The following is a 288,358-nucleotide window of genomic DNA, read 5'->3' as shown; positions in this document are numbered from 1 at the left end:
GCTTTCCTCTTCTTGCCGTTGCTGAGGTAGTCTGCTGGGCGACCCTTATCCCCGTTGGACAGAGAGCTCTGCAGAGACAGGCGGAAACCAAAAGGGAAGAGGATCGAATTGAGAAACAAGAGCAGGGCGGTGAGGCGAGGAGCACAGGGGAGGAGTGGGGGGGGGGGGGGGGGGGGGGGGGGGGAGTGGGAGGAAGAGGGTGATAATGAGGTGAGAAGGACTGCATAAATCATGTCAGGCTTATGAGCTGCAGAGATAAATGTGAAAGAATATCAGGCTGCATTGATTGGCCAACTCAGGGGCCAACACTGCTTTAAGGCAGCAGTGGAGGCTGTAGAGTGGCTGGAGCATGCTTTGTTACCCATACAAGCACATAGTAATGATGTCTAAAAGCTGTACAAAGCTAACATAACCCGTGTAGAATTGTATACCTGCAAAACTTTTCTGTAGTTCAAACAATGAAAAACCAACTATTTTTAAAAAATTTTTTACGACCAAAGCATTTGTGGAGTTGACACCTACTTTCACAATTGATTTTGCCAACACTTTTAAATACTACAGAGGAAGGGGGAGTGTAATCTGTACTCACTGGTCCTGCTTCACGGTCTGTTCATTGCAGGGAGAAACGTTGAGGTGGCAAGCAGGACAGCAAACGAAGGAAAGGACACACACACACACAAATGCAAAATTATTTGCTATCACTTTATATCACTCTGCAGCTGATGACTCAGTGTAAAAATATCCCTGAAGAGAGTTATTACCAGCAACACTCCTCCGCCTCGCCAAAATTCCAAAGGCAAAACCAATCATCACAATTCACCAAGCCAAGTTTTAGTGTTTATTCTTATTTCACCACGATGTTTCCATCTTCAAAAATGCAGTCAGAACTCCAGCACAAATCTGAACAAAACTTCTACACTTTGTGCACTGCATCTTCTAAAGGGTCTCTGTACCTCTGTGGTGTTCTGCAGCAGCGGCAGCCGCTGCCTCCAGGTGCGCTCTCTCATCCTTCGCAGCCAGCTGGGCCCCTAAAGCCCCGGAAAGGGCCAGGAGGCTGGACCCTCCGCCAAGTGCTAGTCCAGGGTGGGACAGTCCTGATGGATGTGGGCCCACTGGCAAACCCTGGGCATGCTGGGAGAGGTGATGGGCCTGAAGCTGCTGCTGCAGAGAGGAAAACAGAAAAAGAAACCAAACAGAGACAGGAGACACAAGAAAGAGATTTGGGTGACTTACAAGTACTGAACAAAGCGGCCTCACTGGAAATGATCAAGAGGAAGAAAGGAGGAAGTAGAGGAAGGGAACTAAGTGCTCGATGTGCGTGAGAGGACATATACTAAAAGGTCAGGGCAGTGGCGCTTTGGGACCGAAAGCTCTACAGTGAAATATTGCTTAAAGACTGTTTATATTTCCCAGGAATATAATTTAGAATTCAACCATTTGGCGGGTTGTCATTTAATTTGAGTCTCTTTTTTTTGGCTTTCCAGGTGCCCATTGGAGACACTTGAATAAGGCCTTAAACCAATCCTTCATCTAAAAAAAAAAAATTGTGGTCTGCAAAAAATATAAGCCAATTCGTCAACATATCCAAAAGTTGGCAAATGGAAATTTGCCTCACAAAAAGGAAAAGAAAAAGGAGGAAAAATAAAAAAATATGGGAGTATAAGGTACACACGCTATGAGGCAGAGGGGGGAGCCCACGTACCCCTATCGAAGCATTTAGCTCCCCCATGGTCACCTGTTTGGCGCGTTCCATGGCCTGGACCACCTGCTGCTGATGCTGTGGAACAAACCAAGATGACAGTGAGGGTACTTGAAAAAGGAGGCAACTCTTACTCCCCCCCAATCCCAGTTCAAACTCAGTTAATGTTAACATGTACACTGTCTGATAATCAGGAAAAGAAAAGTAGTCATATTTTGACAAAAAGCATCTTTGAGGTGGATTTTTCTTCCCCCCTTTTCGGTCACGTGAATGCATGCGACCATTTGGTGTCTGAGGAAAATTAAATGTGCTTTGAAGTTCTGTCCATCCGCACTTCTGTGTGTGAGAGTGTGAGTGTGGTCGCCTCTTCAGTGTGGGTTGCTCTTACAAAGGAGAGACAGGCTGAATGCAGTACAGAGTGAGAGTGTATGTGTGTCCCACCTCCTGTGACAGGAAGGGGATGAGCTGAGCGCAGATCACGTTCAACCGCTTTGCAATCTCCGTCTGAAAAAAAAAAAAAAAAAAGACACTGTCACTTTGATGAATAAACACACAAACGATCACACATCCAAGATTGAGGATGAACACAAAAGAAAACTGACACGCCTGTGAAGGTTACACACACACACACACACACACACACACACACACACACACACACACACACACACACAAACACACAGAGTGTGTGTCTGTGGCCTGCTTCTTGCAGGGCCAGTGTGGTAAATATTTCAGCTGCTTACATCTGGTCCATGCAAATGGAAACTCTGCCAGAGACTTTGGCTAAAATATTCATGGACAGCATCTGCTGTGGCCACAGCCAGCCCACACAGAGCGTGCGTGCATGTGCGTGTGTGTGTGTGTGTGTGTGTTAAGGAGACAAAATAATCGCCATCTTATGCGGGTTTGTGTATATATTTTTGATGTGTCCTTGCATGTCTGTTTTGTCTATGTGTGTGTTTGCATTTTTGCATGCTTGTGTGTGTGTGTGTGTGTGTGTGTGTGTGTGTGTGTGTGGCTGCTTCCTGCCGGGGGTCAGTGCATCTTGCTGTGGGTGTGTGTCTGCCTCAATCTGCTCCAAAACACAACCAACGGCCAATTCTCCCTTCATCGCTCCCTACTGACCATCTCTGTCCATCTTTTTTCCATCCCACTCCATTTATTGCCGTTTCCATTCATTCATCCATTCCTCGTTTCATTCTTCCCTGGTATTAGTACAGTACAAACACAGCCATGTCGTGATTAATATGCGCACACATGCACACAAACATGCTCCACAGCAGGTCCAACGAGGCTGCTACGGCCAGTAATAATATGCATGCAGAGATCATGACAACATCATTATGGCTGCAGGTTGTTTATCTTGTTGACAGCTAGACTCTGGCATGTGTGTGCGTGTGTGTGCGTGCAAGAAAGTGTGAGAATACATGTGCATGCAAGGGTGCTTTTGTATGTATACCCACACTCACCCCATTCTCTTTCCCTCTTAAGTGATTTATTGATGGCGGACTGAACTTCCACCCCTCCTTTTTCCCCTCTCATTCTCATCCCATCTCTCCCTCCCTGCATTCTACATTTTTCAGCCAGCCAACATGCCCCCACCCTCTCCCCCCACCCTCCAACCCCTGCTCTTCTTCCTCTGAATCCATCACACCCCCCCACCCCGAGGGAGACACAATGATTTCTTGTTAGAGAACTCCAACTACTAAATGACATCTTCAGGAGAGAGAAAGGGAGAGAAGGAGAGAACATGAGCAATCTACAGACAGAAAATAAAGAGGGGAGGACAAAATGAGAGAGTGGAAATGAAAAGGGGAGGCGGAGGAAGGAGAAGAGGAGGAAAAGGGCAGACTGCGTTGAGGAAATGACAGCCAATGAAGGAAGGATGTGGGAGGGAGGAAAGATATAGAGAAAGAAGAAACAGAAGGGAGGCGGGGGAGGAAAAATGAGACGGGGGGGGGGAGTGGCAGCAGCAGCATGTCAAAAGCAAAGCGATTGAGATGGTGAAATGAACGAAGAGAGTGAGAGAAAGAGTAGACGGCAGGAAAGCGGTGACCTGATTTAAAGTGAAATTCAGCGTGGACTGTGTCTGCAGGAGACAGAGGTGGAGGGAGGGTGCATGGAAAAACAGGAGATGCAGAGAAGGAAAGAAATCAATGTGAGAAGGGATGGGGAAAAAAAGCAGAGATTAAGACAGGAGCATTAGGAAAAGAGACAAATAGGAGGAAATAAGGAAGAGGGGAAGGGAAATGGGATCACAAGGAGAGGGGTGGGAGGATGAATAAAAGGGCAGAAGGAGGGAGTAACAGAGGGATTAATGATGGGCAAGATGGGAGGGCAGAGCATGCTCATCTGTCCATGGATGAGAAATGAATTCTGTTTGTGGATCCTATTTATGCCTCCACAGCATAACATTTCTCTGGAAGTCTGTCAGATAATTGACTGAACAATCAAAGAAAGATAGACTTTCCTGAAAACATTAGTTATTCAGAGCAGAGATAATTGGGGGTAAAAAAGAAGGTAGGAAGTGATGATGCAAGAAAATAATGTCAAGCTTGAAGAAAATAAAGAAAATAAAAAAAAAAATAATAAAACAGGCAACAGAAAGGAAGAGAGCTGGCGCTGACTCACCTGTTTGTGCATTTCAATGTTAAGGCCGTAGGACATTTCATAATACTGAAACAAAGGAGAGGATTGGTTAATATAAATGATTGGATACAAAGAGTATGAGGCTTTGGAACACTTTCCTGCGCCAGAGGGTTTTTCTATAAAAAGCAAACATTTCCAATGATGCACTCCAAGAATGAATGAAACCATCTAATTTTTCCAGTGAAAAATAAAAGACGTTGTGAAATAAAATAAACTTTGCAAGTCTGCCTACGTTCTCCAATTTCCCATTGCCAGAAGGTTATAAGAAACGCTCCAAACCTCTACAAAACAAAGCTATAATAATCTGCTGATAAAACAAATATACAATATCTGTTGTACATCGGAGCCGAATGCCACCAATTTGAAAAAAAAAAACAAAAAAAAACTATTCATTCCATTGTGTTTGAAAACATCTGGATGAAACCAACCGAGGTAGAAAATGTGATGAAAATTGACACTTCTTTTCCCACTGTTTGCTCCATCTTTCTCTTCCGCAGATTTATGACTTATGTTTGCATAAAATCACACTTGGTTGGTTTGGGATGGTTACATTCATTGCTGAATGAAAAGAAGCACTCAGTTTCCTATTTGCCGCCTTCAAAAGAAGGCAGTCCGAGCATGTGCACTCTAATGTGCCGCGTGTCTCTAAAAGCACATCATCGCTAATTTCACCTTGAGTCTGCTGAAAGTCAGTGGCACTAAAATGACCCTGGGGCATGTTTCGGAAGCCAAAGTAACCCACAGCGGTGCAGGGAAATTGTCGCCAGGCAGAGGAAGGTGACAGACCACTGCAATAATCATGTCTAATGTGAGCTATTTGACCCTGGCTTTTATCTAAAAGTACAAGGAGGTGTGAGACATTCAGGAGACGCTGAATGCCACAGAGACAGACAGCTGAGGATCTCTCTCCCCTCAGAGATGGACGAAAAAGAAGAACATTCTAAAGTCGGATGCCTTAAAAAGTGACAGGCTGACATTTGCTTTTCAGCGTGGCTGGTAGTGGAGAGAGGAGATTGGCAGTTGGGCAGCCGGAACAGGCTGGCAGGATGGGAGAGGAGATGGTAGGGGTCCTCTCTCTCCAGACATCTTTCTTGGAAGTTAGCGCGCATATGTGTGCGAGTGCAGGTGTGTGTGTGTTTATAGCGCAAGTCTGCAACTGTGTAGGCGTGTGCATCTATGTGCAGTGAGTCCTTTGCTGCGAGTGCGTTTTTTTTCCAAGCCATGTGCGTACACACTCCTCTGTCAGTGTACGTTTGCCTGTAAGCCTCCATAAAAGATGCCTTTCCTGGCAGCTGGCAGCTCTGCTTAGCAGTATCTTTGCCAAGTTTCGCCTGTTGCTAAGCAACATCCAAACTCCCCCAAATTATCAGTCGGCTTGAGGAGACCTGGCTTGTACTTTATGCCAGCTACCCCCCCTCCTTCTCCTCACAAGTACAGGGTCTGAGCCAAGACTACCACAGAGCTCTTTTTTGGCACAGCAGGTTGTGGGCAGCCCACACTCCATCAGCTGTGGTGGTTTATGGCTCCGATCACAGGTAAATCAAGACTGGAGGTTTGAAGACTTTTGAGGAGTTCTGGTCCCTCATGCATCCAGGCAGTACAGGGAACACATTCTGATGCTTTTGTTTCCTTGCCCAGATTTAATGAAATCATCCAGTCTCATTCTCTTCTACGACCTGCTCTGTACTCGAATATTGCGGGATGCTCAGATTTTTGTATAGATTATTTTAATCACCAAGGATTAAAATCACTTGACTCAGGAAAGTATTACAACAAGAAACAGTATTGGACCTCATTTTGCTGGGCCCAAATGACATATCATTTAGCTTTCAGTTCAGTTATGATTAAGTAAACAAACAGAGAATAAAACAACAGGTATCTGAGCATATACACACACAGCTGGCTCATTATTTCCAATAAAGTTCCTCATTCAACAAAAGAAATCAGATATATTCAATTAAATTTGCTCTCTGAAAACAGTCAGCCTCATATAAACATTTTTCTTGCTAAAACTGATGAAATTTTGATCAATCTCATGGTTCTTTTTAAGCACTACATACAGTATGAATGTTTGTGTGTGCCTGTGTGGTCCGGTGCGTGTGATCTTTTTCTTTTTTGTTTGTGGGTGTTTAGCAGCTGTTAGCAGATGAAAGGGACTTGGGGGACTTGGCACTGCACTGTCTGTGAGTGAATGTGCAGAGACATGGCCTGTGTGTTTGTGTGCGTCTCACCATAACGTAGTGTCTTTGGATCTCTGTCTTCTCTGTAGCCAGTTTCTCACACTCCAGTTTCAAACTGCAGCAGAAAAGAATGGAACACAAATCATTTAGATTTATATCACACTGCAAATAAAAAAAAAAATACACAATGCAATTAGCAACATTCCAAATTACTCCTAGCTGCCTCTCTGTTCAACCCCCCTTTCTATTTTCTCCCTCCATCACTTACTGGGGAGGAGGGAGCAGGGTGACTGTGGTGCTGACAGCCCATTATCACCTTAGAGCAGAGCAGAAATAGACAAAGTCACGCATGGGACCTGAAATCCAGCCAAGACTGCAGGGAAGCACATCCAGGGTGTCCCTCCTGTTCTCTCTCTCTGGACAAAGTTCAATACATCCATGGAGCTTTCATTTCTTGTTATTTTTCAGCTTTCCCAATAACCAGCCAGCCCTTCTGTCTTTGTCTCTGCCCAATCCCTAATGTTGCAGCCTCTGCTTTTAGTGCTGCTTTTTTTCAGTCTTAACAAAAATCTGCATCCTGTTATGTTCAGGATCTGACCTGTGGCTGTTGATGGTATCTGAGATGGCTGCAGCCAAACCCCTCTCCTGTGTGTCTCATATTTTATGTCTGTCCTCTGAGTCTTATGTCTCCTCACACCCAAACCTGTCCCCAAATGTCCTATAAAAAAATTGGACAATATAAGCAGCTGGATTTGCACACACACACAAATCATTTCTAAATGGGTTCAGGTCCAAAAACACAAATCTCTCCCTGCTGCCTCTGCAGCTCTCACTCCTCCACAGAAACATTTCCCCGCCCCGCCTCCGTCTCGTAAGAGAGAATTTTTGGGGCCTTTGGCAGTTTATTCCAACTTGTTTGCAGGCAACAGATAGATTGACTGGGGGGATGTGGTGGGGTGGGACATTGGAGGTGGGTGGAGGGAGGGTCGTTTGGCGGAGGAAAATTAGAATATGATTAATAACGCAACATTACCCCCAGCCACAACAGGTAATAACGACCCCATCCGCTCCCTTTCTCCACTACTGCGTGCACACACACTCATAATTGACTCATTTATCATTGCCAGCCAGTTGAGCAGACCCAAGAAGGGAGAGGGAGAAACGGGACGAAGAGTGAGAGGGGAAGGTTGCGCTGAAAGGAGTGTAGTGAGGATTAAACCCCATCCCCACCCTACAGATTTTATTACAGTGGAATTGCCTCTCGGCAGAAGTCACTCACAGCTGGGCTAAGAACTAATGTAACTATGTACGTGTTTGTGTGTGGGGCCAACGGTTTATTTATCACAGCATAAATTTCAGGCTTCAAGAGGAGCCATCAACCCAGCATACAGATAATGAGCGACTGCTCACCGTTTAAAATGTGCAGCTGCTAATATCCTTGTGACGAAAGACAATTTTCAGCAGTGGTTGATCAGTCGATGGTGTTAAAAAGAAAAAGTGTAAATAAATAGCTGTAAATTATGAAAAAAATAAAAAGCTTAGTTCTTGAGCTCATTACGAAGCAAACTAAGTGGAAAATATTGGTAAGAGAAAAATAAATAAACACACATTCAGCCTCATCAGCAGAACAGGGACTTTCAGATCAAATCAGACGATGCAGCACCTTCCTACAGCGCTGTGTGGAGGTGTGGATGTTTAATTTGTGCTTTAAAATCGATCTGTGGTGAAGCAATCAGACTGAACTGATCTAAAAAAAAAAAAAAATAAATAAAAATAATCATCATTCTTTAAAAAAAAAGGGGGGGGGGGGGTATCTGAGAATATTCAGAAAAAAAATAAATCAATCATCTCACACATTCTTTTGGAAAGCTACATCAGTAATTCCGTTAATTGGCTAATAATTTCAGCTTTAGACATGTTCACTCAGAACTTGAAGCAGCAGCATATGTGTCATCTTTTACTGTCGGCCGTTTCAAGAGGATCAATAGCAGAAAAGGACATCTTTAGGGTCCTTGAAAATGATCGATTAAAGTCAAACTATCACATTCACAAAAACCTTCCATCATCTGATTTTGTTTTAGGCAAATGAGCAGCAGCGATTAAACCCAATTAAAGACAGTCGTAGAAAAGAAAATCAATGTCTGTATTCTTGTTAAATGAGTCTGTTTTTGGCACGCCTGCCACAAATTTCACAATAGCTGTACCAGGCTGCACAGCTAATGTACAGACATACACACCATGTGCACGTTGACATCTCTTGTGCTCACAAGAAAGACCTCAAGGTTGCACTCAGAAAGCAATAACCATTCCCCACAAAATGGACTTCAGGGAATGGAATTACTGTGAGTGCGTGTTGCCATTATGTGACTGTGGGAGCATAAAAGAGTTGGAGGGGAGAGGACAATGAGGGAGAGAGAGGAGGAGAGTTGTGAGCTAGAAGTAGGCATTTCATGTTGAAATGATTGCCTGTAATAATTAGTCTTTGGCTCAGCCCCATTTACTAAGAGGGAGGGAGAGAAGTTCCAGGTGACAGAGAGAAAGACAACAACACAGGGATGAAACAAAATTGAGTGAACAAGAAGGAGAAAGAAGCTACAAGAAAAGAGGAGTGTGCGACTGTGTGTGTGTGTGTGTACTATGGTGGGCTCGATTCAATCTTTCACCGGCGGTGACAGGAGATAAGATGATCAGCTGAATGCGCTACAAATCTGCAGCCTGCCAACCTTCAGACAGCTCTGTCAGCTACTAAACACACACAAATGCTCTTCACACGCACACCACTTGCAGCATGGGATCATTGGGAGTACACGTGCATGAACACAATAAACCAGCATACACTGCACGTATGTCTGCACAAAGAAACCAAATGTAAACACCAACATGTATATAGTGCAAACACCCACACATACACGCGAACGTGCTAAATAAACAGTGAAGAACACCCACGCTCTAATGAGAACCGTCAGACACTGAAGCATCCAATTCTGCATCTAGGAGAAATATGTCGACCGTCTTTTAAGTCACCGTGTTTGAAACGGACCATAACCTCCTTTCCAGGCATCTTTTTTTAAACAATAGGCCTACTTTTTACCTTCTCTATTATGATCATTTTGCTAAAAGAGCAAAGTTGAGAAATCATTTATCTTCATTCATTAAGGTTCATGAAAATATTCATTCATTCTCAGCAAGCAGGACAAAGGTGTTTCGGATGACACAATAAAAGTGCGGCTAAAAAACATGTTCAGATAATTAGCTGCACCACATTCCAATATAGCATTAGAAAAGACCCCCCCCCCCCAATCTCCCCTCTGGACTAAGCAAAAAACACACTACGTACACAAGATAATGTAAAACTGGTTCTACCACAGTAAGAAAATTACATGACATTTTCCCCCTATAGCCTGGAACTGCCTTAATGAAACAATTTCCTTGCCTTGAGTTGGTTGTCAATCCTACATAGAACTGAAATTATTACTTATGTATGTGTTAGTTATCATTATGTTATCTTGTTTTCTTTAATCAAAATTTAAAAACATAAGCAGGCACCACCAATATGGCCTTTAACGTCTGACACACCTGAAAAGCTGTAAATTTTTGGGCTCTGCACTGATGGTTCATCTTAAAACACTGAATCAGCTGATGTTAAGTTCCAAAAGTTGGCAGCAAATTTACAATTTCAAGAAAATTAAAAACGCACAACTGTGAAAGATTCACATTAAATCGTTTTCCCATGTCGTTCTTACAATCTGTAAGAAAAACAGAATTAGTGGAACTCATTCATTATAACAAACAGAAGATCATCTTGTTCTTGTTTCTTCAACAGTTCAAAACCTACAGATCTTTATTTCAAAGTCATATCAAACTTAGAAAAGAACTGGCTCCACAGATCACAGCTGACTTACACAAACAGTTATCAGACAGTAAAAACCCACCCGGACGGGGGCCATGTAGCGACTACACCAGCGTTGTGCCTTTACAGTGTCAGGACCGTTTTACCAAAAAGCCTCCAGGTATATGACTGTTCACTTTACATCTCATGAACTATTGATCAGCCTCTCCTCAGCTCTCCCAGAGCCTCAGTCTTCAAACAGACACACACATAATAGGGACCCACCCAACTTGCCTGTGTACTCTTTCATCATCTCTCAAGGGTGAGCACACAAGCAAACATGCACACCTACACACACTAAAGATGGCCAACTGCAACCCTTTCTGATGATAAACGTACAGTAAATGCTAGTCTTTCATAAATGTTTTACACACACATAGAATTAAGACGGGGAGCGGTTTTTACCAACCCACAAACAAAATGCCTCTATGAAAAAACATAAAATCCTCAGCTTGCCCTAAAGCAAAGATAAAATGATAATTTTGTGAGAAACAGAAACACAGAAGATGTTGGACCATTTCCTCCACTTATATCTGAGTACACCGAAGATCTATTAACAGGGTTCTTACACATTTTGACCAAAAGATTTCCATGACTTTTCCAAGACTTTAAACCAAATTTCCATGACCAAACATTTGGTGAAAACTCGGTGTATGAAAAAGTGATCAAATGTAGTATTAAAACTAACAATGAGAATTCCAAACTCCAAACTACTTCCGCCGGAAGTAGTTTGCGCAGCATTTGCCAATGTAAACAGATGATGCTAGCTTTGACAGCCCACTCGTAGATCGCTAATAACGTCCTTATGTAACGGGTTGGCTGTTGATTCCACTTCCACAGTGACTGCCAATCATATTTATCTTTATTCGTGTATCATGGACGCTCACTGGTTGGCAGGGCTCTCCTCAGCACGTAAATATGGGCTGTGATGTAGGCGCAGCCAGTGCACGAGGATTGAGCCCATGGTAGGTTTGTAACACAAAGCACAGCGTTATACTGAAACTGTATTTAATGTAATAATGCGGTTAGCATTATTATTATTATATATTATGCTCAGTAAGATGACGACAGCATTGCATTTGACTAAATGTGTTTTTATTTTGTAATGTTAATGTAATGTTTGTGAGCGATCTTGGCTCGAAGGCTAAGCTAAACTTGCTAACTTTCTCTCATGAAGCTGTGCCGAACGAGTGCTGCGCTGTGACCGTGAGCTGACCAGTCGTATTTCTTATCGTTATTCAGGCAATAAAAGTCCAGTCCTGTTTACATAATGTAATATAATGTTGAATATATTGTTGTACAAAATTGAAAATAAAGGTTGATGTAATTTCATTTCATTATTGCACTTAACTACGATCATGAGTGCCCTATCTTCCTTAGAGTGAAATTCTTTTAACACAGTTCATTCATAGTAAACTCATAGTTTACATTAATAACACTGGATTAATTAAGTGTTTTGAGGAAATGAAACAAATGGCTTCAACTAGAAAGATCATGTATTTAATCCTAACAGGTATTAAAAAGTGAAATACAAAACGACCCCACACAATTACATCACTATAATAATAATTTACAATATTAACTGTTAAACATATACTATGCACACAGCAGTGGCGGCTGCTGACTAAAACAGGGGAAGCCCATATTACGCTTGGTTAAAAGCATGTCAACTACATTTGGTGCTGCTAACTGCTTAGCTGCGAGCATACCCGCCCCCTCCTGAAGCCGGGCGTCCTCGGCTCGGAAGCCTGGCTGACAGTGGCGGCTTAACATGATTTCCTCAGTGAACGGCGGCGATTTCAGAACAAATCACTTCATTAAGCTACAGGACAACATGTTGTAATTATTTCAAACTCAGCATAAATGAACGACCTGAAAATATGAATGTTACAAATTTCCATGACTTTTCCAAAACTTTTGCGATTTTATTTTTTTCAAGCACTTTTTCAGGCCTGGAAATGACCATTTTAAAATTCCATGACTTTTCCAGGTTTTTCATGACCGTACGAACCCTGTATTAACATGCACTATGAAGACGCAACAGTAAGCCGCCACAATAAAAACACTGATCAGTGGATTGTCTGCTGAGGAGCAACAACAACAAAAAAAAACAAAACAAACAAACCAAGATATCGACCAAACCTTTAAATAACTCATATTCCAATCTGATCAATCATCTGTCACAAGATGAAGAGCCAGACTGATCCAAGAGGGCCAAACCCCAAAACTCATATTACCCAAACAATCAACTGCAAACCACCACAGGACACCAGCAGAAATCCTGAGTCCATGACTTTGAGGGGGCTGATGTGGCAGCGTTAAGGGAACCTGACCGTTTTAAGACAGGTGGTTTTAATGTTGTGGCTGTTCAAATCAGATACACAAGCACGGATATCAAAATACATGTGCAAGTCCATGTAGTTCAGCTCATCTTCACTTTCTATCTTTTTTCCTTATAAATATGAAATATTGTGAAAAAAAAAAAAAAGGAGTAACAAAATTAGTCCAAGGTGATGCTCATCCTCTTGATAAATAGATGTAGTTTACAGCTACTGAAGGTAATATTGACCTTTACCATGTTTTGGTTAGATTTGGTGATCTATAAAAATTCAAAATAATTTCATAATTGATTCATGTTTTTCCAAAGATCTGCTGACAGCTAAATATTTAGAATATCACACACACATTGTATGTGTGTCAGTAGTTACTACTGCTATGTAGTATTTGGGCAGAAATGAGTGGAGGGGCTCTTTACTGATGAGTGGCAGCATATTAGTGGTAAGTGGAGAGTCTATCCGACTCTACAGACCACACACACACGAATGCGCGCGCACACACACCCAAAACCACAACCACACCCACAGTAATACAAGCATGTCTGCCGTCACCAAGAATGACCTGTGTGTGCATTAGTAAAGAAAGAAAATTACAGTAATGAGAGCTCTGTCAGCAGCTCTTCCCGTCTCCCTGCAGCCTGCTGATTACAGCTTGTTTAGATAGTTAAAACACACATGCACGCCGTGCGCACACACAAACCAAAGCCGATGCCCAAGCAATGACCCCTTAATTAATTAAGTCTTCTCTTTCTTTAGCCTGGTTAGACTTTTTCTTTTTTTCACATCCCATCGTACCACTTGGTGATGCCACCAAAACCAAAAAGCAACACAGAAATTCAGAAACGTGCCCCTCGCCAATAAACACACACACACAAACCCTGTTGCAGTTCATCAGCCCTAACCCCTCCACTGTCTCTCTCCTGCTGTCTAATCCAACATCTATCAGAATCCGGCCACCTTCCCTGCAGCCAAAATACACAACTAAGCCTTGCTATTTCGGGACAAAATCTATTTGTGTGTGAGGATAATTGGAGAGGGCCCACGATTGTGTGTCAGTCCTTTAAGCGCATGAATCAGATTGGGAGCGCGTCTGACTGGGTCGGTGTGTTTGTGTCCGTCTGTGTGGGCATTCAGGTCATGTTTTCGCTTCAGGGTGAATAGTGTGCCGGTAGCTCTGATTGCATGAAGGTGCAAGCTGTAATCAGAGACGCAGCTCTGAGCTCCAACCTGTTGAACTAAACAAGGCCACTGCTAATCCTACCGGCCTCGGCTGTCTGGGCCAACTCAAAACTGCTGCCAAACTGAACTCTTTATTGGTATGGTCAGTTGGCAAATTGGCATCAAACAGCTTCTAGGAATTACATCATTATGAAAAGAGCCAAGTGGTTTTATTGTGCCATTTGCCATGTTAAAGGATAACTTCTATTTTTTACTACATAATGGTTGTTTTATGACTTCTAAATAGCATGTAGCTCAAGAAGAGTTGACATGCATGACTGGGCTACTTGGTGATTGCCAAACTCACAAACATAAAAAGCTTTCAATCTGTGCTAAGTGTTGTAATATACAGTGTATAACATTTCCTTCGTCTCTCAGCTGTAACTTATCGTGAAAAAAAAAAAAAAAAAAAAAAAACTTTCAATAACATCAGCAAGAGACTTGGCAATATATCAGTAAGATGAAAGCTACAATATATGAACTTGGATGTCACATTAGCCAATAAAACGATTCAATTCAACAGCATGATAAACTAGATATTGTACATTATATTACTTTAGGACAGATGTAGTTTCATCTTAGTAACCTGCCGACTAGAAGTAAGATATTTTCATGCAAAGCGGTGTTTGTAATGATAAAAATGAAATTGAAAAAAAACCCGAATAAATAAAAGTTCAGCGACAGCTTTAAACATCAAATTTCTTCAAAAAAGAAAAAATAAATAAATTAAAAAAAAAAAAAAATTAAAAAAAAAAAAAAATCAAAGGCAGCAGTAAAACTATTACTGTGTGTCAAACACAACCTGAACAGCAACCCAAGTTTACTGCTTTTTTTTAAGCCAATTATCAATGAGCGAAACCAATGAGTCCAATTAACGGGCTCATACCCACCACAGGATAACAAAAGCTGTTCCAATAACTGTTGCCAGTGTTACTTTTTATGACTACGGTATTATTTTTCAGCGCTATTCATATGCGCTGAATCATTCTGGTGTGTTTCTGTAATCACGACAGCTTATGGGCTGTAGGAGAAGCTTGTAGGATGGTTAAACAATCCTTCCTGGAAACCTGAACCATCTGAAACCGTTCGCAGTGGTAATGAAATTGGAAAATACAGATATAATCACATGATTGCTCTTGCTCCTTATGTCTTAAATCTCATGATTCACTTATTATGGACCCTGCTCACTGTTTCTCAGTGCTATTGCCCGGCGAGAGGGAGACGCTCCAAGTGTTTTGTAATACGAGGAGTCATTTAAAAGTGCTGCCAGTGATGCCGATTACACCGTCTCAACCAAGAGGGAGGACTCATTTCACTTGATAGCTGAATTTTTCTGCTCAAAAGGCTGGTTTAAAAACATAAAAAAGGTGATCACAAGGTGAAAAACATAGGCTACCTTGTAGTTTACCGTGCTTACATTGAAATTTACAACTCAAGTGTTCATTTTAAGTGAAAAATATTTTTTTTTCAAAGAAACAGTGGAAAAGAAGTGTCCAGTAGCACACTACCAGGACTCTGGCTAAATAAGAGTGAGCCCTTACAGCATATTACCACATGCATCGATACTCCCCTCCCTGCAGGTACTGGATTAGAATAATTTATACAAAAAGAGCAGCAAAACACAACAACGTTCCTAAATCATTTATCATTCTGAAATAGAGTTTTGACCATGCTCTCAAGAGGTGCCAACAGGCTGAAAGAGTTACACAATCTTCAACGTTGGATTGAAGCCACACAGTAAAATGACAATAACAATATTGTGTATATCATTATATTAGATGTATTTACACTTTACAGAGATATTACCCACTTAATCTTAAACATAAAGGTATCTTTGAGAGTATCCAACAGTCCTGTTTTCCGAGTTTTTTAGGATTCTGACTTTCAAGCTACTGGAGACCAGAGAAGATGGGCGAAAAAAGAGAAGACATAAAGACACACACACACACACACACACACACACACACACACACACACTTTTCTGTGAACAGGGCAACGGTAGCTGCAGGGGTTAGAGGGAATGTGGACAGTGTGTGTATGTGTGAGTTGTTGCACAAAAGAAGTTTGAAGTGGGACAGAAAGGGGGAGAGGGGAGATTCTGGCTTGCTAAATCAAAGCAGGATGAGGGAAGAGTCAGGGAGTGGGGACCCTGTGAAGGTGTGCCAAGAAAACAGAGCGATGGGGAAAGCTAGGACTACACAAGCAGCCCAAATCCCAAATTGAAAGGCATTCTGGGCACATTCCTGCACATCTAGTACACTGTACAGTTGTACAAAAAAGTGTAGGAAGCAAAACACAGCGCGTCATCTCAGTTAGAGATTGGGTGTGACAAAACAGCAAGTTGCAGAACAAGAAAAATTCAACCTGCCAAAACCTTTGACTCTACAAACGAATGCAAAGTCATTTGGCAACACACTGTATCGATAAATCAAATACATGCAAGTGCACATTCCTGGTTAACTACTTTCCAACCCTTGTACTTGAAGTAATGGCAAGATTGCCATTGTGTATGATACAGCTATGGCTCTTGCTGTGAGACACACTTTTCATAGTTTTTCTGCAACACCATCGCACAAAGACAGCCTTCTGCTTTCTGAAAACATTGTGTTTGATCTGACCGCCTGGTGACAAAACAGGACACTGCAAAAATACCTGTAGCGCCTCTACACACCCACCTGTGGTACTGTGTCTGGAGGAACTGAAACTCCTCCTTGATGCGGTCCAGAGTTTCTGGGTAGGTTAGTTTCAGCGACTGGGGTGTCCCCGAAGCCGCCGCTGCTGCTGCTGCCGCCGCCGCTACTGCTGAGGCAGAGGAGCACGGGGGTGGCTGCAGAGGCGCCTAGGTGGAGACAAAATAAACTATTAGGGAACCGTAATGAAAACAGATTGAGCAAGTCAGTTGCCAACAGGAGTCACGCTTGGCATCAGGATTTAGAATTGTGTTAAAGGTTGAAGAATTTTCTTCAGAAAATGACTCATTTCATGTGGTGAGGAAACAGACTGCACCTTTTAAACAACTTTAACGAGAACCAGCATCAGCGATGGACATAACAAAACAAACACGAAAAGCGAGAAAAGCACATGACAAATATTTTTCAGCCAGCATGTGAGGGGGTGTGTAATACAAAGATTCTGTCATGGCCATCAGAGCCAGATGCTAATAGGTCGGGAGCTCCCACTTATGATGGTGAAAGGGTGCAAGAGCTTCTTAGCCAAATGAAGAGACTTTCTTTAATTACAAGACTGATTAGAAGAGAAGAATACAGAGTGAAATAGAGCAGCAGGAGGGAGAAAGGCAGAGAAAGAAAAACGGAAAAAAACAGACCTCATCATACTGAGGACCCAGCCCCCAATCCCTCCATATGGTCCCTCTTCCCTGCAGGGTCCAGAGCAATTAGGAGACTACAACCATAGTGGTAATACTGCAGGACAGGCAGACAAAAAGGGGGCTGCAAGATGGCCTTGGAGGGTGGTCAGAGCTGTCGGTCTGTCTGGCTCTGTGTCAAAATAACTGAGAGCAGAAGCAGACAGTGCTTGGAACGGCCATTTCACAAGGTCACGTCACCAAGACGGTGACCTTAAGTTAAAGTGATGATTATTTTTTCCTCCTCCAAAACAGGAATGCACTGGCTAGTTTTGAATAGAGCTTTGTCCAAAATAATTACCCCACCGTTGAAACAAGGAATGATAAGTTGGAAGAGATTCTCCTCTAAGCGAGGCCGTTTCTTGTCAAAAGTGACTAAAGGTTAATTGACAGATACATTCAAAACCGCAACTGATATTTCCAAAAGTTAAAAAAATAAAATAAAATCAGGAACTGCACAGATAAGCTTCTAACATTGTACCAACTGGTTAAAAAGAAAGCATCAGAGCTATATACAGTATGGAGTGGACACCAACCACCAGCTCTTTCCTTAAATTCCAGCCGACAGATACGACTTTCTAACTAAAACCACACACACCGAGTTTGCCCTGCGGAAATATAGAGTAGCGGAAGACTCGTTTTATTCTTTGCATACATTCTTAACTGGTAGTCATGTAGCTTTGCTACCCTGACGGGGGAATTGTTAAATGCAGTGAAAATCTTTGTGCAAAATGGTATAAATATGATTAAAAAGCTCTATTTTACTCCAGTTAGCAGCTATATTTACTGTGCATAACAGATCACGTTCATACTTCAAGCGCTAACAAGCCTAACCATCTTGCTTGGTTCCTCTCTGTAGTATAATCTCCATTTTACACGAGTCGTGTCATTATGTATTCTGCCCTGTCCTTTGAGTAAACTGGCTCAATAGACCCTTCAGAAAATGTAACTTTTTGAATTTATACAGAGAAAGTGGTAATTAGCCTTTGCTGTGGAGGATTATGTCCTGGAGTCATCTCAACTTAAAAGTCTTGGTTTAATCACAGCATCTTGATTATAAAAAATATAAAGCTGCCCACCTATTAAATTGGAGCAAATAACCTACAAACTGGGTGAAAAAAGATAATACCTCTGTCTCAAATCATAAACCATGTCATCACGCATAAATGATGTATAATCAGCAGCTTGATTATTTCAATTGAATGTCTAAAGGAATCCAAGGTGTGTGTGTAACACATTCAGATACATCCAAGTCCAACTTTATGTGGATCAAGAGAGAGATATTCTTAAAGAGCTAAAGGTGTGCCAGCAGGTGAAAGATTATCTGAGGACAGGAAATCAAATACCGAGGAAAGAGGGGGGGGGGGGGGGGGGCTGTGCAGATAAAGATGAGAAGGGAGAAGAAATCGAAAGAAAAAAAAAATAAAAAGATAAACTGGATGAGACTACTTCTGGAAATATATATTTAAAAAGGAGGTGGAAACAGTAGATAAAATAAAGAAAGGAAAATTCAAAAAAGAAAAGGATCGAAGATGGGCTGTGGCCTTGTTGTTCCTCTTTCTTTCCAACAAGCTGCTCTCAATCTGTCTGCCAGATCCCCCTCTTCAAGCATGCAGCCACACACACACAAACAAACACACACACACTTAACTTTACGCAATGAAACCTACTATTAAACACACTCACCCCCCATAGATACACATGAATGTTTTTGTCAGTCTTGCTCACACATACAAACCTCCCTTCTTTTTACACAAAAAACATGACTAAACACACACACACTTTTACACAACACACACATCAATTACTCTTCATGGGGGCAAAAAAGAGCACCATGGCCATTTTATAGGAGGGCGATAGGAGAAAGAAAGGGGAGGCTATCCTTATTATTGCTCCTTTCTTTCTCTTTCAACATTTTCAGGGTTCTTTCTCCTTTTTCAAAGATATACCTCCAGAGAACAAAATCAGTAACTCCTTCAAAAATAAAAGCATGGATGAAGCTGGAGACTTGTCCATATTCTCAAATGTTTGATAAAAGAATAGGATATTTTATAAAGAAATGGAGGAAACTGCAATTTCTGTGCTAGTTTAGCCACTCTGTGTACAACTCCAAGCTACTGGTTAGGGCTGTTAATATGATTCACACCCACCCAGATGAGATGCATGTGACAGATGCTGTCTGAGAACATGAAAACATTGATCCCACGCCAGCACACATAACCTCTTTCCTAACTCCTCACAATTCCCATTAACCAATGTTATTACTCTGTCCTTACTCCTGAACTGGCAAACAGCTGAGCAGGCTTTAAAGTGCGAGGTCAGACCATTAAGCTGACCTGGTGACCTCAAGGGAATGGATCTGAGCAAGGAGCCTCACCTGATAATCCTAGTTATTCCCTCCCTCCCAGCTTGAGAGCAAACAAGAGACATGTCGTCTGCCCTTGAACAAAGCTTACATAGACGGAAAATCACCGTTACAAAGTTACAGGTTAGGTCTTCGCAGCTCATATAATTGTAATGTACAGTTCTGTGACACTGGGGACACCGCACAAGGTTGAATGACATGAAAGAAAGCTTTTCTATTATATGACGACAGATCATTTTTTTCTCCTTCCCAATTCAGATAACTTAAAAGTAAAGGTGCTTACAGAGCCAAAACATGTCGTCCCCTTTTTTTTTTTTTTTAAACACTAGTCAAAAACCACACTAACATCTGGCTTTTGAGTCCAAAGGGAAAAGATTTAATCCGCTTTCAGTCCTGCATCAAATGACTCTTATCAGCTCTGATGGGAACAGACCCAGGTGAACACGATCATTTTCAATGAGTGCTGAGCTTAGGGCTGCAAGAATGGAAACATAACTTTCTGCATATCTTGTGGTTGCTGAATTGGGGCGAAGCAAATGCTCATAGAACTGTTTTTATGTCCTGCAACTGTTATTTCTAAATTTAATGTTGTTGCCACACAGTGTGATGCAACACTCAGCTTTTTGGACATATCAGCGGGATCTATGTACTGTATATTCATCATGAAAATGAACGCAATGGTAGATTCACAGAACTTTGAAACCAGCATCTCAAAGGATCAGCCATGCTTATCTTCTCTCATACAGTTGTACAGGGTTACTATGCTTTTACTGCACCTTAACTTCAAATTCACGTAGGTCAGCACACACAGATGTTGAGTAAGCTTTTAGAGGTTTAAAGCCATCTGTTGCACAAGCTAAATAAGGGAAATTTAGATGCAATCATGTCACAATTAAATGCATAACACTGAGCTCAATCAAACTAGAAAGCTCCAAGTCAACTGCAACAAATAAATTACAAAATGAGGGAAAGAGTCATACATGGAGATGGAAATGATTTAAATCAAACCCCACATCATTTCTGGTGAAATAGGGGAGTGGGAACGGACCATTAAAACTGAAAAATAGCTGAAAAACAGAGTGGGGTAGAAGCTGTACACGTCATAGCCAAGGTCAGATGTAACCCCTGAATGCAACAGCAAAAACACAAAGAAAAAAAAACAAATCTATGCCGGGAGGGGACAACACACTCAAAAAACTTCTGACTTGAAGGGGCCATTAACAGAGTGGGATTCTCTGAATTAAATAATTCCCATTTTCATTTGAGCAACCTCTAATTGCACCACAAACAGAAAACCACTATGACCTCACATCCTTGCTCTAAACCCCCACCCTAAAAAAAAAAAAAAAAAAAAAAAAAACAACATGTGCACACATACATGTTTGGAGACGAGACATAAACACCCACGTCTTACAACAAACGATAAGTGGGACTGTGCATGATGCAGCTTTCCACAATTCCTTACAACCCCACATGCACCATACTGCGTTCACACATGACTGTAGCGCTGACGTCAATTCTGAAATGACAATCCACTAAGATGCATCTCAACCCTGCCATAGTGTGCATAGCTTTTCTGTCTCGTAATTCCTTACAGCTGCAACATTCAAAAGCAACGCTCGAATATTTTCCACACATTCAAACTAACAGGGATTCATGTCTATATACTAGATATAGGAGGAAAGATGGCTCAGTGTGAGGTACATAGGCCTGTGGCAGGATAACTCACATTTGTGCCTTTTTCCTTTCCTGATTCACAAATATTGATGGAGTAATAGTTCATATTCTATTCTATTAAACAAGGTGATGAGAACACATTAGGTATATGTGCCTTTTTTTGTGAGATACTTTTTGAACAGCTCTAGTTTCCCTCCCCATATACTGTACACATTACAGCTTTGATTAGGAGTGGTTCTTCTTGTTGAACATAGCTAACACCTTTCCTCAACAAGTTCAAGCAAATGTGCCTTTTTACCATTTTGACAATACCGCAGATTTTGTCTTATGTACAGTCTGTGAGTCCATACTTTTGCCAATCACATCAAAATCGGGGCAAAGCATTTATGTGTGAAACAGGAAACACAACTGTGGCCAAATCTCTTGGCAAGAGGCCCCTGCAGAGCCGGATGGCTGAGTGACGAGCTGGCTGGGTTTGTTCTTAATCATAAGAGATAAAATCTAAAACAAACAAAAAAAAAAAAAAAAAGAGCCTCACATCGCACACACATTTCCTTCCAAACAACTTACACTATCCTGGGATACGTGGAGTTCATTTCATTTTATTTAAAAGACACCGTTTTATTTAGAAGTTACATGAAGGCTCTGCATGCACACAGAAAACTAGCAAAGAACAAAGGAAAAATAACACAGGAAAGAAAGATTTTATCTCAAAACTTAAGATTTTTTTTGGCAAAAAAAAAAAAAAAAAAACAACTTTGTGAGCAGTGATAACTTGTCTGATTTTCAATCATTAAATGATCAAATCTTTAATCAGTCCAGTTTGTGTCTTTCTCCATTATATATTGCCATACATACTGACTATACATTGAAATGCATGAAAAATCTCAAGACTAAAATATGGGTTTGACTCCTCCTACTACACCCATTTCAAATAGCACCCAACAGACATCACGATGCTTTTTGGATTTCTTCTTTTTCTTTTCCATTGCGTAAGGAGTGATTCTTCCAACTGAGGTAGGCTTTCTAATAGGCTTTTCTGCCATCGATTGTCTACGTCAATAGATGACACATAATGCATGTCTCATAGTTTGGTATACCTAGAACAACAATGAACAGCTGCCTTGCACTCCACGGCTGAGTAGAGTGAGTAGAATGGGACTTTAAGTAAGAACTTTAGAGAAAAAGAGATTCTGAAGTGACGTACATTTTGAAAAAGAAAAAACATTTTCTTCAAATTAAAACTATTCAAGTAGACCCTTAGAATATAATAAGCATGAGCTCTGCCTATTTTCAGCTAATAGCCCTGCCCCAAAGCTCCAGGGTAATCTAAAAAAAAATACAAATTTTCTACCAGGGCTGTTTTTTGGCGGGGGGCTGAAATATCTCCCTTACAACTCTGTTTAGCTCTCGGTTCCTGCGGTCAAAATGGAGGGTGCCCATAGAAATGACCCTCTAAAAAAAACCTTGGTTCTTGGAAAAGGTCGCACACACTGATGCAGTTCTGAGTATCCACTGTTTGGTATGTGTGAACTGCGGCAGCTTACTGAGGATGTCTTTTCTTTAACACGAAAGACTCGATTAAGTCAAATTTAGTCAAATTTTTAAGTCAGTAGACTGACTTCATCCTCCTGGCAACATGAATAGCTAACACATTTTGTGGCAATTCATGCAACAATCCATGACATTTTACTCAAAACCAGAAACATAAACCTCATAAACCTGGAGATCACAGAGGTCACGTGGAGTCATTGTAGAGGAACCACAAATGTCAACAAAATCTCATCTTAATTCAAAAGTGACTAAAATATTAGCCTAGGCCAAAGTGGTGGATCAAGCGACAGATCCCAAGAGCCCTGTCACTAACATTGTTAAATATATGTTTTTTAAAACTGGACCAGTATCTCTCTCCTTTAGCTGGGAGGATGATTTGTTGCTGCCTCCCTGCATATAGCTCAACCCATTAGTCAGGCCACTAATTACACTGCTTACCCACAGAGTCAATCATCAAAGTAAACACCCACAAAGCTCTTGCGCTTTTCCCACTAGACTACCAACAAGGATGCAGTGACAATGAGCCAAACCCAGAATAGCGTGTCTGAATATGAAGAAATGAAATTGTTCAAACATGACTGTTATTCAGTGCCAGTCATTTCAACTGTAAAAGCAGTCTGCAAATATTGAGAAACACCCGCCTGGCCCAATTCTCCCCCCCCACTTTACATCAAGTAGCCATCAGCTTGGTTCTGCACTGGAGAAATTTGTAGGTAATCTCTCAATGATTACTTCACATAGAGGGGAGGGACTGCTAGGCACCTGTTTCATTAATGCCACACATCTTTCTCCCTTAGCTCCCTCCCCCAACCTCCCCATTTCCATCTTCTTCCTCCTGCAAGCCTCATTATTCAAATTTCTCTGCTGTCAGCTCACATTAGCGCAACGCCACAATTTGTCTGTCAGCTGGCCTAATTGCTGTAGGTGCCTTTTTGTATCAGGTAACCCCCTCAGCTCGTTTGTTCCTTCCACCGAGACGCACCTCCACAACAGCTTGTGTAAACCTTCGGCTTCTTTTCCTTCATTTCCCCTGGCCTTTTCTTTCTCCCTCCCTAATCACTGACTGAGCAAAGCAGGCGAGCTGCTGATCGATAGCTGCACTCTCACCACTAGACAACAGCGGTGATAAAGAGCTAAAAGCATGCAAGGAAAGAGAAAGTAGAGGCTGACTTTATGCTCGTTGTAATGTTTGAGAAGAGAAAACCACACTCAAAGCTACTGCTCCCTCCATGTCTGTGACCCCAGTCCATACTCATCTGAATAGATTTCACTTCAAAGATGTCTCCTTGAACCTTAATTTTAGATCATGGCATATTTTGAGGTGAATACATGTTTTTTGGTATTAAAAAGATTATAAAAATACACTTTTAACTTTGTTAGATTGACTAACAAATTCCCAACTTACCAATGACAGTTGGGACCCATTACAATATCAGGAACTGCATCTTTTGTCAATGTTTTTCTTTATAGCCTGTCAAGGATGGTGGACGAGGCTACTCACTAGTCCATAATGATAACTCTTTTTCCAAAGATACATATCCGTAAAAAATGAGGAGAATGCCATAACAGGCCAGCAGAGATGAGCATATAACTGCAAAAGTCCTCCACATGCAGTTTTGGATCTGACCTGAATTTGCCCGTCAATCGCTTGTTTTATTAAAATATAATTCCAGCTTTGTATCAAAGACTTGCAAAATGTGCACAGCGTCTGACGGATTTGGCTGTTTGAGTTCTCATACACGACTCCTCTGGTTGGTGTCAAGAAATGTGAGGTCTGGAATGCATGCTTTAAAAACGGCTTACTCAACCACTAGCTGGGACTGGCAAAGCAAATGCAGATGCAGAGTCATTTCCTGTACACAGCTAGCTTAATTTAATGACACTATTTTTTTTATTCTATTTTGGTGTTTTGCCCTCTCTTCTGCCTGAATTTGAATGGTTTGATAAAACTGTAAAGATCTAGCCATGCCTGCCTAATTTTGTACCTTTATATCTGCTCATCCACTGCTTTTAGCATCAGGCTGCATCCCAACGTCATCAGACAATATACAAGGAACTTAAAGCGTATTCTGGTCTTTCTTTCCTCCACGTCGTTTGTGTCACACTACATTTGGTTGCGGGTTTCTTTATATTACGTGCAATAGAAATAATAAAAAAAAAAACTATATCTTTTTATTTTTGTGGAACAAGTACGAGTGTATTATTAGAGCAGAAATAGTCTTGCTCGAAAAAATAAAAATAAAGTTTCTACTTTTAAAGAAACAGGAAATGACGCCTGTTGTAGGAAGATTAAGGTTGGGTTACAAGCAGCTTCCTGGCACATGCAACCCAACCACATACCTTTGTTAGTGTAAAGAAAAAGAAAAATGCACCCGAATGTACAAGAAGTACATTACAATTTTGATTAAAGATTGCTGAATATACAGGCTACACATTTAGTAATTTATGGGTTACTTCCTTCACAGCACTCCAACCTCCAGTGATGACAGATTAGGCCGGTTCGAGTGGCCCTACAAGGTGCAAACAAGAGTTGCTGATGGCCTAAGATTTTTCTAATGACAACCGCCTCCCATGGCAGTGCTGAGATCTGTTGAGAGCTGAAATGAAACAGGACCGCTGGTCTAAACGTACCGCCCAAGCCCGCCGCAGCGTGCTACTCTCACCCCGGGACGCCTGCCCATACATTAAGATGTGGTTTGGAGCTCTCACAGGAACACAGTGAGGAGAGGCTGGATGAGAGGGATTGGGTTTACAGTGCAAACCACAGACCAACAGTCTGCCTCCCGCCCTGCCTTCCTGCACTCAGCTGTACTGCAGACATGTGTGAATGGGTGTCGTTTCTGTATGTGCTGTATGTTTAGGGAGGGAAGGGAGAGGGGGTTCGCAGGACCCTTTTACCACACAGAAGCACATGCAGGCTGAAATAGAAGTCACAGTGCGTGACGGGGGTGTAATTTAAGTAGTATGCAAATCCAGGAAAGCATCAAAACAATCTCTCTTTCTGTGTCCTCACCTGACTGACTGGATTACAGGGGCGTTCGCACACGTTCACACAAACTTGTACTTCACCATGTGCTTAATCTGATTTCCATACAAGGGACACGAATGTCAAAACACTGTCGGGAGGGGTGCAGGGTAGCATGACTGAGGGCTGCGGAAGAGGGTTAGGCAAATGAGCAGGTCTTAATTGATACTTCTCACAGTTGGAGGACCAGTGTTTATGTATTTGAGTCTGCTCAAAAGCTCTCCACCTAAACCCGACTAAAACAAATTAAGGCCAGTGCAGCATGGAATTAGCTTCTAATGTTGCAGAACTCCTTCTTAAACAGCATGCACATGCCTTTTAAAAAAAAAAAAATTATTATTATTTTTACAGCCACGGTACCAACCATTAAACAGCACTTTGGGGTGACAATGAGGGTAAATATATTTGTCAGGTCGGTGGAATCCAATTTGATGGGTGTTTTTTGTTGTGAAAAAGGAAGAGCAGGGGGGAAAAAAACTGAAATTGTGAAATGGATGAATGGCACTTGAGATGGGCATATCTTTGAGAGAGGGTGACAACAGGCAAAGATGACTCACTTTCCCCTCACACAGTTAGTGATGAAGGGACAAACAAATACACACTTCGTCTGGGTCAACTGCACAATAGTGCGGGGATAGTAAGGGGCTCCAAGTTTCTAACCCGGTGGTTTGAGGTGGCCACTAAGGACACAAGATATCACACAAAGAAAGTCATTAAAGTTGGACGCTGTTTGAGTGGGTGACCCCACAAAACCCCCACTGACAATTTATCTGATCCTAATCGGCCACAACATTACACTGACAGAAATAAAACCATATTAGCGGGACTCTCAGAATCACACTTCACCCTGTAAAGAGTCCCCGGAAATACATATGGGTGACAAAGACCCAACAATTTCGACTTGCACTTTCTTAATGACTCTTAATAAGGTCTTAAAGCAACCTAGCGTGTAATATAAACCCACTGTAGGCTAAGAGACAAAAGCTTCAACAAATACGTGCAGACTGTTTGTAGCTAGCCTACTTACCGGTGCTCGGTTTTGAGGAAACATTGTAACCGCCGACTTGCGTGTCTCGCTGTACGTTTTTGTTGCTTTTTTTTTTTTTTTTTTTGTCCTTCTTCTTTCTCCAGTTCGGGGCGGAAAGCCTCGTCGAGAAATACGAGCAGCAGCCGATGTACTATTGTGGCGTTCACAGAGGCATTTGGCCGGTTTTCAAAGATAATGGCAAAGCTAGTCTCGACTCGCTCATTCCCTGCTCCAAGACTCCTTTGTTCTGGATTATATCTCCAACCCCACACCGCACCGCACCGCTCTCTACGTGTACGAGGGACGGGAAGAGGAGAAACACCCGGTCGGAAGGAGCTCTCTTCCCAAGTCCTCAACTTCGCCTCCAGCGAAACAATATCGCAAATTATCTCCCGCTTCGATATATTTTCACCCTCTGTAGCGTTAAGGCCAAATGAGGAGGAGGAGGAGGAAGAAGGAGAAGAAGAAGAAGAAGAAGAAGGGGTGATGCGGTTTGCTTGTGGCTTCGTAGACGGACACACCACCAGCACACTCAATACAGCCGCAGCCTCTTTTGTCTCCACTCGTTGGCCTGCACTCTTTTCACACAACACTCCCAATCCCTCACTTCTCCCACTCCCCCTGCTCTGATCCTCAATGGGACCCTTTGCATACGAGTAGCTTTCTTTCATCAAGGGGACCCGAAGACACTTTTTTTTTTGTTGTTGCAATTTTATGCAACAGCAGAAACTATCTTAATAAGTGTCAAACACCGGGCACATCAGAGCATTCACACAATGACTTTTCTTTAAATAGCCTGGCGATATTGGAAAAGAAACCTTCGCAGGGGCATCTTGTCTTGTTGGCGTTGCGCAGTTATTAAGTTCACCTGCGCTCACGCAAGTAATTGAAAACACATCCCCACAATTGGGACATTTTAATTCTATAAAAATGTCCCACATTTATTTTCTAAAAGAGAGCTTCGGAGGAGCTGTTTAGTGATTGAATGAAATCTCCACGTGGGGCTCGGCCTTGGCACGGTAAACACTGGCACAGGGAACCAATGAGCATTCAGAGGGCCCACGTGGGGCAGAATGACCGCTCGTTGATTGGTGGGTGACGGTAGCACAATGCTCCACACGTCAATCAGACCGGGCTGCGAACGCTGTGCGAGGTTAACCCTTTCCGGGGTGCTTGGAGTGACTGAGAATGCGAGGAGTTGTGTGGCTGCTGTGTCAAGACTCAGTGGTTTCAGTGCATCCAGAAAGCTTACATTGCCCTCATTCCATTGAGATAAATAGGCTTTGCGCTAACATCTGCGTCATCCCATCAATAGGCGAAAAATTAATCACGACCACGCAGGGCTGACCAGACGTTAAAAAAAAAAAAAAAAAAAGGCCGAACAGAGCTAAATAAGGGCCCAATTAGGCAACTGAAGGCACAACAGAGATAATGGCGCAACACTTGCACGGCTATATATTGAATAAGCACTTTGTTTCTACCTGGAAAAAGAGCATTATTCAGGGGATGACGGGAGAAATGGTGGAAAAAATTGGTATTCTGGTGGCATGACCCCTTTAGCTGGGCTCATAATTAGAGAAAGAGATATTGAAAAAGCAATTTCTGACAGTGGAAATCACAACCTGCCAGAGGTGGAGTTGGAAAATATAGATGGGTGTGTGTGTGTGTTTGTGTGAGAATCTATGTGTGTGAGAAGGAGAGACAGAAAAGGCAGAGGGGGAGGAAGGAGGGAGGAGGAAGAGAATAAAGGATGAAGGACGGTGGGGGAGTGGAGGGGGCTGAGAAAGACGAGCCAGTGGGAGGGTTAGGAGATTGAACGAGAGCAGGAGTGCACATGGGTGATGAAAAAAAAAAATGTGTATGTGTTAGTTGCTTGTGTGTGTGTGTACTGAGCAGACAAGTGAAGGAATGAAAACGAGAGAAGGGAGCAAGAGGGGAGAGTGGAGAGGAAGCGAGAGAAAGAGGGGAACAAGGAGAGAAAGAAAGATTTTATTGCCATTTTTTCCCATGAATTTTAATGCACAGCACTGGTCTCCCTCCAGGATTGTGGGATCACATTTATTAGAAAAAGAAAAAAAAAGTCATGAGGAATGCAGTGCTTTGCAGTCTGCTGCTGCACAGGGGGATGTCTCACGCTCCATGCGTGCATGTGTGTGTGTGTGTCCAGTATGTGTGTGGGAGGGGGGTGGGGAGTAGGTGGGAGGGTTCACAGGATGCATGAGTCTCCACACTGTGGTGCAGGGGGGGGGGGGGGGGGGGTATGATAATATAGATGCTCGAAAATGATAAGTGAAGGACACATATTATTGCTATTGGCAGGTCAGATGAAGGAGTGGACTGGATGTGTGTGTGTGTGTGTGTGTGTGTGTGTGTGTGTTGGCTGAGCTCCAGTGATTAAATACACTACGTGCCCTTCTTACCTCCTCAGAGGCTCAGAGCAACAGGACATCAAAGTGGTCAGACAACGAGAAAAAGGTACAGTTGTTGCGAGGCTGCAGGACCTTTTAGTTTGAGCTCGGTCACGTAAGATGGTTAAGAGACAATTCGGCCTCGTATTCTGAGTCAAGGTAAACACGCGCTCACCTGCCTCAAAGGGCGAGAGAGTGGAAAGTGCCGAAGGGAGCAGCACAAGTAAAGAAAACAGCGGGGAAAGCCATGACATTCTGGTTCTCCATACCTTGAGCACATAATCATCAAGCAGGGAAACGGCGGAAGGGAGTGGTTTGAAATGAGGTGTTGAAAACAAGTTCACTTCCCTTAAAAAGTTCAGCTACAGCAACATCTGTGTCAAACTGTGACCGGTATCAGTACCAAGTGTTACCCAAATTACAACAAACGCGGTCTGCTGGACGGACATTATGTCCAGAAGACGGACCATCTAATCTTTTTCCACTGGCTGGCAGCGTGACGAGAGCAGTTATTACAATGATTCGCTTGGATCGATGGCCCGCGTCTGCCTGGTGATGGCATTGTGTGATCGTATATTCGGGCAGGCTGCGGGAATTATTCGGGAGAAACAAGAGGAAAGTTCACACAAAAGAAGATTGTGCTCAGATATTCTCACACTCCATAGATCGAAACAGGTGAAGGACAATGTATGTGTGATGGAAGTGTGAAACAGAGCTGCCGTTTCCCTGCTCTCATATAGCTGAGTTGATCCCGGCTGCTATGACACCGACACCAGCTAAACGCCCGGACTTACAGGACCTGATACAGTAAACGGTGGAGAAACCATCTTATGAGACCAATCTTTAGCCCTATTCGGACAGGACTAGTTCAATGGGGGGACGTATGGTAATGTTGGTTAACCAGACGACGCCAGGGAGAAGAAATGACCAATTCGGACGGGACAAGAAATCCCTGTAATATTCATCTAACATGGGAGGAGTTGTTGGTTACGCACAACCGTCACATCCTGGATGCTATGCACGTCTTCATTTCACTTCCTTATATATTCCGTACTTATTACCGAAGGTCGCATTCACACGGGATTAGTATTACCTATGGTAGATACTCCGGACCGTTTCACAGGAGGTAGAATTCTCGGCAAAGTTTACCGACAAACTCCGCTATCTTTACTGACATGGCGCGTTCGGACGGGACTAGATTTCCCGGTTATTATTACTTTACCCCAGGTCCCCCCATTAAACTAGTCCCGTCCGAATAGGGCTTTTGTCAACTAAAAGCCGCAAAGGAAACAAGATATAGTTTTGTTTTGATTTGATGCCATAAATGGCTGTTTGACTCTGGATGGTTTGTTAATTAGGTGTGGCAATAGTTATCCTTTTCCTAAATCTTTCTCTGTGGTTTGAAATTATCTGAAAGGGAAGGCAAACTACGCAGGTGCAGCAATTTACCTTGAACTCCATTATGTACCTGGTATTTCCAGGTCCACGGCCAACTCACTTCAGAGCACTAGAGCTACCTGTGCAATTCTGTTTTACAGTGGAAAAAAAAGGTCCGGCTTTATAAAGAATCAATGGTAGGTTTTTGGAGACAGTCTTTCAAAAAGGTAAATAAATGCAGCTGGAAAACCAATTTGCGCGATAGTAAAGCTTTCACAAACCAGAATGCAATGAAGCCTCAAGACATGTTGCACTCCAAGTGCAGCTGCTACATTCTTCACAGCGTGAAAAGGACAATATTTCACTGTTATTCGATCCTCCATCACTCTGACGATGGCTCATGCAATAAAATAAGCTCGATCTGCTTCTTCCAACTGTTCAAACTCCCGAGAAATTAAGAAAATTGCCCACTAACCTTGACGCGGTCATGAGTTTAATAATTAGATTTAAAAAAAAAAAAAAAGACAGATACCGTGGACCTACTTCTAAGTTTAGACCAGTCAAGTTTTACTGGAAAGCAGACAGACCGCTCCCCCCTTCCAAAATAACGTCCCCTGGGAGACGAGCAGAGAATCACGGGGGAAAGGTGCGCTGGTTTGGGTCATAAACTTTTGCCGTGTTCCACTTTTTCCCCCAGTCTCTCCTCTTTCCCGCAACCTCCCCTGTAGTTTCAGGTTGGAGTTGAGAGTGGCTCCTGCCCTGCGTGGGCTTGAGTGACGGGAAGACAAGGCCACAGTGTTGTCATGATGGCGCCCCTCCTCGTCCCGACCCCCATCCCCCATGCGCCCCGCCCCTCCCCTGTCCCTCATCAGACAAGCTGGGTGTCAGCGCAGAGACGGCCCAGTGATTTATTGGTCTCTACTACCCCCCCCTACCCCTTCGACACTCACACAATCTCAACCCCTCCCTCCTCCTCACAGCACCTCCACCCCCCTCGATTTTTTCCCCCCATCCCCCTCACCCCCTCCATCCATCCTCTCTCCTTCTGTCCTCTCCTGCTGCACGGCCCCTGAGGGAAAAGAAGGGGTAATGACCCACATCAGCAGCAGCTATGCTCACATGCACACAAACACATGCACACACCTCCTCTGCTCCTTGCAGGCGGATTCAAATAAATACCCTCCGTGACACACATATGCACACATAAAACAGGCGCTGACACATTTACGCCCACAGGCATGTGTATCTGGGAAGTCAGGAATTCCAGCGCCGTGCCACAACATTGTTATCCCTGCTCAAAAGTCTCATCCAGTCTTCGGACGACATAACACCACACCGAGGAGCTCGATAATGAGTCTCCTTACGTGGTTGTGTTTGTAAATGTAACAGTGATTTCATCACAACCCGATGTAGACCCGAGCAGATCAAATGTACGCCTCTTCTTCTCACTGGCATTTTATTAAACAGAACAATGGACTTATTTGTGTCTTTGTGCTGTGAAGTGGAGGGAGATCTTTTGACTTTCTGAATGTCTGTAACTGTAGCTGCTCACACAATTTGACCATGGAACTCAATCTTGAGCTCAGGGAGATAACAATGAAGACAAAGAGAAACTGTCTCCCCGTGGTAACTTGTTGAAAAGTGACAACATGATATGACGGCAAAATCCTTCAACAAGGTCAGAGCGATAGGTCGCATTCTCACTTTTGCTTGGCATTTTTCTAAAGGTTGGGCCGAGAAAATGTATGTCTTTTCAAAGGCTGATTTTGAATGCAGGCAGCGGATCCACACTGAAGGCAGAGTGAAGAGGTTAAATCTGAGCATTGACTTGCAAATGCTACTGACAGCACTCTGCGTGCGCTGTCACTCATCTCCAAACTGCAGAGTGATGCTCTCCTGCGAGAAGGAGGCAGCCACTGCTTTCAGTCTCCACTTTACCAGTGCTGGCATGTTGGAGAGTGCAGATTAGGTGTTAGCTTATATATAAGCAATAAAGGGAGCTATAAAAGTAGGTTTTGACGCAAAGAAGGACAAGAGATGTAACGTGATCTGTTTTATGTGCAGTTTGGCTCAAAAATTAGTTAAAAAAACAAAGATATCTTGTTATCATGACAACCCTAAGTGGTTAAATGATAACTCCGGTGGACTGATACAAACAATAAACAATTTACATTAAATAAATCAATATAATTACTTTTGTCCCGCAAATAATCGCCACTATAAAAACCCAAATAGCTTACTGCATTGTTTGGGTTTTGGATTTGGAAGCAACAAGCTGGAACACTGCGTTATGCTGCCACCTGCTGTTCAGTAGAAGTAACGCGACAACCACTCATGGCTGACAATGTTGTTAATCGTTTTCCAGCCGTTCCAGAGTGAAAAATCATTTAAATTAATCATTTCAGCACAGTTGTATATTTGCTCTCATGTTCAGCGGTGGCGGAGGCGAAGAGGTGGTTCGGTAAGAACAGAAAGCCGCACTTGAGTGAGCTGGGCCCATGTCTCGGTTCAACCTGTTTTACACGAGGAGGCAGGGGCGGATTGGGAAGTATTTTTCCACCGGGACAATTTTTCCCTTGCCGGCCTCATACCAAAAAAAAATCTATTGTAACAGGGGGTTTCAGTTACGTCATCACGGGAGCGCACGAATTTCAGCTGGTGGGCAGGAAGCTGGACTACAGCATAGCAACAACATGGAGAATATGGAGATGAGTGAATATTGTAGTGGTTTGGAGCCGGCACATAGGGAAAGATGTTTGGCGTTAGTTGAGAAATACATTGGGCGTGACACATACTTAATGAAAATGTCCGAATTTTCGCAAAACCGGAACAATTTGCCGAAAATAGAGGCTGTGGACATGACGAGCTACCTGGTTCTCCAGACGTCTTACTACACCAAGCAACAGATGAAGGCCCACAAAAGTTTGGAAGCATACAACTATTACCACAGCGGATGGATCAGCAAACTCGGAGTAAAACGTCTACAGAATGATTGTGTTTTGGTGTTCGCCAGGGTAAGTTTGTTTTGTTTGTTTATGGTGCATTATCCCAATGGAAAATGCAGTGTGTAGTGCAGGGCTGGGCAGTAAAGCAGAACTTAACATGTTGAATGCCGAGCTGTGAATGTTGGCATTCATGTTTTGATAAAATGCCGAGATCCAAATATCCAAATGCTGACATTGTGTCTTTGTTAGCCTAATGCACGAGAGAGAGAGTGAGCGATTCTGTTGTCGAGAACTTGGGAGCTAATGTGCGCTGTTAGCACTTTGTGGATACTACTGAAACGTGAAGATTCTGACAAATTTGTTTTGTTTAGATCAACCACTCTCAGAGATCGCATGAAACACCGATGACGGTGTCTTAGCTCTGTGTTTTGGTAACCCAGCTTGACCGTCGGAGCCCAGTCCACTGACTCAGTAGCTAACAACGCGCTGGGGCAGCCTTCAAAACAAAGCCCAAACGTAGCCCGTATTACATTACTGTTGATTGGCATTTAACAACATAATACTTTACTGCACTACTACTAGACAGTTAGATTTCCCACATACCTTTGAAAAGTGGTCACCGCAGACACGAGCATTTGCAGATTCAGCCCCTCCAGTCTGTAAACGTAGGTTAACTATCCACTTTTTACGGCGTTGTTCTGTGAGTTTTTTTTCCATTTCTCACCTCTATGGGCGATTACCTTAGGTACTCGATAGTAACCCTTTCCCTTCTCTCGGTTAGACCGATTGCAAGCAACATCCAAAAACGGCACAAAACTGAGGCATTTTGGGCAAAAAGCGGCAGACAAAACACAGTTTTTTCAATGGGCTCCAGCTCAGGTTGCCCACCACCTGGGTTCACGCGCTTAGAAAAATACGGAAGTGACGTCAAGTGAAACCCACCTCCTAATGCTAGTGCAGATTTAAAAGCGTATAAAAGCCTTTTGTTGTATTCTGTGCATTGCCACTAGTTGGCATACTGGGGGCATATGGGCGGTACGGGAACCAGGGAGGAGAAGAAGAAGTGAATGCTGCTGCTGCCAGCCACGTACTGCCAGTCGGCTTACAAGGGCCGTTGACATTATGTTTAGGCCGGCCGGCCCGGCGGGATAAGTCCCAGAAGTCCAGACGGCCAATCCGCCCCTGCGAGGAGGGCCCAAATTACCTGCTGCTTGGCATTTTCTTGCAAAACCGGAAACATCACCAGGAGGATGCACTTCAAACCAGACGATGCACCTTAAAGATACCTTATAGTGACTTGACGTCCGTTAACTTCCACATCTATACATGGGAAGTGCTGCTAAATACTCACGTGTTAAGTCGCCGTCTGGCTGCAGTTGACATTTCCTACCACACGGTGTCACCGTTACACTTTAAACGCCGAGCTGCTCCTAAACGCTTTATTCAAGAGTCAAGATTCATCCCCAAAATGAGTGTTTATCTGAAACCAGGTCGAATATAACCGAATTCACTGACTTCGTCATGTAATGCAGTTTGATATATAAATGGGATTCTATTCTACTTCTCATTAACTTATTTTGGAGACAAATGTTGTATTTTATTTGGCACCGCTCACACAGTTTATCGTCTATTTATCTGTTACGGCTTATTTCTTATTTTCATTTCTCTTTTTTTGCTTTCATTTTCTGTACTTTAGGTATGTTTTGATGCCAAAGATTTAGTATTTTGATCAAGGCAGGAATTTGAAAGCAGTATTTTTTACACTGTAGCGTTGCAACATCTATACTCAAGTAAAAGATCTAAATACCTCACCGTTGTCCTCAAAACTTGTTTCTATGGATATTTAAGTGAGTAGAGGATGGACTTCTCTCCAAATAACACTTAAAACTTAAAAAAAGAATATTCTCTTCAACATTTTTCACAAGTAGTGCAGTGATTAGAGCATTGAATTTGTTTAATAGAACTGTGGAGAGAAAAAAGAGGAGAGGAGCAACATTCAAATATCTGAGGCGCCCAAGAGATTTCAGTTCTGGAATAACTCTCCCACCTCAGTAAGCTTTTAGGTGCCCCCCAACGCTGGAGAGAAGTTGCTGTTGTGTAGCGGCCATTTCTTACTTTTTATGATAAGACTAATAAATGTGTTTTAACAGTGGAGGCCAAGTTTAAAGATTTGGGTGACCAACACATATTCTTTTTAAGAGAACTGCTCATAAGACTGATACAGACTTTACCCCCCCCCCCCCACCGTGAAAATCAGTAGATTGCACAAATATGATACTCATGGATGAATCATGAGACGCAAACGTTTCCTGCATCCTCGAAGTTCACACATTTTAAAGTGAACATCCAAACAAGCCTGATGCATTTGGGTAACTTGTCTTAAGGACTGTGTTGCAGCCGGTGGCATGGAAAAAATTCACTGGCAGAGGGAAGTATGGACTCAATTAAGTACCAACAAGAATTCTGTGAGCAAACATCACACTGGCTGTAAGAGATTAAGAGGTTGGCTTCTATGACAAAGTCAAGAGGAACAAACTGAAAGTTTTGTCCTTTCCTTATAGTTCAGAAATGTAATCGCTGAAAAGTTGCGGAAAGACCTCAAAAGAGCAGTGCATGCGAGATAAGTCAAGAATCTCTGAGAACTAGAAAGCTTTTGGCTGGAAGAAAGGGGAGGAAAATGCTCCAAACAAGAAGTGAAAGACTCTTAGCTGACTTCAAAGGGTGGGATGGTTGTCAAGAGGGAGTTTTGAGTACTGACCATGCAGTGTGTCCACAGTGTGCTTTGGCTTTAGCACTTCATAGATCAAAACTTCAGAAGATCAATATGAACTGCTAATTCACAGCCTGCCAAGATATGAACGTGTTCATTATAAGTTCTTTACCTATTGCTAGTCATGTACAGTCCTATCTGTTCTTATAAACCCACAACATTCAACCACCATACTGACAAAAGAGTAAAGCAGCATATTGCCCCGACAGCAGTTTGGATTGGATGTTATACCACAGTGGTCCAATCTAACGCTAATCAGGAAAACTAGAAGCATATAAGTTAAGATCTGACATGGCTTTATGATCATTGCTATTGTTTCAAGACTTTTATTCAACTGTTATTAAAGGATGACTTTTAATATTGATCTACTGGCTATAATTTCCACAGAGAATTAGAACTTATACAATATCATATTACTATGTTCCTAATACAAGCTTTACTTTGCTTCTTCACAATATTCTGAAGAAAAAAAAAAGTTCTTTTGGGGGGTCGACGGTGAAGCCATTCTATAAGAAACTCATAATGCAAATATGCTATCGGAGTTCTGTGACTGTTCTGTCACTTTCCAATAATATGAAAATATCCATTTTTTTTTTCACTCAAGTTGAAATAAAGCTGTACACTTCAGAGCTGTAGGAGAAAGCACTGTCCTGATTATCAGAGCCACAAGATTTAGATTTTTTAATTACTTTCTCATTGTTATTTTGGAGGAAAATGGGGATTTCTTTCTGTCTTTTCCACTCTCCACTTGTGTCTTGCCAGCATTTTCCTCTCCGCAGAAGCCTGCAGAATTTTAAGAATATGATCCATCCTTTCCTTCTCTTCTTGGCTGGCCACATCTACACTAACATTTTCCTCTCTTTCATTTACTATACCTTCTCACTCTGCAGATTTCTGGCACAGGAAGGCAACCTGTATTTTCCAAGGGAGACCAGCTGGCTTTAGAACCGACCCAGGCTTCCCACTTCCCCTTGTGGTCCCTCTCTGTCGATGCTGCAGCTCTATGGACGATAACTACACAAATAGTGAGAACAAGACCGTTTGAACCCCATGTGTCACAGTTTAGAGATCAGTTCCTGGCTTTCTAACTGGATACCCGATTGTACTGTGATCAAATAGGATTCAAGGCAAGAATACGATCTGTTTCAAGACTCAGGAGTTTGTGTAGATGGAATGATCGTGCCGCTTCTGGTTTCACAGATTTAATAGATATTATAAAGTTAAAGATAGACCGACTAACCAATAAAAAGGAAACGCTTGAAGCCTCGAAAAAACATTTATTGCAAAGCAATGGAGAACATTGTATCACTGTAAACAGAAGTTTTAAATGACAAGTTCTGAGTGATATACAACATTTTAACTACGCTGGAGGCGAGCGACTGTGTACTCAGAGTAGCTGATTTAGTGACGAGTCAGATACTTTGGTTTGGGTTCCACAAAAATGCTGTTAAAGTGCCATTTGAGGAATACGTTGGTGCTTAAAAATGACCATCCTGACAGCGTGCAGAGGCTGATTTAGAGGGTTTTGACTGTATATGTTAAGCTTGCCTCGGGGTTAAATCCACACACAGGCTGTACTGGGCCTGTATCTGCTCTCAGGCTTCGTAAGACAATACATAACTCTGTGCAATCAAAATATGGATTCTCAAACAGAAACATGCATCTGTGGCTGGTGAGATGGGTGGTCTCTGCATGAGTTCAAGGTTTACAGTACACCACTGTATGCTAGTGTGTGCCAGTTTTCCTGTGGTAACGCATGACACAGAAACCCAACTACACCTTTCCTGATTATTGTTCATGGGAATTAATAAGTAGAACCTGAATCCATGTGAGCCTCCCCTCGTGATGACATCATTCCAGTCTGTAACAGGACCTTGGACTGTTTTCCAAACAGAGGCCCTGTCACACGTAGCCTCTAACGACGTACCTGATGTGTGTTTACCTCTCCGTGTCGCTACTCTTCCACAGCGGGACACGTTTTCCCCTCTCCTATAAATCCATGAGGTCTCGCATGACTTGCAGGGCCGGAGGGAATGACATGAAGCCCCTGGTAAAAGCAATAAGTCTGTGTGTGTGTGTGTGTGTGTGTGTAAATATATAATATATAAATCCCACGTCAGGTCACTGGTGGTAGTGGTGAGGATGGCTAGCAGCCAGACAAGCTGCCTCTGCGCTCTCTCCTCAGTCTGCCTGAAAGAAATGTGCCATTATCCAGTGAGGTCCCTGCAGCCGGGCCCCTGAGCACAGAAGTACTGTCCAAGACAACATTTAAATGCCAAGAGACTGGAGACGGGAAGCTGGATGCGAGAGAGCTATAGATACCTCCTCAGAGTATTTACGACCACTGTTAGTAAAGCCAAAAGCTTCTCCGGCCTCACTTGCTTCTTGTCACTACTTCTTTCTTTCCAGGAGGCCATTGCCAGGTAGAGCAAGAACTCCTGCGACACACCGGCTCTGCAGGCACTCTCGTGTTATTATGACAGATCCCTGGAATCAAAACTCAGCCTTGCTCATCAAGGCCAGCAGTTGGTGACGCTGTAATTGTTGTTGTCGTCATCAGCATCAACTCCATCGTTCCCACCCCAACCCACATGTCTCTCTGCTAATCTCAACTAATGCTATAATAGTTGCCACCAACCAATCACCACAAATTAATCACAGCTGCGGAGTCAGCCTGGAACTGCATTCTTTATTAAGAAAGAGAGAAGCAAAGTTCACATGAAGCGCAGCGAAAACATACAGGCACAATTTAACATTGATGGTACAGTAATAGACTTGCAAGCACATCAAGAAATGGAATAATAATACATTCAATTTCAGCAATTGTGTTTCAAAGGCAAACAGCTTCGGGTTGGTGGACTGGAAACAAATTAAATGAAAATAGATGCCTTTTCTGATTTAATCATAAATGAAAACAAAAACAGGATGTTATCCAGCAAGAGCAAATCTGGTCCAGCTGAATCAAATATATGGCAGCAGAGACGGTGTGAAAAATGAGCTAGGGGGGTACTTTGAAGGATAATGATACTTCACCTTAGACAGTAAGTTGGATGTGCCACAAATGCTGCACTGTGACAATGTACCCAGTCAAAGTCAAGGAGAGCGCCATGCGTCCTTCGGCAGAGCCCTGATATCATGAAATCAGTCAGGGATTACACGAAGAAAAAGCCTAAATCTTGTTTTCCATGATGTTACAACAGTCTTACAACCAATTAGATGGAGACTGGTGCAAACACCAAACAGAAATTGAACTTTTTTGTTATGATTTTTTGTTTTCACTTTTTTTTTTGATAAACAGTAAGTACTCATTGATTTATTTGTGTAAGAATTCTCACCTTTTACGCCGTGTCATATATCTTCGTTGATAACTGCCTGTTTTGTGCCCTTGAGGTATAAACGTACATGAAAAATCGGACTTTTGGATAAAAAATCAATAGCAACAACCCCAATAAAAGGCATTCTGGGTAACTAACACAGTGGACCGCAGTGGGTTTCAGAGCACAAATGCTAAAACTTTGATCATGAAATAAGTCCCTCGGCACAAAAGGCTTAGAGCAGGCTGCTCCTTGGATTAAGTTTTGTGGGCTTAATTATGAAATAACATTCATATTATTATCTGAAATCACACAAGGCCCTGGCACTGGCTGATGAAGCTGCATTAATAACATGCACACGTGTGAGCGGGAATGAATGTGGAACAGTGAGGGGTTAATTAATGGGCCTCTTTGCAGAAGCATCACTTTTGGCTTTGGTGCAGGAAGACTAGCTGCTGTCTATAATAGGAAGAGAAAAACAACAGAGAGTAGCTGCTCATTTCTGGAGGCATTTTAATTGCTAGAATACAGCGCCAAGCTAAAAATGTCTCTTCTGGCTTCCAGCATGAGAAAGTAACAGCAGCCTCTCTCTGTCATACTTTCAAATCAGTGTTGGAAAAAAAACATGAATCGTGAAAATACACTGAAATCTACAAATAATGATACAAATTGCTCTTGATAAAGCTTATGCAGCTGTTTGAAATTTTTGCTTATGATTTATTTATGTGAGTTAGTTCTACTTCAGTGATACAAAGAGATGGGGGCAACATGGCAACACTGGTCTCTTGGGCCACTTCAATGGCAACTACTAAATAGTTAAATTCAACACAGTTAAAAGAACAAGTATTTTCCATGCTATGTTATTTATTCATATATTAGTCTCCTTTCCCAGTTTCCCTTTGCCTCCTGTTCACCTATATCAATCTTCCTCCCAAGTGCTTTTGACAAATACCAGGAAACACAATTCAGCTGACCTTTTGACTCTGTACTTCACTCAGCACAAGCCATTGACCTTTTTTTTTCTCCATTCACGATTGAAAAGTTTTCAATCAGACACACACCCTTTTAGAGAGACAAAGCTTCAGTAAGGCCAAGAAAAGAATCTTAAAGAAAAAAAACAAACAAAGAAAACAGTTACCGGTCCTGAAATTCCAGTTTGAAACCATAGGGCCATCATCCACATGGACGCCGACCAAAGTGGGCTGACCAGCCAAGTATATAACGTCTGCCGCAGCATCAACATACTGGCAGCCGAGGAGATTCTGTCATGCTCTACTGCTTCCAGTACTGAGGTTTTCCCAAAAGCACTCATCTGAGGAGCCACTTCTCACATGATTCGCAGCCATTCACAGAAATCAGATCCGTTGTGGTGGAGCGGACCATTCATGATCCTGACGTTTTCTAAGGAATGACACTTTTGCTATTTAAAGTTTATTGTCTGTAGGTTAGATGTGCCACATGCGTTTTAAAGACACATATTTACACAGGCACATTCTGCAGTTGTGGAAATTTAGCTGTCAAGTCTGGCATTTAAGTACAACTTTGAGGTACTGATTATTTACTAGAATTTCATTCTGCGCCACAGCAGCTCAGGAAGGGATGTTTTACTTTTCCCTACGAGAAACAGGAAAAATGATGCATTTGTGAGATTACTCTACTGAAAAAAATCGTGTCTCAATACTATATGTCTGATGATAAATACCATAAAAAGACACTGAGTATAAGAGCTAAGCACATGACCCTGCATGTCTATGGCCCAGCCCCAATTCTTTCCTTGGGTCTACCACTTCAGCCCACCCTGACAAATTTTCATTGGTTCATGTTGGGTAGGTGACCCCTTTCCTTTGGGAATTGAGAAGTAGTGGTCATTATGCCACCAACACCCCATCCGAGGAGATAAATCAGCACTACTTCTTGACGGACGAAGAAAAGGGATACCTTAACTTTTCCAAACTGGATGGATAGGGTCAATGGGGGTAACTAGGATTTGGAATATATTTGACCATCCATGAAATAACTAGAACAACATGTCATGGTGGCAGTTTTCCAAAGTTTTAACTTGAAAGCGTACAAACAGATCAAAGGTCAACAAGGTCAAGCCACAGAAATGTATCTGTCAACTCCAGGTAGAAAACCTGCTCCACCTGCCTTATAAATCCCCGAGGCCAATCTAATGTTAGACGGTGCTTTTTTTAGAATGGGTCTCAGAGAGGGCCCAGTTACCATGGCGACTACATGTCATGATGCAACAAGACGCAGTTTCCATCAGGCCTTAAGGGTAATATATCCAAGTAAGGGTCGGTCATAAGAGACACATGAGTCATGAGAAATTAATGAGCAGCTGTGAACTCATATTGTAAATCACCTCGCAGAAGAAGAAGCTACAAGGCTAAATGTTCGTGTAAATAAAAAAACCTTAATGTTTTCCATTCCCTCTTGTTTTGACATCATGTTAAAAAATGGCCTCTCGTAAGCCCAACTTTCACAACATGCTAGTGAGTCATATTATTTTAAATGAGGGATGACAGTGGTTTTCGATACTGCTGCCAATGAAACTCCCACAAATGTTCTCAAGGGTCCAGTGTTTATTTCGTTATAAATACACGTGTTTATTTTTGTGGTGCGCTCCACTCTCCAGCCATGCAGCAGGGAGAAGCCTGATTAACCCTTCTTCATTCCTCCGCACTTGGCTCTAATTATTCTTGTTGCAAAAGAAAAACTAAAGAGCATTTAATGTGCCAGAAAATCATGTCGTAAATCAGGAACTCGCCAGTATGTTTCCAAAGGTAAAACGATAAATCTCAAAGCAGTGCAGGAGAAGTCAAACCACATGTTCTTGTGATGTATTGTCAGCGGGGATTTGCTTCGGAGCTCTTGTGCGACTACCTTTTTATGTTGCTCTGCTCTTAACTGTACGCAAATATTACAGGACAAACATTAGCAATTTAGCAAATTATTGAACAGCATTGGCTGACACAGAGCACCACCAACTGCTAATACCTCTTTGTACAAAAATGATTTTATCCCTATTTTAATGACGGAACCCTTCAGCTGCACAAAATAGCACAAACCACACCTCGAATGAGTCAAATCACGTGAACCTTTCTTTGAATGCAGCAAAAAATAGTTTGAAAGTGTAGCGGCTTGCTCTCCCTCTCTAGATCACCACGTTTGGTTTTTGTTTTCACACAAAACATTTTGACAATGTTTGCTTTCTTTTCTTGGAAACAAAGTAGAGTCTAAAATGTCTGATATCAAAGGCTCAATGTTCTGAGGATTATTCAGAGGACCACCAACGCTGCTTTTGGAAGGGCATTTTACTGTGGAATTTCTTGAAAATGACTTTTCAAAGTTTTGAGCACTACAAAGTAGTGACACTTTCCCCTATTTCTATTGTGCTGAGGAGGCCTTAACTTATAGAAATAAGTACTTATAAAACTAGGTGAATAAAAACTGAAATATTAGCATATTAACCCCTTTTTTTCCCATATTTGTACAACTGAAACTGAAATGTCTGAAAGCAGCGAGCTATACTTAATCCTGGATGACTGATTTAACCTTTTAAAGATAAGTGAACGAAACCACAGATGAATTCTACATCTGGTTATAAAACAGAAATTGAAGTCTGTTCTTAAAGATCTTCTGACCTGAGGCCTGAAGATGTTTTGCGTTGCATCATTCTAAAGAAAAAAAATGTTTGCAACAAGAATACATCCTGGTGTCATTCCAACCATAAAATAAGGGAGACTAGACGAAAACATTCAAACAAAATCATACAATTAACGGGTGGAATATATCTTTATTTTAAAATTCTCTGGCTTGAAGACTACAGATGCAATCTATAGGCTCAACAAAAGCAAACAATACGAACCACAGCCACTATCTGACAGACAAACAGAAGTTTTCAGGTACTAAACTGTTGAAGCATGGTAACATGAAAAAACACGAGGAGTTGAAAACCTTGCTTTCCATAAAGATGAAGGCGAATGAAATGGGCAGAGCATATCACTTCATTGCAACCAGTTCCAGCTGTTTCTTGTTGGGTTCTAAAGAGTTTTAAATGTGTGGAAGTCCCCAAAAGCCAATGCTTCACCCCGCCCCTCTTCAGTGCCCCTCCACTGCGGAGTACAAGCTCAGCTTCAGGGCCCTTCCAATCACAAGCAGGTGAGAACCTCTCTGTCTTCCAGTCTACACTGATATATCCCCTACCCTATCAGGTTGGAGATCTGTCAGATCTGTCAGTCCTCCAGGAGTCTGCATGCTGTACAAGAACTGTACAGGAGAGTTTATGCACAAATTAGTCCCGTCTCTTAACATGAGAGAGGGGGAGAGGAAATGACCAATCTTTGAAGTGGGAACAGAGCGGCCTCACCAGCTTCAAAAACACAGCTGGGTACGTAACTCGTTATCATTATTACAACAGCCCTTTAACAGCCTTGCCAAGGCATCTGGCTTATGTCCGGAAAGGGAATGTTTGGTTGGCAAATCCAACATGCAAGTTTGATAAAACATGGGCCAAAGCACACCGTACAGGTGAAATTGAAACGTATCAAAAGCACACATCCTTCAAGAAATACAGCTCATGTCTCATCGTGTTAGCAGATACAGTATTTGTGGCTCATAGTGGCAAGTGGGGGGTGATTGCACAAAAACCTTGACAGAGCTGGCACTTCCAGTTCTGTAAAAGGGAATAAAAAAAGTGTTTTCTATTTAAAATAAATTAAACACCATTTTCAAAATGGCTGTCTAGTCCTTCTTTAATGATTTGGAAAAAAACAAAAAAAACAATACGACAGAAAAGATTAAATAGTTAAGAAAAAGGACAAATTTCTTAGTATTTCATTGGCACTATAGTAGTAGTGGCATGATGCATTAAGTTCAGCAGAAACGAAAGTTTTAATGCATTTAAAGTTTCTAAATCTGCAGTCCATTTTCACACAGGGGGAAACAGAAATCCTTCCTAACCATTGCAATCAAACATCTACCGTTTAAAAAGAACAGCCCCTGTTCACGGTGAATCTGGCCCAGTCTTGACACAAAAAAAAAGTTTCAGGCTAGTTGGCACAAGCCACGAGTCAAGAGAAAGTTGTCAATATGCGTAAGTATTTAAATAAAAACTGAAAGGTTACTTGTTACTTATCGACTCATTTTTGTGTGGCAGTAAAGAAACGTCTTCTTGTTTCACATGGTGCTGAAGCCGATATACAGTCTGCAGGTGACATTTCAGCGTGTGCAACACTCCTCCGAACTTGTATGTAGCCAGTTTAAGGTGCACTACAATTAAGCCAATCCACAAACTGCATCTCCACCAACATTTATAAACATTCACGAATGAGCAGTTTCACCTCTCTTCAATCACTGCCGACAAATTTGGTTCTCTACTTACGGAAATCAAAAAACGTACGGAAAAAAAGTTACAGTTTCAATACGCGATATATATATGCCAACAATATAATAAAGAGCTCTTTGAATGTGAAACAGTTACTGTAATTGCCGACCCATCTGTAAATTATCTGTACTTTTCATGCACTTTCAGGTTGTTACATTAGTTAAAACACCATGCAGCTAAAATTCAGCCAGTCTCTTTTACCCTTTGTACAAAACCTTTTGAAAAACATGACTTGACAGATTAAATATCTCCAGCAAAAAGTGAGCTTACTGAAATAATGAACTATAAAAGGTGGATCATGCATTTGACTCAGGCGGTGGTAGCACAGAGGAGAGTAAATATCAGTCTTCCATTTGCCTTGTGGCAAGAAAAGACTCATTGTGATGTTCCTCTTTATCTGCGGAGTATAACTTGTCTGAACACACATAAGCCACAAGTATTCAATAAGGCAACGGTGTATTATAGCTTTGCTTCGGTGAGTTTGGAGTCTTTTCGCTTAATACAGCTTTAAGCGTATAACATCAGTAATGTCTTAAAAACAATATGCTCCGCTCTCTCGTACAGGAGAAAAGGAGGTCATCGTGGTGTCTTTGAGAGGGGGCTCAGGCATCTGGTGATGGGATGTCACCCCCTCAGTCAGTCCGGTGGAGTGTGAGTGGTTGACACTGAAGGAAGAAACTGGAGTCTTTGGTGGGGGGTGAAAGCTACAAACCAGATCTCCAAACAGAAAAAAACATGAGCTGATCACAGAACTCACAAAGGCACAATAGTTCAACAGTTCCAGGGCAGAAGGCAGCCTGTGGAGTCAAGACCGTGGTTGACCCATTAGCTGAACTAAACAGGGCTGACTGCAGGTATAGGCTGTAGCCTCGCTATTAGAACCTATCACACAGGTTTAGGGTCTGCAGGCTACAGCCAAGAGTCAGTGCCCCATCACAAAGGGCCAGGATTGTTGCGGTAGTTGTAATGGTTGCTGTGCTCAGAGTCCGCAATCTGCAGGCTTGGTTTTCTCTCCGGCTCCTCGCTATCAGCTGCATCTGGCCTTGTGCAACGGGGAGGACGCTTCTTAAAGAAATCTGACACAAAACGAACCTGCAGAAGGAGAGTTGGAAAAAAGAGAGATTGATGGTCACTAAGGAGCTATTTTTCCCCATTGAGATTGGAGTAAAAACCCATAAGAATATAGAAGACGAAAGGGCAGGGCTGGAAATTGTGATTACACATGCCTGCAGAGGTCTGCGCAAAGCTCTTAAATGACACACCGACATTTATACAAACTCAAATCTGAGAGGAACACACAGAAAGCAGGCACAACCCTTGTAAGCCATAAAACACTGTGTTCCAAGGGTCTCTAATTGCGCACAGCGTAGTGAAGGCCAAATGCATTGGCTCAGGTCCCAATTCATCATATATGGATGGACACACACACACACACACACAGACACACTGCCACTCCAGAATTTCCACAAGGCAGTGCTGACAGTGGTTCAATCAAAATAAGGAAGTGGCCAAACAATAAAGAAGCCCAGCTGGATGAAATGAGATTGGAGTAGTTGGCTGAGAAGCTGCCAGCTATGAGTGGGTTTGGATCAAGACACACTATGCTGCTGTCTGACACTTCACTTGCTTCCAATTTGCTGTTAAAAATCAAATAAAGCTGAAAAACTGTTTATCAGTGACTTTTCTGCTTTGACGGGAGTATGGCTAACAGTAAGATTTCCATGATGTGTAATTTCTGTGACACAGACAGCCTCACCCATGTTTGCTTTTCCGAAAAGTTCAAAACCACGGCGGTGAGAGTCAAAGTTCAGATGTCATGAGGTATGAGGCCGCAGCTACTTTACAAAAGATGAAGTTTCAAAATGTCAAAGTTGTTTCAAACCAACTCAGAGCTTCACACAAGATCAAAGCTGGGGCATTTGGTAGATGTATAGACTGTTGGATGGTAGAATGATGGTGGACTTGTTAACTGCTGCAGTGTTTTCTGAGTAGGATGTTGTCTTGGAGACTCACATTGAGAACAGCAACAAGCGCTCCCTGCAGCAGCCCCACCAGCACGTCGCTCCAGTGGTGCTTGTAATCAGAGACTCGGGTGTAACCCACGTACACCGCGAAGGCCACCAGGAAGAACTGGATGGTGGGTCGGAGAAGTCTGGCCCACTTGGCAGCGAGTCTCGCCTGCACGTAAAGCTGTGGTGGGAGATAAAATGAGAAGAGTGTATAAAGAACGTTAGAAAATTCGAACAATTAAAGGGTTATCACACACAAAAACCAGAGTCAGGATACTGTAATTGATTTCTGGGTTGTCCTCCATTAACTATAAGTATGCAGACAAAGCTGTGTGGTAATACTGTAGTTAAATGTTTGCTATCACTACATATGCTTAAAGGAATAACCAGATGTGCTATGAGGTTTAAGTTTAATGCTATCTAAGCCCAAAAAATGAACAAGACAAAGCATATTTTGTTTTTTGAACGAGAAAAAAAAACATTGGCTGGAGTGCCTAAAATTGGACTTAACTTTAAAAAGTAGGCGAGTGCAAATCTAATTTATGTCCATTATGGGTGAATGAACCCCATTTTTACAGAGAATCAGCAGGGGCCAAAAAAATATATAAATTTAGCAACCGTACAAATGCTTCTGAGTTTCTGCTCAGCTGATGCCTAAGGTGCAATAACTGGCATTAACTGGCTGCATTTCACACTGTAGCACACTTTTTCACCACAGCTCACAGGACACAGACTTGATATTGCAGCTCAACTCTGTTTTGCTTGCTGTATTTGCCTAATAAAACAGTACAGCCTGAAATATTGATCGGAACGGAAACGAGCTGGAGATAGGCTGTCCTTTCGCTGCTTGGCTTGGAACTTGCTGTGCAGCACTGGCGCCTAGCTTTTAACACAAAAACACGAGGCCAAGTGTAATGAACAGAACGGGCTTGAAAAACAGAACACAACCCAATTGGCTTGAGAAAAAGGCCGCAGGGGCCTCAGAATCATTTCTCCCACTGTCCACATTCCTTCTCTGAACCCCTTGCCTTGTCCTTTTATGTCCACAGGCACAAACTGGCTCTATGGGCCTTTTCTCCTTCTCAACAATTAGCCCTTGATAAAAGATCCAAATGCACAGGCATGTTCTCAGAGTCACCCATCTGGGGACAGTAATGTCTGATACACACTGAGCTGTTTGCATTCTTACTGCACATGGGGATGCATGTTTATGTTGTGTTTAAAAGGTTTAAGGCCGTACTTACTGCGAGGAAGAGCATGCAGTACATTCCAAATGAGGAGTGACCAGAGTAGAAGGACAACCTGGAGAAGAAGAAGACAAATGTAACAGCAACTCACAGGACGTTTATCTAGCAGCATCTTGCAGCATCATTAAAAGAGGACAAATCCCCTTTCCCCGTTTTCCTGTGTGTTTTATGTTAAGTGTTGGCACAGGGGTGGTTTTTAAAGTGCTGTTTTTAGCCTTGAGTTTATCTGTAGAAGGCATGGATCTTACAGATAAGCCCAAGGACACTATGATTGTGCAATAGGACACAGTCATGGCACTCGCCCATGAATCACAGTGCATAGGTTTACAGGTCTATAAGCTGTAAAATAATAAAATAATTGACCTCTTGTATTGCTGATATGAATGCTGAATTGCTGAGTATTTAAATTTGGAGAAAATATTCCTCTGTTGTTCAGACAGGCATTTTAACACGAGGGGATGTGGGCCACTCGTGAAAATCAAGACATCCGTGTATTCTTTGTTTATTTCAATTTGATTTTTTTTTTTGTCATTTTGCTGCATAAATACAAAATCTATGATTATTGTAAGCTTTGTTGTTTGTTTCCCCATTTTTAACACTGATGCAACAAGCATCCAGAAATGGTCTCATCCTACCTCGACTCTGTGACCTCCAGCAGCTTGCCAGTGCAGTTGATAACCTGCATGTAACCCGTGCAGACCTTCGGGGCGCATACAGCCATGAAGTTAGGCCTCGGGCGGCCAATTGTGTACTTGGCCAGGTCGGTCAGTGACTGGCTGACAACTCCTCCAAACAAAAAGGTGCCCACCACCTTGTAGAGTGCAGCGACATACTGGTTGAAGTCAGAATTTGAGTGAACCCTCTTGCTGTAGACCAGATAAGCCTCCCCAGAAGAGATCTGTGGGAATAAAATTTGACTTATTAAACTGATTTTTTTGGGCTGCCAAACAAGAAAATGACCTTTTCTATTTACATTTGAAGCATTTGCCTAATTCCTAAAGAGCATTTTAAAACTGTGCAAACAGTATCAGATGCTGTTAAATAGCTGAAGTCATCAGGAAAGGATAATCGAATTTCATTTCAACTACATCAAGAGACACGTAAGGTTAAAAGAAATGAAACTTCCTGAGACAGGGCGGCTCAGCTGAGGGTGTCAGGAATACTTACGATGACGACAATGCAGGAGATGGTGACGGCAGCCAGCATGCCGTGAGTGATGGTGTCTGGTTTTAGGGGGTACTTGATGCTCTCGTCGTCACAGTAAATCCCCCTTTGATATGGTTTGTACACAATGCTCATGATAATGGAGGGCAGCGCCGCTGGAATAAACAAAAACCGGGAGAACAGTCGGATTAGATGGGACTGCTCAGCATGTTTGGGGAAATGAGCCCTTGGTAAAATGAGATGAAAACATTGGTGATTGAACACAAAGTGACTCAGCAGTCCTGGTTCTAGGCGGATTCAGGTTAATAGACGTTAATATTCAAGAGAAAATATTCAAAGGAATAACATATTTGTCTATTTTTCTACAGGTTTTCAGACATTACGTCACTCCCTATCCAGAGCTGGGAAGTAAAAATGTTTCTCTAAGGACAGCCAAGTTGTTTTTTCTCTCGCTGGACTTAGGGTTCTAAAATCACAATGATGAGAAAAACCAGGTGAAAAGAGTACTGAAAAATTGTAATTAAGTAAAAATATCTTTACTTTGCCTAAATTCTACTCAGAGTAAAAGTAAAATTACCCATCTCAAAATTTACTTGAGTAAAAGTACAAAATTACTTCATTTAAAATGTAATTTGAGTAAAAGTTACTTAATTACTTTCAGTTTCTTAATGCAAAAAAGGATGAGTCATGAATCAAATTCAGTACAAGTTGTTTTAATCTATTTCGAGGTGTATTAAAGTGCACATCCACACTTGGAAAATATCAACTGGGCTCAGGAACATACTTCCTCACAAGGACAGTCACAACTTGTACCATAATTATGGACAACCCTGAACATCCTCTCCATGAGACTGTTATCGGAAAACAGAGTCTCTTCAGTCAAAGGCTTCTTCAGTTTGGATGCAAAACGGACCGCTACAGGAAATCTTTCCTGCCCACAGCCATCAGCATCTATAATAACTCCTTGATTTAATTGAGTTACATCAACATTTAATTTCCCTCTGGGATAAATAAAGTATTTTTGAATTGAATTGAATAAAGTGCAAACAATTTTCAGTCCTATTGTCCAATGGACAACACTATGATAAGAATAAAGAAATTTAAACTACAATCAAAGTATTAAAAAAACAAAATGCACACAAAATTAAGTGCCCACAGGATCCCACATCTCAAAATAAAACAAAATACTCACAGGATCCCACTATACAAAATACAGTGCCCACAGGATCCCACAAATCTGCCAATAATCTACAACTTTAGACCGGAAAAGCTCTTGTTCAATTTCAGCAGCAGCTCATTTTCGAAGTTTTTTGCTGTAAGTCTTGCTCTCTTTGCTGTGAAGAGCAACCCGGCTGAACTAAAAAAGCCTCTCACAGGCAGCTGAGGCTGGAAGGCCTGTGTTGAGTTTCAGATTCAGCCCCTGTAAACGTAGGTTAGCTATCCACTTTTTGCGGCGTTGTTCTGGGAGTTTTTTCCATTTCTCACCTCTATGGGCGATTACCTTAGGTACTCGATAGTAACCCTTTCCCTTCTCTCGGTTAGACCGATTGCAACATCTAAAAACGGCACAAAACTGAGGCATTTTGGGCAAAAAAGTGGCAGACAAAACACTGTGTTTTCACATTTCAAAAACTACTCAGAAAATGACAAATTACTCATAAAAAGTACTCAATTACAGTAACGTGAGTAAATGTAATTCGTGACTTTCCACCCCTGTGAAAAACAACTCACAAGGAGGAAAAAAAACATTTGGTTGTTGAATGTCAGGGTGGGATTGCATGGCAAGAAATAACAAAAATAAACAGTGGGGAATAGTTCTCGCATAGGTACTGTAGGCAAATGTGAAAAAAAGATAGAAAAAAAAAATAATCGTACACAAACCAATGACTGTACACACACACATAAGACTGTACACAAATTCCTGCTGGCAAAAACACACAAAACTGCAACACTTTTGAATGATGTGGCTGTGTCTAAAAATAAGACAAAGTAGCAGCTTGAGGCTGGGAGAAAGCATGATGTCCTTGAGTTGTCCAGAAACATCCCTCCCAAAAACACACACTAACCGTCCTTCTTTCTAACACACATACGCTCAGGAGCAAATCCTTAAAGTTTAAGACACAGACAGACAAATGACAAGCTTGTGTTCGGGAATCAGTTTCAATTAAGGTCTGAGTTGTTTTAAACACGATGAGACCATGACAACGTGAACAATGTAGCAGGAGTGATTTGAGAGATAACGATATTTCAGTCGTCTTGATACTTCTTTTCACCTTTTTAACCACCACACTCACGTCACAGCTACTAGGAATTAAGCCTGACTTGTTATAGTGTGCCCTCTCAAGGCTACAATGGGGAGTTGTGGAGTATGACCCGAGGCAGATCGAAACAGTATATGGGGAAAAAGGCCTCATGTGCAAAACTGCAAATACAGAAGGGATTCTTCTCAAATGCAAGCGTTTTGTAGCTATTCCCCATCAAATGCCTGAATAAAATTCTTACTTTTAGAAGATTAGGGGTGTTTATTCAAAGAAAAGATACACATTCTAGCTGAGATAAGAACGTTTTTTTTTTCTTCTGATGTTCAAAGGAGTAGTCAAAGTGAATAATTAACTGACAAACTGTTTGAAATATCTGAGTTGCAGCCTGGTAAGGAATGTATTCTCCACCCTGATATCCACTACCAGGAGAGTCTTGGGGCCACTATGGAAATGGCAAGCAGCTGCAAATTAAATACAAGAAAAACAGGCATGCAAAAGCCCAGGGCAAACGGGAGAAGCGCACTCGCCGAATTGTATAATATTTCTGTGTAAATTAGCAGCGCAACTCTCCCATTCTTTGCAAAATACAAAAAATAGAAATTCGCAGCCGACATAATTCCAGTGAGACTGACTGAAGACCACAAGAGCTGAAGCCAAAAAGAAAATACACAACTGGAAGGTGTATCAGGACACAGCTGAGGTGAGCACCGAGTTTAATTCAATCTCGCATGATGGATGGCAGCAGTCCGCTGCGAATGAAACTATTTATCCTCTTTTATGACTTTTGTAACTTTAGAGCCACTGTAGGCAGAGAATCCTTGAGGTCAGACACTATTGTCACAAAAGTTGTCTGCATTTTACAAAAGGAGAGATGACGTTCTATAAAAATCCCCCAACTCCAGAAGTCCTCAAATATCAAGAACAATAACGTCCAGTGTGTGCTGTTTCGACATCGCATAAATCCAAGGTGACATGAGCTGAGCGCGAGCATTGTTCAGCAACATGCCAACAGCACACATGATGTTCACAGACACCATAAAGACAAAGAGTCTTATTGGCTTTGGAAAAAAAAGAAGACAGCAGCAAAACACTGTAGAAGCTTTGTGCTAAGAACAGAATAAACAATAGCGTTCAATTGGATAAAGACCGTTGCACATCGACTCCTGGTGTGACCCGACATCGGAGAAGATGGGTTTACACAATACAAACGAGGAAGAAAAAAAAAAAAAAAAGAAGAAATCAAACACAGATACCAATCAGCTTCATCATGACACCAGTATTTTGCTTCTGCTAAAAACTGATTAGCCCTTACTTGTTATGTTGAGTTTAACTTCATCGTAGAATAGATATATAAAAGCAGAATTGATATTCTCATCTACCATGTCAGCAGAAAGCAAATTAGAGTAGTTTCCACACAGTGTAATTACTTTTGACACCTATACATGTAGTATTCATGATTTTTTTTTGTTTTGGAGACATTTCCAAACAGCCAACAGCTGCTCAATATGTCTTCCAAACTGGAAGCTGGAAGACACCTGTCCTCCACATGGCAGATTCCCACCAACCCCCACATGAGGACTGAATCTAGGCTGCACATCTACCAGGTCAGGATGTGGTACACTGGTATTACAAATTCCACATATTTCCCCCTTGGCACCACCAAATCCTGTTTGCTACAACCACAACACAATATACAGTCAATTCTCCTGTATTAAACTGACATCCTGTCCCAGGCACAACAGGGGAACACCTTGAAACGGATTTACTGATGTGGCTTTTGGGTGGCAGCTCCTGCATCTGTATCCTGCATCCTGCCTCCAGCTGGCAAAGGAACAAGCTGTAGAAAACCCCCCCCACTACTTCTCTTCTTCTCCTAGTTGGTAGAATTAAGTCAAACAGAGACATATCAAAGATAAAAGAATGCTGTTACAGGGGATTTTTTACTGTGGAAACTAATATCATAACGTATCATGTACAGGACTGTATAACTAACTCTTGTTTCCTTAATCCTTAAAATGTGCATTTTAAACGCATCCAGAGCCTTTTAGGTCCATTGTAGGTGTGAGTTCAGATTATTCAACATGTCAAAATGATTTGGATAGATATCATCTGACTATTTGCATTGCCAGACATGACAACATATGGTGTTCTTATATGGAATTGAAGTTGAGATGTGTGTTTGTTGTCATTACAGGTGAGGGGGACATATGGGGGGGGGCAAGGTGACACAAAATCTGTTTCCAGTCCACATTGCAGTACTACATCAGCTAAGACCAGTCTTCACGCAGTGCGAAATGTTTGCATTCACATCAAAAGCAAACTGAACCTGCAAACCAACTTCAAAGGAAAGACTGGTCTGACCAGATACTAATTCAGCAAGTTTTAAAGGCCTGAATGGACAAAGTCTGTGCCAGTGTTTATTCACTTAAAACCGCATGGTAAACTTTACCTTTAGGCAGCAGAACAAGAGTTATTTCCACATTGGAGTCACATGGTATTGTTATTTCACACTTCCTACACTTGCCAGAGAACCCACCCATTTATCACTGTGGAGCATGAGAAAAATGAAGTGACAAGCTTCAAAGACAAGAACCAGCAGCTACTTAACTAACCTTTTCTTTCTATCAAACAAGCTCACAAATGGCTAAATAACTTCTGCATATACCTATTTATCTTGCAAGCCGTATGCCAATGGCTCTTATGCCTTTTTCAGTCTCATTAAATCCTCTCAGCCAAACATAGATTTTGCCAGCTTGCCACACAGTTTATGGACTGAGTGAAGGCAGGACATCTGGCCTTAAAAGACCCTCCCCGGGCTTGTAAAAGTGCATTCATTTTTCTTTCCCACATTCGTACATGAATCACTAATTAAGCTGAAAACTCACTTCAGCTTGTAAGTCATAAATTCAAATTTTGGATGAAATATAAAAGGCTGAACAAAAAAGAAAGATGTACAGATGTTATGGGCAGGATGAGTGGTACAGCCCTGGGGTGTGTACGTATGCATGATTTAGGAGCGCTGGACCCATGGATAATATCTGCAAGAAACAAACCAGCTAGTCTCTTGAAAAGCAGACATACACAGCTCGCAGACAAAAATAGACACACCGGCACACAAAATAGGCCGCCAGCACACCACGAGACAACCCCACAACCCAAACTGACATTGCTCAGGAGCTGCCTCCCCTTAAAGAGTGTCTCAGGCTAAACTCAAACAACCATAGCAGATTTTTGTCTGAAATCTTAAAAAAAAAGTATGTTCATGTGTAGAGGGTGGAGGCACTTATTCAGAATATGGGAGAAAACTTCTTTCAGGACACCTACTTTGATGGACTGAAGGACAAAAACGTTGCCTGTATGGGATATAGCCAGAAAGTTAATCCACAAACTGCCTGTCAGAAAACTCTAATAGTCGCCTGTTTGAAGTGGGGGGGTGCAGCCCTCCCGCCTCCGATTTAGAAGAGCCGACTTTAAAGGCTCTGGTTCCACTTCGCTCAGATTAAGGCTTCAGATTTACCTGGCTGCATATTACCGTTTTATCCTCAGTGGCACCTTGGTGTCTCCACAAGCTGAAATGGACATTAGTGCAACATAAAACTACAGAAAGAGTAACTGATAGTGATTGCGTGTGAAGACTGGCTAAAAAACACATTCATACAAGTTTCACAGAAGATTTGAGAATCAACTGATACCACACTGACAAAGACTCCAGTGTGAGAGGAACCTTGTGCTGTCTCCTTCCCTGGTTCCACCCATGCCGATTCAAATCTTTCCTTCTGTTTTTCCCTTTTATTCAAAGTCATTCATTCTTCTCTCTGCAGTCTTTATCTTTCTGTCTGTCAGTATCCTCCTATACACTTCCCCCGCTGTTGTAAATACACAGGCCTCAATGGGTGATGCTTTATTTAGCTGGCAGATGTGCAATTATGCGGGAGCATTTGGACCACAATCGCACTTTAAGCTGTGCCGAGATCGGCTGCTCGTCACATTCTCCCTTTTGCCTCTTTTGGGTTAGCCGTTTCTTCTTCTCCCATTTCTTTATCTCCCTCACATGTATACTTGCCATCTCACTCAATTTCCAACAACAGGTTGATACCTTGAGTCAAGGTGACACATTTGTCGGGAACAGTTACCAGCCCTGGTTTTTCTGACATAACTTGCTGCACCTGCAGAACCACGTAGACGGACAATTACTTTCCTCAATTTGAAAAGCATACAGTCTGCGTTCTCATTGTGCACATTTTGAAGGCCTGTGTGAGTGTGTGTGTGGTGTGAGAGGGCTGTTCTCATGCCCCTGGGCTGCCCTGCTTGGTCTAAGACTTTCCTTCAGGGTCACAGCTGGAACATTTGCCCCTCCATCTAATTTCTTCCACTCTCGTTTCCCGTCTTTTCCGCATCAAGGTCACTCAGCGAGTTTCCTCTTTCTGTATTTTTCCCGTTTTCTGTTGATCTTTTCCTTCTGCTGGCAGCTCTTGTTTCACCATTTCTTTTTTTTTTTTTCCCTTCACTTTTCACATGTGTCGCTCCTCAGTCATTTGCTCCAACCCTAACTGTCCTGCCATCTTCCCACACTGGACTAAGACTGGACTTTTTTTTTTCTTCTGGTATTTGCAGTCTTTGCATTTTGTCCTTCCTCTTTCTCATTTTTCTGTTTCTTTCCTGCAATTGAGAAAGGTTTAGCATATCGTATCGGGTGATGTTATAGATCATTAAAAGTTGGCCTGCAGTAACAAAACAACACAGCCCTCCCTCTTTCTGACTGTCTCACCCCAAGCTGACTGACTAATGTGGAAGGTATGTGCTGAGCCTACAACCTCTGCCGACATTGGCCTCTGGAATTCTAATTCACACGAGGAACGCCCAACTTCACCAGTCACACCAAATCCTCCTGCTGCTGTGGCCCATTCTTCACTTTTAATCCCCCTGTTTCACTCCGTCCATCATTTACGCATGCTTAGCTTCAAGCAGAGCAGGAGGAGACGGGGTGGTAGACGAGGTTGTGCGAGCGAGGCTAAATCTGGGTTGGCCATCAAAGGGACTGGGTTTGGTGGGGATCAAAGAAGTAGGCCACACAGGTTTAAACCTAAACCAGCAAGGTCTGCGGGAGAAGTTAAAAGCCAGTCTGATCATGTGAACAACTATAATGGTACTGACGTAGTTTACTAAATATACTGCAGACTATTGCTGGGTGTCCAAATTCCTAATCATCTAATTACGTATATATTTTAGAGTGACCTTATCCGTTACCCCATGTGGACTGGAAAATTGTGTTAATTATTTTAATTTTTTTGAATTGTAATAATAGTTTAGATTCATTTTAGTGTTCTATATCTAAACAGTGATTTTTTTAGTAACCAGTGACTGAAGAGTGCTTCTCACTCCCGTTGCTTCATTTGCTATACATTTATTTTCTCTCGCAAATAAAGAGGAGGAATGAGAATGTGAGAAAATGGAACAGTCGCTCAATTTTATATTCTTCTCATATCACAGAATAGCTTCAGTGACTACGACCACATGCAGAGTTGAGTCGAGCTATGTTTAAAGTTAGACATGGCCATTTAATTTGACCACTGTCCGTGTGCCAGTATGCCTGCATGGAAAAGTAATCAAGTTATTGACTGATGTATGTCCAACACTGCGATGCTGTGGAAAAACGTTCCAAACATTCTGTTGCTTCTAATCTGCTCTGTGAAAGATCATCGTTCATGTCAGTATAGCTGAATTCACTGCAGAGGCGTAGTCTACAAGTTGCTCCTGATTTTGTCTGGTGACCCCAAAAATCAGGATTTCATTAGAGCAGAGTGACAGTCTGGAACGACAGTCTGTCTTAATGTCTTAATGGGCTGAAGTTCACTCACAATTTCTGATGCATTTGGACATCTGGCAAAAGGAGCAGAAAGAATATGTGAATGAGAGCAGCTTTATTGGGAATTTGGCTGTAGCAATATACACTTATGGAGCACAACATGGAGTACCTTGGCCTGCTTGGCATGCTTACATGTATTTCAAAAGCCAGCTTTTGGAGTCAACGTGCTCATTGTAATGTCAAACATCATCAAATTCCAAAAACTTTCTCCCAGTCACGATTCAAGAGATTAACTGTCCCTACAGAAAATCATCTATTCGACTTTAAATCATGTTCTATTAAAAAACACATGTTAGTTGAGACCCTAAACTAATCAAGGCCAAAAAACAAGTAAAAAAGTCAAGTCATATTCCAACAGTGTACTAAAGCAGCTGGCACCTGTTGGGCAAATGCAGGCTCAAAGGAGTGCGTTATGTGAAACCTGTGAATTCCACCTTTAATATCTATGATGCCACTTTAATGTGGTTAACTACAATTTTACAAGTTCCCCGTACTTCTTGAACTATGAATTATCATAAAGTTAAAATGACACTTAAAATGAAAATACTTGCAATTGTACTTGAAACTATGTAATGAAAACTATTCCAAAAACAGCAACAAGCACAACAACAAGAAAAGGAGGATACGTTTTTCCTCAGAGGACCGTACGTGTTTGTTAAAAGGGAGCTCAGTTTCCATGACACAAGTCTCTAGAGGAAAACCATTCCCATCACGCATCTTCAATGCTTTTCTCTGAGAACTCAGGACAATCAGTCTTCCCAACAAAACCACAGGAGAGGCCCAGCTCCCAGGAGACACCACAGCACGGCTTTACCAACAAACTCCTACCAATAGCAACGTTACTTAGAAAAATCCCAGTCTTGTGAGAAGAAAACAATGCAAGGAAATACGATGACTTGTCTGTGAGAAAAGCTCTTTTGTTTAAAGTAATGTGTTAGTCACAAAATGAAATACTGGGAATTTAAGTGCTGAGGGGGATATCAGAAACATGCGAGTCAGGGGAAGAAACAAACATACCCGCTGCAAGCACCTCCTGTTATCTATCCAACGTCATCTTTTGACAATAGTTGTCTCTTCACATATTGAATTGAAAAATGAGTGGCACAATGTACTGCAAAACAAAAAAGTAAACAGGAAAACCAAAGGCTGCGTGAGCATGTGTCAGCAGCATCATTGCTTTGCTTCAAGGCCATTCAGTGTCACACTTCTTAATGGATACAACACAGTCATGACGCATAGATAATTACCATTCATTTCACCTCAGCAACACCTGAGTCATGCAGCAGCTTGAGCTGGGACTCCTCCTACGACTCATTCACCTGCAACACTGCACCTATGAGTACGAGTCGTGGGCAGGGAGAGGTTAATGCCTGGTCTCTCCTGTCTGTGTGCTGGGGCCAACACCCACCATCTATTTGTGCTGAGTGCAGAGAAAATAGAAACGGAGACGAAGAGCAGCTGGAAAGGGCTCACACTGAATGAGAACTTTGAGACAAAGAGATATTTGGAAAGCACAGACAAGACTGCTGTCCAAATAAATCAGTCAGGAAACCGCTAAACTACTTAGACTTCTACATTAACCCATCTAGTGTGTTGGGTATCGTAGAAGAGAAAATAAAAAAGAGGGGGTGGTACATCAACAGTGACATCAACAGTTGTTAGTTTGACCTGGGCAAGGCAGGATGTGAATAACTAAGGGCATGCCAAATAAATCACTGGAGCTGCTTTTATAATTTAGCCTCTGTATATCTTAATAAAAGATGTTTGAATAGACGTGCACACACTCAGCAACACTGGAGTTGTGGAGAATAATATTCAGGGTCAGATCAATGAAAGAAAATCATAACCAAATAGTCCTGAAATCCAGGCTAAACCCATCTCCAAACCCTGTTTCTGTTTACACTGATGGTCAGCATAATTACAAGCTCCGCCGTGCAGTTACACAGCTGGGGCAACCTCACATAAGCTTGGGGTTGACTTGACGAATATTTGGGTGATTGACGTGGGTGGCATAAGGGAAGCGGGAGGAAAAAGGGTGGGATGCTGTCACCCAGACTCAGCCGACTAACCCAACCCTGAGATTAATCCCGCACTCGTGCAAAAAAAAGAAAAAAGGAACAGATGGAAACCCCCCCCAAGCTCTCTTAAGAGGTGGGGGTGTAAAGTATCATCCCTATTTTCATCCACCTTCCAATTTCAGCACCATTACCACTGTAGACACAACAAGGGATCTACACACTGGCAAACACCAGAGCATTGTGAAACACATGTCTGTCATGGGCTTGTGGCATTAACACAGAAAACCAATGTTCCACCACAGTGGTACATTTCACATACACACATCATCACTGCGGCTGCGCCTGAAAACGACTTCTTCTGAGGGCGCTGGTGAAAAATGCTTCTCATTTTTGCTGTCTTTTTCTAATATGAATGAGTTTTGTTCACCCCAAGAGGTTATTATTATTATTATTATTATCTCTGTTATCGGGCCGTTAGAACTGTTAGAAAACGCCATCATTTATCGATATCCATTTAAATGATTTCATGAATCTTTTAAATAAAATAATTTAAATAATTGAATTTACCGACTTAAAAAGTGGGCAATAATGAAAAATACCATCTATGGTGTATCAGCAACTGCTTGTCATAGGTGTTCGTAGTTTGTTTAAAGTCATTTGTAACTGCTCTACTTCTCTCTGAAGTTGTTTTGAGTCTCACCAAAGCCGTGTTGAGTCATTTTTAATTTCTTTGACACAATTTGGAGTCTCGTTGGGGTTGTTGTAGGTCGGCTTGAATATCTCTGTAGTTAATTTGAGTCATTTTAACTTTCTACACTGTCTGAATGACAAAGAAGGGATTTAAACTATAATTACATACACAGGATCTGACATTCTGAGTTTAAAAAAAGGGAAACTTTCTATTGAATCCCAGATGTTCTTCAAAATGAGAATCTGTGCAAACTACAGAATTCAACTAAATCGATCCAATAATTTATACATCCTGAAGAGATGTCACACAATGAAATCCTTCATGTACCGATTGAAACAAAAAAAGATAAATTAATAATAAAAAAAAACGTATCCCATCTATCTAGAGGGGTGATGGGATTAAAAACTAATAGTGATGGTGTCCTCCAGCTCCTTCAGCAATGTAAAAAACGGGACATTTTGTGCCTTCGAAAAATCATATCTGCCTGAGGTGACACGCAAAACAACAGTCTGTGAGGTGCAAGTGGAAGTCATGTGTGGAGAAATCCATTGAGTGGCGAGTGGAAACATTCTTCAGAGGATTCCTGGCAGACAAAATATTGAAGAAAATTAGGAATATGCGGGGTGCACACGTGCATATCAAATTTCCATAAACAAACATTCAGCTTCCTGAGACTCTGGAAGTCCTGCAGAGTTTTTGGTTCGTATATGGAGCTTGCAGCGAGTGGGGACAAAAAGATCGACTGGTGAGGAGGATGAGACAGGTCTCCTCTTGTTTGTTTGTTTCTTAGTTTTGGTTTTTACCATGGTGTGATTTATTATAATTTCACAGCCTGGACAATATTCCAGCACAGTTCTGCATAAGCAAATGGAATGCCAGAGACAATTACAGATATGCACTCATTGGCAGTTAGAAAAGAAACTGAGAGTAAACAACTCATCTCTAGATAATCTTTAGTCTGTTTAAAGAAATTCAACCAGCAAATAAACAAACAAGGGCAGTTATCACGATTAAACCATTGGCGTAAAGCACAAACACATTGAATAATGGAAACAAACTGCTGTCACCGCACAGATCTGATCCGCAGTACCTGCCTTAGATAAAAGAGGCAGAAAATGCTGACGTGCAGTTTGGTACACAAGTGTCCATAACTTACCAACTACAACGCACAGCACATCCATCACCACGTACAATATCTTCTTCTTCGTCTCCATCATTTTATTCACGTTCATTTGACTTATTCAATGTGGGAAAATATCTTCTTTACTAACAGGGTGATCAAGTCCATCAGTGTTCGGTCACGCTGGAATCAAGCACAAGCTATGCAAACAACCTGGCAACCGGCGCAACAAGTTCTTCCGGGATCTTCTTCTCTACCTGTGCTGGCATTGCAACTTTCCTAAAACTCCAGCGCCTCCGAGCAGAATCGCAGAACTTCTGAAGTCCAGCGCAGGTGAGCGCGCATTACTGCTTCAAGTGCCAACACAACACGGATCCTCCAACTTCACAACTCCAGAGGCGTCCGGAGAATCCAGCATAAATTCTTCTCTGCGCTCCGCTCACAACACGCCACTGCCTCTGGTCCCTCCTCCTAATTTCCTAGTCTGGCTCCTCTCTGGCTGTGTGATGATCCCTAAACCTGACGCTTTTACGCACAGGCGACCAACGAGCGGGGAACAAAAGCTCTCAGCAGTGTGCATGATTATTCTCTCTATGTAGGCAACTGAAAATGCTATTGTTAATCTGTTGAATCAAGATGACTCGAGTACATTATGCATGAGAGCAAGAGGAGAAGGTGCCCGAAAGCTGCTTTAAAACGAAGCAGTCAGGTCGAGATTATAGGGAGATTATTGATATCAGATCAAATGATTGGCAATAAATTTTACATTCTCACCCGAGGTAAATTGGATTTAAACAAATGCCTTCTTGGATTACAATGAGGGTGTGGCTTTGATTAATCAGAGTTGCTTCCATCTCTGAAATCATCACACAAATGGAGCTCTAAATCAGGGGTGTCAAACTGCTTCCATGAAAGGGCCACGTGGGTGCAGGTTTTTGTTACAACCCTGCAACAGCACAGCTGACTTGTTTCCCTCAATCAACTGAACTGGTAAGACCTTCAGTGCAGACAGTTCAGTTGATTGAATGAAGTCAGCTGTGCTGTTGCAGGGTTAGAACAAAAACCTGCACCCACACGGCCCTTTCATGGACCAGTTTGACACCCCTGCTCTAAATGAACCTGAGCTCACTGCTCAGTTGTCTTTGAAGCTGAGATATGCATATGGAGGAAAGTTGAGTTAAATGTGGTTTAAACCTCAACACATTTGTGTTATTAGGAGATGGACTCTATACACTTGCTGGATGTTGGAAAAATTCCCATGTCAACAGAAGTGTGGAGCTTAAGCACGAGTTTCCATCAGCATGACTCCAGGCCTTGGTGCCTTTTGCTCCAGTCAGTCAAGGTGCTTCCCCACCAGCAGTCAATATAAGCCCACCCCTTGCTTATTGCATCCAGCCATGTGTGATATATTTTGACTCATGGGTGTATATTAACACTTAACTCTGTTTGCATGACCATGCATGACCCCCCCCCCCCCCTTTCAAGTATATTAGTTCAGCACCCTGGAGTTAAGTAGATAATCTTCCCTGCTTCTGCTTTGAATTGCAGCTTTATTTGACTTTTGCACATTTGCAAACAGAATCAAATGCATTGAAATGAAGTCGCGTCTTGCACTATGCAGCTGCGAGTTTAGCGCTTTACAGCATGGAAATGAAACATAAGTGAAATTCACAAGTGTATTGAGAGTAGGGTTCAGTGTTCAGACTGTTGTAACGTGCAGGGATTTAATCCGAAGCCAAGTCTTCTCTGCCCCCTTCTGGTTGTTCTTAAGAGGTGTCTTTGTTAGAAACAACGAACCCCTCATCTCATTTCACAGTTTGCACCCAATTAGCTGTAACCCACCCGTGATAGACTTGTGCACTCACATACTTCAGAAGACTGTTTGATTTGCATCCCTGTGCCAGAGAGCGAGCAGAGAAGGTGAGGGCAGCCATGAGGAGACATTCAACAAAATAAGATGTTTTTACTTCAAAAGCCATCGTTTTAAAACATCCATCCATCCATCCATTTTCTATACCTGCTTTATCCAATTCAGGGTCGCAAGGGGGCTGGAGCCTTTCCCAGCTGCCAACAGGCGAGATGTGGGTATACCCTGGACAGGTCCTCAGTCCATTACAGGACCAACACAAAGACCAAAAAAATTAAATAAAAAAAGAGATAATAAAGATACACCAATGTGTCCTTGCTTATAGCTCCTCCAGCAAATCTCTCTTCTTGATTCTCTCTCCTCTGAGTGCATTTTAGGACTTGAAACGTCGAAGATGTGAAGGGGGAGAAAGAAACCAGGAACTCAGATACAGAAGAGGCAGAAGCAGACAAGGGCTGTGATCAACATCTCAGGAAAGCTTTTATCAGAAAACGGCATTCAACTTCTCCCCAAAGGATTATCAGTTTAAACCTAGATCCACTATTTACCCTTCATTTCAGAACGCAACATTAAAGCCACTTGAAAAGAAAGTAAATTTAGTCATAGAGAGTTTATTTAAGAATGAAAGGGCACCGAGACATAAGGATCTTTCTCACAAAGAAAAAAAAAAAGGTGAATTTTTTAAATTCACATTAGCAAAGGAGCACGAAATTGTTCACTGGAAAACTGATTAGGGGTCTTCTGCCATCAATAGGCTGGAATGTCCAAATGACAATTTTTTTTTTTTTTTTTACATGGGAAGGACAATGCAACCTTAAGGTGCTTAAGTTTGTTTTTGTTTAGTTTGTAGGATATTTGTTTTAACACCTAAAGTTGGAGATCCAGTCGGTCAGGATGCAGGGGGAGGGTAGGGTACACGAGCGAGGTGAGATATGTTGCTCTAACCTGACAACAAGAAACTGCCACTGAAAGGGGCAGTGGCATGTTTTTGTTCAGGCCATTTATCATGACCAAATAAATAAATCTGCTACATTTATTTGTTAGCCTTCAGTATGCAGTTGCACTGATTTGAGCATTAGATTTAATGCTTTGGTTAGCAGGTGCCTTAAAAACCTTCATGCCTTTCTTTTCCTCCTATAGCCTCTTTTCTTCATCCTTTGTAGCTCAACATGTGGAGTATTGCGCTCTACACTCAGTATACTGAGCGTACATACAGCATCAGACATGATAAATCCTCATTGAATCCTTATTGAATGTGAGTTATTGCAGGAAATAAAAAAAAAAAAAAAAAAAAAAAAAAAAACGCTTTTCTGGATATTGATTGTCAAGAAGACTAAATTTACCTGAAAACTTACTTTCTCAGATCTGAATTGCAGATTGTTTTGGAATGTATTTAGAAAATCTCTAAAAGTCTTTTGACACAGGACACATGACCAAAAACCAGCAAATGGCACTGAGCTGTAGGCCCTCAGGTGACACTAAAAACAGACAATGGACTTTCATTGTCATTTCATGGACTAAGATTATTTTTGGAACCATTTTGGAGCGAGCACGGTTTTGTTGCTCAGCAATGTTAATCGGAATTTCACCGTGCAGGAACATTCTAGTTTCTTTGGACCTCAGCTCATGCATGTGCTCCTTGATGAGGTTGTCCAAGAAACTGTGAACTGTAGCCACTGAGGGGATTACTGTGGTCAATGTGTTTCTCCCCTCAGTGCTCTCAGCCATGCTTAAAACGTGTATAATCAAGTTGTCATGGTAATCAAGTCCATGTTGACTTCTTGGTCTTCTTGTCGCTGGTTGCAGTTTTGTTTAGAAAGAAAAATGACCCATTAAGTCAATGTGTATCATTTCTTTAAGACTGTAGTATGTGGAAAACATCGAATCCCATCGGGCGTCTCAGACAGGGACCATTGTGTGGAAATGTTGCAATGTTTGAGTCTTTGTTGCAAAACTCTGGAGCATTTGGGAGCATTCGGGAGCATTCCTCACAAAAGCAAATACATTTAATCTAACGCTGGGACAAACTGGACCTTTACACCAACAGCTTTAAGTTTGTTATCTAGATTTTAGACAAGCCAGAACATGTTTAAAAGAACAAATAACTCTTCACTGAATAGCTCCCCCTCTTGTAAAAATGTTCTTGGACAGACAATTGGAAAATTACAACACGACTCTAGTTTCTTTATCATTTTTTTTTTCAATGACAACAAATAGGGGGCAGCTTATATATATATTTTTTTTTACTTTACTATTGTTGAAAGCCTTTATATTTTTACAGTAGAGTCTTAACATTTGAATGGCTAAAATAAACGCTGTTTACCTCTGTGAATAAGATTTAAAGAAGTTATCTTGGACATTCTTTATGCCTTTAAAAAAGCTTCTGAAATGAGTGTTCCTGTTAAGAGAATTTCCAGTTTACAAATCAGAATCAATGGCTGTTTGTTTTTCCAGAGGAAATCTCTTTTAATGTCATATTGTCAACCAATGACTCTTTTCTTCTTTTCAGAAATCAACAGCCAAGTAAATGGATTTTGCTGACTGGTTTTAAGAATCAACAGACACAAACTCAAGCTATGTGCTGAAAATGATCTTGTAATTTATTACCTGCTCTTTAATTCCCTCTACTGGCCACAGGCTGCAGATGAAGGAGCTGAGGGGTTCTGCTTGTCCAAGAGCAGCACGGCTTCTTCACCCAATACAGCCTCTACCATCAGACACACAACATAAAAATAATGAAAGCACTTTGGAAGATAATAAACGCCCCTTTTAACTTCAAAGGAAAGCAACTAATTGCTCTCAGGTGAGAAGCTGCACCACCATTTTGCTCATCTAAATGGAGTCTATTTCATACTTAAACATAGAAAGAAGCGGGCTAAGCTACTGCCCTATGTTTCCATTTATACTCTACCACCTTTACTTATTTCCTTATCTCAACTTTAGAGATGGGCTCAGAGGCACTAATATGTCTGAATATACTGTAAACCTTTGCAGTGACAGAAGTGGTGATTCCATCATGTTCTGGCCTTTTGTTGAAGCCAGTAGCACAGAGAAAATGTCACAAGTAGAGGGGAGAATGCATTGAATCGCATTCAAGAGGCAAACACACAGTATCTGTAAATAAATGAAAATGGGGAGAGGATGGCTTCTGCAACGGCATGATAATTGTAATCACGCCTGAAAATCTATAGCGGACCTCTACAAGAGAAGCAGGCAGCAGATTTTGTCATGGACCGCACTGTCTCCTGACTTAAACATCACCACAGAAATCTGTGGACAGAAATCTAAATAGCAATAAACGTAAAGCCCTTTTCACCAAAAGCACTGAGTCCTAAAAACTGTTCCACAGATGTTCCAGAATGGTGGCATGTCTGAACCCAAATGTGCGCAGCGTTCCATCTGACTTCTTGCTGAAATTGACCATCCAGCTCCCTGGATCAGCTGGTAATACAATAATTTCTCTTCTTCTTTAGTATAAGAAATGGTTTTTGATGCAAGATAAAACAATGATTGAAAGGCTTTCATCTGTCAAAAAAAAATAAAAAAAATGTTACAAGCTGTGATACTTGATGGGACAATACAGGATGTTGAAACATTTACTCGGGAGCCTTTTTCATCTATTCATCCTCTATATCTGCTTTGTCTTCTTCAAAAGGGCTGTGACCTGTCCTAGCAGCAAGGCGCAGGTGTAACCAATGAGCATATGCTGGAACTGAATGTGGGTAATTTATGGTATGCCCGAAGACTTATTTTCAATTATCAATGAATTGGGTCAATTCTGAGCTTTTTTGTTCCCTGAAGATCCCAAAGCTGTGTTTTCTTGGTGTCTTGTCTTTTTCATCCCTTTTGTAGACGTGCAGGCTAAAGTCCGTGCTTGATGAGAATTAGAATAAGATAGAAGCCAAACTTATGTGGTTTAATACGATAAGTGATCCTTCAGGCAAACAACACTGGCAAGGAGCAGGCAATGAGGCTAAATCCAGAAAATAATCCAAAGAGTCAGAAAAATCAGGTGCAAAGCAGGATTGTCAGAAGGTGGTGATGAGTAAGGTCCAGGAACAGGCAGAGACCACATACCGCAAGAGGTAAATACGAAGAGCAAAAAGGGGTGGAAAGCTTGACACAGCGGCACAAAGTCAACCTGGCGAGAAATGCAAGAAACAAAGGAGGACAAATATTGAGGTTAGTGATGACTGACGGAACACTGGTGTGAGGTAATGAGGTGCAAAGCAAACATAAGAAACAAAATGGACTTAAATGTATAAGAGAAAGAAGGTGAATGTAAAGCTTACTGCAACGTGAGAGGACAAAGCATCTGAAAAGAAAAGAAAATTCAAACCGTGACATCGTCTTTGCAGGCATGACAATAAAGACAGAGCTGGACCTTCTCATCCTCAGGAGTCCATCTCCAGCGAGTTTTTAACAAGGGCTGTAAATACGAGGTTATGTCATGTTGCTGTTAAATCTTGAAAGCACTTTTCTTGCCGAGATCATTAAAATACACCAACAAACACAGAAAACTAAACTGCAACCACCTGCTGAGTTAAAAATGTGTCCTGTTATTTTTTATGGTGTTCAGAAGGAAATTTCAGTGTGTTCCTGAAGAAATAAATGCATTTTGAGGACTAATGGTGCCCGTTTTGTGCAAATTACACATGCCTTTTTTTTTCTGCAGCCTCAATTCCTGTTTGGAATTTGGAAAAGTTTGGACACTGTCAAATGGAAATGATTATGCAAAAAACAAAAAAAAAAACATTTATAAACCCACACTCAAATGCGATAACTGAGGCTTTTAATATTTCATGACAAATATTAGCTCAACTTGAATTGGATGGCAGCAACATGTCTCCTGCTGAACCTTCGGGAGAGGAATGTTGTCCCATTCTTGTCTGATGTAGGATTCTAGCTGCTCGATTTTCCTAAATCTTCGGTGTTGTGGTTTGTGTTTCACGATGCTTCAAATGTTTTCAGTTGGTGAAAGGTCTGGACTGCAGGCGGGCCAGCCCAGCACCCAAACTCTTCCACTACAAAGCCATGTTGTTGTTATAGATGCAATATGTGGGTTAGGGTTGTCTTGTTGAAATTTATCAAGGCCTTCACTGAAAAAGTTGTTGTGTAGATGGGAGAACATGTTCTCTAAAACCTGTATCTTGCTTTGAGGTTTGATGGTGCCGGTCCAGATGAGCATGTTGCTGACAATGAGCCGGGTGGTCCCGTGGACTCCTCTGGAGTCTGGAGGAAGCAGCTTCCATGACTTTCAAAAAAGAAATTCGTATTTCGTTTCGTCCGACTTCAGAGAAGATGGCGCAATGATAGAGCTTTAACCTGCATTTGTGGGTGACACAATGAACTGTTTTCACAGACAATGATCTATGAAAAAGTTCCCGAGCACTTCTTTAATGCCCGAAGATCCCGGGCATCCAATATTAATTTTTGGTACCATCTGTCTTAATCTTTTACTGGTATTATGTACTGTAGATGATGGAATATTTTACATTGGGGAACATGATTTATATAGTTTCCCTTTAGGATAAATAAATGATCTTTTCATTTAGTTTTCCATTTCAAAATGATAAAACTGATCCACAATTTGTAGACATGTGTTTCTGCGCGTTGCTGAGCCTCTGCCTCTCTAAGGTGCTCTTTTTTCTAATCCAGTCACATTACTGACCTTTTGCCAATCCACCTAATAAAATTAAAATCCAGCAGTTTCTTTTTATACCACTTACCTCCCCCAGCACTGTAAATCATTGCAGTTTGTTTTCCATTTGCAATTCTTGTGTCCCGACCTTTTGGAATTGGGCTCGTAAAAAGAATTCGTCTGACCACAGAACAGTTTGCCACTGCAGCTCGGTCCATCTTCAGGGAGCTCAGGCCCATGTGAGGCAGCAGTATTTCTCTTCTTTTGTATGTTTTGTACGGCCTAGAAATTTGTAGTGGAATAGAACATAGTTTTACTCTCTCATCTTTGTTTGATCTTGACTACGTGATTTGGATGTGCTTTGGAAAGTATTTAAATTCCAAATCCTCATCTAACCACATCTACTGGAACAAATCAGCATACATAAGAGCAACTGAGGTGTGTGTCTTATGTCATTTCGCTCTCTCCTTTTACATCAACATCAGCACTTTTCATTTGAACTTAAAGCATCAAAGGATGGGTTTATCCTCTATAGTTCCCCGTCTCAAAGGAAACTGTTCGAGGAAACACCGAACAAGTATCTCATGCAGTAACGATACATCTAGATATCTTCACTGTTGAATTTAATTATTTCTCTTTCTTTACAAAATAAAATAATTAGAAAGAAATATAATGGAAGCAGTACAACATGGAAATTGCGGGGAAAAAAAATATATAAGCCACAATTAAAAACAAACAGAAGGCAGTGAGTTTTGGTCCATTTTCCTGCCTCGACAGGCCTGCCTGGAGCCTCCTGCATGTAAACGGCGACAATGCAAAGTCTGGTGTGAAACTGACTTATTTCTGGGAGAAAAAAAAAGGAGCACACAGGAAGAGTTTGAACGGTTTAAGAGAGAAATGAGAAGTAACCAGGGGGCATCTGGGTGACTGAAAGTGAATCTAAAACCATTTCCCTCTGTGGTACGTTTTATTTACCTCTTTAGAGATTTGCTAAAATGTATTGACATGTAAATATGAGCAGATGCATGAATCAATACACGACTCTGCAAAAAACAACTACAAAAATGTATGAAAAAGCTCCGCCGAGAGGCATGATAACAGTTAATTAACACATTATTGTTGTTTAAATAAGCAAATAATATTTACAGACGACCACCACCTGACCAGCTCTATTGCAAAAAAATATCACTACGATCGCTTCAATCTTTACTCATTAAACGCTACCTGAGTGCTGCTCCTTTGCTATTTGTTCGGAACGAGGTTCTTTTTGATGCAGTTCACAGGGCTCGTAACGAGAAGTCAACCGGAGTTATCTTAATAAAACGCAGAATACTCTTACATCTGAAACGCAATGTGATACGAGCAAACTGTGCTCCAGAAAATGCAAACCTCAGACTTGGAATTATTTTTGGGGACGGGTCATTCCATCACTTAAAGATGGGACCACGCTGGAAGTTTCAAGGCCAAGGAGCACAAGCCTTAACCTCCATTTTAAGAATAGCTTTCGGACCCCAACGTCCATCATTATCACGCTGGGACCAACGAGCTGTGAAAGTGATATATGCACTCCTGCCAAGATATGCCGAATGACTAACTGATAATAATGATGAAGATCACCAAATTTACAGAACCTGAGAAACAGTTTGGACAAAGTTTGCCAAGATAGTCGCTGAATGCACTTAATATTTCAACACATCACTTTTATCTTGCTTCTCTGGTTAATAACAAAGGTAATAATTCAGAATATCAGGAATTATTAACAAAGCACTGCACCTTCATAAATTCAAAGTAAAATTTTCAGTGAAGTACAAGGACGAATTCATTCCCGCCAAAATACTGTGCTATTAGTTGCTCCTATGTGGCTCCGTGTTCGAATAAACCTTAGAAAATGTGACTCGTTTCAGGTTGAAATCGAATCATCGGGAGAGCAAATTTGTCGACGGCGAGAGTGGAGGAAAAAGCCACACGGGACCAAAAAAGGAGAAGCAGTTACAGACTTAGGAGAGAAGAGCATCTCGTGCGTACTGCCCAATGACACATCTGAAATAAGAGCAGGAGTTAACAAACTAAGTGACGCGAAGAAAAGAAAAATGAAAAAATCACGTGTTTGGCTATTCTGGAAAGAAATTTGGAAAAAGAACTGAGTACCCGTCAAACCTTTCCCTCATGATAACTCACGGTTAAGAGTCATCGATCTGTTTTAGAAACACTGGACAGCAGCTGTCATCACCTACACGGTGCTGTTCACCAGTTTGTATTCACTGTAGACATTCATCAGGACCGCTCAGGCCGGCGCAGGCTGTGATAATAAACTGATAGTTACACAGATTATAAATGCCAAGTAGTGATCCAAACAGTCACCCACAATGGAAAGAGGGTTCAAGTGTCAAGAGTTTGATGGCTAGACAACCCTCACCACAATAGGTCCATCCTTTCTTTAAAAAAGTTAGGCAAATGCATGTTTCCTCCTTGATTTTTTGACTTGTGTGAAGACCAAACAAAGATCTCTACGCACCGCAAGTTACAAAAAAACCCCAAAAACTCTCCGGTTAAAAAAAAAATGTCCATGTACTCTCACTGTGTCAGAGAACGACGATGCTAGATGAGCTACGGGTGCAGCAGGTTGCCAAACGCCTGGAAGTGGGATGAAAGAACAGCAGGTGAGGAAGGTGAGGAGGACGGGAGGCTTAATTCCACCTGAAGCCTACGGGGGGCGTCGGCCCCACCACCTGCAGCACCGCAGTCAGAGCCATCAGAAACAAAAGGTCCGCCACGCATGTGTAGGTGATAGTAGCAGGAGTTTCGGAGGCTGTGGTCGTCGTGATGGGATGGCGAGTTCCCGCATACCCACTGAGAGCTCTGAGCAGAGGGCTGGGACTGGAGCTGGACCGGAGCGGAAGGACAACAACTGTCTGAGCCTGGATCCCGCAAGTCGTCCATGGACGGGAAAGAGAAGGGACATTCAAACAGCTGCTGAGAACATTCGTCACCACAGAGCTCTGACAGACTCATCACCAGCTCACCATCTGGGCAGACAGAGAGAGGTTTGTGGTTTACATTCTGTTACAGCTGTATTCAAACTTCCATTACAGCTCTTATATCAAATCCTTTTCATCAAATTAAGGTTAAACTGAGGAATATAAACAATTTAAAGCAAATGTTGCAACGGTCTTCCATGAATAACTGCACACTACGGCATTATTAGCCAAGGATGTATTTAATTGCCTCTTAGATTAGAAACAGTGAGATATTAGAAATCTTGTAGTTGTTCTCTCTTGCTAACAATAGCTAATTATTAGAGTTAGGAATGTCTAGATATATCAGGCCAACACTGGTAGCAGCCAATATTCACCTAGGGATAACATCCGTCCTGGTTGCGTCAGATCGACTTCGCCTTGAAACTGATAAGATTTTTTTTTTACATTTAATTTTTTGTTGAGCACAAAACAATGTTGTTGTGCCATGTAAGCATTGAAAAGTTGTTAAAAGTTTATTCATTTATCCATTTTCTTCACACAATGCGATCTTTTAATGTGAGCGATTGTGTTAAACGTTGTTGGATGAATTTGCATCAAAGATTTGCGCTCATTCAGAGATGATGTGCTAAAAAGGGCTGAAATACATCAAAACTGTTTATTTACAGGCATTAAAGGGAGAATAAATTAAATAAATTAAACTGATTAAAAAACAATCAGTATCAACTGTCTGCTATTAGCTAAATTATTATCTTTCACATGAGTATCAGCCCAGTGTTTCATAACTACAGCATTTGTTTTGTATTTTGGTTCTTTAAAATGGTTCAAATCTGTGCAAACTGTCAATATGTACAATGGCCACAACAACAAATCAACTCGTAAGCAGATGCCGACTGTTTGATCTCACAGCATTTCTGTCAATATTTCTGAATTTAACTTAGTCATTGACACAAAAGGGATACGTTTTGAACATCCCAGACGGTTAATATCGAATCTACTTTATTCTACATAAAAAAAAGTAAATGGGTAGACTACCCAACAGCAAGAGGCTGTTTGTTTTAGCCCTGTTCTCTCAGGTCTGATCATACAGTGATTGCCTACAACAGGTGCGCCACTAGGATTCATTCCGATGACCACATCGTTTCCTCCCGTTTGCTTTACCTGCAGGCCCCGCCTGCTTTCTGAGGCCTGTGTAGACCGAGGTCATGGCTTTAAGAGAAAGCGGGGAGTTCGTCTGCGCCTGGGACGGCCCTCCTCCTCTGGAGCATCGCGTCAACATGCGCGCACACACATTCGGATGTAGACATGCGGACATGCACGCAAAAACAACAACACAAAACAGATGGGACAAAACAGTGGGAGAAAGCAAAGGTGGGGAGACAAAAAAATGTTTTATAGCAAACCATAATGAATATGCGATGTTAAAAATGAGAAAGAAAATGCGATCAAAGTAACAAATTCAGCAAAGTCTTGATTACTTGCATGTATAATACAACTGATAAAGAAAGTGTGCGATGTAAATAATATGTGTGACGTGACCTGTAAGCGCAGGCTTACACACAGACAGATGGGTAAAAATGCGTAGCTTTCAAAATGAACGAATGAAATGGAACTCAATCCCTCAGGCACACACATCGAATGTGAGTGCTCGCAAAATAGTAGAGCTAATTGTGCCTAATAAAAATCAATTTAAACTGGAGTAAATCAACTGACATCAATTTGCATATGTTTCCCCATACATTCTTTCATTGGTTTGAAGATGTCACCATAAGAGTTTAGGGGCATTATGTCTGTAACCTTCGTGTTATGTTGATCAGCTGTAAAACAGGAATTCTACGGTGGAACAAAGTTCAGTTTTAGAGCCGAACAGAGCCCATCACATCGGGTACCCCAAACGTTTACCTTGTTTGTTTAGGTCCAGGTTTGAGTGAGGAGGTAATGGGGACTCGAGCTGCCCAGCGCCCATGGAACTGTGTGACAACAACTCTGAAGAACTGTTGCTTCCCTCCAGATCCCCACCCTCCCCATCCTGGTCTCCGTCCTCTCTGAAACACACAACACAACCACTGTGAGCATGAGCAACCTTCAAACCATCTGTTTTGCAATGCTGTACACTCTTATATCATATTCATTTTAATCAGCAAAAGCACTTACACTGCGTTACTGTATTCTACCATTTGGGTCAATCAGCGCTTTAAAAAGGTCACACGCAGAGTAACTCTTACCACACACATACTGTATTAAGATTAATTCCTTTTTAGAGCAATTACTCTGACAACACAATTCCCTAAAACGGATCAAATTCACGGAACCAGATAAGTAAACAGACTAAAAAGACTTGGCATTACTCATGCTCCCAGAATGGATGAATTTACTGAGACATTCAGAGTGCTCGTACACAAAAACATAAGCGGTAGCAAACTGAATATCAGCTGAATAATAAAAGTATAAGGGTTCAAAACCCAACATATCTTCTCTTCCGTTCCTATGTTCCTAAATTCCATGTTCCTGATCTTAGTTGTGATTGAAGCATAGTGAAAGAAAGTGCAGAAATGACTGCACTACAGAGGGAAACGGTGTCAGGTTTATGTAAATTATCACAGAGAAGAAACAGAAAGCATCCTATCTGAAAAAACATCTCAAACTGACTCCAGGCAGAAAGGCTCAGCAAAAAGGTGATTAAAACTGCCCGGAGCATTATCTGTGCCCATGCCAGCTCATCCTTACATACAGACGATGATTTGACTCGGTGACTGCATCCGCCGCCGCCGTCTCAGACTATCTATTTATTGCATGGAAGGCTTCAGAGGAGTTTCTTTGCTCTGGCTTTGAGACTACTGATTCAATCCTTCTCACGGTCCCAAATCAATTTCATTGACGTGTTACATTTACAGTAAAGTTTTTCCCCCTCCTGACTTTATCATTTATTCCATATGACTTAGTTTCTGTGAATAGCATAGAGTGAACATATCAATAATTTGCTCGTTCAAACTGTGGTTGTATAGTGAGATTTAGATTTATTGCTGACAGTTGAACTACAAATCCATCTTTCAGAAGAGCTGGAGAGTTTTTGGCTTTGGACAGTGAATACACTAAAAAAAAAATCCCTCTTTTAGTACTACTTCCTCTCCAAATCTCTCTCTGATTATAAAAGATGAAGCAGAAAAAGTCAGAAATATTCCTTATATGGCAACACAATTAGCCTCTGAAGGGCATTTAACACAGCCAGCCATGTATGTTTTGGCTCAGCATGCCCGTGTCCCAGCAGTACTCACACGCTCCCCGACTGAAGGCTGTACTTCTTTCTACTCAGCCTGGTGGCCTGCTGGGTAAAGTACATGTGCCGCGCAGACTTCTTCCACAAGTAGTAATACTCCACACACTCTCCCACAGAGCGTGTTCGTACCTGAGGAGGAGAAAAATATTCAACTTAGTACTGTGCATACAGACTGAATACAAAATGTTCAAGCCCTTGGTCACTGAGCGCTCACCTTATTAGCCTGAATGAGGTGGAAGTTTTTCCCATAAACTCGATAGCCATGCTCAAAGTTCCTAGACTCCTCCTCACTCCAAGAACATAGCTCATCTAAACACAGAGGGACAGGAAGAGTAGGATTAAATTCAGAAAATAGAATTGGGATTAAAATGAAATGAACACTTCCCACATAAAAAAATAGTAAATCTGATAGAGAACGTTCTCCCTTCAGTTTTGTATCTATTTAGTTGCAATCCTCCTAACTTTGGGAACAGAGTTGGGTTTAAACTAGAGCTTCACTGCTGAGTAAAAGATCCAGGAGCAGTTCATCCTCATTTAGTGCTGAGCTCGGTAAATAAAACGGTTGAATGCAGCAGTGTCCTCTGCAGGAAATCATTTTCAGGAAGTTGTTATCTTTAACCTAGTTGGAAAGTTCGTCCCCCCACACACACTTCTGTAATCTGGCAGTTCACCTTACAAAGTGACAGCAAGCTGAGAAACGTCCTTAAGTTGAGGTTTGCCCATGCCGATGGGGGCAGTTTTAAAAAAATATACAACCACTCCACAAAAGTGCCAAGTGTTTCTTGCAAGTGAAATGCTGTATCTTATCAGCGTTGATCCAAAGTACGAGTTTGAAAGGTTTCGAATATACATGTAATGGCAAAAATAGGACATCAGGAAGGGTCTTACCATTGAATACTTTCACATTGAAACGCAATCGCCTCAGTGCCTCGTCTGTATCGAAGTTGCATTTTACCAGTTCATACAGTGCCTGAAATTCAAGAGAGAAAGGAGGAGGGAAAGCTAAATAGAACAATAAAAAACACATTTATGATCCAACCTGATAACCGAGAATAGATAAATAATAAATAGTTAGATTCACCTATTCTCTCAGGGCATTCATTACACCGGCAGAGTACACTAAAACTAAATTTGAACTCTCTCACTTTGTGACTGTATTTTCTAGGATATGATAACCTGTGTACCTGTTCACTGTCTTGGACAGTAGCCCCTTGTACCCATACTGCCCCCTCCTGGTCACGAGGCCTCTGTGCATTTCGCAAGAACCCCTCGACTTCTTGCACTGGCAGAACCCCTGGTTTCCACAGCAACTGGTCTTCACTGCTGTAGGCTGGAGGGAGAGGAGTAATGGGAAGGGCAGAAACAGCGGACCAGAAGGATGAGACAGATGTTGCGTTCGTTTGGCTTTATAAGTCTGAACTCGTTGCTGTGAATGACGTGACAGTCGAGTTGGTGGCGTTCCAGTTGCAAATTTGCCCTTACAAACACTACAAAAATATGTTTGACTGGTCAAAGCTGGACAGTACCACATGTGTGACTGATTTCATGAATAAATTATTATTTATTTCTCCAGCTATCGCCACTTTTTATGTGTGGGGTAGCCATGTTGGAGTTTAAGGTTTGGGCTGGGGAGGTTCCTCTTAATTTTCAGATTGGAAATCCGACCCCCAAATTGATTTTTTCCAATTGGGAACTCAGAAATTCGACTTCAAAAGTTCAAATGGAATTCATAAAGAGAAAACAGATTAAAACCATTGCCTACAGAGCAGGCAGTGTCTTCACCAAGAGTTTGTACTTCTCAAATCCACCACACAAGGGTTTTAATCAGTTGAAATTATATGATGCAATATGAAAAGAATTATGTAACATATAAATCATTATATATCAAACTAAGTTACACCTATTTTGTACACCACACCAATACCATGAGTTGCTTACCTCTCTCCTGGTAGTTATAGGGGCTTATTGGAGGGATTTTTGCTTGATACATGGAGCCAACCATGATCTCCTGAGGAAGAAATCAAAGGAATAGTTGGGATACTTGCATGGCACACATGCCAAACAAAACCCTAAATCTGTGATGCATGGTAGCTTCCTCAAAAGTTCAGCGGTCCGACTAGAATCAAATCCAGGCTGAACCAGAGTGACCTAGTCAGATCCTAAATCAGATCCTAGTATGTCTGGGAGTGATTTAGGTTTAGTAAGTCCGGAAGAGTGTTCCACGCAGGTACGTTCACACTGGATACACCTGGATTTGTATGCTGTATTAATAATGGTTAATGCCAGCTCTTGAAGAAGTGTAGTATTGTATTTGTGTAGTATTTACAAAAGAGGTGAGCACACCTTTATTTAAATAATATCGCCTGAAATTAATTGCAATACACGAGTATTTTCTCTCATGAACAAACAGAAACAAATACATCAGAGAGACTGGAACTATAGGTCTCAAAGTACAATCCACTGCATGGCAGTGAATTCAACTGGGTTCAAACCTGTGATTTCCAGTTAGACTAATTCTATGATCAATGTTAGAGAATGACTCTCAAGGTTGGAGCTTTAGGAACATTGCAGAGAATTCTGTTTGTGAGACCTAGCAAGGATGGAAAAGGACACAGGAATATCAATGACCACATAAAACCGAGTGGAAGCCAGCTCTAAGAGGTCTGATAGAGCAGAGGACATTGCTTTATATCAAACTCTACTTGTATGACACGTTCTTTGGTTTGTTAGGATCAATATATTTAGTTTGTATGCACTCCAGCTTGTTTTGTGCGTAATCGACAAAAAGCTTCTCTTGTCTCTCCCTAAAAGAAACAAAAATCATAACAAACTAGAGAGCCCCTGTAACCTGAGATCCAACATGAGACTACATGAGATTCTCATGCTTAGTGGCCTACCTTGTGCTCTTCATTGGAGGGAATAGAGGCGTCATCAGAGTCCTCATCTGATGTGCTGACTGATGTTGCTTTATCTCCACCTTAAGGAGACAAAACAAGAGAGGAAATACCGGGCATTTATTACAAAAGCTGTACAGGTAGCGGCTGTCAGGGTTTTGTCAAAAGACTCGATGCCTTCTTAAAGCCACGCGCTCTACTGAAATATCGCTAACTTCCACAAAGGCTGATCATAGCAAAACATGTAAAATATGTTTGATGTAATTCACTATACAAGAAAGTTAAAGATAAAGCAACACACCAGGAAAAGGTTAAGAGTCATAGAACAAGAAGGCCCTTCCTCTTTTTCACCCTCAGAAAAACTATGTGAAGTCCAAGTTATGAGAGACAAAGAAGCACACCAGCCATAAATTTGGTTTTCATGATATTTTGTGAACTCAGCACCAATGCTTTCCCTGTTTTTTTTCAAACATTATCATCCCCAGGGAGAGCTCTCTCCAAAAGGTTTAATCTATTTCAGGTCAGGAGGGTTTGAGTGCCTTTGACATAATTCTATCATACAGTGAGTGACACATAAAGCCTGAACAAGCCATCACACAGGAGCATCCCATAACAAAATAATAAAGAAAGCAAAAAAAAAATGAAGATTTGCAAGTAATTTTATGATATTAAACCCGACATCTCATGTTATTTGAGAAATATTGAGTGACAATCTGCAACCTCATCAAAGTGCAGTATTAAAACTTCTCCATGAGAAAAAGATCCTGTAAAAAAATAAAGTCTGCACGCAGTTTTATCAGAAAAAGGTCCCGGCCGTTTCATTTTTAATATAGAATTACAAAACCAACCATTTATTTATCAATATCTCTTTGCTGTGAGAGCTGTGATTGCTTTAAATGTCACGAGGATGGGTTCATGTGCATCTGTGGCGTGCGTTACCCTGGAGGCGGCGAATCAGATCCGAGGTGTTTGAGGAGGTGAGATCATAAGCTGATGCTTCGTCCTCCTCCTCCCCGTGAAAAGGACCTTCGTTTATTTGACCCTGCGCGTCATGAAAAACAAGACAACATAAAGTACAGTGAAGCAAAGTCAGCAGAACAAAGCCCAACATTCTCATTAAAGAAAAGTCCATAGTCCTTACATGCGTAACAATCAAACTAGACTCCTTTCAATTCCAACATGAACGTTCAGCTGCAGTCATTCTTTACCATTAAAAAGTTAAATGAAAAAAATCACGACAACAATCGGAATATTAAAGAAGATGGTTAAATGACTCACGGACAAGGTCACCGGTATGTGTTTGTATGCTTTGTCATCAATCGTACCTTTTCAACCGTCATGTTTGGCATGCTGGCAGCCATAAGGCAGGTCTCCTTCTCTGGGTCTGATACTGTGTAACCGTACAAAGCCAGCAGCTCCTCCAAGGCAAGCTCACTGGCCTATTAACAATTCATCGAGGGAACAACAACATGGGGAGGGAAATGATTGGGCGAGAGGGAGACAAAGCACACAAATGTTTCAATATTTTCCACTTCTTCTTTTGAAGAACATTCACTGAGCGTCTATCAGTTTGATGATCACAGGTACACTCTCGACTGTTTTCTACAACTCACAAGTCGGCGTCGAACAGCAAAAATGCTCCCAACATGTCTGCGATTGATAAGACAAGTGAACCTCTAAGATTAACACTTCACTAGAATTCGAAGTTACAACTTGGCGGTTTTTGCAGTGATTGGGAAGCCACGGTGCAAGCGGGCCACTTCGCAGGATGTCTGTCATATTCTGATGCTCACGACACATGTTTGTGTCAGTGTATCGTGAAACAAACAAAGGTTCATTTCTGAGGAGCACAGAAATAGAGCAGTGGATGCTCATCAAACTAAAACTCGTTAAAATGAGTTTGCAAACCAACAATCACCCACACATTTCACAAATGGACAAAGTTCATGACCCCTGTTGCCCTCCCCCATGGTTCAGTCCCAAAATTTGCTCCTTGAGCAAAGCATGCAAAGCACGTCTGTGAGATGAGGGGGAAAACCCCTGGAAATTCCTGTGCAACTGAAAGGCTCTTTTGGGTTGACAAATGATTATGAGTTTATCATATTTATTCCAATAAAAAGCGTTACGTTTACATAAAGGAAAAAAAATCCTTCATTCGAATATAAGGACTTCATCCTATCTGTGAAACATGGTGGTAATATCATGGTTTGGGCCCGCTTTGCGGCATCTGGGAGGTCATGCGGTAACAAAAAGATGGGAAGCGCAGAAGTTGTTCTACATGCAAACAGAATTGTGGAATGGCCTGAATGTAAAGGGAAACAGTACTGAAGAAAAAGAAGTGAGCAGTTCATGTGAACAAAGCCACCAACTTCCCCAAAGCTACTCCATACACGTTAAAGAGGCAAATTTCTTCCAATTAAGTTGCAGCTACTGCGGAATGAGGATGTCACACCAAATACTGAAAGGCTTGCATATTTTCGCCAAACACCGATATATATATAAATATATATATATATACATATATATAAAAGAGAAAAATATTTTTTCTCATTTAGAAGCTGACCAAGTAAATACATTTTCTCATTTGTCTAGTTGTTTTTCCTTGATTTATTTTTAAGATTTGAGTGACGTGGTGACGTTTTAGGTTATACTCATGCACAAATACAGAAACTTCTGAAGGATTTTCAAACAACACCATCAATGGGAAGGATGCCATATTCTGTCCTTGCCTCTTGTGCCATTGCACAATGGCGATAGTTTATTTTGAATATACATTTTCACGATAAGTTCTACTAGAACCGCTTGGTAATTCTATTTAAATCTTTTAATAATGTCAATCTGAAAACAAAACAAAACAAAAAAAGGACATTAATTGAACAGGAACAAATCTAACTTCTTATTGGAGTAAAACTTGTTATTAGACTGATTAAGGATTTGTAAGTTAAGGACAACACAGAAACTCAAGATGACAGAAAAGTAAACGAGCGATTCTTTTGAAAACAGTGTCTAAAAAACAAATTCCGACTCAAATTTTGCCACCGGAAACCTTAAACACACTATGAAGAACTCTGGTTGCAGAGCATGTTTGTCCTTCTGATTTTCTTACGTAAAATGTTTTGAACGACAACATCGTTTTTATGAGTTAAGGGCATATAACTTCTTTGTGACCAAATAATGCTTTCTGCATCCTCATGGATCATTTCAGCCCTCAAACTGGCGTATCAAAAAAGGTGACTGAAAACCTGTTTGATCTCTATAACAAACTATTTAATGATCAAATTCCTTAATCTTCTTCTAAAATCAAACTGCAAGTTTCTTATTGTACAGTATGAATACGGTTTGGTTATTACATTGATTTTATACTCTTTTAGGAGCAAACACAATCACGGGGGCTTCGCATAACTGCGACAACCGCTTTGTGGAGGCGTTACATTTGGTCATTTGGGAGGGTTTCATGTTTCTAAAAGGCATGTGAACATTGTACCGATATACACAATCAGTTTAATTTCTTAAATTGATAAACGTATGGTCCAAATCAATCACTTCACAATCGAACTAATAACAATGAAAAGGAAAAATCCTAACCTCTCAAATGTTTTCCCCATTTCCTATTTACAGTATCTTGGGAAGTTAAAAATAAATAAATAAATAAATAAATAAATAAATGGTGGTTTCTGTGAGAACCCTCACATTTTAAAATCCCGCTCTCAAACACTGATTTGAGGTTTGTAGACAGCTTTTTAAAACTAAGCCTTATGTCTGAATGGGTTATCTTCCTATAATCGCAGGAACGTATTTATAAAAATGCAAATGGTTGACCATACAGGGTGGGACTTTGCTGCCATCTTCATGGAGCAAGGACTCTTCTGCTCCAACTCCTCTAAGAGTTGTTACGACTGCTGCTGCTTCTTCTTGCCGAGGGCCGTCATCGCTGCGTTTTGCCCATTCTCTACTAGGCCACAACTTCTGCACTCATGTCCCGATGCTTTTCACCCACCTACACAGAAACACACATAGCACAAACAGTATTATTTGCATACAGCGTTCAAAGTCATGTGAAAACAGCACAGTGAAAACAGCACAGTGCAGCTTACATGCACACAGTGCATCTAAGGCACACGGCGCACATGTACATGCAGACAACATGTGATCGAACTGTGGCTGATCCCTGCTCATCCCATTACAGATCAGCTGACTGCTTTTAAACTTTCTAGTTATGAGACTTGCTGCTTTGGGGCTTTAGGGTTATTGAAGGCACAGCTATCATTTTAAGGGAGATCGTGGGGTTGGGGCGTGGTTTTGGGGAGGCACAATGATTATGTCCCCCTTAATATTTGCAAAACATGCATTTGCCTCTCTCTTAATAATGTCACCGGGCAATCAAAGTAGCCTACTTTGGTTTTGAATCACAACTAGAAAGTTGCTTATTGAAGCAACAATCCCTCCAGAAGGGGCAGATCTTGTACATATGAATAATACCGCTCATACGAGAACTGGGTCATTTGTGGTAAACAATTATCCTTGCCATATACACAAACATTGGTGGAACACTACTTCCTCCTTTCCTTTGGTGCAGTGCACAACTTAGGTGCTGTTTACACATACCCGGGTATTTTGATAAACGAAGAACTTTCCCTTCGTTTTTGTGCCTTTCGTTTATACACAAACGGAGTTTTTTCCTCCGAAAACGAAGCTAAAAAAAAACTCCGGCAAAAGTGGAGATTTTTTAAAAACTCAGTTTAGCGTTTGTGTATAAACTGGTTGAAAGAGACAAAAACGGAGTTTTGGGAATGGAATGAGGAGTTGTCGTCATAGTACAGAGCCCCGCCCCTATCCGCCATGTTGGCAGGATGCTAGCGTGAAAACGCCATTCTGTCCGTCCATTGTTTATCTGGCAAGCATGGAGGTACTAGCAGCATTTCTGTTGTTGAGAGCTATACTCGCTTGTGTGATTTTGAAAATTACAGTCATACAATGTATTGAACAACAAAGACATTTTTCACGGCTTTAGCAGTTTTATAGTCCAGCGCAACGTGTAAAAGTAGCTCAGTCTCGCTATCAGTCCACACACATGAGCCTGGCGCCATATTTTCTTCTTGAAAAGGATCCTGAAGTTCGTCCTGTCAGCGGTTCCCTATTAGGCTTCTGATTGGCTTGTGTGGAATTCTCATTGTTCTAACACTGCCACCGTCAGGCTTGGCGTAATTTAACAGCTCTTGATAGCGTATTTATGCGGATCAATGTAGACCTGGTTTTTTTTTAAAACGGGGCTGTGTGCACCTAGTTTTTTTTGCAAACGAAGGTTAGAAAATATGCGTTTATCAAAATACCCGGGTATGTGTAAACAGCACCTTACAGACTCGCTAGTTGAACCAGTTTAGCATCACCCCTGCCATCCAGCTTACATTAACTAGTGAGACAAATATAAGCCAATCTTTTGAAAAGCTTCAAAAAAGAAATGTAAAAAGAATGATCCTATCAAATCAACGAAGCATTTCTTCCAGTCTTAATTCAGTCGAAAAAATAACAGTAAACCTTGAGGAAGAAGAAGAAAAAAAAAAAAAAGGAACCAACAACAACTGCGGTGGACATCCACAAGAGGAAAACGGAGGCAGCTGTTCGGGAACAACTTTATTCTTTGGGAATATCTGGGATATTATGTGATTTCTGGGAAGACACCAGTCAGTCAGTCGCGTGAGTTTACTTTTTGCCAGCTCAGACCACAAACAGCTGGCGAGTCACGTCCTTCTATTCTTTGCCAAGTCAGATGAACATTTGCAATGGTTTCCATTAAAGACAGACAAAATTCATTATGCACTCAGATGAATTTTGACAAGTTTTCAATAAAAAAAAAAACAACAACGATGCAGCACAGGAACAACATAGCGATGAAAAGTGAATCGAGGAATATACATTTAAACCATCCACCTTAATACGTCCCCAGTGGTTTTCAGATTAAATCAACACTCGTAAAGCACCACAGACAGTCGATGACAGACTGTCTGTGGTGCTTGTGGCGATTGCATCTGTAATACAACCTCACTTTTAAGATTATTAAATTTCCTATTCAGTGCATTTAAGGAGCATTAGTGTCCTGGGTTTTTGAGTCTTAACCAGGTTTTGGTCCTATTCGCATTTTGGCATTTACACCCTGAGGTCATGGTCATTTAAGCATCAACGTTCCTGATCATTTCAGCCACTGTGGTCTTTGCCAGCAGTATTGCACAGAACTGGGATTTTACAGAGTACTTCAAGTAGCACATCCATATTTGCATAACCAATCTAAGACCTTACAAGGTTTCTGAGAGCAGAATAAGATTCTTAATTGTGCAACACACAAGGAAAAAAATCTAATGATAGCAAGGATACTGGTGCACAGTAAAACAGAGTCACATGTTCATTAGGTCTTCTTAAAAATGATTGACTGTGCTGTGAATTATGAAGATTCATGTAAAAAACACACAAACTAACAAACAAACATGACAGTTACTGGTGTTTTCCTGCCGCAACATCTTTACAATGTAAGCTTTAGTATAAAACTCAGTAAGCGAAGTGAGACATGCTTTAGATCCACAATGAAGGCCACAAAAGACTTTAATAAAGCAGGGAAAAATAAACTTTTCCTCACAATTTAAGGGCCATAGCTACCAAGAGACTGAACACGTATCTAAACAGCAACAATCCAAGTGCACACAAGGTGCCAACAGCCAATAAATTAGACAAGTTTACTTCTAAAGACACCAAAAGTCCCACTCCCAGCCCATCGGGCGCTGTCTGTCTGACCAGGGGCGCTTTCCTGTGACTTGGTGCTGAACGTCTCTTCCTCTCCCCGGCTCGCGACGTGAGGCACGAGAAGGAAACAAAATAGTTTTCAATATTTCCGAGAGACACCGTCAGAGTTTACCGCCACCGAGTCATGTCAAGTCTCCCAACTTTCAAACTCAACCCCCTTCGCTGGACGGACGCACCTGAAATAGTTCAGCACCACCGCGTTAGACCCCGCCGGGCTCCCTATTGTTTTCTACGGCTGTACTATCAAGACAGAGCGAATGGCTCTTTAAAGCCAAGAACGCGGTGCGAGACGATACGCTGGAGAGATTCTCCATTTCTCCACCCCGCTTCCCGGTTGTAAATGGCCACATAGCTCTCTTCCACCCGTCGCTCACTAGCCGGAGAAACCGTCGGTAATGTTGTGTGCCACATGGGGTGACACAAGTTTTAAATTCGGCCCAGTTTCTCTAACATTTGGGTCATTACAGTCCTCGTTTTCGCTCACTTACCTCCGCCATTCCGTTTCTGCGCAAGCTTACTATTGCCCGGATGTTGTAGGTCTACTCTTCTGTACAGCTCCGTTTATTGCCGCAACGATTCAGCAACGGCGGCCGTAGTACGGCTCACTCCGGAGAAACGCTGACTTTTCCATAGTTATTTTTTTTTCTTTTCTTCCAGTTTTAACTTCACCGCTTAAATGGAATTTTGGATTTTCCCCATACTTTTGTAAAACTGTTTAAAAGTCTCCCGCAAACACCACCACTTTCGGGATCACTTAAAAGAAAAACTAACAAAAAAAAAAAAAAAAACACCCAAAAACTCTGATCTTACAGCAATGAATATTTCAAAACAACCGACTAAAAAATAAACGATAGATGAATGAATTAATATATAATAAATAGCCTGTTATTTAATTAGCTATAAAGAGTGAAAAGACCCTGTGTTCCTCTGTCAAGTTGAAACAAAAATAACCCACATGTTAAATGGGAAATGGAATGTCTCAGTCGAGACGTCTGAGGTTTCATATGTTGAAGACTATACGTCCCATGCTGATTATGTGCATGAAGGAGGGGACAGGACATGGTCAAAGCTGATAAAGACTGTATATGACTCCTTCCTCAGCCCACGATTGTTTACAGTCCCGCAAGAAAGGGAAATTCAATGTACACGTTATGGAGCCTGCATGCTCCACGTGACTTGATTCATCCACAGCCAACAAAACAAATCACCCCTGAAAATGATTAATTTGATTTGTCTCGTGACTTAAATAAACAGAGGTACCACACAGTCACCGAGCCATATGGAAACACAAGGACAAGTAAGCAAAGGAAAGAAGAAAAGTTTCTTCTGATTCTTGCTCATCATGGTAACCGTTTATTTATTAATGTGCAATAAAAAATGTACAAGGGGAAGATGGATAGAAGCCAGGGAAAGACACTGTCTGCATGTCAACATCTTGATTTTATTTTAGAAAGGGCAGTCTAGTCAATTAAGCGGATTTCTACAAAAGGCCAGATCATTCCCTTTCCTGGAGGTTTTAAATATTCACGTCTCTGTATTTTGCTCATTGTCAAGCTAACTGAATTTCAGATGTGTGTCTTAACTTTTAAGGAAGCGGCAGTTGATCTCTCAATCAATTTGAAAATGACTGAACAAGTCAGAACTTTTGGTGTTTCACAAAACCACCTACAACCTGCTTTCGAGCAGTTGCAACTACTTGATTTCTATCTGTCACCATCACCTGACTGAGCATATTTGTCCAAAGGTAATCCAGGGAGAAAGACTGGGGTTGTATTCCACAAAAGGCCAAACCACACAGAGAAAACCAAACAAAGCACGTTTGTTTGCGGGGAGAGTGTGAGTGCACATGCTGGGATTTCTGTTTGTGCCAAATTTGGTCTAAATTTAGAGTATAGACATTTTGTGTGCTTGGATGGGAATTTTCTTTCCTGACTCTGTTTGCATCCAGCTGGTTCGCTGACCACTTCTCTCAGGTAAACTGTTACTACAAGCCACGCGAGCAAGCGTTCACCATCTTTGAAAAACGATTTCCTTTTATTTAGCCGTTCAGCTTCTTCAGGCTACTAAATATTCCGTTGTCCTTTTTTATTTTCTGAGCATAAATCATGACGGCGTATAAGTGCACATTAACAGACAGCTCCTCTCTCATTTAGAGACTTCTCCCCCTTTCAAGTGCTCTCAGTGAAAAGAGGCCATACAGGCAGAGGCACTTGTGCTTGTTAACTCTCAGTGTGGGCTTTGTGTGAAGAAGAAAAAGCCTTTCACCAAAAGAACAACAAATTGTTTTTGCAAGGCTTTGTGGGTGGTTACATTTGGAGCTTTGTGAGAGAGGAAGTACGCATCATTCTGTTGAACTTTACATCACTGGGCAAGAATTGTGGTGTGATTTTGTCCATTTTGATTTTTGTCCATATAAACTTGTCAGCTGTGGAGCCAATAAACCCGTGCCCACCATTCCAAAAATTAAAAGAAGGAAAACAGTACTTGGTTTGGGAGGTAAATAAAGAATAAATGGCAGTATTACTTTATTTTTCAAAATGCCTTCGCATTCACCACAGTATGAACAAAAATTGTTAATGCCTTTTCTCAAGTCCTGCTCAAACAGTCAATGGACTTCCCTCATTATTTATGAAGAAATTGTATCAGCTGAAATGGCGCTTGGAAGCTGTTACAATTTTACCAGGCACTTTCACAACTTCTCCTTTGAATTGGTCTGGAAACTACAGAGATATGTCAGCGATTCAGCATTGATTTTGATCAGACCAAAGTTGTGGTCTAATAATTAAGGAGGAAGTAAAATCAAACAGTTTCAAAGGAAAAGCACAGACATTTTAGTTTCTGCTATGTGGTAAAGTAGGAATCCCCTAGATCATCAGTTTCCCATAATGCACATTAAAGCAAATATAGTAACCTTTTTTGAGTACTAAACCCCAGTTTCTCTCATGGCCTGTGAACTGAGTGAACACTTTAGTAGACACGACAGGGGTATAACTGCACATCCATGAAGACAAGATCATGTTCAACCACATTGTGTGTGTATCTGTGCACACTGTGAAACAAGTATCATTACAATGAAAGGGTCAGAGGTGTTGAGAATAAGACTTTATAAGAGTTTATACAGTTTATACAGTACATACATACTGTTGGTATCAATCTCAAAATAAGCATACATTTATCCAAAGAGCACACAATAAAATTGTCAGCTTCAAAATTCAATATGCTGCTTTGTATCGTTTTCAATTAGATGCCCAGTTTAAATCATCTATTAAATCACTCATTCTGTTTTAACTTACATTTTACATAGCATCCCAAATTTGTTTTGGGGATAAAGGCTGTATAAAATGACCACAACTCACGTGTGCTTGTTGGCTTTGTTTTGTTGAAATATACTGCCAGCTGGGAATTTGCCAGGAGGCATCGAATGACTTTCAGGCCATACTTAGGGAAATAATCTGATCTGATGAAATGTGGTCTAGATATATGGGCCACAGGGGAAACCTGACCTCATTTATATGGAAAAATTATGAAATTTTTAAATGAAAAAACAGCATATTTTGATAAAATGTCCAAAGTAATTCAATTATAACGAGGTTGTTCTAATATCATATATCACTATCATAACTGTCATAACAAAAACTCTACTATTAGATGCACCCTGCACACAATTATTTTGCACTTTTCACTTGGTTGCAGACATTTGACAACAATCACAGTCTTTACCCTTCTCTTGCAGTCATGTATTAGCTTCGCGTGCTTGTCTGTGGGTGATATCCATCACTCCTACATCTCCATGTGTTCAAACTCTTATGGTTGCATTCTATGTAACTGAAAATGTTACGCTCTTCAAAGGTTTTCAGAGGGACTTAGCTCAGCTTGACTCATTGCTAGCACCTTTTAAAGAGTCCTTATTTTCCTTTTGAACTATTCTTTTGTGCTGTTGGATGTGTCCAAGTGTCATTGTCCTGCTGTCACACCCTCACCTTGAATCGAACGTTCTCTCACAGGTAAGACGTTTCACTCAAAAGTCCCTTTTGATTTCAGTATTCCTTCAATACATTCAGTGCCTCATGTTTGAAAGGCGGGAACACTGCCCCACAGCTGGGGGCGTTGCTAAACATAGAGGTCCACTGGGGCACAGGCCCCTCATAATATTGCATGAACTCCTTTTACTAAGTCCTCTAATCGTGGTACTGCTAATCAGCTGCTGAAAATGAAACAACTGGTAAAGGTAAACTAGAGATATTAGTTTTCATGAACAAAATTCATGAAGATAACCAGAATCGAGAAATATTTTCTCATGTGTAAAAAGTAACAGTAACATGTCCTGTGTTGCATTTCATCTCTGTCTCTGCTGTCTTTAGCGGAATCCACTGCAGTGAATGTGAGTGACAGAGAAGCTGCTCTACTGTTTTAACCATATTTTTCTGTCCACTTTCTCTCCTGGTTCCTCTCTGTTCTCCTCTCTGCCACTATGCTGTCAACCAAAAGGCAAACATTAAAAAAAAAACAATCTCCATTTAAGTCTACATAGAGGTATAAAGTGATCCATATTGATCAATAACATTATTCTCATTGAATATGTGCTCGTTGTGGGAAATGCAGACAGGTGCTGTGACATTGGCCTTCGTTTCTCACCTGAACTTACTGCTTTGTTAGAAGAAACAAAAGGCCAGAATAGGACACATCGTGAAAACTTTTGTACTAGCTTTTCCTAAGTGCATTAGTTAGCCAGAAAGTGTGAAAAGGTAGCTTAGACAGAGTCAGAGTCTATAAACCTAAAAATAAAGTACGTAGAGCCTGTTGTTGTACCTTCTTATCATGCAACAATCAATGAAAATCTATGACAAACTTCATCAGAATTGTCTGTCCCTGCTACTCTCCTGTATGTGGGTTCGAGGCTGCACTCTGCACACGGTACATCGAACTGCTACTTGTGCAGATGTGCACACTGCTGCACACCATGTGTGACGCTCCACAAACGCAGACAGCTTCCCTTTGGCCTGTTTGTCAAGTTAAACACTGCCAACATGTTTCACACTCCCTGGCATGTCCTAATACATTTGACTCCTGTGTGCGCATAGCTGGGCAGGATGCACAGACCAAGAGTTTTTGTGCCCATTTCAGCCACTTGTATTTTTAATGAATTGGCATTGTTTGATATTGTGGATAAGTAATATTAACAATTTAAAAAAAGAATTCACCGTTACTATTATTTAAAATTATCCTACACTACATGCTTGTCAAAATGTGAGATTTTACTGAGGCACAACCGATCAGTATTGGGGCATGTACCCCAGTAAAAAAGGTCAAGTGTGACGCCAATGCCCATGGCATGAAGGAACCTCCATTTTATTGTACGTGGGCTATTATTTTCCTTTAAGGACTTTATTTCTATAAATATACTGAAGCACAGCATTCCCTAAAAGGTCCACTTTTACCACTGTCCAAAGAACTTTATCCAAGAGGGACTGCAGCTTTTTAATGAAAATACAGTATAAGCTGTTTTTGTGCATTTTTTTTCCTCCAGTACTGCTGTCCTCCTTAGTCCGCCCTCCAAGATTCCTTTGTAGTTCAGTGTACAGAGTATGGTATAGGATGAAATCCACTACTTCAGATTGTTCTAGATCTGCCAGAAGCTCTTTAGACACCTTGTGTTTTTCCACGATCCGTCCACTCTTAAAAATTCTCTCAATTATTATCTTCTTAGGACTATAGCCACCAAAAGGACACATTTTAACACTGTATTACTGTGAAACATTGAAAATAGACATGTCTTTGGACCCTTCTCTATGGCCTTTGAAATTGTTATCACCGGGAAAGCTTTATAAATGATCCAAATTAACCTGTTCATTTCCATCCTTTCATTCGCTTTCGATACCCGCTTAATCCAAATCAGAATCGCAGGGTACTTGGAGCCTATCCCAGCTGTCAGTGGGCAAGAAGCGGGGCACACCCTGGACAGGTCACTAGTCCATCACAGGGCCAACACAGTGAAAAACAAGAAAAACAACCATGCACACTCACTATCACTAATTTAGAATCACCAGTTAACCTCACATGCATGTTTTTGGATGGTGAGAGGAAGCTGGAGTACCTGGAGAGAACCCACGTATACACAGGGAGAACATGCAAACTCCACATAGAAAGGAAACCCTCTTGCTGTGAGGTGACAGCACACCACTGTACAGCCCACCTGTTAATTTGAATCATGCAAATACTTAAAGAACATGGTGGTGACAACATCATACTTTTAACCTGCCTGTCTGTCAGTCTGTGACAGAAACAGGGAAGCTAGTCAGGAAAGTCATGAGGGAAAGGCGGATGAAACTATAAAGCAGTCCAGAGTGATAAACCTTATCCAGGCCGTGATCAAGAATCACATTTCAACAAAAAAATTGCCAGAAGTACGTCACCCCAAAAAAAAGAGAAATAAAAAAAAAATGGAGTGGCTTCAGGAAGATGCTGATGTGACTCAGCAAGATTGTGAACCTGAACCCAGTAGAGCATTTCTAAGACACCTGAAAATGGTTCTGGATTTAGATTCCTCATCTAACAAATCTTGCCTGGGTCGCTCCCACCCACTGGTGCTTTTCCACCAAGTCCCGCCAGGATGTTTACCAACTGGATCCCCATGGGGGTTAGTGCCCCCTCCTGGCTGGGGTGCCTGTGTCGTGCGGCTCCTGGCTCCTCCCTGTGGGTTGGGCCCCTTTGCCCTGCATCCTGGGGGTGGGTGGCGTGCGCCTTGCCCTCGGTGGGGTTGCGATGCGGGTGTGGGGGGCTGGGGTGCTACCCTACCCTCCATACAATACCTGCTGGGTCACTGGTTGATGTTGAGTAAGTGTTGAAGGTCAACATCACTGCTTTATGTCTGGCTGCTGGGCGGCTTTATTTCTGGTGGATACGGGGGTTACTAACAGACCACAACACAAACTTCCACACATTCATCTAGACGCTCCACAGTACACCTTACACACACGCACCTGTCATTGTCTGTCTTCTGTCTCTTGTCCTTTATTTGTCCTGTCCTTTTGTGTTCCACTGTCGGCGTTTCTAGTCCTCTGACTAAATCAAGGTTTCTTGAATCAATAAAGCTTTTTAAATTAGATGGTCAAAGAGGGCTGGTGAAGGACACACTCACCATCACTTGCACCTATGCACAAGAAAACTTGCAAGATTAAAGGGGGATGAAGAGAATCTATTTCAAAACGAGTCTGAAACATAAAACTTGAAAGGGTAAATAAAATGATGCACTGTATGTGCATGTATGAGTGATCATGTATGAGATTTAAGAACATGTATCCATGCACAAAATGTTGAATTTTAAATGTTTTTTGTTTGGCCGCTAGACTCTGATGCATCATCTTGATAGAGTGGTGACGTGAAGGAAGGAAACAGCATAGGACAGGACCTGTGGTGTCTACACGCTGGTGGTGGATTAGCAGAGAGAGGATGTGGCACAAGCTTCCAATCAAACTCCACTGGTATGAGGAAGAGGTGGAGATGGGGAGGAGGCCTGGAAAGCCTTGAAAGCCTGGAGAGGAAATGACAGAACAGAGGACCGTTTTTAAAAAGGACTAAAAAATGTAGTAGGCAAAAGATCATTGGCCCAAAGTAATGATGACTAGATTAAGGATGAAGTGAGTTTTGGAAAAAACGGAAGTGGGGACAGGAGGGAACTCTTGCTTACTGAACTTAGGTCTAATTAATGTTTATATCTAACATGCTCAGTGTGCAAGGTTTGTATTACCAGAATGAATGAATGATGTTATGAAAAATCTTTTTTGAATTTCTTATGAAATGGTAAATATGCAGTATTGGACAGTTGTTCTGACCACACCAGAGGGCCAGCCGGTCAACATCCTGTCTATAAGCAGACTCATTGCTGCGCCAGATACGGCTGATGACCGTTGTGTCATATTCAAATTTCAGGAAGTGTCTGGAAATTCCTTCTCCTGATATGCAGTCATTTGTGTAAAGGAGTAAGATGAGATTGGAGAGCCGATTGCACACACGCACGGATAGGACGCGTTTACTCAGCTTCACCTGCTTACTCCTGTCTGCCAAGAAGTTGAGATCCACTGACAGGTGGAAGGTGTCACAGCTGGCTGAGTTGGACTGCTTCTGGGATAACTGTGTCAAGCGCCAGTTTGAAGTCACAGACAAGATCCTTGTACCTGGAGAGATGAAGAATGAATCAGAGTCCTTTGCTGACTGCATCATCCGCAAACCTGCTTAGTCAGCACACATGCTGTAAGGGGGCCCGGCAGGACGTCTGTGATGTCCCTTGAATGGGTTAGCACCAGCCTTTTGTGACCTCCTATCACCGCTGACATCAGGAAAACAGCCCTGAAGTCATATGATATAATGTTTTGGGTGTTTTTTGGGGGGAGGACGCTAATTGGGGACCATAGTAACTTTGAAGTTGTAGGAAACTTTGCACAACTCCATTGAATTGTTGAAAATCTGTTCAAAGATGGAGGCCAGATGGTCAGACAGGGGCGACAGGAGACACTTCCTGTTCTAGAGGTTCTCCACATGTGCTTCAAAGATCAGAAAGGAAAGGAGCATTAAGTTGAGACATTTTTGTCATAGCATGACTTCCTTGATCAAAAATAGATTGTCATACAAAACTTGTCTTAAAAATGCCCTATAACTGTTATTCTCAATATAAATATCAACTTGTAATGAAAAACTATTGCAGTATTGCGTATTGCAGACGGGTTGGGCAAATTTTTTTAATCATTGGTTTTACTGTTTATACCCGTCAGCCTTTTGATATGTGTTTCTTCTAAGAGCCTGAAACTTAGCTTTATTCCTTATTTGGGGATTTTTGAAGTGATAACTTTACTACTCTATGTATTTTTAACAGATTTGGTACTGTGGAACGTAAACAGGGCAATTTGTTTCAATATTAAGGAGAAATGAGAAATGAGTGAGAATCATTTGTGCAAGTTAGATACGTTCAAACAACTTCTAGTTTCTTACTGCAGTACCCAAGAGCCAATACGAACATGAATCTATGGTGTGAAATGGGGAAGTGTGCTCTGAATCATGAACCATAAACACTGTGCTGTGGCAGGGAGCACTACCTGTTCCAGTTGCTGATGAAAGGCAGATATAAAGCAGAGATTGTGCTTACTGTCAGACATTCTGGCTCTCTTTTTGTGGCATGTTTCCTCTTATTCATACTGTATGTTTTATGGTTTTGGTTTCCTAGCTGCCATTGTGAGGTACTATGCTAAAACCCTACAACCAAATGAATGAATGAAAATGAAAAAAATCTTGTCTTCATTTGTTCCAATCCAGCAATTCATAGTTTCAGTTTCTCTTTATCATCTACCGTTGCAATATTGGCTGCTCTTTCAACACTAAGTTTTGTCATTTGTGAGAACTCCTCCATCTCCCTGCTTTCTTGTCACGATTCTTGTCACCTGCATCCACTTCAGTGCATAGCTCCTTCAGTATGTATAATCCTATGTGCTTAGATATTGCACAAGGCAACTTGACTACTTTTATTGGTCCTTGAATACATTTAATCTCTCAACTCAAAAGACTTTTCAGTTCTAATTGACTGGATGAGTTCAACTTGTTTAAGTTCTTGTGAGGATATTTTATGCTATGAGAATAATTGAAGTTATATGTGATTCACCAGCCCACTGGTTCATCCTGTGGTTCTGGCTATCATCTGTGTGATTCTTTTTTTTTTTTTTTTTTGCGATTTGGTGTTGCCAAAATGCCAACACTTTTAACATTGTAGACATCCTTTAATCTTCTCTCAAATCATGCAAGGTAAGTCAGTCGGTTGGTGGAAATAAAAGGATTACAGGAGGAAAGTCAAGTGAAAATGGACTTCAAGGTATTTATTAGCATGTAAAGAGTTTCGTTGTGTTGTGTTAATCTGTAATATTGTAACCACACTGCTTTCAAGGCAAGTTTATTTGTATAGCACAATTCAACTACAAGGCGATTCAAAGTGCTTTACAGATACATTTAAACAGTAGAAATAAAAAGCATAATTTAAATTTTAAACAAAAAAGAAAGAAATAAGAACAATAGATAGAATCAGATAAAATCATTAGTTAAAATGTGATTAAGTTTTGAAACTCAAGCTTCAGATTTCCTGTGTCTTAATTTTGAGGTAATTTCTCCACCTGAATAGACTTGAGGACACTGAGAGATTTCAGGAGCAAGTTCAGCCTATCCTTCCTGAGACTCTGCTGGGAGCTGTGCTAACCTGCTAATCACTAAAGCCCGAGCCAAATGCTTATTTGGATAGTTGAGGTGTACATGACTCACAGTAGAGTGCGATGAGCATTTTTGAATAGTAGGGAGAACTATTTGATGTTTAGATATCTTTAGATATTTTTTGACTTGACACCAATAACATCGAAGAGCTCTATGTTCAAAGCTAATTCTTCAGTCCATGAGAATTTTCAATATTTCTGCATAAACATGACCTAGAAAATCACCACACAGAATTGGTCTCAAAGGTTGAAAAAGAGAAGCCAGCCAAAGGAATGTAACAAAAGTTCATTTAGAAAAAATTAAACAAAGAACAGACAAAGAAAGGAGACTTCTGAGGACCTCACGAATCCAGTCAAATGAACAAGGTGTCTAATCGTCTGTGAGGTCACAAAAACCCAATCAACTGAAAGTCTCTCAAACATTTCCATCATATAAACCAGGTGCTGGACACAAGTCATAAAATACATAAAGTCTGCCCTGTTGAGTCCACAATCAAGAGAAAAATAGACAACAACTGGAGAGGAGAAAGCAACAGCTCTCCAAAAAGAACATTTATGTGTATCTGTCTACAGTTTGCTTAAGATCATGTGGACAGGCCGGACAGCTGTTCGAAAAGCATTTTGTTGACAACAGATTTAACTGAACCGTCTATGGAAATGTTATCCTTGTAGAAAGCAAATGACTTTATTCTTGAATGAACTGTATCCCATTTGTGAAATGGTTTGGACCTGTTTTGCTGGATGTAGGTGTTGTAATTGATAAATCACACCAGTGAATTCCAAAGGAATATGTCTGGACATCTCTCCATGAACTCAGTCTCAACACTCAGCAAGACAACAACCCTGGATTACAAGTCTTTCAAAGGGGAGAAGAATACATTTTGAACATTTTTTCGAGTGGCCAAGTTAAAATCAAGACTTTGAAAATGTGGAAATTTTGTTGAAGGACCTGAGGTGAGCAGTTCATAATAGGAAACACAACAACATCCCAAATCTGAAGCTGTTCTGTATGAGGGAATCATGCCAGACGCAGACAGCAAAGTTCACATCTTTTTGCTACTTACAGAAATATATTATTGGAGCAGTTTCCTCAATAGATATACCACCAAATATAATGCGATTTTTTTGTTACATTTGTGTAAAAGGATTCTGTATAAGCAGTTCTCAGTCATGTAAATAATCCGATGCTGTTTTCGTTCATGTTTAGGTAGAAAATTCTAAAGAGTTGTAAGAGCAACACTGTTGCTTGTAACTCTTTTTTCCCCCTATTCTGTTTGAATTAGCTGTGGTTGGCTGGAGTTACTGTGCTCCTCTGTGACTGATATCCTGCAAATTTGTGTCTGTGTGAGTCACCATGGCAACCACTGAGCTGTCACGAGAATCTGCCACAAACTGAAATGGCATGTATATGCCACAGAGGTCACCAAAAAATGTGACTGAATGTGTTATTTCATAAACTATCTATCTATCTATCTATCTATCTATCTATCTATCTATCTATCTATCTATCTATCTATCTATCTATCTATCTATCTATCTATCTATCTATCTATCTATCTATCTATCTATCTATCTATCATTTGCTCCAGTGTTAGTTTTTTTGTCTTTACAGACAAGGAGTACATTAGAATACAAACAAAGTTCATTAGATCTTTTGATCTAATCTTTTTTCTTTTAAATCCAAACAGATTCAACATATTCGGTCAAAAAATAAAATAACATCTAATGACGTTTACAAGAAATATGAACAGACTGTAAGGGGGGGTTATTTCCTGTCTTTTCAAGACGCTTCCTGTGAATGACTCTGCATTTACAGTGTATCTGTTATTAGTCATGTCTTCACAGAACACATCCTAATCAGCAGACAAAACCACTACCACCCTCCCATGGTCACACATTCAAATGTGAGCTCATACTGAATCATACACTTATACTTTCATTTTTCCATCTTATGAACACAAATGTTGAAATGTTCTTAAAGAAATACTGTGAAAGCAATGGAAACACCCCTAGCAGTACAGTGCTGGTGCTTTTGATCCGTTTGGAATCATAACACAAAAGAGCAGTGCTTGTGTGCTCTGAAAGCCACATTGTAGCACATGCTTTTTTTTATGCGACCCATCACCGTGTTGATCATGCTTTCCATCGAGTTTACATGTTTCTGGGTCTTTGGCTGTGACCAAAAACAAACCATTTGGAGTCTTTTGCACACAAATCCTAATCTCCCGTGAAAGAACTTTGCAGCAAACTGCACTTATTCCTTAAAATGTTGTAAGAATAATGGCGTTGACCTGTAGGAAAGAATAATCTTGCTTAAGCCTTATTCTATAGTTTTAATTGTTATTTTAGGGAGCTGAAATCACACCCAACTGGGGCTAATTTAAGACTTAATTGGGTATCTTTCTTTGTTTTCAATCTAAAAAAAAGCTGTAAGTAAAGGCCTCCACAATTATTTTCTTGATAAACCATTGGAAAGCGATGAAAAACATAAAGAAGCCTTAGTTACCAAGTACAATTGCGTTCTATGTTGTAACACTGTAACTGCCATACCACAAGGGGGCAATGCTGCCCCTACGAAGGTTGACACAGGACCTGAAGACTTTTCCAGCTGTGCCAAGTCATACATACACAAGAAATGTGTGTCTTTGATTTAACTGGACTTCACAGAGAACCATAATCCTTCTGTTAGTTCCACATTTGCTGTGTATGACAGACAGAAGATTAGCAGCAGACTGGATCGGTCAGTTTTCAGTCTGCTTTGTTTGGTCATGGGTTTCTGCATACATACTGATATGACTCAGTCACCACACATCTCAAGTCTACATTGACAGAAAGTTTTATGACTGATATCAACTGACTCTGACACCTGACACACCAGAGCACTCGTGAGACTTTGGTTGTACATTTTTGCCATGCTGACAATCTGCTAGGTGCCCTGAATTAATTCATGCTTTTTCTTTCTCCTTTTCCCACTCCCTCTCTAAACAGGATGTTTATGTCCCAGCAGGGCAGCAGTAGACAGCAGACCAGTGGAAAGCTGATGATCAGATAGGGGGACTGTGGAGTGTCCAGCTCTCCCAGTGATGTGACAGATTAACTGGGATTTAGGGCTTCCATTTGGATTCCCCACTAAACCAACACTCTGCAAGAGACAGCAAAACACAGGAGGCCGCACAGCCGACAGCATGCCTACCCTGAGCCACAGTTGCTCAAACAGCCAAGCCCTCCCCCTTCAAGCGATATTTCAAATTGCCGCCCAACCTCACAGCATTATATATCAGCAGGGTCGTATTGTATTTGCAAGAAAAAGGGGGAGTCAGTGGCAGAACAATATTGGCCTCTGAGAAGGAAATGGCTAAAGAGGTCTGAGTGTCGTGCTTCTTATCTGAAGCAGACAGTAACTAATATGATTGTCAGATTGTCAATCAAGAGCAAGAAAGCCAGCTTCATTTAATTTTGCAGAGTAATTCAGGGTACAAAGATGGTTACGCTCTAAGGTGCTATCATGAGTCTCGGGAGACTGGGGTTTCCGTGTATTGTGCTGCTTTGCGTGTGAACTCACCATAGTTAATATTAGACGCCTGGCTGGGCAGTGGTTTGTGCGGCACAGGATTTGAATCATGAGAACAAGCTGTTTCATGGCAAAACAATGTTGCTTCAGTGTTAGTTATCAAAGCGCAACTGGGAGCATAAAGAAACTTCAGACTCAGAAAGGCAAAGGAAAAACAAAATTACGTTTTTTTCCTTTCCTTTTGCGGAGATAACCACCGTATGTTTTGATTAAATTGGGAAGTGTCTAAAGACAAAATGAGAGGGAAAATACAACTGTGAGATATAAGCCATAGTCACACTAATCTCCTTTCAGTGTGTTCTGTTTTCATGTTTTATTGACAGACTACTACTTTTATCGAAGAAAAATGGAAACGGCGAAGGGCATTTCCTGTGAGACACAACAAGCTCATATAAAAACATAGGAGTGGAAAGATGTGCGTAGCTCTGCCCTGTGCTGTTTTAGTCCCTCTCCACCCTCCAACACCCATATCACTCCCTGTTCTCTATAATTCTTTGACCAAACCACTCGTTTCCCGACATATACCATCTTTGGCCCTAATTTACTTTAAGAGTGGCTCAGGAGCCGAGGGTTTTTGAAAAGTACTCAGTTTATACATGCCTAATCGTATCTGTTAAACTAAAGGATAAACAGAATTCTATTCCAACCCAGATCAGAAGGATCAAAGAGGTTCAAACAAGAACTCTAAAAGTGTTTACCTCCAATCTGACTGACACAACTGATTCTCTGTTGGTAGGATTTCCGTGCATAATGTTTTTTTCAAAATGTGTACAAGAGCCTGAGTGTGAATTAGGCCAGTAAGTGGAGTCATTAAGTCACCGATGCCCAAACACATAGGCCTTTCACACTGAAGACTCGCAGGGGTGTGTACACACATGTGCCATAGATACAGCACACAACCAGTCTACTGTTTAGATCCACAGTTAACCTACGATCATAACCAGCAACACCCCCCACACACACATTTATTTTTTCAACCACCCTACAATCATATAAGCCAAGACTGGATATGGACTGTTTGAAATATGACATCACTTTTTAACGGCCACAGGTTTGAATTATCCTTTGAGTCACCAAAATTTAATGCTGCTTTAAATCTGAAAAGTGGGCTGAACGTCGTTCCTACGTTTTACACTGGATTTCCCAACAGCACAGGGAAAATCTACTTCTGCAAGCCATGCCCCCTTCTCTTGTCTGATTTTTTACAAAAATAATTTGTTAATTTTGCATGAAAGACTGTTTCTCTTTCAACCCGAAAGGCTACATTTGAGCTAAAAATGTTTCAAGTCACTGTGCCAGCCAGGGCGAGTGCCTTTATGGTGACCGTATTGTAGAGCTGGCAGTCCACTGAGAGGCCATGTCTTTATCTTTTGGTCTGTGTCCACAAAAAACAATCCAACAGGGTGAGGACTGCAGGGAAAACATTAAGGTCAAACAAGCTCCAAACATTTTCGGAAATACAAGGCTTCGAATGTTTTTGTTCACTCCATCTCCGTTAGACTTTGTTCTGATAAAGTCCAGCAGTCTGGTGATGGGCTGCAGAACTGAACAGTACAGCATGGCTGAAGTATGTGCGTTCGGGACAAAGCTGAACGCAGAAGATAAGTTTCCCTTCTCGCTTGCCAGTGTTTGCGTTACAAACATTTTAGAGATAATATATTGAGTTTAAACTATCTTTAAGAAGTGTGCATGTGTGTTTCAAAATGATAGCTTGTAATGGTGATGGCTGTGTTGGAGATTAATGTTCACTTTCCTGTGTCAGTGGTTTGATTGTTTTGGTTTAGACTCAAGGGAGAACAGCCCAGAGGTCCAAGGCAAGGGCAAGGCTGTAGCAGCTGTGTGTGTGTGTGTGTCTGGGCATATAAATGTCAGGTTTACTTTAGCTCTGTCAGAGACGTTGTGGAGATATTGGGTTTCTGGTGGACCAATGCAAATGCTAACCTGTTGGAAAGGATTATCTCATAAGGCGGACAATTTCTTTTGCGTTTATACAGAAGGCACACACACTGGGGATGGACCTGCGCCTGGGTCCTGCTCTGCTGTTTGCAGTCCCTTTCATTTATTTTCACACCACATTCCCGTTGTTTAACCCCAGTCCACCTCTTCCACCCCCTTTCCTTTCCTCTCCCTTGGTCAGTTCACACTCCACCAATAAACAAACCATGACCATCACAGCCACCCTTTCTCACCAACCGTTGAAGCATGCCACTGTTGGACCAACGAGAGCTCCCACTGTACCCTCACTGGGACAGGAGGACAGATGTGGGCTGGGTGGGAGGTGGAGGAGACTTCCGCAATCTCAGCAATACAGTGGACCATCATGTGTTTGACTCATAAACACAGGTGGGCTACAGTGCTGCAAGCCATGGAATCCAGTGTTTGTGTCTCCTTGTGTATACATGTGTGAGTCGGCAGATAAAATGCCGCACCATATGTCCAGCAGATGCTCAGAACCTGTACAGTGTCACTTTTTGCTTTCAGTCGCTTACTTCTATTTGAAGAACATACGCTGTCTTTAGACTTTTGTATTGGAGTGCATTTGTAACCCAGGAATGACTCAAATCCTTCACTTCAATGAAAATATTGTATATCACAATGTAAGGACATGCTACTGCAAGACCTGACTTCAAAATGTCACATAAGCACAGAAAGTATTTGTCATGGGACTATGTTTTTAGGTCAAGTTTGGTTTTAGATCACGTTTTAGTCATGTCTTAGTTTAGTTCTTAGTTTTCCCATGTTTTAGTTTCCCTGCAATTAGTTTCATTCACGTCACCTGCACTCATTTCCATCAGCTGCACTCAACCGTTCCCCACAGTACTTAAGTTCCCTGTTTGCGTTCAGTTTTTGTGAGATCCTTGTACCCGTCATCATCCTCCATGCCATGCCATGCCACGACACAGTTAAGTATTTTTTCTCCATGCTATGCCAAGTGTTTTGTTTTGCTCCTAGTCTTGTTAATTTTTCTTTTGATTCCACAGTTTAAGTTTCTTTGTTATCCGGCTCAGCCGCGCTTTTGTTTTGAACTTTGTTTTTGAAAATAAATCTTGTTTGCTTTTTGAATTTCCGCATCCGTGTCCCTTCTCAACCACCAATACTGACAGTATTATCAGCAAACTGAATTCAATAGTTTGTCAGTCAGTAAATAGATGATCATTTACTCATCTGAATATGGTGAAAAAACACGGCTAATTACAATTTTTCAAATTCAGACAAATATTTTTGCAAACTATTCTCTGCAGATATTGAAAGGAAACTGGCATCAGCACTGTAGCTCAATGAATTTGTTTTGTCTTTTTTTTTATCCGTGGATGGATTATGAGATTATCTTTTCATCATCTCTTGACAGTCACTGTACAGCATTCTGTGCTAATTTTGTATTTTGAAATTTTTCAATGATTTAATCCCATTAAGAAATATATTTCTGACCACCTTAACCTGGGCCAACCTGACACTTTGGGGGTCCACGCCAGCTCCCAGCAGGTCCACTACAGCAAGGCATCCATATTAACATCCTTTGTATTATTTGTACCTTTGGACCAAATACACTGAAATCAAGAAAATGTATCTTCTTAAACTACAGTTGTTTCACAGCCACAGCCATGCCTCATAGCAAGATGTTTACTGCTAAAATCTTCTGTCTGCGTAAAGTTTTTGCTTCAAAAGTTGAAACTAAGAAATAGGATTTCTTAGGATAAACAAAACTTTAAAAAACGGGACAGGTGTAACTGTCCCACCATATCAGATCATCAGCCTTCCAGTGTGCACTTGTAGACGAGAACAGGTTTGGGTTTGAACTGAAGGCAGTCGAGTTCAGCTCAGGCCTTCCTACGTTAGTCATACTGTAGCATGCAGAACTTGGTTTTGCGTTGCCTTGCTGAAATAAGCAAGACCTTCCCTGAAATCGAACTTCACTGGTTTGCAGTATATGTTGCTCCACAACCTGTCTATATCTTTCAGCAATAACGGTGCCTTCATGTGCAACTTACCCGCGCCATGTGCACTGATGCTGGCAATTCACATGTTTGCTGATAACAACCGTTATATAACCATCTTATTGGGATGTTATCTAATAGGATTTTTTGAGTTTTGATTTATCGGGCCACATAAACAATTTCTATTTCACTTATATCTATTTCTATCTATTTCACTTCAATGAGGTGATGCTTAAGTGAAAAAACAAAGATCATTACCATTTAATATTTGTTTTCAACCTTGGCCCTTGTTTACAAAGGCTGATGAAGTGATGAAAATTGAGAGATATTATTTTTAAAACTGAACTTGAGCTGAAACCGTGTCCGTCTTTACTTCTAAAAGACTAAGCCTCTCCAGAACAAACAAAAATGAGCACAATCGATTTAAAAAATATAATGCTAGAATAATCAAATATGTTGAGCTGTAGGTAAAATATAAAATTGCCCTACAGCCTAGAAGTTTAAAAAGACTGAGACAAGTAAACCTTGGAGATATACAGCTACTCCCGTATGATGAGAATGAAGGAAAGGACAATAAAGCAAGATGTGGTGGGTTTACATGACTGAGTTGACACGTTTTGAACCTTTAGTCAGCTGTCACATTGGCCCTGACTAATGAGATGTGATATGTGTGTTTTAGCCTTTAGTTAGTCCTGCGTGTCTTTGGAGCCAGGGAGCTTTGGGATGGCCTTGCCTAATGGCTGGCCTGTCTCACTGTTGTTGCTGGTTGAACGGTCACTCCATGAGCCTTTACTACCTCTGCAGATCTCTATCAAGCCTTTCTTTATGTGGAGCATCGCTGTGTAACACAGGCCACAGAGCTCACTGTCAGTCAGAGGCTGGTAGCCCGGCTGATCGCCATTCACACAGTAATTCATTCACAAACATGCACCATTCATTTCAAACAGCCACTACAGCAGGGTCACATGCTGGGAAAATGCCTGCGCCTTCAAATTTACACATGACCATACCCACATACCCTAACGCTCTTGCAGGTCAACAAGAAAGGAGAGATGGTTCACTCTGTTTTTCTTGTAACATGCTTGTACTTTAGTCCCGGGTAAAACCCCTTAATATCGCAAAATAAACTGTGGGAATAAAGCTCCCTACGGCCTTTTTCAGCACAACAATGTTTTCCAAATAACTTTGTTTGTTTAAAGTGTATAATTAGAGTCATCCTATAAAAAGCACATGCCACACTACTGAAAAGGGAAAGATGTCTATGTGTGATAAAAGCAGCTGCAGGGTTTTTTTTTTTTTTCCCAAACATCAATAGAAAGTTAATTTTTTTTGTCTTTTGTAATGATAATGTCCTGTAAATTGGTAAATATCTTTCTCATAGTTATTTAACCCCCTAGAAACTCATCCCTGCTCCCATCTCATCCCTGAAGACAAAACTGAGATCATTCTGTTTGGTAGCAAAGAGAAGAGGGTCAGCGTTGGTAAATATCTTGAGACTCGGGCCCTTACAATCACTGACCAAGTTCGTAACCTCGGAGTGTTGATAGACTCAGATCTGACTTTCAGCAGCCACATCAAAGCTGTCACCAAGGCTGCTTTTTACCACCTCAGAAATATCAACAGAATTAAAGGTTTCCTCTCCCAAAAAGACCAGGAGAAACTCATCCATGCATTCATCTCCAGTAGACTCGATTACTGTAATGCTCTTTTAACTGGACTTCCCAAAAAGAGCATTAAACGTCTGCAGCTCATCCAGAACGCTGCTGCTAGAGTTTTAACCCGGACTATGAGATCTGAACACATCACACCAGTTTTAAAATCTTTACTCTGGCTTCCAGTCAGTCACAGAATAGATTTTAAAAGCCTTCTGATGGTTTAAAAATCCCAGAACGGTTTAGGCCCAAAATACATCTGTGATATGTTCAGAGAATATAAACCTAGCAGAGCTCTTAGATCTAAGGACTCAGGTCAGCTGGTCCAGTCCAGAGTCCAGACTAAACATGGAGAAGCAGCATTTAGCTGTTATGCTGCCAACAAGTGGAACAAACTGCCAGTGGAGATTAAACTTTCACCAAATGTAGACATTTTTAAATCCAGGTTAAAAACATTTCTTTTCTCATGTGTCTATACATGAAATATCTTTTAACTTATCTAGACTGTTGCCTGTTTTTAAATTCATTTAAATGATTTTATTTGTTTCTCTTTATATTCTTTTATGTATTTTTAATGCTTCTTGCACTCCCTGCTGCAATGCTTTTATTTTATGTAAAGCACTTTGAACTGTTTGTACATGAAATGTGCTATACAAATAAATTTGATTTGAAAAATTGATAATTTGGAAGATTTTGCCCTTTAAAAAAAAAGAAAAAACAATGCCTTAAAATGGCTTGGGGTTTGACTCTACAGGTGAAAGGGGATTTATGAATAGGCTAATCTGACTCCAACCGTATTTCCACCCAACATCAGCTGACACTGCCTGTCCTAATACTGGGGGTGTTTCAGTCACAAATATTTGAACACGAGAGCAGTTCTCAAAAGGAAAATTCTGCATACGGCTCGAAGTTATCAGTTTTCGGTCTGTAGGTCAGCAGAACAGCGCAGCTTCGCACCTGCAGGCTGTAATGAGGGATTCACCACAGGAGTGCAGGAATTGTAAATGAAAGTGGAACAGAGAGAAAACAGTGTCACCCAGATAAATGGTTAGGAAAGCCTCAGACTCTTTTGCAGGCAAAGCAAGTGGTTTTTGGCTCAAATTTATGAGGCAGCTGTCTGAAAGATGAAGACTGCAAACCCACATTCTATTTCTGAGACACTACATTGTCTCTAAATAAACCGAATCCATGTCGGTTGCAGTTTAAAATCTTTGGGTAAGCAAAAAAAAATGTAAATTTTTTTTAAGAAATAAAATGAAATCCTTGGGTAACACAGGACTTTGCCCATTACAGCCATAACCTGAACATGCTCCGTCTAACACAAAAGCACAAACACACCAAGGAGCTTCTCCTAGCTTGTGCTAACTTCTCTTTGAACTCACACAAGCTTATTTTTTCCTCACGTGTGCATTTTGGCATTTAGGCAGATCTGGCTGGTACTTACGTATAAATAATATGTGCGCTCTAGCGGTTGTAAGAACAACTGCATGTAAACGGTAAATAGAAATATTTGTTAGGGTGACAGTCAAGTTGCAAAAAGAATATAAGTCAGCCCTAACCATCTTGTTTTCTAACCAAACCCAAGCAGTTTTGATTTCATATCCTAACCAAGTTATTTTCTACAGCCAACCAGGAAGAGACTAAGTTTTTGTCATTACGTGTTGCGTTTACATGTGAACAAGACAAACCAGTGAAAAGGCACCCATGACTGTGACAGTCATGTTGTAAAAAGGAATGTACTCAAGCCCCAGCAATAATTGTTTTTTTTTAACCCTACTGAAGTTATATTATTGTCTAATTCCAACCAAGAAGTTACAAAAAGGGTTTTATTAATGTCTTGTTGTATTATTGACTGAATGGGTGTTGGTCTCGATCTCACATCACACAAAAGACCTGAATTTTAAAGGGCAGGGCTTTAACGGCTCAGTGCACCCCTGACTTATTCATATCTATGAGGTCTTTTGTAATGAGATTCCTCAGAATGACACCTACTCCAACCTGGAAACGTCTGTGAATTGTGAGTCATATCGTTTGCTGCTGCTTGTAGGGGATTTACATTCTGCATCATATTGAGAATATTTGTGTTTTCTATATGAGTACAGTATTTGTAGATTGCATGTTCTTTGATTACTTCAAATATCAGTTAATGTTTGATCCGGACACATTGGGAATATCCAGGTCTTCCCTTCTTTAACAAGAGAGAGATTCAAAGAGAAATGCAGCGGATACTTCTGTGCGTTTTTTGTTTTTACACAAAAGGATATTTTCTTCTTTGCGAATTCACTATTCATCTTTCTAATGCACCACAGGAGGTAGACTACATGATGCAAACACCTGCATTAGGCAACATCAGTCGACTCGTTTGTCAGCCTAGCACAAAGACTGAAAACACAGAAAGACCTAATCCCGCTTTATTCTAAAGTTAGAATATCACTAACCAACACCTGTTAAATTCCAAAATCACTTGAAATTTTATAACTTATCTACAACTTGTTAAAAATGTATATTTTGTAAAGAAGCCTCGTGGTACTTATTTTCTCAACAAGAGTATCAAACTATACTTGAAATTGAAATTGAACTTTTCTTTTAAAGTTTCCCTATAATTGGATCAGCCAGAGAGACACAAGGCCAGTTAAGTACTTGCATTATTAGGTAATTGTTATTGGCTGCTGTTGGTTCTATTCGCTATATACCATAACTATTTCTAAGTTGTGCTGACTTTAGGCTAGCTAGCTAAATAAATTAAAGAAAAAGAAAAGGTAAACTGAGAGTGAAACTAGAGATCAAACTATTTTACTTCTGCAATTAGTGGTCAACCCATCCACTGTTGTTGATGTCTGGTTGTCCTTTCAACATCATCTGAAACATTGTCAATTGCCTGGCAACGAGAAAGCCAACTGCCGATACAACCTTGCATAAAACATTGCTATCTGCAGCAGTTTCAGGTACTGTTAACAAGTTTCCAACAACACCAACTCTAAAACTAAGCAATATGGAAACGTAAGTAATACACAAATAAAGTGCACAAAGGTTAAAGTGATGTAAATCTGCACTGATTGCATTTGGAGATGGAGCCTGGTCTGTTTCAGTCATTGGGTTGGTGCTTTCTCACGCTCTTGCTGCACTTTTTTTTTTCAACCAAGAATCCACGGGTGCAGGGTTGGAGGAAAGGCTTTCTCAGAACTTGGATAGATTGCTCAGGAGGTGAATGTTTGGGCTGGTGGATGGTGTCTGATTGGGGTCACTTCAACATGTGTGGAGCACAACACGCTCGACTGCAGCCTCCTTAGTCTTTGTCTCAAGGGAAATGTATCTTTGACTTCATCATGCAGAGCTGCAGACTAACAAATCACTCAGTCGAGACACACAAGCTTCTAAAAATATCCATCATCCATGATGTAAAGGATACATGTACTTTCTATCCGTGTGGCAAATATCTTGATGTTTGTGTTTAGTAAATAGTCATAGTTCCTGTGTGAGAGACAACATGAGTATACAGACACACAACTGAATAAAAGACAAGTCTCGTGTCCACAGAAAAATCATTTGTCAAGCACAAACACACACACACACACACACACACTCTAACAGAGTTATGTTGATCTACATTAATTTTCTGGGCCTACCTTAACTACTGCTGGCAGGCTCCTAACCCTGAACATAACCTGTACCTTAAAGTGGGTCTTCACCCTTAAGGAAGGGTGAACCAATAATGTGAAATAATGTGAACAAATTATGGTTCCCATAAGACAAGTAATACCTGGACCACACACACAGACACATGCACACACCCACGCATACACACACACAGATAAACCCACAGGCACGCATACATGCACGCACACACAGATAAACCCACAGGCACGCACACACATTTGTCTTGCGTTCTTTCCCAGACATCAGTGAAGAAGTTCTGAGAAAAAGTCTGGCCACTATTGTTTACATAAGTCCCCTCCAAGTTATTTCTAACAGATCTTGGCGAAGCAATGGCTTGAAGACTATTTAATGTTTAAGGCCCTCCGTTCATAAAGAAAATAAATAACACCATAAAGATGTTTACGTCTTGCGTTCCAGACTGATTGTGTGAGAAAGCGGATGGTGACGTTACAAAGATAAGGAGCCGTGATGAGGAGTTCAGATAATGGTGCCACTTTGACGAGTATGTGCAATTTTGAGATTGTTCATAGTTAAGATTTTTCATAGGGTTGCACCTCAGTTCTTATGTTTGAATTAGGATATTTAGAATTCACCCACTAAGCAACATCTGAGCATGAACTTTAGTCTGACGTACGCTTTGAAAAGGTGTGTTTGCAGCTAACAAATGAGACTTTTCACAACTAGCGAATGATACATCCTGAAGATAATACCTCTATCTTCTTTCCTCCTGTGACAGCTGCTTACTGTCAGGATGCAGTCTCTGTCATCTCTTTATCTTTCTGCATACTTCTTTCCTATATTCGTACACCCGTAGCACACTTGCTTTCACAGCTATCTATGCAATAGTTGGGACACTCAATATAATGATTTTTCTGTACTATAAAGAGCAAGTTACCATGCCAATGCATTGTAAATCCATCTGTCCTCTATTTATTGTTCCATTTGTGTTTCCTTTGATGCTATTTTGAGCTCAATGCAGATAAAAAATGTAATCTAAAAGAAGCAGGGAGGTCGATTCTGAGACAAGCAGTCACCTCGCGCCCCTAAAAGATTTCAGACCACCACTGATAAGCAGTCAGCAGCACCATGGCTCTAGATAAACCTTCAATCTGATGAAGACCTCCTACAATGACATGCCCCATTGAAGGAAATACATGACGGTACAGGAGATCAAGAAAACTTTGCAATTGTCGGAATGTAAGTTTTTTTTTTTGTAATATCTTGCTGCGTAGTCGCATTAACAATAATAACGATAATGATTAATGCAGATCAGGTGAGAGGATGAGGATCCAAACGCAGACAAGGGCAAGGCAAGCTGGTGGAGAAAAGAAATAGCTCAAATGAAACAGAAGACGGTGCAGGAACAAAAGCAGGATGCCAAGAAGATCCAAACAAACTAGAACCACACAATAATTATGAATACCAACAAGGCTTGTGAGCAGACAAGGTAAAAAAAGGACAAACCAATAAAGGAGAGGAGGGAAGGTGAACCCAATGAAACAATTAACAGGGCAGGAAACAAAATGGTTGTAGTTAGTAAAAGAAAATACACGAGCAGAGTACTCTTTGAAATAAAAGATAAAACACAGAATCGAACCAGAACTCAAACTAAATTAAAAGGAAACTTAATCCCATCGTAGAAAAGTCAAAAAAGGTGTTCAATGTTGGGGCAAATAATACCAACGTTAAACATCTGCTCCAAAGTTTTCCCTGATTTGTAGCATTTTCAAGATTTGCTGTGCTATTCCTTTATGTTACCGCTTTGTTTGTGAGGGTGGCCAAAACTTCTGGCTCTTTACAGCTAAACATCTTGATGCAATAAAATAGGCATTTTCCATTTTCAGGACCTTCAACTCATATGCCACCGTACCCCCCACCATCTCGAAGTCTGATAATCGGCTGTTGCGTAGTTAACTTAGGTATAAGTTACTCTCTCATCTATTCTTAAAAGTTCGGTTGGAGTTGTGTCCTTTTTTCGTTGTGAGTGTGGGTAAACAGCAGGAGCTGGACAAGGGTCGAGGCCTTCCTTTTCCATTGCCACTGCCCCTGCTCCGTTCCCACTACACTCTGCATTCCCAAACATCTGACTCACCACCGGAGCCTGCGTCAGTGTGCCCCGACTCACAATGCTGCTGCACAAATCGAGACACACACAGGTGAACAAAACAGGCACCAATGACATAATTGTTCCTAAATCTCACTACTACATGGCCAGTTTTTTTTCGTAAACTGGTGGCCTGCAGCTACATTTCCTTTTTTCCAGCAAAGCACCGAACATTCAGGAAGTCTGTGTCCAGCTTGTAACAACACAGGGCCAAAAGGCCTTTTGGGTGTTTTCATGTGGTTATTAATGGCTTGTCAGAGTGTCTGTACATCTCTTGCTACTCAGGGTAAAGTCAACAGCTCTGGAGGTCATTCATTAATCTACACTGACTTTGTAAGAGGGCCAAACTGCCTGTAACTCCTCACGATCAGTGATACCACGGTGACTGCAAGAGCGAAGGGATAAGAGAAAACTGCCTGCTCTGTCGCTGCTCAGTCTCCTGCTCTTTCTCGTCTCTCACCATCCTGTTCTCTTTCTGGCAATACTTGTTACGGTGCCAATTTATGTTAGCCAGAACTGTCATCCATTGCAGTCTCAATTTCTGCCCTGTCCAATGCTAAACCAGCTTTTTGGATCCAGTAAACACAAAGATACGAAAAAAAGAAGAAGAAATAAAAGTTGTGATGGATGCTTTGAAAAACAGAGCAGTCACTGGCAAAGAGAGAGCTGAAAAGAAAAGCAAATAGCCCTTCATTTTTTTGGACACTTTTCCAACATATCAAATATGGATGGTTGCCTCGTTTTGACATCATCTTTTTATTCTGCAGCACAGGTTGAATTAATGCCCCAATTTATGATTGTAGAAAAGGTTTCTTCATTCCTTTCTGAAATTTTATATTCTGCAGCTGCGGTTGCTCTCGGTCAAAATCTGTCAAAATAAACAAGTTCAAGCAGAAAATCCTTCCTCAGCCTCAACGGCGTGACCAAACGGTCCATTAGTAGCTGCTCCTCATGATCTTCCCTTGAAAATGGATTTCTTCAGTGATATGGAACTGAACAGATGTGAAAATTCTGATTCTTCTAGGTCTATCAGTCCATGTTTGCTCAAAAGTAGAGATTCCTATTTGACTTTGGAATCGGAGTCAAAATAGTTCTGTATTATGATAGAAAGACAGGGGAATTGAGAAGGGAGATGGGGAGTGTATGCAGCTTCAGAGTCCTTGAAGGGTACAAGAACTTCTGGCCATGATTCTATTTTGCAGTGTTCTCCCAAACAATCACCACGGTTCCTGCTGATCTTCCTGCACAAAACAACTCATCTCTCCTGTGGATTTTGAAACTTAATAACCCAATGTCCTCTTTGCAAATGGACACGCAACCCCCAAGGTTTATACACGACACCAACCATCTCGCATCTATAACATAACCAAAAAAAAGTACAAAAAAGGAGAAAAGAAATCTGTAACCGTTCGTGTCTCGTCCACTCCAGTTGGCTCCAATGGGAGAGGTCTGACCTATCTCACACTCAAGAGGACCAAAGGGACCAAGTGATCCTTTATTTGAACATGAAAAAACAATGATTCATCACATGATAAATGTAAAATAGATTCCAACCTTCTGGCCGGTCACTAGAGAAGATTTATTTAGAAGAAGAGCCAAGAAAAGCATGGTGAACATCAATTTTAGGAATTTCCAGCACTGATAGGATTCTGAAAATACTGAGGAATGGAAAACAAGAGCCTTTTAAGACTGATTAGACTAAATTTGACTTTACATAAGGCCCTTAAGGCAAAACACACATGTGTTGGGACAAGTAAGCGCAGCAATTATATGACACATTGGAACATGCAAAATGGACCTGGTTGTCTGCACACTACAAACAAAAACTAAACTCACGCATCTGGAAGATCAGCCTTATAATAAGCTCACTCAAATCTAAATGTTTAAATGCAATGTAATGCGTCTCTCTAATGTCGTCAAGCGTCTGTGACAGGCGAGCTCCTGGTTCAAACTCGCTCCTGACTCATAATTATTGGTAATAAAAAGGTGGGGGAAGATCCCGCCCCACTGGCTGGGAGGGGTGAGAGCTGAACTGTCCGGGACTGGAGAGTCACTGTTCGGAGAGGACGCTGAAAAGTTTAGAACATAAGTCACGGTGGATATTTTTACAAGGCAAAGTTATACGATTTTTTTTTTTTACACGGACTAGGACACAATATGGACTTTTGACTTCACATTGGACATTCCCACCTTTTTGCAATCACATTTTTTTCGTTCTGATATACCTTTACGCAGGAGGAGAAAACATGTTTCCAATTTTACAAATGTCGCCACTCCGCCGGGATGTTTAGATGCGTCCAGTGAATCCAAAAGGTACGATTGTTCACAGTAGCTACACATAGAGGCTACAGGAATGATGTAAAACTACTAGGCAAAATCTTTTTTGGGTACCATCAGCCCAGAAAATTGGAAAGATGTTTAGACTCTGACGACACCAGAGAGCGCATTGTCAACGCGAAAATGTTTATAAAAGTTGCAGACAATTTTTTCACTTTGACGCAGAATTTACTGTGAGGATAAACTTTTTTAAAAAGTGGCTATTAAAAGATGAGTGACATAAAACATAGTTATTGATTAACTTAATAAATTAATTAAAAATTGAAATGAATTTGAGTCAACATGTGATTTTTATAACACAACGTTCTGATCATTAATGGCAAAGAGAAAAAGAAACCTATTGTAGAAATATGTTTTCGGTTATTTTTTCTTTCTTCATTCATTTTTTTATTCTGTTTACTATTGTGTCATATATAGATATCTTTCATGTTTACTATTTTTTTCAGCTGTGTATCAATACGCAGATGTGAAAGCATTTAGGCTCAATGATAATATAAATGATATCTATCTTTTCCCCCAGTTATCTTGTGTGTATACATCAGTGTATAAATTTTTAGATTTTTCTTTGAGATTTTCTATTCTTGCCACTCAACCAAAAGTTAACTCAAAAAAACTTGCAATTAATATGAAAACTTGATCTTAATGGCAGGTGCTTGAAGAGGCTTTAAGATGGCAGCTGTGACGCTTCCAGGTTGAGCAGCCTCCGTTTCCAGCGCTGTGGCGCCCTCTGCTGTGTGGCCGAGGAAGGTCAGAACGGGGCAGGCGGCATGGGGAACATCATCAAGGAAGGCATGAACACTGTCATCGTCAGCCACTACAACCACTCAGGGAAGTGGGACCAGCATCGCAGTAGCGGGGTCTGTAAGACGGCTGTGCTGCTCTTCATCTGCATGCTGATTGTTCTGGAGAACATCACCGTTCTGCTCGCTCTGTGGAGGAACAAGCGGTTCCACAGTCGCATGTACTTTCTGATTGGAAACCTGGCACTGTCGGACCTGCTGGCTGGTGTGGCCTATGTTGTTAACATCTTTACCTCAGGACAGAACACCTTCTACCTGACACCGGTGCAGTGGCTGGCCAGAGAAGGAAGCATGTTTGTGGCCCTCAGTGCCTCCACCTTCAGCCTCCTGGCTATTGGCATAGAGAGGCACATGACAATGGTGCGTCTGCGTCCCTGTGAGACAGCGGGTCGAGGTAGACTTCTCGCACTGCTGGCGGCCTGCTGGTTTGTGTCACTGCTGATGAGTGCCCTTCCCAGCCTTGGCTGGAACTGCCTGGATAATCTGGCTATATGCTCCACAGTTCTGCCACTCTACGCTAAGAGTTATATTGCCTTCTGCATCAGTGTATTCAGTGCCCTGCTGGTGGCTATCATCATTCTCTACATCCGGATCTACCGCCTGGTGACCTCAAGCAGCCGCAGGGTGAGCAGCCGGCCCTCGGAGCGCTCTCTGGCCCTGCTGCGGACAGTGGTTATTGTTCTTGGGGTGTTTGTCATGTGCTGGGCCCCCTTGTTCCTCCTGCTCCTGCTGGATGTTGGTTGCAGCCCAAATATGTGCCCAGTCCTCTACCAGGTGGACTGGTTCATTGCCCTGGCTGTGCTCAATTCTGCCCTTAACCCTCTGATATACACGCTGTCCAGCAGGGAGATGAGGGCTGCCTTCTTCCGGCTGCTGTGCTGCTGTCAGACCAGCATGGAGTCCACTGGGACTGCTGCGGCGGGCCACCCCCACCTGGGCACCGTCATCCCAACAGCTGAAAACAGCAAGACCAGTTTTGGCGGAGGTGGAGGAAGTGGGGCTGGCAGGTCCACGCTGAATAGAGCGAAGCTTCCCACACCTGTGAACACCTGTGAACTGAAACACGGAGATCCCTCTGCCACTGCTGTGCCTCACTCCTCTGGGCCTGCAGACCTGCTTTCAGCTGTGCTCGTAAAGGCTGGGGCGCTGCCGCCCCTCAGCAAGTTCTGAGTGGAAGTGCCTTAAATAAGTCACACAGAAGTGAACACACGAGAGACGTTGTCCTGCTATCAGCCACTTTTTGTTCGTACACTATTGCTACTGTTCAGCGGATATTGTATCGTTGAATTAACTCGGTAATTCAACTGTAACCAGAGAAATTGAGATCGTAGATTAGAGCACAATCAAAATAACTTAAAGCCACTTTTCACAGTTGACAGTAATATTGTTTCCAACACAACAGGGATTTACAGTGAGTGTAAATCACACAATGATAGAATTTAATGACATTTCAAAACCATGAGATACAATGGGATAGTGTCAAGGACATTGTATCTAAATCTGTGAAACAACTCTCGGTAATCCTTCAGATGATAACGGAGTGAATTCACCTTCACTATGTGTTTGTCAATACGTTTAGTATCATGTCGTTATAAGCAGACAATCAAATTGTTGCACTTTTTTTTTTGCATGTGTTTATGCAGGAATTCTTAGAATATCTGCCTTTTCCATCATAGCTAGATTTGACTATTTTCTGTGAAAACATTTCCTACCTTGTTAAGTATAAACTGGTATATTTTTTGCTTTGTGTGCATAAAACCCATCACGGTACTAGGACTTTATCATTGACTTTATTATGAGTTATTTGCAACTCACTGTGATAAAAAATAAAAATAAAAAAGAACAAAAACAGTATATCACCAGACTAGCGGCCTCATGAGGCTGTGATGTTTATTACACACCAGAAAACAAAATTGTAACCCCGATAAAAAAACGGCACTGCTATTATTAGATTCTTACCACTTGTTGGCAAGAACTTTAACTTTGTCCTGATGGTGGTGCTACAGGAGAGGTGATGTTTCTAACTTCTGTTTGGCCAGCTCTCCCTTTGCCACTGTCGGTTTGCCTTTGATCAGTCTCAGCCCAACTGGGCTACGCTGTGGGCTCAATTAACACAGCTAATAACTACACTTGTAAAAAACATTTGCTTCTCATCAGCACATGTAGAAACCACTCACTCGTCAACTAACCACTAGTGAATAAGAGCGTTGGATGTGAATTATTTAATGGTAGACTGTAAATGACTTTTCTGCCATGGGTGATGTAGTGCCTGATACAGTTATACACCAAATAAAATCATATTCCCTGTCACCACATTTTCACGTGTCATTTTTTTTTTAACATTAAATCAGTGGCTCACTTGCCCTCAGTCCTCCTCATCTTGTCCAGGCTGCCTCTCACTGTCCCTCCTCTGCATAAATTGTGGAGGCTTTGATGGTAAATATGCCTGTAACTTCTCACCGTATTAATAGTCGAGTTTAGCTCATACTAATCTGCTGTTGAGGTGCTCATGAAAACTTAAAGCCTACGTCACACACATAGATTCACGTAGAGATAATTTACCCGGTCGCTTTATTACTTTTCAGACAGGAGACGAGATGTGTCGTCTGATTTAACACGCAGCTCTCATTTCTAAATCATCCTAATGCAAAACTCATAGATCCGTTCATATTGCAATTCATTGCCAGACTCTGGTCAGACATCGATGAATAATGCAAAGAAATTCCTGATATTATTACTAGAGGTTTCCAGTCAGGGAGGTCACTTATCAATTAGTCATGAAAGATACATTGCATGAATATGCTGTGATGAAAACATGTCCCCTTTTCTGTATATTCTCTGGTGCTCAGTTACAGTCATAAAGAGTTACAGATGTGGCAAGGATTGTGAGAAGGGTTTATTTGGCCAGTAGGAAGACATTTCTAGTTTAGTTTATAAAAAAAAATGTTTTACTAACAAGTAGTTTAAACTGAACTGATAAATAGACATTCTAACCCTCATATTACGCTGGACAGTTAAGACCAGACGAGAGCTGACAGACCGGCATTTCATACTCACCTCTGCTAAAGGACGTGTCTCCGTTCTGCATCTCTAGTTCTAATGGAAAAAGACAGCGAGGGCTCAATACCAGCCAAGCTTTTACAGCTTAAAGGTCACTGATTTCTTTCTGTCTGAAATGTTTGAACATTCTTTCCTGAATTAGCCTGGGAAGATGATGGCCTTATGCCATGTGCAACATTTGAAAAAGCCGAAATGCTAAGCGGTAGAGAGTGGGATTTGTAGTCAGTGAATGCACTACCTCCTGTTTGCTGCTTCTCATCGTCATCTTTTTACACATCATTTTGATTTAAATTCAAGCACTTAGTTGATTCAATTATTATATGTTTAAAACGTCTAAAAGTAATGTTGTTAGAAAAAAGGACAGAGCATTTTTTTTAGCTGTGATCAACACAAGTGGAATTTATGAAAATAACAGTTCATAAATACACAGTAACTCAGTATTAATGATAATCACGCTTTACATAACCATCTGGATCAGATGTCTCCAACACTCAAGTATCCTCTGAAAAAATATGAACATGATCTTAGCAAAAATGATGACATTATGTCCAGAAAAACCTTCCACCAGCATCAAGATGGACTGTTGCTCAAAAATGGATCATTTAATGGAAATAAACCCCAAACAAAGAACGAGCAACCAAAATTAAAAGCACGTGTCCAGTTGCTATCCCTTGAAAAGTCCTATCTGAAATGGAAGTTACACAGACAAAAGCCAATACTGCTAAGTATATAGGAAATGAACTATGAGCGTATAAATTCATGAATTATGTTAGAAATGTTTGATCTAACTTCCAATCAAGGAGGTTAGTGGATTCAAATCATGGCAACAAAATGCCCCTCACAGCAAAACAGAGACACCAGGTTCCCAATAATATCTGGGTCAAGCATAGGGGCCTGTATTGTTTTCTTCGTGAACAACTCATGAACTTTCTAATTGTTGAGAAACTTGTTGAGGATGACTCATTCAATCTGACGGCATCACTTTTTCTATGGTTCTAGCACAGATGAACTTTCAAACAGTCTTATCACATTGCGCAATGACATTTTCAGTTACCTGATAAAGAGACTTTCAAATATCACACAGAGCAGAACTGTTATCAAACATTCACTGTGCGCAACTTCTGACTTTATATCCTGGTATATCCTGGCATCTTTCTCATACATCTGAATGAACTAATCAGAGAAAAATGTATAAAGGGTCATTGATAAAAACCTCACTTTGATGTGGAAATTATATTACGACCCCAAAACAGAACACGGGCTGTGGAAAACCTAGAATCCTGTATTTGAGAAGTATGGGACAACATTCCCCCAAAAGTTCCAGTTCCTCAGGTCCCACATGTTTACAGTGTGTTAACAAAAAAAAAAGGGGGGGGATGCTACATAGTGGTAAAGATGGGGCTTCCCCCACTTTTTGGAGACGTATTGCTGATTTGACTGATTTGCTATTTCTGAACCGTGGCTATGCACAAATGGAACTTTTTTCAACCAGCTTAAGTAAGGTGTTTACGCTCAGAACCCTTTATGAGTCAAGTGAAAGTCTAAGAATGCTGAACTTATTTGAACTGATCTTAAATGTAACTTTACATAAAATCAAAGGACATTTTCATAAATGTCACTGTTCCCATTAATCTTTTTTTATGACACACATATTGAATTTCCAAAGCAGTAAAACCTCGGGTGGAATTAGCAACATTAACATTGGCTCAATTCCCTTTATTGCCGCAGCAAGCCATGACAATGAGCCAACATGCACAGCAGAAGCACCTTGTGCGAGTGCAATGTAGTCGTCTCTATTACACCTGCGCATCTATTACATGCATGTTAAGATTATCTGCCATGTACAGTAAAAGTCTATTTGAGTACAAGTTAGTTTAGTTGTTTGTGTGACTGCCATCTTTGTCCTGACATTGAACCCAGTTAAAAGTCAAAATCAACTGGATCTGCTCAGTATTTTTTGACATACCTCCATAAGAATGGATGTTAACTGCTGAATTGTACCATACAAAGCACCTGTGTGGATGGCTCTGCATTATCGCTCCACTCATTTGCTCAGGGTTTTCTTGATGATGAAGGCTCCAAGTGTCGAGGATGTACTTATGATCTGATAACAACTTGGCACTGATGGTATATGTTTGACACCATTTTAATGGCACTGATGTTGTTTCAGTAGAACTAAAAGCTTTGCAACAAAAAAACCTGCAACGATGCCGGTGCCTGTTAGGGGTACCTCTACTTGTATATTTTCATCTACCACATTTATGGCTACAAGGGGAATAAAGTAGAAGGTACACAATAAAAATTCAGTTAAATGTTCAAGCATTTCACACCCTAACATTTCCTCATCTATAGATGAATGTATTTTCTCTTTGACATTCATCTAGATGAAGAACTTGGGTTCAGTTGGGAGGTCTGATTTTGAAGACTAGAGAGATAACACTTTCAGCAATACCAGCATTCTTTTTCATTCAAATGCTCTTTGCATCTTTAAGCATATTCAGTTTCTCCAATCACCTGAAACAAACACCATAAATGGCCCATGTGCTAACTGGGTCAAATACCTTAATAAATCATGTTAAGTAAATAGCCGTCACTAGTCCTCTTTGAGGATTTAGACATGGTGGATTTGTGTCATTCTCTGTGCACAATACCTATTTGCATATGACTAATGTGAACACGATAGAGGACAAGAAAATCACACACCCTCCCGTCATCATGATCCTGGCTTTCTGCTGCTGTGTTTCCACTGAGGCAGCGGGCTTGCATGCGTGTGTGCGCTTCTGTGCACGGCCATGTTCGAGCTGCGTGCGTTTCAGCAAAAGAACAAAGACTCCATCTGGTCTGAGCCACAGAATGTGCCAGTATGAAACACTTCTACCATCCTCAGGTCCCTTTTTGATGCAGCTCAGAGGTGGAGTGGGGCCAGGCTGAAAGCAGCACGGGGTGCTCATTTGATTCGGCCTCTCACGCTAGAAGCCCGAGTTGAAGCCATTCTCTCCTCTCCAGTGGAGTTGTGCCAATCGCACTAGAGGGGACAGACTCATTCATCCTTCCCTACCTTCACCTCTACCGCACTCCGATTCAACGTAGTGTAATTAAACATGGAACAAAATAGCAAAGAGCAAGGCAGACTTTGGTGATAAGCTCCCCGGGATCAGAGGGCTTTATCCAGGGAGCAGCTGGGAAGAAGCTGAGGGCGCAGAGACAAAGGTCACTTCATAGAAGGATATCTGAGGAAGCTAGCTGAGATTTGGATCAGTGTACAAGCCTCCCAGAATTCCCATCAACACCCCACTGCCATTTAATCTTCTGTTTGGTGCTGATCAAGAAGACAAGTGGAGGGAAAACAGAATATTTTTATTTGACAGCTATCTTACCATCCAACCCAAGTCTGTCTTCCTATTACATTCCTAGTTCCTTAGCAACAATGCTGTTTTCAAAAAGCTTATGTTGTCCAACGACATTAACTGTATAAAATATATATAAAACAGAAATCATTATCTTTTTAAAGCTTGTTATATATTTATTAACAAAATATTTCAACATCCTGCCCAATGTAATTCAGAATCTCTAAATGCAAGAAGATTTTTTTCCCCCCTGATGACAGAAAATCTAGAGTATTTTGCATTATTTACAGACTGTCATGTTTGTACTTGGAGATTTCTTATTCTCTCACGCAGCTCAATCCACTTTAAAACATTAATTAAAGCATTACTGTATCACATCTTTTCAGCTCATTAGAGGAATTCTCAAGTCTTGTAACTCCACAAGAACATGGAAATACTACACTTAAGGCTTCTGTTCAATACTTTAAACAATAGCAATTTCAAATTTCAAATATTTGCACCTACAATCACATGAAAAAGAAAGCACATCCGAACAGTAAGAACATATCAGGAGCATTCAGGTGTGTGTTAACACGATACCAAGGAGGAAAGACCTCGATATAAGGGTTATAAGACTATTTTCAAACAAATTTCACCATTCTACATTAAATTATATACATGAGGAAAACACTGAAGACAGTAGCCAACATTCCCAGTAGTGGATGTCCCAGAAGGTTTACTCCAAGGTCAAACTGTGTAATGCTCAGAGGCATTGCAAAAACCACAGTAACTACATCAGACTCTAAAGGCCTCAGTTAGTATGTTAAATGTTAAAGTTAATGATGGGACTGTCAGAAAAAGTCTGAACAAGAATGGTTAGTTTGGAAGGGTTACCAGGACAAAACTTCCCCTCTCTAAGAACATGGTAGTGTGGCGTAGGTTTACAAAGCTGCATCTGAATAAAACCACATGACTTCTGGAACAATGTATTTTGAACAGACAAGGCCAAAATGGAGATGTTTGGTCAAAATATACATCACCACATTTAATGAGAACCAAACACAGCATAGCATCACAAACCGCTCATACCAACTATAGAGCAAGGTGATGGAGGGCTGATGATTTGGGCATGTTTTGCAGCCACAGGAACTGGACACCCTTCATTCATTGAGTCGACCATGAACTGCTCTGTAGTAGTACTGTAGAGTCAAATGTGAGGCCATCTGTCTGACAGCTAAAACTTGGCTGAAATCGGGTCGTGCAACAGGACAATGATCCCAAACCCAGCAGCAGCTCTACAGTATAATAGCTAATAATAAAGGGAAAGAATAAAGGTGGTGCAATAGCTCAGGCAAAGTGCAGACCTCAACCTGACTGAAATGCTGCGGTGGGACCCAGAGCTGTGCATATATGAATTTTGGCAAACCTCAGTGAACTGAAGAAATGCTGTTAACAAGAGTGGCCGAAATTCTTCCACAATGATGCAAGAAGCACAACATCATAGAGAAATGTCGACGTTGTTCGTCTCAGCTGGTATTAGTCTAATTGTAGGAGACAGTACGGGCCAGATTATCTTTTTCACCATGTCCTGATATGTAAAACCTGAGAAGTGAAAGAGGGTGGGGGGTTAATATAACTTGTGAGAGACAAACTGGATTCTGATGTGTCTTATCTCCCTCGGTTTCTCCTGTTGTACTTACGTCTCTCGAGCAAAAGAGAAGTTCAAATCCCTGATTATATAAGAATACTCTGTCTGTATCAGTCTCACAAACCAGCTTAATGTAACAGATTGATGGCGGGAGTGGATAAGTAATCTTTCTAAATTCTTCCTCCCCCCCAAATCCCCCCGAAACCACAGCTGCCTCATTCTCCAAACACTCTCTGATTGCAGTCCTCTGGCAGGGGCTCGACAGCATGCACACACCTGCTCACTCTGACCTCCAATCTATCTCTTCCACGCCTGCCTGCCACAACTGTAGGGATTACCATGTCTGGGCTCGGGGATAAATGAGAGGGAGGACGGCAGCCTGTAGACTGTGACATGCACGTCCTGTCCCTCCACTTGTGGCACTGAAAGTGTGTGCACAGCTGGTTAATTCCCTGCCTTAGTGCGTACAAATAGGCTGGAGGTTTGTGTACATGCTGTGCAAAAGAAGAACCGGAGGTGGAGACACTCGAGAACGATTTGAAGTTTGCCTTTCATAGGAGTTAAATGAGGGTGAACTCTTGAATTAGAATTCCTCCATAGCATTGAAATAATTACAATAAAGTAAGTTCAGAAAAAAACTTCTAGAAGTGTTATATATACATCGAACACTATGATAAGATGATAATAGTCTCCACTATATGGTTCTTAATAAGTGAGACAATGAAAAAAAAAAAAAAGAAGAGCTCTACACAGATGTTGCTCTCGTCAAGCAGATACTCCAACATGCCCAGCCACTGATGTGACCTCACTCATGCTTGGAAAATGACGACGTGACTGCAGTCTTTTTATATTCCGGTCCTGAAGTCACCGTCAAATCACCCGCAGTCAGCCAAAGGCACACAAGAATGCATCCACTGAGACAAACCATGACACAAATCTCTCCGGACAACACTGATATGGTTGCATCAATTGAAAAAATTACCATGTTCCTCGCAGTAAGAAGTCGCTAAATAAACGTTTTTGTGCAACTGATTCGGAGTAAGGCAGCTGAGCTTTGACAGAACACATTAAAAGGGTACCGCAACAGTTTTAGACACAGAACTTTGGTTTAGCTGTGACAAAGTAGCTCCAATCAGCCTGTGGGACTCGGTAACATAACCCCCCACCGTGCCATCAGAGGAGGTACTTGTGTGGTGAGGGACACATTTGTTGTTCAAGTAGAAGAGTTCAAATCCAGCATTGCTTTAATCACACACATACCTACAAGTCAAGGCATCTATACTTCTGATGTTTTGATTTCGACTTTAATTAGAAGACTTTCCGGAGACACAATTATTATTTTTTTTTCTTATTTGATTTTTCGTTTGCAAATGTTAACTTAATATTGGGATATGTTGAGTTTTTTTTTGTGTGTGTTTGTTTTCCCAGTAACTTGTGTCAGCAGGTGTCCACTTCCTGTGTCAAATATACAATGAGAACGATTTTGTAAAGTCTGAATAGCCTTTCACTGGAGAGCTTAGAGAACACCCTTTCACGGCGGACACGGGAAAAACACTGCAATTATCGATAAGATAAATAAAAGTCTATTCTTTTCCAGTGGACCATCGTTCACATTGGCAGGACCCTAAATCAAGTCGATGAATTCAACTCAGCCATGAATAATTTAATTGTTAACGCACGTGATCAAAATGCACTCTGAAAGCTTATCTGTCTGTTGAATATGTTCATTTATACGTGTGTGTGTGTGTGTCATGCATGTGTGTGTATATGTTATGTGGTTTCCCAAAATGCTGTCTGGCTCCGTAGTGATCACAGGTGTTCATTCCTCCAGGCTTGTCTGATGGATTAACAGCTGCCGTCACTGCATAATCGTCAACAGCCGCGAGATCTGACATTACACACACTGCGACTCTGATCTGACGGCTACAACCACACAAGGACACACACTCCACACTTTACACAACATCATTATCGAGATCATTTTCTAGGGTTGGTGCCATTTTTTCTAGCCAACATAAATGTGTTAATAAAAATATACTGAGCAGGCTTCAGTCTGATATAAATCAGCTGATAGAAAAACTCTCAAAAGCAGACACACAAGCTAAGTGCTAGACAAAAGCCTGAGGATCATGTGCATATACTTGTTTGATTTTTACATGCTGCATTGCCGATGTCGTTATTATTCATATCCCTCCCCAGGGAGGCTTGTTTAAAAAAAAAAAAAAAAAAAAATGGGACTATCCATGTCACCATCTCACTCTACTCTCACAAACTCCCACACACACTTGTTTGGAATCTTGTTGTGGAAGTAAAGCCAGGCAGCGTCTCCCTCCCAACTCCCTTCTCCTCCTCCCCTCTTCCCCCCTCTTCAAATCCCTTGTCACCCCCCCACCCCTCCCTTCCTTCACTCTTTCTCCCCAACAGAGTGTGATCCAGCTCGTCTTCTTTCCGTCACGCGGGTAATCAGCCTCAGCTATTTCATTTGGCTCAGTAATGAAAGCAATCCCAGTGCTTTTCACAGCAGCGCAGCCCAAATAATGAGGGCTGCCTCACCCCTCCTCAGCCACACCTCACCCCCAGTCCTCACCCTCTTCCTTCCAACCCTGCTGTTAATGGATGAAGGAAAGCAAACGTGTGTGTGTGTGTTTGAGTATGTGAGGCACGCAATCTTGCCAAGTCCTTTGTGCCTCTTTCCCCCGTCTGTGCTGAAGAGGAGTCTATTGTATAAAATTTGATCAGTAATGCTCAATTTTGCAGTGTTTTCTTTAGAATCAAACACACAACTAAACTATTTTTTTTTTATTACCTACAATTCCGAGCATTCATTGTATGTGACCAAATTATATCTTATTTTCCCCAAATAAGTTGGTTAAAGGGAGGTGAAAATGAACAGAATTTCACTTGAATCAAGCTGGAAAAGAATAAGAAGTTTAAACCACTGATGTAGATGAAAATGTACACTTGAGCCCACAATCATTCATATTCAGCGTTTCATTTGCATCGGATTGTTTTGTTAGCAGAGTAAAAAGTTTCTTTTGTGTGGAAATGAAAACTAATAACAAAACGTGACAGTCATATCGTCTGTTGTCACTTGTCATTAAATGGTCATTTAGAACCATTTTTTTTTTTTTTTTTTTTTTTTTAAAGCAATTTTTAAAAGAAAAATCCAATGCCAAAATCTTTCATTAACTCCAAAGTCCTAAATCTATAAGCCTTTCACAAGCCTTCTGCATGTCCCAACTACGATTTTGGACTACTCTGCTTTTGTAACAATCTCTGGGTCTTTGTGCTTGGACGGCTTACTAGCTGTCCTTCTGATTTTTAGTTCCGACTTCTGGTCTCTCCGAAAGGTTGATGTCGTTCTTTGTTAACCATTTCCTTGACCACATTATGTGGATCATCGTGTTGGAAGGTCCACAGCTGGCCCAGGTCACATATTCCTGCAGAATCTCAATGTAAAACATGAATCATTACTTAAGGCACCCTGATCAGTCTGGAAAATTCTGGTTCTGCTCAAATGAGTGCTGTGAATGCTGGCCAAGAAGGACTTGCTTTTTTCCCCAAAGCAGACAACTAAAGCTTTTGTAGATGACTTTTAAAATCTTATCTGGACATATAGAAAGCTTTAGGTCCCCACTTCAGTGGTTAGATGAGAGAAGAATATAGTTGAGGGAAGAAAAGAATAGGGATGAGACCTTTGTTTGGTGAAAAAAGGTATTCAACCCCCCCCCATCCGACAAGTCAAGGATAATGTTACTGTGCATTAGGCTCAGTTTTGCTCAGTCCATTGGTCAGGCAAACTGGTAAAACACCTGAGTGACACCAAGAAGCCTTCCAAGTGCATACACCTACACATCATCACAGAGGTGGTGACATGCAAAATGATTGTCCGCAATTACAAGAACTGTTGGACTGCCATGAAAAATGTGAATTTGTTCAAATTTATTATCAATGTATCTGACAAAATGTCACAATATTGTCATTCAAGGCCAGAAAACAATAGCTTTTTTGACGACGTGTAGACTTTGTAGTTGTTTTGATACCAATGACACTAAACAAAACAGGCAATCCTTGTGAACTGACAATTTATTCGAATTTTCATTGACATTTGGTTTAAAAAAAAACAACAACAATGCTTTAATTGAACTGCCCATTTGTCATCTCCAACTGTACATACAAATGTATTTTTGCCTAAAAATGCTGCAACCAGGCAGCAGACATTTCAACCCATTCCAGCTGGCAAGTATTAAACTCATATGCAACTCAGCACCCAGCATGCGATGTGCTGGTTGGCCGAAAATTTGCAAGAAGTGGGAAAATGTGTGAAAGTGTGGCCGATATTCACGAAGTTTGAACATTTTTTCGAGTGTTTAATCTCTTTGCTTCTTAGGAAGCCTATAGCTCGGTTTACCAAGTGTATCTGCTCTTTAAGTCAGTCATGAGAGAATAACAGCAGTGACACACTGGTTTTAAGAAGCCCAATGCAACACAGGCAAGCAATAAGAGATTAAAAAAAAAGTAAGGTCAACAGTACCAATACAACACAACCTCTTTGTTTGGTTATGATGAACAATCATAGAGTAACACACTTATGCATCAAACAACCCTAAAACAGTGCAGGATAAATCAAAGGAGAGGAGAAAAAGTCATGGTTTTGTGTAAAAAAACAAAAACAAAAACAAAAAACATGTGAAATATAGCTGGTGTTGGTAAAAACCTTGTATCTTTCAAAATAGCCTTTTTTGAAAGCACTGATTTCTTACAAAAAGAAACAAGCCTGAGAATGAAAATGGTCTCTCATCTTAGAAAGTACAATATAGAGTTTGTCTCTATTATAAAGCATGAAAACTAATTTTCAAGGTTTTAACCCATCAACAGCAATAATTTTATTTTCTAAACCAGTGTAAAAGTGTTTTGGTGGAACAGCAATAATTTAATCTCGGCCTTCTGCTCGTCTTCAGTAAACATGGAGCATCAGTACATTCAGAATATACAGACTTTCTCCCAGCGACCGCTCTGCTCATATCCAATACGTTTTCGTCAACTCTGAAAAAAATTCAAGGAGGTTGAGCGTTTTAGTCCTGAAGTGACCCAGCGTGGCCAAGCACAGAGATGAGAGATGGGAGATGCAATAAAGGTGCCTGAAATCCAGGTATTTCATGTGAATTGATCCCCAATTTGCGAGAGACAGTTGGCACAGATGCAACAGCAGTGGCGGCTGAGGGCAGGAGCCCATCATGAGAGGAATCATTAAAAGTGATCCAGTCAAACAACGGAGAGAGCCCTGTTGCTCCGCTGAAATCGTACAGTTTAACATTCATGTATTCAGAGTCTGATCAAAACAAAATCCCGGAGGTCCAGAAAAAAAAACCCAAAACATCCAGTTGAGTCAGAGTGTCTGCACCTGCACAGGGTACAGCAGGGACAGGTGCTCCGCACCTCGAATCGGGAGTTTGTGTGAGGTGTAAAAGTGGATGACCTCTGGGATGGTGGCAAAGGGTGGGCTGTTCTGTCCCAGCACGTACTTGCCATCTTTACACTGGCTGAATTTCATGTGCATAAAACCCTGGCAGCTCCTGTGAGAGAGAAAACAAACAACAAAAAAAAACACATAATAATGGAGACAAAGGGTTGAGGATGGAGACAAAAGACGAAAGAGAGTGGGAGAGATCCAATATTAAAGTCAACAAGAAGTCTCAGGGAGAAGAGAGGGATGAGATGAAATGTAGGGCACATAAAACACTGCACAGCCTTCCACACACTGTCACATAATGACACAGCGTGAGTGACAGTCTGGATTTATGTTCACTTCTTTCTCCACTTTGGGGACATGATTCTAACCAACAGCTAACGCCACCATGACACAAATTAGGAGGAGGGGACATTGTGATGGATGGATGAGTGGTGTAATAACATTAAAAAAGGGCAGAGAGTCTGAGTGAGAGAAAAAGACAGATGTTGTGGTCTGCGGAGGTGGCTTTTCCAACAGAGACACACCAGACTTTAAAATGTAAGGCATCCATGAAAGGACTTCCCCTTTAAGAGCCAGCCAGCCAGTCATGATGTATGTCTAAATATAGCAGCCGAGGCAAAGACAAGGGCTTGACCATAATTGTCATTGTTCAGGAAACCAAATTAAATTTTGAAGAGCAGTGAAACCAAAAACACTGACTGCAAACAAGCAGCCTGTCATCGTCCAGCAGGCCTCCGGAACTCCATGGCAATGGTCACAGCCGATGATATGCTTTCATCCAGCTCTAATGTTACATTAAAACCCATCAGTGGTTGTTTGCACTGTAACCTACGCTGTTGTAGATCTGATAGGCCTGTCGATTTCAGCCCCGACTCACTTTGGGGTTACTCTTCTCTTTGTCTTCACTAAATGACCTTCATCAGTCACTCCTTTCACAGTTAACCTTTCCGTGTTATCTTAGCATGTAGTCTCTGTGGTTCCCTTTATCCAAGGACAGATAACACCAGCAGGGAAAAAACAAAAAACAAAAAAAACATACCGATGTAGCGCTTTTTTTCCTCCACAGAATTGAGGTGAAACAGTGTTTTTACACAAAGACTCCTCTCTGAACGTAACTTTGACATCATAACTGTGTGTCTGCATCACAAACCAACATGACAACCAGCCAAACACCCTGTTAAAGACCAAATCTGGAGAGGTTTAGAAACATGATACCCACGAGACACGACAGCAACATTCATGCCAATGAAGCGAATTTGAATTGAGGGGCAACTATTTTCCTTGAAGCTGGTATCGTTCTTAAAGTTTTCATTTCTAACCCGACAGACGCATGAAGGAGGGGCAAAGTTTGAAGCAATAGTAAGTTATTGTAATCAAATGTGGCCTGATGGACTGAGTGGTCACTGTACAGTCAGTCATGAGTTATGGTGTGGAAAAATACTTTATCCAAAAGGGGATCTGATTTGAACTATCAGCATTTCTCTGAACAACTGAAAGAATGTAAGGTTTATAGATTTGCCTCGACGCTTTCTCTCTTCCAAACCGCACATGTGCCAGCTTGGGAGTCAGTCCCAGTACTGACCTTGCTGCTTGAGCAAATGTGCGTGTGAGTGTCAAACCTACTTTAGTCATGTAAATGAGTAATGCATGAGCTTGTTTATATGTCAGCACAACACAGTGACTTCCCTTCCCTTCCCTCCCCTCCCCTCACTCTCCCTCTCCCACTCCCCTGCCTAATTCCCTTCTTGGGTGTCCCACAGAAGGTAATTCATATTCATTAGCGATTATGTGGAGGATGATGTGTGCACTGAAGTGTGCTCTACCTGCCTGATTGCCACTTAGAGGACCCACTGGGGCCAAGGAAGAAGGCAACGGAAAGAGAGGCCAAGAGTGGTGTGAGGAAAGAGTGATGATGGGAGACTTGTGTGAGGCCAGCACAATGGATCATGATAGTAATTACAAGGGAGAGATTCGCCCAGATAAGCAGTATTTGTGCCGTGCACATGAGCATCAGGAGAGAAATCTGTGCAGCAGTGAGCGTAAGTGAAGGTGATGGTGGATGGGAGAGACAAAAGGCAAGATGTAGATGTAGAGGTGTGGAAGACTGCAATATGAGATAAGAAGCTCTAGGTGACTTTAAACACACACAAACTTTGCACACGCTCCTTATTTGCAAGGTACAAAAAAAAGAGAAATGTGCAAATGGTCGTGTGAAACTGACAATAAACATGGTGTTTAACGGCTTGTTGTTGTAAGTTGGTGTATCTTACCGCAAGGACAGGGAGTAGTCAGAGCGGTTTGTCTGACTGTTCCTCACTAGGTAGCTACACTCTTTACACAGAGTTAGCAGCGACTCCGCCTCCGAGCGAGACAGTGAACCGTGGTACCATCTGTTGGAGCACATACACAGACACGATAAGATGCGGCAAAAGTGGAAACATGATGTGCAAACATGACATTATTTCACACCTTTTATTGATGGATGTGAACACAGAGTCTCTGATGTATTGTTTGCCATTTGATCAGATCACTCTGATGGTCCCAGTGCAGGTTCAATGTTTTCCGGTTCAATAAACTCTAATTTCCCAAATGTGTTTCAGTCAAATTTGTCTCGTTTCGAGTTAAGAAATGTTTTTCTGTGCAACAATAATGAGCATTTCTTGGCGATGCCTGGGCCATGTGACATGAATGCTACAGGGCGACAGAGCTGTTGTTTTTTCTGATTTAAAAACAGCGCTTAAAGCAACCACAAAGTATAACAGCGCTTAGGAGATCGTAAGGGAGTAGTGGAGCATCAATCAACTCCTCAAGTGAATTTGTACAAATGTATGTGTTTGGTAGTACAACACAGTGCGTGGCGTGTGTCTGAATGTTCATCTGTGCTTAAGGGGTGTCATGCGCTTGGATTTCATTAGTAAAACAGCCCTTTATGTGCACAGAAACAGCACATCAATTGCACCAATGATGTCTGAAATCAACCAAAGTAAATGTGTGTCTTTAATGCTGTGACTTAATTAGTTCACCCTGTAACCTTTCCCAGTTCTGCTTAGCTGAAACGCATAACAGCATGAATTTAATGTTTCCAAGTCCTTAATAGATCAAAGCCGAGCAATAAAACTGGCTTTGGCTTTTCTAATGGGGTCTATAGCACAACTAGGCCCTCCCTCAAATACTCATAACCACTTTTATACATGGTATGATAAATGTCTTCATGAAAGGGATGCCAGTATTCAATGCTTTGAAACATAACTCAGGGAAATGCTCCAGACATAATGCCTGATTTAACTCAGGCATTATGTGTGATATAATGAGATATTACTGTACCTGGACTGACACATTCAATATCCATTCATAAAACCTTTCCCAGCATTGCTTGCTTCACTTTTATGACTACTAATTTTACTGGAATGACCAGTACTACTATTACTGCAATTCTTCTCCTCAGACAGGGACATATCTCCATCCTCTTTTTTTACTGAAGGTACTTAACTTGATAGTAATTAGGACCCTCAATCATCTACTACCGAAGCAAACCTTAAATTAAGTGCAGCGTTTGCTCCGATACAGAAAACGATAACGGTGAGCACCTGTGGGTTTAAAAGAAGACAGCATACATACACCTGCTTCTCCAGAGGGAGAGTAGCATCCACTCTCTCCCCCACCATCGTGGGGCCTTCATGCGGCATTCGAAACTTCATTCCTCCTCCTGCCAGGGGGCTGGATCTGGGCCCGGGAGGACGCAACCGTTCTGCAGGCGGCGATGAGCGATCCCACTCTGCGCCATCAAATTGCACTGTTGGCAAGCAGGGACAGAAAAAATGAGTCACGTTATTTACACAACAATGTGATCAAAGGGGATTAAACCTCTCAGCCAGACTGGGGTAAACATCAGATATATGGCCGGTGCTAAACCACGTCTCGTGGATGGATCACAATGCACGACAGCGGGGCTCTGACAACAACAAAACTATCATCACAATTACCATCATCAACGTTTTTATGAGTCCAGGAAGGCAAACAGACATGTCGCTCATTTGCTATGGCTATTTCTTGTTGTAGCCTTTGAAAATAATGTTTGCTGTATCAGTTCTATTCCAGGGCATATCACATGTGCACACTGAAGTGTTATTTAGCACTTTTCTGACCGACTTTTGCAAAATCTAAGCTGTAATGAAACATTGAGTTTACCACAGCACTTTAGGTACCCTGACATTAACACGGCAGACATCCTCATTACAGGGAGCTTTTCATGCATGGTTGATGCTTTGGGGAGGGTGGGGGGTGTTGGTAGGAAGGGAGTGTTCTAAAACCCTGAACCTCACATTCAACAGTTGCTACTGGCAGGGACAGATGCAGGTGCTGCAGATGCAGTCCGGGGGGGTGGGGCAGTTGCAGGACAACAGGGTCATGAGGGTTGAAGCAACTGCATGTGTTTGGATAGATAAAGGAGGGCGACACTGGGGGTGTTCAGGGTGAGAGGTCACCTTGCTCTCTGACGGGGAGCTCCTCTTCCAGCTGACCCACTGGGGCAGGCCAGGGCAACTCCGACAACTCCCTCATTTCTAATAGAAGAAGGGAGTGGGGAGGAGGCGAGAGAAAAAAGTTGAAGAAAAGAGCAGATGGGCTTTTTACAAAGTTGACTGCAATGAAGCAGGTGAGAGAAGTTCTGATGATTAAGAGCAACTAAAGGAGGGAGGAGGATTTTCAGAGTGAGGTGGAAAGAATGAGCAGGATGCGAGAAGTGGAAGAGATGACAGAAAGGGAAGCCCTGTTGGGAGTGGTAGTGATAGGCAGTACAGTATGTGTGGAGATGAGAGGGATGTGGTGTAATAAAACTTAGTAAACTCCACCTCTCATGAGGAGAAGTAATATAATCTCGCTCCAGCCACCTTGCTTTATTGAACACATGAAAAAAATATGGCTTAAGCGTTTCATAGCCCATACTTACAGTGATTTAGACAAAAGAAAGCAAAGATGAAACAGAGGGAATGGGAAAAGCCAGGGGCTGGATTGATAGTGATCTGAAATTTATTTAATGAATAGTCTCTTAACATCAAATTACATAAAAAAAAGAAAATGTCTCATTTTTAATGTGACCCACTGAAATGTGACGACACTGGAACTGAGGTGCACGGGGCAAAAATAATACTTCTTTGACAGCCCTACCTACAGCAACAGAAGGTGCACTGGGAGACAGAACTTAAAATAGCTCATCTTATACCACCGCTGACTCCTGTAACAGTAACAATTACTGCTGCTTTACGTACACACTCACGGATACAGGTACATTATGCATTTGTGCCAGTATAGGAATGTAAATTCAGCTCTCTGCAAAAGTGGATTACAAAACAAATAAAAGGAAAAGAGGGGTGACATCGTAATGAGCCGACAAATCCAAAGACCCCCCAGGCCGGCAACATCAAAGGCCATTTGAATGGGCGCTTAGAGAGAGACCCGGGCTGTACATACATGTCTCTCTCTCGCTCCCCGTTTAATTATTGAGCAGGCAGACACACTTCGCCACTTTCTCTGGCTCTCTGTGAATTATTGATGCATGGCACAGTACAATGGCCCCATCTGGAGCGGGCAGCACCACTACTGAGGCCAGGATTAAAGTGTGGCCTGGCCCTGCTGAGTGGGAGACACGAACATGAACACACCTGAGACCCTTGAGCACCACCACTGCCACATTCTGCTGCTTGCCAGCTCACCACCACATCCCATTTCACACCTCTAATTCTAATAAAAAAACAGAGAATGGTGTGGAAAGACATAAGTTTAAATGAGAAGCACACAAAAGCAAGTTGTGGGCAACAAGAAAAGAGGGTGGTTGGGGGAAAAAAAATAAATAAATAAATGGGGGCAGCCAAGACAATTTCTCCCAGATTAAAAATGTGCTCAACCGTCTCAGTTACAGATAAGTTTCAGGTTAGGGCGTGCTGCAGCCAGAGGAGAAAATTCTTCCAAGATTCCTCTCCATTGCTGTTCGGGCAGCAGTTGTCTCCCTGAACAAATCGTGTTGTCTAATACTTCAGATCTTAAAACTACACTCGTCTTTGCCCATCTGCTCTTCTTCACTCACAAATGAGTAAAAACACTAAATGTTAGGCTGGGAGATGTGTCTAAAAGGACATTTGACACAGTCCAATTGTTCCTGCAAGTTTTATCAGATTCAATTCTCTAGTCAAGGACACTGGAGATCATCAATAACTTTGGGTAGATTTATTCTTTTTAAATCAGTCAAACTGAAATCTCTTATCCAAGAGAGATTTGAGGTAATAAAACAATTAATTCAGATGAATAAAGACCAAAGATAAGTCAGATCCTGAGCTCGCGCATGGGAAATTGTGTCATCAAAAAAAAAAGAAGAAAAGAACAAATAGGTATTTAGTTGAAGGAAGTGTGACATTTATATAAAATATGAAAAATAAAAGACCAAGAATAGACCTCTCCAGCTGAGTACGTGGCCTTTATTGGGCCCAATCAACAACAACAGGTGAAGTTCTCTACAGTGATTTTCACACATGCACTGCAGTCCTAAAAAATGTCAAATGGCATTTTCTGAGGGAGTTACAAGTAGTAAATTCAATTAAAACTTTGTGTGTACTCAAAGCCTAATTCGCACAATGAGATTTGACCCCCTGATTTTCTCATCTCAGACAAACTTTGGAAGTTGTAAACAAAATAAGCAGTTTGATCGGAGGTCACCAGTTGCTATGTGTTAACGTCACAAAGATTAGATTTGAGAGGCTCTCGGAGACATTCCAGACTCCAGCTGAGTATCTGGCATGCTTGATATTCTGATGCCGTCAGTAAGGGGAGGAGTTGTGATGACGCTGTCAGCAGGGAGTCAACAAGAGTGCAAGAGATGGATTCTGGTGACACGAGGTCAAGGAAATACGTACATATACTCAGCATGCAATATCGTAACAGACTTGAGAGAGAGAAGCTGTGCCACTTTCTCCTTAAAAACAGATTGAGTGTCCATACTGATGTACACCCTGATAAATGTTGTTGCTTCATACGCTTGTATGTTGTAATACCATGATTTTCACAAACACATAAGCGTTTTTCCACCAAAGTGGTTTAAGCCAGTGGTTCACAGCCAGATCCTTGCTTATAACCAGTCATTTCCGTTTTGACTGCCAAAGGTCTGGCCCCAGCCCCAAAAGATCGGTGCAACAACAATTTTGCTGGGCCAGAGCAAAGAACAGGTTACATGAGGGTGTGGGGGCACAGTTATGGAGGCCAACCGGACCTGGTGAAATTTAGTGAGCACCATTGTTAAAAATCCAGAGCCAATGATGTATCTGGTTTTCTTTATCCAAGAGAGAGCAATGAAAAACTGGGCTTCAACAAGGATGTAAAGCCGAAGCGGCAGTGGAAGAACATGAGCTCAGAGTTCTTCTTATTTTCCCCAGGTTTAAGGTTTTATATCAATAGGAGCGTTTCAGGTGTGTGTTCAGAGTTTCTGTTTTTCACCTGAAAATATGAACCATGTGCACGGGTTCAGGTGTTTTAAAATCACTGGCATTTATAGATCCTTCTCAATACAGCGTGTATAAATCCTGTTTGCAGCACCGTTCATTAACCACGGTCAGCATTTGGCTCTAACAGCATTTTTTTTTATTTTTATTAATCTTGAATATTTTCTGGAAATACCTTTAGAGCAACTGTGTTTTAGGTAATATTAATATATTAAAGGTCAATTCAATTTGAGATAATACAGTTGTAACCCAAATGCATGCTAATGCCTGAGAGTAAAAATTGCTCGAACAAGCCAACCAGGTCTAGCGGTTTCCTCTCTCGTTGAACCACTGACAGCCTTTTCATATAAACACACTTACACATAAACCTTGTCTAAAAAAACTATTTTGGTTTCAAAGAGCGGTTGCTAAGCACACACATTCAAACGCTGTCACTCATTTGCTAGCCTGGAACATCTGTCCACCATCTATTTCTAATGAGACCTGTGGCTCTGTCATCCACTGAAGACTGTTGGTGCTTGGTTTCTTTCTTCAGTTCGTGAGAATAATGGTTTACAGACAAAGGCATGCTCACAATGAAGTCTATAGCAGAAATATTTTGTTAACAATGAAATGTGCTTTTCCAATATTTACCCCAACCGATCAAACAGGTGACAGCAATTTGTGGTATGCCAAAATCTCATGTGCCTGGTGCCTCAGCAACCTGCGAACAATTAGCTGAAACGATCTGAGGGGGGAGGGAATGACCAGACTGTGTTTGTCTTTCTGTGCTGCACAGGGGGCGCATTGCTTCGAGTGATGGATAACTGACTTTTCAGGCACACCAGCTGTTTTCTGTGTCCTAATAATCAAGGAGCAGAAAAAGACAATGAACAGCTACATTAGGTCGATGATGAAAACATCTGTTGTCCGACGCAGCCCAGGCATTTTCTGTGTGTCCACAAAGACCTTCTGCTGGGCAGTAAAGTGAAGAAAAAAAGGATGGATTCACAAAAGAAAATCTTTGACGCCACAGAATCCCACTGATTCAAATCTAAATTCAAGAGCACTATACATTCCTTCCCAATCTTTTTTAAGAATACATTTCTCTGACATTTTTCTCCCTCTAGGTGCTCCCCCCATCCATTCCAGCATCTAATACCTGTTTTTCATCACTCTTCCTTCATCCATTTCCCCTCTAAGTGGGGCATTATCTCGTTTTCCATATCCTCTTGCTCTTCTTTCTTCTTGCCCTGCTCTACTTCTATCATTTGTCCCTTCATCTTACATATTCGTCGAAAAAAGGGCACGCCTTTCCATTAATGTCACATAAGGTTCAGGGTGAAAGAGAAGGAAAATCAGCAAGGAAGGAGGAAAGGTATAAAAGAGAGGAGATGTGACAAAAAGAAAAAAGGAAGTGAGAGTGAAAGAGAGTTCTTCTGTGGAGGAGAATTGATGAAGGAGCTGGTCAGATGCCCCAGGGCCTGCTTAGAGCAGCATCATTCCAGAAATGGAAATTTCATTTCATTTCCTTTTGCTTGTTTTCACTCACACACACCCAAATATGCATGGTCTACCACTGCAGGAAACCTTGTCTTGTCAGAGCACATATATCAAGATGCAGCTCATACATACACACACACACACACAAACGCACCAACGCACAAACATACACACCATCTTTTGGGATGGTTTTTTTTCAAGCTTTGCTAAAGTGCACCCTTCCTTTACTATTACTTTACTACTGGAATTCATTCATGTGTTAAACCAACCTTGAGTATCCAACTTAAAATGCCATTCAATGAGGAAAATGTATGCATTCTAATAATCTAAAACATTTAAAATAATAATTTATATGACAATGAATTGGATCAACTACAGGCCTTTTTCATCATTTTCTCAACTATTTTTTTTAGTTTGCATGTGCAACACAACATGAGACTCCACTTTGTGTAGATTGCCTTCTCACTCTGGGTTGCGGTTCAGAACAAGACACGCCTCTTGATAACGTTGTACAACATGTCCAAATTTGCTCCGTTTTCAAATCTGCTGAGGGCACACGATGATCAAGTGTAAAATGAAAATGTGTAGGCGCCAGACCATTCCTTGTGAGGTTTGCTTTTAGCAAATGTTAAACATAAAGGAGATCAAAAAATTTAAAAAAAGAATCGTCACAGTTTTGTGGGATTTTTTCAATCACAAAGCTATCTCAAATATAATAGAGCAGTCAGACCAGTAGAGAATAAAATACAGAATTTAAAAAAAAAAAATAATAAATCTGTTCTTGCACTCTCTACACGTACAGAGTTAACATAATTACATGCAAAGTTTGCCATACTTTTAATTAAAATTAGATCTCTTTGTCTACACACGACAATCTTTAAGTCCGGAAAAAACAATGATGTGTGACATCATTTGTAAATGCAGGACCCTGAGTAGATCTGGCGAGTTGAGCAATCTGGTACCTCTACTTGCCTCAAGACATGACAGTGATTTCAGCTCAATGCTGACATCATCAAGTTAACATGGAAGATGATGACGTGATAAAGGGGAAATTGAAGGGCTCATGAGTCATTGCATTTAATTCTGGGGGAAACATGAAGGCTGTGAAGACATGAAACTCAAAACTCTGGAAGAATTTTTCAAATGGTCAGAAACAACCCAGGATCCACAGACAAAACTCTGCCATGAAATCAAAGCTCCAGTCCAGGGGGCCGTTTATTAAAACAACACCGACAAGCTTCACAGGAGTTTGCAGGCGACCACATGGAAGTATAAACAAACCCATACCAAATAACCCTTGTTTTCCAATTAAATATATGTTACAAAGTCAGTTGAAAGAAATAATTGAAAGACCAATTATGTCGTGGTTCAATTTCCCCATAATGTATTTTTGTACTGCAACTATAAACCTACAACTGAGGGGAAAAATTAAATCTTCTGAGTCTTAACCTTGCTTTTAGCATGGGTTAGTTTATCATGTTCATCATACTGAGAAGCTTCTCTGCACAGTCTGAGTCTTAACGTTGCCTAATGAGCAGCTGCACAGGAACAAGTGGAGGATAAGTACTTTGCTCAATGCCGATTCAATGGGAACTGCTGGGGTGGCAGTGTTATTCATTCACCTACCCTATCCAGATCTCCAGTTGATTTGTGGCTCTCTCATCATGCACTCCACACCTCCAACCTCCACATGGCCATCATAGTCATCAAATAGCTCAAACCTTCTGTTGTGGACAATGAAATTTGAAAACATAAAAATGCCTGAAACACTCATTTGTTCATTAGGAGTGACCATCGGGGAGTTAATAAGATGGCGCTTCTCATTAGCTTGGTAATAAAGCAGCATGGCTGCAGGACCAATCTCTCACTGCTGGACTGTCTATTAACTTCCAGGAATTAATGACTGGTGTAATTTGAGCTGGATGGTGCGACTGGTGACAGCTTTCCTTTGTAATAAAAACCATCTGGACTGAGATAGGGGCCTGTCATGTCCACCTCCTCAGGAACCGGCAGGATCACCATCACAGATCTGGTGAGGACAAGCGCTGAAGTGGACTTGCCATCCAATTTCAAATGCGGAAGAGGCTTCGGAGACGAGCTTACTTTTGATTTGAAAAATATCCACAACATTTTTCTTCATCCAAGTGATTACATACAAGCGTGGCTAAGTGGCGAAAATTATAATCAAAGCGATTCTGTAGAGAAGCTCTTGCATGAATGAAGCACATTTAAATCCACATACAATACACTAGCAATCCCCCCCATCCTTCTCTCCAAACACCATCATTTGTGCCAACATACGCACAACCGTCTCTCACCCTCGAATTAGGTGCTTGGTGATAATCAGAGCTTGAAAACCAAGTTGAAAAATCTACGCATGTGTGCATACGCCTGTGGGGAGGTGATGATGAGACGCTGCTAGCAGATCGCGATGCCCCCCTTTTTGCCCTCTGTGGCAGGTTATCTGAGTGAGTGTGTCACATCAGCGGGGAGGGGGGGGATGTGGGCACAGACCTGTCACCGCTGCAGTGTTGGCGTGTATACGAGTGAGAGAGTGTGCCTGCGTTAGTGGATGACTGATTGCGCCCTGCCACAATGGCCCTGAATCTCCCCTTCTCTGCACTTGCTTCACCTCGCCACAGCTCCCAACCATTAATACTCCTCGCAGCTCCTCCCCGCTGAGGCACTGGGCCTCTACAAACATCCACTCAGCAGCCATAGTACATACCATAACCTTGGACATCCCTTTCTCTTTCCCTCCAGTTTGCTTTCCCAAGAACCCTTTTTTATCCATTTTTCTATCCCTGTCCGTCTTCCTCAAGCTCAAACCTCCTCCTAATCTCTTTGTCTCCACCTCTCTCTTCCTCTGCTCCGTCCTTTCCATCTCTCCCCACCCTCGCACGTGGGCCGTGCCTAGCAACGCTAAGAGGGTCTGGGAATATGGATTAAATGTGAGAATGGAAAATACTGTTTGTGTGTTTACACTTCAGTGCCTTGGTGTGCCCAGACAGAAAGCACGCCAGCTCAAAGAGCCGACTTCGAATGGAAAAAACAAGGGTCAGACAACTCAGGCTGCACAAGTTTTTTACTCCAATGCATGCTCTAATGGTGCCGTTAGGGCTCCCCTCAAGCAGTGCATTGCATCTGTGGCACAAAGAAGAAATAAGGTAGAGGGAGAAAAAAAATGACAAATACAGCTAGAATGAGGGCAAAGTAGGTGAGAGGTGGTATTGGTTTTTGAAATAACAGTCTTGAAATCGTCTGCACTCCCAATAAGTTATGGTGTCTCTTTGCTCCTTTTCTGGTTAAGGCGACTTGAGCGTGGACACGATGAGAATGGATTTGTGTATATGTGAGGATATTCCCACAATGCCTTACTGACCGTGACTCTCTTATTAACAGTGGATCAGTCACACACATGTAGGCATGTAATTAACTGAGGGGAGGAGAGCGGGAATGGAGGGGAGGGAGGATGAGCCAAGGTTGATTTATTATCCCATCACCTTGACCTTGATGACACAGATGCAGCTCAATTAAGCCAACTTGGCCTGGCATGCCTTACACTGATCCACTCCTAAATGATTTATCAGGCCTGTTCTATTTCTCTTATTTTCAATTTCCCATCTCCCTTTAATTATATCCTGTCAATGAAACATAATGCAATGGGATCCTATATGCACTGCAAGTTCAACATAAAGAAAACAATAATTGTGCACTATCCCAATTACTTAACAAAAATCGTTAAGAAAAATGGAACTCGTTTTTCACATAGTTCCTTGACCACTACTACCCCCCCTCGCATATATAAAGATTTACAAAATGTCTCTCTCAGTTCTGATGATCTCCTCAAAGCTTGTTGTGAATGTGGTCGGTCACATGCCTGAGAGTAAGAAATCAATACTCAATAGCAGGTGTTCCAAATGTAAAAAGAGAGATATGTGTCATTTGAGCTGAGACAGCGAAGGTCACACCACTCTATTTCCTGGTATAAAGGCTGTCGAGATGTAACGATGGGGGGCAGACACTATATTAAAGGGCAAGACAGTTAGACAATTAATTTCACCGTGTAGTATCAGCAACAGGGCTGTCTGTGTACTCCTAGGAGGGCTCTGACCTTTAAAAGGGCTCTTTCAGAACCTGGTTTTAACCATTTTCAGTAATACTTCTGGGCAATTTCCTGCAAAAACACATGTGGGAAGATACCTTCCAATTCAGGCTTGACATGCAGATATTTGCCAGAGGCTTTAGAGGCTCTTGTCAGTGGTTGGCAAGGATTAACTGTTTTGCTCTAAGACCCCAGAACACAATGGAAGATTGACAATAATATGTGGGGGTTTTGTGTGTAAAAGACTGAGTATTGATCATGTCTGGCTGCGTGAAACCATATGAATCAATGAGTGAATCCGGGGTATGGAGAAAGTTTTAGATAAAAGTTAAAAGTGATGAACTACTTCCAAAAATTAGGCATTTAACTGAATATTTTTGGACTTTTCAGGCTGCCAATCCAGGAATCATCTGGGCTTAATCAGGTGACTAAAGTGACTTCTTTTTTTTTTTTTTTTCTTTAAATGTAACTTAACTACCTGCAAAAGCTTTGGAGATGTGGTCCTTTTTCCATTCCCAGGGTTGGTCATACTCATCGGCTGGTCTCTCATCATCTTGCGGCAGCCTGCTGCTCTCTTTGCCCTCCTCCTGGAGTTCTCCATACACATAACCCAGACGCTGTCCTCGCTCATCTTCATAGGGAGTGTCATAGAGCTGAACTCCTCCCCGTGTCCGTCCTCCTCCGGGGCCGCGCTGCAGCTCTGTTGCAGCATATGTAGAATAATGCAAATCACAAATAGGCACAAACATATGCATCCAAACATTCATATATTTGTCTAATGAGTAATGTACTAACAAGTCTAAAATAAAAACAGACTCCATGAAAAATATCATTTGTTAGCTGCAATCACGGTTCCTTAAACACAAAGCTTTCTTTATCACAGATCTAAAGAAAAAGCCTGTTGGGCTCAGAATTGCCTAGAATTAGAGGAAAGAGACAAATTATATTTGCACAGCTTGCTGTTGGCTCAGAAACTCATATGATGGGGCTTAACAAGGCCCTGGGTTAGGTGCTGAATGCCATTACAGTAGACAAGCCCCCCCCCCAATTCTCGTCCAACCCCAGCAGCAATTCAGTATGGCTCACAGCAGCATCCACGATTCCTCGTTAACATTTTCATCACTTTCTCAGAGGGTTCCAACCAACAACTGGTCTCTGCACCTGCATCTGTTTTGTGAGATCAAATATGGCCTTGAGATAAAAGGCTTTAGGATTATCAGTGCAGGCAAGAGGATGAAATCTGATTTCTAGATGCTCCGATAGGAGCATCTAAGCTGCGGCATCACTGATCAGCAATGTTTTCGATATGATGGCCTAAAAAAATGCACTAATTTAAAAAAAACAGGTGGGACAGAGGAGGGGGTAAAAATAAAGTCAAATCGTTACATTTTTTTGTTCAATTTTTATGTCAATGCAAAGCCTTTTCCTTTGTGTAAGATTGTGGGAAAAAAGACATGTCAGAGGTTTGATGCTGAAAGGCTGAGAAGAAAACTTTAACCTTCACACAACAAGACACTGCTATTGGGCTTCCATGTAATCACCATGGTGACCAAGGAGAGACCCTGGGGAAAGATCCTGAGGTTATGAAGAAAAGGGCAGGGGGAAATGGAAAGAAAGGAAGAGCGAGCTTGAATATGGAAAGAAAGGTGAGGAGAGCATGTAGTAGGATGAAGAGCAGAAGTGGAAGGGAGAGACAAGGGAAGCATTGAGAGAGAAGAACAGGGAAGGGAGGCAGGGGGATTGTGGTCTGTCAGCATTTGATGTTAAGTCATTGAGACAGAAGAACAGCAGGGCTGAATGCGGCTGTACCTGCACTGAGAGCCTGTGGTGTCACAGAAGCCAGGAGATGGAGAAGATGAAGGTTGAGAGATAAAAACAATATTTGAAGAAACTAAAATGATAAATTCAAAGGAAACACGGGCAGAGGGTTGAGACTGGTGGGTGTATGGAAAATGCAATTTGACAGAGTGACAGTGACTGAAGATTGAGGGGAAAGATGGCACGGAATGATGGGGAGTGTTTAGGCATGCAGATATATGTCAGCAAGGGAGACAAGCCTTTTATCCTCAAGAACTTAAGAATTGTGACAAAGTTGAAAAACATATGGGCACTTAAAACAAGCATATACTACAATGGGTCTTTGTGCAAAATAATTATTAATCTGATCTCACATTTTTCTGCTGCTTCAATGTATTTTAATGAGCAAAAACAGACTGAAATAGAAAGACAGACAAAAGCAGGCCGACATACAGCATTGGAGTGACAGGCTCAATTCAAAGTCAATGAAAAACTGACAATGCTTTGTCAAATGCTCCGTCATCGCCGCTGTGACTCTAATCTCTCCAATGGCTGCATTCAGCTGCAGCAACAAAAGATTTCCTTCAAGGTTTCCCAGTTTGAGCAAAAGAAGAGATGCTCCCTTCCCTTATTCTTGATATTATGAACTTCCTTTGACTACCAAAGGGCAGCTTGAGCAGCAACGATGAGAAGACAGGACACAGGATTCGCTAAAAGACAGAGGCAGCCAGAGACTCCCCTCGGGGCTGGGGAGAGTCCTTGAGATGAGGAGAGATAGAGAAATGGAGAAAGGGGAGGGGGCAAGCTTTTACACTAAATGACTGGGACACACCAGGGAGAGCGCAGGGGGAAAACGGCCAGACAGAGATGTTACACGAGGAGAGAGAAATGGAAAACGATGGTTGTGTGCTAGACGATGTGGGAGCAAATCACAAGAGGTGAGAGGGGTCCAAGACTGGATAGACTCCTCAGAGGGGACAGTTCGTGACACCGAAAGCTCACTCTGCTGCGGTGAAGTTAAACCCAGTGGAGTGGACAGTTGCAACTCTCTAGTGGAGAACTGTTCTCTAACAAATGCAGTCCTTAAATTGGACCTAAAGAATCTTTAACATCGCTGTCTGCAATGCTCTTAAAAGGAAGGAACCTCACAACAGAGAAAAGGATGAAAAAACTACAGAAAGATGATGTTATTGATCATCCTGTGTTGCTCATTAAAGAAACCGCTGACACAGTACACAACACCAATATTACTACATGACACAGTTGCATATTTTATTCATGATTTAATCTACCTAAGAGACTATACCTGGTTCTCTTGTAAAAGGGCTGAATTAAATCTGTCCATTTACCCTCTTATTATGAGGGCACTAATGGTGTGGATGTATGGAATCAATGCCAAAGACAACAATAAGAAAAACAAAAAAGGATTAATGATTAATTCTGATCCATTACATTTTCAATTTTTTTTTTTTTTTTTTTTTTTTTTTTTTTTTTTTTTTTTAAATCAGATTCTACTAGTTCCTCCTCACAATCTGCTCCTCGCCTGTTCTGTGCTGTTTTAAACACAGGCCTGGCTCGGCAGGTGTACAAAAAAAAAGGATTGGTGCAATCTAAACAACTATTCAAACCAAGCAGCAATTGGGTCATTTGCACTTCGGTCACATTAGTTCCTTGAAGATTTTCATGAAAAATGGATTCTGAGGATTTTTAAAATCATTGCCCCCCCCTCCCCCATTTTTTGCAATTGATAGTCATTGTGCAGACAGCATATAATCAAGGTGGTCCTCCCAATTGCAGAGCTAAACCCTACTGCTCCGAACACAAAGCATTGGTAGGACTGATCCATCCTGAAGCGGTAAAGGAAAGGTACGTCATGGAAACAGCATTGAATCAAGAGAGTGATAATTGAAAATCACAGAAAAGAGGCAGCAGAACACAGAGTGACCGCGCTCAAACGCATTCTTTTCTAAGCTCTAAAAATCTTCTCAAAAAATTAGGTACTTCACTGACCTGTTATGACCCTTTGGGCCTCATATGGTTCCATGTAGCCATTATTCTCACAGGGAACAGGTCCGAGATCTGGCTCCGGTCGATGGTCCAATCGAGCGTCAAATGGATCAGAATAATCTGTGTCCCCTGCCAATGGAGCCGATGGCACCACCTAAGAGATGAAAGACGTATGCTCGTGAAGAAGACGCATTTAGTAACGGAACACTTATTTCAACCTGAACAGGAAAAAAAGCTGACACGGTATAATGAAAACTAATTGTTTTAAAAATGTGCTCTTTTCTTGCAGGCACATTTGCAAAGCGAGCTAGAATTCTAAAGAGGTTATAATTAGTTCTACTTTCATCCAGAATTGTCAAATCTGTATTTTGTGAGAGCTGCACGTTGAACATGTGAAAGGAACACTTGAATTCAAGTATCAAGAATCATGTTTTTTTGGCAGGGATGAAAATTCAGCTTGTTTTGTTCAAAGGTAGTAATGCTGCACGGACAATAGCCAATCAGGACCCAAGATGGAGAGAACAGGGCAACACTCTGTGAATGGCGAGTTCAAAATATGTTTGATCACAGATAAAAGACTTTAAAGTATCATTTGTCTAGTGCACGGCATTAAGAAACTTTGCAGTGTGGCCACTGCTAAAAAAAACATTCCCAAAACCATATTGTATCTTTGTTGTCTGTCATATGAAAGCATAATTGTGCAGCGAGGAGTCTATCCTGCCTGAGGAAGATCTGTTTCATTGGCTGCAAAAAGCATGGACAGAGATTAAAGAGGAAGATATGTAGTCCGTAGCATTTGTTCCTCCGTGCAATCACAGTAGGAAGACTGCGGTCATCTGGCACAGTGACAGCAACATAGGCAACCATATGGTCACACAAACACATGCATACACAGACACACAGGTGCACAAACCTAGAACCAAACTATCTATATCCTTTGTCTCTCCCCCTCTTCCAAAAAAGGAAATTACTGAAGAAAAGCTTGCTTCCCAAATTCCTGCTAAATATGCTCACGCCCCCACGAAATTACATCCTAATCCCCTGTTGATTCTCTAACAGGTTATCTATCAATGCACAAGAATCTGCAATGTTAATTAGAATGCGGATGTTCCCGCAGACCATGGGAAATTAATGAGAGTGGGATGAGAGTGGGGCATGCAGGGGAGCTATTGACTCAACAAAGACTTTTACTTCAGTCCACCTCAGGACTTTTGCACTTTCTGGCATTTTCCACGAGTGGAGTCATAGATTCAAGTGCTGTAATGAAAACTCACTTAAAACTTACTCAGCATGTGTGAGGTGAGTTCACGTGTACACCGTGTCCCTGAAAAACCTATGCTTCGGCTCCAGCTGCCCTCTACACAGCTGCCGTATTTGTTCTCACAAGCTGTGTACGTTTTTTTTTTTCTCCAAACAACACATAGAATACGGAGCCAGGAAAGCGCTACAGCCCTGATGACACAAACTGTACCGAAGCATAAATGATACCCCTCTGAGGCCCTTGACATATCACCATGCAATATATCATGAAAGATACTCTATGGGGCCCCTGACGTGCTTGTGCGAGGGTCTCTCAGCTTGCAAACCCAAACCCCATCTATTATTTATGGTTGGACATAAACTCAGGGGACTGTGACTCCCTCTGACTCAATGGCCTGCTAAAACCATCAATTTTTCCCTCCTCCACCTATGGTAGCAAATTTAAACGGTGTGCGGGATGCAATGTGATTTATGTAAGCAATGCATATTTTCTGACACACATTACAAGTCTCTTTTTATGGAGCTTCATCAATAAAACCTGTCACAGTGACTGAAGTGAGAGGAGTGTCTTCTTCTCTCTTTTGCTTGCTTCCTCTTCATTACTCTTACCCACTCCACTCAACAAGATCTTATTTGTCATCACCCACTTTGTTCTTTCTACACCAGCAAGAAAAGCAGAAGGACTGGGGGTCTTACAGGCTCTTGTTGGTCTTCCAAAGAGATAGCACTGAGGAGAATTTTGGTGCGCCCCAGTTCCTGAGAGTCCACTTTGATCAATCTGTGTTTAGGTGACTTCACGTCCACGCTGGATGATTTCATGGGAGACCCATACACTGGTGTGGCCGGCTCAGAAGTCCCAGACTCCGCTCTGGACTTATTCTCAGACTCCTCATAGGGGTCTTCGAAATCGAGGTCCCTCTGGAGTCGATATGCTTTGAGAATCTCGCTCTCTGTATAGTCTGGTGTGGGTGGCTGTGGAGGCACCTTCCTGCCAAAGCTCAGGTAGTCCTTCAGCCACTTGGCCATCGCAGCTCAGCTTCCAAAGGTGCTGCTGTGTAGTGGAGTTAAAGCAGGAGGCTGCAGGGAGCAGACAGGGACAGTTAGAAGGTTATTGCTTGACCTTAATTTTGATTAGACTACATGAGCAATAGATTGGATTTGCCCTGTTAATTTTTACTGAGACAAATAACCTCCGTTTCTATTCCAAAAAAACCAACAATAATCCACAGGTCCTGATCCTCCCACAGTATTTGTGCAAAACTACCTCCTCCTAATCACAGACCAACTATTTGAGAGCTATAACATGCACTCGTGTGACATTAACCAACAGTGACAGCTGGGCTTTACGCTCCCCTTTTGTTTCACGCAGGGAGCAATAACGTCTGGCAACTGGACTTTGCCCATAGGCTTCAATTACATTTCAGTCCGACGTTAACATGGCGATACGACAGCACAGACAACAGCAGGGGGAGAAAATTAAAAAGTCTCACGGAATCAACGACACCTTCAATTAAACAATCTTAACTTTCTTCCCGATTATTTTTCAGTCACAAAAACACAAGTTTACTGATAGAACACACTTGCCAGGAAAGCGGTAAAAGTCGAGCATAAAACACAAGAACTTATCTGCGAAACTATCACCAAAACATCGGGTTTATAATTTAAAAAAAAAAAAAAAAACAGAGAGCGCTGCGCTCCGAACGCACAACCACTCACCACGCCGACTCAGTCCTTCAGCCACTTTGGGTGCTTTATTCCGCGTTTCTTCATGTCGCTGGCATTAAAACGATACGGAGAATCGATAAAGTATTCCACCCGTAAAAGCTTTTGATTCCACAAAATGGCAATGGATCTTTGAAAAAACTGTGCCCTTTTCTACCAGAAACACACGCGCGCCGAGATGTACCAGAGTTCCTCCAACGGCAGCCTGCAAATATGAGAGTGTAGAGAGCGACAACAGCTTCGAGAGCAACGCAACTCAACAGAGCGATTAAAGGGGAGGTGCTTCATTCCCAGTGGAATATCCTCCTGTTCCCTTTCGCAATCAGTCGACCGTTCATTCATTGAAGTGCCTGCACATAATACAGAACGCAACAAGAAATATAACCTCTTTCAAAAGCACATCAGAAGAGGCAGGGGGAGAACGAGTGGAGAGGAGTCTGCTCTCACGAAAATGCTCCAAATACGTGCATTATTCATTCGCGTGACATCACTAGAGGTTTTCAGTGTTGTAGCTTGACTCAAGATTATTCACATTTGTCTGGCTTCAAGAAGTAACCCCCTCAAAGAACTAAATGCAGAAGCCCGAAGGCTGAACAAAACTGTCCTCTGCTCCCTCACAAAAAAATAAAATAAAAAAATATGTCTCGGAAGAATAGGGGAATCCAACCTTTGGGCAACATGAGCACAATGTGACAGAAGCGGAGACACCAAAACTCTCATCTACTTCAATCACACAGACAAAATGAGAAAAGCTATGAAACTTGTTCACACAGATTAAAAAAAAAAAAGAAAAGAAAGAAAGAGAGAGAGAGAGAGAGCATTTTTGAGTTTCACCCCCTTTGTTTGATCCCTTTTTGCTCTCTCTCAGTGTGTCATCCTCTCACAGATGTCACATTACCCATTGTCCAGGCTGGTAAATTGGATTGTATGCTACACTGGGTAAGGCCCATCTAAGTCTGTTAAAAGACCATAAATGCCCTTTTTCTTTACGACACTTGTGAGCTCACTTTCTCCCAGGGGCGGGTGACGGGATGAGGTCATCAAGCTAGAATCCACCCCCACCACCTTCTCCACAGCCACGCTGTTCTCCACGTTATTCCACCCAGACCTTTTCATCTTCCCCATCCTGCCTGTCTTGCCATCCATGTCTGCGCCGGTCTTCACCAAAGATTGACTCCAGACTTAAGGGAAGAGATCAAAAACTAATCCAGAGGTGTTTCTGAAGGACGTCTGAAGGCGCTGTACAAGTGTGACTGCAAAGCTCTTAGGGCCCCGCTGTCCAGTTTAAATCACTTAAAGTACTAAGGCAGTAAATTTGAAGGCAGGATCAATTTCTCGACATCAACCAACAAAGGCATGTCAGTTTTTTTCCCTTTGGAAATTCTCCAGGGACAGAGGCTACTCTTTGCTGCCTTCTACCTCCCCCCACCTCACTTTTCTCTAGAAATGTTTTAAAACACTTGCAGATGTCCGTGTGAGACTTGGTCACGATCGTGTGGGAACAAGATCAATATGCTGAGCTGAACTTCTAATGAGAATCAAATCAGTTCATTCATCAAGCCGATACAGATCTTGTTGGACAACACATGGGTCGTGATACTACAACTATTTTTTTTTTTTAAATATCCTTGCACCCCCCCACCCTCACAGGAAAAAAGAGGTAAAAATAACAAAAAAGACTAACTCTTTCCCCATGACAAGACAAAACAAAAGATATCTTGTTCATGTATCCCCTTGCCTTTTTGCTTTCACTCTTCTCTTCCTTTTGCATCTTTTTTTTATCTCGTGTCATATCTTTGAACGTTGCATCGAGCTTCTCTTCCCCCTCCCCTCAGTGACACATTCCCCTTTTTCATCTGCGCTATCTGCTCAGTCCAACACCTCCTCTAACCCCCCTGCAGGCGAGCACCAGTGAGCTTGCATTTAATTTGTTTCCATCCCAGCCGGGGTGAGAGCCCTAACTTTATGGATGAGGAGAGTGAAACTACAGCAATAGATGGAAAATCAGAGACGACGGATGGTGAAGCTGTGACGAAAACACGAGGAGGTGAAAAAAAAGAAAGAAAGAAGAGAAAACGAAAAAGGCAAAAAGGAATCTCTCTGCGAGAGACAAAGACAGAAAGATTGGTACATAGGCCATGTCGGTTTCATTCAAGAAGAACTGTTGCATAAGAGCCAAATATGTAATCAAAATGAAAAAACAACAACGAGGCGCTGTGAAATCTTTCGTAGAAGAATTAGATTGCCTCATTATAAAAGGCTAAATATGGATGCGACATTTCCTCCCAACTTCAAGCTTCACTGAGATGTTGCTTTTCAGTGCCATTTCTTCACATTTCCCAACATGCTGTCTTTTTCTTAGCAAGTGGTCCATTGGCTGCAGGCAGTAATGTACACACATAACAAAGGTTATCTTTCAAAGCCACAAGTTCAACCCAAATACAATTCTCTGGACTGAAGAAGGAAGCGACAGGAGCAAACCTGTAGGAAGAATTTGTTTCTGTGGCGTCCTCTGCCTTGCACCTACTGCCCCCGTTTGGTGGCTTGCGCATATTGCACATATCCTTTAAAACAATGAGGGAGGCCTGATACCTGAGTGACAGTTTCCCTCAGTTCTTTACAGAGAGCTATTTCTCTTCAAATCTCTGAACAATGATTTTGCTGTCAGCAACAGATTTCAATTTCTCATTTGTTCAAGCAAACAGCTGACATGGTTGTTATTTACAGCGTGTGTACAACAGCGCAGTTGTCTGTAATTTGCACAATAACCACATGACTCTGCCAAGTCACCTGCTAGGAACGAATTAGAAAAATCTCTTGACCACAAAGGACAAGAAACAATCCACACTCTTGACCCCTGTAGTCGAAGCTGGATTCAATGACAACGAGCCACAACTGGCAACCCTACACCAACCATGAGGCACTGGTACAGTGTGGGGTGACATTTCTGCAAATGTTGGGCCTTCTTCAGAAAAAAAACCAAAACATCAGAACATTACAAAGTTTGAGTCAGACCCCATTTATCAAATGACCAACACTGTTAGGGAACGATCTGATTCCTTTGATCATATTTCCTTTCCCTGAAGCCAGTTACATGACCTTTTACCACAAGATCAGATGTTGCTGTTTGATGGCATGAAAGCTCCCTCAGAGGACGTCGCATGCAATCAGGAGCAGACTGAGCCTGACCAGGGAGGTTTTTATCCCGATGAATCACAAGGGAAAACATCAGATGGGATGTTGACAAGAATCAATGGTCTGATAAAATAGAGTGACGGGATGTGCACCAAGAAGATGGGAAACTGCTACATAACATGTGGACTGAACTATGACATTTTTACAAAACAGATGAGATTTGTTTTTTTGACATCGTGCATACAATTTTTCTGTTTACTGAATGTGGCCTCACATTAATGATCAATGGTTACATGTAAAACATTAGCTCCACAAAAAAAACAAATGTAATGTATCCGTACACATGCTCATATTCCATTTCCGACTGTAGAAACCTGTTTCATTCAAACATTTCTGTTTGATCAAGAGCACCTTGATCAAACAGAAAACCCCATGGAGAAACACCACTACGGTCAAAAATCTGAAAAGAGAATGCAGGAAAGCTGAACGTAAATGGAGGAAAACAAAGCTTCAGATTCACTATGACCTGTACAAAGAAAGCCTGCGTAGTTATAACAATGAGCTGTGCAAGGCCAGACAGCTGCATTTATCTGAAATGATTAATAAGAATGTCAACAAGTCTCGAACTCTGTTTGCTATGGTTGAAAAACTCACAAATCCTCCTAAACAGTCAAACCCAGACCTCCTCTCCACTGAGAAATGCAACGAATTTGCCAACTTTTTTAGCCAAAAAAAAATCAAAACAATTAGACAAAACATTAACGCAACACAGACAAACAAGACTTAGAAGGCCGGAGTTATTTTGTTACTATTGGCAGCTATGAATCTGAGCGAGTGGCCATGACTTGTGGAGTCCCCCAGGGGTCAATTCTTGGACCTCTTCTGTTTAACTTGTATATGCTCCCTTTGGGTCAGATATTGCAGAATTTTAACATCAATTATCACAGTTATGCAGACGATACACAACTTTATGTGTCTCTGTCACCGGACGACTGCAGCCCAGCAGACGTACTGTGTCAGTGTCTGGAGGAAGTAAACACCTGGATGAGAGATAATTTTCTACAATTAAATGAAGACAAAACTGAGATCATTCTGTTTGGTAGCAAAGAGAAGAGGGTCAGCGTTGGTAAATATCTTGAGACTCGGGACCTTACAATCACTGACCAAGTTCGTAACCTCGGAGTGTTGATAGACTCAGATCTGACTTTCAGCAGCCACATCAAAGCTGTCACCAAGGCTGCTTTTTTACCACCTCAGAAATATCAACAGAATTAAAGGTTTCCTCTCCCAAAAAGACCAGGAGAAACTCATCCATGCATTCATCTCAAGTAGACTCGATTACTGCAACGCTCTTTTAACTGGACTTCCCAAAAAGAGCATTAAAGGCCTACAGAAAGCTGACACTACACCCAATACATAATGATAATACATACACAGAGGAACAATAATGATCATTGGACTCTACACCAAAACATTTCATAAACGCATGAAATTTGCGATTTTGAATTTGCCGCTAGGAAACCTTCCTGGAATTCCAGACTGGGGGCGGGGCTTCCGTGTGACGTCACAAGTGCCATGGTTTTTCCTGGCTGCCTCAGTGTTGCCAATTTAGACTTTCGGGCTCAATCTGGCTGAATCTAGCGACAATTCAACCTGTTTTGTGAGTGATAAATCAGTTGCCCCGCGACACCATACAAGCCGAGACAGAAGCACTGCAGGACGGTGGCAACCCGGCATACCGTCATTTCCTGTCAAAACGGCAGTTTCAAGCTAGCTACAACGAGGGTAGGTTCAGTTCCTGTTTTCAAAACAACAGCACGTAATGGCGTTTTGTCAAAATAACCGGAAGTGCGTTGCTCACTGCGGCTAGCTTTAGTAGCGCCGAATTCGTCGGAGCAAAATGGTAAACAGCCGGTATTTTGTCAGGTTTTCAACACGTTGGGGATCTAAACGACTACTTTCTCACCTGAAAAGTTTCAAATGTTGCGGGGACAGAGGAAGCAGAGAGACCTGCGGTCGGAACTTGTGTCAGTGCCTCCCTGTCCGCCTGCCTCCTCTCTGGTGAAATCAGCCGGAGCCATCCCGCCGTGTTCAGCTCCCTGCGGTGCGGACACTCAGGGGGAATCCACCTGGCGGAGAGCGGACACACCGCGGGATGGTTGCCCTGAAATCAGCCGGCAGAGCGATCATCAAGAGCCCCGACGTGGACATGATCGCTCTGCCGGCTGATTTCCACTCTCCATCTGGCAGAGTGTGTCCGCTCTCCGCCAGGTGGATTCCTGTCCGACCGCAGGTCTCTCTGCTTCCTCTGTCCCCGGTGGTGTGAGCTGCTGGTGCTGAGGGCAACACACGCACTTCGTACATCTACTCGCAATAAAAACTGCACTGAACCCAACGTTTTATATTTACAAGCGACGTCCTGCGGCACACATCGAAATTTGCCGTGAAGAAGCTGTCCAGGTCTGGCAAACTGCTGGCTTCGCTACTAGAACTACTGGTGATTGTTCCAGCAGCTGGCACTCGTGACGTCACGCACCTGTCGTTCCAGTTTGCCAAATTCGAGTCAAATGTGGTGATAGTTTATTGGGCCTAATCAGGACTATCCAGGGGCCTAAAATTATTTTAAAATCATAAAAAAATTCCATGGTATATAAGGAATCGATCTGCTATTTCAGTTTTTTGCAAAAAATCACCTTTCTGTAGGCCTTTAAACATCTGCAGCTCATCCAGAAGAGTTTTTACCCGGACTAAGAGATCTGAACACATCACACCAGTTTTAAAATCTTTACACTGGCTTCCAGTCAGTCACAGAATAGATTTTAAAAGCCTGCTGATGGTTTACAAATCCCAGAATGGTTTAGGCCCAAAACACATCTGTGATATGTTCAGAGAATATAAACCCAGCAGAGCACTTAGATCCAAGGACTCAGGCCAGCTGGTCCAGTCCAGAGTCCAGACTAAACATGGAGAAGCAGCATTTAGCTGTTATGCTGCAAATAGGTGGAACAAACTGCCACTGGAGATTAAACTTTCACCAAATGTTGACATTTTTAAATCCAGGTTAAAAACATTTCTTTTCTCATGTGTCTATGCATGAAATATCTTTTAACTTATCTAGACTGTTGCCTGATTTTAAATTCATTTAAATGATTTTATTTGTTTCTCTTTATATTATTTTATGTATTTTTAATGCTTCTTCCACTCCCTGCTGCAATGCTTTTATTTTATGTGAAGCACTTTGAACTGTTTGTACATGAAATGTACTATACAAATAAATTTGATTTGATTTGCTTTGAACAAAAAAAGATCAAAATAACACAGATGTACATGAAACAAGAAAACGGGGCCGCTATGCAAAACACACATAAAAACACAACATCTAAACATTTTGGTCAGCACAGCTCACAATAATCAAATCTTTGGAGTTGCTGCCCCCTGCCGATGCCCTGCTTACTGACACTTTAATAAATCTGAACACATTAAAAAGTTTAAGGTGAAATACTACCAGTAGCGTTGACAGTTTTCAGATCCTTTGCTTAACCAAAAGTGTAAATACATAAATGTAAAAAAAACAAAACAGGATAACTCCATTACAAGTAGAAGCCCTGGTCAAATAAAGTGCAGAAGTATAAGAAGTATAAGCAGGAAAATGTAGAGTCTAGTTATGTGGTACTAAAGGAAAAGTAACATAACAGCTTTTAGTATCATGATTACAGCATGTATTCCCCATAGCTTTGTTTCATAAAGTTTACACAATACCACGACATTTATTTACATTAAGAGTTGCATCAATTTTTCTATCAAGACCTTGTATTGATGATGGGAGAGTCGTACCACTGTGTAAAGTCTCCACAGCTCAAGGAGTTTGGTCTTAATTTTGTGGTGGCCAATCCATGTGTGGAAATGATGTCTCATGCTCCCTGGGTCAATCTTGCACAATTTGAACAAGATGAATCCAGGTAATAACGTTTGGCTATCGGGGGAAGTAAAAAAAAAAAAATCTACTGATGGAAAAACCTGGTCACTTAGTATGTTTGTGTACTGTAGCCAGCTGACCTTTTTTGGGTACATGATGTTGCTGAACCGAGACCTGACCAACTGAGTCCAAGATCATAACTCTGCCCCCAGAGGCTTGTGTGATATGCATGAGGAATGACTGCATGGAGCATTTCGTCTGCCGCTTTTCTTACCCTGGTGTGCTCATCGCTTTAGAACAGGATAATTCTGGACTCATCAGACCACGTGACCTTTTTTCATTGAGAGTCCAGTAGTGAAGCGAAATAAGACACCCCCCCCCCCCTCCCCATTAGCCTCGCTGATAAGTGATTTTCTTAAGGCTACACAGCTGTTTAGTTCTAACATCTGGAATCATGCCGCATTCTGCATGTAGAAATACTTTCTGTAGGTCCAGCAATTTCTTTAGTCATTTTGTTTACTTGATGTAGAGCAAAAAAATTGATCCTCCTGAAACAGAGTAACATCTTATGTATTGGATGTATTTTCTGACATGGCTGTTTAAGAAATGACATCTACTCACTGCATTAGCTGAAACATTTTATTCGCTGCACCACTTGACCAATGGGAGGCTCTTATTTGTTTGCATAGTTAAATCAAGGCAGGAACTGTTTTTGTCTCTCTTTTTTTTTGTTTGCCGCTCTGTGAATAAGACACTTATCTTTAAATCCAAAGGGGCTATGTCACGTTTGTGCTTGCATTTATAAGACTCATTAATGGCTAAGCTGGTGTAGGAACTGATTATACGCTCACATCCTTCACTGTGCACCCATGATAATTTCAAGGGAAGTTGAATTGCAGTTGGTGGTTATTCTGTTGTGTTTGTAGTTTATTTAACCTGTTTTAAGCGCCACTGATGTTTGTCATTTGTTTTACTGGGTATTGTGTGGGTACTGGCAACACTGACACAAACAAATAGCCAAGCAGATATACATTTCCTTTAAGTCTGAGTTCGATTTTGAATAGATTAAAAGTAATCATATGATATCAGTGAATTATCAATATCAAAGCTTAATTTACATGATTAGAGGGAGGATATCAATATTTGGTGGAGATGCTTACTTCTGTACTTGTAGTTATCTGAAATATGAGCCCAAACACATGCTGTCCGATGTCAGAGGGCAAAAAGGTTGGAAAACTCTTCAGTAAAAGTAAAGTAAAGTAAACAAGCACTTAGTCTACACTTTTTCTGTTTCGGGTTAAATGTACTGGATTCTTCCTTGCTATTGCATTATGTTGATAAATTAAAAACTTGTGACAACTACACTTAACAGTTTAGGAAATGTTGAGTCTATTGATTCTGTTTAACAAAAACGAGCTAAGAAAATACTGTGAAAGTGGATAAAAATGGCCACAAAAGTATCCATTCATGATGATATGGCCGGTGTTATGAAATATATAGCCCCCCCCCTAACATGGTAATTGGTAAACTCATCCTAGATATTACATTTCTATTTTTCACTCACCTTCTACTGTTTTAAACGGAGAAATAGGATGCTTCCGGTTTCAGCTGTTCCAATAGTTTCACAACGTTTCGGTGATTGGCTACAACTTGTAACCTCAGGAACTTTCCCTTTATTTCACAAGAGAGACTCTTGAACCGGAAAAACACCGATAAAATAAGACGTTCATTTTGACTGAATGCTATTCTGCGTTTAATGACATTCATTTTGACACAAGATAAGAAAACGCTCGTCGACACTTGAAAATGAGTCTTCAAAACCGGTTAAGATTGAGAGGACCGTTGTGCACGCGACTGACAGCATCCATCATCGCCAATCAAACACTGATCCGGCGTTTTGCGCATTGCTGATTGGTTGATTTAGGGTTGGGGCGGATGCATTTCTGCTCTCCGCCAGACAGCAGTGACTTCAGTGTTTTAGCTCTGAGCAGTTGATGGGACAGAAGAAATCCTCACCTGGAAACGGACAGTCTTCCACAGGTAGGCGACATGTTTCCTCTTAATTTCAGTATATAGCTGTATTTTTTAACACATCGACTGCATTAAGGTTTCTATTTTTTTTTGTCTTGGTTTGATAAATTCCTCATATGTTCTGAAATATTAGTATATTTGGGACTACTGTTGATAGATATCAAATAAGACAATTGCGGGGTTACAGCAAAATTAGGTTCCTTATCTAATTCTGACATGTTTAAATTGCAGTGCTCCTGTTGAGACGACACCATGAAAAGTCTGAAAGCAAAGTTTAAAAAAACTGAGGTAGGAGCCGTCTCTTTGAGGCATGGCGAGCTTTGCATGGGCTCTTCAGTAAGGTGTGCATCAGTTTTCATCTGTATTCATCAATGTTTTTTCCATTTTAACCAAAAAGTGTTCAGCTTCACTATATGAAGTGGTCGTTTATATAAGGTTCCAACCTGCTCTCTGTAAATGTATGGGTTGGGGGACACCAGTACTCAGTGTCACTAAGCAGCAGGAGAGCAGGGCTGTCTCCAGACTGCAGCCATAACCAGTGATCTCAGGTATCCTTCAATTATTCACATGTACGCGCACACACACACGCACACAAACAGACACACAAAGAATTCCTACTTCCCAGCTGTCATCCTTTTGCTGGTGTTTTGGGGCTACTTAGACTATAACCATTAGACAATACAGAAATAATCAGTTGCAGAGTAATCAGCTACATGCTGCAGTCTGTTGTACTGGTTCTGGGCTCTTATACAAGCTGATAAACTAGCAGTTTCACAGCTTTCAGACTCTCCCCTAAATGGCCTGTGTGCTTTGTGGTCTGAACATTTGCATACCGGTAATGGTTTTTGCATCCTCATTTAGCACTGTTCTGTTGTGATAAATACTCTCACCCCATCAAATTCAGTGATCACTGCATCACTGGTGACAAGAGGGATCTCTTTGGATGAGATTGGTTAGTAGACAGTAGATTTACCATATAAAGATAGACAGACAGACAGGCACAAGGCCACCCTGTTTGTGTCTTTGGTATGTCCCCCCTGCCATCCAAATCAGCAGCTCAGTGCAGCTTATCCAGCTTCTTTTTTTTTTTTACCTCCACTTTTTGCTGAGTCCTCACATCCCACAGGCCCCTGCTCTGTAGCTGCAGGGAAACAGATCTATGAGGCAGTCAAAGAGGTGCCCTGCAGGACTGTCAAAAACTAATTGAGAGAGAAGTAAGACGCATGCTACAGTGAAGAAGGCAGCTGGGAAATTATCAGGTTAGAGAAAGGAGGACAGGAGAGCGGGGAGTTGCGGTGGCCAGGCTTGCTATGTCCCTGCTAGCAGACGAAGCAATACGACGAGAGGGGTGCTGTTTTGGATGCGAAGAGGGGACGCTGCAATGTTGTGAGGACAGAAATGAACTATGTTACTCTGTGTATATGACAGCTTGCTGTTTGTGTGGAGAGCAATTCAGTTTCACTGTAGGTAGTATCTGTGGACAGTATAAATCCTCTGGTATGTAGATCTCTGCCCTGATGCTGCTCTGACCTCTGAAAGGTGTCTTCCAGAAACTTATCAGTAGTTGATTTGTCTAAATTCTCTGGAGTGAGGCTGTAATATCATGTAGCCAGGTGGCAGTGTGCATAGTCAGGTAGGACACAGTGGTCAGTTTGTACACTTTAGCAGCATTTGGTTGGATGCGACGCCCTGCTGCTATGGATCCTCAGCAGCCTGTTTTTAGCCTGATGAAGCGGTTCTGTCCTTGCCTCAGCCTGCTGCCGCTGCCAGTAGGTATCCTCTATCTCTGTATTGATAACTGATTTGGAATTTACAGCGCTTTAAAAATTCTGGATTAAAAGTTGCTTTGTGTAGCCTGGTTAGTGTCATTTTTGCATGGAAAATATAGCTTTGACATGGTCATCAAATCAGATTGGTTTTGTATGTTAAGAGGTATGCGGTGTGGTCTCGGTTTTCATTGGTGACCTGGTGGATGGTGACCTGTTCTCTTTCCTGCCTTCCCCCCCAGAGTCAGGACTGGGGCAAGAGCGACGAAAGGCTCCTGCTGGCTGTGGAGCAGAATGAACCAGACAAAGTGTCTGCCCTCATTGTCAAAAAGGGTCTCTGTCCCACAAAGTTGGATGCTGAGGGCAAGTCAGCGTAAGTTGTGCTCCTAACTTTTACCTGAATGGGATAAAAAGCCATTTTTTTTAATATTGGTGGCAATTAATTTATTTACAATGTTTTATTTCCTTTCCTTAATTTAAATCATAATTTCTTCTGCAACAAATTCATCTTCATCTAGAAATATGCATATGAGTGTTTAGCATGACAATATGATTTTCTATCTTTTAGAGATTCCAAAGACTCCAAAAGATGTGAAAACACCTGCCATTATAAAACGATACAGTATTTTTGTGAATAGTGTCTCTGCCTTCTTTTTCTTGAATAAAAATGAACCCATGAAAGGAATAAAAAGTTTTGATCAGTCGTCAGAAATCAGGCGTGTGAATATATAGGCCGACTTTATTTTCTCATCTGTAATGACTTGTTGTCACTCTTCCATCTGCCAGCTTTCACCTCTCTGTATCCAGAGGCCGTTTAGACTGTCTGGAGGTAATCATCTCTCATGGAGCAGACATTAATGTCGCTGATGGGGCCGGTGAGATATTTTTTTATTTAAAAAAAAAAAAAATTGCAGACAAGAACAACGTGAATTAGATTAGTGCTAAATGTCTGCGTATATGTGATCAATTCCAGGCTTCAGTGCCCTTCACCTGGCAGCCAAAAATGGCCATTCAGAGTGTTTAAAGAGATTGTTGCAGGTAAACCACAGTTATGCCCTGGAAATAAAATAAGGACTTTTTTAAAATTAATTAATTAATTAATTTTATTTTTGAATGCACTACAAATGAGAGATGTGTATGTTGCGTCTCTTCTGACAGGAGAGGCTGGCAGTAGATTGTACTGACAGCATTGGTAGGACACCACTACATCATGCAGGTAACAGCTACAGTTCAACAATATGATTAATATCATGTACCCAAAACGGTCATATCTAACGGCAAATGGAGATATTGAGAAATTGAGCCAATTTTATACTGTATGTAAACCTTTGATAACTACAGTTCTGATCGTGTCCCACAGCAATCAGTGGCTGCTTGTCCTGCACTGAGACCCTGTGGGACTTCAAAGCCAATTTGGATGTCCAGGACAGTGTAAGTTTGAAAACTGTTGGAACAGTATGTGACATTTGGTTTGCTGGTTTTGTCATGGCTGATTGACATGGTAATCCCAGTGTACAATGTTTCCTCATGATGTTTGGATGATGGTCTATGTTACAGGATGGGGTCACCCCGCTGATCTTAGCAGCCCAGATGAGCAGAGTGGAGCTGTGTGTCTTTCTGTTGGGTCGAGGTGCCAATGCAAACATACAGGACAACCAAGGAAGGTAGTGAACTGTTGCTGAGAATTTTCCAGAGATTTTCTACTTCCTCATCCTCTCAGAGTTTGGAGAGTGAAACTCTGAGAGATGAGCAACACTATCTATGAATGCTACTGAAGCTTTGACGGACGGAGTGACAGAAAGTCTCAGACAAGCGCAAAGCCTGCAGAGACAGGCACAGGTCTTATAAGAAAGAAATTCAAAAACAAAGAGAGGAAACTTCATGAATGTGTTCTCAGCTGTCTGACTCAGAATGCAGGAGGTATTCCTTTAGGAACACACTCTAGTAGTTGGGAGTATATCCCCGAAATTTAGAAAGATGCGGGTCGGGAGCTCCAGCTGGGAGCATCAGCTTCAGCTTGGCTCTAGACAGCAGCTTAGATAATAAGCTAATATAATGAGAGAACTATTTTCTGGATAACATGAAACAAAGCACTAGACAAAGCCTAATGGAAATTAATTTCTTTGCTTTTCAGTGATTGACACGTCAAAGACGCTCTTTCTGCAAAATGCCTAAAGTGAATGTACCACATTGTACTCTAGTACTTGGTCACTCTAACAACTCACGGCCATATTAATTTCCCTTTTGTAAATGATATTATGTTGCCTCATTCTTTATTATTGTTTCTTGAATGACAGGTCTGCATTGATGCTGGCCTGTGAGAGTGACAGCCTTGAGACTGTAGAGGCTTTGCTGGGAGGTGGGGCCAACACACAGCTGGTTGACTCTCTTGGACACAAAGCTGCCGACTACAGCGTAACCACAGGAAACCAGCGCATCATTCAAATGTTGCAGGACGGAGTACCTCCAGGTACAGTATGAGAACCGAGACTTTTTTCAGAAATATTTCCACTTACTTCACTCAAATATTCGATGATGCCTCTCTAACCGGTGCAGCTTTTTGGAACATTGATTCAACACATGAACTAGTTTTTTTTATAAATCATACCCTGTTACTCATGTGAAATTGCTCGTGAAGCAGATTTAGATGGCACATTTTTTAATGAAGCTGCAGCTTTAGTGTGTGTCCAATATTCCCCCAGGATTCGGTTGTAAGTAAGAAGAAGTGGATCAGGGGGGCAGCTGGGTGTGATTGTAAAAAAATATAGAACTAGGCTTTGCTGATATATGAAGACCAGATGTGCACATGACGCCTGACCGCATTTTTTTTTAATCTATGATTTTATGCGCGTTTGGTGGATTTACTATAAGCCACGTTAATTTTACATATCCTGTTTGAGCTGAAATGTCATTGGAAAGGAAAGTTTAAATTCTGTGTGCTTGTAGGCTCCTGGTTTTTAGCTGAGCCTCTTTGCTGAAGAGGTTTAAAAATTCTACTTTGTGTCTTTTTCTCAATGCGTGCATAGCTTCTGAGGGCACAGGCGAGGAGGTAATGTTGCATAGCTGTACGTTGTATCACTCCCTCCATCAATGAGATCATGGCTCATTCATATTGTGCATGTTTTCCAATATGAGGTCATTGTTTCTGTGTGCTGCCTTCTTTTTTGTTGGCTTTCTCTCCTCTTTGTTGCTGACCCTTTGTCGTATCTTGGCTTCCTCAGTTTTCCTTTTTAAGTTGAGCTTGACCTCTGCTTGTCAGTGATCCCCCTCTTACCCCCACGCAGCCCCCTCAAATCCCCTCAGGCAATTCATCAGTGCAAGGGGGGACTACTCCCCGCAAGCGAAAAGCTCCTCCACCGCCCCGCTCTCCTCTCCAGGTACTGTAAGAAATAAGGCAGTGGATGGAAAGTATTTATGTTTTACCTCAGTGCAACAGTACAACCTCAGGGAAACACAAAACATTTATTACATTTGCTGAGTTTAGCTTGACAGTACCCCCCCCCCCCCCTTTTTATACTTTTTATCCTTTTTATAATCTCAAAGATCCAGGGTCTGCCGCCCTCTCCACAGCCTCAGAGTCCAGCTCCCCCCTCCCAGTCCCATGAGCCCCTGAAGTCCCATTCTCCTTCTACTTCTCCTCTGCCTCCAGAAACCCAGCATTCAGCCAAGGTTAGCACGGCAAATCTTTGTTTTTTTTCTTACATGTTACACGAAACGCATTAAATGATTCTTTTGTATGGTTGTATGGTCTGGATAAGGCAGAGGACGAGGAGGTGTTTGAAGAGATCCGACGGCTGCGTCTGGAGAGGGGCCGTCTGCTTCAGAAGATCAAAGCCTTGGAGCAGCAGCAACAGAGTGCCCTCTCTGCCTTGGAGCAGGTAAAGAACTGTAGAAAATAGTACCAAGAGTAAATTTCCATTCCTCACTGATAAGTTTACTTCAATTACACAATTTAATTTAAGCCAGCAGATGGTTGTCAATGCACCTGCATCACAGATGATTGTATATTTGTAAAGAGTAATGAATCAAAATTTTTTCATGCGTTCAATAGCTGTCCCAACTAAAGCAGCGTCTAAAGGAGGCAGAAGCGGAGCGGGATAACCTGCTGGAGGAGCTGAAGGGGAGCCATGGAATTGGGGCCAGTGATTCTGAGGACATGGATGAAATGCTGGACTTCCCAGGTGTGCAGTCCGTGTATTTGTGGACTTTCCCCTCCCCAACACGGAGCGTGCATGTACTTCCAAGCGTGTAATATTTTGGCATTCCTGCACAAGTCAAATCAGGTACAGAAGTACGGTAATTTATTTTTTGTTGTGGTCTCTCCTGAACCTTCCTTCTAGAAAAGCTGCTCTCCAAGCGCTCCAGAGCCTCTCTTGCTCAGAATGAGGCCAATTCTCAAACAGACACTGACTCAGTCAGCCCCTCTCCGGCCCCTGCAGACCTAGGAACAGTTGCTGAGCTGCGTAAACAAATAGATGAACTTACCACCCAGAACTCAGAACTTGTTCTTAAAGTGCAGGTAAGGCCAAACAGCACAAAAACATTATTATAATTTGTAATTAAGCACACCCGCAAAAGAAGTACTCATGTAGCCAGTATTCAGCACGGTAAAGCACACAAATATAATATCACACGCTTGCAATATCTCCAAGATCTCTTCAATGCAGACAAATTATGAGTGATCTTTAATCGGTGCTGTGGCAGAGATGAACATTCTGTTTCATGTATAGCTGAGTGTCCCTGACCCGAGCAGTTATCCTGACCACTTAAAGACACTGTGGTCTGCCAGACTAATGCGCTGAGGCAATTGTGTTCATGAAGGTATAAATAGAACAGACCAGCATCAGATGCAGACACAGTCAGAGGCAAATTTGTAGACAATCCTCATTAACTGGGTCATGTTAGTTGAAGTAAGGAGAGCTCTGTAGCACTGAGGCTTCATGTAGTTTTCCGTTTCAGTGTATTTGGTTGTTCTTTCACCCCTGGGAACATGCAGGGACGCAGGCTAAGAGTTTCACATCAGCCTCGCTGTGTGATGAAGAGCCTCGCAGGATATGATTATATTAGCGTCGTAGCTCTTTTCTGGGAGAAAATAATCTCTGACAACAAAATGTAGGATTTAGGATTAAAAAAAAATTTGGCATGAAAGAAATGTGTTGTGATAAAGAGCTGAAAAATGTTAAATCCTATGTTTTGTGAACTTGGATTATTGTAGAGGTTAGAAATACAGATTTTCCAATTTTAAAATAATATGTTTTGCGTTTGAAGTAAAATACCACCTAGCTGGAATGTGCGTCTGATTAAGATTGAGTTATTAATACTTGCAGTCCATTGTACATGCTCATAAGCCAAGCATCACACCTCTACAGAGTGTATGACCTGAAGGCTACCTAAAATCATAACCCACTGGCAAACAGTACAGTGCATGTTATTGAACGCCTCTAAGTGCTGCTGTAATTGCTTCTCTGTTGTATACAGATGCTGGAGATGTTTGAGAAGGATGACACAGACATGCAGGCTACCAGCTCAGACTCTGTTCCCTTAGTTCAGTATGAGACCCTGAGAAAGGAGTTTGAAGCTCTTCAGGAACGTCTCTCTCAGGCCCAGGCTTTAGAGGAGGCCTCCAGTGTGGCCGAGGAGAAGTAAGATTGATTGATGAAAATACATATTTATGCTACATTTGTTTACTTCTTTTTTATCCATTTGATTCAATGTGTCATGTTCTACAGTGGCGATAAGAGGTCTGAGGAAGAGGTTGCCACTGCAGAGAGCACAGAAGCTCTGAAGGAGAAGCTGCAGGAGCTCGAGGAGCAGTTGGCCTCTTCCCAGTCTGAGCTGGAGGAGCTAAAGGAGCAGATGCGCCTCGGGGTGCTTTCAGTGGAGTGTGCTGAAGGGGATGTTGCCGCAGCAGTTGCTAGGGCTAAAGGAGAGAGTCTGAGTCAGGAGGTGCAGCAGCTGAAAGTCAGAGTGAGGCAGTTAGAGGAGGAGCTTGCAAAGAGACAGGTGGAGGCAGGGGGTCAGAGCAGCCAGGACAGTGACACAGTCAGACAGCTGAAAGAGCAAGTGAAGGAACTCCAGGCTGCTCTGGCCCAGAAAGAGTCTGTGCAGGAGGAGGAAGAGAAAGAAGACAAAACAGGAGAGGCAGAAACTGTGAGGTCCCTTCATGATAGAGTTGCTGAGTTGGAGGCAGCCCTGGCAGCGAGCAGGACGTCAGGGAAAGAGGGAGCAGCAGCCGGAGATGGAGATCAGGTCCGCCGCCTTCAGGAGCGTTTGGGTGAGCTGGAGGTAGAGCTGAGAAAGTGTGTGCCTCGCTCCGAGCTGGAGGAGGTACAAGTCACTCTCGGGCTCCAGTGTGAGCAGCTGGCAAGGGAGAGGGCAGATGTGGCAAGAAGGCTCAACGATGCCCTCCTGGAGCTGGAGAGACTCAGACATCCTCGTCGTGGAGATGATGATGATGAGGAAGAGGAGGAGGAGGAACATTCAGAGAGCTCAGAGCCCTCGGTCGTGTCAGGTGTGCCATTTATTTCTGAATAGTACAGTATCTCTTTTATGGTTCTGGACTTCTCTGCTGATTTTGTGCACAATCATGCTTCTGTCCAATCAGAGCACTCCAGGCGCACATTGGCAGCAGTAAGGGAGGAACTGGAGGTGGCCAGGCAGGAAGCAGCCCAGGCTCTGGATTGCCTGTGTGCAGAGCGGGAGGGCCGGGCACAGGATGCCCTGCAGCTGAAAGATGCCGTGCCGTTTTCAAAGCATAAAGAGGCACTGTCTGCAGTATCGGAGCAGCTAGCTCAGACACTACAGGAACTCCAAGAGGAGAAAACCCTGCGGGCCCAGGCTGATGAGCAGGCTGCCACACTAGAGGCCAAACTGCAGGCCATGCAGGAAGCCATTCCCAAAGAAGAGCATGAGAAAGTCAAGGTAAGTGAATATCAAAGTCATAGAATGTTCCAACGATGCAGATAAGGAAGGGATTTTTTAAATCAACTTTTCAACTAAAATAGAATATAATAATATATAGAGAAGTCGAATATGGAAAGACTCAGACTATAAGGGGCTGTTTCATAACAGGAAGTGCCAACCAACAGCGTTACCTCTAGTATGTACATAAGTTAGCATATCTAAGAGTTGGTTAAAACATGACTTATGCCAACAATCTCACTTCTCTTTCTATATTAAACTATACTACAAAGTTTATCTGAGGTATAAGAGTTGAACTTTAATTAAAGGGGAGATCTTTAAAAGTGTCACAGACCGCCTCACTTAGAAGTAGGGTTTGTGCTAATCTTTCCAATTTTCAGAGGACAGAACGTCACAGTTCACCCTTTCATGTGACAGGCAGAGCTCCAGCACACCCTAGAGGCCAGTCAGAGCAGTGCAGCAGCAGCTCAGGACGCTCTGAGTGAGAAGGAGATGGAGCTGAGAGAGCTCAAGTCCCAGAAGGCCGCAGAACAGGGTCTGATCTCTAAGGAGGACCACGAAGCCCAGCGGCTCTCTTTGCAGGCTGACATCAACGCCATCACGGCTCGCTTCAACGATCTCACTCGGAAACATGAGAAGACGTGCACTGAGGTAGGTGCGCTTTCGTGCATGTGTGCATTATTGTGTCTGCCTTCAGTCCTCTCTAATGTCATCTAAAGTCAAATTAGATGTTGTGTCTAGCATAATGTGAGCGGTGTTCCATGAGAGCCTTTTTCTAGCCTTTACATTATTCATTTGTCTATTACTTCCCCTTTTCATTACCTCCCTCTGTTACAATGATCCCGCTGAGTATGTGCTTACTGATTTACTGAAGTAGAGTTGTATGAACCCTTTGTCTTCCTGGTGACACTCCAAATGTAATTGTCCATCAGCTTGTGCAGTGGTTTTCTGGTATAGATACTTGATATAAAGAAAGAGCCTTCTCCTCACACAGAGAATGATATTGAACATTCCCCCTGCTAAGAGTCGAAGGAGTTTCCATCTAAGAGAAAAAAAAACAAACAAACAGAATATTTAGTATCACACACATGCACACTACAATTACAGGCAAAGGTTTGGGCACCCTCTGTCAAAAATTCTATTATAGTTTATCAGGTAAAATATGAACCGATTCCTAAAAATAATAAACTGAGAAGTGAGATATTTACATTTTGAGCAAGATCATTTTAAAATTTATTTTCCAAAATAAAAAAATAAGACCCAGGTGCAGACACGGAGCGAGAGCCAGGAGGCAAAAATTAATGAAAACTATTTATTTTGAAACAAAGCAAAGCCGGAAAAAACACAAAAACCGAACATGGAAAAACAAAATCAAAATGCAGAATTACTGGAACAAACAGACTGACCAAAACAGAGACAAGGAACTGGGCGTAGCACGAGGGAGAACAACAGTGAGGATCTGGCAAATCCTGTAAACAAACAGGGAGACTACTGTGGGGACAGTGATTGGTTAATGACTGCAGCTGAGGATGAATGAACACAGGTGAAGGGAGTGGAGCTGATGACTGGACTGGAGAGAGACTGAGGAAGTGAGTGAGGAAATGACAGAACCCAAACAAGAAACAGAATGAAAACAAGCATTAAAAAAAACATCAAAACAACACACAACATGGGACTCTTGACCAGTGAAATGTTGCTGTGCCACTAGCTGCAATATATACTTAAAACATGGCTGAACAGTCTGAGGGGTGTTTTTCAAGAGACACTGCACTATTTATATCTTAACATGCCGTTGCTCAACTTGTCACAAATGTTAGTCATTACAACTTGCTTCCTGAATGCATGAGGCTTCTTTAAATGTTTAGACGTAATGGACGCAGGAAAGATTTTCTTCTAATGACTCCTTTGTCAAGGTCATATTTATGCATATCTGTCTGTGAGGCTTATTCAAATGTTAGTGAATGTGCTCAATGCATACAAATAGTTTGATGAAACCGTTCCCCATTTACATACATACAGTGGGTGAGAACCACAACATTAAGTCCTTCTCTCAGAGATGAACAGTTGGTGTGTGGGCTGCTGCCAAGCATATAGAAAATATCATATGATGATTATATGTTCGCTGTCAAACAGGAGTTTTGATTAGTCTTTCTAGAAATCTTACAAGCAGTTCTCCTTAAAATTTTGCTTAGTCGTTCAGACCTTAATGTGACCTCCACTGTTAGCTGCTTCTGCTTTATATCATAGATCATGAACTGGTGAAATTGTTGACTGAAAGCACATTGCTGTCTCCTGCCTTGTGGACATCAGTTATTTTCATTTTCACAATGCTAGGCAGCTGCTTAGAGTACCCATAGCAGCTGATCTTTTGGGATGGAGTTTCAGGAATCAAAGTATTTAGAAAACCTTGAAGTCGCATCACATGCATATATTCAAAAAGCTGAGATTCATTTTTCTATTCACTTAACTATCAACAGGAACAGGGATTTTGAGCAGGGGCCACCAATCTTTGTGTAATTGAGGGAATGTTATTGGGCTGCATCTCTGTGCTTACTCTACATCTGGTTCAGCCTCCTTTTCTGCACACGCAGAGAAAGTCTTAAGCAGGAACTAGACCCAACGACCAAAAAACTGAATAACAGGAGTTGTCATACTGATTTAGGTCTTCCAGGTGCAGAGGGAGGCACTTTTCAACAAGAGTGAGCGGCAGGTGGCAGAGTCACAGCTTGCCACAGTGCAGCAGCAGCTTGCTGAACTACAGACCCAATCCAGCCACATCCAGGAGCTCCACAGAGACATCCAGGAGTCCCAGGGGCTGGTAAAAGAGAAGGACCGCAAGGTGAGAGACTGCAGGCCCATTTTTAGCAACTGCTGTTGAAGTTTTGATCTGGCACCCGATGCATTGGATATGTGTGCAGATAACAGAGCTGTCCAAGGAGGTGTTCCGGCTAAAAGAGGCCCTGGGAGCTCTCTCTCCTCCTCTTGGCATTTCATCCTCCCCATCTTCCTCATCCACGCAGCATGGTAACCCTGGACAACAGATGGCACTGCAGAACAGGATTTCCATACTCACCCAACAGCTACAGGTGAGGAAAGATGAGATTATGTGACTTAATTAAGCTAAAATGCCTTTTGTGAATGACTTGGATGTATATCAGATACTGGATCTTGACATGATAGTATTTTTCTTTTTTTTGCAGGATTGGGAGAGAAAGCACAAACACGTAGTTGCTGTATACCGCTCCCATTTACTGGCCGCTGTGCAGGTCAGTTGAGTGACCACAGATTCATACATAATAAAATGAAAATGATATATTCCAGAGGTGGACAGCCCCCTGCATATATTGCTGCATATAGAAATCATGAGCATTGACAATAATCGACTTAGCTTCTTTTATTTAAGTTTTTTGCCCATTTGTTATGCAGGCTGTCTTGGCTAATTAGCCACTTACTCTTGATACTTTTAACACATATCCTGTCCTAATAGATAGCTAGTACCTTATGCTGGTACATGTAGCTTCAGAAAGCATCCTAAACAAGCCAGAAGGTCCAATTGTAGTTGTCACTGGGCCTTTTTATCTTAAATTTTATCTTAAATGCAGACAAAGGAAGAAAGAGGTCATCTTATTACTGCCCTATTGCTTGCCAGAATTTGGAACACAGAAGTAATTTAGGCTGGGTTTACAGTTCTGGGTACATAACCCTTTTCTGTTTTCACACATTGGAAGAGGCCTGTATCATATGTGATACGGATTTTCAGGAAGTCACTCAAGCTGGAATTAGAGCTGTCAAATGAATAGGGAAGTACTTCAGTTTTGAATTGATTACACTCTTTGACTGGTTATGGGTGTTTCTACCTGTTCTCCACAGGGTCGTATGGATGAAGAAGTGCAGCATCTGCTCCTTCAGATCCTGAGGATGACACAGCAGGGACACTAAAGTCTCTGTAAGTCTCTGTCCACCCACAGGCTCTTTACATGGCAGCATAAAGCTGCCGCTCCAGCAGTCTGACCTGCAGGATCAGACTTTGTCTACAAAGCCAAACACAACATATTTGCGGTCAGACATTTCTGCATGCGTAAACTAAATGACCTGAAACAACAGCCTTAACGCTTGACTGATAACCAAACAGTGAGACAGTTGAAAGTGGAGTGCCTTTATTACCTGTCAGGACTTCATGATAGAAAGTGAATGTGGATACAGAGTGTTTATTTTGACGATAGAACAAGCTGCGTGCCAGTGACAAGCTGACTGATTTTATATAATGTTGTTATAATAAAAAAAGAATTCTCAGACTTCTCTGCTGTTGTTCCTTTTCTGTTTTTTTCTTATTTTAATCACACTTAATGCAAGGACACAGTTGACTGAATACATCATAGGTCTCTATAGCCACACTCTCTGCACTGTTCCTCTTCTATTTGTTGCTGATGGAAACTTTAACTCTTAATTTCTCTGCAGCATATTGTGCATGCAAATATGGACAATGGGCGGGGGGGGACTCACAGATGACAAAACACCTTTTGAGTTGTACTCTTTTTTTTTTTCATCATTTTATTGACAAAAAAAAGCCACTTGTTGTTCCTCTTGTTCATAGAAGAAAAGATCCAAGAAATTCCTGAGAAAGCAAAAGGGGAGATCTTGAAAAGAAAAATCACAATTTAAGCTCATCAAAAGCCTTGCAGTTGACCTTATCTCTGTGCATTGAGGAGGTTGAGACTGAGAACAGAGGTGGGCCTTAATAAAGGTATGCATTTAGGTAGAGAAAAGCAAAAGGTTGACAATCTAGTCAATATGAAAAGTATTACAATGGCAAGACAGGGGTTTGGCCACTTGTTAGTGCAGTCAGTGAGCAGTACAGAGACATATATGTGCAGATGTAGACATGGGGATAAGGAGAGTAAGATGATGAATTACCCTGAGCCGGGACAGATGAAGGATAAAGAACAGTTGCTACCAATGGTTGACTTCTATAAGAGGAAATCTTTGAGGGGATTCTTCAGAGGGATACACATAAGACAACAACACACATTGCAGCTGTGAGACTATTAATCATTACTCGACTCAAAACCAGAGCAGCTTACGTTACTGTTCACAAATATAAGAGCTTCATAATCCTGAAGTTTGTTCACGTTTTCATTGGCATGGCAAGAAAAACTAGTCTTTTGCAATATGAACATAAATGCACACTATATACACTCTGACACAAATGCCTGTCAGTGTGGTAATTAAGGCACTGAAGTGGGTGGGATTGTGGAAAAACACGCATGGATACAGGGAGCGTTAATGCAGAGGGGGGTTACTTTTTTAACACGTAACTGATATTACTGGTAAATGTAATGAAACAAGTCACTGTCAAGCAACCCAATATACCATATGCTCACTGGACTGTCTAAATGAACATTATAGTATGACTGTATGATTTTATTAAAAAAAAAACATGATTTGTTACATAGATTATCAAGGCAAAACAAAAAAAAAAATGGAAGAATGTGCAGCTCTTCTCTAAATCCAGCAATGAATTGTGTTCAGTCTGCATCCTTTGTGCCTTCTTAGACACTGCAGACTGGTGATCGTACTGTGTATCAACAGTCTTGTCATTCCAAAGACATGTCTTCATTTGCTTCTTTTAGTCACAGACTTAAAGTCATTTCTTTCATTTATACAAAAATGAGTTTCTGAATAGTGAACGTGAACCATCTCTTCTTTTTATATCCGCACCAGAAAATCAGTTTTGCTCTGGTGATGGTTCATTATTGGCAGAGATCTGCGACTGTGTGGTGTGAAGCTCTGGAAGCCCTTCACACTTACGGCCTCTGCAGGTCATGTCTTCTTCACTGTGTATCAGCTCCATTTGAAATTTCCTGAGGTTGGGTCCTCTCCAAACAGCTGTCATTTTAAGTTTTGACTTTGACGCTCTGGCAGGGACCAGGCTGTGGATTATTGTTAGCTTAATTGCTGCATGCTGAGGAGTTTATGACAGATGATGGCTATTTTAGTAACCCTGGAATCCAACAGGCAGAGAAAGTACAAGGTGATGTCAGACACCTCACTCTCCTCAGAGGTATGTCCATGGGAAGAAAGTATCATATGTCCTTCATGTGAACAGTTATCCATGAAAAATAAGTTCCAGGTTCAGTTTTTAGGTTGCTTGCAGGGGGCACAGAAGCATTCAGCTCTGGAATATTGTAGAAAGAGAAGGATAACATAATTAGTATAAATTAGTAGTATGATATATAGTCTATTGCATAAGATAGTCTACTATTGCCTGACAAAAACCGAATATTAAATGTATGTTTATATAGGAAATTTATATATTGCCATATGACAAAAATATGATAAAAAAAGATGATATTTCTGTAGAGTGTGCATTGTGACAGGGCCTTTCTTAAAGAGAATAATATGCTCATTTACAGTCTAATACATTTATTTTGTTGGTTCTGCTAGAGGCTGTCTGCATGTATGTATGGAAAACAGAATGGTTTCAATCTGTCTGAAATAGTCAGTGTTTGCTTATGTCTTTTTAAGGACTCCTCCAGAACAGCAAAGTCAGCTCTGATTGGTTTGTCGAGTGCAAGCTGCAAGAGGCTGTGTCTTTGGCAGGTGGCAAACTAGATACTTCTGCCTTTTGAGTCATTAATATAATCACACGATTCAGTGTATACAGCTGTTTACCATCCCACGCAGGGCCAGGCGACTCATTGCTTCCTCCTGACCACCTGTTTGAGATGGAGCTCACTTTCAGCTGCCACAATAGGCAGCAGGTTCGTCAAGTGGTATGATATAAGGTGACTTATGCTCTCGAATAACATGTCTTTGGTCCGGACCTTTATGGAGGAAAACAGGAAATGTGCAGTGTAAGTAATCATGTTGACCTCTAGAAGCAAACGATGAAATGGTTAGATTTCAATCTATTTTTGCCTCACTGGCTTTACATAAAAAAATTTCAATATATATCAAATTTTGACAGACTCACCACTCCCTCAGGGTCCACAAGAAGTAGGTGTTTGGGTAGGCCACAGTGCATGCCCGTTAGCACATACTGTCCTGGGTTGGTGGTACTCTCCCGGACAAGAAAGTCTCCATCTCGGACCAGGAGTTTCTCTGCATCTCGTCGGCTCATCCGGCTGTGGTACCAGGTCTCCCTGCGGAGCTGCTCCTCATTTGGGGCAACAGGGGCTCTGCGTCGGGGTGGGCTGGGCCACTGGTCCTCTAAGATTCGTACACCTCCCCCTCCAGCTTGTGAGCCGGAGCCACCTGATATGCTGGACCCAGCACCTCCACCACAGGCCTCATGGAGCTTCAGGGCATCCTCAAATGGCCCTGCGGAGACAAAGATTATTCAGAGATACAAATGTGGCTGTTCTGCAGTAGCTTTTACCCTCATTGTATTCGTTATATTAAATGTAAGGACTCACTCATGTCAAAGAGGTCCTTCTTCGGACTGTCAGGCACCCTGGCCCCTCTGTGTCCATCTGGACCCTGTATGAGTGAATCCAAGTTTTCCAAACTGCGGGTGTTTACATATTGGTGTTCTTCATAATCCTTGCCGCTTGATGGCTGACCATCAGCACACAGGTAACCATCTGATGTCAGACCTGTCAATGACAAATGAGTTTCTAACATCTGTGATTTTTTTGATTGATAAATGTGTGCAGTCCTCTAGATGTTGGTGAGCTAAAACTATTCAATGTTTTAAATGTTTGCCCCCTCTAGTGGTTGAAATCATAACACAGTAAACTAAATATGTGCTCAGCTTGTTTCCACTTATCATTGGACTTTTGCTTTTAGTGCCAAAAGTGCGCACTCAAAATAATGAGATGATGGAACCATTAATTTGGTAGTACGTTGCTATTTCATTTAGCTATGGTCAGCTTTTTCAGCTTATTAGAATCCACAGCAAATGATAATAAAAGTATCTTCAGCAACAAACCATACATGCTATTCAGATTGCACTGAAAACCAGCTCTAACCGTTATTTCTGACAAATTTGGTGTAAAAGACTAAAACTGATGTCAGAGAATCTTGACTTCCCTTATATCAAAGATGAGAAATTGTGCACCACGAGGGCAACTCTTTAATCTCAAAAGCTATCTTATCCCAAGACTCCTAATTCTTTTAATGTGATCCTGAGAAATATCCAGACAGTGAGGGCCTGTCTGCTGGTTGGGAGGGGAATCGCTGTCTGGCCACAAAGTTCAGCGATTTCCAAACACAACAAGACTGGAAAACACAACCATCCTTCATGCAGACATATCCACACAAACCTAAAAATATCTAACCTGTTCTCTATCAAGAGACATTGCTTAGTAAGTGAATGAGGACATTACAGCCCAATTTACATTTTAAAAATGCATATCCATACACTTCCTGAGTGTGAAAACCCTTTTACATCGATATAGGTTAAACTTGCCCCAAATAAGGTCATGCTCTATGATAAGAAGCTTCCTGTCATTTAGAAAATAATGACATGATAAACAGTAAAGGTGTAACAGGTTAAGTACAAAGCCAGTCATTTCTCTACCTGTTATAGAGACTTACTGCCACAGGGTGTCTCACCTGAGCTGCAAGTGGTTTCAGTGTCCCAGTGGAGCTCATAACACAGCTGACCGGGCGGGTAAGATGCTTGCTCCCTCCTGGCCGGTGAGCCCATCTGCGAAAAACAGGACCACACCGGGAACACACATCATAAGTACATCAGTTTCTCTGCAAAATAATGCAGAATTCTCGTCCCCTGCCTCTGCGTAATGCAGTTTTGAAGCACTCTGCTTGAAACATCAGCTATGGCAAGTCACCATATTATGAGCATGCTGAGAGGAGAGGCTGAAGGTTTCTTTTACCAAAGCTCATTATGTAATCATATCTGTCTTTGGCAGTTATGGTACAGGCACATTAGGGAGTCAATTATGGAGTATATTTTCATGCTCCTTTGCTTCAAATCAGTGTAAACAATGCAGAGAAGAAAAAGCAAAACACATCAGTCACCAGTTTATGAGGGAGATGTCAGAGGGGTTAGTATCACAGTCATCCTGAGGTAGACTTTAATAATAGACAGCTTGATGATAACCAGATGTAGTTTCTATTATATCTGTGATAACATTAGATTATGAGGTTGAGTATCACTCTTTGGCAGTGCTGACAATTACAATGGTAATGCTGACAAAAAGCTATACATAGAAAGACAATTCTGTGGTGTGGTAGAATAATCATCACTATACAAACATTATGACAGACTTCCAAATCCCACTTAAGGGAAAGTAAAGCAGCGATTGCAACAAAATATTGTTAAACTATTAAAAGCAAAATGCTATGTAGTAAAATGTCTACTTCATTATGATTTACATGAGGAGATTTTTAACACTGATGTGCCAGTATATCAGTGCCAAATCCAAATCAAGGAGTTGTGATCTGTTCGATCAAATGAATGTGATCAGTGAAATAGGAACCACTTTTCTCTAATCTTTGATTTTTTTTGGAAACAGAGGGGAACTGGATCTGCTTGCACCTCATGTGACTGATTGTTTTCTTCCTGTGTAGTATGTACATTGCGATTTCCTTATGAACTAAAGTAGAATATAAGTATACGACTGCATGAAATAGAAAGTACGAGTACCACAAAACTACACTCAAATAAAGTAAAACCAAGACCTCCTTCCATAATCCAAACGCTAGAGCCTAACCTGACTTCACCCGTGCCAGAGCACTAACCTGAGATGCTATCTTGCTCTGTGGTTGGGTATGGATGTGACCCAGGAAGGCTCCGCTGGGCCTAAGTCTGGAGTCCACAACTCCCCCAACAGGAGGCTCCTTCCCTGGAATACTGTTGTAGTAATCGTGCTCAGAGAAATCCTCCTCTTCCCCCCACATTGGTTCGTCTGTCCTGACAGGCCTAAAGAGAAAAACATGTGTAAGTAAGAGGATACATTTTCATTAAGGTCTAACGCTACAGCCAAATGCCTAAATAAAGGCAGTAAAAGCTTTTTAAAAAATGATTCAGATGTTTGTGTATGACACGAATAGTAATAGTAACCATTAGAAAAGGAAATCTGGGTTCTCAAAACGATTTCTTCTGATCAAAAAAACAGCAATCTGTCTCACTTTTTCTCAGCTGTTTAAAACGAGCTATTCGTTGAAAATGACATCATGTGAACTGTATTCATATTCATTTAACAGTGTGCAGTTCTATATGTGGCAGTACCTACATCCATCTCATAGCAATATGGTGACCATTATGAAAATATCCTGAGAATGTGTCTGCCATTCTCCTGCCACTTCAGAGATGCAACTCGTTTTTTCATCGCTTTGACTGAACTTCCTGTTACCTCTCCATAGACGCCATGGTTTTAGGAGGGCTGTGTAGATACTGTTTGAATTGCAGCTCGAAGGCCTGGCCAATGGTACTGATGACACTTTGGGCTAAACCGTCTGAGCACTCCAGGATATGACATGCTGAAGGAAGCCAAAAAGCATTGCATCACACAAGACAAATTGTTTCCTTATGAGCACTATGTGAGAGGGAGCTTTAAAGCAGTTTAAATCAATTTAAAAATGGGCAGTAAGGCAGATGGACATACCTCTCTGATTCACTGGGTCTTTGGCAACATATGCAACATAATCAGGTGTGTCCTGCAATGTACAGGATAGAAAATACCATCACATCAGACTTGAATTAAACACATTATTTCTAATCCTTATAGTTTTTTAATAATATGATGAGAAACCAGAGAAACACAAATGAGTCAGATACAAAAAAAATGTCCAGACAGCAATGTTAAGGACTGCACTCACTGTGTCTCCCCCAGAAGCAAATGAGATGGACTGCATGGGATGGTGTGCTATCACCTGAAAGAGAAAATTGAATAAAAGATGTTTCTATTGCAGCAATTCATTTCAGCACACTGTATAGGAAAATGAGAAACTAAAGGCCAAGTGCTGTAGACCATATGTCAAAATCATGGACAATCTATGTTTCATTTTTTTTTTCCTTTCTTTTTTGTATCAACACCGAATAGTAGAAACAGATAGGGATTTGAATGAGTTAAATCGGTTCCTGATCATTTGGTTACTTATAACAGCTTTTGAACAACAGGATTTGGCAATAATTTTCCAGGGAATTCCAAAAATATGTGACATTTTTGCTCACTCACGAGCTCTTTGCTTAAAGGCCGGGTGTTTGTCTTTCACTAGCCAACAATGGCAGCTGTCTGAAACACGAACTAACTTTAGCTTAACAATGAAGCCCACAAATGTAAAATGTAATTTTACGGGATCCCCGAATGAAATCATAAGTCATTTTCTGAAGATTACACATTCAACTATCAAAGGTTATTACTTGGTATTTCAATAAGGGTGGTATTCGATATCTTGTCCATTTAAATTTCATTGGTAACTTCACAGTTAATATCACCATGATGTTTAACAATTAAAATACTAATTAAGTCATGCAAATCATAAAGGAATGGAACTTTAAGAGAATGCTAAAATAGTAATCGACACTGTTTTTCTTCAGATCTTCATCTTACTGTAGTTAGGGGTGAATCTTATTTCCATCAGCACTGAACAGTAACAGTTCTTAAAAGCCTATGAAATCCAGCTTGATCTTTGAGCAGTTTATGGTAATTAAGCGTCATCTAACCTGTCGTGTGGTCGGGATGAGCAGACCAAGGCCATCTACAGAAATATTGACTGTGATGCTCATCCCTGCAAATCGCAGGTTACTCTTCCCCATGACCGACTGCAGAGCTTTGTTCAAGGCCTGAATGAAAAAGAATACAGTGAAAACTACAATCACGTCATAACTGTAAATTATTTAAAAAATGAAAATGTCATGCTGTGAGTTTATTATTTATCTTCCAAAAAAAAAAAACTGCATAGAGAAATAGATGGGTGTGTTTTGTGTTTTGTGTTGGTGTTATAGGTTTATCCAGTGCTGCTTTAGAGCCAAAACCACTTTTGTTCATGTGGAATAGGACAGATCCCTTGCCACAAGTATAACAAAATGTACAAGGTAGGATTATAAACCAATTATTAACCTTCTTCCTCCAAGCCCCCTTCCCTCCTGGCACGGCCTCACAAAGCCTGTTGATGGCTTCCCTGATTAGAAAAATGAAGAAAGGTTGCAGGTTAGTCCAAAGAGGCACACACTGGCCACCGAGCAAACTATTAATGGTATGGAAATCATGCAGGTTTATTGTTATCTTCACACAAACACTTAGATAACTGAGTGATAACAATATGAATAAAACTGCGCTGAAGTACTCGCTTAAACCACGCTTAAACATGGACAGAAGTGTCGCGTTCCCTCATTCCGTCCAATGCCACAGGTCAAAGACCAATAACAGTTTTACATTTTTAATTCACAGTTGAACTGGGGAAATTGAAGCAACAGAATGTGAAGCAAAATATATATTTTTTAAGGTGTCACTCTTTAGATGACAACTATGCAACAAAGCTGCTAAAACTCCTGGGAATTGCTGCCTAATGGGTACCCAAAGTGCACGTCTCCTCGTGTGTGTCCAACAGTGGGAGGGAGGCATGATGCGGATTTAAGGATGTAGCTCGTAATCTCTCTACCAGGGACAGTGGGGACAGCAATCAAGGGCCCAGCTGCCCCTATCAAGTGGCTTGTAAATATTTAAAAAGCAGCGTCCCGGGCCCCGTCTCGAGTAAAGGTCTTCTCAGGGATTTTTGAAAAACACCACAATGTTTCAGATGACTCATGCTGATGAGAGCAGGAGGAGGAGAGGGATGGGCTGTTGTTGTTTTCGCCTGCAGTCTACCCTGCAATGAAATGCCAGGCCTCATTATCACCAGTGCTGTTGTTAAACAGCACGACACAGAGAGTACTGTTGGGAGACAGCACCTTCTTCGCATCCAGGAGCCAAAAACACATTTTTGAAATTTGTGTTGTGTGCAAACTGAGGCCAGTTCTAGCTGAGAATTTTTTTACTTTTTATTGCTGCTTTTGAATCCCATCCAGCAAGAATTAAAATACAATTAATATCTTGTAAAATTAGCTTGGTAGATGAAGGAAGCAATAGGATTTGGATCAAATGCCTCACATGAGCTACAGTTGAACCAGAGCTCGCTTGAATGTGATGCCTCTCCCAGAGCACAGAAACAAAACGAAAAAACAACAACAACAACAAGTTCATCATCGGTGCAACAATCATCACCAAACTGATGCCTTGCAATCGGGCACATTACAATTGAGAGCAGCCAGCTCTTTGTCTTTTATGGTTCCTCCCTTTGCTTTTGTTTTGCTGTTTTGTTTTTGACACCCCTCCCTCCTCATCTTGCTCCTCCTGAAGAAGTTACAGCCAAAGACATTATCCAGCAGGGCGCGTTCACGGAGACCACTGCAGCTTTCCACACTCATTAGCGAACATCATCAATAATAGATCCCCTATCTCTATCACTCCATCTCTGCCGCCTCCCTCCACCCTGCACTTAAGCCTTGGATGCACAGTGAGGCTCAGATTACTGCCGATCGATTGTGGAGGAGAGATAGGAGAGGTAGAGGGAGAGGAGAGACAGAGGGGGGAGAGACAGAGGCGAGTTGCTCCCCCGAGGTTGAGGATTGCATAGAATGTGCTCTTATAACAACAACATCACATGAAGGGCATGGAAACACAAGGAAACAGACATACAAAGAGCCTCGGGCACAGTTTCATATATAAACACATGCACTGTCTGACCTGTCTCGCCAGGCAACACGAATACAGAAGTTGTGTTTGTCTCTTAACTGAGGCACACGCAAAGTGGGTCGGCCTTTATGCTAAGCCTTGTGACTTGAGTTTTGATTGAAGCCTCTTATGCTTTCAATTGTACAGCTATCAGTGAATATTTTACTGCAACAGCAAATTATTATTATTTTTTTTTTGGCCCATGTGATAAAAAAGTTCCAAAAAGTTAGCAGGTTTACACCAAAGCTACAGGTGTCACTCCATTATCAATTGTGTAGTTGTAAAATCTGATGTTAGTTTAGAAGTAGCAAATGCTGCTCATTTGATTTAAGTATGCCAAGTGAACATACTATATAACACGTAAATACAAAATGAACATTTCTGCTTCTGTTCTAATGCACTGCTGCAATAAATTGGGTATCATAGTGACCGACTGAAATATCCATTAACACTGTACATCTTGGATCAAATTCTCCTGACACACCACTATCAGTAAAGATGGTTACCAGCTTACCTTGTCACCTGAGTCCGTGTGTTAAAGTCCAGGGATCGCATCGACTTCAGTACTTCAATGCAACCCATGTACTACAGTGAGAAAACACACACATACACGCACATACACCCATTAAATCAAATACAGCAAAATAGCTAAGGGCAGATTTTTGATTAATGACCCTGAAGTGCTGCAGTTACTAGTTTTACGTTCTCAAACTGAAATCCGTGGACATTTCTGGAGCGTAAAACATTTAATAATTCATCTGTAAATGTGACTATTTCCAACAATAATCTAAATGGAATCCTCAGAAAGACCATTAAAATCTGCTTCTAGCTTTGTGGCTTCCTCCTGGATCTCAGGTCAGGGTGCTAATGGCACCTTGACTAGATTAGCAGCACTAAGAGCTTCATATCGTGGACAAACAGCAGCTTCGTAGCCCTCTGGGGGATGCCAGGGGTGTGAGTGTGCTTGTTTATACAATTATTACTAGTGAGAACATTTCTTTGAAGAAAAGGTTTCGCAGTGAGTAAAACATACAATATTTCTGTTTGATTGCCATTTTAGATCCATAAATCTGTGTCCATAGATTTATCCATCCAACTAATATGAGTAAACCTATTATCCGCGATACATTTGATAGTACATACATCTACTGTAGCTTGTACATGCTAAATAAACCAAATTAAGAGGAAAGCACGTGACTAGATGTCTGATCAAACTTCTTAAATTCAATGCTTAAATTCCACACAGTAAGGCTGAATCCATGTCATATTGATATGTTATATTGTCATATTATAACTGCACCACAAACAACCACACATAGCAGGGAATGAGAGACAGAAAGAGCAACCTTTGAGCCTGAGGGCTTAATGAGATTTCTAATAAGATTTGGACTTGAGGGAAGTCTTCCATCAGGGAAATTGTGACCTCCCCCCTCCTTCCTTTTCTCTGCCAATGCTTCCATTGTCACACACGCATCTGCTGATGCAACAAATCCCCTCCTCTATCAGCCTATCTGCACTGTTGTCCTTTTGACCAGAGCTCTAGCTTACTATCCCTACGACTAGTGACACTGGCTTTCTGAGAAACATTCCTCAGAAATGTAATAACACTGGCATCCCCTTCTCAAACTCTGTTTTGTTGCAGGCGCCCTCTTTGAACTCAATCATTGCTGTTTCATCGTTTGTCGCTAAAAAAGCTTCACATTTCGTTATCTAATATGCTGTCATTTTATCCTCAGGGCAGTTGCGGAACAAGAACCACCTTGTATGTTGTATAATGTTGAGTGACAGATGAAAGACACAAACGGATCCTGTTTTCAGTCCAGTCAGCGCATACCCTGCCTTGTTTGCAATTTATGAAGTGAGTGGTTCTGCAGGAGAAAATTTTCCTCACTCTGGACAACAAAGTTCTCTCTGATTTCAGACTTTTGCACACTGTTCATAGCAGTTTTGAAAGCTTACCCCAACACAATTGGTGGAATCTTTACATAACCCATATGAGTGGTTAAAGATAATCGGATTACAAAATAGATATATAGTTGTTTTGTTTTAGAGTCAAAGACTTTAAGGAAACCGTATGAAATGATAGCAGTCTAGCTTTAATCTAGCTGTATTTACAACAGCAGCTTTGGCAGCCACACTGCTTGTTTAATGGTTGCTGCAGTGCTCTGGCTATTGAGGATGGCAGATGCAGGCAAGACACAGCACATGACATGGCTGTGCGGACATAGAGGATATGTAAAACCATTTCACATATGTCTCTCCTAAATGAGGGCTGGATTTGTGTGACTTATTGACTGTGGAAGTGATTGAGAGCCAGTAGAAATAGAGAAAGAGCGACGCTCACTAAGCTGCTTAAGGATGGCACAGTGCAGCAGTCCCTCTGACACCAATACATGCAGTAAGTGCTCCTCCCTGCAGAGATGTACCACTGAATTGCACATATAGCTCTGCTTCAGAAGCCATGAAATACTGCACATTTCAAACATTAACTCACACGGATCATTATCGCAGCACACCTTCTGATAGTAACAATTTTCTGCTTGAAGATTCATCTGACCATTAACGGAGATATCAATCGGAAATACGAGGAGCGGTTGTTATCAATCTTGGAAAGCCCTGCATGATGATCACACCTCGTATGTACTCACCATTAGGACCTCTCCCACACTGATCCAACCTCCTTTCCCATATCACATGATGCAAATGACTGTGATTAAATGTAATTGAATATAGGAATGAATGGTGCCTGTATAATGCTATTAGAAAGCATGCTTCGGCCGCAGACTGGCCTAATCAGGAACCATGTCATTAGCTTGAGAAGGAAGGGGGGAGAGCAGTGGCAGAGGTGAACAGTCATGGGGGATTGCTCAGGGGAGATTGACACTGACGTCAAGCAGACTGCTTTGGACGGGAACCCCTTGTAAACAAGAAATCACTCACACACTCTGAAAAAGACTTTTCTTTGGAACACTTATTTATCTACTTCACTTCAATCATCCATTATTCTTTAGTCATCATAATAAATACACAAGGGGTATCTATATTTATACTAATAACAGTAAACGCTGTCATTCACTATTTTGTGGATGAAATCATGTGTATTCACTGCAAACATGAAAGTAAAGAATCTCAAAAGCACACAAAGAGCACCACTCCCACAGACATGTGTTACATGCTCTATGAATACAGTTGGTGATTGTTTTAAGTACAGCGAGATGAATGCTACCTTTGGTAAACAGTGCGGCTGAACAACAACACCTTCTGCAGACTATACACATCATTTCATGGTTTCAGGGTCTTTCTCCACCCCGACGCCTGTGTGCAGTCCCGATGCAGTCTTCCAATCAGCCACACCGATCCATCTATATGGATTAAATTATGTATTCCCCTCGTCCTTGCCCCATCAGCTGCATAACACACCGCATGCTAGTGAGATGTTCTTTTGTTTCCCACCCTGATAGAGCACCCTTTAAAGAGTTCCTGTGAGAGGGAAACTGTTAATCAGCACTAGGAAATTATTTCTATTTTTTGTTTGATAAAAAAAAATGAAATCAATTGATGTTTAACTTTCTCTGAAATGTATGCATTTAAAAAAGCTGCCTGCTGACTTACCCTGACAATATAAGAGGCCCCTTGTCCTCCAATCTTCTTGTCAGAGTGCAGCCAGCCTTGAGAGGGTTTGTGGATGAAGCTGCCCTTCTGGCTAAAGTCCTCTCCCCCCAGCCACATGCCTTCCACCCTTGTCCTGCGGTTCATTCCTGATCTGGAGCTGCTGGGACCACCAGGGCTCACCATAGCCTCTGCGGCCCCAAATCCCTGCACTCCTGGACAAGCTGAATTTGTTGCTGCCACTGCTCGCTGCCCTCGTATGGCCTGTAGAGAACAGGGGGTGACACACACAGGGTCACAGGAGTTAAGCACAGCTGCAAGGCTGGCCACTGGGCCACTGGTCGCACCACTGGCCCTGAGTGATGAAGACGATGAGGACACAGAGGCTTGGGAAGAAGCCGCTGCTGCCTTGCCCGAGTCCTTGCTAGAGCTGGAGCTGGAGCTGGAGTTGGATGGGCTCCGGCTGAGCAGGGAGTTGGAAAACTTCCACTGGGGCATCTTAGGGATGAGCATGCAGAAAGTTGTGGTGGCATCCTGTTCCCCATCCAGACAGGGGGAGTCTGCCAGGGCTGTAGCCCTAGCAGAGGAGGAGGACCTGGTGCTGGGATCCAGAGGAGGCAAAGGAGGGAGAGGAAGGTTCGGGGTGGAAGAGGGGCCCACTGGTGTGGCCACAACTTTGCCACTCATGGCTAGGCTCTGCATCAGGTCGTCAGAGGAGGTCACAGACTCATTGCGAAAGCGGCCATACTTTGGCTTAAGGAGCATGCCCGGAGGAGCCGCCTGAAGCAGGAGCTGACAGGGGGGATAACTGCCAGCGGATGGAGGGGAAAGGGGAGAGGGGAAGGGGAGGGGGAAAGGTGTGATGGAAGAGGGAGATGGAAAAACCAAAAGAGCAAATCTTCCAGGCTAAGTCCTATATCCTTGTCAAATCAGCTTAAAGCTGTCTGGTGCTCTCCCGCTCTGGCACACGCACTGTCCCGCTCTCATGCCGCTCTCCTCCTCATCTGAGCTGGCCCGCTCCCTTCCACTGCCTGAGGCAAGATCGCTCGTGTGCTCCCAGTCTGTCTCTCCCTCTCTGTGTATGATGTCATTGGCCTGTTAGCCCTGCCCTGCCCAGTTGCTCTCAGATTGTATTCACTAAAACACATCTGCCTCAACCACCGTCTTCCCAGACACACACACACACACACACACACACACACACACACACACACACACACACACACACACACACACATTCTGCAGATCACCTGTTTTTCTATGTACCGGTACTGGAAATTCATCAAATTAACATCCTGCGCCAGTGCAGAAAATCTGTGGGGAACATTCAGAGTGGTATCACCTCTCAGGATGAAACAATGCTGTTGATGTGTGAACTGAAAGAGAGCAATGTCACTTAGAATTCTGTTGATATTACGTTGCTTTAAAGATGGTAAATATTGCATTTGGAATTGCATGATAATGCCTTCAAGCTCTAAGTTGAAGAAGTGCGAGTGGAAATTGTTATCTATTCCAGGCAATTGATGTAATACATTTTTTTTTTTTTTTTTTACATCAATCAAAAATATATATCCAAAAGTTTTTACAAAAAAATACATGAATGTGTACACTAATTTCCACACTATAGTACAGCAATAACCTGCAGCCATGTTAAAATAACAACCCAAAAACTGATCAAATATCAGAAGGAGATCCATCCAATCAGTTAAAGTGAATTTTGTGCATGTCGATGTGAGCAGGTGTAATCCCATTTGTCCTGGCTACATACAGAAAAGCAACAAAGGAGACAATGCAGCTACGCTCATAAGGGACTGCATGTCTGACAGCATCCACCCCATCCCATCTGCCAGAATTCTTTCGCCACAGACCCTCCCATCCACCTCTCAAGAGAGCAATAAGCAATCTCAGCACGATCCATTTAGCTCCTCGCCCCTCGTACACTCCCTTGTGCCTTTCCCGCTCATCTCAATTGCATTGTTCCATCTTGTAAAGGCAACATAAGGGAATCAGAATTCTTTATCTGAAACACAAAGGTTCTCATATAGAGATTCACAAGGCACAACTTTTCTTTAACTTTTGTTTTTGTTCAAACATAGTACACCAGTAAGAGAGAAAAATATGTAAACAGAGGACAGATGCACAAGATATATGCAAATAAACGAAGCATGTGTGATAACCCGGTAACCTGTTAAGCAAAGAAGGTAACTCACAAATGTTACACCAATGTTACAGTAATTTTGCACTACATTTACTTGTTTTACAAGTGCTTTCCATGCTTTTCCATGCTTCCATGCTTTACTTGTTTTACAAGTAAATGGATTACATCTGGATTAAACAAACAGAAATGTATTTTTTCCAGCATTCAGCATAATTTCCCCCTGTTTGCTGTTGGTGTCTTTTTATGATCTTGTCGGGCCGCCTTCCTCTGCCACAGTTGAATGACGCTTGAGCAGAGAATTAGAGCCACCGATTTCCTATGGAGGTTTTTGAATTCCCAAAAATTGAAAACAGTATTTACCTGAGCAGCTAATAATAATGTCACGGATTTTGCACCGCTGTGGGCAGACCTTAGTTCTAAATCAAATGCACAAGAAGAGCCTAATAACCTAAGAGGAATAATTTGTCCGATTTGCAGCGAAAAGGCGTTAAAGACATTAATTTGACTCATCTAAAAAAAAAAAAAAAGTGACCTTTGAGAGACGGCAGCAGCCAAAGTTGTTTTCTGTTGTGTCTGCCCAGTGAAACTGTCATCAATAAAGCATGGAAAGCACACAGAAATGTATGTTACATATATGTAATGTAGTCGTTAACATACAATATTACATTGAATGTATTACAGGAATGTTGTTTCCTGATTACACATTGATATATTTTTATTCAATAAATGAATCTCCTTCTTCTTCATAAGGCTCATGTGTATCTGTTAAGCTGTTAACAGACTTACACACTAATACTGGCTGAAAATGAAAAGAATAAGACAATCAAATCATTAATCACATGCTCATTTTGTTCCTGTCAAATACAGCGAGTTGTGTATTTCTAACAAGGCTTTTCAAAACTACGCAGTCATGTAAGCTGGACTGTAAACAGGATTAGAACATTTCATTAAACAAACCATTGCCACATTAATTCCAAACAATACTGATGGGCACAAAGCCTAACGAATTATAAGGGCATATCTGCAGGGTAGAAGTTATTCACAACTGAAAATCTTACCTATAATTCAGGGTCTTTGGAGAATGAAAGCAGGATTCAGCCCAGTGAACTTCCACGGACTTCTATCAGGGAAAACGTAATGCAGTGTGTGTGTGTGCTTCAGTTATCAAAGCGGAGAGGAGACATAGTGATTCTTGAATGAGAGAACAACTTCATTTCAGTGGTCAGGAGACCAGGAAAAAGTCATACACGCAAACAGACAAAAAGAGCACACACAAGCAAAATGCTGCAAAACCTTTCCACCTTCCCCTAAAGAGTCAATTTCTTCTTGTTTGTTTGCAACAGAGAATGAAAAGTTACCGATAAACCAGATGAAATCGATGCATGTTGACAGATGAAGCAATAGCTGAACTTTCTCAGTATGTTCTGTCCCACTTTTTCATAACAAATGACTGCACTAACGCCATAAACAAAGTGTAATAGATTCCTTTATTCTATCTGCTGCAACTAAATCCATTTATCATTTGAAACACACAAAGGCAATGCAGTCATTGCAATGTAATTCATGCCAAACCTGCATATGATACCTTAAGGTTACTTAAAGTCGTCACACTGTAGCCTATGCAATCATGTCATTCCACAAAATTACTTTGAACTGTGTGTAAAGAGTTAACAGATTTACCTCCTGACTTTGCAAATTACAAATGGAACAAATCATGCTGTGAATACTCCACCACTTATTAGCACACATTACCCTGACAACGGTGATTATGACTTAGAACAGCATTTTAGCCTGGCTGACGCGTCCACAATCTCGATGAGATGGTGGTCTGGGAACTAGGTGTGCATTTTCTCGTATTTGAGGCGTGGTTTACGAATGCCTAGAGCCGTTTATTGGGCGCTACGAATGTCTATCAAATGACGTCAAGTAGTTCCCATGCTGCTTTGCGCGCGATTCATAGCCAATTGTATCACTTATACCAGATGACGACAGAAATTCGACGAGGAAGAAGAAAAAAATGGAAAATAAAAGTAAACTTGCGCTCTAAGCTACTTAAATTGACAACAAAGTAGGCCTATATGCTATATTCTACATGAATTTTTATGTTGTAGAGTTGTGAATTTATTTTAATAATGGAGAAATTGAGCAGCCTTGCTTTGTTGTCTACAGTAGTAGCTCAACCCTCATCTTACTTTGAAGCTCCCAGCTCCCAGAAGTGACGTCGACGTAGCTTTAGCAGCAGAAAAGCTATCAGGCTTGTGTTGATGATAATAATAAACTCCTGGACTATGTACAAACTTCCAAATGCATCGTTTTGTGAGTACAGACCATATTTGTACTACTGTAGAAGTTTGGTTTCATGACATGTGATTTTAGTGTGGTAATTTTGGAGATACTGCCAGGGTCCGTTAGCGCTTGTACTAAGCTATTCGGGATAACTCAGTAACTCAGCTGATGTTCAGCCAATATCGGAAAAACTTCGGGTGGGCTACTTGGCTGGATGTCACGGTTCAAATGACCGTGAATCTACTCCGAAACACTTTCTAAGGCTGCATTGAACGGTAACGTTGTGTCCGCTGTCATGTTGAATTAACACTCTACAAGCTTCGGTGTAGCGCATAGACGTCGTCATCGTCTTGCTGCCGCCCCCCCCGTTCTGTGATTGGTTCCCTAACTCAGGCAAAAATAAGGGCGGTGGTTTCCAGGCTGACTTTGCAGTGAGAATGAAATCGAGCGCAAAGCAGCATGGGAATTCCCAGGCTAACAGCATTTGGTACCTGCAGCAAAGGCAACTTTAAACTCTTTTGTAATGTTAAAAGGTAAAAAAAAAAAAAAAAAGAGCTTTGTTGCTACAAATGACTAATTGTGAAAAGAAGGAAATGCATTTAAAGCAAGAGACTGATCCATATTTATGTGCAAGAAAACTAAACATATTCACATCCAGTGCTGAGGCTAAATCAAATTGTTAATAGGATTTTTTTTTTTAATCTAATTTGAATTTCTATAAAATCTTTTTTACTATATCTTCCTGTAAAACATGACAAGTATGTTTGTAGAAATGCTGTTTCACAGAAGGACTTTGGGTTGATTTTCACCTGATATCTGCAATGTTGTTTTTATTGGTAAAGTCACAGGAGCATTTAGGTTAGACAAAGGGATTTCCAAAATCCATGTTAAAGACAATTAATTCCAAAACTTTGCCAAACTACAGGCTTGAATAGCTGGTAATATGGGCAAACCTATACTGACGATTATGTAAACCTAATGGCCAAATCACCAGCTCAAGTACTTTTTGTATTTTATCTCCTTCCAGTTGCAATCAATGCGACAAAGATAAATGAAGAGGGAAGAACTCTCCCTTTGTCTCTATTTTCAAAAGACAAAACTCATGGTAATGGAGCAGAATATTTGAAAATGTACATATCGTCGGTAATTCGTGACACAAAAAAATACACTTTCGTAAAAGAGATCACTAGGAAATGTACCCACTTTTTGCAACTTCGTAATGGTTGCGCTGTTTTTTCTTTACAGACGAGTGCCTCATCTTCGCATACAAAGACGATCGTGTTGTGTCCGCGTGCTGCTGGCCTGGCCAATCAGCGGAAAGTGGGTAACCGTTGGGGTTTGAATTACCCTCAAAATAAAACAGCGGCAGATGACAGCAGCTTGGGGCAGCTCATAAGTATTGCTTGCTAACGTGTTTACCGGAGAACAGTTTTCGGGATATTATCTGGGACAAGATGTCAAAAAAGCAGATTTTCTATTCTGACAAGTACAACGATGAAGAGTTCGAGTACAGGTACTGGCAATGGCATTTCTAACGTTTCCAGAAGTCCGTTGTCCTGTGTTGAGAAGTTAGCTAACATCAAACTATGATAAAGAAGATTTGTTTTCTTGCTACGTGGCTCAGTATAACTTTAGTGTAGGTGTAGGCTGATAGCTTCATACTGATGATTATACCAATAATAGAAGCGTCAATACAGTAAAAGACGGTGATATGCTATTAGAATTACACTAACGTAGATTCATGATAATACTAAAACAAATCCACTCCGGTTAACTGCAAGCCACCCGTTACAGTTTCGCTAGCACCAAGAGTGACATAAACTTCGGTGTCATTTGAAAGTAGTGGTCTTTTTTTGAAATCTTCATATGTTTACCTTCCCACAGACATGTTGTGCTTCCGAAGCAGCTGTCTAAACTGGTGCCTTCCTCCCATCTGATGGCAGAGGATGAGTGGAGAGGACTGGGAGTGCAACAGAGCCAGGGCTGGATTCACTACATGATCCACAAACCAGGTCAGTAAGCAAGGACTCGTAGGACAGACTCAAACAATTTTTAAAGACTACGAAATTTCCTCTGAAGCCTATAAACAACCAAAGGTCTGGTTGCTGGAATAATTATTTCAGTTTATGGCTGCTTTAACGTGTCTTTAAAAGAGATGGAACAAAGTCCATCCTCTTCGTAGAAACAAATGGAGCTCAGGCAAAGCAAATCTGTGGTTACATGATTCGGAATATGGGTATATTCAAGATTTTACTTAGCATTATGCACACCATTTGTATAATAATATTACAAATGGGTTCCCCTTAAACTACTCACAGTGAAACAAAAGTTACTTATGAAATCATAACAGATCAAGCTAGAGGCATAGAAAGCTTTTTTCATGGTAGAATGTAGATGATGAATTCAGTAGTCTCACAGCCTCCGTATGACTTGCTGCATGGCAGCAGGGAGGACAGGCTCTGGCTGGGGTGTGTGTTGTTTTTTTTTTAATATTCTTTGGTTTCAGAAGCTCACATTATCAAAGTTAAAGAATATTAGTTTACCATGCCCTGCACTGTGTGCAAGACAATGCAGCAAGTGTGTTCTACACTTAAAAACACTGTGGCATGAAAATGAGCATTTCATGAAGCCTTTAGCTTCTGCCCAGCATCACTGGATGCTGATATCACCAGATTTCAAGGGCTGTACAACCCAAATACAAAAAGAGTCAGGGCACTGTGTAAAAATGTAAATAAAAACAGAATGCCATATTTGCAAATCTCATGAACCAACATTTTATGCACGAATGAAACCTTGGAATTCGAAGGCATCATGCTGTGTCCTCTGGACTAAAGAGGAGAGGAACCATCCGGCTTATTAGAACCTGTACATCTGTAAAGACACCACTAATTCTTAATGGTATAAAATTAAAAGCGAGCACTATTTTTCATGAAATGGTAAAAAGTCTCACTTTCAACATTCAATATGTTTTGTGTGTGCTACTGTGAATAATTACTGGTTCATAAGATTTGATAATCATTGCATTCTGCGTTTATTGACATTTTACACAAGAGTCCCAATTTTTTGAGGTTTGGAGTAGTATTCGGATAGTAATAAAATTTATCTGAGTATTCTTCAACAGTTTCTTGTGCATCATTAGACCTTGATTAGAGCTGTGTGCAGACAGAACACAGTGTGCTGATGTGTGACTTTCTATTTGATGCTCACGGACCCCTTTTTGTTGCTTTACTCCTCAGAACCACACATACTGCTTTTCAGAAGACCTCTACCGAAGGAATGAATGGGAACGATATGTAAAATGTGTGTTGCCTTTGCTCATATGTATTTGCATTAGAGCATACTTCTCCTCCACATATACATCTCTACATATGTTCTTATGTATTGTTTTGAAAACTTGTAGTTGTATTGTGGGATTTGTTCCTTCAAATCCCATCTATTTTAGAGGCAACCAGCAACAAACTACTTGATTTGACTGTGATGACCTTTATAAACGATGTGAAGGGGAAACGTTGCCTGTCTGTTGTAGACTTTCAACATCTCTTTTGATGTCTTTGCATGTTGTTTTTGTCGAGATGGATTTACTTCCTACTAGCACAGGGTTTTATTTTGGTTCAATCCTAAAAGCTTTCCGTTCAAACATTTCCTGTTCCTTAAACTTATGTTTGTGTTATGTACATATACTGTTACTAGAGGATATACATTTTTGCCAATGAGTTGTGATTGATTCAACAAGTTCTTTGCTACTCAAAGAACAAAATAAAATGTTCTTTGTCATCCATGTTTGCTCCCTGTTTCTTGTGTCATGGCCTTACAGAATTCTGTTCCTGGTAGTTTCTGATTGATTTTTCAGTCAAACACACTGACAATTAGTGGGGTGACAAATTCTGTGTGTCTGATGCCCATGGAGTAGGCTGGTGCACGGGCTTTGTGAACTGTGACCTTCTCTGGATTATAAGTCCCTGGATCTGGTTTCTTGATGTTATCCCTGGATAAGACGCGACGTCCTAACATGGAAAATGCTGGCCTTCGGGGCAGATACACATTTGGGTCTGTACTGTTGTAGCCGCAGGGCCCTGGCGTCTTCGCTAAATCCACAGATGGTCCCCCTGTGCTGAAACTTCCTGACATGGTGTAACTTGCACTGGCCGGCTTGTTTGGGACGTGAGAACCCAAGAGTGGAGGCAGACAGTACTTGTTAGGAGCTGGAACTGGGTCAACACTGCGGTATTGTGTGCGAGTACCCATTGTGTAAGATGGTGGTCTGCGCTGCAGATTGCATGGTGGCGCCTTCTCGGGGCTGTATGCACCAGGTCCAGGTGTGTGGAGTATCTCTTCTAGTCAACACAAAAGTATCACACAAACACCATATGATAGAGTGCAGTTAGCAGGGATTAGCTGCAACAGCTGACACTGGACTTCTAGAAATGTCCAAAGCAGTTATTTTTCTACTTCGTACTGTAAGAGTTCATCATTTAACTAGAACAGAGTTTTGGGTTTAGGCTGTAATTATTGAAAAGTGTAGAAGCATATAATTTCAAATGATCATTCGATCACAATGAAGTAGGGAAAAACTTACTTTGTGGTTTCATTCTGCCCAACATTGAGAATGCAGGTATGCCATCCTTTCCAAAGCGGGTGATTTTTGCATCGACGTGATAGCGAGGCCCTGGACTGGAATCGACAGAATACACTGCAATAAAAAGAATGAACATTTGTGATGATTTGGTGTGGATCTTCTCGTCAGTGCTTTAATCGCGCAAGGAGAAAGACACTAAAATCAGTTTGATAAAAAAAAAAAGTACACAATTATTAAACAATGTCTCCCCCTAGTGGTTAATGTGTGATACTGCACCACGTAGGCTGGTGGGTTGGCTGGTGAGATTTTATGACTGATTAAATCATTCTGAAAATCGGAGAAACTATGGCTAACAGCATACAAAAATTCGGTGATTTTGAATGCTCTATAATTAACTGAGTTATGTCTTTGCAATCAAAATCCTGACCAAGACATACATTACAGATACAATATACATGAACAGTAATATTAAAAAGTATCAAAGTGTATCTCAGGTATAAGAGAAAGAGAGTCGCCCACTATTATTACTCATCCTGCCATGGAAAGAGTAAGCAGGGCTGGATGGCTTTGTATAGTCATGTCCAATGAATCCAATGGTGGGTGGAAGTCCATAGCGCCCAGGTCCAGGCCCTGAATACAGGTGGAAATGTATGACTGTTGTGCTCGTCCACAATCTCTCACACTAAATATGCAATAAAATCCATTTACAAAGCACAAATGTCAGATGTGTTCTTGTGCAGAAAAATTAAAAATAGTTTTAGAGATGACTTGTGATTTTAATACAATAAGCCCAGAGCTCTCATCTTCAAGCCAGTATCTGCTTCTGGTCGAATGTGCAACAAACAGCAATAGAACCGAGGCATAAAGCAGTACATCAACGTACAAGTGTTCAGCGAAATGTACACAAGTACAGCAAGTGGGTGCAATATTTCAAAGACTGGAGCAAGTCCTGGCAGGTCTGCCCACCTCTACTCTGCTCAAGTCAGTCTTGTGAAAAACCATATGACCTAAGGTGACGAACTGGAAGATTAAAAGCCGATGATGTTTGTCTTTACACTCTGTAAAAGTTCTTTGTTCGTGGATAATCATCAAAAGCTGCTCAATGTTCAGTTGATCTCCTCACCTTTTTCTTTCCCTGCAATATCTGGATATTTTTTCTCCATCTGACTGTTTGTAGACGTGATGGGTACTTCTGGAATTCTGCAACCGCAGCACTAATACAGACATATTCATACAGCACATTACAAGGTGTTCGACAACAGGAGACGCATATATAAAGTCGTGAGAAATGAACTCCTTAAAAAGCTGTGTTTTTGTACCTTACCAAAGATAAATCCTCTTCTCAGCCAGAGGTGAAGCAGGCTGCATACTTGGATAATCAGTCATCAGATGAGTGTCAGGCCCTTATTCCATGAACACCATGGAGGTATTTCTTCAGAGCAATTCAACAGTTCCTCAGACAGAGAAAACCCAGAGCCCTGAATGATCTAGAATCAATCCCCAATTTCCTCTCAAACGATCAGGATGCTTGATACCTATAATACATTTTAAACCGTCAATACCAGAGCAGACTCTGATCTGGATAAGGTTTTGTCCCTCTGCCCGGTTGCCCTTTTGTCCAAATGATCCATCAATGGGGGCTTGGACAGGTGAATGGCCCATCCTCCACAGAGGTGGTTGTATTGGTGCACTCAGCTGTTTCTTAGAAACAATGTCATCACTCCGATTCACTCTCATGTAATGCTAGCTCCCCCCTGCCAACCATGAAACCAAGATCCCCCTCTCCCTCCTTTCTCTTTTCACTCTTTCTGCTCATTGCAGTGTGGACACGCAATGTCACTCTTCAGCCATGCATGTAGTTGCCACAGAGACTGCTGTTGGTAGCTTGCAGCAGCCAGGTCCCCTGCAGAGGCTGGCGGTGTATTGTCACAACAGCAACAGGATTTTTTTTTTTAAATTTCCATTGCATACAGAGTCTGTGGGTTGACTGCCTACCTTTTGCATGCATCATTGATTTAGGCATAAATCAAAAACATACATATGGGATATATCATTTTTAAGTTTCAGCCATACTATACAGCGGCCATACTTTTGATCTCCTCTAATCCCAGTGAGTTGTACGATCTGCACGACTCGCTGGAGGCCCACGATAATCGAGAGGGTCGACAAGTGACAAGTGCAGTAACCAAACATTAAACTTTAACAGACTCTAACTCTCTGTCTGACCACCGTTGCTTTGGTAACCTGAATCTGTTGTCAGCAGTAACACAAACACATATGGTGCACATCCAGACTTGGAGATGTGTACGGTTCAGCACAAACCAACACACACAGACTCGCATGCTTGCCGTCTCTAACACAGAAGCATGTCAGGGGTCAGAGAGTAAGTTATCAAAGCAGAGGGCCCTCTGAAGCAGCGGGGTTAAAATACAGGTCACTGCTGACAGGAAATCATCTGCAGACTTAACTAGCCTTTCAAGGGAAATGGAGCAACGCAGCTTTCAAAGACAACTGCTCTGCAGCACCTCATTTAGTGGAAAAGAAACACACGCTGTGCTACATCTGCATAGATGGCAGTTTGAAAAGTAGGTGGGTTTAAGGTATTTCCTCACTCCAAATGGCTGAGGTGGAAAAGTTCGTGTGACGGCTGAAGCTAAACTTAGACCCAGAGCGTTTCCGTCTGCTTCAAAGATTGATGAAAAGAAAACCCCCAAACAAAAAAACGAAATTGTATGTAAATTTTATTGTCATCCGTGTTTTTAAAAATCACAATATTTGATAGGAATCAGGGTTACGTTTAATCCAATTTGGAACATTTACAGGAATTTGAAACGTCACTATTTTTTCTGAAACTTGATTGCCTCACCAATCACAATTGAACAAAAACAAAATAGCTTATAAACTGTACAATCAAATCTCAAGGTAGGTGAGTGGCGAGAGAAGATGGCGTTTGTGGTCAGAGACAGCTGAGGGGTCCGGGTGCAACGGAGCACGGAAAGCACCCCTCTCCTGTGGTTTGACACGGTCAGAAACCTTCGCTGCATCTCCATTCTCCTCTCCCAACGTATGTTTCCTGTCTCTACTGTGCTGTCTAACGAATGCAAAAGAAATTCCAAAAATCTTAAAAATGAAAACCATTTCAGCTTATGTTTCTGTAAAGCATATGGTTAGCATATGTCTTTTTTTTTTTTTGTTTCCAGCAGGATACCAGCACAGGAATTTCATCAAACTTGTCAGTTATTGGGTTAAAGCTTGCTATAAAAGAAAAAAAAAATTGCCTTGGATAACACACAAAGAACCACGAAGGAAAAAAAAAAAAAGTAGGCTGTATGGGTGAGCGATGACTTAAACATAAAAAAAAAATATATATGACCTCTAGCTACAAATAAATACCACAGATAGAAAATATAACAAAATATTTTGCTTAAAATCAGGTGTAATTACAAACATAAATACTTGATTATTTCTTCTAGTGATTATAAAGGCAGCACAGTGAATAACAAAGATGCTATGGTGCTTATTGAGGACTAGGTGTCTACAGGAGAACAAAACTCTGTAGGATTCTAGCTTAACAATAATCATACACATTCACATTCAGTCGCACACACAGACATACGTGACAAAGGCATCCGCTCCGACTCCTATCACCTAATAACAAAAACTCGCACACTCAGTCTTCAGACCCGAAAAAATTCTTCCGTCTGCGCAGGTCTCTCTTCTTTTTCCATTCACAAGCATATTCACAAATATGGTACAATTTGGATGTGGGTATGGCTTCACTCGGCGAGCGAATCTGCGGATGACAAGAAAGCAGGACGCGTCTTCTTTGTAAGATGGTCACAGAGGATCAAATTTCGCACCTGTACAAATCACACCTCTGCAGACTTGACGGACTACAATAGACTATCCCAAGTTCAGTGAAAGAGACAAAAACCCGAATGAAGCAGCTCCTACCATCGCTCAGGGGTGTTCTTTGTGTCCACTGTGGGTATCTGGGTATCTGCTTGTAGGAGCACCTTATGTTCCACGGTGCCCCCACCTTCAGGCAGGTCAAAATGGTCCCCTCCGTCTGCATCAGCAAGGAAAGTCTCAGAGTCCGAGTCGTATTCATAGGAGTAGTAAGACACTTCCGCCATGGAGCCCTGTTCCTCCTCACCTACAGAAAGCAGAGACAAACCGAGACACATTCAGGCACATAAAGGCTGGATTTACAGAGGCAGAGTTTCAAATGTTTAAACCAAGAAATTGTACTGTTTATGTTCGCTCCTATGTGGGATCATTTTGAGTTTGATAGCAACAATATGTTCAGTTGAGACTGAGGACAAACTAAAAAAAACAGGAAAAAAGCTGACATAAAAAAGGTAATTTAACGACAGGTCAGTCGCATGACTGGTTGTAAATGCAGCGCCACAGAACAGGGTTCCAGAAATGGAGCTCAACACTCTGCAACATGTGGATTTATAGTTCAACTGTTCAAGAAAAATCTGTGTCCACATGAAATTGAAAAGATCTACAGAATGCAATCATGTGTCGATGTATAATGTATAATATTGTCAAAGGATTTAGGGACAAGGCTAAAAGTTTTGAAGACATATTGATTGCTCAACATATATGCACGTATATGCAAGACGATGCAGCCCAGAACTAAATGTGCCACTATCAATTTTTTTTAAATGTGTTACTGGCATTATATAAAAAAACTTCAGGAAATATATCCCTGAAAACCAATACTTTTTCTCAGATTCGCCATTTTAAATATATTTTCTAGGTTCTTTTCTCAATAAATATTGGCTCCAAGTGTTTGTTTTTCTTCAATTTTACAGTGCTTCGACTTTATTTTTGGGAACACAGCTGAGCTTCCTGTCATTATTCTTATACAAATCCACTGATTTACAGGTGACGGTAATGTGGAGAATCATAGCAATGCCAACCAGAGTAGGGAAGAAAAAGGTTTCCAGCGAGTAAACGCAAAAGTCAAAAACAAAAATGTCAAACTAAATAAAAAAAAAATGGCTTTACAAATATAAAACCTTAGCTTTTTGTTGACCAGAAAAGCTCTTCTTTTAAAACCCTGCTCATCTAAACCTCTTCAGCAGCAATACCACACGTTAGCCAGTGGGGGTCCCACCCTGCTTAAGATATTACATTCTCTACTGCATGCTACTGTAGGATCACTATATGTTGTTAGGGTATAGCTTTATCCAGTTACACTTTATGTAAACATTTACATTACCACTTTATGGCTAATTCAAAAGTGAAATGACCATAAAATGGAAGCACCTGGTGGGAAGGTTTCAGCTCAAACAAAGCCTTTAAGTGTGTGAATTGTACTGTATGTTGACCGCTGCTACAAGTTCACTAATAAGGCAAGTCTGCACAGGGAAGCTAATTCCAGAGCTTCCTTCAGTGTCCTGAAGGAAAATGTCAGTTCCTTGGCACAGCCTACCTTCACCTATTACACTCTTGGTGCACTTAGCGGGCATGTCGTCAACAATGTAATGGTTTACAATGACAGTGTTTTTGCACCACTTATTCATTCTAATCACCCCAGGGTTATTGTAGCTGAGTGTGTGTGTATCTTAACACGTTTGCTTGTGCTAGCAAGCAATAAGCGTATGCCTGTGTGTGCGTGCATATATCGATGTATGCGTAAGTGTGAGAAATAGCATTCCTGTGGTAAGTAAGAAGCATTTAGCTTTTGTACTAAGGAGACCTTTGACTGAGAGCAGCTCTGTGAGCAGCAGCTACCGGGAGTTGCAGGCTGGGGAACAAGTCAGTGCAGGCCACACTACATCAAACACACACACACGCACGCACGCACACACACACACACACACACACACACACACACACACACACACACACACACACACACACACACACACACCTGTACACAGCTCAGACACACAGGCAGACTTTAATGTTATTTGCACTTCAAAGAGTACAACACACAATGTGTAGAAGCAGCATGCATGAAAAGACTACAGCGTTCTGCAGCTTATGAAAGGCTGCAGTGCCTTTCTCACAATTTAATTGCCAAATGTAACATAGCTACATCCTCCCTCCGCACACACAGCTAAACATCCTATCAGGAATTCTCTGGCTGCCTCTGTGCTAGGGGCAAGCTCATGACAGCAACAATTAAGCCTGCTGCGTGAAACTTATCCACCTATTTATCACACTGATTGTAGACAAGATGTGGTGGCAGGGAAATGTGCAGCCACACACCCCACCTACGTATCCACTTTCCTCCTCTCCCTTCTCCCATTTTGACCCTGCTACTTTTTTTTTTTCACCTTTCTTCTTTCATCTTGCTGCTCTCTCTATTAGACCGTCACCCCTTTTCAGTGTTCCACCCCCCTCCCCCAAACCTCATCACAGGCTTTTCATGTCTTTGTCTCTTACTTTCTTTTTCTGAAATTGCAAACTCTCCTTTTTCCACAAAAGAAGATTATCAACCAAGTAAAATCAACACAGTGGCATTCATATAGAAGTTTGAACATGCTGTAGACTCATGTGCATAATCAAGAGATCAAGAGATAGAGGGGAGTTGGGAAAATGAAAAACAGCATGTGAAGGTGTGAGTGTAAAGGTTTGGTAAATGAACTTACCTGTGTGTACAGGCACTGAGGGTTGCTCGGTTTCCTGGCTCACTACTGGTTGCTTGTCCTTGGTGGTCTCCACTAGAAATGCAAACACACCCACAAGACACACTTGAGATTATTCACATCTCTGTGGCTTCCACTTCATCTTAAAAAAATAACTGTAACAGATTTGAAAACGTTTCTGTGTTGCATAATCTAAACACTGCCCAGAAGTATTATCCACTCCACCGAGCAACACTTCTTGGCAAAACAATGATGTACACTTAGTCCCAAATGAGGCTTGCATTAAAATCTATCAGTGCTAAATTAGCAGCGGCCAAACAACGCCCAGGAGGCCGTGAGTGGAAACAAATTGTATCTTTTACTTCTTCAAAATTGGGATATGGTGGCATGAATCTGCCCCACACAAGCATACACAAACAAACAAGGTCAGGGAGCTCTAAACAAATTTACAATCCTTTTGATAATCTACAGCATGAACCACTTGGCTCAAACTGAGGTCTTTTCCCACAGAAGTTTTGTCTATGCCTTTTCCCAATCTGCTCCACAACATGAAGGCTCCTTTGTTGTTGGGCTGTGCGTCGGAAAGGAATGTGACAAAGATTTCAAAGGCTGGACAAAAGCACTCTGTCATTTGGAGGGAGCCCTGTAATATGGCGGAGAGTGAGAGAGGACTGGTGTGTGTGTGTGTGTGTGTGTGTGTGTGGTGGGGGGTGGAGGGACGGTGATACCGTGGGCACTTCTTCTCAGAGAACTCATCCAATAATCAGCCCAACACCTGAACAGCTGTTTCCTGAGCTAAGATCATGGCACACACAGATGAGCATAATCACACTTGCAGGTGCACAACAGCGGACTCACATTATCCAAGCACAATTCATGATTACACACTTGTACTGAGTTACAACAAAGCAAACCAACCGTGTCTGATAGAAACACACTCACACAGTATCAGTCAACTCTTGACTCGATGTGGGCATAGATGCATATTTTCTGGGATTTTTATGTCATTGGTAGGACATTTTTGATGGCAAATGGTCTAGCTGCACCATTATCATCATTTCCTGTAAATATTTCTTCCAATTACAATTGTGTTGGGTGGCGACAAGCACAGGATGTTGTGATCGACTCCCTGAAGAATAGCGGATGGTGGGGGTGGGCTTTGATGAGCTTTGATGAGCAAACATGTTGGAATGTCCCTGTTAGATAGCAAATGTTTGGCTTTTATTATCATTTTTTTAAATTTAAACTTACAATGACATGAAACCTTTTTGCCTTTCCACACTATCTCATCAACACTGCTCATAACTGTAGCTGGGTAGTAATTACAGTTTATAACACAATAACACATTCAACCTATTCCTGCCTAACTATTTGTCCAGCTGGTGGAATCAAAGGTGAGCTGGCACACCGCCCATACAATCTGAATCCCAGAACAAAGCTGGGGATATGTAGTGCTCTTTGGCTGTCGTAACGTGCAAGTAGAGACGTGACACAATTATTAGGTCTGTGAACGAATAAGATGCTCAGTGACGTGTAATGAGAGAGCTCTTACTGTGTGGGCACTGGGAGAGTGGGACCTGCTTAATGCGAGTCCCATTTCGACAGGCAAAGACCTCCATCTGACACTGGTTCTGGTAGAGCTGCCCGTCTGACCCACAAACAGGCTCCCCGTCGTAGCCACAATCCCTGTAGCAGGTGCAACGCTCAAACTGCTCCTCCTCCAGACAGCCAAACACATTGTTGCACTGGTTTGCCTGCACAAAACCTGCAGGAAAGTCATCTTTTTTAGGATACTGTTGATAGAGGGGTGTCTGCAAAGTGTGATGGGCATAGCATATATGTCCCACCTGTCCACTGATTGGTTGAACTCTCCACCTCGTTGCAAGTAGGTCCGTCACACAGCTCTCGTGCAAGGGGACTGCTCTCGCTAACATTGTAGAACCTGGTGGCCTCAAAAGCTGCATGGCAAGCCCAGACCCACAACAGGACAGTCACACATCCAAACACACCAAACAACGATGACATTCATCATAACTTGGTAAAAAAAATGTAATATTTGCAAATGTTCACAAAAGAGAGGGCAATTCATGCATTGGGGGAGCTAGGTGGTTTTCCTGGTCTGTAACAGCTAAAGGAGCTTAAGAGATTCATAAGAGGCACACCTGGTTCATAGTAGTCGTAGATCTTGACCGGAACAGGTGCCGTCTTGCCCACAATGTATTCCCTGAGAGCTTGGAAGGCTACACATGTCATACATTGACTGGGAATCTAAGGAAAATGAACACCCACAGACACATACATATGAGCACAGGTACTAACCTGAATGCATGAACTTATACACACGTACACAAAATAATCACCCCTGTGTAAACCCTGCTGTATGCCTTCACATGTGCCAAGAGAGAAAGAATTTTGATCACCTCATCAAAGTAGAACAACACTTTTCTTCCATCCAGCTCGTATCTCTTCAGACCCACTCTCTTATCCATCAGGAGCTGTTAAGGGGGACAGTAAGTACAACAAACATCATAAAGTGGCAAAGGACAAAAATGGCAAACAATTTCAGATCAGGTTAGTAGTCGAATTGCTTTGGACTATTGAAGCCTTATGGTAGGAAGTGTTTCCTCACAATACTTCGTTACAATACCGTGAGAAAATCCCATATTGGAAAACATTTGAACATGCACATGACAAAAATTAAAATGCAGGAATGAGCAGACAGAAGTCATCATTATTGACATTAACGGTAATCAGCACCACAGCGGACTGGACAGCTCCATCCATGTCATGTTATGTTTACAATTCACAGAGAATTGAATATTTCTGCATATGTAAAACACATAAAATGAAATCTTGGGACAAATAAACCCATGGAGATAACATGTGATAATTTTCCAACAATTCCAACTAAACAAAATATTCAATCTCAGACCTGAGTATATCAATCCTTCAGCTGGTCTACTCCCCTTTTCTACTTAAACTACTTTTTGGCCCTTACTGACTATCTGTCACATGATCTTCAACTCAATGTACTCTGAGGGCAACAGGAGAAAGGCAAATCAAATGCGCTATACATAGGAAATGACTGTCATGGTCGAAAAGTAAAAGTCACCAGTCACAGACTCAGTTTGGCTTACAACTGCAGTTACAACTGCTCCTCCTGAATCCGAGGTTCGACGATCGGTCGAACCTCGTGAAACAACGTGGAAAAAGAGGTGGAGAGGTGGCCTAGAGGTGGACTACATACACCTTTGAGTTCAGCTGGATCATAGATAAGAAAGGAAATACAACACGGAGGATGTCTACAAGAACGGATAGAGCAGACAGACCTTTTCTTTAATCTTGTAAGTATATGAATGAATAATGAGCATTCTATTTATGATGAATTTGGATGTGTGTGTATATAGAGCCATAAGTTAATTTCCTCGAGTAGGAGGATTTTTCCTTCTGTAAAAGGTGGTAGCCGTGAGACAGCAGGTGTTTGTGATGGGCTCAGCCTAAGCTGGCGCAAAAGAGACGCACACACACACACACACACACACACACACACACACACACACATCCTCTGTGACACTCTGTAAAATTAGTCTCTGTTTTAAACAATTGAATGTCTATAAAGTGACTGTACATTCTTTGTGAACTCCCATAGCTGAAATGCTGAGCCGACAATGTGTTTTGGGTTGTTAAGCTCAGCTCAGTAAATTAGGTGATAAGAGCAGTCACTGGACTAATCATTCAATGAAAGCAACTAAACCTGACTGTGAAGCCAAACTTGCCACTGTAAAGTGAGGAATGTAGGTGGCAGTCAAGCAGGCAGCAGTAAAAATCAATGGAGGCCAGCAGAGGTGTAAAACTGAGCTTGTTAGCCAATACACCTCAGGTCAGCCTCAGTGTAAGCGTGTGTGGAAGTTTAACATTTCTCCAGGTAGCCACAGTGTAGGCTCTTCCTCAGACTGAGGCCCGATCACAGTCTAGTAATGAGAGACAAGCTCTTCATGGGTGACGAGGGAAATGACCTGTAATCAGCCCGAAAGTTGACCTTCCCCTTATCATCGACTTATCATCGTTTGACGATCCACTCCTCTGCGCTTTGTAAACTACACAAGTTTCTCTGCACCTGAAAAACCACAATTAGTTGAGTGTGACACTCGATTGCCCCTGGCTCCGATAAATATTTATGCAAAAAAACAACAACATATCTATAATATGTGCGGCTGTTTGTGTGAGTAAGTTTAAGGATAAATCCTTTGTGTACACGACTGTGTAAACCTAAGTGCAATGATTGCAAAGGAATTTTTGAAGAAAACAGGATGAGCCTGGTAAATTCCATGACATGCTGCTTTTTGTAAAATGGCTTACAGATGTGATTACATCTGTCTCTGTTTTTTACCTGATTATTTGACCCATCACTATGACCAACAACAATAGTTAGTAAGTGTCCGTAAGCAAACCTCTGGCAAAGTGCGATTACATACCCTCTCTAGACTTTCGACATCTGCTTGGAAACCCGAAATCATGGGAACTTCTATGACCGCCATGTTAGATGAGCCTGAATGGAGCCATCTAGACAAAAAAAAAAGTGTGTGCTTAGGAGGAACAGAGGGTTAAGTAAGAAGCAGCTCTGTACATGATTGTGTGGTCTGCTCATACCTGGCACAAACTTCTAAAGAGATGTGGAAATCCATTTTGTCCCGGTGTGCCGCTGGGTCGTCATCATCAATGGGAGCTCGGCGCTTCCGGTTAAGTTCGGAACGATTGTCGGCTCGGCTTCGGGAGCGTGAGGCAAAATGTCGGGAAGAGGAGGAGGGAAACTGCAGGTGCCGCTCCTGAAAAGGCTCTTTCAGATCCACCTTGAGCTGGAAAGCTGGCTTGGTTACTGGGTCAGGTACGTTATAAGACACATCAATCTACAGGCACACAGAACAAAAAAAGCAGAAATGATTTTCATGAAAATTAGGCAGCCGGCATCCAAATGAGAACAACAAAGACAGTAGGTTCTTAGAATCAGGATACTTATAAATATAGTTATGTTTTAACTGTCTGTTGAACTGAAGTCCACTTGACTGATTTTGACTGATATTCTTCCCATGTCCTGGAATGGTCTCAAGATGTTAGGCGACGAAATGCAGCACCCAGAATTTAAGCCAACTGCTGCATTTACTGTATTTAATCTGATGATGTCATTAGATCAAATTTAAATTAGTCAATTACAATGGTTCTTGGTCAAATTACCATTGATACAATTGATTGGCAAATGTTGCCCCGCTCACATAAACCTTTAACTCACAACACTAATTAACTCATTACAGTGATGTTTAAAAAAGCTCCTTTCGTGGCTGTAGATGATTTGTCCTGCGAACCTTAAGATCACACACTATTTATTTTGGCCTTTTCCCTTTTATTCAGAGTGTTATATAGTTTTTCCTGCACGCAAAAGGTCTACAAAGTTACAAAGCCCAAATTCTACACCAAAAGGAGAAAAAAGAAAAAAGCTGGCTTGGAACCATCTCAGATCTCCTGTTTGTAGTCCAGGCTTTACAGCACCGTATTCCATTTTTGCAAAATGCCAACCAAGACTTCACTGTTTTTTATAGACAAAACAGCTTACCAATCAGAGCAGACGTGACCTTTCAGGAAGTGGTACTGAAGAGACGGGAGCAAAAATTTTCACCCTAAAACATTTAAACCTATCAATGCAACACTGTAAATGAGCATTTTTATGGGAACTTTAATATTTCTCTTTGTTCAGGATTTAAATCTTAGTTATTTCTTGAAGTCGCATCTCAAGTTATCGATCTTGTGTTGTTTGTAGATTAACCTTTTTACATGTGGGTATGACAAATGGAAAAGCGAGAGATCGTGTCATTTTAATAGTTAGAAAATCCATTACCGATTACAGATAACTAAATAAGCATTACTTTTAGTCTACAACATGAAATATTAAGTTTGCGGCATCAACAACTGGCGACAACCTACTAAGGGCTAAAATATTTTGGACTTCAGGCACTGAGGAGTCAGTGAGAAAAGAAAACTTTAAGTATCAACCACAAATCATTTTCTCTGGACACAAGACACATTCAGCAGACTACTATTTCAGCCTGAGGAAAAGTCACTCTTTGATGTTTTCTTTAATTTCACAAAATGAGATTATTCTTACAACTATACACATTCTGCATAAATAATCCAGTGTGACATTTGGAAAGCTAATGATAATCCTGAGGCACAAAACATATTACTTATAGTCTGTCTACAATCACATACAAAGGCAGGACTCTTTGATTGCCCCACTCTTGTATTTCATTAGAGCCCAGGTGCTGCTGGCCCAAGGGGCTGTTAGAGAAGTGTATTGATGCACAAAGGGGTGTGGATGAAGGGGAAATTTGTTTGTGAGAAACCTGCCAAGCAGAGTGAGCTGAAGATATCTTAGGCACCACATAGCTCGTGGCAAAACCTTCTGCTGTGGTTGGTTCTGTTGCACTCAAATCAAATCATACAGTTAAATCATAAAGTAAAAGTTTCTTAAAGTGACGCATGCTTTTAAATTAACAATATGTTTGGTTTTAAAACAGACTAATGTTGATGTGATAACAAGTCAGAACTGAATAACAACTACAAAGGAGGAGTTGTCTGTTTGTTCATAAAAGTGGTTTATGTGTGTAGGTAGGTGGGAGACAACAGGAATTAAAACATTAAAACACCCCTAAACAACTGCTTGAGCCCTGTCGAATAACTCTAAATTTCACGGTGGAATTTGGGCACCGTGGTGCGACACACCCGTGTTATTTTCAAGACAGCAAATGTGCATTTGTGTGAGTCTGCCTGCGTATGATACCTGCATGAGGCAGCAGCCTTCTCCTTTAGCGCTGACAAAAAGGCCTGTGGGGATACTAGGGATCTGAAAAATAAGAGAGACAAAAGAGAGTCAGAGGGGGCAGGGAGAGGTGAGTGAGTCATTTATCAAGTGAATGAATGCTGTAGGCTGCTGCACTGCCACTAGTGGCTCCCTGGCTACGAACCAGAAGCCCTTAATTGCCCCCAATTAAGCTGACACCACTAATCATAGAAGAGAAACATGCCTAGCAGAGAGAACCCACAGGACTCTCACCTGAACTGCCTGGGCTGTCTGATGGAGTCATTTCACCCGCACAGCTTAAGTAAAGGGCGATCTTCCCAACACTTTCAAGTTTGTTTTATGAGTGGGCAAACAGGCCAGTAAAGCACAGTTCCTAAATCAACTGACCAACGCGGTGCTTTTGGGAAATCCAGCCCAGGTGAGCCTGGTTTGGTTTGGCAGTAAGAAAAAGGTGCTGGCTACTGAATAAGCTGAACATGAAAACACATAGATTACTGTTTGATGCCAGACTGCGACTCTGGTACATAAGTGCTCATCAATCACAGTAATCAAACATTTCTAAATTGCATATAAGGGCAGGGGTTTCTGTGAGCTGCAATGTCCCATGTGAAGAGCTGGTAATAAGTGGAACTGACAATTCATTTTGATAAAGAGCTGTCGACCAAGGCAAACATTTTAGAGGCATAAGCATGCCAAATTGGTTATATCTTATAATATATAAAAGCCAAGGATTAAATTTATTCCACATTTACCTTGGCACTCTGAAGGAGTTTCTTGTTATCCCTGTTTAGTTCAAAGGTCTCTTGGAAGTCCAAGTTGGTGGAGGCGAGTGAGATGGTGAGGTTTACCCGTCCCACATAAGACAGGATGGCGTACTCTGACAGAGCATGCAGAGCCACGCAAGTGTCCTGGAATGGGATTTTAAGACAAGTCTTATTGAGTTTTGGGATCAATACAGGACGTTATATTTAGAAGTTACAGCTTATCTACGACATAATCTGAAACTGAATTATAAAAGAAGATAAAATGTACCCTGATCAGCCGCAGCATTAAAACCACCTCGTATGCTGGCATTTACGTGGCTGTTACTTTGTTTCCTGTCACCGACCTTAACAATTTCTGCAGAACAGTCACACCTCACATGTGGCAGCTGCTCTACAGTAGCAGCCTCCCCAGTAAGAGGTGACTGTACCGTGAAAAAATTGTGTAGGAAGAGCTCAAAGAACACCACAAAGAGGTGTTCAAATGGCCCCCAAACCCCCCACATACCAGTCTGATGGGATCTGATGGCATTTGTGGAAAGTAAGCCCAATCCACAAAGACCCTACCCCACAAAGGACAGGGCCAAAAGGATTTATTTATTCCTAACGTCCTGCTACCATACACTCCGGGATGCTCTTAGATGTTCTTTGGCGACATCCAGACTGGGCAGAGGGGGATCTACTCAATATTAGATGGTCATATTGTTATGGCTAATCAGAGCAAAGACTTTAAGTTAAAGAAAAATGGCCAGAAAAAAAGGGTACCTGAGTGGAAGAGAAGCCACCCAAGGCATTCCTTTGTTGGGAGAGCCATTTGACCACAGGCAATGCAGAAGCCACATCCCCCAGCAGCGTGTAGGTCAGAAGACCGTATGCTGTCATCTCCACCTCTGCTGACACCACTGGGATCAAACAACAACTGACTTTGAAGAGCATTGTCTGGAATCTTTTTTTTTTTTTTTTTAGAATAAAATACGATTTTCAAACACATAAAGATATAAGGAAGCAATTTTTATCTATCTGCTGACTTTTATCGAAACAAATTACTCGTTCCGTCAGCTCCCATGTCTTGTAATTAACAGATACCTGACTGCGAGAGGCCATCGCTGAAGCCCATGAAAGTATCTTCGTCGGTCACAGTGCTGCCGGTTAGACTCCAGTGCGTGAGTCCATCTGCGGAAACAAGCATGGTAAAAGCTTTGTTGATTACTTTATCAAATCCTGAATGACTCTATAAACAATTACACAATCAAGGCCTGTGCCTTTATCGTATTTGGAAAATTAAAATCAATGTGATCAAATAAGAGCATTTTTGTATTGACACATCAGATTTGATTCTGCCAAAACTTGCAGAAAGCGTGAGGCAAGATGAAGAGAAGGAAATGGCCAAAGGAAACCAAGAGTTAGATAAGAAACAGAGGGGGCAAAGGGAGCGGTGCACTGAACTCCTGCTGAGAACTTTAGTGCTTTCTTTAAAAACTGTTAATGTCCTATAGCTTGTGCTTGTGCACCCTCCGGTTTCGGGCTGTAACTGTAAATCTCACTAATGAAAGAGCATCTCTGTCCATTTACGTCAGTTCTTTGTAATTCTTGGCATCCGTTCAGCTGTTTAACTTCACACTTTGTATTGCTGACGACCCGATGATGTGAGGTGTCGAGTGTGAAGCTGTTCAACTGAGCCGTCTTGAAAGGCGCTCTTTGTAGCAAAAAAGGTTAAAACATGAAAAATATAACCACAGGTATCAACAGAATAAAAATTTAAAAAAAAGCAATACCAATGATGTAATACAAAGACACCTGTGTACTATGCAGCAAAGATATACCACTCAAGATCCTTTGGGAAACTGAAATGTACTGTAATACCACTTTGTACCACTAAATGGAACATGGGTCACCATAGAGTCTAGTCTCCCTTAGAGCCAACAGCGCAAGAAAAGGAGGATGCAGTAGCCGGTGTTGGCAGTAGCACATGAATAAACTGGTAACAAACAGAGCATAGAGATGAGTAGAATTCAATGAACACAGAACAACAATGTCTGAAGCTTTTGGAAAGCAAACATCACCTTTGTCACCAGCCCCTCCTAAAAAAAATACGTTTCAATGCAGAGAGTTGAAACGTATTTTTAATAATATTGGTATTGCTTTTATTTGCTGGAGACTGGTTTTTGGGTAGTAAAGGACTGAAATCTGATGCAGAACTTGCAACTGGACCTGTAAATAAAAAGCTGGTATTGTAAACATTGTGGATATACTGTATCTTATCTTGTAGCTGTAACTTTTTGATGTGTGTGAACTACCTCAGAGGGCCAGCGGCTGGTTAACAAGAACGTTTCTTTTGCGTCGATAAGAGGGAACACATACAGTGTTAGTATGTTTGTGACCACGTTTCAGCAAAAAAACTGAGATCTAACTGAATCGTTATAGTACAAAAATAATACTATCAAATGATAAAAATTAAATAAATAAATACAACTAGAATAATAAAACTAAGACTGTAAAATAATAAACTATACAAATGAATGTAAACCGTGTAAAGTTAGCTGTGTTATCATGACTGGTCAGCACAGTATTAGCAGTAAGACCAAAATTAGGGTACACTTGTTTTTGTCATTTTTTGTCATTACGGTTTTTTTTTTTTAGGAAAATTGAAAGGACACAATCATGAATTTACAGAAAACACAAGTGATGCGGTCATAATTTTTGAAGATCAAGTGACAAATTCACCTTTAATATTTTGGCTCCTGTTGTTTGACCTCACAGATGATGTCACACTTGGCATCACAAAACAATTTTGTGTGGCTGCAGAGATACATTCTCTACATTTCACTCTCCTTGCAGAATGTTCCTTTTCTTTCTTTCGTTGGTTTTGCTGTTACAAATACAACATCTGGGTATGCTCATCGCCTATTTGTACATCTGTTATCCAGGTTGCTGATATCTCACCGAATGAAACCAAAGGAGAATAGCAATCATGTTGCTCACAGTGGTGTGTGGTGGTACCTTGTGTGATGGCCATGTGGTTGAGGCGGCGCAGAGCCAGCGGGGCGTAAGGGCTGCGTAGCAGAGCCAAGGCGTACGCAGACAGTGCAGTTGTGTAGGGATCGTCAGCAGAGTATGTGTTGCTCTCCAAGAAATCCTTGGCTTTGGCCACTGCCACCTTCTCCTCCTGTACCAGAAGTGTTCATTTTCAGTCATCAATTGCTTACAAGATGCAGCAATGAAAGAAATTCCAACTGTGGAATCTCTGGATCTGAATGCCAGGGCACATTTAAGTGTCCTACCATTGATAATTTGCCTTTAAAACATGGTATCCCTTGCTGCAGCAACTTACTTCCCAATTATTTGCACGAGGTGGCTTTGGTATAATTTTTATGCACACACAATCGTTGCCATGAACTTATTTGGCGTTCAGCTCGTTCGAGGCTGCCCCGTCTAATTGTACAACAGTTCTTTTCTGGGAAAAATTCAGTTGTTGAATAAACATTAATTTCTCCATCAAAAAGTTGAGAGTTGACTTTCATCTGATGCAGATGTGGCCTTCCCTCTCATCTATGAGATGATAGGCCTCCAGAGCCACTCACTGTAATTGCAGCAGTCATCTTTTAATTAAGTGAAATTGGAAGGGAGATAGAGGCACTGCTTTGAAATGATGGATACTTTTTCAGTCTTTATCAGTTGTAAAAAGGCAGATTCTCGGAAGAACCTCTTATGGAGTAGATAGCAGAGCAAAGGGGGAGAGACAGATGGATGCCGACAAGCCAGAGAGAGCAAATGCGAAATAAAGAATCAACTATTTGGACAACTGGAGAGCAAAGACAAAAACAATCAGAGAATTAGAGGCTTTAATGTTTCAAGAATGCATAGAAGAAGCTGAAGATCGTTATTGCTCCTTTGAAAACGTTTCTTTTTTATCTTAGTGAACACATAAACATTGAGGATGGTGAGTATAAAGATAAAAAAGTAATACACTATATTTATCATTTATCTTTAACTTGTCCGTGTTGTGTACAACTGCCCCTGTATCCCTTTAATTGCCCCCTCCGGGGACAAATAAAGATTTTTGAATTGAGTCGAATTGAAAAAGCAAAGAATGTAAAGGGAAAAAAACCAAACAAATAGAAGAAACCGAAAATCAAGAGAGGTGTTTTTTTTTTTTTATGGGTCTAAACTGTCTCTGCATGTCAGCCGAAATATTTTGAGGTAGTTCAAACGTGATTAGACGTTACATTAAGAGCGCTGGGGCATAACAAATTTGAGTGGGCTAACTGCCAGCACATTCATCTTCACAACCATCTGGAATGCAGTGATAAGTCCACACATGACCCGGGCTTGTCTGATGGACTGCAATTTTTTTGGAGTGGGACAGGTAGCACACCAGGGGTTTATTCTTATGACGGATATTTCATTTCATAATAAATAACAATTCAAAACGATGCAACCAGTATAAGTGACTCATCAGGACCAGGAATATTTGAACTTGTTTTTGTTTTGAGCTGCCAAATTAAGCGCCATCTGTTCCTGTAAAAGCTTCCTTTTAGGTAGTGATAGGCACACTCTGCTGTGTCGTGTCGTTGGACATCTTACCTCTGTGGTTATTCCTGTCTCCAAGAGAGCTGCTACCACATAAGCTGTCAGTGAAATCTTCCCGTGGATCCCTCCCTGTGAACAAGATCACAAATTTGTTTTTGCTCAATGTCACATCCTAGAAAAACTCTCGGACTCGTTACGGAATATGCAGTCTGATACAGGTGGATATAACTAATTTTTTGTTGCAGTGCATAATGTAGTGAAAGCTGATAACCAATGTCATGACAGAATTTGTCCAGCAGAGCGACTTCAACTCCATTGTTTACAACAGCAGCACTACTGTCTGCAGCACATGTACTTGACAGCTGGTGTTATGGAGCCAAAACACATTTCCACAGTGGGCTGTTAACCAATCTGAGAACCCATCTCCAATAGTCTAATTACTATGCAGTCTGTACAACAGCCTGTACCAGTGAATATCTGAATTATGGGTAATTGATATTGGGGCCAAGACTTCCCACTTATCCAATTTCCCTATTTACACACACTCCTCTTAGTCATTCCCGCCAGAGATGGGAGCAGAGGAGGCAAAGCAACAGGCATGAATGAGACAGCCCCATCAATGAAATTTGATGTGACACAGCTGTGACATCTAAACATTTTTTGTTGCAGCTGCGTTTAATCATTTCTGTCAGATAACTATAGAATGTGTTTCTGACAACGTGTATATATATAGATATATATATATATATCTATATATATATCTATATATACATATATAAAACTCAGTGTACAATGTGGAATTAAAATGTCATGCCACCGTCATCGTCTTGATGCAGAAAAGACTTTGGCAAACGATAACCCAGGGTATTACAGCTCCTCTGGCAAGCCTCCTATCTACCCAATTCTCACTCCTGCAGGTACAGTTTATGAATTGACAAATAAAATATTTGAATGTGAGTAATTTAGGGGTCACAGGCAAGAGGACGGAGGAGAGGGAAAAGTTAGACTGATGAGATTCTTTGCTGCTATGTGTTATATAGCCAATAGCGATATTTATTTAAAGAAGCCAATAAATGGTTACTCTGTCATCAAAGCTGAGGGCGAATGTGTTCCATGTATTTTCCTTTCAGCCAGATGTTTACATGAACTCAACCAAAGACCATTTAAACATAGCTGGTTAATACTACCTGGACGAGAAATCAAAACCACAAAGCTCTCAGTCCTGACAATCTGTATGCATCCAAATGGATATGAATGCATGCAGGAATATCTGACAATATTTCAAAAGTGAAACATTTTCCCCTGAAATCTGTATTTTGCATCAGCCTGAAAAAGTCATAATCAGCGAGGCTCTACTTCTTGGCATCAATTCATCCACACACTCTCCAACTTAAAAGTCTTGGAACTGAAAGTCTATGAAGTGTTGATTCACTAATTAACTCAATACTTAACAAACTAAATCTAAAGAAAAAAAACTCCCCTTGCTCTCTGTCTACATAGCATTTTGACTTTTAAATGTGTTCCCTCTTTTTAAATGCCGAGAAAAGCAAACAACCCTTCAATCTTGCGTCCATCCAGGTCTACCTGCAGGTCTTTGTTGAGGATGCGTCCCATAGCAGGGAAGGAACCATCATCTCGCTGATGTCTAATGAGCCAAGACTTTGCTGCGCGGAGCTCCTCTGGATCAATGAAGATGAAACCACGAGACTGAGCAAAGGACTTCAGCACAAACGCTGTCAACCTAAAGGAAGGACAGATGGGAATGGAGGGGGGAGATGGACAAGGAAGAGTGAGAGCAAGAGCCTTAAAGAATGTACTGGCAAATTTCTCAAAATAGTTATCGTACTTTTTATGACTTTTGAAGACAATCACCATTTCGGTAGACTAAGGGAATTTTTCAACATGTACATGCTTTCAGTCTGTCAGCAGAGAGGGAGGAAGCCTAGAGAAGAACATAGATGGAGGCATGTTTTTGTATAAAAGGTCTGGTATGTATAGATGGATTTTGAGGAAGGGGAAAAAAAGAAAGGAATGAAGAGGGGAGGAGATGGGTGCGGCAGAGTTTGATCAGTGCTACAGGATGGGGCAGCTGCGCTCTTGAGAATGTGAAATTGAACATGAGCCAGTCAGTTTATGTTTCTAAAGGTTGTGAGCTAAAGATTACCCAAAAGCGTCCTGCAACTTATGCAAACACAAAACCCAGGGACGATGGTTGGGATTCTGGCTGGCCTGGGAGTGCAACTGAAAGTTTATGGGCCATGTTTTTAATGGGCCACAGTGGAGAAGAACCAGGGGAGCAACGGAGAAAGGCCAAGGTCAGCCCTGGGGACAAGGCTAAGCTAATAAACATACACTCATCCATAAACAACAGACCTCCCGGTAGTGGTCGAAAGCTGCAGTCTTTAGCCAATAACTGCTCAGTGACAGCAAGGCATTCCATTACAGCACCCTTGACCACAAGTGACTTATAAGATGAGGTAAGCTGTTTACCATGAGAGGAGAGAAAAACGAGATGGAAATGAAGGAATACACAAACAGGTCACACTTTAGTTTCCCAACACAGCTTATAAGTGAGATCATGATCCAAGAAAGGAGCACCAGCGGGGATGTGTAGGAAAAAGAATAGTACTCTCATAAACCAAAACATTAAATCTTCCCTGGTCGGATCCTGGATTTATTCCACCCCAGAGACTACACTGATGCCACAGGCCTGTTAGAATTTTTATAATATTAAGTAACATTGTGTCACTGGCTTTAAATGTTGGGCCTCAGGGAAAGGTACTGGAAAGAGTAAATGTAAGTCAGTTTGGGGAAGGAAGGAAGCATGAGGAAAGCTCACTTCCACCCCTTGGGCCCAGCCGAGGGTCCCCCTCTCATGATTCTCCCCCTCCTTAATTCATCCTCCTGTTTTCTAACTTCCTACCTCCAAGTTCCCTCTCTGAGCCACTGTTATCCAGCTGCACCTTCAAAGACTAGATTAGAAGTATTCTATAAAAATCATTACATCGGGATGCACCATGACAAAGCCTAAAGTTGACAAACTTTCAGAGAAATCTTGTGACTTGGAGAAAGTTTCTCTCAAACGTTTCAGCAGCCAAATTTCTCTGCAGGTGATGATATTGTTACTAAACTGTATTCACTATACAGTATGGTATGGTATGGTATGGTATGGTATGGTATGATAAACATACAGACCCTAGATGATGTTATATTTGAAACATAACCACATCTACAAAGAAGCAAAGTAACAGGAAAAAAAAAGAAGCAAGATTTGCTTGCAGGTTTGGCTCAGGAATGAACATAGAAATTAGGTTGATACAACAGCAGATATCAGTTCCTTCCATCTCTGGTATTCAGCCCCCTAACCCTGCTTATGCTGTCAGATCAGTCCATAGTCAGACTCAAATGCCATGCCAGCCTCAACATGTAAAGCCAACAACTAACACTGTCACTGAGAGAGAAATGAAGAGTGTCTGCACCGTTCTCCAAGACTATCAGAGAAGGTGAAAACACTGTCAGGTTTGTTAAAAGCCAACTGTTTAGCTGTGCTGCAATGTGGGACTGTGGGGGCATAAAGCAGTCTTTGAAATGGGGTTCCGTAAAGAGTCACTCTCACACTGAGCTGGTGTTTTTTAAACACCGTACGGATGTGCTGAGGAGTGGACACGGGGAGTGCAAAACATATCTAAAACGTCATGACTCCTATTAATGATAATAAAATACATAAAAATGGGAATAATGAATGCATTGAAATGCTAACCTCTGGTTTACAATTAACTTCAATCGCTATTAGGATTAAAAGGTATATTAGGTGTACTAGGGAACAAATACGGTCAATTAAAGACCTTTACAATGAAAACAGTCGAGTGCTTTAGCATCAATAACACTGAGGGTCGTTACATGGGTGCTGGCTACAAAACCAGCATCCCTGAGATGCCCCTTGAAAAAAGAACCAACTTCTCTCATAAAATACTAAGACAATACATTTTGTTCACAAGTTATGGCTGAATATAGACCTAGAAATAAAAAATAATGTGCAGATGGTCCTTTTGAAAATAGATCTAATTATATTTGATATGAATTGGGGCGTGACTGGCTTACCTGACATGCCTGGGGATGTATGTGAGGAACATACAAGCAGTTTGGAGCAGGCCGGCAGCGTAACTGACAGTTGAATTTGAGTCACCTGCATGTTTATGGAAACTTGTTGAAAACCCCCGAAAGATTTGCGACTGTCCTTTAAAACCTTACTTTCCGAATCTCGGAGTAACACGCAAGCCATGAGAGGCTTAACGCTATGCTTTTGCTGTACATGATCAACTTTGCACTGTTTTCCTCACAGTTGTGGAGTCACAAATACATACTGGATATACAGTGCGTATTTGTGATCTCATTTCACAGCTGTGAGTTTCAGCTAAAACAAAGTGTGCTCTGTTTGCGCCAGTTAATGTGGGTAATTTCACAAAGCGCTGATTCAGTAAACACTGCCCAAGGACACTTTGACATGCAAAGTTTTGAAGCTGGGGATCCAACCAGCAACCTTTCGACTGACGTATGAACACTGCCTCTTGAGCAACAGACACCCGTCTGAGCTGGAGTGAGAGCTGGTAGGCCTGTATGGTAACACTCCATGTAGTGTCAACACCCTACAGCACGGAAGACGGCAAGTACTGTACAACAAACCACTTTTGCCAGTCGTTGTTCATTCGGAATTATTACATCCTGTCAGTTTCCACTCCAATACATTTTTACATGCTGGGAAACATTAACACAGAGTTACGGCTGCTTTTAAGCAGGCAGTAAAAGCACCGCTGTACTTATGAACTCTGGAGCTAAAACAAAGCTGGGCTTGTTTTGGATGCAAATGTGTTGTTGATTGATTCATAAACCCACACTTGTTGCCCGTAGCGCCAAGGAAAACTCCAAACTGCTGCTTGTCACATTCTCATATCCTCTCGTAGTCATCAGGTGAAGAGTTCAACCTTTTTGTGGCAGTTTAATATTACCAACTACACCCCGGTTGTGAGTCATTAGGAGGCAGGCATCACTTCTATTTTCTAAGAAATGTCAATAAAAAGGTAAGGAGCCATTTGGTGAGGTGGCTCCAGACAACCTATAACACTGTCTCCAATAGTGGCATTTAAAGCTTGTTTGTGAGGTCAAAGCAGTATGGGTCCGTTCAGTGGCTCGGATATGAACCCAGATTAACTGCAAATAAATCCAGACAACTTTGCCTGCCTCAGGGATCCAATTACGCAGTTTGTTTACGATTCTCTATCGTTTATATAACCTGCTGTTTCACAGTGTTAGCTCTATTAAATATCATAATACCCACCTCAGCTCATAAATTACCCAGAGGAATGCACATTGCTCCTGTGCCTCAAAATACAAGCAGAGAAGCCCCACTGAGAGGGTTGATTTCAGCTTAAAAAACATTGTGATAATTCATTCTGCCTGCCTGCCCCGACAACGTGAAATAAACACTCTATTCCCACATTCCAACAGGAAGAGATTCATTTTATCACACTGAACTCAGATTTTGATCCCAATCTCTCTGCTCTGGCCGGTAACCTATGACCCAGTTAAAGCCAAAGAATGTTGCTACAGCTAAGCATATCTTGGATGGTATGAGTTGTGTAAACTTCAACAACGAAACCTACAATGACTCACCACATACTGCCAGAAGAATCCCTTTCGCCAAAGGCACTATAGGATCCGTCCTGACGTTTGTAGGTCAGTTGTCTCTGGTAGCCTGGATAAGAACAAAGTGCATATACACTGTTAAGAAAAGACTCTGTCTCAGTTGAAAAAGAGCTCCACAGATGTCTAATAGACTGTTTGCCATTGGATAAATGTCAATTTAATTCAAGATGTGAAACTAGAAAATAAAGCACTAAAATGTGAACAAAACTTATTTGTTTTCTCGGCCTGTCATCCTATGGTACATAAAACAGGAGCCAGCTATATTTACAGTACATGTGGTGCAAACACTGTCACAAGCAGCAGTTCAACATGTGGTTTATTTGTACCCTTGAAATAGACTTGGGGAGCTGCCTACTTTGCCACATGAAGATCAACCTCAACCAAAGTGTTAAGAATAACTCAATAAATCACTTCCTGTTCAAGGTTAATGCCCAACTCTTACACATTCATCAGTAGGGTGGCCTAGAAAAGTCTGGCCAGGGTGACTGTTTTCCTTAATAACGGGAGATCTTGGTTAGGGTGCGAGGGGAAAAGTGAAAAAGAAAAAGTGAGAAAAGACGGACAAAAAGACCGGTCTTGGTCATTTGGAGTGATCCAGTTCATGATCCAAAGCAAAGTGCCGGACAGGCCAAAGCATATATGGCAAGAAATTCCACGTTCCATATCCATAGTCAGTAAACAGTCAAAGGAAAGAAAACTTTAACCCAGTAGTACCGACCCAAAGTATATTAAAAAAATAAAAAAAAACTTTTGACAACATACAGCTTGCCTATCATTATAAAACATTCCGTGCTGTCAGAAAGTGAGACATAGAAATGTTTTGCATGCCACTGAGACAGAAGTGATCTAGCTGTTGGGATTCTTGAAATGCTCTTGAAGAGCTAAACCATCTATCTTGTTTTTTTTTTCTGAAAGAGCCTTTTTGCTGAGTAAATGTAAATTCAATCATCTGATGAATATCTTAACCATTTTGTAACAAGAAAATAAGAGGTTGAATCAATCTGTTCTCAGTTTAATGTCAAATATAGGATTACTAATTCAGTTTTGTTCAAAAGAACTCGTCTAACTTGTAAAAACCAAAACGTTACAGTATTGGTTGGAGCCACTGTAACTCAGCTAATGAAAATATATCAACATTTCTAACCCCTAAGGAAATGTTAAACTTATTATGAGAAGACTTATCTATTTCTAAGGCTTATCAACCAGTCTAACTTTAACCTACCAGGAGGAGGTAACAGTGACTGTGTGGTCTGTGACTACAAGCTGCTGCAAAAGGGAAAAACACAGCTGGATTCCAGTGTTTGACCATGATTTTACCTTGAAGCAGGTAGTCAGTTGCCTCGTTCTCCACCTCGGGACTCAGTTGCCTGGTCTTCTGCAAGTACTTCAGGACAAAGACGTTAGGGGCAAAGTGGATCATGTTTTGCTCACCACATCCAAAGGGCAGCCTCAATAGCTTGTCCAGGTTATTCAGAGTTGGTCCCATGACATCCCCTTTTACAGGTGTGCAGGTACACACATAGAAACAAACATTAGTTACTCACACTTCCAAGGTTTTGTATGTCAGTGCCATTGTGATTGTAGATAAGAGTATGATGGAAATAACAATTAATATCTGCAGGCATCCAATCATAAATCAGTTTACCGATCATAAATGCAGTGGCCTTTTCTGATCCAGGCACCATGTTCTGTGGGACACCTAGTGTGAAAGCTTCATTGTGGTTGTCATCGGAGTCTTCTTTCCTCCAGATCTTGAACTCCCCCACTGAGCCCCAGCCTGTTGAGAAGCCAATGTGTTGCACCTGCATGGATACGCACATAAAGAAAAATAATTAATTTAAAAAAAATAATCAACATTTCAAAATAATTGGTAATGTATTGCAACTTGTATACAGATACCACAAAAGTGTCAAACCTGTCCTGGGAATTGGCCTGCCCATTGAAGGATGATGGATTCATTGGATGGATGTAAACCATGGCCAACCTGGAGAGAGAAAACACAGTAAAGCTAAATCCCAACATGTCGTAATTGTTTTTGCTTGCGTTATTTTATTTTTTGGTCAAACTTTCAACTCCTGTGCCCTTTCAATCAACTGGTAATGTTCCCTTACAGCTGGTCCTTCTGCCAAGTGTTGCCCGTGTGATTCATGCACCTCCCACACAATCACCAAACAAACATTCAACAGACCCATGTAGAGCACACTTTCTCTCTGGTAAAAGAGAATAATTTCATAATCACATTTAACCAAAGACCATGCAATTGAGAGCCCCACAGCTAATCCATCCCAAAACGCCATCGTTCCCCGAGAAAATAAATGAACTGTTTGGGCTGTAATATGCGGGCTTTTAATTACTGCCTTTGATGAATGATGCAAAGCTAATGCTGGGGCTGAGGCTGGGAAGCAGTGTGCCAGCCACTGACTGCGGTGTGAGCACCAGGCCAAGGTTCACCAAGTGTCCTCAGTGACATCAGCTTGTTAAGCATGACCTTACGGGGAGGCACACCAGTAAATGTGGCGCCAGTTCTCCTGACACACAGACCCCATGGCCTGCTGAGCAGTTTTCACTCACATCTCTTTGTGTCAGAGCATACGCCAACCCAGCGGAAAGCAAGCATTTCATCGTTTTTCGCGGAATAGTTTATTGCTAAATATAATGACTTTGTCTTCTTACCTGCAACGTGCCTCCACTCCAACTGATCCAGAAACTGCGGAACTCGTCCCAGGATAAGATTCCTGGAGTCGGGACACTGACCAGGGGGTCACCCATTTTTCCCGAAGAAATCCAAGACCGAGTGTTCTGCCTTCCACCTAATACAATCTCAAGCATTTCTGCACTGTCATGGGGACTTGCAGAGAGGGCAAAATGGGCATCGTTGTGGGTCTTCACTGCCACCACAAACTGGCTCATCTTGGCAGGTTTTTTGACATACTGATACTCATACTTGTTAGGGGTGGAAATGTGGATCCTCTCTGAGGATGAAAACACAAAATACACCTCGTTTTGTAAAGTTAAGGAATGAAGTTAAATAATTGCACCACGATAGTTATGAAATGTGATTAGGGACAAGACACGCATAAAATTATGGCATCTTATTAGCTTGAAAACTTTGAATTGGGATATGATTTTAAAGACATATATTTGCACTGACCATTGGGACAGAAGAAAACACTGTAGGTGTATTCTCTGGGCAGGCCCTCTGGCTGCAAGCACAGTGAGAGAATGAGAAAAAATGTCAGAAGGAAGTGGCAACGAGAAAACTCACACAATATGTTGTGTTAAATACTTAAATATATAAAGACAACATTCCCTTCCCTTTTTTGCCACTGATCAGCCCTCTTACCTCCACCAGGACAGTCCCGCGGACGTAGTCCATGCCAGTTGGGATTCTCCTTTCATCAATATCATTACCTAATTTGCCTGTCAGAAATCCATCTGAACAGCAGCTTGGTGTGCTATAGGCAATAGCACGAGCTGTCAAGGTAGCAGAGAAAAGAATCAACTTTCATTCGAGGAATCAATTCTGTCATGGTACACTTTATGATAATGTCCATGTGACCCCGAGCAAATTGCCTGGTGCCTAAAGAACCTTAAAAGATTTAGTTTTTTTTTTTTTTACACACACGGAATGAATCGGGACAACCCGTGTTTACCACTACATAGTGTCTCATCTGTAAACATATGGGAAATGAGGAAACCAGTTGCTAAACCCTTGAGAGGAACATTGTCTGATATAGGATTCAAGCTGCTAAACAGTCCTGGGTGTCCTGGGACGATTCAGCATCTGGACCCTACAAACCCAAGCTGTTGTTCATTCTATATAATTTCCAGCACCGATGGTGCATTTCCAGATGTGCAAGTTGCCAGTTTAATGCTAATGCACACCCCATACCATCAGAGATGCAGGCTTTTGAATTGAGTGCTGGTGATTTCCGAAAATATTTTCCAATTTCGATTAGTCTAAAAACACAGTATAGTTTTTCACTTTGTGTTGAGGAACATTTTTCATGAAACAGTAAAATGTCTCCTTTTCAACATTTGATGGTCTGTTCTTTTATGAAATCTGCAAATTACCACGTTCTGTTCTTATTTACATTTTATAAAGCAACCCAGCTTTCTATGGAATTGGACTTTTAAACATGTAACAACAATATCATATTAAAACAATATTGATATTAATCTTGTCAAATGTGCGCTTGAGGTGTCAAATATATCTACTGTTAGATCTTCAGTAGGCTATGTACCTAATGCAATCTGTAGACATTAACATACATTACACAGGGCAAACATGTCTGTGGAAGAACACCCAGTTCTCTTGATGGGGAGTACATTGGAAATGTGGCCTTGTGCCAGTGGTGTCTCTTTGTGTGTGTGTAGTGAGAAGGAAACACAAGGGGCCAGGGAACTATGAGTGGGGCCATGGGGGGCCCATTGACCGCCACTGACCTGCAAACTCATCAACATGCCACTGAATGTCACAGCGCAGCTCTGGTTACTCCCCCACTGCTGGCCTGCTTTGTTTGCACATGCGCTCGGGAGGGGACTGTTTGTAACCTTGGTGGGTGACCAGATCACACACAGCTCGGCTGCTTGGCCAGCAGAGCCCTACTAAGTCAAAGACTTGCCTTTTGTGAGGCATCATACTGAGGGGAGCTACGTCCTGGCGAAAAGCTATTATTGTTTTGAGGAGCTACACCACTTAGGAATTCAAATAACGCTATTTCCATGATGCAGCACGATCTAATCTGCCTTGTTTACATAACTATCAAATCCTTTTCTTACAGAAAACGCTGACCTGTTTCTCTGTAAAAATGTGACAAAAACTCCAAAACTTAAAATAGTCCAGATAAATCTTTTGTCATCTTTTGCTAAAGGTGACAAGTGGCCTGACCAATTGACCTTACTTTGCCCTATAACTCCAGTATAAGTGTCTCAATATTAACACAAAATATGAATTGATGTGGTTGATAAACACATTAAAGACTCAGATAGTTAAAGTCAGACTCCAGTAGACTGCCCTCTGAGGCTACCTGTGATGTTTACAGGTCCCAGTTCGGAGAAAGACAACACAATGGATGTAGGAGTAGCCTCTCCAGGAGCAACACACTTCTTTCTGGTAAGGTGGTGCTTTCCAGGATGGCCAATAAACTTGATGCCCTTTGGAACTGACACTTTTACATGAACCTGTGAAAGGAGAGGAGAGGAAGACACAAATCAGCGGCAAATGATCTCCTCTGACAGCCTACAATGACATCATATCTGCTAGGCCCTCATATAGCGTGTTTCCTCAAAGCTCTGAAAGCGAGGGAGAATTTTTAAGTCACATTGCGAATTTTCCATGCTGCCTGACTCATGCTTCTCGGGCTCCCTGAAGGATTAAGTTCCACTCATCGTCCAATTTTCACAAGGCTCAGTAATGCAGAGGAATCTTTTAACTGTTCTTTATCTGCATGCCACAAGTCATAAATAACTGAGCAGAAAATATAGGAATCACATGTTGCTGGGGTGGACATCAAAGGGAGGGCTATTCTGGTTTGCATATTCACCAAACATGACATCAGGGCAGCACACGCACAGGCCATTTAACAGGCTCATCTGCAAACATCATGATGTCATCTGTATGGCGTGCAGGATGGACCCATTTAAGGCCAGGATTGAGCTTGGAGGGCTCTTCAAAGCGAGTGCTGAAACATACTTCTGAGCTAATATCACATCTTGACATTACAGACCTACACTTCCTTTGAAATTTCCAACACATCTGTACCACTGGCCCCACCTGAGCCAATCTACTTTCCATAAGAATCCTTCACTTGCTTATTGCAATGTTGACACTATCTCAGTTCTGCTAAATGCAGAAATTACAAAAAGCCCAAAGATCACCATTGGTTTACATCATATGTTTGTTAATGTGTCTCTAGCACCTGGAAGATACTCTATGCTTCTCTTTGATCTGTAGTCTTCACATTAAAACACTCAGACCTTCTTTTAAACTCTCTCAATTATAAAGTTTAGTAAGATTATGGATTTTATGTACTAACTATTATAATTCTGTCCAAACAAAATGCTTTGTTGTCCAAGTCTGTAAACATGGCATCCATTTCTTGCCTCTTTAAAGTGGAGGACCTTGTGTTTTCTTATGGAGTATTCTCCCATAAATCCTCCACAGTACAAAATCTTGGATTTGATCATAGTTATCATAGTATCTCATTCATCTTCTCAGACAGACATTTAGGGATTTGAACTCAGCTCATGTTCACACAGAAATTCAAAGTGCTGAGACTTGATATTTGCTTTTATTTTTGAATGCCGTAGTTTGTTCACTCATAAACCCAAATTGTTTAAATTCCATTCATGACTTTGGTGAGATATAGACTGAATGTTTGTCTTCGGATAAACAAGAAATTCCAGGTTGATTTTGTTCACTTGACAGTTATGAATGCCACAGTGATGCGGAGTACAAAACCTCGCCACATACATTTTTGTGGAAGACATATAATTGTGGTCCAACGTTTACTGATGTGTTCATGGCCTCCTTGGCAACGTGTAGCTGAAAATAGATAACTTGTCCTTCACTAATAAATGACATCCCCCCTTAAAAAAACAAAAAAAAAAACAGACAGTACTTTGTTTGGACCACCTTCACCTTAGGAAACATCATGCATTCACCATGGCATCATATGGATAAGCACATGTAATGTCACAATATTCTTTCTGACCACAGTTGCACTCAATTTTCACCGAGATCTTGTATAAACAATGGGAAGGTTTGACCACATAAAGTATTTTCCAGAAGATCCAAAAAATTGTCACTGTGGTTCAGAATTGGACTCTTTGGTGGCCAAACTATGTGTGAAAATGATGTCTCATGCTTCCTGAGCCACTCTACAATTTCAATTCATAACCCACCAAAAACACAAGCCAAGCCCTTGAACTGAACTCAGTGAAATAATACTCCTGCCATCTTCAGGTACACGATTCAGTGTTGTGTAAATTTTGTTTATGAAGACAACCGCTCATCAGTATTATTATTGCACATTTGCTATGGAATTGCTTGCTTCCTTTCATCCATAATCTTACCTCAGAACAGGTGGGTAGGTAGTTGTAGACAGTGAGGGGAACTTTGGTCTGCTCCCCTCTGATTAAGCTGTAGGGCAGCGTAAAGTCAACAAAGAAGGACTTGAAGGTACGAAGCTCCGCCCTCTTTGCTAAACCCAGCCCCTTGTCTTCAGACAAGCCAACAGCTTCTGCAACCCACGTGGTGATTGAATCGGGCACGTCCAGCTGCAGGTCAGCTTCCCCAGTTTCAGCGCTGTCAGGTGACACAATCAGATGTAATTTGAGTCGCAAAATATGCCGGACAGTGACTTTAAAAGTTTTCAGCTACGTTTCGTGGTTGCATTTTAAAACGAGCAATAAAAAGTCACCTTTCTAGAAAGACAAGAAGATTGTTTTTATGTTGCTAACACCTGTCTTAACATCTGCCCCTATGTAACTACAGCAAACAAAAATGGATAGGTGTTAGGGGCAGACAGGTGTTGACCCAATCTGTTCCCCTGAGGTCATTCTTGGCAGCAAATACTTTATATTGGTCTTGGCATGAGTCACGGGCCATAATAAACTTCAAAATGTGCATTACGCCCTTCCTTTTGTCAAAGTTGCCCAATATTCACTTTAAAAGAGTTTCAAGAAAAATCAGAGCTTTGGACTTCACAGGAAATTAGGGAGAGCTGAAGCCCCATCCAAAGAAATCCAGCATATGGAAATCTATGGGCAATTTATTTATATTGGCTGAAAATGAGTGGAGGGAGCTCTTGAGAAAGTATGAGTCCGTTCCAAGAATAAATAAGGCCGCTTCACAGCCAGAGGGAGAAATGCTGGATGCTGCTACATGATGGAATACCGTCTTTTTCTCATGCGGTGTTGCCTCGCACCTTTCCTCTCTTAAATCCAAACGTCCATCCTCTCATAATCACTATTTTACCCTTGTTTCATAATTCTTCTTACACTTCAGCTGTCGTCTTTCATCTTCTGCCTGCCTACCTCATGCTCTTCACTGTACTTCTCTTCCTGTTGTGATTTTATCCTCTTGATGCTTTCGTTTGAGACTAATTCACATGAGAAGATATCTAGCCAACAGCTATGTACACACAAGCAAGAAAAGTGCTTCTACAAATGATTTAAATACCTGACGTTGAGGCAGTGCCATACCCATGTCTCGGGGAAAAATGTGCGTTTCCGCTTCTCTGCTCTATAACCAAAACACAAGCAGACATCAGGATAGCAGTACAATTGGAAAATGCATTATCTAAAAAACCCTACTGACATACTTTAAGTCACATCATGTGTTCATCACTAGAATTAGACACATTTAGGGCACTGAGGAATGCAGGCCTAAAACACATGCAAACAAAAGAAAGTTTCTTTTGTCACGTTTTTACTCATGCCAGAGACCTTATTCAACCCAAGGATGACAAAAACAATAAAGTAATGGGATACAATTTTGGGATCTTGAAGTAATAATTGCTTTCTTATGGGCCTGCTGCAAAATGTATTGTTTTCAGTAACGCACATGCTTATATTACTGTGTGTGATTCAGTAAAGAATCACAGTAAAATTTCCTCAATAGTAGCGACTTGTTTTCTTCCATCTAACATTAAGTAGAGTGGGGTAAGTGCTGCATTCAAGAGCACTATTTTAAATCAACCTACTCAGACATGTATTTAGTTGAATACATTAAAGAGCCCATAAATGCACGGTGCTCAGAAGCTAAATATACGCTCCCACTTGCTCCCTGTTTAGCTTTGTTGTAATCTCTAGATTGTTCTAACCTTTTCTCTGCAATTTCTATTAGTACATTCAAATATGTTAGAAAAAGACAAAATAATTTGGCATAAGAATTTTTAGTAAATCACACTGGTGATTTGCATCTTAGGCGTTTTGATGCTACTTTCATTGGCAACTCAGACTTTCAATTTTGCGACGAAGAAAACTCCACAAGGAAACTGATTTCCAGAAAATCCGGGTGTGTCATCACAATCCTTTCTTTATTGGATAAAAAAGAAAAAGTATCTTTCACTTAAGTGAGCTGGTTATAACAGGCTTTTGAGGAAACCATCTTTGTAAGCTATCGACTTTGATGTAATGCTCCTTTTTCCCTTTTCAAACCGTGACCTGCCCCAAAACCACAATATTTTCTTTTACATTTAAAAACCCACACATCACTAATGCCCAGAGACCACCTCTAACATCTCTATAGCAGGTTGTCTACCTGGTTGTGGGGTGGGAGTACATGGCAGCCACTAAGGTGGAGGTGTGTGGCTGAAAGGCAGGAACAGCCTCATCTGTGTACATGCCTCCGCTCTGTCGGTGGTTTAAACTCACCATATCTGTCATCACCACCAACCCTGTTTCCTGTATTAAACATACAGAGAAATAAACACACATACACTCTAAGGCAAAAATATATATATTTTTTATCCCTGTAACATTGTTGTGGGGTGTTTAATTAAGTTTGTGTTCTCACTGTGAAAGCAAAGCGGGCATCCTTAGTGATGTCCCAGTGCCATGGGAACACAGAGGACCGTCTGCGTCTCTTTGATGACAGTCCAGGCCACCAGAAGTGTCCGTCGTCTTTTGGAATGCCAAAGACATCTGAAACATCAAATTCTGCCAGCTCTTTAAACACCTGCACAGTCAAAAGACATTGATGTAAACACAAACACGATAATTCACACAAATTCAACTTAGATCAGTCAAAGATCTGTTGAGAGGCCATTAATAAAAGTAAAGTCATTTAAATCAGTCATTGGTCATCTACACTTAAAGCTACAGAACGCTTTAATTCATTCAACAGTATAAATGTTAAATAAACTACAAATATCAACAACCTTGTCAGGACTGAGCTGAAACCCAGGCTTTAACAGGTAAAGACTCTTGTCCACAGTGGCCACACAAACACAGGAGCCCCTCTCAGCCCGGACATGCAGGGTCATTGGGTCCCCTGGCATGGACTCATTCGATGACAGAGAAACAGACACCTGCACACAACATCATATTCAAAAGATAATACATTCAAATATCAGCAAATTCATCCCCCATTTTATGTACAAACTGTTGCAAATGAGTGTTTTACCAAACAAAGTTTCAGTTATTTGACTGCGCTAGCTGGCAGTGTTGGCTGACAGATGCCAAGTGGCAATTTGGCTGTCATCTGGAGGATCATCAATCTAATAGTTTTAAGTAGAAAGATTCGGTGGAAAACAAACATTACAGAGAGTGGGAAAAACTGCAGCCTTTAAAAGAGGGAGGGATGGTGAGAGTCAGCCATTAGCTTTCACACATCAACACTATTTTTCACCAGCACACAGTCACAAATTAGCCCCATTAATCGGTTCCGCTGCCCTCCTTTCACCATTCTGTAACCTGTCATCCTCTCCTGTCATGACCCCACTTATCTGCCTGCGGCCTGCGTGGTCGCTGTCTCATCCTGCCCACACAACCCCCTCCACAGACATTCACACACACACACACATATACACAGTGTTGTAAGGGCATACCAGAGAGCTGTAAATACTTCAGGGAGTTAACTCCACCTAATTCAGGCAGGAACTGGGGAGCGCTCTCAGGCCAACACAGCTGTTTGTTTACAGCCATTACACTGTGGTGTAATGGCTGGTGAATGGATACTTAGGCTCAGCTCCAAAATGTATACAGAGAGTCCACCCTTTCTCCGGATTTTAATAAATACTTTTTTCTAACAGAAATAAAACTCTTTAAGCAGTAACGTAAATGTGTTCAAGGCTTCAAACACAGCAACAACCCTGACATCTAAATGTGCTTACCGATATTTTTTCTGGACAGATTCAATGAAAACAAGACAAAAAAACAACCATTAGATTTATGGACCTGGTTCTCAAACTCGGGCTGAACAGAGATCTGCAGACTGTCTGTGACTCCCTCGCCGTTTTCCCTCACGTAGTAGACCAGTAGGCGGCTGAGGGGCGCCATGCTATGACGAACAGGAAAACGTAGATAAGACACACAGCTGTCCATCTCGGCCTGGGAGGAAGAGCCTGCAGCACCTGGCAGAGAGAGAGAGAGAGAGAGAGAGAGAGAGAGAGAGAGAGAGAGAGAGAGAGAGGAAGGTGACAGGGGTGACACACTCTTCATGAAGACTTTCTGGTGCTCTGGTCCTACTGAAGGCTACTAAAGACACCAGAACACTGTACAGAACCTACAGAAAGGAAAGCAGTGTCACATCAAAGGATGGCTGTTTGATGCTTCAGGGATGTGCTGGTCTGCTGACGACTATGAAACCAAAGAGTAGGTTTAGCAAAGGCTTTTCTGCGCATCTGTTTTCTTTTAAAATCCACTAGACAAAGTTTGTGGCTATAATAACAAGAGATCTATCCACATACTTACCCAAGGCAGAGGGAGGGAGGTGGGTAGTGTGGATATTCTTATCAAAGGTGATTGTAGCCCTTTTTCCTCGGTGTGAAGCCGTCGAGTTGGCTGGTTGTTTGCCTGACAGGACAATGTTTCCCCTGGATGCCACCTCATAGTGCAGGGTGAAGTTACAGGGGCAAGTAGATTTGAGGGCCACTTCAGCCTCTTGGCCAACCTATGCAAGACAAAAACATACAAATGAGTTCAAGACTATATGTAGTATAATCTGAACTTGTGATGCCTTTTTAAATGATCCAAAATGCAAGAGATAATGCAGCATGATTCAAATTTCCAAATTTAGGCCAAAGAAACAATCACAAACCGTAAGAGGGGTGCTTGGGCTCTGGATCTGGATGTGACACCTACTTGGAGAGTACCAGCTACTAATGGACAAGTAGCTTGGCAAGTACTGGTCTCCCACTGATCTACCGTCAATGGATGTCACTTTGGTCTACTCGAGAGCAAAAACAACACATTCTAAAATTTCACTGATTTGACTTCAAATCTGTTATTCACATAAAACAAACAGAAACTACTGTTACTCATCCACTGACCTCAAGCCAGACATACTGAGCAGCTGTAGGGATGGAGGGGATCTCAAAGGTGGCTTGGCCATCCTTGGAGATCAGCTCACTGGTGTAGACGTTGTCCTTTGGAGTCAGCTCTGCCTTAACACGTACCCTCACCCCGTCAGCTGGGCTCCCATCGGGATAGGTAACCTCAATCTAAAGGGCAGAGAATGAACCAACAACAGGGTCAATCAGCAATGTTAATAGTGAGACACAGCCTAATTTATTGTTAGTAACCAAATTATAAATATCAAAAAGATGCTCTTAAGCATGAAAACACTTTTCTGTGTTTCCACACAGTAGAGAAGTAATATCTGTAGTCTCACCTTCCCTTTATAAGGCAGACCAGGCTTGAACTGTTTACGTGTGTCTTTTGAGTATTTGATGTCAATGAGCTGTTTGTGAACAGGTGTGGAATCATCAAATGTGGTTTGCCTGCTTCCGTCGGTGCTGGTCACTGATGCCCAAATGCTAACCGTTCCCCTGAAATGATCAGCCACATCCAGTGGCATCATCTCCTTGACACAAAGACTGAAATTTGCGGAGCCTTTAAGCTGAAAAACCCAAGAAAAATATTCAGGCACAGTTAGACGGGTGTAATTCTCCTGGCAAGGCTTAGAAGAACAACAATATTTGAGGAATTCTGCATGACAATTAGGATTAAAGGGATAAAGAATCAATCAAAAATCTTACTTCTGATTATGCTTAGAAGTATCTCATGAATGCTGAATATTCTGAGTCAAGATACCCGTTGACTCTGTGTTAAAAAAAATAAATAAAAAAAACACTGACCTCCAAAGTTTTGAGTACAGGATGGCCCATCTCATGGCGGTAGTAGCCGACGCCATTTACGGTCATGTTCACAGTCAACTTCCCCATCACTGGCTTCCCAAACGTATACCTGTAAATTGTTGACATGTCAGGGTCTAACATTGAGATCATATTCATTTTTATTGCAGATACAACAAAACAAAGTCCCGACCAAAGACAGCATTGAGGTTTTTCTGTGTTATTATGCCACAATATTGCATTTTATGTGACCCACCTGGCTGTGACAGTTGCTTGCTCGCATGAGTTGAGATCACGGATGTAACGGGGTGGATCAATCACCAACTCAAACTTGGGCATCACTGTGAGACAAGCAACAGAATATATTCCTTCTTTTTTAATGTATTACAGTATATCCCATCCCATACTCCATATCACTGGCCTTCACCGTGTTGGTAATCAATGATATATCATCATATTGTTTTTAAGTGTTCCCTAAAAATACCCTATAATTAACTCTGAATCGCCTCTCTGCTCAACTGAAAGATATCTTAACAATGATAGATTTAAAGATGGATAACAGGGCTTGTAACACAGATAAGAGAAAAACAAACACTAACCACTGAACCACAAGGCGATTTAAAGAACCTACAAGTTAAAAACACATTAAAAACAGAGTACTGTCAATGAACAGCACCTTTAACTGTTACGCTAATAGCTTCATCTCTCTATCTATATAGGCGCTCACCATATTTCTGCACTTCAAACGACTTGTTGTAGGTGTGGCCCTGCACCTCCACAAAGATAAACCACTCTCCAAACACAGGCTGGTCAGACAGCGGGAAACTCATGTTCACAATACCTAAGAGAGAGAAAATTGAGTTAACACAGTCAATAGATGCCTCATACTGATTACCAAATACTGAGTGCAATGTACTGTACACTCATTATCTGACAGTTACAATGGTTACTTCATCATTTTCCAATTATTGAAACACTGCATTAAATGCTAAGCCCACGCAATGATGACATGAATACATTACAGGAGATGTGGCTTACCACAGCAGACATATTTAAGCTCCTCCCACTGTACCATCCTGGATCCTCTTGGATCCTGTAAGATCAGTTTAAGAAATTACAAACCCCTTTAGTTGTTCATTGTATGTTATCACTGTTACATAGTGGCATAGTCATATATTCTATCCATCCTCTAAACCTACTTTATCCCGCATGGGATCTAAAAAGGCTGGATCCTATTCAAGCTGACACTGTCACATATTGTAAATGGGGAATTGTGCATAAGAGTCCTCAAATTTAACATTAGCCTGATAAATGGATTATGACCACTGGCAAAAGACCTCCTCGTGTAACACGTATGCTTAATCTAAAAAGCTTTTCTGTTGTTGTTGCTAACTTTTCATTACATACAGGTTGCCCTAAGCTACTTATGAAACAGAAGCTTGTTATTTTCCTCACGAACGCCTAGAGATCTAAGAAGATCAAGGAAGAGAAACAATAAATGAGCATAAAGGTCAGCAAGAATGAGAGAGGGATGACAGCATGTATAGGGTTGCAGAGGGACTGATGAGAAGAGAAGAGAAGATTCCTTTCATGTTGTTTATCCTTATACTATTCCTAGGAGCACCCTGTTATCTAGGTGAGCTGCCCTGACTTCTGCTCTGTAATCTCCAAACAGGCTGGGAATTAAAATTGCCACTGTCCCCTCATGGACGTGGCTCTGCCAACCCTGGGTGGTCCCGCCAGTCTCTACTCACCAAAATATATGCTTCAATCTGCAAAAAATTAGAAAAAGAGAAAGATAAGTACAATACTTCATGAATGAGATCAAAACTATGAAGCCAGCAGAGGATCCTTGGCTTCATCCGAACGCATCAACCCACTCTTTGCTTTTCTAACAATCACCTATCTGCTAAAGTGAGTACCGACATTTACCTGCAACACACTTTTATAGCTGTAAACATCAATGAACTATGTCCGCACAGTTACACTGTATATTTGGAGCCACTGCAAACATTCCAGGAGAAATTACTACAACTTCACCTCTGTAAATAGATGACTGTACATTTCTGTGCACTCAGGGTAGAATATAAATCTTCACTCTACGCATTAAAGTTCAAAAAGTATGTTCATATCAAATATTATGGCAAAGACATTTAAATATACCAGTAAATATAACTGCTGAACATTCAACATATGTATTTTCTGCCATCCAAACTACAGATAAAATGACTTGTTTCACTATCAATTACAGAGGGGGATGCAGCATTAATGACTTACACATGAATTCAATTTAGAATTACCTTTTCATTCACTGGCCTCATGTCAGGTGTGACTGTGTAAACATTGATGAGCACTGAGGACAAAAAAGAAACAACATTGTAAAGAAAGTAAAGCTGACCATAATCCTTTTCTCATTAAAACCATAATGCTAAAGAACAATAATATTGATTAAATAAAAAACATCACTGCAACATAAGATAAAAAGTAACTGCATTCATTTGATGGACTGAAATGCTGCACTATAATATCTATCAAGATCACATATCAAAGCATATGTGTATTGGTCTGCAAGCTCAAACCCAGACTAAGCAAATAATTCTCTGCATTTCCGTGATTAACCGATTAACTACCAACTGCACAATGAGGGAACCTTTTTGTTTGGGTTTGTAGATGGGTTTGTCAGTCTGGATGAAGACAGCTGTGCCCTTGCTCTCCACAGTGACAGTGGTGTAGTTGTGGAAAATGTAACCTCCCTCTGTGAGGTGACGGTTCCCCCAGACCTTTAGATGGGCCTGACCCCTTAGCCCAGAGGGAACCTGGTGGCATACGCACACATGCATGAAAGAAAAGTCAATACAGAATGGGCTGGGTCAAGAAAAAAAAAAAGAAAAAAAAAGTAAACAAAGACTGAAATGTTGACTCAAGGCTGCTCAACAAAAACAACAAAATCAAAATACCACAGGAAGAATAACAGAGTACACTAGACATGACAGTATTTACAATAATGAGGGTGGAGATTACTGGTGGGGGGTGTTGGAGAGACAGAGGCAAAGAATCAAGTTGTCGTGCATACTACTGATCTATTCCAGCCTTCAGGGCCGGCGGATCATACGTGCACATCAACAGCTGTTGCATATTATATTGAGGCTGTTACCTTATACCCAATGAATGAGCAGAGACAGATGTTGCATTACAAATAATGTTAGTGTTGATTTGCATGTTGCCTAAGGAATGTGCACACAACGGATAAGGGGCTCTCACTACCGTGCAGCTGTCATTGCTGCTGAGAAAGTAAATGCAAACTACGTGGCACGCATTGTTAGACTCACCTTCAGTTTGATGGTGCCTTTATCTAAAAACAGAAAAAGAGATTCAACGTGAGATACTTTTAGAGCCAGGTCACCTACACATTTCACACAGAATTCTGCGACTATGAGAACTGCTGGAGCATGGTTAGATTTTCCTGGAGGTGTTCACCTCGGGCTAGCAGGAAAGCCAGCTGCAGCTCATCTTCATGCCATTCTAAGCAAAGCTATCATCATCTATTAATGTTGCTGTCAAACAAGTCACATGTTGTATACACCAAAAGGCTGGTGGGATGGGCTGATTTGATTTCTTAAAGGCCATGGAAACCATAGCTGGTGAGGAGCACAGTCAAGACAAATGAGGTCAATAAGGCTCACCCTGTGTGTATGTCCATCACTCTAAGTGTTCGTGTTTGCCAGCATGAGCATCTATATAATCACAATATTTCCTCAAATAACTCCCACAGGCAGGGTATATTATGGCTAAACTCATGAGATTGTGCCAGTGTAACCGCAGCTTAGAGATTTGTCCTCACCGAGCACTGAGCTGTGGCTGTGGGCGACTGTCTGTCCCTTCACCGACAGCTGAGCCTGGACGCGTGTTTCTGCTTTTGCATTGAAGAGGGTCACACTCACGCTCTCCTCTACGCCCGCTCGAAAAACAGAGGGTGCAGTTACCAGGTAACCCCTGACAGAAAAGCAGGAGACAGGGAAAACAGAGCAGCAGATTGAAAAGGGAGGTGAGATGGAAGGAGAGCAGAAGACACGGAAGAGGAGAAAATAGCGATCAGAGGTCAGATAGAGAGGTCGAGAGGAGAAAGGGAGTAAACACATGAAGCACATGAATACAACTTAACATTTCCGATTGCATTGAAAAGTGGGGATTCAAAAAGCCACTCTGTTTATCACTTTCTCGCAGACCGACGCTCACATGCCTCGTGAATTTGCGCAGTGAGATCAGGTTTATTTGCAAAAATATTACCAGGAACATGAGATCTGTCAGCAAATGAGCTTTCTGATCGCATCTTTGCTTTGGCTGGTCTGGCAGAACTTTGGTGTTCAATTTTGCAAAAAAAAAAGAAAAGAAAAAAAATAATAACGGGGTAGGAGTCTTTGACTTAAGTATAAGAGCAGAGGATATTCTTTGATGCTTACTGACAGCCTGGGATGGAAATGCCCAGTTCAGTTTTTATCCAAATGAACACGCCAATCTTCAAAAGAGGGGCAACATCTTTGGGTGCTCTTGTGCAGTCCAGTGAAATTACTGTAAGTCTCTGTGGAGAGCACATGAGGTAGTGTATACATCACAGCTGAACCGAAAGTGGGGAAAGGTCTATGGCATAGCAAAAGGAACATTGGTAAATTAAGACTATTGACCACTCAGTGGACTAGATCCTTGGAAAGGCAAGCTACTGTTGTGGACTGTCCAATTAATAAGGTCGCAACTCATGTGTCAGACCCAGCAACCCACTGCATAATCTATTGCCACAGTACTGCATTGGCAAAACTAACTGTCGCCCAGCTAGCTCTACACCGGTTCAGTGTATTTACCTTTAAAGTAGAAAAGAAGGTGCACTCCAAATTCAGGCACAGCTGGTTAGACCACAGAAATCAAGAGCACCTCTCGGTGTTCCAGTCCCTTTCGGCGGGTTACTAGCGTCACCATGCTGGTAACCAGCGGCATGTGCCAGTAGTAGTTCCAACAGGTTGCTGGGTTTGACACAAGTTGCCTCTGTTGAATAAATAGTTACTCTGTCACTTTCCACTGACGTCTTACCAGCACTGGCTAATCAGTGTCTCCAGTAGTTGGCTTTGTAATAGCTGTTGTTTTAGTAGTTCATGTCTATACCATAAAAAGTCAAGCTGTGTCTTCAAGTTGTTAACTAGTTTGTAAAATACTTTGCTGAAGAGTTAAGGGATAATGCCATACTTTGCCCTTCACTGACCAATTTAAACAAATCTAGAATTGATCATTTATCCCATTTATCATTGTGTTGCATCAGTTTTCCTTTTTATAGACCTTTTTAATCACTTTCTGAACTGAAGACACTAATTGTTGGAGCTTTGCAGAGAAATATGTGTCTTCTATGGACTTCAGCTGCTCAACAGTCCGTGGTTGTGGTTGCCGGATTCTCATCTTCATGATGCTTCATACATTTTCAATAGGACACGGATCTGGACTGCAGGTAGAGCCAGTCAAATACACACTCTGTCTATGAGGTCACGCTGGTGGAAGTTGTTTGGAATGAGGACTGGCACTGACCAGCTGAAAAAATAACCACAACCCTCCCAGGAAAATACATCACTTTGGCGGTAGCAAAATTCCAATGCATCTCTAAATCTATGGTACTTTCGCACATGTGTAGGTCGCTCATGCCGTGGGCACTAAAGCCCCCCCACCCCATCATAAATGCTTGGTTTTGCTCCAGGAGGGTCATCATCATCCTAGGCACGCGTGTTGATACATGGCGTCCTCCTTGCCAAATACGGTTTCAGGTTACAATTCTGGATGCATTGGTGAACGTGTTGAATCGCAGTAATTGTTCAAGGTACTCCAGAGCCCAGGTATTGGCCATGGTGATATGATGATTTCTCATGCAGTACCACTTCAGGGCTCAAAGGTCTAGGCATCCAACAGTTGTTTTCAGCCCTAGTCTTTACACACTTAGATTTCCCCTGACTCTCTGAATCTTTTCACAACATTTAGCATTGTAGATGTTGAAAGAACAAAGCTCAAGGGGTCTTGTTGAATAGTCTTTTGTTGCTCTAGTATGATACTAACCACATGATTGGAACGACACAGAAGACTGTGAATGGCAACCATTATAAGACCTAGTTGATTTCTCTAAATCTTAAGGACAGGCGCTTCAGTGCTTCCTTTACTACCTATTTTAGCACAGGAAACACCAGACCACATCTGATAAAAGTAAAGGAGATAATTCCATCCTGCAGTTCCTTGAGGCTGAAACCTTCAAGGTGACACCTGATTGTTTTCATACAGTCCTAAAAACTGTGGTTGAGGTAAATAAATATGAGAACAGGAGATTGAGCGTGAGGAGTCTGTGACAACAACAACTTTTGTTGCTTTTTCAGCACCTGTTTGAAGTACCAAACTTGACAATGAAATAGTTATTTTTTTTAACCAATCCTGGCACCCTCACCTGTCAGTTTAACTTGCATATTCTATAAACACTTCTTTGCCTCTCTGCCAACATTTTTTGAGTGCGTTGCCGACATCAAATTGTGGATTTGTTTATATTTTCTGAATACAATGAAATAGGTCAGTGAGGGCACTCACAATTATTTAAATCTCGCTTATTTCTGTTAAACAAGGGCTCTCACAAATGAACAAACGAGAGATTTCAGTTTCTGTTGCATTTTAGAAAAAACTTTCCAACTTTTCTAAAAATGGGGAGTTTATGAGTAAGTGCTGTTCTTGAAGTAAAGATCCAATTCCAAATCAGTCATCGGTGGCGGGCACACTTAAAGTAAAGCACGTCTGAATATCTTGACATCAAAATCACTAATTTACTGTCAAATGCTGACTTGGTTGACAAGTATCAAACAAGTCTTTTTGAGGGAGAAAAACAAGAAAGGTGGGAACATAAAACCATGTGACTGACTGTTGAAGGCTTCACCTACAAAAGAGAACGCAAACCCCTCTAGAATTACCTGATCCGCTAAAGTTTCCTTTTTAAATATCTTCTGAAAATGCAATTGAACCATTTCTGTAAAGTTCCAACATTTCTATTAAACATATCGATGTAATGAAATACAGAAACAGACCCAAAACGTACCCTTGACTCAACTACCAGCACTCCTCAACTGGTTGCAGAACATTTGGCAGCATGGAAATCCTCAAAATGTTTCTTTAACCATCAAGAGGCTTCTCGCCTGTCCGCTTTAAGTTTCTGCCACTTCTCCATGCAAGCCTGCCTTTAGCTATGGTAGATTTCAGAGGTTTTTAATTGGATTTGAAGATGGCTGACCTGCTAAAACATCTTTTTTTTTTTTTTCTACCAGTGTTTTGTGCATCTGGCTGTTGTTCTGTTGAAAGACACCAAGCTCAGTTCTCTAACCCTAGGTAACACATTTCACTCTGAAATACCTTGGTGATTTGATTTCACGATTCCTTTGATAGCATCTAACCGAGAAAAGCTGCGTTTTCAGTCTTGCCTTTTCCCCCAAACTCCCAACTTTTAGTCTACAAAGTGTTACCCAGGATGAAACCACCACTCCGGACTGCTCCAGGTCAGCCTGCAGCTCTTTAGAGATCTTGTCCAAATCAAATCCGTCATCTCAACTCATGCGAGCGAGCTACTGTCACAGCCAGGTGGGTCACGTAAAATTCAACATTGTGGCATAACACAAAAAAACCTCAATGCTGTCTTTGGTTAGGGCTTTGTTTTGTTTTATCTACATCATTATTGCAAACATTTTTGTGTTTTCTGGAATAATAATGAATAGGATATCGATGTGAAACCCTGACATGTCAACAATTTACAGGTATAAGTTTGGGAAACCAGTGACAGGGAAGTCTACTGTGAACATGACCGTAAATGGCGTCGGCTACTGCCGTCATGAGATGGGCCATCCTGTCATCAAAACTTTGGAGGTCAGTGGTTTTTTTGGGTCTTTTTCTACAAAGAGTCAACGGGTATCATTTGGCCAATTCAGTCCTGACCCACTGATTCCAGCTTTTTTCCTCACTGAAGATCACACAAATTAATGGTGAGTAAAGCCTTGAGCATAAACCCAATTGCATGCATGAGAGAAGGATCAGGTGGTTGGCATTATAGCACTACAGCATTACGGCCGAAGGCAACCGAAGTTCCTGTGAGAGAGAGAGAGAGAGTCATGAGAAAATCCCTGGAAAATAAGGCTTCAGGAGAAGGAAGATAATACGAGGAAATTGACTGTGTGCGTTTGATCTGCAGTGAGTTTAACCAGCTCTAGGATGAGCCTGGATCAGGTAGTGGAGAATGTGCTTATTTCAGTCACATGGCTCACTGTACTCAAGTTCTCATTGTTTTAGTCCAACTTTTGTCCCCTGAGAGCTGTTCAGTGCCTAAGAGGGATTTGCCTTCTCTTTTGTAGGTGAAGCCTTCAACAGTCAGTCACATGGTTCTATGTTCCCAGCCTTCTTGTTTTTGCGAACTTCTCCTTCAGGAAGACTTGTTTTGATACTTGTCAACCAAGTCAGCATTTGACAGTAAATGAGTGATTTTAATGTCATTTGCACATAAAGATACAAACGACACCCCTAGACTCTCCCCCTCCCCCCTGGAATACCTGTGATAACTCTAGAGAATTTCGGAACACTCAAGGTTAACTTTAACCAGTCAAGCAGCTGACAGATGACATCAATGCGCCTGGTCTGCAAGGCTACTGACAAGCCCAAGAATTTATCTATTTATATTTGTCTTTATCACAGCACATACTTGAGCCGTGGGCTACCACAACAAATCAGCAGTGCAGCGTCTCAAGGTACCACTGTGAGACTGTTCACAGGTCAACTGAGACAGTATCTGTAATTACATTGAATCAAAACATATTTACAGACGATACACAATACACATAAGACATGGAGAGAACTCTCAGAAATGTAACTCCAAGTCCTTTCCCATTATGCTTGAAGCCAAGATGTTAGACTTACAGTTAGTATTCTCCACTGCACACATCTTAAAGATACCACATGCAACTTGGGCCACTTACTGTCTATCTTGTGCGCAGCTTGTGCTCACGTTGCAGATGAATAAGGTCCACGAAAGACTCAAAGCTGTCAAAGAAAACCGCAACATTTTGGTTTCAGTCACCGAGCCGCTTCAGGATACGGTCTCTCCCCTCTAAATGAGGTTGGCTCTACAACGTCTGATGAAAATGTAAATCAAAATGTAACAGTCTTGATCTAGAGCTCCCTCCGTCTACCAATCCATTTAGGTTGATTGGAGTGATAGGTATGCAGAGCTTCGCCCAGAACCAAAGTTGTTGGAATCATCCCTCTTAACCAAATCCACTTCCAAGTATTTTTTATTTTTTTTTCTTCCTTCGTTTACAGCCCAGAGTACACGACCAGTCCTCTCCCATGTGCCTTCACCCGCCCCGGTTCCGTTCTCTCATATTTCAGCATTACAATTTGTTGGTGTCCTCCCACTTCAGCGCTCAGAAATGTCACAGAAAAAAATTTGCTCGTCCTTTGAAAATCCGCGCAACTCTCGCTTCTCGGCTTGCCCCGTTGCCAGTTCGGGTCGGACGGTCTGTTTTCCGCTTCTCCGATCAGCGTCAGGAGGCGCCTCATTCACGTTAACGCGTCCTCTGCTCACACTTCTCTGCTGAGGGAGCATGACTTAAGAGCCGACCGAGGAGCCGCACCACTCAGGCCACAATCAGCAGCGGCGGCAGAATTTTGCACTTCAACAGCAACCAAATCTTCCCTTTCGTGATTTGAAACGTCGCGTTGCGGAGATTACACCGAACAATAACGAAAAGGCGAAACAGTTGATGGGGGAAATATCTCCGTTTAAATAACATGTTTTGTACTCTCGGGGTGCGTCGATGCTCTGTACAGACAGATGCCGCCCTCCAGTGGCAGAAGAACGCTGTTACAAAAGGCAAAAAACAAACAAACAAAAAAAGCAGCTCACACGAAAGACCACCGCAGTTCTTCTAAATAACAAATTTATTGAAATGTTTCCATTGTACTGCCTCGATTAAATTAAATGACCGCTGCAGCACAGTTAAAGAAATACTGAAGAAATAACAGTCGAAACAAAACATGAAGAGTAAAAATGAACATCAATCAACACAACCAGAAAACAGTAACGATACAAGTACAAGGATTAAAAGTATCCAATTAGTGAAACATACATTTGATGGGCATCCTAGACAGAGGTAACAGATAACTGGGATTTAGGAGCTCGTCTGTTCAATCTCCAGCTTCCCTAGTTGGTATCGTGTCACTCAACAGCCTCTGAGCAACATGCTGAACCCCACATTGCCTCCGATGTGGTGGTTTGTAGAAACATGAAGCCACACAGACTGATCAGTAGTTAAGTCCCTCCTGGTCTTAAGCGTAGCCATGAATGATGTTCTCAACAGTGAGGTTTCTCTGTTTCTCAGATACTATGCTGTGATAGAGTTTGCAGTGCAGTCCGCCTTGTTCAGGCTCAGTGAAAGCAGCTTTGGAGAAAACCACTTGCTTGTCTTGGCTGACCTCCACGCTATACGCCTGACAAAGTTGAGCTGTAAGAGACGTGTCCAAGGACAAGAGTTGAGCCAGTCTGTCAAGAGGAAAGCGGCAGTTGCGGCTGCTGTATCCGTGGCTGTACAGCAGCAGCAGATCTCTACGGCATGCAACCAGGTGGCGGTGCAGCGCGCATGTCTGCAGGAAGTTCAGTCTCCGAGCCAATCGGAGCACGCGGACAGAGTTTCTCTCCCGAAAAGCTTGGTTGATCGAAAGAGCGAGTGAGATGGAAGGGGTGCTGCGGAGTCGCTCCGGGAGCTCCATCACATGCTGCGTGGCACGGGCTGAACCTGCAGAGCAAGCATGAAGATATTATGTTGCAAGAGTGCGATGCTGGTGAAGAAACTGTAAAACATATTTTTTTAAAAACAAGGACGTTGGAATCTGCTGAGGAAAAGTAGAACCTACAGAGCACTTTAATATGAGAATGCATGCCACTTAGTGTGAAACCGTACATCCGGGAAGTGTTTACATAGGTCATTTATGAGGAGCCCACCTGAATTCATCAAAACTGTGCTTAATAATTGTGTCTTGGGCAGGCTTTGAACTTGTTCAAAGCCTGCAACATTAACTTTATGTAGGCTTATTATTTTACCATTGTTAAGGATTCTTAAATGTGCGTTCAAATGAACCCAAGCGCTGGGTATTAAAGACATCTACCAACCCAAGTTGTACAGCAAACCAAGAGAGTAGAACTCTTCCCGATTGGGATATGCTCCTGTCCCGGTTGTGTAGCAATCCAACAGCCAGCTGAGGTATTCCTGCAGGTGTGTGTCGTTGATGCGTGGGTCGTAAAGCCGCAGGGGCTCACCACAAAGACAATAGGAGGCATAGATGAGGAAACGCACTGTCCTCTCTAAAATGGCCACACAGTCCAATCCAGACACCCTCTGGATGATCATATCCTGTTTCACACTACGCAGCCGATCAAACACAAAGCTATACACCTGCAAGACAAGAAGAAACCTCTTATAAAGACGCAGGCTGCAGAAGCTTTCACGTGTGTCTATGATGATAACTCTACGGGAGTTATTATGATGCTCTTTTTGGCCTTACCGCTATTCTTTTTGTTTCCCACCATTTGACTTAAATCTTATTTTCCAACCATTACTCAGTGAAAGCTTTGTCATGTTCTAGTCATACTAATTGCATTAGCATAACAGTTGATTTTGAATAGTCTTTATAAGATCAATCTCAGCAGTTTGTGCCATGTAAACAATGCAGTATAGACAACTGCCCTGTTGGACCACAAAGCAAATATTAACTCATTGCTATATGCTCTCATATACTCATGTTTATTATGGTATTTCAACTTTCTATATGGGACTCTGGCTAATACCAAATGTTCCACTTCCGATTTCCTTAAAAAATTAATTTACAGACTGTAAGTGAACTGAGATGTGCACATACTTGCCTCTGTCCATGGATGCTGATTAGAGGAGGCTACAATGTTGTCAATAAGGTAACAAACAGTCTTCAGCAACACAGAGGGTGGTCGGAGGTCACTGGGGTTAGTCGCATCTTTTCCAGCTGCTGGTCTGGAATACTCCTTCACCGCACGCAAAGGGTCTCCCCTCGGTCTCCGATCCTTCTCTGTGCCTGGTACCATTTCAAAACGGTGAAGTCGCTTTTGAGTCTCACGGTCCTGCAGCTCTTGAGCAGGGCACATGGTCTGGCAGGTCCCTTTGGGCACCACGTCCTTTCCCTGCTGTCCACGTTTCTGCTGCTCTTCCTCCACCTCTCTGACTTGGGCTTTCCTTTGGCTTTGCTCATTGTTCCTCTGTCTCCAGTGTCCTCCTGATGACGCACCACCCCTTTGTGAGTGAGATCTGTTTAAAAACAATTTCATTAGAGTTCTATATGTGTTTTACTAAGAAACCCATCCATATTAAAGATACTATGACACAAACAGCTTATTCCCCTTCATTGGCCACACACAACAAATACGAGTGAGAGAAGTTTATAACTGGAAGTCTCACAACTTTAAGCATTTGAGTATCAACAAATCCAACAATTTGCTGGTAGTTTCAGACAGATTTAGTGAAACATTTTAAGAGTATGTCTATTAAATTCAATAGCTGCATAGTTTTACAACTGAATAGGAAACCGTCTTCCATTTGAACTTTAGTTAAACAACTAGCTTGTAAGCTCTGAGGTGAGGCCTTAGTTTCCCCTGAACATCCAAGGGATGCTTAATTGGACTGTGAATCTTGACAACAGAGGCCAATTCAAAATGTTAAAGTAATTTTCCTAAACCCATACTCAACAAGTCAGAGTGACTGAGGATATATTGTTGCTGAAAAGGGCAACTGTCATCATCGTTTCCATGAAAGAGTTTGAGTGTGTTCTTGACAGTGTTTAGGATTGATGGCACCAGCCAAAGTGTAATATTGTCCAGGGCTTCACACGGCCTCGGCAGCTACATTTGTCCAAACGCAACAGTGGTGCACCGTGTGTTCTGGCACCCTTTCCATCAAAGTTGTCATTTTCAGTATGGTGACCAAGAGTCCAAGACCAAGACCTGCTGTTTTGAAATGCCATCTAAGTGATTTAGCCACGACAGCTATGTCCACGCTACTTCTAATGCAACAACCTTATGAACTGCTGGCATTGCTGTGGGCATCAACGTTGTTTCTTTGGACTGTTGGTATTTAATGCTGTGGCTTATCGGAGTACATAATGAGTCATGTCCCTCTATTTTTTTTATAAACAATTAATTATTCGAGGATTCAATGACCGACGAGCTAAAACATTTCCAGTTTTTAGGGATCTTGTCGGCAATCCTGTCACTTTAATCACGGTCCTGTGTTCTGCACTCTTATCATTCGATATAGGTTCAGGTAAACACGGAAAATGACAACATCATTAGCTGTTACTTACTGAGGGTCCTAAAGGATGTGTCTTTCACCGTCCTAGTACATCAAATAAGGAAAGGGACAAATAGCTTGCTAGCTAGCTAACGGCAACAGACTACATACGGATGTCGTCGTTGCCAAACACACAAGTTCGTTTGATATAACGAGCTTTCAGTTTACAATAAAACACTCAACTTTGTTAATAGTTAAAAAAAAAAAAAAAAAAAGGTTCGTTTGATAAAATTTCATGCCAATTTTGTACTCACAAGCGACGGCCAGCTCTCCTGCGGTTCATTGGCTCTTCTGAAGAGATGTCGTCACTTTCCTGCAGCATCCAATAAAACAACCCACTTTGGTTGTACGTCACATCCGGAACTGATCGTCAGCTTTATTTACATTTGAAGCAAAATTTTCAAAGGAGCTTAAAAATACTGGTCCAGTTTGTATCTCTCAATTTGATTACAAAACAGAATAAACAGACTGTGGAAAGATAAAAACGCTGATAAAACTAGACTTTGCTGCTTCTCCTCAGCTTATTAAAGGAACATGAATGTCTCCCACGAGTCAATTTATTTCTTCCAACTGCTAAAATATGAATTTTCCCAACATATCAATTTATTGTTTGCAGGTGTACTGAGATGTACAAAATTGGAAAATTACACATAAATGACCCTCACTGAAATAGCAATGACAACAGTTCATGTTTTAGGTTTTATTTCCATTTACTAACCACATATAACCACATCTATAAAACAGCATCAGCAATTACTTAACATTTACATTTTTTTTTTCATAATACTACATATAAATCATTACACATGAAGAGACACCAAAAGGTAAAAAAAAAAAAAAAAATTAAATTCAATCAAGGAACTTTAAAGTGGACCGAGGGGTTATCCAAAGTGCATGTACCATGTATCTCATGCTGTGTGGTACTCTTCACTGTTTGGGGCAGAAGAGCTTGCAGGTTCTTGAACTGCCCAGTTGCTCTTCCTCCGCAGCCTGTTGGACAAGGACTGAGTGACGGCAGACCAACGACGACAGCTCCTGCAGTTCTGAAAATCTTCTAAAAATAAAGACAGGAAAACATTAACTTGCGAGTATAACTGCAACCTCAGGATATATCTCTTGGTGCTACTGAATACTGTGCATAACACAGCATTGTCTACACATGTACCTACCCTGCCAGATGCTGACTGATATCTCTTGATGTTGTTTTCATCTCCTTAAGGCACTCTAAAGATGTGCTGTTGGCCACGTGGTCTCCCTGTGTGCACTCAAGCAACAAATTCTCAGTTTCCTTCAGGCAAGCCGCAGCTTTGTCTACAGAGGAATATTAAAGTAGATAGGATTACAAAAAACATCCATCAACAGTTTCTGCAAAGAACACGCAAGTCATCACTTAATCTTTGTAAGAGTAAGTATTGGTTATGTTACACAGGATAGTTAATTCAAATCGGGTTAAAGCGGCACTATGCAACTTTCAGTAATACGGGGTTTGTTTACCATGCAATACACACCCCAAAGCTGTAGGGGGAGCTCCGTAGAAAATAAGGCGACAGTCTAGCCATATTATATATTACTACTCTAGAAGCTAACCACATTCAATTTAGCCGTCGACAGCTAATGGAGAGAGGTGTGTCTTATCAGGCTCCCTGGCTCGGCTCAGAGCCCTTTAGACCTGCCGTGAAGCAGTAGTTCTCGGCTCTCGTGTGTCGCGAGACTTCCAGAGGTAAACAAAGCACGCGGCGCCACAGGCAAAGTTGCAAGCGCTGTTTCGGGCTAGGGCCACCAGATGGAGATGGAAATGTCACCGTTTTCATCAGAACAGGTCAGCCAAGCTATCTGATGATTGCCAAGCAATTTTATGACCATGAAAAAGTTGCATAGTGTCGCTTTAAATCCTTTCTGTAATTAAGGGAAACATTACTGGTCACTTTAGATTGGATTGTCCTGTGTTTTTGTCTGTTCTCCAGCTACTGAACAGGAAAGATTGTGTGGGATAAGTGTAAAAGAAGATATTTCCATACAACCACTCAGAATTTGATGGCATAACATTAACAGTACAAGATTGTAATTGATTAAAATAGGTTTTTTTGTTGTCGTTAAGGAACATTTGATCAAGGCATTTACACACATTTTCCATTTAAAGGCATGGTTGGTAATCCTGTTCAGAAACACATTTTGTAATACAGGGTGAAATGGTCCGTCTATCCTGAGAGTAATCTATACATGATGTATTTAGAAAAAGGGCCGAAAATAATCAGACCTCTGTGGCAGCTGCAGGACTGACAAAAAGCTGACCAATCCAAACTCCTCAGGCCGAGGACAAAGCTGAGGGGCTTAGCGGAGGTTCCACTTTCAAATCTTGCTAGCTCTCTTGATAGCTCTCCAGGATTACCAACCGTGCCTTTAATTGCTTTGCAGACACTTTCATTGAAGGCGATGTACAAGAGAGATGATCAGTTGTCAACATTGTTCTGCGTCACTTATTTTCAAATTAGAAAAAAAAAAGAAATAAATAGTAATGTTGTACCTAAAAATTCCTTGCCATTTCCGTCAATGTAAAAATTCTTGACAGGAAGCTCGTGACGGGTGGTGTCAACAGCCGCTGCGAAACACTTGTAGTCCTTTGTGAACTGCTTGGCAGCCTCTGCCACGGGTGTCAGTGTCTCACTCTGATGGAAAATAATATCAGTATCAGGATGGACATCATGTACTCACACTATCTTATAAACATACAGTGAACACATCATATAACATTTTGAAATACCATTCTAAAAACATCAAAATTGGTTATTTTGCACCTCATGGGTCACCTTCTCTTATGGGGTTGTATATGATCCAGAATTGACACAACAACTTTATATCAGTATGAGCTTGCAAAAGTCCTGCTATAGACCGATTTATCTTTCGAGCACGTTGACAGCAAAATGAATAACTGACACATATATCAGTGTTTTAGACATATGCATGCCACACCGATTATCATTATGTAAAATCTCAACTCACCTCCAAAAAAAGTGACTGCAAGCTGGAGCACTAAAAAATGTTTTCCTTTTTCCTCAATCAAAGCAAATGGTGCTTTGCGTCTATCGATAAAACGGCAGCATTATCTAAACCTGTACACACGACTTAAAATGACTGATTACGAAGGAGAAAGTGTCTTCACCTGCAAATCCAAACGCTCATTCAGCAGCCTCCTCCTCTCTGCAAGAAGGTATTGGCGCCTGTTTTCTTTCAACTCATTATACAACATCTCCTCTTCCTCCATCACTTGTAAGATCTTTGCCTCCGTCTCAGCCTTGAATTTTGCAGTTTTGCTCTCCATCTAAAATAAAACATTTATGATATACAACCATATCGTCCATGTAATGCAAATACACCATTTTTTTTTTTAAATTCCAACAGTAAAGAACGAGTTCGAATGAGCATGTTTTACAAAAAATTATACTGTACATGGACTATCTCCAGCAGATACATTGAAAGCCATGTCTAGCAAATACCAGCTACACTGTTAGATCTCGTCACCTTTGCTGTGAGGTAGGCTTGCAGGAGTGTCTGCATCTCGACTTTCCTCTTCTGATTTTCAGGATTTCGCTCAGGCTCCGCTGCATTTTCCATCACAGTTTTCTCTTGGAGAGAGAGAGAGTAAAAATGTACATCCCATTGCACGATCCAGTTTCAACGTGGCTCCCAGTATATTACAGATTTCATTCGGTTTACCTTTGATGACTGAAATGTCAAAATCTGGTCGAAAGCAGGGACCATCTGAAAAAGTGGACTGCAGAACACTTTTCTCAAGAAGCGCTGGAGTAGTTTCATGTGACCTCATTGCTGCAAGGAAGATAACACGAATGTGTACATGTTATCGTATCATATGTTCATTACTTACATCAAGCAATCAAAATCATTGCCACTAAGGGTGCACTACAATAAGTATTTCAATCTGACTCAAATCCACAATATCAAAATAAATCAACTCGTATCAAGACACATCCAGAATTATCACCATGAGAAGTACTCACACATTGCAAGTGCCTGTGGGGTCACTGAGCGTCTTGGTGGAGTTCCCACCTTTGGTTTGACACCAGTGGGTTTCGGTGAGGAAGGGCGCACAGGAACAGCGAATGACTCATTTGTCAGCGAGTTGCTCTGTAAGATATTTGGGGATGCAACGAGAGAGGATACAGTGACATTGAAATAAATCTACATAACAAAGTTGAGACAACTGTGCTGTTTATACACAAGGGAGACAGAAAAAAAAAGAAGACATATTTTGATTTTTTGAATATTCAACAACCTCAGTCAACATGCCAAGTAACTACCATACAGATCACTATGTTACCATATGTCAAGCTGTGTAGGAAGAAAGGCTCAAGGGGGAAAAAGGAAAAAAGCTGTACCTTTGAAAGAGAAGGGTTCTCTGCAGCTTGCAGAAATCGAGACTTGACAACAGTCCCACTTGCTAAAGATTAATGAGGAAAAACATCAAAGTTGTTATCAAATTAAACTGATTATGCTTCGTTGTTGTCCCTGATATGACATACCAGTGCATTCCTGATATCAGGTAATTCCTGTTACAAGAAAGCCATTTAAAAAAAAACAAATATATTACACATCAACACCAAACAACGGCAACATTGAATATAATAAAATTTGTTTTGATTGGGAGTGCACAAAGCTGTATACTGAGCAGTGTGTTTGCAAAATACTGCAAAAACTGACCACATACTGCTGAGGGGTTTAGGATTTTCAATATATATTGATACTTCATGCCTTTGAAACATGTCACAAATGGATAATATAGAGACTAATTCATTTAAGGTAAACACAAGAAACTTGTGCTAATTTTTTTTTTAAAAAATTAAAAAAAAAAATGGACCAGACTCAGTGAATAATTCCCTATACTCCCTATAGATCAGTGAGCAGTGCTGACCAACATGTCTTTGGGGTCATCAGGTGGGAACCTCCTTTCATCAGTGTTTCGTCTAGTTGGGCCCACGACACCTCCAGGAGGCTAGACAATGACCACTGGCGTCCTAGAGTCACCCCCCTAATGCCAGCCAACACTGCTCCTCACACCACAAGAACCATCTTTTTTTTTTCCACAGCCACAAGCTACCTCAGCCTCTCACCAACTGCACACCAGTCACAGCGGGGTGGGGATGCAAACCCTGGTTCGGGTAGAGGGTAATGAAAATATAGAGGGTGCCAGAGGTGGAGGCAGGACAAGACACACTAGCAGATTCAGCAGACAAACTCACCTAAACAGTCCTACAATCACTAAACTACTAACAACTAATCTTTCCATTTTTTCTGCAACAGATAATGGAATCTCATACACAGACAGTGGCCACATCAACCGAGGAAACAATCCAAACTGCAAACACCACAGCTTCAACTTTCCTGGAAGCCCTGATTTATCTATTATATCCAGTCCCTCAGCAACATCTTTCTGAAACTGCACTGCCCGCTCTCCATCATTCATGTCTACCTGGTACCACCTACCTAAACTCTTTACTGCCTTTTCCCTAATTATTGGAATGCTTTCTTCATCTATTACAAACTTTCTATCACTTAATTTCCCTCTACTTATTGAGATACTTCTAGACTTAGTAGGTTTGATTTTCATACCAGCCCACTTTAGATTTTTATTAAGTCTCTCAAGTATTCTCTTCATACATGGCACTGTTGTAGTCACCAACGTCATTTCATTCATGTATGCTCTAATTGGTGTAAGACACATGCCATCCTGACATCTCTCTCCACCTACAACCCACTTGGAAGCTCTAATAATTATCTCCATCGCCATTGTAAATGCTAATGGAGAGATCGTACACCCTGCATTAATGCCCATTTCTAGCCTCTGCCAACCTGTTGTGAAGGCACAGTCTAATATCCTGAATATATGCTCTTACTAAGTTAACTATTACGGGCACTCTAAAATACTCAAACACTTTCCAAATAAGGTTATGTGGCACTGAACCAAATGCATTTGCTAGATCCAGAAATATAACATGCAAGTCTTTTTTCTCAATCTTCTGAATCTGATGCCAAATCATGCTAGTGTGCTCTAAACACCATGCGAAACCTGGTAATCCTGCCTTCTACACAGTAGTATCTATTAAACTATTATTTTCTAAATAACTAGCTAATCTCTGTGCAACTAAACTAAAAGAAAATCTTCCCCTTTACATTTAGGAGAGAGATCATCCGGAACTGACTCAGGTCCGAGGACTCTTTCTCCTTTGGAATAAGAACGCCTCCTGCCCTACGCCATGCTCTAGGAATAACCTGTTTCTCCCAAACTATTCGAAATTGCCTCCAAAAAAACCATAGGACATCAGGTGCACTATCTCTCCTAATGGTGGCATGTCAGGTGGAAGGCCTTCTACTCTACACTGCTCATGATCTGAATATGTATTTCTCAGATACTCTTCCACATCTGACTTTGTTGCTTTAAGCTGCCCTCCCTTTTCCTGGTTAAACAATCCTTTAACAAACTTGAACGGGTCCCTGTAAAAGGCCGTCCTTACATATTCTTTCTTCTTTCTCTTTTTCCTAAGACATTCAGCCCTTCTGAGTATTGCTCGCCTGCTTCTCAATTCTTCCTGCAAAACATTAATTCCCTCCCTCTCTTCTTCTGTAGCTCTTTTCCACTGCTTTCTTAAATTTATTCTTTCCTTAACCAATTTCTCCATCTCTTTTTGCCGTCGAGACGTAACTAAATGTACTCTTTCAACTATCTTTCTATTTTTCACCCCAAATCTTTCTACACCATAGGAGTAAATTATATCTCCCATCTTCTCTAGCCTATCGCTCGCATTTCCTCCTAACCTACCTAATATTATCGACAAATCTTTATTGACTGCCTCCCATTCTTTATTGCCATTTGCCCTAGGCCACTTAACTCTTGCTTTCTGCTCCATATTTCTCTCTATAACTGGCCTATTCACCTCAGTATCAGCTGCATCCCTTCTTAGAACCTCCTCCAGCACCTCCGTAGCTGCGTTATTGATATCCTTCGGACTGTGGTTTTCTACCTGCCGCTGGACTTGATCCGACTTACTCGATTGACTTCTTAAAAAGTACTTATCGATACGGCCACACTGCCCTTCTTTTACCACACATCTTCTTCTTCCTCGATGCATTTTAAGGCCTCTAACTGATGTTATTTCTGCCAGCCACAAGGACAAACCTGGAGCATATTTCCCTCTAGCCTACCACTTACTATTCTGGCCGGTTCTAGCTCTAGAGAATAATTAACTTAATTCAAGGTAATATTAGGCCGCTGAGTCCCTAGTTGAAGTTTTACAACTCTGCTCTGAATTTAATTTTGGCCACTTTGTAATATGTTTAAGGAGGAAAAAAAGAACTTAAAACTGAGTCAATTTGAAAAGCTGACAAATAAAGGTTTAAGAGTGAGATTATCCAGCATGTTATCATACAGCCAAAAAGCCAGTATCTGTGATGGTACAGACGTGCATTAGTGGATGAATCATGGATAACAAATGTGTGATGAAAAATATTAATGTTTAAACAATATATAAAGGTTTTAGAGCAATAAATGCTAGTGACAACTAAATAACCCTATTCATGAAAGAGTTCTTTTTAACATGAGCTAGTGTCAAATACAAATTGAACAAATATTCTTCAATAACCAAATATTCTCAGTTTCAAGATTTCATGTGTTGCATTTGTATGATCAAAAATCATACTGAGGATTAAATGATTTGCAAATCTGTTTGCATCCTGCTCTCTTTCCCCCAAATTTTATTTTACTTAATTGGAGGTCATTTTTATGTGTGTGTGTAGTAATAAATGGAGCTACAAATAAGAGAGGAGGAGACTTTGGAAATTGTGGACACGACTATTGCAGAATGCGAGGTCTTAAATTGCGTGGAAAACTAAAATGAATTACTCACATTTAACGGTTTTCCTCCCGGTTCCACTGGGGTTGGCTTTACTAGCATTGCTGCCACCTTTCGAACTGTGGACAAAATAAAATTAGCTGTCAACTTTGAAGCTAAAGCTGGGAATGCAAAACTTATGTCATGGCACAGAAAATGACCTGAACCCGAAGCTACACTATAAAGTTAGTTTAGGAATGATCCGTTCACAGGAACACAAAGGCGAGTCAATCTAAGTACATTTATAAGCTACTTATTAAACTTACGTCTTCCCTGTAAACTTTAGCTAAGTGGGGAAAAAAAGATGATGTGCTCCCTAAAACAGCTAAGACCGAGTGTGTTTTTTTTTTACGTCAGATTCACTTTTAATTCAACAGGCCACAAATCGGCGGACAATTCGACACTAACTATAAGGAAAGATGGAAACGTTTTTAAAGTACCTTTTTGCTTCAATTGAGGAATTTTTTAAACTACTCGGCACTGTTGATGTTCTTCTCGACGCCATTATTTTTCAAGCAAGCCGCCTGTGCATCGACTTTGCAAATCGGGGGGAACGAGAGATAGCATTTTCGTTCCGCTCTTCTCCTCAAGACGTATTAAAATGCATACTATTATACATTGTTGTGGCTTGCACAAAGTCAGCTTTATCTAAAATTTAAATTAGTTTATCTGAATTAGTAAGTAACGCAAACAATGTCTCCAGAAGACACAATAATGATGTATTATCATTATGCTGGAAATGAATGTATTCATTAAAGTTTGAACAGCAACTACTTACATTGCTTACGTAAATCATAATGTGTTATTTGGTTATATACGTCAAAATGGGTTGTATTCAAAAAACAAGTTTATGATTAACTTAATCATTTTTATAATATACTATTGTCTATCTGACTGGGCTAGATAATACTGGACTGTTTGTGCCTTTCTTCTCGCTTACCATTTTTTTATTTATTTGGTTTCTTTTACTTTTTACATTTGTTCTTAAATCACATGATCACATTTTTTTCTAAAACACAATTAAATAACAACAAAAGAAAAAAAAAACATCCATGTTACAGAGTGAGCCAGTTAACTAGTTGTGAGATTTTCCACCGAGTAATTGGACGTTTCCTCAGGAAATGCCAAACACCACAGTTGATCTGCTAACCACTAGATGGGTGTAAGGGTCTGCACTCACTCAATGGAAAGCACAAGTTTGGCAATAATGTTCTCAGGTCAAATTTAGATTGTATATTCTGAGTCGATTTAAGTCTAAAAGACACTTGTTGTGGGTACACTGAAAATACAACTAATATTTTTCATATTCCTGGCAATGGGATCACCACTTTAACAGAATATAAATTGTGCATGTAGTTTGTAGAAAACCCACTCAGCCCATGCCGACACAAATGAGAGCATGCAACCTCAAGCCTTGACAAATGTACCTGCACCTTCATCCTGTATGTGACTATCTGCTTAACAAGGTCTCCTATGTGCAGTTTAGTGGCAGCTTGTGTGCACTTGTCTTAGAGAACATAATGGATGCTGATCCCACCTATCTAAGCTAGTCTCTGACAATGGGTAGGACAATAGGAAGTGAGCGGGTGTGGTACTGGATGGCAAACACTGGTTAGCAACCCCTGTCCTAATTCGATTCCACAGACTCAGAGAGATAAACCACAAAGTGGGCATCTAAAACTTGAGAGTTAAATAGGGACACAGAAAAACTTAATACTGCAGCAAGAGAGCAAATTCACCTGACTCTGCATCATCTATCTTCAGAATGATACATGATCGAACTCCACAGCTAAATGTTGGCTCTATTATTAGCATTTTTATGAATAAGGTGTATCTGCTGGATAACCTTCAGGTTTTTTTTTTCTAACTAGATTTATTCTGACCTTTCCACTTTAATGAATTTTCATGTTAAAGGTTGGACATTTTGGGCTTGGCATGCCTACATTTGTGCCTGTATTCTGTATATGTGTGTGTGTTCGTGTGAGACACCCTTACTCAACATTATCAGTCTGTGCAAAGGCCGGGTCTTATCATGCCCCCCCCCCTCAGAGTAATAAAGCCCCGGGGCTGACCACTGTGTGTCTGCATGCCCGCTGTCCATCTCTCACCACTAGGCAATGCGAGGTGGCTTCTTTGAGATGGACAAAAGGTGCTGTTAGCAGAGGTGATATGAGCCATACAGACTATTCTGGATTTAGTCATTTTTAACATAGATGTTGTGCTGGTAAAGTGGCTTACTTTTTCTGAAGTAAAATTCAAGATTGAGTCTCCAGCTGAGGGGCTGAAGTGAAGAGTGAGAAGTACGTGATGAAAGACAGCGTTATACGAAGTCACTGAGTAAATGAATGAGAGTCCTTGTCTCTTTGTTGAGCCCACCTCTCTTGCCTTTCTCTGAGCTCCGAAACTCTGACGTCTAATCAAGGATTTACTCATGTTACCGTGACCTCACTGATACTCAGCTCTGCTCTGCCACATGAAGACAGTGATAAAAATGTAAGATGAAACAGCCCCAGTTCGTGTTCTGAATTAGATTAAAGGGAGATTTATGTCTTTTCGGGCGAACACATGTTTGCTCACATTATTATAAACACCCACACACCCACTCACACACACAAACACAACTCAGCTGTGCCCCTCCTTCCTTTGCGGTAAGCTGTTACTCATCATCCAGTCTGCCAGTCTGGTCCACATAGCCAACCAGGAATGCTTCAAACACTCAACCTCTTACAGTAAAGCCAACAAGCAGTTTTTGTAGCATTCAATCTGGCTTAGATTAAAATGTTCTGTATCTGATCGTGACATAGGTGCATCTCATGGAAATACTCTGTCATGTGTGTATCCACTTTTACAATGTTGATCAATTTTCATGTGTCAGTCAGTTTTCTCTGATTATGGAAAATAAAATTTTCCTTCCTCATGGGACATATGCATTTTGACCACTTCACCTTTTCAGGACAGATGGGTGTATGATGTCTACTATTTGCTTTAGTCTCAGTTGCCCTTCCTATAGAAAGCAGCTAAAGAAGGGCGAAGCAGTGAGCCAGGAGCTTCTGAAGTCTCATCAAGCCTCTTTCTGTTGGCTGTGGAGTATTAGTGCAGTGTTTACTTACTCTTTACCCAGGTAGCTTCCCTGTTAATTATTTTGTCCAATCAATCTCCAAATCAGACAACTTTAGGTGTATAACAGTCTATCATATTGATACAAGTGTTAAACATATTTCAAAAGGAACATTTTGGAAAGTAGTGCTGTCTGGAAAACCATCAATGCGAAGGTTGATGTCATTCTTTATTTGTAGTTGTACTGTGACCGTCAGGTGAACAGAGAATTTGTTACAGGCGGATTGTTAATTGTATACCTGTAGCTATTTCCACTTACAGAAAATGGCAAGACTATAGGCATTTCCCAAGCACACGATTGCTTATTTTCTTCTAACCGGAAAGATTCTTGGGAGGATACCTGCTTCCCTTCACCAAGAAAGAGTTGAAGGAAGCAGTGTGCATGTCAGTCTACCTTTGAGTTACAGTTTCCCTCTGGATTTAATTATGTCAGCCTAGTAAGAATAAGCTAAGCTTAGCTAAGTTAATCATTGCTGGGATAGGCTCCAGCTCACATTATATATTGATGAAGCACAAAAAAAGTCTTTCAGAAGAGAGCCATTACAGCAGAGCCAATGACATGGTTACATACAAATTACTGGTACAGAATAACAATTCAAGTCTGATGAAGACTGCTGAGGAACAAACTTTTTATAAAAGCAAATCTCATTAGACTGCATTAGAACAGCTACCCTAGATAGCACACCTGTCTACTATATTGCGATCAGCTCATTGCCATAACAGCGCCAAAACTGCCACGATGGAGAGGAAAAATGTATAACTTCCACATGTGAGGAGTGTTATTGCACAGTCACATTGTAAAAGGGTGATCCAAGATAGTTTTGTTATTCTAACTAAGTAATATTATTCCTGAAATCCAACCAGGAAGTGACAAATGTCTTTTGATAAACAGTTGTCATGCCATTGATAATACGTATGTTGAACCCAAGCTTAATTTAAATACAGACCTATGGTTAAAAGTGAAACTCTAAGCTTCTCCACCCAACCCCCCCATCCTCCCTTCTTACGATCACTTTGTGGCTTTGAGCCAGTATGACTGTTTCATTTTCAGCACTTCTCTCAAAGAAACGTATTGAATATCTTTTACACATAAGTATTACAAAGATAAGCTCAGATGAGCAGATTTGTTCAAAATAATTTCACTCTCACTTTATGCACCATGCTTTTGGGTTATAAATCCATGAATGTACAGGTATGCCATCCAAATACATATGGCATATCAGTGCTAGAGGTTTAGAAGTTTGTGCTTACAGATATTCTAACCATGTGCACAGATTTGTAAAAAGACCTGCTTCATAGTGTCAACGTGTGCAGGAGTCTAGCACTGCTGTACATGTGATGTACAGCATAAACCAATCAGCGATCTTCATTTTCATTTTTTTTTTTTTGCCAGCTTATTCTTAATAAAATAAGAATAAAAAAAGGTATTCGGTACCAGGTTATATGTATAATCTAACCAAAAAATGTGAATGAAGTCAATTTAAGTAGAGCTGTACCGGGCACTGGAAAAATGGCATGATTACTTTTTGGCAGGCCAAACTTGTCATGGGACTATGTTTTTAGGTCATGTTTGGTTTTAGATCACGTTTTAGTCATGTCTTAGTTTAGTTCTTAGTTTTCCCATGTTTTAGTTTCCCTGCAATTAGTTTCATTCACATCACCTGCACTCATTTCCATCAGCTGCACTCATCAGTTCCCCACAGTACTTAAGTTCCCTGTTTGCCTTCAGTTTTTGTGAGATCCTTGCACCATACTTATGCACCATCATGCCACGTCAAGTGTTTCAAAGTTAAGTATTTATCCATGCCATGCTAAGTTGTTTTTTTGTTCCTAGTCTTGTTAATGTTTCATTTGATTCCACAGTTTAAGTTTCTTTGTTATCCGGCTCAGCCGCGCATTTGGTTTGTTACTTTGTTTTTGTTAAATGAATCTAGTTTGCTTTTTGAAGTCCGCATCCGTGTCCTTCTCACCCACCACCCCTGACAAAACTAGCTGACAGGCAGACAATATGCAAATGTGTCCACCGGTGATGTAGAACTAAAGAAAAGCCTGGACTTCTAGCAAACTAAAAAAGCCCCTTAAAAAAAAAAAAGTCCCTTACTGTGCTATTTACAACTTTATAGACAACTTACACACACAAAAATCTATATATAACCCTCAAGCATAATAAAACCTTTGATGATAAACCATGACAGTAGACTTGATTCTGTATTACTTTTCAGCAAAAATGAAAACAGAAGCGTTTACCACGCTGTCAAATTGTTAATTAATCATTAGAACATTTAGCTTGAATCTCAACAATAGAAATATGATCTTCAACTACAATTCAAGGCTTCTTCTTCTTAGTAATCTGTAGTTTATCACTGATGAACAACTAGCCTCAAGCACTCAACCATGTAGTCCGGAGCCAATTTTTCTACTTTGTGCTCACGCGGCTCACGTGCTAATTGTTTAATTGCAGTGCTTATCCTAACAGGATTTAGCCTCAAAGTTTTTTTTTCCTCTTTTGGATGCATCTTGCAACTTCCGTGGCTGCAGTGCTGAAGGCTATATGGGATTTCCTAAGTGTCTTGGGGGCAGAGGGTTGCTGGCAGAAACAAATACTCCAGTAACACATCTTCAATCTTATTGCGACGGTCATGAGAGTTTATGTTTCTGAATGAGCGAAGAACTGCAGAAAACCTTTCATTTTATTTGTCAGTTAGAGTCTTTTCCTCATTGTCAACTTTAGGCTAACATACACAGGACAGTTGCATACTTGTAGGTGTAAGATTGGGTGAATGTGAACGGGACAGCATTTGCTGTGTCTTTTTGTATCTATGTGGTCAAACATCATAGCGAATTTTTGCAAATGAAAAACTGAGCAGGGTATATGCAAGTGTGTGTGTAGGTGTGTGTGTGTGTGTGTGAGAACCATGTTCAGTGCTTTAGCAGGGCAGTGTAGCGTGCAGTGCAGGAGTGAGCAGTGGCGGCCCAGGCCAGCACAGCCCCAGCACCCTGGTAATCCCTGCGTTTTCAGGAGCCCTGGCCCGTACTTGATGAGCTTGAGCAAGAAAAGGGTTGTGCGCTCTCTCATGTGTTTCTCTCACTCTGTGTCTCCCTCTTTTTCTGTCTCACACTCTTTCATTCCCCCTCTTTTTCTCATGTCGCCCCTCCTCTCTGTCCCCTGGAGCCACTTTGCGAATGAATGGATTCCAAGTGTTTATTCAGCAACTTCGTCTGCTCCCCTCTGCCTCTGCACCTCTCAGGATTTCATCAAAAAGAGTAACAGAACCTGCAGAGCTGCTGATAATAAGTGCGAATCTAGAAGAATACTCGAAAGTACGCATTAGGGAGCATTTATGGCTGTTAAATGCACCGTAATTCAGCCGATGTCACATTTAGATGTTTTATTTTTATATGTATCTTTTCTTTCTTTTGTCTGACCAAAAAACAAGACAAAAAAGAGATGTTGATTTTTTTCTAACAACAGAAACTAGTCTTCAAATCGGAGAATTTGTTTCCAGGGGACAAAACATTCCATATTTCAATCAAATGACATTTTGCAACTTCAACACGCCGACTTACTGTGAATATAATAAAAACTGATATGCACGGATTGGATCCAGCTGGTCTCAAAAAAGAAAGGAAGTTCCAGTCATGCTTATTTGCAAAAGTCTCACTCGTTGTGAATGACCTCTACATCTAATGTAATTCTGATTCATCAGAAACAGCAATTGTTACTTTTGTATTCTAATAATGTTCATTTTTGTGCCATAACCTCACGGTCAGGGAGTTCACCAATATGAATAACGCAAAATACTGTTAGTATTATAGTTTATTAAAATGGCATATTAATAATACATATAATAATAATGTGGTCTAATAATGATAGTGAACATGGAAATCTAATTTAAAATGTATTTCTGATAAGGGTGAATTTGACGCAGGCAGCGCCTTCAAAAATATGGTGCAAAAATCACCTAATGGATCATCGTACTGGTCTTGATTACCATGACAGGATATGAAAAATTGGTATCCCAGAAAATGGTTTCGAAGTAATGATGGCAAGACATTGAGTCCTGTGAGAGACTGTATCATGCTTCTTCAACTAAAAGCATTATCTGTCGTACATATCATCATTAAAAGACTAAAGACAGAATTTGGAGAAAACAAAAATCTCCATTCAAGGCGCAACTCATTCTAAAAGGCCATCGTTTTGATCTTTCAAGAAGCAGTGTTCAAAATCACTGAAATGTGTCTGAAAGCCATTTTAAGTGAAAACACTTTGTCACTGCATCCACAAATGCAGGTAAAAAAATGGCGGGGGAACACAAAAAAGAATCTAAATTGTTTCAACCGCTGTTGACCGAAGGTCATTTAAGATGGGCTGTCGAAGCGTAAACTTGCTCATGGTCCTGTCGGCTATACGGAAGATATGAACCAACTGGCTTGGTATCTAAATACAGTTTAAAACCAGCGTCAGTGACAGTTTGGACGTGCACATTTATAACTTCATTCCTATGGGACATTACATACTGTTTTTTTCTGCAAGACATGCTGCCATCCAGAAGACGTGTTTCTTAGTGAAGGCCTGTGACAATGCAAAACCACATTCTGCATGTGCTACAATAGCATGGCTCCATAGTGAAATAGTCCATTCGGTAAAACTGACCTGCCTGCAGTCAAGGACAGTCATCCACTGAAAACACAATGTACGTTATAAAACCAAAAATTACAACAAAGTAAGCCCAGAGCTGCTGAACAGGTGAAATCCTACATCAAACAAGAAAGAAAAATGTTTCAATTTCAAAAGCTACAGTTACATGTAAACATGCTGCTGTCCCAACCTCTCAGATATATGTTGCTGACATCAAAATGAATGAACATTCAATTTTTCTAAAAACAACAAAATCATTAAACAGTATATGATGTCTTGATTTTGTATGATTTTTGGAATATGAGACAGTGTTTAAATGATTAAAGGATTTGGAAATCTCAACTATTGATTGAACTGTCAACAAACTCCCAAAAAAGTTTTTTTAAAATTAATCATTGATCAATTCAGCTTACAGTCCCGGTGTGAGTTAATCGAAGTCAGCGAGATCCTCAGCCAGCATGGCTTGAGCTCCCTACGACATTTTCTGTCATTTTTTTTTCATTCACTGCTGCAATTACCACTTTTGCACAGTTTATAAGGATTTTTTTTCTTCACAGTTTACCTGCAGGGTTTTTAGGTTTTTTGGGCTTATTCAAGAATATGACACATCTTGTTCCTCTCATTAGGCTAATAGACTCATATAATCATCACGTTATCACCACAAACAGAAATAGGTGCACAGAAGTGTATGAATGTGTACAGTACTGTGTCTGGTCTGCTCGTTTGATTGAGTAGCAAATAGGTGCAGAGACAGGGTGGTGGGGTAGTTCGGTAGGGGATTAGCAAGAGGCCGCAGGCCCCGAGGCAGAGGGCCTCGTTTCCTGGCCTGAGCCCCTGTTTGTCCTGCCTGACCTGGCAGCTCTGGGGGCAGATCCTGCTTGGATACATCCCTGCTCCCACGCCTGTCTGAAGCTGTTAGCCACTGGCTGTGAGTAGCTAGCTGGGCTTAGTGATGTCTGAGCTGTGGCTGGGTGGGGAGGGGGTCCACTCATCTGTGGGAGGGGATGACCAGCTGCTGCTGCTTTGCGTTGGCAGAGAATGGTGAAACAGGCATGTAGCAGAAAAGTGGGAGGTGATGATCACAAACTTTTCTTTGGAAAACATGTAGTCCGATATGTTAAATATATATTTAACATATAGGACTCATTTAACGTAGGCCCTTAATTGTGCCCAAATTCTGCATGTTGCATACTGCATGTTGCATACTTCATTTAGATAATTACTCATTTGGTGTGCTGTTAATGGACGTTTCCCAGAGATGATAAGTCAGATTAGCTAATCATAAGATCTGTGACAAGACATTAGGTGCGCTCTTGGTGCCGTTTATTTAGAATTTTGCCGTTTATTGTGAATGTACCGTTTATTTTGCCACTCAGTCATTCAGTTTTTCCTTCAAATTCACTCCCTGCATACCATCAAGTTATGAAATGTTCATGTACTGTAAATCTGCTCTGCTGGGCTCAGTCCACACATCATTCATTCACAAAACTACACGTAACACCCTGCTGTTAAAACTGTTAAAACTATTAACTCTCACCCTGTTTGTCTAAATTATCAAATAAAAGCACTATCGCTTTCTGGTGCTTTAAGGGTGTTGTCTGCATACCAACTGTGTGCACAACAGTGTTTTTACTTCAAAATCCATAAGATAACACCTCTCCTGTCTGCCAAGGGGGCTGTTTGATTATCACTCTCCAAAAATGAAAATGAAATGAAGGGATATTTACCTTTCTTCCCCCAAAGCTTTGATAGCTCAATTGCTTGTTTTCAGTGGCTTGTTATCACTTTTTCAATTGCTGGATTGGCTGTTGGGTTAGTACCATGGCCAAGCTCTGAGTGTTGTTTCTGCCCTGGATATGTACACAGCTGTCAGAGAAAGGCCAGCAAAGATGCAGGCACAGAGATTGGACCAGCAGTGTTTAATCTTAGCATCTCAGATAATGATGTACCTGTGTGGGATTAAGCAGATTACAAGTAGGTGCTCCTGTTTTATGTGAGACTTTAGTGGTTGGAGAAAAAAAAAAACTGGTATAAACTGGTATATGTCAAAGTAAACAAACACAGCATTATTGTAATTATTGGGTGAATCAAAAAGTCTTCTCTAGAAAGTTTTCATTTGTCTGTAAGAGAAATGCAGTCACTTTTTGGGTGGGTGGGTTGTGAGTTCTCCTGCCTCAATCGTCACTGTCGACTCAGTGGCGTCACTCCAGCCCCGTCTTATAAAACTGTCAACGCCTTTCTCTCACCTGGACTGACACACACCACCCCATACAGCAGAGCAGGACAACCGCTATTTTTGGCTGATGCAAGAGGATAGTCCGAAGTAAAATACACACCTATCCACTGTGGGCATACCCCCCCCAGCTGATCGTTTCGACGCAAACAAGAGCATTACAATTTTTCTTTTATGAATCTAGCAAATTATACTTACTTCTCTGGCATGTGCAACATGACCGCAGAGCACTCGCCTGCTGAGGCAAGTCCTGTTGTCATGTCTCCAAACGTTAGCCTAGACTCGCCGTTGCCTCCGCCGCCTCTGATGCCACAGGCCCGGTCAAAGGATAATATTTTGATCAAATCCGAGCCCCGGGGGAACAGTCCCAACACGGAGGATGGGGCCGCTCTGGGTCAGACCGAGGAGCACCTGCCCACAGGCAGCCGCCGCAGGAAGAGGCCCGTCCAGAGGGGGAAACCTCCCTACAGCTACATCGCCCTCATCGCTATGGCCATCGCCAACTCCCCAGAGAGGAAGCTAACCCTTGGGGGCATTTATAAATTTATTATGGAGCGTTTTCCTTTCTACAGAGAGAACTCAAAGAAGTGGCAAAACTCAATCCGCCACAACCTGACCCTCAACGACTGCTTTGTGAAGATCCCCAGGGAGCCCGGCAGACCAGGTAAAGGCAACTACTGGACTTTAGACCCTGCAGCCGAGGACATGTTTGATAACGGAAGCTTTTTGAGGAGAAGGAAACGATTCAAGCGCACAGATGTGAGCACATACCCAGGCTACATGCAGAGCTCCAGTGCCTTTACCCCTACACCAATGGGCAGACCATCATACCCCAACACGCTGTACGCCGGGATAGGGTCAGGCTATGGTTCGCAGCTGACAGCAACGTCCCCGCATCCGGCCATGCTCCATCCTTACCAGACGCCCGCAGGGGTCGGCCCAGGACAGCCGCGCATGTTCAGCATAGACAACATCATCAGTCAGCAGACAGTGGTGCAGGGCGGCCCGGCTGGGGACCTCAACTCCCAAACGCTGGGGCTGGGCGCTGGTGACCTGGGCACCATGACCTCCAGCTGCTCAGTGACCGGCACCGACCCATCGGCTTGTTTCCAGACCCAGACAGTCAACCAGTCGGCAAACATGCTGAGCAGAAACAGCGGGAACCTCTCATCCAACCTGACTGGGTACCCGTACTCCACTTCTTCGGCCTCCCCCCCAAACCTGCCCTCCATGAGCCAGTCCGGCTTCTCCCCGGGAAGCTCTCAGGTGTATTGTTCGGGCAACCGGCTATCCCTGCCGGCCCTGCGCCCCAGCTCCTGCGCCGAACACACGGAGCAGCTACTGGGCCTCTCTGGCCCCATGAACTCCTTCAATAACAGCTACATGAGACAAGCCAACTTTCCGTCAGGATTAGAACGGTATATGTGAGATACCATTAGAAAAAAAAAACTGCTTTCAGTGAAATATTGCTGAGTTAGTGCAACTTTATGTAAGAATTGCAGATGTCACCAAAGGCGATTAATGAGATGTATGGTCAGAAACGAAATGAACATTACCGAGCCTCAGTTAAACATTCCTATTTAAAAAGGTGTAAAGCCATTTAGTTCCGTTTGACACATTCCATCACTGTATCTCTTTATGTGTTATGTTGAGCCACGTTGTGTTTCTATTTCCCGTTTTTAGGTTTTTGAGTTTGTTGAATCATTCAAGTCTGATGTTTTCTTTATTCTTTTTGTTCCATTTCTCTCTCTCTCTCTCTCTCTTTCTCTTTCTCTCTCTTTCTCTCTCTCGCTCTGTGTGTGTAAATAGTTTTCTGACATAAAGATTTTATTGAAAGAAATGTAGTATCACTACAGAACGCTGTAAATAAATGTTCTTTTTATTTTAGAATAAATGTGCACTCTGTTTGTCAGAGCAATGGAGAAACCCCCGAATGTCTTTTGCCAACGCCATGCTTCATGTGCGCTATCAGTTGAAGAAAAATCTATAGGCCTACTTATGGGCTACGAACACGGTTCAAATGAGTTTCCTTATTTCTAACAGAATCATAAAGAAAAAACAAGAAAAAGAAAATATTTCACCTCAAACCAGCTCACAAAAGTTACTCAGTTCTCTATGATAAATCGTGCTTCAAATTTGATCCCTGTGCAGTTTGATATCGGTCTGTAATTAGGCCTAGTTAACGAAACATCAACATTATATAGATATATATCTATAGATAGATATATGTGAATTGGTAAATTTAGATTTGGGATTTAATAAAGTTATTGGATCAAGTGTGTGAAAAAGTCGTGGATTTAATGTATTCTATAAGGTCTGAAAACAGGCATGATCTTTTCTTTCACTCGAATAACAATAGGAGTAAAGATAAAGTAAAAACAACAACAACAATAACATTAATTTGAAGGCCTAAAGTTTGTCTTTACAGAATACCCATTGACTTACACAAGTGACTGATTATCCAAGTTGAGAACCCCCAGTCAAACTTAGCAACTGGACTAATTCTACATCTGAAACAATGTACAAATGCCTCTTTGCATACCGATTTGATCTAACCTTCATATTTTTGTGTGTCGTACAGGGTTTTAAAAAAATTGGAATGAACTGTCTTTTTTAAAAAAAAATTCTATGGAGGATGATTTTATTCAAACATTGTAAAATATCAGAAGACTTTCATCATTATTTCATTGATACAAATAAATGAACGAACCCTGGAGAAGCAGATAACAAACAGAAATAATAATGGTTTCACCATGATAGTATTTAATAATATTAATACCATTATAATTATATCTTGTTATATATAGCTATACTATTATAGATGATGCATCAAATTATTTTTCTAATTTGGGAGAGAATAAAAACAGCTGTTTGGATTGAAAGAATAAAATAGTGATAGAAAACTCTAACACACTATTTTTAGATTAGATTAGATTAGATTAGATTAGATTCAACTTTATTGTCATTGCACAGAGTACAGGTACTGAGACAACGAAATGCAGTTTAGCATCTAACCAGAAGTGCAAAAAAGCAGTTAAAGTGCAGAGTATGTGCATATGTAAAGTAAAGTGTAGTAGTGAATAAATGCAAGCAGTTAAAGTGCAGAGTATGTGCATGTAAAGTGAGGTGGTGAATAAATACAAATGTAGATGAAAAGGTAGATTGGAATAATTACAATGAGTTACACAGTGAGGTATTATGGAATAAATGGATTAAATAAAATAAATGGAAAAAGATAAATACAATACGAGTGAATACACTAACACTAACACTAACACTAACACCACTATTAAGTCCAACACATCATTGATGTATTGAATAGTTTATGAGTGACAGATTTTGCTTAGTTTATATCAAGGATGGTCAAAGTCTGACACATAAAGTCTCCTCTCAAAAAAAGTGTAGAAAAAAACCCACACCACCCCCGTTTTGCTTGGGTTTGCTAAATTCCTGGATGACTATGGAATCATGGGATCATGATGATGTTGTTTACACGCTTACCAAGTGAACCAAGATTGCTTCCTGCTGCACTTTGATCAATCTAAAACAGACACATAAGTGGTCTGTCCTAATGTATTCACAGTTTGACTAAGAACTGTCAAAATCCTCAGGAGTTAATGTATCTGAGCTCTTCAACCTCATCACGAGCATTCGAGTTATTCCTTTGACAATGTGACTTTCCACGCCTTCATTAACTGAGCCGCCCCCGTAGCGGTTGCATATTATTGATACAAAGTGCTGAAATTTGCGACTGATTTGAAAGTTGGGAACAAAAGTCAAGGAATCAGAAACTCGGTGAAACGTCCCCCACCACTAGGTGGAAGCAAAAGCAAGACGCTCACTTAGTGGGACTGCAGTGAAGCCATCTAATGGGAGGTGGTAATGTTCCACCTGTGAAATTATCCAAAAATTCATGTTCGAAATGACTTAAGAAACTAGTCAATAGAGAGGATTTAAATAATTCAAAGCTTATAAAAGCGTGGTGTGACACATATTTCGTCTCTGGTGCTACATTTTCGCAACAGTAACAGTAATATACACAATTAAAAAAAACGTGTAGGCTATGTAATATATGGTGGGAAGTATAAATATATAAATAAATAATGTGCATCTCCGTGCAGTATTTAATTAGACACTCATTCTCTGTCAGATTATATCTCAATTCAATCATTTTACTTCGGGGTGACTTTTCGTTCTGTTTCATGATCACAGAATACCCCAATAAACCTCTGTTTGTCAGGCCCTTTAACATTATTTTTTTTATAACAGCAGGGGGCGCCTCAACATCACAAACTCCAGGAATAAAGAACCCCGTGCGCTCTGGAAAATCATAATATGGAGAGAAGCTTTGGAAAGAGCCCGAAATGCTCTGACTTGTGGATTAATTGTAGAAATAAGTAGATTATATTAAATATAATTAAAGTTATAGATAATAGTGTATTCATTAATTGTTGATGACATATTTAAGAATCAAAATCAAAAGTTGCACATTAAAGGAGAGGGGTTTTAAAAAACCTTTTGGAAAATGTTCAACTCATGGAAATGTACAATTTTCAGGATGATTAATTCCAATAGGAAGTGACCGTGAAATACAACACTGTTTATCTTTGAAAAACTAAAATGAATCAAAGAATAAAAGGAATTCACTAACTCGTGCAGATTTTGATAGCCTGTAGAACATCGTCCGTGTTGTGGGTGATAAAGTTTAACAGATAAATAAATAAATAAATAAATAAATAAATAAATAAATGGCAGATGGATAAGTAACAACGTTAAAAACCGTGGAGAAAGCAACGAGAAAGCTTGTGACATGAAGGTCTGAAGAAAAGACACAGATCAGTCAGGGCTGATGTTTTAGGACGCATGTTTGACTTGAACTTCATTCCTTAGAGGCGCTGCCTTCCATTAATAGTAACACAAACAAACACACAACAACAAATGTAAATATCAAAGACAAAAGCAAAGAAAAGCCATTATATACTGTTAATAACAAGAAGGTTTGTGTCCTGATATACCATAAACACGCAAAACCCCACGAGAAGTTCTCAAAGTTGTCATGCAGCTGGTCAAAACCCATGAGAGACAACTATTTAATTCATCCAAATCCGGCAGTTAATCAGGAAGCAGAACGTGAAGCTCTACTTGCACAGTTCTTCCACGCAGCACCGATCAGTCACATGGACATGAAACAAAACCTGAGCATGAAAATATTTGACACATATATTACCTTGGAGATTACCATGCGATCAATTTGGAATTAAGCAAATTAACTGCACCTGCCATGGACACACTATTTAATTATCATCATTATATTGAAAGAAATTTGCAAATTTGAGTCTCAAGATCAAATATTCCTGTATGGTTTGCTTGTGCTTTTACGCTGTTAAAGATGAGTCACCTTCTTCACTTCTTTTACAATGCAAAACATTGTATAGATACGGAAATAAATCAAGTTTCTGTTTAAAATAATAAGATCATCAATGATCGGACCTAAATACATATTTTATTTCCTTTTTTTGGGGGGGGGGGGGAGGGGGGTCAGTACGTTGCTCCAATTACATCTCCGTATCATCAACCTACACTTAAAAAAATTGATAAACTATGAAAGCCTCAAAAACAATTGGAACAACATTGCAGCCCACATTTCGCTATTATTGTGTTTTAACGAAAAACGTAACATTCCGAAAGAAGTCCGGGAAATCAAATTATTACTTTTTGCAGAGAAAATTCATCCAGTTCCTGGTAACTGTGACTCAAAGACCACGTGATCAGCGTGGTCCTATAAATACCTTTTGAGAGCTAAGGAGGATAGTGTGACACTGTGGCTGGATACCTACCCAATCCCGTGCGTAAAAGCTATTTTGGAAAGGGATTTGGATTTCCAAAAGTAACCTTTTAAACGATCGGCAGCATATAAAATGATGACTGACGGAAATCACCGCGTCTGAAGAAATCACAAGTTCCCGTCGGTGCAAACCACTGACTTGATCTCTGACTGCCCTTTTACGTCAGACAGTCAGAAGTTTTCTCTATGAGAACTTCGTAGGCTACAGCCCTATTGGACCAGCCTCGGACGCCAAGGAGTCTCCAGAGTCACAGGTCAAAGAGTTCTTTGTCTTTTTAATAGGTTCCATCCATGTGCTCATTCAGTAGTTGGAGATAAATCTGCTGCAAAAGTCTGGTGTGGTTGTACGGGAGAAAGGGAGGGTGTGTGTGTGCGCTCTCGCTCAGCAGCCTGACCAGACGAGAGAAGGCAGAAATCTGGGAGAAAGAGGAAAAGAGAAGCCGTGTCTCCAAGGATGACTTTAGGGACGGATATGTCCGACAGCTCTGCATTGTCCGAGGATGTGGACATCGATGTGGTCGGTGGCGACATAACCGTCGGAAAGGACGGAAAGTACATTCACCACGAGTTCAACTTGGACAATGACTCGGACGATAATTACTCACAGAACGCGGCTGAGAGGGTTTCCTCTCCCGGGCTCAGCAGCTCCGACTGCCCGTCGGACCAGCTGGGATCCAGCACAGAGGCTGGGAATGGGGACAAATCCAGAAAGAATGCACTTGTGAAACCACCCTACTCTTACATCGCCCTGATCACCATGGCCATCCTGCAGAGCCCCAAAAAGCGTCTCACTCTTAGCGAGATCTGCGAGTTTATCAGCAACAGATTCCCATACTACCGGGAAAAATTCCCCGCGTGGCAAAACTCCATTCGTCACAATCTTTCCTTAAACGACTGCTTTGTGAAAATCCCACGGGAACCCGGTAACCCCGGAAAGGGCAACTACTGGACCCTGGACCCGGACTCCGCAGACATGTTCGACAACGGGAGCTTCTTGCGCAGGAGGAAGCGCTTCAAGAGGCACCAAAGTAACGAAATCCTCAGGGACTCCGGTGGCTTTCTGCCCGGGTTTGGATACGGGCCATATGGATACAACTACGGACTTCAGCTACAGAGCTTTCACGCAGCCCACAACCCTTACCACCCACACCACACAGGTGGCTCATTCCCGTTCCCTAATGCTCCCTGCACCTTGCCCTCATCAGCCTCCATATTCCCTGCGCCACATCATCTGCCCTCACTTTTAGGGGCCGATTTAAGAAAGCCCTTTTATCCTCAACTAAGCCCGTCTCTGCCGCCCCTCAAGACGGACTCCAGCACTCCAACTCGACCTTCGTTCTCCATAGACAATATCATCGGGGCAGCAAACTCCACCACCTCTTCCTACAGCGTGCAGACGGGCAGCCAGGCTCAGATACTGGCCATGTTGACCCCGGCACTGGCCTCCGCGTCCAGTCACTTGAACTTATCACAGGAGAGCGTATTACAACCAGGGCCACAGAGTCAGACTTTTCCCACCAAAACCCCCAATATGAACACATGTCCTTTCTAAAGACAAAAGAGAGATTGAAGGAAAAGGGGGGTGAAAAAAAAAGATAACCTAAGAAAAAATTGTGACGTCGTCCTGTGTGAAGGTAGGGTGAACATTCTTGCTGAAGTAAGAGAGTTTTTGGCTCTCCCGGTTTCCTAACAATGTAAGAGGAGAGATAAGCTTATTTATGGGATGTAAATATGTGTATGATACTGAGAGGCAGACGCAGAAGAGACTCGCAGAAAGATCTCTTAAAACAATGCTGCTCTGCCTTCATTTGTGAGCGCTGGGAAAAGAAGCAAATTCTGATATTTTAACATAAGTTAAGGTCCGTCACCAGTGACTACGGGGATTATTTTCATTTTTATAAATATAATTGAGAATTTTATTATGACTTATTCTGTGTTTTTTTCTGTGCATCGTGAGAAAGTGGCACTGTTGTTGACATAGGCTGACAAGAGACGGCAAACTCAGGTTTTACTTAGTAAGCACATGGGTACGAAGGAGGGTTCTGGGATTAGGAAAAAGACAATAACAAGAATAACCATCTCCCACTTTCATGCCACCGGAACCTCCTAAAGTGAACTTGTGACGATATCATTTCATGCTGTCAGTGGGCACCTAGGTTGTGTGATTTTGGAATTGCATGGCGTAATACGTCTCTCAACCTTTTAATTGTTCGTTTCTCCCTATTCACAATTTAATCTGTGAAACATACAGTATGTCATGTGTTGCCAGTAGATAAACGCCTAAATGTTCATAGGTCATTCTTTTGTTGTTCTGACGAGAATAATAAATGTTTGTGGATTTGAAAAAAAAGAAAAAAAAGAAAAGAAAATCGTTACTTTTTTTTTTAAATTGCATGTAAAGTCCATTATGAATCGATCAAATAGATTAAACGGCAGAACATGAGTTGGATTCAGTGCTGTTTTTGCAACAATTTATTCAATAAGCACGAACATTGAGTGGATTTATTTCAAACCAGTTTGGTTTAAAGTGTTGCACAGGGATTTGGTGATTTAGCTAATTTATTTGCACTTTTTGCACAAATCTTAAATGTCGTAATAACCTACGACACCAATTGTAAGCCATTCATGTTTGGAACGGACTAATTTAACCAGATCAGCCTCTAGGACTCACAGTAAATTAAGACCCATTTAAAGTGTGAGAAACGCACAAAATTCCCTTGAAATGTCCCCAACACAGCTCAGTGTATATAAAATTGATGAATATCACGCAACAGTGGGCAAGTATGCCTCTTGTGTGGCTCCTGCTCGTTTGTAAAGGACCATTTTCCAGGGAGCTACAAAGGCGCTAAATGAATGGGGACGTTAGCGTGCCTCGGCGGTCTGTAATTGAAAGTGAACAAGGATATACCCACGGTCTTTGGGGGCTTTCGTTGCTAATTTGTAGCAGCATTTTTCACCAGGCTCCTAATCCAGCATAATGCGGCTTTTTGGCCGTTTGTTGATGTTGTCAGCGTGGACCCCTGGCCTAAGGGAGTGAATGTGCGCACAGCGAGCGGTCCCCCGCGAGACCAGCCACACACATTTAGACCCTGAAAAGCAATCTTCTCAAAAGGCCCTCGGTTTACTCCGCTTTCATGTCATCCGTGTTGTCTCGGGATACGTATAAAGGAAGCAGTTGGACTCGTCCTGCTACAGAAAACAGGCCTATTGGTCTTTTTCAGAGTTGTTGGAGCACATGTTTCCACACAGAAGGCCCCTTTATTTACAAGGTCTGTGTGCAAATGGTTAAATTAGTTTGTGGGTGTTTTGACAGATGATTATTAGGATGATGGGTGGGAGGGCTGACTCCTCTGTTTCCCCCTCAGCACAGCTCACTGAAAGTCTTTGAAACGAAAACCAACACATGACTACTTCTTCTTTATACGGACCGGGCCTTTATTTCCTTTCTTCTCATCTGCTTGTTAGTAGAAATGAGACAACTGATAAAATTCGCGCACGGATTCGGGAAATAATTTCGATTTGCGCCTCTCCCGCTGAATCCACAGCGTTAATGGATATCCTCCATGTATAATTTGCAGAGTAAATGATCTGGAAAAAAACATTAGCAGACTATTGAAGTTTTCTCCGCACAGCAGTCCTGACAGGGAGTCATTACGCACCGCATCAGACCATTAAAATCCACATCAAGCGTTTGCAGGAGTGGTTAAAAAACATTTAAAGAAAGACAGGAACAAAACTTAGCCAATAAAAATCACGAGGCACACACATGCACACACACCGGATCGGCCACGGGGAGGTTCAGCCTATGGCATATGGCTTTGAAAATGGACGATTTGAGAATGAACTCACTTGTAGCCCGAGGATTTTCTGCTCAAATGCGCACAAGCACTGACCGTCACTTCGCCTTATGATTGCACACTTGCTAGCAGACCCGAAACTTCTTCTTTACATATCCTATTAGAAATATCTGTGAACGTTCAACACGCCACCTAAATCTAAATAAGATCTCATCTGCGCGTATAAATTGACAAGTTGATTCTTAATAAAAACCCTCTTTTCCGCGCGCCTGTCACTTGGAGACCACCCACATCAGCACCAGAGTGTGTCCTTATTTAGGCACCACAAAGACATCAGTCATCTTTTGACACATTTTCTTAAACGAAATAAGGAGTAAATGTTATGTGAAGTGACAGCCAAATGACCCAACAGTCACCATAAACACGTTTATAAATTTAAAGGCAATTGTAATCTTTTCTATAACCGCTTCCATATGACCCGTTTGGGCGCGTTTTGTGCGTCTGTAATTTATTTCTAAAGGGGTCAGCATTGATTCAGATTGAATATATTTTCACTTTTAACATTTCCCACTTTCAGTTAGGCTATTCAAAACCAAGATAATTTAAAAATGGCCTTATTCTTCTTCTTCTTATTATTTCTTATTCACAGCCGGGTTCACCCTGAAAAGCGCACGACACCAGAGGATTAAATGAAATCGTTGTGCTTGAATATTTCACCGCCTTGCCAATAAGGGCCAGATCAATGCATCTCCTACTGCTGTGAATTGAAGGACACGAGGACAGAGCGTGTGTTGCACACTGTGTTCGTGTGTGAATCGTTCTTGTATGTGCATGTGTGTTTGTGAGTGACTGAGTGAGTGAGTGAGGGGGTTGGGGTAGAGATTTTACACAAGTTGTTTTCAATGTCAAGTTGGGCAATTTAGATGATCAAAATAGTCAAATTATATGGAATAACAGTAGGTTATAATATAATATAATATAATATAATATAATATAATATAATATAATATAATATAATGTAATATAATATAATTAGTTAACAGTTCCTCAAGAAATTAGCCGTAACCCAATTTCTATCTCTTTACAGACTTGATTAATTATATTAGGCTTCCTGACATTATGCAGTTAAATAGACAAATGCCATTTTCAAATGTTGACATTCTACAAGTTTCATTTGAGCGTTATAAGTAAAGCCTCACAAACGTCACTCCATTCTATACTATATAATCTCAAAAAAAGGCCAAACATCAGGTCCCCATGAAATCAGACCAAACTGCTGCAGCCAAGGTGGGAGCATAAAATACATAAATAAAATAAAAAAACAATTAAAATAGATAATGATATTCTCCTTATTATTATTATTATTATTATTATTATTATTATTATTATTATTATTATTATTATTATTATTGTTGTTGTTGTTGTTGTGGGGTACATTCTGGATACCCACCCTGTCACTCTTGAGCACACACTTTTTATTCCCAATTTAGGAAGCTGTGCATCCAAGCTGCGGCTCTGCCCTAATTGTGTACACTTCATTTCTTTATACGGAATCATCCTACATCCTCGTCTCTGTGTGTTGAGTGTGCGCGCACGTGCACTCGGCAGACGAGCCTCCCCTCTCGCTCCTGCGGAGGAATGTTGGCAAGGTCCGCGGCCTCCCCCGGCCTGGAGGAGAGGCGAGCCGCGCGACTCTGACTCTGCACCACCGCTATAAATCACCGCAGCCTCACCTCGCTGCTCCCGGTCTCCCTTCAGCCTCGGTGTTTTTGCAACAGACAGAGGAATCCTCGGCTTAATTAATTTAGAATGAGTAAATAAAGAGAGAACAGTGAACTCCCCATCATCTCTGAAAACACAATATTAACTTTGGAAGATCTTCGCCCCGCCGACTCTGACACACACTAAAGGAACACCTGCCACAGAAAATAAAAACGAGAGCATGCGCGTTCACGGGAACACACGCGGACACACACTTTATTGGGTCAAGGGTATCGATGAGTGCCTGCTAACATCACCAGAAAATGATAGCTGTCACTCCGAAAGTTTAAATAGCGTGTTGTTGTTTTTTTTACGGATGCGTATGAGTTTATAGATTGAAATACCTTTTTTCAAGCTTTTCTGCTTTTCTTATTTGTCGAGTCAATTATTTTCAAAAGTTTAATTTTGAAGAAATTTGGATTCACAATGTGGCGCCACTTTGGAAAACTTTACCTCACTGACTTAACAATGAAGTTCACTTCACGTTTTTTTTTTTTTTTTTTTTTTTACGTCGGAAGCATAACTGCAGGTCAAGCTGAGTTAATGGTGCATCTTCTCATGTCACCGAAAGAATGCAGACGTATAGCCTGCGTGCGCGATATATCATTTGATGTCGATTAAAGTATCTAAAGCCTAAAGAATATGCTCCCAAACACACCAAAACACGTATTATGAGGTAAGTTATTGCGCAAGGTTCAGACACAGTGACAAAAATGACACTAATGTGACAGAGAAAAACATGGAGCAAACAGCGACGGGTGAGAAATAAGTGGTTGGTTCTTGGCCCTCATATATTTCTCCTTTTTTTAGAGGCAGTCTATCATCTGCCAAATGGCACAGACTGAGACTTTCTGTCTATCTAAACTATTCTCTTCTCATTCCTGGAACAGTTTGATTATTATGATCATTTTATAAAGTCAAAATGAGCCTTTTTTTTTATTTTTTTAAATCCACTACTACAGGAACAGACATGGGAACATGAACATCGCCTAAGGCACATTGCACTCACATGCGTTTGGCTGGTGTCATGTGGGGGTGCTGTGTCCCCCTTTGAACCCCATCCGCAGGGCTATTGACACCATACATCCCAAAACATCAGACATTTACGTACTGTGCCATTAACTTGATAAACCAAGCAATTTTAATGAGGACACACTGCGTGTCTTGTAACCACCGTTCGACCCCCTCCCACCCGGAGCGGTCGCCAGACTTTCTATTGGCCACTTCCATCAATTCGTCTCCTCGGGTAGGCCTCACCGCACTAAAGGAAAGGCTACAGTGCAGCACTTTCCTCTATTGCTTTGATAGAGAGGCGCAGCTGCTGCTGGTCGCTCTCACACACCATCGGCGGTGTCATGCGGGAGCTCTTACTTGCTTCTTCCCTATGACCTTTGATGCCAGCAGCGAGGATCCTCTGTTTAATGGCAGCGCTTCGACTCATTTATTAAACCCTATAATTAGGCCATTGAAATAGGATTTTATCGTTTTTTTTTTCCTGCGTCTTTTTCTTTTATCCACTTTGCAGAGGAACTGTTTAATTTTATCTCCATGGGCCAAATAAAAAGAAACAAAATGTTATTTTTGATCGGATTAAGATACTTACCGGCTGAGGCCCAGTGCTGAAAGCAGTGTAAGCGATGTTTGTATGTAGCCTACTTGTTTTTCCTGTAACAAAAAGATTCGAGGGTAAATAAAATCCGAGGTCAAATGCTGTATACATGCAATCGTTTTAAGGTCACACGTCTTACATTTCAATTCGTCTGCTTTTCAACATCAACTACAGGCGCTATAGTTTCCGCCTGATGGTTTTTAAGAGTGTGGACTAATGATTATACTTCAAAGGCCGATGTAAATCAATATAGTTAAACAAAAGTCCGCCCCGGCGAGGAAAAGCAATACCAAGGACACTGCAGCTTCCTCTGTGCCCTCCGAAAGGTGAAAATGAAACTTTGTTTGAGCAGACATCTAATCTTGTTTAGCGTGAAAGTGTGTTTTAGAAAAGTAGGGGGAAAACGTCGCGATAAAGTTGAAGTTTACTATCCAGAGTGAAATGCGATCATGGTGAGGTCGCGGGGCCAAACTTTTTAAGACTAATGTTTATTTAGAGAAGTGAGCGCTGTCTATGGGACTCCCCGTTCTCCCAGAATGCTGCACTAATGTCTTTACCAGGCCGGACTGGACCACCAAGAGCAGCTCTGTAGACAACAGTCTGCAACCTCTTATGGCCTTTTCCAACATGCGTCCACATTTTATGGGCTTGATATTGCAGGTGAACACAAAGACAATCCCACAAAGTGCAGTTGTGTCAGTATCACTGGGTGCGTTCAGCCTTGAACTATTTTCCTTAAATAATATTGATGTTAAAATATATTTCAAGGTTTAAAAAAAAGAAAAACACAACCTTTTACCCTTAGCTTAATTTGGCTCGCACAAACCAACTAATTAAAAAAAATAAATAATATCTCACCCACAGTTGAAGAAGAAAATAGTTTGATAATGAAGTGTAAAAACTGACATATTTTGCAGCGCACCCCCCACCCCGTGCTTGGAGAGCCACAGCGTGTTTTCTTACAGTTTGTAAAATTGAATTAGATATGGTGGGGAAGCTGACCTCTTGCCAGACCAGCATGTGTTACACCCCTCAGGTTTAAGAGTTCCTTGGACGTTTTTTTTTTGTTTGTTTTTTCAGCTGGAAATGCCATTAGACATTGTGTCCGTGTCGTACATTTCTTTCTTTACCATCTTTCCTCCCTCACCCCACCCCCAATCCCCAGGTTCCCCCAACACCTAAACCATGTCCTCCTCTGACGACGCAGCTGTACTTCAGCCTCCATCTGATCGGAGATGCATATTGGGACAGCACAGCGGAGATTGGCACCTTGCACACCATGAGTATGCGCATTGTGCGCCCGGAGGAAAGCCCGGAGGAACCAACAAGACCATCTGTCAAGTCACAATCTCGTGGGTCACTTTGCTTGTTTATATGCATCTGTGGGATAAACTTGCACTGATTTTCTGTACAATTTGAATGAATTCATGAGCTCACGCTGTAACTGTGTGGTTCAACAGAGTACTGGAAAAGTTTTGAAAATGCACAGCTAATTGAAGATATCTCTAAAAGAGGCCAGCAACAGCTTCTCTTTATCTCATGAAGCAAACCGACAGGCCAGCTTCCTTGTTATCAGCATCGAGTTCTTGCTTATAATTGTTTTGATAGGCTTTGCAGGTAGGTTGTTTCAAAACTGTGGGGAACTCACCACAGTTCGTCTGTGCCTTTGAGGCTCGTCTTTATCTACTGTTTCTTCATGTGATTCCAGCCTGATTGCATAATGTTGACAGTAGGACTGTCACAACATCTGTTGCAGGTGTGGTAGTATCTCTCCTCTCACAATATATGACTGCAGAAAGAATTTCAGAGCAATAAGAAAGCTGAAAATATTGGATATCAGACATGAATCTGAAGCGGCTAAAACCATTTGTTTTGAAATGGACTAATTCTTTCTAAGAAAAACCAGCCCTGGCTCTTGGGTTGTTTAAACTCACTCTCAAATGATGGTGTGTTTTTAAACCGACTCCGAAACTCAATATGTTGAAATGATCATTTATTGCGTAATATTTTTCTTCTTTAGAACAAATACACAGCTTTCATTAGTTGGACGGATGCTCTTGAGTGGGTGTACAGTGCAGGATGCAGCAAGAAACTGAGAAATATGCACCAAATTAAAAAGGAAAGATTGAGAATATTATCTTCTAAAAAATATTGTGCCTAGATATTCTTTTTAATTTGTCCCTAAAACTGTTGGATGGACATTTACTTCGTAGGACATTGTTTTCATGCGCAAGAAAAAGAAAGTCATATGGTGTGACTTGTAGGGACAGTGCCTGCAGCCTGCCTCAGTGATCTAAAATCAGTGCATCGGGAGGTTTAAAAAAAAAAAATCTCTTTTCTTATTTGATATGCTTATCTATCGGTGGGTAAATGTAACAATGTATACACACAGAAGGACAAAACATAATGCAAGTATTAAGAGAGGAATAATGTACAGTGCAGTTTTCCTTAAAAAGAAGCTTCTAAAACACCATCTACACAACAACTCAGTTATAAAGCTTGACCCCTTTTTAACTGGTTCGGACAAGCACTAAAAGCCTTTTCCCGTCTCCCTTTATTTTAAGCTTTCATGTGACAAATCTTAGTTTGCTCATAGAAAAATAATGCGATAAAGACATCGTGTCTCACCGTTAGACTGTGTGTGTTTCTCCACTGAGGTTGGAAAGCTGAAATTCAATTAGCGCTGATGTATCATAAATGGGGTGTATTATTACATCTGTGAGTGCATCTGTGTGAGAAAGCGTGAGGCTGTGTCTGTGATTGCAAGAGTTCACAGAAAGCCCAGGTTCAAAGGAGAGGCAAATGAAAAGGCCAAAAGATGATAAGGCCACTCTGAGGCCCCTCGCAGAGGAGAAATGTCACACATAAAGAAGGGAAAGCAGAGCAGAGAAACAACAGCCAGCACAGCGAGAGGCTGATGCAGGGGTGGAGTAGCTTGAGATTGCACTCTAAGTAGAGGTAAAGGGGCATCTGATCACATGTGTGTGCATACGTGTGTATGTGCAATTGGATGTGGGGGGGGGGGGACTTAATGATGTTCATGACTAGTAGAGTCATTTCATAGGGCTAGAGGCGCGGCTGGATGATGGATTGGAAGCTGAAGGGGCGAGCAGATGGGTAAGTAGAGAAAGTGAGGTTAAGTGGCAGTTAGATGTTGCAGATCTAAGTAGATCAAGAGTAGGGGAGCGAGCATGTTAGAGAGGGGGAGAAAAACCAGAGTTGGACCGACCGGTAAGCAGAAACTACTGTGTATTTCAAAGAGTGCCACCAACACATAATTGCACCTTGAATATTGCAATTGTGACAGATTTTGGATTTCGTACTTATTTGACTGCAGAGTTTGACGGTACAGCTACTCTTTTGCTTCTCCTTCCTCTCATGACGTGTTCTTACAGTGAGAAACGTGGACTCTTCGCTCGTTCCTCTGCGGGGCTGAGTGACCAAAGTGTAGATACAAAGCAAGCTTGTCATGCTTGAAAAACAGGGGGGGGGGGGCAGTATACATTTACCAAAGCACAATAAAATTCTCAAGTACTCGAGAATTTCAATTTGCTACTTTATACATCTACTCCTATACGTTTCAGAGGAAAATACTCTATTTGAAAGATTCAGTTATTGTTACTTTTGGGATAACTATTTTGCACACTACGATAAAAAAATCCCTGGCAAAGATATGTAATCACCACTCTTGGAGGATGTTCGTTCAGCCATGTTATTTCATGGAAACAGAAATCCCAGCTATGACACAAAGCTGTTTCATTTAATAGCTGAGTATTCAGGTTACCTAAACCTAAACCTAAAAAGAAATTAATTGTTACAATTAGAGATAAACATATTTTGCAGATCGGCTTGAGCAAAAAAAAAAAAAAAGAAGACAGATTTACCTATAATTTGCCCATTAAAACTAAATTTCTAAACATCCTTTTTTATCCTGCAGTTAATAGAGAGACCCGAATGAGCTGTTGTACTTGGATAATTGACCTGAATCACGGCCCAAATAAGAGAGCTGTCAATTGAAACAATAGAAAGGGTCATAACTCCTTCAAGGAGGGAATTCAACTCGGACTATAGCAAAAGTTGTTCCCGGTAAGCTGTGTCTAAAACTTGGATATAGTACAGACAAAACAGGAGAGACGTAAAAGTGAAACATACAGCTCGACAAAGGAAGACGTCAAAGTGTCAGGACAGAAACTCAAAGCAATATGCCTGGAAAGGGAAAATAGAGGAAACAGGAGTCAGTGTCTGTGACCGAACTGTAAGAAACCGGCTGAGGAAAATACAATTTACATCCAGAAAACCAAAAGTAAAACATCGCTGACAACTCAATGAAAAAGACACAGGATTACAGTGGGCGAAAGAGAAGGAGTCATGAAAGTGATACGTGATAAATCCCAAATCTGCTCTGGGCAGGGAGATGATACTAGAAATGTTATGCATAATACTTCAGTTGCTATACTGAGCAACTTTTCAAACTTTCTTGGTTCAGATGTACTTTTCTAATCAAAAAGCAACATGCAGGAAATGTAGCTATGTTTTTTAAAAGAATGATTGCCTGCCTGGCAGCAGAAGTCCGTTGTGTATGGGGTCAGCAGTATGGCAGCAAAGTTTAGTTACTGGGCAAAACCAGCAGCAATCACTGTTGGCTGACTGCAGCAATGGTAGCACGCATTTTATGAGCTGGAGACGAGTCGTTTGGACACTTTTAGTTCAGACCACAACAGTTTGCTTAGAAAGTCTCCAAACAAAAAACCCCAAATTCCAATAAGACAAATTCAAACATCTCCAACAAAATCCAACAAAATCCCCTAACCCTAATACTTAATACTTAATGCTGCCGGTCTGAATCAAGTAGTGGGCCGACCAAATGGATGGCATTTCCATTTCAATAAACACACTGACTTATTTCTACTGATGATGAGGAGAATGTGATCCATTCTGCAAGGCACGTATGGAGGCAGTGGCTGTGCCTTTGAAAATGTGGCTGCAAAGGTAGAGGGAAGCAGGCCAGGCCAGGCGCCAATAAAGTTTGCGGAGGAGGAGGGAAGTAAGTAGTTGGTGTTCATGTCTGTTTGTTTTTGCTCATATCGTGGGCCGCCTGGCTGGGACAGGCTGCCCGGGTGGCAGGCTTGTCACAGGCCTGTTAGTGCGCTGTCACAGACCATTGTGGCGGCATAGGATTGATGGGGAGCAGAAACAGGAAGACTATACGGGCTGCTGGGAAACAGGAAGAGGAAGAAGAACAAATGAGAAGTGGAAGGTGAGGAGAAGTAGAACCCAAGTTACAGTTAAGGCAAAACTGGACATGTGGAAAGGAAAACACGACGGACTGATAATGTTGCCCAAAAAGGTAGGTTGTGTCCTCACAAAATGGCAGAGATGAATGTGTTTACACAGGAATTAAAAGCTTTTCAATAGTGTGAGCATGAACTTTGAAAGGGCTCAGACTTTCCCTCATCTTCTTGCCCGATTTGACATTAGTAAATTCCAGGTAAAAGTGTCTGTCTGTCAAGCTGCCATTTCAAATAATTTTTGGTGGAAAGGTTTTTCCCTCCCATCTGGTCTGACAATGAAAATACGGGAGTCCGCTGCAACACTAGAGCAAATCCTTCAGACCATTTAGAAACAAAACTCCTATAATGTCATGGAAATGATTAACCCCACAAAGTGGCCACAAAAATGACTGTCTAGATTTTCCGACATGCAGGCAACCATTTGAATATCAGGGAACCTTGTCAGAAGTTCTACAGAGCAATGCATATCTATCAACCCTGGGTTGTTCCTGGGCCTCCCAAAATCCTACAGTCCTCTCATTCAAAAGAAGCTCCCCTGACACCACCCACCTGCTATTCCAAGAGATGGTTAAAACAAACAGCATTTACAAATAGGATCTGGTCTTAACATCTCTTCTAACAGTATCTGCTTTCTCATTCATTCTCCTCTCCAATTATCCTAATCCCTCTATCCACTCTCTAATGTTTCTTTCCCACCCCTGACAGCAGCCAAGGGATGTAACGGCTGATGTACAAACGGCAATGGTCCTTTTCTTCCTCATGGCACTCCTGCCTTCCTCTCCTTCCGGTTTGCTCAGTGGCTCCATCCCCTAATTCAATTCTACATGCTTTTCTTGGCTTGACCAGCTCCCGTCTTCATTAAACGATATTTCTCTTTGCATTTATTCTATGACTTTCTAACTTTAAGCCCCTATTGCTTCTTTTTTAAGCCTCAACTTTGTTGTTTCTTCTTGCCCCTTTCTTTAGCTTCAGCATGCTCCATCTCTTCTCTCTCCCAGCTTTTTCTCCCCGTTGCTGTGCTTTGAGTTTTACTTCTGATATGCAACCTCTGGATCTCTGGATGAACCTTTCTCTCTTTCCACTGGGCCGTCTGCCTCCCTCAGAGAGAAAAGCTCACGGGGCCTGAGAGGGGTCATGCCTGGGTGAGGGATATCACTTCACACCTATCTTCTTCCTTATACACCCTTTCCATATTCCTTCAGTCTTCAGTACTGCTTTTAACTTTCCCTTCTCATTTTCCTCTTTACTTTCCCCACCTCTCACTTTTCTTTTTTCTCCCCTTCAAGTAACTTAATGGATTTGCTGAATACTTCCAGGAGCACATCAAGTCTAAATCCCTCTCTTAGTCTGCCTTTAAAATGGGATTTTACTGTGACAGGTATGCATTTAAAATGAAGATTTATGATTTCTAAACCCCCCCATATACTGCAATCTGCATGGAAGAAAAATATTCAAAGCTATGCACGGTGTCAAATGAGTGTCTCATTTGTGCCAACACGTAAACAATTTAGACGACAGTGTGAGGGTAGGAGTGTGTGAGAAAAAATGATCAAGTGGTGAAAAACGACGTACGAAGAAGATGCTGAGGTGTGTGAACAGATGCAGAAAGACACAAGAACCATAAAAAAAGGAAGCCAGGAGAAAAGAGACATAGGATAAAAGATGGTGAACCAAAGGGGGAAAAAGACAGACAGGAAAGTGTGTGTTCTTATGGGGGGCAACTTAAGGGATCGTCTTCCCCTCTTGGCCCCTCCCTGGCCCCAGCCAGAAGCCTCCAGGGGTCCCCGTGTTCCTGAGGAAAAACATCACAGCCCCCATCACCCCTGAACCCAGCGCTGGGCTGTTTACCTTGGCCTGGCTGCCTGACAGCTTTACTGATGTTACATACAGGCACACAGGGACCCTGAGTCAGAGAGGGAGCAGGAGCACAAGGAGAGAGGAGGAGGAGGAGAGTAGGACAGATGAGGAATGGAGGAATGAGGAGGATGGATGTCGAGCAATGAGGACAGTGGGTGCAGGGTGGGGGCATGGGCATGGGATGAGGTGAATAGCGGAGAACAGAGGAGCAGAGGAGGTGAGGGAGCGGGAGTGTTAGCTTACTCTGATCTTAATCACCACCATCAGATCCATTTGGGGAGATCTCCAGAGGAGAGAGCTGTTCAGAGGGCAGCCGAGTGCACACTGAGTACACAACTGAGAAGAAATATAGTCGGCAAAAAGTCTGCACTAAAAACACAGGCATTAATTTTCATCAGCTCTCCAAGTCGATCACTGTGTATATAAAGCAATATTTTGTTTTGAGGGTGATTGCTCAGAGAAGTATGTGAGATTTAAAAAGCAAATGTGGAATGGAGGCTCAATATTTTGACAGGAGGTAACATTACTCATTACAGTGGGCTTTAGAAACGTATAGGCACTTTCCATACTGTTCGTTGTGGGAGAATGGGGCAGGGATGGGGCTTCTTGCCCTCACTGTGCAAATGTTGACAAAAGTATAATATGTCCACTTTAAATAAATAAACACGCTTAATTTGAAACAAAGGTCTGCCTCTTATTGCTAAATAAGAACAAATATGACATTTGAGACAAGGAAGCTGTCTGTGGAACGAAAAGCTGAATTTGGTAGAAATCTATAAGAAGTATCCCAGATAGTCAAAAAAAATTTTCTCACTGACTCCAAGAGAACAAAAACTGGGAAACAGACCCTTTTTGATGTTGATTTGAATTTGCATTCATTCCTCATCACTTTCTGACAAATCTTCCCCTTATGTCTGGCAGTTTGTCTATTTGTAGGCGTCTGTCCATTTCTGAGCCGCAGTTCTGGGCCTGGCTGGACCACAGGGGTTTCTGCAATGGGGTGGGAGGTCTGTGTTTTGTAGCTCAGAGCTCTAAGTCTTGTTTGTCTGTCGTGAGCAGCTGGACAAGCTGTAATAATACAAACAGGCCTTTGAACAGGCTGCTGTGTTGTGCCGCTCTGGCTTCGGTTACATCCCACTTGCTCTCTCAGAAACACACACTCGTGACTGGCAATAACACAGACGCATACATTTGTTTCAAAAAACACATGTTCACACGCTCATGAGCGCAGGTTGATGTGCAGACGTGATGGGCACATGAATGAAAATACACTCACCACTTATCACTAATCACAACTAACTAATCTCCCACTGATTTCTGGCTGACAGGATGTGATTGATCATCTTAAACTGGCCCATCAGTCTGCCTGACGGCCTGTTTGTCTGTCTCCTCTGCATGTTTGTTTGTTAGTTTGTTTGTGTGGACAGACGGGCAGCCTGCTTGTTGTTTGTTCACGGCTGATCATTTGTCATAGTAAATCATTAGGGAGGGACACACACACACAAGCACTTTTGGACTATGTGGATTGCTTCCCCAGTCTTTCTCAAACCCATTTAGCTCTACACAAACACTTCAGCCCCACTGCGCCGTCACCTTCACACACTGGAAGCAGCCGATCCCGAAGAGAGAGTGAGAAAAAGGGACATAGTTGAGTTCCATCCCACTCCACTACATTGACGAATGACTTCCTCTGTCATTATGCAATGGAGTTCAGAGGTTTGCTGACTGGGCCAGTGGCCTCTGTGCTCTCAACAGGATATGAGAGGACAGGGAATAGGGCTGTTGGTTGCCCGGTCACTGCTCAGGGGATCCACATCATCACCAGTGGGGGAATGTTGGAAGGGGGGTGTTGGTGGTGTCCATGTGTACAGTATATCAGTATCATAAGCCCCTTTCACACTGCGACCCGCTACCTTAGCGGGTCCAAATTGCACCTTCGACCCGCGTCGAGCAATGTGAACGCTTGGCGTGTCAGGGTGACCCGTGTCGCCTGAAGCCGAGTTCAGGGGCCGTTGCCTAGTGGCAGAGCATCACACGAAACACATAAAATGCTGGGCGTGTACAATGACGTAGTCACAAGCCATGTGCCGGAGGTAGGGTGAAATACACCTGTCTGCATCAAATTTTTCAAACAAACGATGGCGGGACACCTTGAGAACTCGTTTTTGCAATGCAGTTCATGGAGATGTTACTTTACGGTGCGTCTTGCTGCGTGGGAAACCGAGCTCTCCCATCTTTCTCGCCAGCCCTTCCAGCAGATGTCCATCCTTCACCCTCCCCGAAATGTGGCGGAAAATAACGTCCTCTGCTCGGTGGCTGAGGAGCTCGCGGACCTCCTTGTCTCCCCAGTTGGCCATATTAAAAAATGTCTCGAACTTGATGTAGGCTAAAACAGAGTAAAACTTGTCCTCACCTGTCGCTGTTGTTCTGAATCAGCTGTCCATTCTGTCTTTTAAACTCCTCACGTCACGCCCACGTCCGACCCGCGTCGATTGTGTTCACATCAAACTCGGCTCGGCAAAAAGACTAGGGTCCGACGCGGGTCGAAAGGCGAGTCGAGTTGACGCGGCAGCCTGGGTCGGCAGTGTGAACACAACAGCGGACACGCTAAATTCGCGAATTAAACGCGGGTTATTCGGCAGTGTGAAAGGGGCTATAGACTTTATGTAAGATGGATATAGCTATTATTGGATCTGAAATAAAAATCAGTATAGAAGAACTTTGACATTATCTTCTGTCACGAAATACCAAGTCAGAGCCTAGATTACGGGTTTGAGTGTGTTGAGTAAACTCCTGTCACATGCTCGCTGTTTTGATCAATGACTGTTATTTTGTCGTAATTTGGAGGTGGAACAGGAGATGCAGTTTCCACACACAGTTTAATGGTTGTCTGGCACTTGTTTTCAGCTAACCGTAATTATGGCTTGTTCTTTTGTCAGTTGAACAAAGAGACCCTCAGCTGATTCAGCTATCTATAAAACGTGTTAATCTTTGTTACATATCATGTTTTTGATGCTGCTTCAGTTCAACTCAAAACACTGATTTCAGAGAATGCAGAGAGGCACAATGGAAAAGGAGGCTTGCTGGAGTCAATATAAACACAAGAAACTTGTACTAAAGAAAAATAAAAAAATAAAGGACCAGACTCAGTGAGTAATTCCCTATACTCCCTATATAGATCAGTGAGCAGTGCTAACCAACATGTCATTGGGGTCATCAGGTGGGAACCTCCTTTCAACAGTGTTTCGTCTAGTTGGGCCCACGACACCTCCAGGAGGCTAGACAATGACCACTGGCGTCCCAGAGTCACCCCCCTAATGCCAGCCAACACTGCCCCTCACACCACAACAACCATAATCTACCTCAGCCTCTCACCAACTGCACACCAGTCACAGCGGGGTGGGGATGCAAACCCTGGTTCGGGTAGGGGAAGAAATAAAAGAGTTAAGATAAGCAGGAATGGGATTCAAACCCTGGTTCGGGTAGGGGGTAATGAAAATATAGAGGGTGCCAGAGGTGGAGGCAGGACAAGACACACTAGCAGATTCAGCAGACAAACTCACCTAAACAGTCCTATAATCACTAAAATACCAGCAAAAACAAAGCCATACAACTCACTCTCACCAACTGCACACCAGTCACAGCGGGGTGGAGATGCAAACCCTGGTTCGGGTAGGGGAATAAATAAAAGAGGTAAGATGAGTAGGAATGGGACTATAAGTGAAGATACATTATTGTATCCCTTGTGGAAGTTATTTCTGCACTTCTGAAGGGGCTTAATCTAACACTATAAACTGAATTGAAAATATAGGCTTTGTTACAAAGATTAGATCAGATAGAAGTAATTAAATACAGCTGTGTGCTGCAGCAAAACAATGATGACGCTGTATCACTTGTCATATTTGATGTTGATTTAAAACCACGGATCCGAGGCAAGTCTCATTTAATCAAATGCTTGACATTTTGCCTCCTCTCTCCTTGTGTCTGTCCTCACCTCCTCTGCTTGCCTCTGGTGTGAGGAAATAAGAAGCAAATAGACGAGTTGAGTGGAGGAATTGATGGGGGAAATGAGATAAGGGGACAATCTTGTTTTCTGTTGTTTATGTTTTCTGTTTTATGTATAGTTAGAACTTGCTTGACTTTATGTTTGATTTAAAATGGTTCTCCTGTGTTCATTCTTCTTAGTTAAGCTTCCAATTCATGTTTTCTGCTTGGAACCCGTTCTTGATTGCCACATCTCCACATTAGTCATTCCCTTCCTCTCTGTATGCCCCTTGTTCTGTGTCAGATTCCTTGTCTTCCTTTCCATCTTGAAACTAGTTTGTTAATTTCAGATATTTTTTCAAATTCCCCCCAGTCGTTAGCACACTCTTTCTTGCTGGAGTTAGTTTGATTAAAATTACTCAGTCTCCTCATCTGCCTGCCTCCCGTGTCTGTTTTTTACATCTTACTGCTCTTTTACACTACAAGCCACATTCATCAATTCACACACACACAGACTCATGCAGCACGTCCTAATTTATAATGTCTAATAGGCTACACAGTGCACTTTTCTCTGTCATACACATTCACAAACAGAAGAATGTGTCTGAGGTAACATGGGATTCAGTGTCTGCCAAAGGACACGTCAACATGTGGCCTACGGAGGCCGGGGATAGAACCACCAAGCTTCGGATGAGCACACTTCGACATTTCAACCATTTTGAATAGATGAAGAGACAAAGAGAATCCTAATGAATATCAATTTACTGGTGTAACTTGCTAACAAAACTCACTAGCTAAATACACACACACGTAACAAACTGTACTAACTGTATGAAATGGTTCAGAACTCCAGTTCCCTAAGAGGGCATGGTGGAAGTATTGTGAATGGTGTGAGGATGGGTGAAAGTAGGGTTGGTATGTGTGTTTTTTTTTATGATTTTACTACAAGTATAGAGGGAGTGCGCATGGATGACAGAGATGCAACTGATAACATTGTCAGTGTTTCATACAATAACAAGTCAAAATGTTTGGTGTTAAAGTTCAAATCCGTGCTTTCAGATATGAACTTTTCATTCGTGCTTTTGCACATAGAGCTGCGCTGGACAGAGAGACAGAGGGACAGACTACAAGATGTTCAGTGTTGTAGGATTGTGGTATTGTTCACACACCTCAACCTGCTTTTCTTGTGAGTTTTGAAGTTCTAGTGTGTTCACACAATATGGCTGATCTGCAGCCAGGTATCTCACGCTACAAGTTTTTTCCATCAGACTTAACCACTGACTCATCTAAATGATCTCTATCAAGCTGCTCCAGCTTTTATGCAGATAAGTCTTTCTCTTGTCGTTGCTGGTGAAATTAGTCACAAGTAGCTTTTTGGTGATTCAGTCTCATTTGCTCACCTGCTATAGAGAATTAGCAGTAGTTTCTCACTACTTTCTCTTGACTCCATCATGATGTTGGATGTTGGAAACATCAGATAGGCATGAATGTTCTTGTGAATATGTCACCAGCTGGACACTTGGATGCCTCTACGAGCCTCACAAATCACATCTTCGGAGCATTCACACATAGCAACAGATGACTCTCGATTAAGTTAACAGTTTGTTTTAGATCTGGGCCATTTTTCTATAGCCTCCAACTTTAGTCTGCAACATGAAAATCTTGTTGTGTGAACTAGACTTAAAAGAGGTCTGATCCTCCCTGTCCAAAAAATTAGCTGACTTTTAATGTCTTAAGTTTCTGCAAATTACCTGTTTCTTGAGGTTTTTTTTATTTTATTTTTTTTTATTTTTTTTTACGGCTATTCAGCTCTATAATGGCCCAAGCCACACATTGGGGGTAAAGCACTCCAACACATTCACCCGATTCCTTTCCAGTAACAGCAAACAGCAAATTAATCTGTACTCAATTTGTTGCAAACATTTACGTTGAACAATAGTTTGGTTTATTTGAAATTTCATTCCCCAATCTTACAATGCCAATATGGAGTGCAAACATGATAAGGTTACATATATATATTTGCCTTGTGATATAAATGCTCTTCTTTGTGTTTTAAGTTGCTGTGTTATCTTTCATCCTGGTGGAGCAAAATGGTTAAGGGCTGAGGACTGTTTAATCCTGTTAAAACTAAATAAAAACCCTGATTTTTGTAAAGAGAGTTTCCCACGGTGTCTTTGTCTACCTGCTTGGATGCTAACAAGCTCTCTGACTTCGGACGCTGTTGCCTCAGAGGTGGAACCAGGATGATCCCTCCACTTCTGCGTTTGTAAGTTTTATTCTTCAGACTGGAGAGATGGGATGTTTGAGAAACATTTCCACCTTGAACAGAATAAATAAAAGTGATGTTTTAATGTATAAAACAGATTGCTTAGACAAATTCAGAGTTAATGCTGCTAATATTCTTTCAGTCCAATTAAAAGTCAACATTGCAAGTCTTATTTTTGTCCCTCTAACATTTAAAAAAATAAGAAACTTAAAACGGCAACAACAAACCAATACTAAATATTTAAACAATGCAAACCTCCAATGGGATGTTCGTGTACTTTTGTTTGGGTTTACTGACCTGCAACAAATGTTTTTTTGTAGTTTTACTTAGAAAAACAAATTTTAGGCTTTATGCTTAATTGCAAGTATCTCACCGTTACGCTTACAATATACAAATAAAATGGTGGCCAACAGCAGCGCTGGGGTACACTGTTTCAATGAATTCTACTGTTTATGCCTGCAAAGTGAAACAAAAAAAGGAAGAAGGCAACAGAGAGAAGAACGAAGGTTAAACAGAGACTAGAAAAAAACAGAAGGACACCAAGGAGGAATTCGTAAAAACAAAAGTGTGTCTATGTCTTGTTGTCCCAGCAACCATGCTGACCTCAAGGTCATGTGGTGAATACAAAACATGTTTCCCTCCAAATTCATCATCTGTCGTGTCCTCTACCTGCAACATTGGTACTCAGAGAATATGCCATAGCAGTGGAGACCGAAAAGTAGGGAAGGTTGGAGCAGCAGAACTCCTTTCAAAACAGAATATTTTAGCATGCTGTTCGTTTGTCTGCCTCTGTTTATGCTCTCTCATTTTTATGCTAAATTTATGTTTAGTGGAGAAATATGTGTTGGTTCATGCGTGGCAGGACTATTTATGAATGTGGATACTGTAGAAAAGTACTTGAGCTGCTTGAACTACCGCTTATGACACGTTCAGTGTTTTCTTTTTCTCTCACTCTCTCAGCCCCCTTCACCGCTTTTTTGTTTTTACATGGCATGCTGGGATTTGTTTTTTTGTTTGGTTTTAAACTCCTTAGCCGCAGCCTTCATTATATAATGAAGGGGGACAGCATTTGTGGCGCGAAGGCAAAGGTCACAACTGTGTTTGGAATACACATGCATGACTGGTCAGTCAGCCCTGATGAGTTATGGAGACTCTGTGGAGTCAGCAAAACAACTGCTGCATGTCTTTGGCAGAGAAGAAAGTCAGATCATTTTTGGTTAAGGTCATGTACTAGATATTTTTTTAGTTCTGTTTACGTCTTCTGTTATGTTTATATGACAAAGTTTTACACACATGGAAATTTGGCCATTTCAGCAACATCAAGTCGTTTCAACCAACTGGCTTTGTTAAATAAAAAAAAGTTGAGACAATATGATAAAATTGGTCTAACTCTTAATCTAATTGGATAAATCAATGTATCTCATGTACTGGAGTTGTGCTTTTGTACCATAGGCCGGGATACGGGCCAGACACAGTGTGATATCGCTTTATGGTTTGTATTGGTGCGGTTTCAAGCCCAATGTTGCAACTTATGTTTTGATCTGTCTTTCCTGTTATCAAAATTATGCAAATGGTCAACTTACTGAAATATTGCTCGGCAGCATCCCGCGAGGGTCATGTTTTGTTGGTGAAATTTCCCAAACCACTAAGAAAACAGTCAGTGGCTGAAGGTTAACATGTGAATAATCGCTTTCCTAAAATGGGTCATTTCTATCGGTTATGCTGAATACTTGTTTTTGTGTCAGGGTTTTTAAAAGTCTGAGCTGCTGAAATGTGTCTTTAGCCACTAGAGCATCAGTGCTTTTACCGTTTAGCTTATTATGGGTCAGATTTACTAAACTGGGCTAAAATAAAGCATGTGGCTGATCTAGGAACACAATTTGATTTTTTCAATAATGAAAAAAGTAGTCTACTATGAGCAGTGTAAACCTGCCCAAAGTCAGAAACGAAAAAAAACGTCACTTATCAACAATACAAGCAGAGTTTGTCTCTTGTAGCTACAAAACAAGTCATATAAGCATGCCTGTCAGGTTAAAATACTTAAAGCAATACAATGTAACTTCTCAAAAAGCCCATTATGGAGCTCCCCCTACAGGCTTGGAGGTAATGTACGGTTACACTGTCGTAAATACAACACCCTTTCGCTTTCACGTTTCACGTTTGTTGACGAACCGGCGAGGAGTCAGAAGGTGCAAGCTATGTCGACCGAGAAGGTAAGAGTAATCAAATGAACCTGGGAGCGTGAGAGGGGTCTATTTGTTTTTGCGGTAGGTGTGCCAGAAAGCAAGTTGAAGTACTTCCGCTCAGCTCCCGGGCCGGTCCAGCAAAGTTACATAGCGCAGTTTTTCCAACTCAGACCCCCGAAGGGCATAGGAGACAGGCCAATCGTAATATTAAAACTCATTCCAGCCGCACAATTTTTTTTTCAAGCTGTTATTTTTAAGGTAGAAATGTTACATAGTATTGCTTTAAGTCACTCTTTGCTATTTTCCACAGAATGTATAGAATAGACAGACATAATCATCATGACATCACACCGCCAGAAAAATACTATAAAATTATGGGGAAAAAACTAGTGATAAAAATACAGGAAATGCAATTTAAGCCTTTGCTTTTGCATGTAATCTTGT

General features: G+C 41.5%; 14 protein-coding genes across 20 annotated transcripts in view; 5 read left to right on the top strand and 9 right to left on the bottom strand.

Annotated features, from left to right (window-relative positions):
- tle2a (TLE family member 2, transcriptional corepressor a) overlaps nucleotides 1–27,556 on the bottom strand; it is a 38,403-nt gene extending 10,847 nt beyond the window's left edge. Inside the window, exons 1-9 of one of the 3 annotated variants that reach the window (XM_075485261.1) lie at nucleotides 26,984–27,556; nucleotides 16,647–16,810; nucleotides 6,580–6,643; nucleotides 4,331–4,375; nucleotides 2,141–2,203; nucleotides 1,673–1,777; nucleotides 954–1,161; nucleotides 590–606; nucleotides 1–68 (exon numbers count right to left, since the gene is read on the bottom strand). The exon at nucleotides 1–68 is cut by the window's left edge and continues 28 nt beyond it. In XM_075485261.1, the coding sequence (XP_075341376.1) occupies nucleotides 1–68; nucleotides 590–606; nucleotides 954–1,161; nucleotides 1,673–1,777; nucleotides 2,141–2,203; nucleotides 4,331–4,375; nucleotides 6,580–6,643; nucleotides 16,647–16,810; nucleotides 26,984–27,007 (758 nt within the window). In that variant the 5' untranslated portion in view covers nucleotides 27,008–27,556. The remainder of the gene's footprint in view (nucleotides 69–589; nucleotides 607–953; nucleotides 1,162–1,672; nucleotides 1,778–2,140; nucleotides 2,204–4,330; nucleotides 4,376–6,579; nucleotides 6,644–16,646; nucleotides 16,811–26,983) is intronic. The other 2 variants (XM_075485262.1, XM_075485263.1) reach the window with 2 other exon arrangements.
- Nucleotides 27,557–43,576: 16,020 nt separating this feature from the next.
- On the bottom strand, nucleotides 43,577–62,037 carry plpp2b (phospholipid phosphatase 2b). Its single transcript, XM_075485260.1, has 6 exons — nucleotides 61,599–62,037; nucleotides 49,610–49,761; nucleotides 49,078–49,340; nucleotides 48,440–48,497; nucleotides 47,200–47,376; nucleotides 43,577–46,278 (listed from the first exon to the last, which is right to left on the bottom strand). Exons 1-6 carry the CDS (start codon nucleotides 61,672–61,674, stop codon nucleotides 46,120–46,122), a joined length of 885 nt encoding a protein of 294 aa, XP_075341375.1. The 5' UTR covers nucleotides 61,675–62,037; the 3' UTR covers nucleotides 43,577–46,119.
- Nucleotides 62,038–69,676: 7,639 nt separating this feature from the next.
- Nucleotides 69,677–85,650, bottom strand: mier2 (mesoderm induction early response 1, family member 2). 2 transcript variants are annotated; one of them, XM_075485259.1, is made up of 13 exons: nucleotides 85,497–85,650; nucleotides 82,041–82,213; nucleotides 79,542–79,655; nucleotides 79,156–79,258; nucleotides 78,220–78,299; nucleotides 77,261–77,330; nucleotides 76,507–76,652; nucleotides 76,211–76,292; nucleotides 75,537–75,631; nucleotides 75,321–75,451; nucleotides 73,948–74,090; nucleotides 73,207–73,304; nucleotides 72,009–72,096 (listed from the first exon to the last, which is right to left on the bottom strand). In XM_075485259.1, exons 2-12 carry the CDS (start codon nucleotides 82,065–82,067, stop codon nucleotides 73,249–73,251), a joined length of 1,047 nt encoding a protein of 348 aa, XP_075341374.1. In that variant the 5' UTR covers nucleotides 82,068–82,213; nucleotides 85,497–85,650; the 3' UTR covers nucleotides 72,009–72,096; nucleotides 73,207–73,248. The 2 variants fall into 2 exon arrangements, with proteins under 2 accessions (XP_075341373.1, XP_075341374.1); XM_075485258.1 differs by lacking the exon at nucleotides 73,207–73,304 and having other exon boundaries at nucleotides 69,677–72,096.
- Nucleotides 85,651–112,174: 26,524 nt separating this feature from the next.
- s1pr3a (sphingosine-1-phosphate receptor 3a) lies at nucleotides 112,175–115,623 on the top strand. Its single transcript, XM_075484354.1, has 2 exons — nucleotides 112,175–112,484; nucleotides 113,158–115,623. The coding sequence occupies exon 2, from the start codon at nucleotides 113,276–113,278 to the stop codon at nucleotides 114,476–114,478; it is 1,203 nt and encodes a 400-aa protein (XP_075340469.1). The 5' UTR covers nucleotides 112,175–112,484; nucleotides 113,158–113,275; the 3' UTR covers nucleotides 114,479–115,623.
- A 9,759-nt stretch (nucleotides 115,624–125,382) lies between these two features.
- On the bottom strand, nucleotides 125,383–146,936 carry shdb (Src homology 2 domain containing transforming protein D, b). Of its 2 annotated transcripts, XM_075485256.1 has the most exons (8): nucleotides 146,670–146,936; nucleotides 145,650–146,030; nucleotides 143,697–143,847; nucleotides 140,368–140,589; nucleotides 131,300–131,377; nucleotides 130,434–130,608; nucleotides 129,086–129,205; nucleotides 125,383–126,918 (listed from the first exon to the last, which is right to left on the bottom strand). In XM_075485256.1, exons 2-8 carry the CDS (start codon nucleotides 145,977–145,979, stop codon nucleotides 126,732–126,734), a joined length of 1,263 nt encoding a protein of 420 aa, XP_075341371.1. In that variant the 5' UTR covers nucleotides 145,980–146,030; nucleotides 146,670–146,936; the 3' UTR covers nucleotides 125,383–126,731. The 2 variants fall into 2 exon arrangements, with proteins under 2 accessions (XP_075341371.1, XP_075341372.1); XM_075485257.1 differs by lacking the exon at nucleotides 131,300–131,377 and having other exon boundaries at nucleotides 146,670–146,934.
- An 8,724-nt stretch (nucleotides 146,937–155,660) lies between these two features.
- Nucleotides 155,661–168,708, top strand: ankrd24 (ankyrin repeat domain 24). Its single transcript, XM_075485255.1, has 23 exons — nucleotides 155,661–155,766; nucleotides 155,989–156,045; nucleotides 157,766–157,896; nucleotides 158,310–158,398; nucleotides 158,497–158,561; nucleotides 158,682–158,739; nucleotides 158,884–158,954; nucleotides 159,081–159,187; nucleotides 159,821–159,993; nucleotides 160,550–160,572; nucleotides 160,808–160,900; nucleotides 161,067–161,192; nucleotides 161,282–161,401; nucleotides 161,575–161,704; nucleotides 161,864–162,042; nucleotides 163,002–163,165; nucleotides 163,253–164,034; nucleotides 164,128–164,444; nucleotides 164,862–165,095; nucleotides 167,107–167,283; nucleotides 167,363–167,530; nucleotides 167,645–167,710; nucleotides 168,315–168,708. The coding sequence occupies exons 2-23, from the start codon at nucleotides 156,010–156,012 to the stop codon at nucleotides 168,381–168,383; spliced, it is 3,378 nt and encodes a 1,125-aa protein (XP_075341370.1). The 5' UTR covers nucleotides 155,661–155,766; nucleotides 155,989–156,009; the 3' UTR covers nucleotides 168,384–168,708.
- A 308-nt stretch (nucleotides 168,709–169,016) lies between these two features.
- shc2 (SHC (Src homology 2 domain containing) transforming protein 2) lies at nucleotides 169,017–182,861 on the bottom strand. Its single transcript, XM_075484353.1, has 13 exons — nucleotides 181,739–182,861; nucleotides 178,641–178,711; nucleotides 176,474–176,534; nucleotides 176,077–176,196; nucleotides 175,230–175,283; nucleotides 175,016–175,067; nucleotides 174,764–174,890; nucleotides 174,150–174,330; nucleotides 173,001–173,094; nucleotides 171,860–172,039; nucleotides 171,418–171,764; nucleotides 171,117–171,268; nucleotides 169,017–170,619 (listed from the first exon to the last, which is right to left on the bottom strand). The coding sequence occupies exons 1-12, from the start codon at nucleotides 182,498–182,500 to the stop codon at nucleotides 171,140–171,142; spliced, it is 2,178 nt and encodes a 725-aa protein (XP_075340468.1). The 5' UTR covers nucleotides 182,501–182,861; the 3' UTR covers nucleotides 169,017–170,619; nucleotides 171,117–171,139.
- Nucleotides 182,862–187,530: 4,669 nt separating this feature from the next.
- Nucleotides 187,531–189,916, top strand: cks2 (CDC28 protein kinase regulatory subunit 2). Its single transcript, XM_075484352.1, has 3 exons — nucleotides 187,531–187,692; nucleotides 188,064–188,191; nucleotides 189,416–189,916. The coding sequence occupies exons 1-3, from the start codon at nucleotides 187,634–187,636 to the stop codon at nucleotides 189,457–189,459; spliced, it is 231 nt and encodes a 76-aa protein (XP_075340467.1). The 5' UTR covers nucleotides 187,531–187,633; the 3' UTR covers nucleotides 189,460–189,916.
- A 109-nt stretch (nucleotides 189,917–190,025) lies between these two features.
- On the bottom strand, nucleotides 190,026–191,918 carry cimap1d (CIMAP1 family member D). Its single transcript, XM_075484351.1, has 4 exons — nucleotides 191,879–191,918; nucleotides 191,275–191,385; nucleotides 190,756–190,869; nucleotides 190,026–190,513 (listed from the first exon to the last, which is right to left on the bottom strand). Exons 1-4 carry the CDS (start codon nucleotides 191,916–191,918, stop codon nucleotides 190,026–190,028), a joined length of 753 nt encoding a protein of 250 aa, XP_075340466.1.
- A 1,560-nt stretch (nucleotides 191,919–193,478) lies between these two features.
- Nucleotides 193,479–237,729, bottom strand: cpamd8 (C3 and PZP like alpha-2-macroglobulin domain containing 8). 2 transcript variants are annotated; one of them, XM_075485254.1, is made up of 44 exons: nucleotides 237,034–237,729; nucleotides 231,855–232,006; nucleotides 231,343–231,365; nucleotides 230,664–230,829; nucleotides 230,314–230,366; nucleotides 229,768–229,785; nucleotides 229,052–229,106; nucleotides 228,741–228,854; nucleotides 228,270–228,354; nucleotides 228,017–228,125; nucleotides 227,551–227,778; nucleotides 227,210–227,380; nucleotides 226,978–227,106; nucleotides 226,632–226,830; nucleotides 226,116–226,282; nucleotides 225,098–225,247; nucleotides 224,734–224,895; nucleotides 224,479–224,621; nucleotides 223,396–223,458; nucleotides 222,288–222,519; nucleotides 220,241–220,394; nucleotides 218,554–218,684; nucleotides 218,362–218,413; nucleotides 217,884–218,182; nucleotides 217,126–217,194; nucleotides 216,856–217,012; nucleotides 216,528–216,704; nucleotides 215,178–215,259; nucleotides 211,092–211,248; nucleotides 209,562–209,636; nucleotides 207,978–208,143; nucleotides 206,064–206,150; nucleotides 205,743–205,879; nucleotides 204,969–205,124; nucleotides 204,196–204,258; nucleotides 202,014–202,270; nucleotides 201,839–201,926; nucleotides 199,784–199,858; nucleotides 199,526–199,631; nucleotides 199,211–199,321; nucleotides 198,916–199,128; nucleotides 197,367–197,438; nucleotides 194,710–194,911; nucleotides 193,479–194,548 (listed from the first exon to the last, which is right to left on the bottom strand). In XM_075485254.1, coding segments are annotated over exons 1-44 (5,592 nt in total). In that variant the 5' UTR covers nucleotides 237,120–237,729; the 3' UTR covers nucleotides 193,479–194,547. The 2 variants fall into 2 exon arrangements, with proteins under 2 accessions (XP_075341369.1, XP_075341368.1); XM_075485253.1 differs by having other exon boundaries at nucleotides 226,116–226,291; nucleotides 237,034–237,728.
- Nucleotides 237,730–237,979: 250 nt separating this feature from the next.
- sac3d1 (SAC3 domain containing 1) lies at nucleotides 237,980–241,742 on the bottom strand. Its single transcript, XM_075484350.1, has 4 exons — nucleotides 241,683–241,742; nucleotides 239,976–240,390; nucleotides 239,226–239,508; nucleotides 237,980–238,851 (listed from the first exon to the last, which is right to left on the bottom strand). The coding sequence occupies exons 1-4, from the start codon at nucleotides 241,709–241,711 to the stop codon at nucleotides 238,385–238,387; spliced, it is 1,194 nt and encodes a 397-aa protein (XP_075340465.1). The 5' UTR covers nucleotides 241,712–241,742; the 3' UTR covers nucleotides 237,980–238,384.
- Nucleotides 241,743–242,073: 331 nt separating this feature from the next.
- Nucleotides 242,074–249,856, bottom strand: haus8 (HAUS augmin like complex subunit 8). 2 transcript variants are annotated; one of them, XM_075484349.1, is made up of 10 exons: nucleotides 249,770–249,856; nucleotides 249,345–249,409; nucleotides 245,823–245,884; nucleotides 245,445–245,571; nucleotides 245,143–245,253; nucleotides 244,948–245,051; nucleotides 244,589–244,747; nucleotides 243,953–244,094; nucleotides 242,598–242,739; nucleotides 242,074–242,479 (listed from the first exon to the last, which is right to left on the bottom strand). In XM_075484349.1, the coding sequence occupies exons 1-10, from the start codon at nucleotides 249,832–249,834 to the stop codon at nucleotides 242,356–242,358; spliced, it is 1,101 nt and encodes a 366-aa protein (XP_075340464.1). In that variant the 5' UTR covers nucleotides 249,835–249,856; the 3' UTR covers nucleotides 242,074–242,355. The 2 variants fall into 2 exon arrangements, with proteins under 2 accessions (XP_075340464.1, XP_075340463.1); XM_075484348.1 differs by having other exon boundaries at nucleotides 242,075–242,482.
- Nucleotides 249,857–259,492: 9,636 nt separating this feature from the next.
- Nucleotides 259,493–260,746, top strand: foxe3 (forkhead box E3). Its single transcript, XM_075484347.1, has one exon. It carries the CDS (start codon nucleotides 259,493–259,495, stop codon nucleotides 260,744–260,746), a length of 1,254 nt encoding a protein of 417 aa, XP_075340462.1.
- A 4,374-nt stretch (nucleotides 260,747–265,120) lies between these two features.
- On the top strand, nucleotides 265,121–267,606 carry foxd2 (forkhead box D2). The gene has a single exon (XM_075484346.1). It carries the CDS (start codon nucleotides 265,618–265,620, stop codon nucleotides 266,713–266,715), a length of 1,098 nt encoding a protein of 365 aa, XP_075340461.1. The 5' UTR covers nucleotides 265,121–265,617; the 3' UTR covers nucleotides 266,716–267,606.
- The last annotated feature ends 20,752 nt before the right edge of the window (nucleotides 267,607–288,358 follow it).

Source organism: Odontesthes bonariensis, chromosome 15 (genome assembly GCF_027942865.1).
Source record: "Odontesthes bonariensis isolate fOdoBon6 chromosome 15, fOdoBon6.hap1, whole genome shotgun sequence".
Classification (NCBI taxonomy): domain Eukaryota; kingdom Metazoa; phylum Chordata; class Actinopteri; order Atheriniformes; family Atherinopsidae; genus Odontesthes; species Odontesthes bonariensis.
The sequence above is the reverse complement of the archived record's forward strand: the minus strand, read 5'-3'. Positions and strand labels throughout refer to the sequence as shown.

Bases quoted from the DNA above. Each gene is read 5' to 3' on its own strand.
- s1pr3a (XM_075484354.1), top strand. From the start codon at position 113,276: ATGGGGAACATCATCAAGGAAGGCATGAACACTGTCATCGTCAGCCAC.
- mier2 (XM_075485258.1), bottom strand. From the start codon at position 82,067: ATGAAGATGGCAGCAAAGTCCCACCCT. The intron at 76,653-77,260 runs GTAAGCAACTCA...CTCTCCCTCCAG, and splicing joins CTATAACTACCAGGAGAGAG to CCTACAGCAGTGAAGACCAG. The intron at 74,091-75,320 runs GTGAGTACTGCT...TGTGTGTTTCAG, and splicing joins AGCCTTCAGTCGGGGAGCGT to AGAGGACGGAGACCAGGATG.
- haus8 (XM_075484348.1), bottom strand. From the start codon at position 249,834: ATGGCGTCGAGAAGAACATCAACAGTGCCGAGTAGTTTAAAAAATTCC. The intron at 245,885-249,344 runs GTGAGTAATTCA...ATTAATCTTTAG, and splicing joins CGGGAGGAAAACCGTTAAAT to CAAGTGGGACTGTTGTCAAG. The intron at 245,052-245,142 runs GTAAACCGAATG...TCTCTCTCCAAG, and splicing joins TGACATTTCAGTCATCAAAG to AGAAAACTGTGATGGAAAAT.
- foxd2 (XM_075484346.1), top strand. From the start codon at position 265,618: ATGACTTTAGGGACGGATATGTCCGACAGCTCTGCATTGTCCGAGGAT.
- sac3d1 (XM_075484350.1), bottom strand. From the start codon at position 241,711: ATGAACCGCAGGAGAGCTGGCCGTCGCTT. The intron at 239,509-239,975 runs GCAAGTATGTGC...CTTGTCTTGCAG, and splicing joins ATCAGCATCCATGGACAGAG to GTGTATAGCTTTGTGTTTGA. The intron at 238,852-239,225 runs GTTGGTAGATGT...CTTGCTCTGCAG, and splicing joins TGGTTTGCTGTACAACTTGG to GTTCAGCCCGTGCCACGCAG.
- foxe3 (XM_075484347.1), top strand. From the start codon at position 259,493: ATGAATCTAGCAAATTATACTTACTTCTCTGGCATGTGCAACATGACC.
- shdb (XM_075485256.1), bottom strand. From the start codon at position 145,979: ATGGCCAAGTGGCTGAAGGACTACCTGAGCTTTGGCAGGAAGGTGCCT. The intron at 140,590-143,696 runs GTCAGTGAAGTA...ATGCTGCAACAG, and splicing joins GGCCCAAAGGGTCATAACAG to AGCTGCAGCGCGGCCCCGGA. The intron at 130,609-131,299 runs GTGACCTCTCAC...GCTTGCCAACAG, and splicing joins GCTCCCCGTCAGAGAGCAAG to TGCAATTTGATGGCGCAGAG.
- shc2 (XM_075484353.1), bottom strand. From the start codon at position 182,500: ATGCTCCTTAAGCCAAAGTATGGCCGCTTTCGCAATGAGTCTGTGACC. The intron at 172,040-173,000 runs GTGAGACACCCT...TGTCATTGACAG, and splicing joins TGAAACCACTTGCAGCTCAG to GTCTGACATCAGATGGTTAC. The intron at 171,269-171,417 runs GTGAGTCTGTCA...TCCTCCATAAAG, and splicing joins TTGTGGACCCTGAGGGAGTG to GTCCGGACCAAAGACATGTT.
- ankrd24 (XM_075485255.1), top strand. From the start codon at position 156,010: ATGAAAAGTCTGAAAGCAAAGTTTAAAAAAACTGAG. The intron at 158,399-158,496 runs GTGAGATATTTT...GATCAATTCCAG, and splicing joins TAATGTCGCTGATGGGGCCG to GCTTCAGTGCCCTTCACCTG. The intron at 161,193-161,281 runs GTTAGCACGGCA...GGTCTGGATAAG, and splicing joins AAACCCAGCATTCAGCCAAG to GCAGAGGACGAGGAGGTGTT.
- plpp2b (XM_075485260.1), bottom strand. From the start codon at position 61,674: ATGAACGTGAATAAAATGATGGAGACGAAGAAGAAGATATTGTACGTG. The intron at 49,762-61,598 runs GTAAGTTATGGA...TGTTTATTCCAG, and splicing joins TGTGCTGTGCGTTGTAGTTG to CGGCGCTGCCCTCCATTATC. The intron at 48,498-49,077 runs GTAGGATGAGAC...CTTCTTCTCCAG, and splicing joins CTGGAGGTCACAGAGTCGAG to GTTGTCCTTCTACTCTGGTC.
- cimap1d (XM_075484351.1), bottom strand. From the start codon at position 191,918: ATGGAGAAAAAATATCCAGATATTGCAGGGAAAGAAAAAG. The intron at 191,386-191,878 runs GTGAGGAGATCA...ACCTGTATTCAG, and splicing joins TATTGCAGGGAAAGAAAAAG to GGCCTGGACCTGGGCGCTAT. The intron at 190,514-190,755 runs GTAAGTTTTTCC...TGTGTTGACTAG, and splicing joins GGGCAGAATGAAACCACAAA to AAGAGATACTCCACACACCT.
- cpamd8 (XM_075485253.1), bottom strand. From the start codon at position 237,119: ATGTTGCGGTTTTCTTTGACAGCTTTGAGTCTTTCGTGGACCTTATTC. The intron at 225,248-226,115 runs GTCCATAAATCT...TGTTGTGTGCAG, and splicing joins AGCCCGAGTTTGAGAACCAG to GTGTCTGTTTCTCTGTCATC. The intron at 218,183-218,361 runs GTCAGTGCAAAT...TTTCATCCTCAG, and splicing joins TGTTTTCTTCTGTCCCAATG to AGAGGATCCACATTTCCACC.
- cks2 (XM_075484352.1), top strand. From the start codon at position 187,634: ATGTCAAAAAAGCAGATTTTCTATTCTGACAAGTACAACGATGAAGAG. The intron at 187,693-188,063 runs GTACTGGCAATG...ACCTTCCCACAG, and splicing joins GATGAAGAGTTCGAGTACAG to ACATGTTGTGCTTCCGAAGC. The intron at 188,192-189,415 runs GTCAGTAAGCAA...TTTACTCCTCAG, and splicing joins CTACATGATCCACAAACCAG to AACCACACATACTGCTTTTC.